This window comes from Microtus pennsylvanicus, chromosome 1 (assembly GCF_037038515.1).
Source record: "Microtus pennsylvanicus isolate mMicPen1 chromosome 1, mMicPen1.hap1, whole genome shotgun sequence".
In the NCBI taxonomy this organism is placed as follows: domain Eukaryota; kingdom Metazoa; phylum Chordata; class Mammalia; order Rodentia; family Cricetidae; genus Microtus; species Microtus pennsylvanicus.
Genome location: NC_134579.1, coordinates 142,394,500 through 142,682,857, shown reverse-complemented (window position 1 = coordinate 142,682,857; position 288,358 = coordinate 142,394,500). Strand labels below are relative to the sequence as shown.

At 41.4% G+C, this 288,358-nt stretch overlaps 3 protein-coding genes across 3 annotated transcripts; all 3 read right to left on the bottom strand.

The window, feature by feature from the left end:
• Nucleotides 1-32,225: 32,225 nt before the first annotated feature.
• LOC142854892 (pregnancy-specific glycoprotein 22-like) lies at nucleotides 32,226-39,970 on the bottom strand. Its single transcript, XM_075981340.1, has 5 exons — nucleotides 39,910-39,970; nucleotides 38,285-38,644; nucleotides 35,076-35,435; nucleotides 33,531-33,890; nucleotides 32,226-32,503 (listed from the first exon to the last, which is right to left on the bottom strand). Exons 1-5 carry the CDS (start codon nucleotides 39,968-39,970, stop codon nucleotides 32,226-32,228), a joined length of 1,419 nt encoding a protein of 472 aa, XP_075837455.1.
• Nucleotides 39,971-65,483: 25,513 nt separating this feature from the next.
• On the bottom strand, nucleotides 65,484-175,524 carry LOC142854830 (cell adhesion molecule CEACAM3-like). Its single transcript, XM_075981208.1, has 10 exons — nucleotides 175,518-175,524; nucleotides 174,157-174,516; nucleotides 172,931-173,119; nucleotides 143,200-143,559; nucleotides 142,712-143,074; nucleotides 130,428-130,787; nucleotides 129,172-129,387; nucleotides 71,098-71,457; nucleotides 68,239-68,598; nucleotides 65,484-65,755 (listed from the first exon to the last, which is right to left on the bottom strand). The coding sequence occupies exons 1-10, from the start codon at nucleotides 175,522-175,524 to the stop codon at nucleotides 65,484-65,486; spliced, it is 2,847 nt and encodes a 948-aa protein (XP_075837323.1).
• A 158-nt stretch (nucleotides 175,525-175,682) lies between these two features.
• LOC142854779 (pregnancy-specific glycoprotein 22-like) lies at nucleotides 175,683-241,914 on the bottom strand. Its single transcript, XM_075981073.1, has 8 exons — nucleotides 241,854-241,914; nucleotides 240,329-240,679; nucleotides 234,700-235,059; nucleotides 233,105-233,464; nucleotides 232,036-232,086; nucleotides 178,667-178,953; nucleotides 177,005-177,113; nucleotides 175,683-176,050 (listed from the first exon to the last, which is right to left on the bottom strand). The coding sequence occupies exons 1-8, from the start codon at nucleotides 241,912-241,914 to the stop codon at nucleotides 175,683-175,685; spliced, it is 1,947 nt and encodes a 648-aa protein (XP_075837188.1).
• Nucleotides 241,915-288,358: the final 46,444 nt, after the last annotated feature.

The window sequence follows — 288,358 nt, the reverse complement described above, 5'->3', positions numbered from 1 at the left end:
TTATTAAAGATTTCTGCCTCCTCCCTGCCACCGCCTCCCATTTCCCTCCCCCTCCCCCAATCAACTCCCCCTCCCTCATCAGCCCAAAGAGCAATCAGGGTTCCCCGACCTGTGGGAAGTCCAAAGACCACCCACCTCCATCCAGGTCTAGTGAGCATCCAAACTGCCTAGGCTCCCCCAAAGCCAATACATACAGTAGGATCAAAAACCCATTGCCATTGTTCTTGAGTTCTTAGTAGTCCTCATTGTCCACTATGTTCAGCAAGTCCGGTTTTATCCCATGCATTTTCAAACCCAGGCCAGCTGGCCTTGGTGAGTTCCCGATAGAACATCCCCATTGTCTCAGTGTGTGGGTGCACCCCTCGCGGTCCGTAAAAGGCTAATCAACCCAATTATAAAATGGGGCACTGAGCTGAACAGAGAATTCTCAACAAAAGAAGTTCAAATGGCCAAAAGACACTTAAGGTCATGCTCAACTTCCTTAGTGATCAGGGAAATGCAAATCAAGACAACTTTAAGATACCATCTTACACCTGTCAGAATGGCTAAAATAAAAAACACCAATGATAGCCTTTGCTGGAGAGGTTGTGGAGAAAGGGGTACACTTTCTCTATCATTATATTGTTCATTCTTTAGGCAGTTTTTAGTTTTCCTTTGTCAGTCACACATGCAATAGCTTTTTTTCCTCTTTTTAATTAATTTTATTGAGCTCTACATTTTTTTCAGCTCCTCTCCCTGCCACTTCCCTCCCCACTTCAACCCTTCCCCAAAGTCCCAATGCTCCCAATTTACTCCGAAGTCTTGTCTTTTTCTACTTCCCATGTAGATTAGATCTATGTAAGTTTCTCTTAGCTTTAATTTTCCCTAAAAACTATTCTTTTCAAATTTTTTCCCCTAAGACTCAACAGGAGGCTAATGTTTCTCAAATCTTTTATCTGGAATGACTAACTACAAGTCCCAATTCTGGGAACTTTTCTGACTCAATGAAAGTAGTTAAGAACATATGAGAAATCGACACTTGGAACATTAACCATGTCTCACAGTCTGGGAAGGAGAGTAGAGCATGCATACACAGGCTAGGGGAAATGCCTCAGGAATACACATAATGCCAACTTTAGAGGGTAAGCTCCCTGGGCACCAGTAATATAGAATCAGTAATAAGTATATTCTGATGGAAATAATGCATTGTTAAGATGGGACGGATAGATCCATCTTTACCATACATAGGCACTTATATTGGTGAGAAACATATGGTATAGTGGGATGAAAAAAGAGCGTTTGTTGAAGTCTGCCTTTTACAGAGAGATTGGGACCTGCAGCCCTCTTGTATAAGAGGGAACTGTATAAAATTATATCTTGCAAACATGAAATAATTGTCTGGATTTGAACATTGTTACCCTTAAAGCATTGTGCCCATGTCTATTAGTTTTAACTTTGTAACTGCAAGTAGCTACCAGATGACATAAGCGCTCTAAGAGAAGGTTGTGTCTGGCTCGATATTTTATTAAAACCTGCAAAATTGCTGAACTCTATGTCTAGAATAAGGTTATGGAGGGGCTGGGAATGTGTATTAGGGAAGCAAAAGTTGGAACAATTGAGGCTTTCATGCTCATCACAATGTATTCCTTAACTGTGTTGTATTTCCTTTTTATATTTTATTTTTTATTTTTAGAATAGTCTTATTTTACATACCATTCCCAGTTCCCTCTCCTTAACCTCCTCCTCATCCCCCCTACTTCTTCCAAACCCACTACACATCCATTCCTCAGAGTGGGTGAGACCTCCCATGAGGAGTCAACAAAGTCTGTCACATCACTTGAGGCAGGACCAAAGCCCTCTCTTCTGTATCTAGGTTGAGCAAGGCATCCCTCTTATAGGGTATAGCCTCCAAAAAGCCATTTCATGCACTCGGTGTAAATACTGGTTCCACTAATAGTGTCCCCACAGAGAGCCCAAGTAAGACAACTGTCACCCACATTCTGAGGACATAGTTGAGTCGTATACAGGTACCCCAGCTGTCAGTCTCAAGTCAATGAGCCCCAACTTGTTCAGGTCAACTGTTTCTGTGAGTTTCCCCATTATGCACTGGACCCATTTGCTCATATTATTTCTTCTTACTCTCTAAAACTGGATTCCAGTAGCTCAGTCCAGTGCTTAACTGTGGATCTCTATATCTGCTTCCATCAGTTTCTGGATGTAGGTTCTATGATGACAATTAAGGTAGTCATCAATCTGATTACAGGAGAAAGGCAGTTAAGGCACCCTCTCTATTACTGCTTAGATTCTTAGCTGTTTCCCTAGTGCCTGGTTTCTTACTAACCCGATTGTAGCTCCCTCTCTCCAGAAATACCCAACTCGACCTTCCTTATCCCCTATGTTCCCATCTCCACTACCCTACTCTGCTAGAAACTCCCCTTCCCTATGTTCCCAATTGACTCAGGAGATTTTATCTATTTCTAGTTCCCAGGGGATCCATGAATGTCTCTGTTGGGGTACGACTTGTTCCTGGCTTCTCTGGGCTTGTGGACTGAAGGATGCATATCCTTTGTTTTATGTCTAATATGCACTTATGAGTGAATACATACCATGGTTGTCTTTTTGTGTCTTAGTTACCTCACTCAGGATGTTTTTTTCTAGTTCTATCCATTTGTATGTACATTTAAAGGGCCATTGTTTTTAACCACTGCATAGTACTCCATTGTGTGAATGTACCACATTTTCTTAAATCATTCTTCAGTTGAGGGGCATCTAGACTGTTTCCAGATTCTGTCTATTTATGAATATTGCTGCTATGAACATAGTTGAGCAAATGCCCTTGTGTCATAAGTGTGCATCCTTTGGGTATATGGCCAAGACTGGTATTGATGGGTCTTGAAGTAGATCGATTCTCAATTTTCTGAGAAAACACCATACTGTATTTCAAAGTGACTGTACAAGTTTGCTCTACCACCAGCAATGGAGGAGTATTCCCTTTATTTCCCATCCTCTCCAGCAAAAGCTTTCATCAGTGTCTTTTTTTTATCTTAACCATTCTGATAGGTGCAAGATGGTATCTCAGAGTTGTTTTGATTTGCATTTCCCTGATGGCTAAGAATATTGACCAATTCTTGAGGGCCTTTCAGACATTTGAGATTTCTCTGTGGATAATTCTCTGTTTAGATCTGTACCCCATTTTTAAAAAAAATAAAAGAAAACAAACTATCTTTTTTTTTTTCATTTTGTATACCAATCCCAGTTCCCACTCCCTCCAGTCCTAAATTCCCTTCACCTACCTCCCCTATTACATCCCCCATCCACTCCTGAGAGATTCTAAGGCACATTGCTTTGGGGAAGATCAAAGGCCCTCCCTACTATATCTAGGCTGAGCAAGGTACCCATCCAAAGAGTATGAGTTTTGAAAAGCCAGTACAAGCAGGAAGGGGACAGGTAACACAAACTTCCTTAGCATTGTTTCCTAGGTTTGGGGGAATGACTTAGGTCATGTCCGGTCCAAGCCTATTTTGTCATGTAGAGTGAAAACATCTTTTCACCAGGCAACTTCCTAATTTACAATAGAAGGAGCAGAACGACATTAGTATATCCTGACCATTTGTTAGGATGGTGTCAGGTTGTTTTACTAGCAAAGCTAGGTGACCACCTCCTGTGTGGAAGGTGCCAATTTCTCCTTATAAGTTGTTCAGATTCTCTGACCACCAGATGTGTAGAATGTGGGCTTGCATAATTTGGCCCCCACATGCAAGATTTCTTGCTAGACGCACAATGGCTCCCTCAATCAAATATTTCTTTCCTTGCTCTCTTCTCTGTGTTTCCTCCATCTCTAATATCTCATTCCCTCAAGTCCTCCTCCCCGCTTCTCTCTTACTCTTTTTCTTCCACTCACCCCTTTCCCACCTCCACCATGCAACCCAATTTTGTCAGGGTGATCTTATTATTTCCCATTTTCAGGTATATCTAAATATGTTTTTCTTAGTTTCACCTTGTTACTCAGCTTCTCTAGGATAATGGACTATAGGCTTAATATCTTTGCTTTATACCTACTATCCACTTATGAGTGAGTACCATGTTCATCTTTCTGGGTCTGGGTTACCTCACTCAGGATAACTCTATCCATTCTAGTTATATCCATTCACATGCAAATTTCAAGAAGTCATTGTTTGTTTGTTTGTTTGTGTCTTTGTTTTTGTTTTTTACCACTGAGCAGTTCTCCATTGTGTAAATTTACCACATTTTCTTCATTGATTCTTCAGTTGAGGGACATCTAGGTTTTTCCAAGGTCATATGTTGAACAAACGTCCTTGCAGTATGATTGAGCATCCTTTGGGTATAGGCCCAAGAGTGGTATTGCTGCATCTGTATACTATCATATCATGTACAAATAGTGAAAGTTTAACTTCTTCCTTTCTGATTTGAAGCTACTTGATCTTCTTCTGTTGTCTTATTGGTCTAGCCAAATTCCAAGAACTACATTAATTAGATATGGAGAGAGTAGACAGCCTTTTCTAGCTCCTGATTTTAGTGGAATTGGTTTGAGTTTCTCTCCATTTATTTGATGTCTCCTGTTGGCTTGCTGTATATTGGTTTTATTATATTTAGATATGATCCTTGTATCCCTGATCTCTCCTCATTTATCCCTGATGTCTCTTATTTTATTATGAAAGGGTGTTGGATTTTTTGAATGCTTTTCATCATCTAGTGAAATGATCATTTTTTTTCAATTTATTTATATGGTGAATTACATTGATAGATTTTTATATGTTGAGCCATCCCTGCATCTCTGAGATGAAGCAACTTGATCATGGTGGATGATGTTTTTTATGTGTTCTTAGATTTGGTTTGCCAGTATTTTATTTAGTATTTTTGCATCTATGTTCATGAGTGAAATTGGTCTGCAATTCATTCTTGATTGAGTCTTTGAGTGTTTTCCCTATCAGGATAATTACAGCCTCATAAAAACAGTTTGGCAAGTTCCTTCTGTTTCTCTCAGGTGGAACTCTTTAAGGAGTGTAGGTATTAGTTATTTGAAGTTCTGGTAGAATTCTATACAGAAACAATCTAGTCTTGGGCTTTTTTTGGTTGGGAGACTTTTGATGACTGTGTCTATTTTCTTGCAGATTATAGATCTACTTAAATTGTTCACTTGGTTTTGATTTAATATTGCTATATGGTACCTATTGAGAAAATTGTCCATTTCTTTTACATTTTCAAATTTTGTGGAGTACAGGTTTTTGTAGTATGACCTAATAATTCTCTGGATTTCCTCAGTGTCTGTTGTTATGTTCCCATTTTCATTTCTGATATGTTAATTTGGATAGTCTCTCTCTGTCTTTTGATTAATTTGGATAAAGGTTTGTCTCTCTTGTTGATTTCTGAAAGAACTAGCTCTTTGTTTCATTGATTCTTTGTGTTGTTTTCTTTGTTTTTATTTTATTGATTTCATCCCTCAGTTTGATTTTTCCTGTTGTCTACTCCTCCAGGGTTAGTCTGTATATTTTTTGTTTGTTCTTGAGCTGTCAGATATGCTGCTAAGTCATTAGTGTGAGATTTCTTCATTTTCTTTATGAAGGCACTTAGAGCTATTAACTTTCCTCTTAGCACTGCTTTCATAATGTCTCATAAGTTTGGGTACATTGTGCCTTCATTTTCATTGAATTCAACGATGTCTTTAATTTCTTTCTTTATTTCCTCCTTGACCCAGGGATGGTTCATCTGAATACTGTTCAATTTCCATGAGTTTGTAGGCTTTCTACAATTAGTGTTGTTATTAAATTCTAACTTTAAACCATGGTGATCTGATAAGATAGGTGAGTTACTTCATTTTTTTGCATCTGTTGAGGTTTATTTTGTTACTGAATATGTGGTAAGTTTTAGAGAAGGTTCCATGCAGTACTGAGAAGAAGGTATATTCTTTTGTGTTTGGGTGAAATGTTTTATAGGTGTCTTTTAAGTCCATTTGATTCATGATATATGTTAGTTTTCTTATTTCTCTGTTAAATTTCTTTCTGGTTGACCAGTCCATCGGGGAAGAGTGGGGTGTTGAAGCCTTCTACTTTCAGTGTGTGGGATTTAATGTGTGATTTAAGCTTTAGTAATGTTTCTTTTACATATGTGGATGCCCTTGTATTTGGGGCATAGATATTCAAGATTGACACTTCATCTTGATAGATTGTTCCTGTGATGAGTATACAGTGTCCTTCTCCATCTCTTCTGTTTACTTTTAGTTTGAATATATTTTGTTAGAAATTAGGATAGCTACATCTGTTTGGTTCTTAGATCCATTTGATTGGAAAATCTTTTCCCAAATCTTTACTCTAAGTAGTGTTCTCTTTGAGTTTGAGGTGTTTTTCTTTTATAAAACAAAATGTCTTCTTATAGGTGGATTGTGTCCACCGATATTAAGAGATATTATGACCAGTGATTGTTAATTCCTGTTACTTTTCAGTGGTAGTGTTGTATTTCCCTTATTTGGGTTTTCCTGATCAGAGGTTATCTGTTACCTGTGTTTTTTGGGGTGCACTTAGAATCTTTGGGCTGGAGTTTTCTTTCCAGTTCTTTCTGTAGGACTAGATTCGTGGATAGGTATTGTGTAAATCTGGTTTTGTCATGGGATGTATTGTTTTCTCCATCGATGGTGAATGAAAGCTTTGCCAGGATAGCAGTCTGGGTTTGCATCTGTGGTCTCTTAGTGCCTGCTGCACATCTGTCTAGGATCTTTGGCTTATATGGTTTCCATTGAAAAAGTTGGCTGTAATTCTCCTAGTTCTGCCTTTATATGTTACTTGACCATTTTACTTTGCAGATCTTAATATTCTTTCTTTAATCTTTATCTTTTGCATTTTGATTATTATATGGCAAAAGGAACTTTTTTTTAGGTCGAATGTATTTGGTGTTCTGTTAGCTTCTTGTACCTTCATAGGGATGTCCTTCTTTAGGTTGGGAAAGTTTTCTATGATTTTGTTGAATATATTTTCTGTGCCTTTTAGCTGGAGTTTTTCTCCTTCTATTCCTATTATTCTTATGTTTGGTCTTTTCATGGTTTCCCAGATTTCCTGGATATTTTGTGTTAAGAATTTGCTGGATTTAACATTTTCTTTTACTGGTGAATCCATTTCCTCTATACTATTGTTAACACCTGAGATTCTCTCTTCCATCTCTTGTATTCTGTTGGTCCTGTTCATTTAACCAGTTTTTCCATATCCAGAATTCCCTAGGTTTGTGTTCTCTTTATTGCCTCTATTCAGTCTTCAAGTCTTGAACTCTTTAAACTGTTTGCTTCACCTCTTTGATTGTTGTTTTCTTGGTCTTCTTGGGTTTTGTTCAGAGATTTATTCGGTTCTTCCAACTTTTTGTTTGTTTGCTCTTCCATTTCTTTAAGGAATTTTTCATTTGTTCTTTAAAGTTCTCCATCATCCTCATAAAGTTACATTTAAAAATTATTTTCTACTGCTGTATGACTGCTGGGTTCTGGTGTTACCATGTTCCTTTTTAGGTTGTTGAATTAATTCATTCATTGGGCCTACCCATCTCTTAATTCAGTTGGTGCCACCAGTGTCTTTGCCTGTTGGTCCAATCCTTGCAGTGACTGTCTCTGTGTTTGGGAACTGATCTTGGTCTGTACTTTAACTGTCTGTGTCTCAGGGAGCCACTGAGGTCTCTCTTGGTCCTCTCTCTTGGCCTGCTCTCTTGGTTCACTCTCTTGGTGCACTCTGTTCAGTCAGAATTCCTCTCTTGGACAGGACCAAGGTTGCTGGGGATGGGGGGGTGATAGGATGGCTTGGGGGCATAGTGAGACTTATAGATTGCAGAGTTTGGGTTATTATAGCAGCCTACCTGCAGGAAACTCACCTCCTGGCCAGCTAGAAAAGCTGGGGCATGTGGGGGGCAGGGTTTTGCCCTGGAATTGAAGGCCTAGAGAGTGGGGAGTCTGATAAGGAGGGTAGTCACTCACCTCTTGGCCCTCTCTGTGTATTAGCAGGCTGTGTTTCAGAGTTCCAATGTGGTTGCATGGGGATAGGAGGTTTTGGGGACAGAGTGGCACTTGTAGTGTGCAGGGTCTGATGGATGGGATGGGGATGTTGGAGCACCCTACCTGCAAGAAACTTCTGTACCCCATTTTAAAATTTGATTATTTTTTTTCATTTGATGCCAAGCTTCTTGAGTTCTTTGTATATTTGGAGAGAAGCCTCTGTCAGATGTAGAGTTGTTGAAGATTTTTTTCCATTATACAGGTTGCTGTTTAGTCTTATTGACTCTCTCTTTTGCCTTACAGAAGCTTCTCAGTTTCAATAAGTTCCATATATTAATTGTCAATCTCAGTGTCTGTGCTACTGGTGTTATATTTAGGAGGTTGTCTCCCGTGCCAATGCATTCAAGGCTACTTTCCACTTTCTCATCTATGAGGTTCTGCATGGTTGAATTGAGGTGAGGTCTTTGATCCATTTGATATTGAGTTTTATTCATGTCAATATATATGGATCTATTAGCATTCTTCTACATGCCAGTATCCAGTAATGACAAGTAATTGTTAATTCCTGTGATTTTTCAGTGGTAGTGTTTGTCTGTTTCCCTTCTTTGTAGTTTGCTGGTGTGAGGTTATCTGTTGCCTGTGTTTTTTGCATTGCAGTTAGCTTCCTTCGGTTGGAGATTTCCTTATAGTACTTTCTGTAATGCCAGGTTTGTTAATAAGTATTGTTTAAATTTAGTTTTGTCATGAAATATCTTGTTTTATCAATAAATTGTGACTGAAAGTTTTGCTTTATATGGTAGTCTGGGCTTGTATCCATGGTCTCTTCGTGTCTCAGCACATCTGTACAGGACCTTCTGGCTTTCATGGTTTCCATTAAAAAGTCAGGTGTAATTCTGATATGTCTGCCTTATATCTTACTTGCATTGGTAGTTCCTGTTTGTTTACCCAGATTTTTCATTTCCCAATTTCCTTTCGTTTGTGTTTTCTATTTCAGTTTTCAAGTCTTGAACTGTTCCCTTCACCTGTTTCTTTGCTTTTTCTTGGTTTTCTTGAATTTCTTTAAAAGTTTTATTGATGTCTTCCATTTTTTTGCTTGTCTTCTCCTCCATTTCTTTAAGGGAACTTTTAATTTCCTCTTTAAGGGTCTCTATCATTTTCCTTCTTTCTTACTTTCTTTTAGTGTATTTGGTTATTTTTACTGCATCTATGTCTGTGAACTAAAAGTATGCTTTGGATACCCTGGAAATTGAGTTACAGTGGTTTACAAGATGTCATGGGTGTTCTGAAAACAGAACTTGGTTCATCTATAAGAGCAATCAGAGTTCTTAACCACCGAGCCATGTCTCCAGAATTCTCAGGTGCATGTTTTCAGAGACAGATTTGACGGGTAGAAAGTAGTGAGCAAGGAGTTGCTGGAACTATGACTGGAATTGACAGATATGTTTGACAAATCTGGATTAGAAATTTAGGATGCTAACTTTCAACATAAGACCATTTTTACAAATATCCAGGATCTAAGGCCAATTCCCAAAGGATTGCTTCTCAAAAGATTACAGTGAGGTATAATGAGAGAAAAATGGTAAAGTTGTTTGAAATCAGTGACTCCTTGTGCAGAGAGAGTCCATACAGATGCAGGATATTTTGCAAGGTACAAAGCAAAGCTCTATTCTTAGCCTTCCTGGAGTAGTGATAGCAGTATGCCAGAAAATATAGGATTTCCTGTATAGAAAGTGGTTTTGGAGGTCCTCAAATATGGCAGAAATTCTCCAGAGGTGGATTCTCTTTAGCTCTAGAGTAAAACTTAACTCCCCATTTGTTTTCATTTCATAGAACAGACTTTTCTTCAAAGTGAGAATAACCATGTTTAACATCTGTGAAAAACAGCTGCTCCTGCTCCACATACACCTGAGCAGGCCTCCAGGGTGAAGACACTAGATACGTGGTTGTAAACAGACAGCTTGTCTCTCACCCATTGCCTGTGTCTCTTTCTCAGTAACAGCAACACATTGTTAATAAATGTTGCCTTGGTGACCAAGTAGCCTCAAATATGAACATGGTCCTGCCACTGGGATAGGACAGAATCTAGATCAGCACCATCTGTTACTAATTGCCTACAGGAGAGAATTTGTTAGACTTAATCCCTAAGGACATGGAGTCATGTGGAAGACCTGTGGCTTCTTTTCCTCAATTCAATATCCCTGAACCTCTTGTAAAGTCACATAAGTCCATTAGAACAGATGACTAAGGGCCTGGTCTCTGGAACTGCTGGGATCTCTATACTGAGACTCAGAAGAAGATGCCCAATTGACTAGTGGATGTCTAGGTACTATGTGGAGTTCATTGATGGTGGAGATAGGTTACCTTGGGAAGGCTCTGCACAAAGGTGCTAGGAACTGAACTCAGGTCCTCTGGAAAACCAATGTGTTCTGTCAAATACTGGCCCATATCTCCATCTCTCCATTCTCATTCTCCTCCATTTTCCCTTTTTGTTTGCAGACAACCCCGAATTCATCTTCTAGATGCCTATCCGCCTCCTGATTCACTGCAACTAGGACTTTGTGAGAACAGAATGCTACTCCTCTTTTGGAATGCTCCACTGTTTGGAAAAGGCTCAGACACCTGTCAATAAATGAATGAATGCTGATAATACAAGGGCACTGACTTGAAGAAACCTCATGTTGATAGATAACAAAATAGGCTAATGTCACAGTCTGGCTTTTAATTTGCCATTACTTTTAGGTATGTATATGAAAGAGAATATGTGTATTTATTCATGCATATATCAATGTATGGGTGAGAAAATGCAACTCCACATATATGCATGTTAGACAGCAAGAGAGTGTTACTTCTCCACTTTTACCAAGTTGTAAATCAGCATGTCAGCCTTGGCAGAAAGTGTTTTTACCTCTTGAACCATTTTGGTGGCCTACCCTGCTCTGATTTTCACTCAAATGATGACACTAGTATAGTTTCAAACAACAATCTTTAGAAAATAATGACCAATGATAATAAACTTTGAGTAGAAAACAATCTGGTTGCTCTCCCTTACTGTTTCCAGTTCACCAGGGCTTCCTGCTACTGAAACTATGTCCCTCTCTCCCTTTGGGTTATAGGAACAAATTCTCAGTTCCCTCTTAAGTTCCTATCTTAGAAGACTCTAACCATACTGTGTTCCCATCCAATGTCAAGCCATGGTCTCTGCAACTTTGTGTTACGACACATGTTTGTAGTATAGCCCAGGTTCCTACAGCCTTAATCAGGCCACATCTCCTACAGTTCACTCTAGGACAGAGTGTGCAGGAGCTGTCTGTGCTGTGACCTGACAACTCTCAGTTTACAACACCTGGCTCTCCCCCAAAACTTGTCACATACAATAGACTGAAGTGAACACAAAGTGGGAAACTTCCCTCTGCCCATATAAGGTTATAAAAAATTAGACCTTCTGTTTGTCCTAGGAATCTGGAGAAAACTGTTCAATGATGTATCCCAGAAATGGAGAGTGCTCTCAGAAGAGGCTTCTTAATCTACTTCCGTGACCAGTCTCATGGCAACAACTTTTGTTCTCTCACTCTCCCTTGCTCTATCCTATTTTCACTCATTTTAAAGCCTTTAAAGGTACCTTTTAGAGTTTTCTAAATACTTATTGCAATTGAAGCATTTTCTTTCATCATTATTACCCTCTACCTCTCCCCATGTCTTTCAGTCACTTTCTAATTCATGCCTCTTCTACAATTATCATTATTATTATTACAATTGCCTTTACTGATTTATTTTTACTGTTAATAGCAATTTATTATTAGCAGGTGGAGATTTAAAACTGTAAATATTGGAAAATATATCATTTCTAGTTTAGATCTATATTACAGAATAATTTGAGAATTAAATTTGTAGAAATAAACTAATGAAAAATGGACTGACTTACATCCATGGGAGCAAGCAAGGCCCAAGAAATCTCCACAGGAGCAGGCAAAGCCTAACCAATCTCCATGGAAACAGGCAGATCCAACTTCTGGGAGTACCAAGTGACCTCTGAGAGTGCTGAGTGACTTCTAGGAGCACCAAGCAACCTCCAGCAAGACTAGAACTGTGGCCCCAATTCTATCATAAGGAGCAATCATCTGAGCCTTGGATCCACTGGAACCTAGAGTGGTGATCACCAAAGACACTGCCCAACTACAACAATTGGAGGAAAAGACGGGTAGACAACAAGGTAAGAACACAGTAAACAACACTAAGAACAAGATAAAAAAAACAAAACTTAATGGATCTATAAAAACAAGACTTGAACACCCCAACACAGAAGAAGAAGTAGCAGTAGCAGTAGCAGTAGCAGTAGAAGAAGAAGAAGAAGAAGAAGAAGAAGAAGAAGAAGAAGAAGAAGAAGAAGAAGAAGAAGAAGAGGAGGAGGAGGAGGAGGAGGAGGAGGAGGAGGAGGAGGAGGAGGAGGAGGAGGAGGAGGAGGAGGAGGAAGAAGAAGAAGAGGAAGAAGAGGAAGAAGACCTAAAAAAAAAACTATAGGATGTTTGAGGAAAATTAAATTACCTCTTTAATTTTCCTTAAAGAGGAAATGAAAAATTCCCTCAAAGAAGTCGAGTAAAAGACAAACAAAAACTGGAAGAAATAAAAAAAAATCTCTTAAAGAAAACCAATAAGAAAAGTAGGCCTGAGGCAGGGAACTTCACCTTGGGCCAGGCAGGATTGAGGCAACAAATTACACAGGAATGGGACTAAACCATCTACCTAGAATGGAGTGGGCCTGAAGAAGCAAGCTTCACAGGAGCAGAAGCTGGGAGCCAATCCAGTCCTGGGAGCCAATCCAGTACCAGGACACTGGTGGACCAAGACTGAGATAGCGACCTGATCCAGAGACAGCAAACTCCACTGGAACAGGTACAGGGGAGAAACCACTGAGTAAGTGAGCCAGAGCCAGAGACCACTAAGGGTCTGGACGTTAAGTTGTGACCTTCCAGGGAGTAGACCTAAGCCAGGACCCCTGTGGGTCTGGGCATGAATCTGGGACCTCCAAGAGAGCAGACAGAAACCAGAGATCTCTGCAGGGCCAGTCATGAGTCTAGGATCTCAGAGAAAGTAGGCCTGAGCCAGGACCTCTGTGGGTACAGGCGTTGCTATGGGACATCAAAGGGAATAAGCAGGAACCTGGAATATCTGTGGGTGTGAGTATGAGTCTGAGGCCTCTGAGGGAGTAAGTCTGAGCCAGGTCCTCTGTGGTTCTGGGCACACCTGAGTCTGGGAACTTCGAGGCAATAGACCAGAGCCAGAAACTTTTGCAGGACCAACTCCAAGCCAGGGGATCAAGACCAGGATTTACAGAAACGGGTCAAGGTGGATAACCTAGGCCAAAGTAGGCCTGAGACAACAAATTCCAAGGGAGCAGAGCAAGGCACAGGAGCACTGAGCTATCTCTAGGAACACAGAGTAACCAATGGGGTAACTATAACTGTGGCACTGATTGTATCACAAGGAACAACCACCTAAGCTTTGGACTTACTGGACCTAGAAGATTATTCAACAGAATCTCAAACAGCCCCAACCACACCTATTAGAGGAAAAGATGAGTAGAAAAGGTAAGAACACACACAACACCACAAAGAGCAATACAACACCAGTAAAACCTAAAGACCCTACAATGGCAAGACCTGAACAACCAATATAGATAAAGCAGAAGAAAATGCCCTAAAAATAACTTCAAGAGAATGTACCCTGACTCCTCTTAGGACTGGAGAGAGAAGGGTAGGGGTGTGGGGGAGGGGGAGAGAAATGGGAGGATAGGAGGAGGTGGAAATTTTAAATAAATAAATAAATAAATAAATAGAAAGGAAATGAGAAATTCCCTCTAAAAACAGAGGAAAGGCAAACAAAAAATTGGAAGACATCAGCAAATCCTTTCAAGAAAATGAAATCAAACATATGAAAGAAACTATTGAAGACTTGAAACTGAAAAAATAGACAATAAAGAAAACAAGCTGAGTAATTTATAGAAACAGAAATCATAAGAAAATGATCAGGAACCACAAACACAAGCATGAACAGCAGAATACAAGAGATGGAAGAGAGACTCTCAAGCGCTGAAAATACAATAGAGGAAATAGACTCATCAGTTAAAGAAAACATTAAATCTAATAAAAACTTAATCCAAAATATCCAGAAAATATGGGACACCATGAAAAGGCCAAATCCAATAATGATAGGTATAGAAGAAGGAGAAGAAGTTCAACTCAAAAGCACAGAAAATATATTTAACAAAATCATAGAAGAAAACTTTCCCAACCTAAAGAAAGATATGCCTATGAAGACACAAGAAGCTTACAGAACACCAAATAGACTAGATACCAAAAAATGTCATTTGTTTAATCAAAACATTAAACATACAGAGTAAAAAAAGAATATTAAGAGCTTCAAAGAAAAAAAGCAAGTAGTATATAAAGACAAACCTATCATAATTACACCTGACTTCTCATTGGAGACAATGAAAGCCAGAAGGTTGTGGTCAAGCTTTAAGCAGACATTAAGAGACCACGAATGCCAGCCCTGACTACTATGCCCAGCAAAACTTTCAATTATCATAGAAGGACAAAACAAGATATTCCATGACAAAACTAATTTTCACCAATACCTAACCACAAACACTGGTTATTAATTTCCCTTAATGTAAATGGTCTCAACTTGAAAGACCCCAGCTTAGCTGCTGTAACGCCATTTTGCAAGGCTTTAAAACAAACAAGTAAAGTTCAGGGTAAGGTCAGTACTCCTAGGCTGCCAAACAGGATATCTGCAGTCAGATATCTGGCCTAAGAGGGGACCGAAGAGTTCTGGGGAAGACCGCACATGCCCTAGATAGAGCTTAGTCAGCTGTTATCAGATGTTTGTGTCCACAGCAAAGATCCAGGGGGTTTGTCCTCAAGTAAACCCCTTGCCGCATTTGAAAGGACCAATGGGATCCCTGTAACCATGCATCTGCTTCTGCCTCCCATTTCCATATAAAAGACCCCCTGCCTAGCCTGAGGGCTTGCAAGTCTTCTGAATAGACTCTGCTGCCCTCAGGTACCTGTGTACTCACAATAAAGAAACCTCTTGCCATTTGCAGCCAGTGGTCTCGGACTGTTCCTTGAGTCTAGGGGTCTCCTCCTGAGGGAAGGTCCTCCCCGAGGGTCTTTCAAACTAACCTATATAAAGGCACAGGCTAACAGATTGGATATGAACAGAGAATTCATCCTTCTTCTGCATATATGAAACACATCTCAACCTCAAAGACAGGCATTGTCTTAGAGTAAAGGGTTGAGCAAAAGTATTCCAATCAAATGGACCTAAGAAAGAAGTGGTGTAGCCGGGCGATGGTGGTGCATGCCTTTAATCCCAGCACTCGGGAGGCAGAGGCAGGTGGATCTCTGTGAGTTCGAGACCAGCCTGGTCTACAGAGCTAGTTCCAGGAAAGGCTCTAAAGCCACAGAGAAACCCTGTTGCCCAAAAAACAAAAAAAAAAAAAAAAAAAAAAAAAACAAAAAACAAAAAAAAGAAAGAAAAGAAAAGAAACAAGTGGTGTAACTATCCTCATATCTAACAAAATAGACTTCAAGCTAAAATCAACAAAAGAGATAAAGAAGGTCATTTCATATTAGTCACAGGAAAAATCCATTAAGAGGAAATTTCAATACTGAACATCTATGCTCCAAGTACAAGGGCACCCTCATATGTAGAAAAATCACTTCTAAAGCTTAAATCATACATTAAACCCCACATACTAATAGTGGGAGACCTCAACACTCCCGTCTCACCACTAGACAGGTCAGTCAGATAAAAAATGAACAGAGAAATAAGAGAACTAACAGATGTTATGACTCAACTGGACTTAAGAGACATATATAGAATATTCCATCCAAGCAGAAAAGAATATACCTTCTTCTCAGCATCTCATAGAACCCTCTCAAAAATTGACCACATACTTGGTAACAAAACAAACCTCAAAAAATACAAAAAGATTGGAATAACCCAATTTATCTTATCAGATCACCATGGTATAAAATTATGAGTCAACAGCAATACTAATTCCAAAAACCCACAAACACATGGAAATTAAACAATGCTCACCTGAGTCATCAATGGGTCAAGGAAGAAATAACGGGAGAAATTAAAGATTTCCTAAAATTCAGTGAAAATGACCACACAACATACCCAAATTTATGGGAAACAAGGAAAGTTAATAGTACTAAATACCTACATAAAGAAGCTGGAAAAATCTCACACTAGTGAATTAACAGAACACTTGAAAACTTTAAAACAAAAAGAAGCAAACTCACCTAAGAGAACTAGATGGCAGGAAATAATCAGATTGAGAGCTGAAATCAACAAAATACAAACAAAGAAAACAATACAAAGAATCAATGAGACAAAAGAGTTGGTTCTTCAGGAAAATTAATGAAATAGACAAACCTTTATCCAAGCTAACCAAAAGGTAGAGAGAGAATATCCAAATTAACAAAATCAGAAATAAAAAGGGAGACATAAGAACAGATATGGAGGAAATACAGAAAATCATCTGGTCATATTTTGAAAACCTGTATTCCACAAAAATGGAAAACTTAAAAATAGGACAACTTTCTGGATAAATATTGCTTACCAAAATTAAATCAAGACCAAATAAAAAAGTTAAATAGACCTATAACTGCTAAAGAAATAAAAGTCACCAAAAGTCTCCCAACCAAAAAAAATGCCCAAGACCAGATGTTTTCAGCTCAGAATTCTATATATAAGACTTTCAAAGAAGAACTAATATCAATACTCCTCTAAATATTCCACACAATAGAAACAGAAGGAACATTGCCAAACTCTTCTATGAGGCTACAATTACCCTGATACCTAAAGCACAGAAAGACATTACTAAGAAAAAGAATTACAGACCAATCTCACTCATGAACATTGATACAAAAATATTAAATAAAATCCTGGCAAGTCGAATCCAAGAACACATCAGAACCATCATCCACCAATGATCAAGTCTGTGTCATCCCAGAGATGCAGGGATGGTTCAACATACAAAAATCTATCAATATAATCCACCTTATAAACAAGCTGAAAAATAAAATCCACATGATCATCTCATTAGATGCCAAAAAAGCTTTTGACAAAATACATCTCTTCACAATAAAGGTCTTGGAGAGAGCATGGTTACAAGAAACATACCTAAACATAATAAAGGCAATATACAGCAATCCAACAGCCAACTTCATACTAAATGGAAACTCCAAGTGTTTCCACTGAAATCAGGAACAAGACAAGGTTATCAACTCTCTCCATATCTATTCAATATAGTTCTTGAGGTCCTAGCTAGAGCAATAAGACACCAAAAAGAGACCAAGGGATAGAAATTGGAAAAGAAGTCAAATTCCCACTGTTTGCTGATGATATGATAGTTTACATAAACAATCCCAAAAATTCTACCAAGGAACTTCTATGACTCATAAACATCTTCAGTAATGTAGCAGGATACAAGATTAACTCAAAAATTCAGTATCCCTTCTGTATACAAATGATGAAACAGCTGGGAAAGAATTCAGAGAAACAACAACCATCACAATAGACACAAATAGCATAAAATATCTTGGAGTAACTCTAACCAAACAAGTGGAAGACTTGTATGACAAGAACTTTATCCTTGAAGAAAGAAATTGAGGAAGACACCAGGAAGTGGAAAGATCTCCCTTGCTATTGGGTAGGCAGAATTAACATAGTAAAAATGGTAATATTACCAAAAGCAATCTAAAGATTCAATGCAATGCCCATAAAAATCCCAGCAAAATTTTTCACAAACCTATAAAGAAGAGTACTCAACTTCATATGGAGAAACCAAAACTCAGAATAGCCTAAACAATCCTATACAATAAAAGAACTTCTGGAGGCATCACAATTCCTGACTTCAAACTCTACTATAGAGCTACAGTACTAAAAACAGTCTGTTATTGACTTAAGAACAGAAAGGAACACTAATGGAACAAAATAGAAGACCCAGATATTAATTCACACACCTTCAAACACCTGATTTTTGATAAAGAAGCAAAAAATATCAAATGGAAAAAAGAAAGCATATTCAACAAATGGTGCTGGCATAAATGGATATCAACAAGTAGAAGAATGAAAATAGACCCATATTTATCACCATGCACAAAACTCAAGTCCAAATAGATCAAGACCTTAATATCAATCTGAACACACTGAACCTGACAGAATAGAAAGTGGGAAGTACTCTACAACATATGGACACAGGAGATTGCTTCGTATGTATAACCCCAGCAGTACAGACATTAAGGAAAACATTGAGTAAATGGGACCTCCTGAAACTGAGAAGTTTCTATAAAGCAAAAGACATGGTCAACAAGACAAAACAAACAGTATACAGAATGGGAAAAGATCTTCACTAAACCCACACCAGATAGAGGTCTGGTCTCAAAAATATACAAAGAACTCACAAAATTGGTCATCAAAAGATCAAATCATCCATTAAAAATGGAGTACAGACCTAAACAGAGAACTCTCAACAGAGAAATCTAAAATGGCTGAAAGACACTTAAGGAAATGTTCAACATCCTTAGTCATCAGAAAAATGCAAATCAAAACAACTCTGAGATTCCATCTTACACCTGTAAGAATGGCCAAATCAAAAACAGTGATGACAACTTATGCTGGAAAGGTTGTGGGGAAAAGGGAACACTTCTGCATTTCAGGTGGGAATGTAAGCTGGTACAGCCCCTTTGGATATCAGTGTGGCGATTTCTCAGAAAATTAGAAAATACCCTTCCTCAAGACCCAGGAATACCACTTTTGGGTATATATCCAAAGGATGCTCAATCGTGCCACAAGGACATGTGCTCAACTATGTTTATAGCAGCTTTGTCATAGCCAGAACCTAGAAACAACCTAAATGCCCCTCAACTGAAGAATGGATAAGGAAAATGTGGTACATTTACACAATGGAGTATTACACAACAGAAAAAAGTAACGACATCTTGAATTTGGGGGGAAAATGGATGGAGCTAGAAAACATTATTTTGAGTGAGGTAACCCAGACACAGAAAGACAATTATCACATGTACTCATTCATAGGTGGTTTTTAAACATAAAGCAAAGAAAACCAGCCTACAAATCACAATCCCAGAAAACTTAGACAACAATGAGAACACTAAGAGAGACTTACATAGATCTAATTTACATGGGAAGTAGAAAAAGACAAGATCTCCTGAGTAAACTGGGAGCATGGGGTTCTTGAGGGACGGTTGAAGGGGGAAAAGGGGGAGGCAGGGAGTAGAGCAGAGAAAAATATAGAGCTCAATAAAAAGAAAAATCAATAAACAGTAATCAAACAGGAAAGAAATGATTTCAGACTTGAAAATCAAAATAGATAAAATAAAGAAAACACAAACTGAAGGAATTCTGAAAATGGAAAATACAGGTAAATGGTCAGGAACCACAAAAGAATGCAAGAGTTTGGAGAGTCTCGGGTATTGAAGATATAATAGAGGAAATAGACTCATCAGTTAAAGAAAATGGTAAATCTAACAAAGGCTTAACACAAAATATCCAGGAAAACTGGAACACCATGAAAAGACCAAACCTAAGAATAATAGGAATAGAAGAATGAAAAGTCCAACTTAAAGGCACAGAAAATATATTCAACAAAATAGTAAATGAAAACTTTCCTAATCTAAAGAAGAATATTCCCATGAAGGTCCAAGAAGCTTACAGAACACCAAATAGACTGTCAGGAGCCATTTCAGGCTTCTCCTTTCTCATGTCTCACAGGGCCTTGAGGTGGAAATCTTGAGACAGAAAAACTTACAAATTGGACTTCCCACAGGGCAGGGAACCCTGATTGCTCTTTGGGCTGACGAGGGAGGGGGACTTAATTGGGGGAGAGGGAGGGAAATGGGAGGCGGTGGCCGGGAAGAGACAGAAATCTTTAATAAATAAATAAATTTAAAAAATTAAAAAAAATAAAAAAGGTAACTACGACATTATATACTGACCTTGGAGATTCAAGCTTCAAATGATACCTCAGAGTGTCTTCTTTGTTTGCTGCTTATCACTAACAGCAGTTGCTCTAGCCATTGACCTTGCAACTGCCCAGCTTAGCTGCCTAGCTACCAAGCCCCTCCTTTTCTTTCCCCCTTTCCCCCTCCCTCAGTTCCCCCTGCCTGAGGTCCTCACTGAGGAGTATATAAGACATAAAACTTGCTTCAATAAACGGGATGCCTTGACAAGAAATACTGCTTGGCATCCGTTCCCCCCCCCCCATGTCTTTCAGATAGTGCCTCTTCAAGACCCTGGAGTAACTTAGGACCTGCTGGGCGCATCAGACAGGATCTAAAAAATGTCTCCTCATCATATAATAATCAAAACACTAAATATACAGAATAATGAAAAATATTAAGGAAAAAGACCAGGTAACCTATAAAGACAAACCTATTATAATTACACCTGACTTCTAAATGAAAGCCAGAAGCTTCTTGTCAAGCATTATGCAGACATTAATAGACACTGGATGTCAGCCCAGACTGCTATACCCAATAAAAATTTAAACATCATAGACAGATAAAACAAGATATTCCATGACAGAACCAGATTTAAATAATACCTAGTCACAAATCCAGTCCTACATAAAGTACTAGGTGAAAACCCCAACAACACAGACAATAGTTGATCGCAAAGAAGCAATCCTAAAGAAGGGGAAAGTACACAAAATAACATCACCAACAGTAGAAACTAAAATAACAAAAACTAGCAATCAGTATTCATTAATATCCATTAATATAAATGGACTCAACTCACCTGTAAAAAGATACAGGCTAATGGATTAGATATGAAAACAGAATCCATTCTTCTTCTTCATACAAGAAACACACCTCAACCTCAAAGACAAACATCACCTCAGAGTAAAGGGTTGGTAAGAATTTTTCCAATGAAATGGACCTAGGAAACAAGCTGCTGTAGCTATCCTACTGTCTAACAAAATAGACTTTAAAATCAATCAGAAGGGATGGAGACAGACCCTTCATACTCATCACAGGAAATTTATCAAGATGGAGTCTCAGTATGGAACATCTATGCCCCAAATACAAGGGCACCCTCATGTAAAAAAGAAACATTACTAAAGCTTAAATTACACATTAAATACCACATACTAATAGTGGGAGACTTCAACACACCACTTTCACCACTAGAGGTCTGACAGGCAGAAACTTAACATTCAAATAAGGGAACTAACAGATGTTATGATTCAAATGAACGTATCAGGCATCTATAGAACATTCCATTTAAACAAAAAAGAAGAATATACCTTCTTCTCAGCACCTCATGGAGCTTTTTGAAAATGGACCACATACTCAGTAACAAAACAAACCTCAACTGATACAGAAAAATAGAATAACCCTATATATCTTATTAGATTACCTTGGCTTAAAGTTAGAATTCAACAATAACACTAACTTAAGAAAGCCCACAATGACATGGAAATTGAACAGTACTCACCTGAATCACCACTGGGTCAATGAAGAAATAAAGAAAGAAAGAAAGAAAATTCTTCCTAAAATTCAACAACACCACACATACACACACACAGAGACACACACACAACATACCCATACTTATGGGACACAATGAAAGCAGTGTTAAGAGAAAAGTTAATAGTACTAAAGGGCCTACATAAAGAAGCTGGAAAAATTCCACACTGGCAGGTTAAAAGAAAATCTAAAAGCTCTAGAACAAAAGAAAGCAAACTCACCCAGGAGGACTAGATGACAGGAAATAATCAAATTAAGAACTGAAATCAACAAAGGAGAACCAAAAGAAACAATACAAAGAATCAATGAACAAAGAGTTGGTTCTTTGAGAAAGTCAACAAGATAGAAAAACCTTTATCCAAACTAACCAAAGGAAGAGAGAGAATATCCAAATTAACAAAATCAGAAATGAAAAGAGGAACATAACAACAGACACAGAGGAAATCCAGAGAATCATCAATCACCAAACTGGAAAACTTAAAAAGAAAGGGACAATTTTCTGGACAAATATCACTTACCAAAATTAAATCAAGAACAGGTAAGCAAATTAAAAAGATCAATAACAACTAAGGAAATCGAAATATTCATCAAAAGTCTCCCAAACAAAAAATGTCCAAGACGAGATGGTTTCAGCACAGAATTCTACAATTTTTTTTAAAAAGAACTAATATCAATACTCATCAAATTCTTCCACACACTAGAAACAGAAGGAACATTGCCAAACACTCTTTATGAGGCTACAATTACCCTGACTCCCAAACCCCACAAAGACACTACTAAGAAAGAGAATTACAGATCAATCTCACTCATGAACTTTGATGCAAAAATACTTAGTAAAATACTACAAGCCAAATCCAAGAACACTTTAGAAAACCATCCACTATTATCAAGTAGGATTCATCCCAGAGACACAGCAATGATTCAACAGGAAGGAGTGAAAGACAAGGTCTCTGGAGTAAATAGAAATAACAAATATAATTTGAATTTATATCAATATACAAAACCTATACCAATGTAAATTATCCATAAATACTAGCTCATAAGTATTCACTCTATTACCCACTTTTATTATCTTTTTTTTAAATTTATGAACCTACCTAGTTTCCACCCCAACCCTCTATCTTACACAAGCAATAATCAACAACTCCTAAATCGTGTTTCCAACCCTGAGGACAAACTTTTTTGGGTGAAGGGACATCATCTTCTAGAATAGCTTCCCACTGTCATGTGCTCTTTATTGGATCCTGAAAAAGTAAAGAGATGGTTAAGTTTCAAGATTACTGTCTAGTATAGTTGCAAACAATTTCTGAGCAGTCGGTAGGGTTTTTTTCCCCCCAAAGTTCTTACTTGGAGTTCTGGCCAGAACATCATGAGAAGGTGCACCATTTCAGTAGCTAGTGCCCAAAAACTCATCTTATAGTAGCACTATCAGCATCACAATGTCATCTCAACTAGGTGGTGGTGGGGGGGGGGGGGCAAAAGGCTGGAACCGAAAAACTGCACCAGGGCAAAGGCTGGAACCAAAAAACTGCACCATGCCATGGCTGGAATTTTAAAAGTCTGGTTGCTCCTCTGTCTCTGTCTCCTTTCATCGCCTGATGAAGGTTAATATTCATGAGGATGCCTATGTGTTTGTCTTTGGGTTCACCTTCTTACTTAGCTTCTCTAGGAACATGCATTATAAGCCCAATGTCCTTTATTTATGGCTAGAAACCAAATATGAGTGAGTACATCCCATGTTCCTCTTTTTGGGTCTGGCTTACCTCACTCAGGATAGTGTTTTCTATTTCCATCCATTTGTATGCAAAATTCAAGAAGTCCTTGTTTTTTACTGCTGAGTAATACTCTAATATGTATATATTCCATTCTTTCTTCATCTGGCGGGGAGGAGGCAGAAATCCTTAATAAATAAATAAATTAAAAAAATTAAAAAAATAAAAAAAAATAAAGAAAAAAAATAAAAGTCTGGTTGCTATCCAGAGCCAAAATCGTGAAAACCCGCAAAAGCAGCGCAAACACCCAAAACCACATGGAAGAGCGTCCTCTGTCCGCAGGTGGGGTGCTATGGCCTAACTGGATTCTGGTGACCCAGAAACCAGGGAGGCTGGGGGTGCCGCTCTGAGTGGCGATTAACCATCGAAAGAAGAGAAAAAGGAAAGAGAGGAAATGGAAAAAAAGATAAACTGAGGACCCGGTCCCCAGTCGAATGCATTCCACGGGAAGTGTGCAGTGCTAATGTGCGGGCGGACCGCCCCTGGGACCGATCCAAACTTGACTCTGGCAAAGGAAAGCAACCATAGCAGAATGGGAACACTCACCAATTGAAGCCATCCAGGAAGCCGGTGGTGGGAATGGAAAAAGAACCCGGTTCAGGATATCAGAGTCACAAAAGTCCTTGTATTAGTTTCCTTTGAAAGAAATCAAGAAATGGTGAGGAATATAAATCTTACAATTGTTTGCTTTATAGAAACCTGGTTTTCTTTCCATTGGTTGAAGGTGTTACACTGCAAGGAGACTTTATACAGTGTATCCTTATGGGAGGGCTCAAAGTTTTAGATTAATTTTTCGACAACATTTTATTTGGTAGTGTTAAGGGCATATTCTCTCTGAAATATTAAGAACTTAACAGTTCATTCTCTGTGTTTGAGGGAGATATTATTATGGAAATACAGTGGAGTATTCCAATCCATATATTTTTAGAGACTTAAATACAGATTTTGTCTCTATCATGCCGCCTCAGAACACAGCCATGGGGGATTTAAATCTATGAAAATGAGCAATGCTGTTCTATTGGGATGTTTGATAGATAAATACTTGATGGACTATTTCAATAAAGTAATTAACACCTACAATTTACTTGTGAATTCTATGCAAAAGTCTAGTGCTTAAAATTGAGTCAACTATCCCCAGTGGTTTATCTTTAGTGACCTTTGTATTTACCTAAGAATAATGTAGAATATTGTATAAATGTCGGAAATGTCTGAGATTACTGTTTGACATCAATGTGCCCTTTAGATATGATATATGATATGGTATATAGAAATATAATAGCTTTATAAATTTTTTCAGAACTAGTAAGACAAATTTTTAATTCTCCTTTTGGCTTTACTGTCACACAGTATTATTCTCTCTTTGAATAGTACATATTTTTTTAATTAAATTTATCCATTTATTTAAAATCCAATTGCAGTTTCACTCCTTTCTCTCCTCCAATTCTGTCCACCCACTGCCCCATCCACACCTCTTCTGTTTCTGTTCAGAAAAAGGCCAGATTCCCATGGGCATGGCATATCAAGTTGAGGTAGTACTGAACTCCTCTTCTTGTGCTAAGATAACCCACTATGAGGGATCGAATCCCAAAAGCCAGTTAAAACATTAGGGACAAGCCCTGTTCCCACTGCCAGTACTCACACAAGTAGATCATTCACACAATTGTCACAAAAATGTAGAGGGCCTAGGTTGGTCCTATGCAGGCTTCTTGGCTGTCAATGCAGAATCTGTGAACTCCTGTGAGCACAGGTTAGTTGGTTCTGCGGGTTCTCTTGTGATGACCTTGACCCCACTGGCTCTTACAATCCTTCTTCCCTCTCTTCACTGGGATTCCATGAGCTCATCCAAGTCCGTGGCTGTGGGTCTCTGTATCTGTTTCCATCAGTTACTGGATGAAGGCTCTCTCATGAAAACTAGGGTAGTCACCGCTCTAATCACAGGAGATGCCCAATTAAGGCTACCTATTCAGTATTACTAGGAGTCTTAGCTAGAGCTATCCTTATAGATTCATGGTAGTTTCCTTATCACTGGGTTTCTCCCTGACCCCAAAATGTCCCTCATATCAAGACATCTCTTTCAGTATTTTCACCCACCATCCATCCCCTCATCCTCCATCAATCCTACATGTTACCATCCCAATGTAACCCCAATCTTCCCAGGAGATCACTTCTATTGCCCCTTCCCAGGGAAATCAATGGATACCCCATTGGGCCCTCCTTATTATCTAACCTCTCTGGGACTGTGGACTTTAGCATTGTTCTTCTTTAGTTTACTATTTATATTGAGTTATGAGTGAGTACACACCATTATTTTATTATTTGGGTAAAGAAATGTTACTGATTTTTTTTAGTTAATCTTCTATCTGGAGACATTAATGAAGGTGCTTATCAGTTGTAGGAGTTCCCAGGTAGAGTTTTTGGGGTCACTTACATATACTATCATATCATCTATTAGAAGTAAGTTTGACTTCTTCCTTTCTGACTTGTATCCCCTTGATCTCCTTTTTGCTTATTGCTGTAGCTAGAAATTTGAGTATAATATTGATTAGATATAGAGAGAGTGGACAGCCTTTTACTAAAATCACATTGTTTCTCTCCATTAAATTTGATGTTTGCTGTCAGCTTGCTGTAAACTGCTTTATTATGTTTAGATATGTTCCTTGTATCCCCGATCTCTCCAAGAAATTTATTATGAAGGGGTGTTATATTTTGTTGAATGCTTTTTCAGCATCTAATTCTGGGGGACTTTACAGCCTTGTTCCCTCTGAGACATAAGGCACCTCCTTGCCAGATCCACCAGTTTCTTGTGACTCTGTGAAAATGTATGCTTCATATTATTGTTACCACCTATGGGATTGTAAACTTGTTTGTATGCCTATATAAACTGAAAGCTTTGTGGAGATCACCCCTTTTTAACCCTTATGACTTATGCCTTATCCCTTGCCTTTATGCTTCTGTTTTTCTCCCTTCTTTCATCTTCCCCCAAAGAATAAAGAAATATGCAGGAAAAACATGACTGAGTCAGTCAGTTTGTTGTGCTCCTCAGATCCCATTCCCAAGCCAGTTTTTGCTGTTGTAGAAGTCCTGTTCTGAACCCTGAGAGAGTGCTGAGGCTGGTACTCAATAACTCCTGTTAATTAATTGGTGCAGGAGGAGCCTGTGCTTCAGGGGTTCCTTCTTCTTCCAATTGGTGCTGTTGGTGGCTGTGGCTCTGTTGATCACTTCTCCAGGAGCAGGTAGAGCAGATCTCAGGTGATTGTTCTTTCAGGTACAGTTGGGTCTGAGGCTCAGGTGGTCGCTCCTCAAGATGCAAATGGAGTCCCAGCTCTGCTGTTCTCTCCTCTTAGAATAGGCAGGCATGACTGTAGCTAAGTGGTTGCTGGTGCAGTGGGGTATCTTATACAGGGGATGGCCTGGATGCTGGCTGGAACACAGGTGCCCTTTCCCAGACGGACTCTTAACATAGTTTCTGGATGTCACTGCTGTCGATGCTTCCAGGCTGCCATGACTGCCGTTGCACACCCTCTTTAATGCTTCCTGGCTGGGGCAAGGACTGCTGCCATGCTTCAGCTTGGGGCTGAAGCTATGCTTATTCTCTCTCTGATGTTTCTGGGCCAGGGCTGGGGCAATGCTCGCTCTCTCTCTGACATTTCCAAGCTAGGGTCTCTATGTTTATTTTTGCTTGGTGGGCTGTCTATTGGCAGGGGTGGGGTATTTAAGTCTTCCACTATCAGTGTGTGAGGGTCAATGTGTGGTTTAAACTTCAGTAATGCTTCTTTTATGAACTTGGATGCCCTTGTGTTTAATACATAGATGTTAAAAATTACAGTATATACTGTTCTTCTTCACCTCTTCTGAGTAGTTATTGTTTAAAGTCTAATTTAATCAGATATTAACATGGATATTCCAGCTTGCTTCTTCAGTCCTTTTGCTTGGACTTTTTCCATCCTCTTACTGCAAGGTTATTTCTATCCTTTAAATTACAAGTTGTTTCTTGGATGTGGTAGAAGGCTGGATCCTGCTTTCATATCCATTTTGTTAGTCTGTGTCTTTCTACTGGGGATTGAGACACTGACACTGAGAGATACTAAGGAGCAGTGCTTGCTGATTCCTGTTATTTTGTTGTTGTTATTTTTTGTGTATTTGTCTTTGTATTTCTTGCTTTTTTCCAGTTCCTTGTCTGAATTATTTATTCTCTGTGGGTTTATTTTTGTATGTGGTAAACCTCTTTATGCTGGACTTTTTCTTCTAGAATCTTCTGTAGGGCTGGATTTGAAGAGAGATATTGTTAAATTTGGTTTCATCATGGAATATTTTATTTTCTCTATTGTGATGGAGAGTTTTGGCATCTGTTGTCTCAGAGTCTGTAGAACATCTGTCCAGACACTTTAGGCTTCTAGATTCTCCATTGAGAAATCAGATGTTACTCTTATAGGTCTACCTTTATAAGTCACTTGGTCTTTTTCCCTTGAAATTTTTATTATTTTTTCTTCTGCATATTTAGTGTTTTGACGAGTGTGAGACATTGGGACTTTATTTTCCGGTCCAGGGTATATGGTGTTCTGTATAAATCTTGTACATCAACAGATACCGCCTTCTTTATGATAGGAAAATTTCTTCTAATATTTTGTTGAAAATATTTTCTGTGTCTGTTACCTGAGTTTCTTCTCTGTATTCCTATTATTCTCCAATTTGATCTTTTTACAGTATCCTAAATTTCATGTATGTTTTGTGAAGGAGCTTTTTTCTTTTTCTATTCTTCTTTCAAACATTACATACCAATTACAGTTTTTTCTTCTTCCACTTATCCGGTTCCTTTCTCCTATCTCATCTCTTCCCCAGATTCATTCCTTCTCTATTTTCCTTAAAGAAGACCAGACATCCCACCAAACATGGCCTAACAATTTACAATAAGATTAGGCACAACCCTGATATCTAGGCTGGAAAAGGTAACACAGTAGAAGGGCAAGAATCTCCAGCACAGGCAAAAGAATCAGAGATACCCCACTCTCACTGTTGGGATTCCTGCAAGAACACCAAGATACACATCCATAAAATTTATGTAGAGACCTAGCTCAGGCCCATACTGGATCTGTATTTTTGGCTTTAGTCTTTGTAAACTCCTATAAGGCCATTTTAGTTGATTCTGTGGGCTGTGTCCACATGGTGTCCTTGAGGCTGTGTTCCCATGGTGTTCTCAATGCCTCTGATTCCTAAAAAATCCTTCCTCTTCTGCTTCTGTGGGGTTCCCCTACCTCCACCTAGTGTTTGGCTGTGGGCTCTGCATCTGCTTACATCAGTTGCTAGATGAAGCCTCTCTGATGATCATTGGTCTGTGAGTATAGCAGACTATCATTTGGAGTCATTACATTGATTTTTTTTTCTTGTCAGTTGTATTTGATTTTATCCAGAGTCTTTGGGTTGCCCTGCCTCCAATTTTTGGCCATCCAAGAAGTGTTAGACTTGGGCTCCCTCTTGTGGCATCGGTCTCAAATTGGACCAGTCATTGACTGGCCACTCCCACAAGTTCTGTACCACTGTTTTGCACCAACACATTTTGCAGGCAGGGCAGAAGGTTCTGTGGTTGGATGGATGTCCCAGTCTCACTTCTGGGAGACTTGCCTGATTATAGAAGATGACCAAATTGTGCTCTGTAGCCACCATTACCAGGAGACTTCACTAGGATCACTCTCATATCACAGGAGTTTCCACTGCACTGGGTTTCTACATCACTCCCAAATGCCACCCCCAGTTCCACTCATATCTCCCAATACTCTCTCACTCTGCCCCACCCATCTCTGCCTGATCCCACCTGTTCCCATCCCTATCAATCCTCAGTCTACCTACAATATATATTCTAATTCCCGGGGGATACATTCTGCCTTGAGCCCATCTTTTGACTTAACCTCTCTCTCTAGGTCTGTGGTTTATAGCTCAGTTATCCTTTATTTAACAGCTAATGTCCACTTATAAGTGAGTGCATACCATGTTTGGCTATCTGGGTCTAGGTTACTTCACTCATGATGAGCTTTTCTAGGTCTTTATACTTGTCTGAAAATTTCACAGTGTCATTGTTTTTAACAGCAGAGCAATACTCCATTGTGCAAAGCTACCATATTTACTTTGTCCATTCTTCAGTTGACGGACATTTAGCTTTTTTCCAGTTTCTGTATATTATGAATAAATCTGCAATGAACAGAGTTGAACAAGTGTTTCTATGGTAGAATGGGACATCATTTGGGTATATTCTCAAGAGTGATATAGCTGGGTTTTGAAATAGATGTATTCAAAGTTTCTGAGGAACCGTCATATTGATACCCAAAGTTGTTCTACATGTTTGTAATGGAGGAGTGTCTCCCTTGCTCAATAACCTTGGCAGCATGAGCATGGCAGGAGATTTTTAGATTTATTTAGGAATGATCTTTTACTGAGGTACCCATTTTTCCTATGTTGTCTTCCATGAGTGAGAATCTCTCTTCCTTCTCTTGTGTTCTGTTGGTGAAGCATGCCTCTATGGTTCCTGTTACTAAAATTTTCATTTCCAGATTTCCTTCAGTTTTGTTTTCTTTATTGATTCTATTTATACTCCCAGGTTAAATGGCTTTATTAATTTTCTTCAACTGTTTGTGGTTTTTATTTCTTTAAAGAGTTTATTAATTTCTTCTTCAAAGACCTCTGATTTTTATTTTATTTAAAAGAAGAAAACCATTATTTTTCATTTTCTATACCAATCTCAGTTCCCACTCTTTCCCCTTATCCAATTCCCTCTATTTTCCTCCACCTCCTCCCCCCATATTCACTCCTCAGAGAGGTTAAGTCACATTGCTTTGAGGAAGGACCAAGGCTCTCCCTGCTATATATATATATATAGGATTTGGAACGCCAGTACAATCAGTAGGGATAAATCCTGATGTCACTGCCAATGGTGCCACAGTCTGCTCCAGCCATACAATAGTCACCCACAGGCAGAGGGCCTAATTTGGTTCTCTGCTGGTTCCTTCCCTGTCTGGCAGAGTTGGTGAGCTCCCACTAGCTCAGGAAAACTGTTTCAGTGGGTATCACCATCATGGTCTTGAACTCTTTGCTCATATTCTCACTCCTCCTACTCTTTGATTAAACTTTGGGAGCTCATCCCAGTGCTCTGCTGTGGATCTCTGCCTCTGCTTCCATCGGTTGCTGGAAGAAGATTCTATAATAACATTTCTGATATTCATCAATCTGACTACAGGGCAAAGCCAGTACAGGCACCCTCTCTTATTTAGGGGCTTAGCTGGAGTCCATCCTTGTGGATTTCTGGGAATTTCTCTAGTGACAGGTTTCTTGATAGCACCATAATGGCTCCCTAAATCAAGACGTCTCTTTCCTTGCTCTCTATCTCTGTCCTTCCCCCATTAAGACACTTCCTCTCTCTCAAGTTCTCCCCTCACTCATCCCTTCTCATCTCCTCCTCTCCCTCCACACTCCCTTCTCCCCACAACCCCATTCTCCCATTTTTCTCAGGATATCTTGTCTATTTCCACTTCTCAGGAAGATCTAATGTTTCTCCCAGGGTTCTCCTTATTACTTAGGTTCTCTGGGGTCATATACTGTAGGCTCATTATCTTTTGCTTTACAACTATTATCCACTTATGAGTGAATGCAACCATGCTTATCTTTCTGGGTCTGGGTTACCTCATTCAGGATTTTTTCTACTTCCATTCATTCACATGCAAATTTCAAGATATCATTGTTTTGTTTTGTTGTTTTACCACTGAGTATTAATCCATTGTATAAATGTGCCACATTTTCTTTATCCTTTCTTTGGTTGAGGGGCATCTAGGTTGTTTCCAGGTTTTGACTATGACAGTTTCCCAAGTTGACTGTGGGAAAATTTAGGGCAGTCAGTCTCAAATGAGCTTGAACATCCCTTTATCTTCGAAGGTTCCAAGTGTGATCTGTTTAATAGACTCCTTTTCTGATTGTATGTCCTACCAAATGGGTGATAATAGCACAGAGGTAGCTTCTAATGTATCTCAGAGAATGGAGTAAAGGTATGGCTGCAGGAACCAAGGTCTCTGGCTACAAGACTAGATTCTCTCGTTGGAGTTCTCATGAGGTAGGGAAAGTCACACAATAAACAACAAAAAACCAAGGCAGTCTTTTCACTGTCCACTGTTCTTGTAGAACAAATAGATCCAGTTATAAAGTATATCCAGTATATATTCCATATATCGGAACTATATAGCTAAATAAAAAATCATCTACCTGATCACTCACAGATATATGTGCCCATAAGACTGAGATGTAATCATGAGATTATATATACACATCACTTAAGACTATACACTACAATGCAAGTATTGGGGAGACACCAAGCTACTTCAGCAAAAGTGAGCAACAGCTTTCAGAGTCGACTATCCTGCAGAAATTGTCTGGTCAGGATTAACCTTCATCATATGTTCATTCCTCTAGTGGGTTCACATCTGAAAAACTAGTTGTCACCTGCTATAACACTCATAGCCCCTGACAGCAGGCAGCATTGGACTTAGGTAAATCAGTGAATTAGTTAAACATTGAATGTATTTGACCATATGAGAGGATTTTCTTTCCTCTATGCAAACACTCCATTTTTGTAGCAGACTCAAAGCATCCAAAAGTTTGGCAGCTCCTGGAATTAGTTTCCATGAATTCTGATGACTGTCTATATTTAATCCACAACCTAAACTATTAACTCCTTTCCTTTATTTTACCATAGTGTATTTCCTTTGGAGACAGACTCAAATTAAATCTTGGCCTGCCCTTGTACCATATGTATCCCAGGATTATAGATATGAGTCTCCATACTGGGTATACCTGAGTGATAACTGATCAATTTCACTTTTCTCTGGTTAGTAAGTCATTGATTAAAAAAAAAAAACTCTGCTGTAGGAGGAGAGGAAAGGTTACTCATTCATCCTGAAACAAGATTGGAAGACTGGTCTTTAAACTGACTCGGTTAGAGACCTCACACCTATATTCTCCAAAATTCTCCACTTGTACAGGATCTATTCTGAGTCCACACTTTGTTGGGGACAGAGTCATCCTCTCTGTGAGCTGAAGACTCTGGTTATTGAAGATCCAGCGGATGGAGATATCAGTGTCAGGTGAAACACAGGTGAAGATCACAGATCTCTGTGATGAGACTTTGCCATTAGCGATTTGCACGAAGGGCTGTTCAACAAACTCTGTGAAGAAAGAGAGGAGGATACCAAATGACAGGAGTCCAGAGAGTTAAATGAGCCCTTCTTTGGTTCATACTTAATAAAGCCTCCAGGGGGCAGAGTTTGAAGCTGTGACTATAGACAAATCTTGTGCTTTGGATTTGCCGCCCAGGGACTCCGTGACCCTGATTCATACACTGTTTCTTGTGACTCAGTTTCTCTGTAATATGACACACAGTGCATGATTATTGCTGGGTACACGAGAAAAGCTTAGTTATGAGCAATGGTCTGTCCTTGGGATGGGAGTGGCTCACATTAGCAGCATCTGTTCCTATTTACTTGCAGAAGAAAATGCCCTAGACTGGACCCATGAAGAGAAGGAAGAACCTGGAGTAGCTGCCTCCACTGTTTCTTCCCTTGGTGCCTTGACTTTCTTCCTGTGAAGTCTCATAAACCCATCAGAACAGTAGGCTAATGGCTTAGACACCTGTCCACTGAGTCTCAGGAGAAGGAGATATAGAGATGGCTTATATAACTGCAGCTGTCATAGCAGTACACAGATGGTTCTACACTCCTAGGGATTTGGAGAATCAGTAAACCCTTGTTCCCTGTCAGCTCTAACAGGAAATCAGAACAGATAGTGACAAAGATCTCCCCAGTATAACCTAGAGTGCAGCCAGGGGAAGTGTTGGAGTCAGGGCTCCTGTTGCTCTGTGAGAACCCCATGGCTCCCTCATACATTGTCTACTTGACTTGCACAGTCTGTCTTAAAGCTATGTGTATGGCGACAGCCTCAAGAATCTGCACTGAGGCTGCCATCCTTGTGCTGAGTTACCCAGCATACATTCTGCTCTGTGCAGAGAAAGACAGGTGAGAGATTCTGACCTATTGCTGTTTGTCCACCCGCTGTGTTCCCTACAGTAAGTACCCACACCCTATGGTGGGAACACATTGCAGTAGGGAAGAGAGCAGGCACAGCCCAGTTCTGACAGTTTAGTGTATGCAGTAAGATAAGCCCCACACAGCAGCTGAAGGCCACAGAGTCACTTACTGTTCACATGGAATTGCACATAAGCTTTTTCAGTTTTGAAGTCACTTTTCAAAATTTCTAGTGTGTACATTCCTGCATCTTTCTCGGCGATGTCCTGGAGCAGCAGGGATCCGTTGGGGTACACAGTCTCTCTTCTGCTGTACTGATCCCCCCAGGTGGTGGTATTCAGTACTCTGCTGCATTTGACAATTTCAAAATATGGGACTCTATATATTGCCCTGTACCAGGTAAAGGCCTGTAGATCTTCTGGAAGATTATGAACTTGGAGAAGAACACTTTCCCCTTCATTAGCATACAGAGGCACTGGTTGGATCATGAGCTGGGAAGAGGTGAGACGGTTGCAGCATGGAGAAAGGGAGCCTGGAAGGGGAAAGAAAAAAGCTGTCACGTGGGGATCACATGGTGAAAGGATGATGACCTCCATCTTGAGCAGATGGGTTTCCCGCTCTCTCTACCTAGAACTGCAGCTGTGTCTATGCTATTTAATGAAGGTCAGCAACATGACCTCCTCCATTCCATGTATGTTCCCAACAGTGTCATTTCCTCAATATGAAACTCTCCCTCTCCCCTCGCGTGTCGTCATGGCTGTTCCCTAACTGCTCCAGTCAGACACTGCTCACTCATGCACAGTGAGGTTTGAGATGATGTCTCCCTTGAACTCAGCATGACTGGGATTTTCACTTTATAGTTTTTTTTCAGTTTCCATTGTGGTTCCACTCAACCCCCAACATCACACTATACATGCCCTTCTTTCTCTGCCTGCCAGCCCCCAGGACTGGGTCTGGGTGGGATCTGGGAGCCGTCCGATCTTCAGGGAAAACTCGGGTCTTTAAAAAGGTGTGGGTACCAGACTGGCTGGTTTTATGTCAACTTGACACAAAGGAGAGTCGCTTGAAAGACAAGGCCTCGGTTGAAAATGCCACCACCAGATCTACCTGTGGGCAAGACTATAGTACATTTTCTAAGTTGGGACTTGATATAAAAGGGTTGAGACCACTGTAGGCAGTTCCATCCCTGGGCAAGCCGTCCTAGGTGATATAAGAGTGCAGTTTGAGCAAGCCACAAGGAGCAAGCCAGTAGGCAGCACTCCTCCATGTTATCTCTACCAGTTCCTGGATTTCATTTATAACACTCTCAATATGGAGCTAATATATGCCCCATTTTGGCATGGATGACCTAAAAATCATTGTTTCCTATCAGTTTTGACAAGAAATAAGAGTAGAATACTGGAAAAATATTCCCTTTGGTCACTTTATCCCAGCCTTGGAAAGAAGGCAGGTTTAGACTTTCCCCATTTAGAGACCCAAGAGACTGAGATGATGCTAACATTTTAGGATGGTTACATCAAGGTATTCCTTGGTACAGGAGGAGTGAGGAGTTGGAAGCTAATCTATGGTTGTTTGTTTCTACCATGTTTGTCCTGTACTAAGTGCACAAACCTCCACCTGCAGACACAGTGAAGAAAGAAAGGAGGCTAGGCCAATCACGACAGTCCTGTGTATCTAAACCCCACCTAGCACTGAAGAATCATAGTGAATCACTTACTGTTCACGTGGAGTTGTACATGTGCTTCTTCATTTTTCAGATCTGTACTCATAATTCGTAGGGTGTACAATCCAGCATCGTTCTGAGTGACATTGTGAAGCAGCAGGGATCCATCACTGTTCAATGTCTCTCTGCCACTGTGTGCAGGCCCCGTCACACTTGAATTCATGTCTGTCGTGATTCGGGCAATCTCATGGTCCCTGAACACAGACATTCCTTTGAACCAGGCAAAGCCTTGAAGATTCTCTGGGAGATTGTGAATCAGTAGACGAACACTTCCCCCTTCAGCAGGAATAGGTGGCACAGATTCAATAGTGGGCTGGGCAGAGGTCGCATGACGCCCACAGTTCCAAAGGAAATCTAAAAGGGAAGAGGGAGAGCCAACTAAAGTGGAACCTTTGTGCTTGACTAAGATGAGGCCCTGTGTCATGAACATCTGTGTCCATTGCTCAGCCTATGTTTGTGGGGGAGTGTTTCCTGTCATGCTTGCTGCAGGTCTGCTCACGACCTTCATGTTCTCAGTGTCCACACCTGTCATTTCCACTATATGGCTCTCTCTTTTCATTTGTCAACAATGTCTTGACTTACTGTCTGCCATCAGATGCATCTCACATTTACAGTGGATGATGTTGGGTTGGTGCCTGCCCAAACTCTTCCCCTACATATGTTGTGTCTTTACTCTCTGACTTTGTTGTTGTGTTTCACTTGGGGTTGCAGCCAACACTTGAATTTACCTGCTAGTTTTTTTTATTTCAAGTCCATCATCAGCTGGAGCATCATAAGAACCATGAGTTATCTTATACTTTAAAAAGAAAATGCTGCCTAGAAAAAACTCAAATATGTGTGGAGACTGAACGAATGAATTGATATCCCAGAACCCTGTATGCTCATGGATTTATTTAAGGAACTCAAACGTTTGTGAATACAGTATTGGATCATTCCATTTGCTTTGATTCTTTCCACTTATTTACATATTATACTTGTGTTTGAGTAGTGTAAGGCCTATACTAGTGTGGGTGGGTGGGCCAGGACACAGTATTTAAGTGGAAGTAAGAGGACTTCTGTTCATTGCTCTCAGCTTCTCCGACTATAAAGCAAATGCCCATATCCATTGGACCATGTTAGTGATACACATCGGCTTGATTGTTTTATTTGCCCATCAAACTGAGAACAGCAGTCTTCAGAATATTGTGTTCATGTTTACTAACTGTTTGGAAGAATATTTTCTCCTCCACCCTTACTGTTTAATATTCATCGAGAGCATCTTAATACTGAACCTCTCTCCAAACTGTATCTTCTCCCCTACAAACACTGAGACTCCTCACATGTCTTTGTGCCACCCAGGAGACTCTAGACAGCATGTCAGTCCTCTCCTCTCACACACTTTCTCCTCATCTGTTGGCAGAAGCCCCTGAGATGTGGTGCAATCTATGCAGAGGAGTACAAAGGGGCCTCCATTGTTTGCTTTGGCTGATCTGTCATCAGTATAGTGTCCAGGATAACTCTCAAGCAATGCTGTCCTTTCCCCATTTAAGCTGAGTCTCTTCCCTGGAAGGACCATCTCCCAGAGTCCCATTGCCTGTGGGTGGGTCTGTGATCAAAACACTGCCCTGCCTCTCCACTTCCATTGCTACACCATGTTCCTTTCCCATTCCATCTTTCTGCTTCTGACCCCTAGAACACAGAGTGAAAGTCAAGGGTAATAATCATCCTTAGGACATGAGGTAATAGCAGCTGACCTTGGAACTGTACTCTGCTATGTTCTGGCTGGTTTTTCAGCACCAAAATGGAAAAGTCTGTACAATTATGTGAAAAAGAAACCAAAACTGGGCACTCAGTCTGTCCTGTGTTTTTTTGTGCTCTAGTAACAAGGAATTTGTTCCCAGCTGGAAGGTGGCAAAACTGTCTTTGAAGTTCCAAAGGGACCAGGTGAGTGATGTTTGGAAAAAAAAAAAAAACCTTTTCTCAATGGAGTCACCATCAGACTGGGTTGTAATTGGGGTCAAAGGCCCAGGATGTGTCAGGAGTCTCACATCTCAGAAGTGACCTGATTCCTGGAAAAAGGTTATGAGCTCCTTCATCTGTGCAAGATTTTCAAGACCATGCTCCCACTTCCTCTGTTTGCTGAGCTGTGCAATGGGTATGCCAGTGTGCTCCATGGCCTTTCTGTGCTGCCTTGTATCTCTATTTAGTTGACTCCCCTTGGATATTGTGTATTTCCCAAAGGAAACACATAAAGTGAGAAACAGAACGTGTTCTCACGGCAGTGTAGCAAGCACATTAAGCAGCTGGTAGGTCTGAGAATTCTGTGACTCTGATTTCTGGGTCTTTAAAAACAGGAGAGGAGCCAGACTACAAGATAAGTTCCTGGTTCTGGAAAATACTTTTCTGCCAATTCATTGTGTGTCCTGATAACATCCCTGGTGATCTCCAGGGGAACTACAGCTCATGTCTGGGAAGCTGTCATATCAGCACATTCTGTAGCCTTTTGCTGGAGGAGAGAATTCCCTGAGCTGGGCACAGAGGACGAACACTTGTCAGAACAAATTATTTCCTGGGTTCCTCTCTTCGGGGACCATGACCTTCACGTAAAATCTTATAAGCCCAACAGGATAGTTGGTAAACAGCCTGGAGACCTGATGAGCTAAACTCCTCTCTCTGAAGGAGGTGGCCAAGGTACATAGCCCAGCCATGGCTCTCAGAACAGTGCCCTCTTTGGCTCTACACATCACAGACTCTGACTACTAGGGAGCACTGTCCCTGTCATCAGAAAGTCAAAATCCAACACTTATAAAAATCTTCTTATGGATTCCTAGAGTTGAGTCTGAGACAAAGGTATGCAGGCAGAGCATGCTGGGCTCCCATCTCTGTGAGGACCACATGCTTTCCTCAACCAAGGACAATATTAATTCCCTTGGGGTCTTTTGCAAGGAAACATTCCTGGTTAGAATGCCTAGAGTCTAGACAGAGGCTGACATCCTTGTCTGACTTACCCACCATGCATCCACCTCTGTGCAAAGTGAAGTCAAATGAAGGATTCTAATCTATTGCCATTATTCTATACCGTACATGCCTGTGCCCTGAACTAAATGCTCAGACTCCAACACAGGGGCACAATGCATCTGGACAGTAGGCACAGACCTCTCTCCTGTGTGTGCCCAGTGAAATGACCCTCACCCAGCTCATAGAGTTCACAACGAATCACTTACCGTGAACATGGACGTATGTGGATGTTGTTGATATGACGTTTAAATACTTATCATAGCTTCGTAGGGTATAGAATCCTGTGTCTTTCTGGGTAACCTTTTTAATCAGCAGGGATCCGTTGTAATATATTGTCTCTCTACCGCTGTGCAAAGGCCCAGATGCGCTTAAATTGATGTGCCGTCCATATATTGCAATCACAGCTTTCATATTTGTTAGCCCTTTGAACCAGACTAAGGTTACAGTCTTCTCCGGTAGATTGTCGACAAGAAAAAGAATGTTATCTCGTTCGGCCATCAGGGGTGGCACTGATTCAATGGTCACAGAGGCAGTGGTGGACAGGTGCCAGAGGGTTAAAAGGGAGGCTAGAGAGGAATTGAGAAAAACCACCAGTATTAAACTCATCTTCTGGTGTGATTAGGGATGTGCCCACCCTCCTCTGCAGATATGAGCAACATGACTTCCATTGACAAAGTCTGAGAGTGTTATTAACTCTCTTAGGAATTCCATGCTCACATGTCTGCCCCCTCAGCTGCTCACATCCCTCCTCATACAGAGTATTTGGTGTGAGGAATAAAGCCTCTCTGAACTCTTCCTCTGGAGACTCCTCACTTTCTGATTTTTTTTTCTATCTTCCCATTGTCATTCTAGTCAATCCATGGCTTTACCTTCTGGATATACTGACATCAGGTCCTCAAGAACTAGAGATTTTTGTTTGTTTGTTTTTTGTTTTTGTATTTGGTTTTGGTAATGGTTTTAGTTATGATTTTTTGAGACAGGTACTCTCTGACCTATAACTTGCTCTATAGACAACATTGGCCTTGAACTCAGAGTTCACCTGCCTCTGTTTCCCAAGTGCTGGAATTATAAGGTCTGAGCCACCAGTGCCCCCATTGAACCATGGATTTGTAAGGGCAGGATTAGTCTGACCTTCTTGACTGGTTCAGCTCCTAGAAAAGACTCAAGCACAAGTGGAGAAAGGAAAGAAGGAAGGAAGAAGGAATGTGTCTCCATGGATTTCTCTTCATAGTTCTGAGGTTTGGAACTTAAAACAATAATTGCATTCAAGTGTGAAATAGATGATTATGGATTTACTTGTGTAAATATGTGTGAGTATTTGTGTAGGCTGGTGTTCTCCTTGGGAACATATGAAGATGTATGCAATGAATCTGTGTGTAGGCACATAGGTCAGGGTGTGCATGTGTTGGCACATGCCACAATACCTATGCGGAGGGCAGAGTAGAGCCTGCAGGAGTCTGTTCTCTCCATCCACTGTGTGGGAGATTAGGATCAGGTTGTCATATCTTCACACACTGAGACATCTTGCTAGTCATCCCTGTTTGATTTTGTTTGGAGGGTTATGTTGTCGTGATTGGGAACAGCTGTCCTCAGAACATTGCCGTCCATGTAATTTTCTGTGTAGATGGAGTATTTGAGACTTTTCTCTTACCACCATCATCTCCATTCTCTGAGAGCTTAGGCTTCTGAGCCTATGTTCCTCCCTGTGACTTCTGCCCCATAACTGCAAACAGAAACCTTGAGTCTCATCTTGGGCTCCTGTCCTCTTTAGGAGACTCCGGCCAGCTTCTGAGACCCCCTCCCCACAAAGTCAGAGAGTGGATACTCTTACCTGTGATCAAAAACCCCTGCCAGGGGGTACACCCTTTGCTGAGAAGCACAGAGGACTCCATCAATCTTCCCACTTGGTGGCCTGCCTCTGAGGAGAAGAGCCTCAGCTCCAGCACAGAACTCAGGCTCTGCTGTTCCTCCTTCTAGGCTGAGATTCTTCTCAGACAAGAGCACTTCCTAGAAATCAATGGGTTATGAGAGTGGGGATTGAGTTCAAGGCACTTCTTAATCCCTTCCACTCTCAGTGTTGTCTTGCAACCCTCTCAGCTTGTTTTTATATTTCTCCACCAAGCAACATTTGTTTAGCAACAGTGATGATAAACATCCCTATGCCCTCAGGAACAATGACTCATCCCAGGGCTGACACCTGATGTGTCCTTGCCTTGGGTCTGTCAGCACCAAAGAGGGAGCCTCCATCCTGCCTTTGTTTCCATGTGATACAGAGACCAAGCTGAGCACCCAGCCTACCCTGTGTTCTCAATGCTCTGGGAATATGGTATTTACTTAATTTCTGCAAGAAGGTGACAGAGATATCTCTGGGGGCTGGAAAGAGGCAGGTTGTGTGATGACTAGGGATGAAGATCAATCCTTTATCACTAATGACACCAGTCAAATTAATGATCCAAGAAAGAGACCCAGGAGCAAACTCGGGTTGGAAAAGAGGTGACCCGTGTGTCCTTGAAAGGACTGTGGGCTCCCTCTTCCTATGGAAGGTTTCAAGACAACATTCTAGAATTTTGGGTAGGGTGAGCCTATGTTGCCCCTGATCTTCCTGGACCACCTTTGCCCTTTGCCTGGTGATTCCCTAGTAGTAATCTTGTCTTCCCCTTTGAGAGATGCCAGGAGGAGGGAGGCCTTCAAAAGGTCCCCATGCCAAAAAGTGTTCTCAGGCAAAGGAAGGAGCCAGGAGGTCAGAGCAGGGTCTTCTGAAGATGTTCAAGGTGAGCAAAGACAGAGATGGAAATCAGTCTGCACAGGGAAACAATTATCAGAGCATTGAGCAATGTCCTGCTATCGCCCCCTGGAGGTCACTGGGAAAACTGCAATCTGATGTCTAGGGCCATAGCAAGCATGGTCAAGAAGCCAAGTGTGAAATTCCCTGATACATTCAGCACAGGTGGGATGCAGGACCTGTCATCCTAATCAGTGTGCTTTTCAGGATTTGTAATTCCTTCTAATGTAGTGTGAATGTAGACAGGGCTCTGGATTTGTCCTGGAAAGCCCTGGACTAAAATTGGAAATGGTGTAAATCCAGAGAACCGGCATTCTCAGGAGGAGGCTTCTGCTCAGGAAATTTAGGAGGAAAGTCCTAGCACATTTTTCTTGAGAGTGAAAGGACAAGACACAGCTAGGCATGGTGATGAACGCCTTTAATCCCAGTACTCAGGAGGCAGAGGCATGTGGATCCAGGCCCATCTCATCTATGGAACAAGTTCCAGGGCAGCTGGGGTTACACAAAGAAGTCATTTCTGATGAAAGAAATAGGAAAGAACACTAATGGGACTGTAAGGCACCTTCTGGGCAGTCACTGCTATCTAAATCCCACCTTCTCTTTGCCCAGAGGATGCTGATGGGTTTTGCTCATGAGTACAAATCACATTGATTCAAATAGGTGTGTCTTCCCTATACACTGTTCTAACATTTCTTTCTTTTGTTGTGATACAAAAAAATCCCCCCCAAAGAGTAGTTTAGGAGAGAGAGTAGAGTCCATTTTCCTACTGAGAAATATTATAGCACTGAAGAAAGTCAAGGCAGAAAGCATGCTATTTGCTGGCTCCCCCTCTGGCTCATGCTGACCTAGCTTTCTTATACAACCAATGAGCATCTGCCTAGGAATGATGCTGCCCACAGTGGTATGGGTCCTCCTCTACCATTTAAGACAATCACTTACAAAAATGTACAGCCTTACCTGAGTTGGTTGAGACTTTTTTCTTTGTTGTTGTTTGTTTGTTTGTTTTTGCATCCTGACCACAGTTTCCCCTGACTTCTCTCCTTCCAGTCCCTCTGCCCACTTCCCCCCTCTGCACTGATCTACTTGTATGCTTTATGCCAATACAATATAATTTTTATTACTGTAGCTCTACAGTAGAACTTGAAATCAGGGCTGGTGGGATACTACCAGAAGTTGTTTGTACAGGATTGTTTTAGCTATCTTGGGTTAGTTTTTTCCATAAGAAGTTGAGTATTGTTCTTTGAAGTTCTGTCAAAAATTGTGTTAGAATTTTGGTGGAAATTGCATTAAATCTGGAGATTACTTTTGATAAGATGGCCAATTTTACTTTGTTAATCCTACTGATACATGAGCATGTAAGATATCTTTTGATATCTTCTCTAATTTCTGTTTTCAAAGACTTAAAGTTTTTGTCCTAAAGGTCTTTCATTTGCTTGGTGACTTAGTTAGGATTTTTATTGCTGTGAAGAGAAACCATGACCATGATCACTCTTATAGAGAAAAATATTTAATTGTGGTGATTCAGTTTTAGAAGTTCAGCAGATTATCATCATGGTGAAGAACATGGTGGTGTACAGACTGATATGGGACTTGAGAAGTAGGTGGGGGTCCTACATCTTCCAGGCAACAGCAAATGGTCTGTCAGAAAAACAAAGCTCAAGTGAAAGAGACCTCAAAGCCCACAAACAGTGACACACTTTCTTCAACAAAGCCACACCTACTTCAACAAGGCACACCTCTTAATAATGCCACTCCCTTCGAGGGGCGTTTTCTTTAAAACTGTCACACTTGGTTAGAGTTGCACTAAGATAGATTTTATTATTTGTGGATATTTTAAAGAGTATTTTATCACTGATTTTTTTTCTCAGCGCTTTTACCATTTGTATGTAGGAGGGCTTCTGATTTTTTTTTAGACCATTGTGTAATCACTCACTTCACTGAAGGTATTTATCAGCTCTTGGGTTCTCTGGTAGAATTTTTGGGTTCAGCTATGTATACAATCATATCATAGGTGAATAGTGATTCTTTGAGCCTTATTTTCCAGTTTATAGCTGCTTGGTCTCCCTCAGTTGTCTTATTGCTCGAGCTAAAACTTCAAGTACTCTCTTGATTGATTATCAGATATGGAAAGAGTTATACAACCTTGTCATGTGCCTGATTTTAGTGGAAATGCTTTAGCTTTTTCTGCTGAAAACAGAACTTGGGTCCTTTATAAAAGCAATCAGATTCCTTAACCACTGAGCCATCTCTCCAGCTTTCCCAGGTGAATGTTTTCAGATGCAGATCTGACTGGTAGAGGGTGGTGAGCAAGAGCTTGCTGGAACTACAGCTGGAAGGGACAGGTGTGTTTGGCAGCCCTGGATTAGAAATTTAGGTCTCTAACTTTCTCCATATAAGACCATTGTTACCCAGGACCTAAGACCAATCCCCAAATGGATTGCTGCTCTAAAAAGTGCAATGGAATATGATGAGAGAGAGATGCTAAACTTGTTTGAAATCAGTGACTCTCTAAACAGAGAGATCCCTATATTAGATGCAGGATCTTTTGCAAGGTACAATGCAAAGCCCTGTCCTTTGAATTTCTGGAGTTGTGGTGCAGCATGCTAGAAAACAGGATTTCCTGTCCAGTAGGTGTGTTTGGGGGGTCCTAGAATTGGCATAATTCTCCAGAGGTGGGTAGTTTAGTTCTAGAGTCAAAGCTTACTCTTTGTTTGTTATCGCTTCATAGAAACAGACATCTCCTCAAGCTGCCAATGGCCCGAATTAACATCTGTCCAAAACAGCTGTTCCTGCTCCACATACACCTGAGAAGGCCTCCAGGGAGAAAACACTGGATATGTGATTGTACATAGACATACACAGTCATGGCCTATGAGACAGCTGTACACAGTGTTTTTTGTGTCTCTTTTCCAATGATAGCACACATTGTTAATGAATGTTGCCATGGTGATAAGGTAGCCTCAAATATGAACACAGCCCTAACATGAGGACAGGACAGCTATCCAGATCAGCACCTTCTGTTAATACTCATCTACAGGAGACAATTTGCTAGGCTTAATCCCCGAGGAGATGGACGCATCGGACAGACCATATGGCCTCTCTCTTGCTCCTAGGACTTCCTGAATTTCCTGTAAAACCTCATAAGCCCATCAGAAGAGATGTGAAAGGTCCTGGACATTGGAACAGCTGGACTCTCCATGCTAAGACTCAGAAGAAGATGCCTAGCTGAGTATTAGATGCCTAGGGACTGGGCCCATGGAGCTGGAGTTAGGTAACCTTGTGACATTTCTTCACATAGGTGTTGGAAACTAAACTCAGGAGACCAGGTCCTGCACCTCACCAGGGAAGCACAAAAGAGACAACTCCGTTTTCACAGGTATGTGTGAGGCAGCCCTGAAGTTGTGAGCATGAGAGAACTCTACCTATCTGTATTGAGTGGCATAGGCTGAGGAAAGATGCCATCCTTTCTTCCCCACCCCAACCCATCAATGCATGTGGCAGAAGGTAGAGATGGCCTTGTGGCCATAAAAATAGGAGAGATATCTCTTTCATGCTTAGCTAAAACGCTAGAGAGAGCAGGGTCTGCATCTTACTTGAGCAACACAATGGAGCCAAAACTTTTAATGCACTTATGGGTAACCAAGGCCTGAAGTATTATGCAAGGGAGAGCTGTCTCAATCACCCATTTGTCCTATGATAGCATGGTTGTGGGCGAGTTGTACTGTCCTCCCTCACCAACCCCTTCACCTCTCAATGACTGAGGCATGTGTGAGAACTGGCCTTGACGTCACAAATTGGGAGAGATTCAGGTACCTTTGGGAGGATAGAAAAATGAATGTTCCTGGGATTTCATGTCCAGGTTCTAATGGAATTCTCAAGTGTGGAGCTAATGAAATGAATTCTAATTCCAGCTTACATTAACTTATGCACACTGGGGGAGTGTGTGGGGATGGGTGTAGGTATGAGTGTGGGTGTTTGTGCAGATCTAATGCCATCCTATGTGTATGGATGAGTGCAGGTCACAGCCCAGATGGAAGTCAAGGGACAACTTGAAGGGGCCTCTATCTTCTTTCCACCTTAGGAAATTCCACCCAGTCTCTGAACTCCCCTCTTCCCACACATTATCAGATAGAACTCCTCTCGCCTCTGAGCAGGAGCCAATATCAGCAGCTGTACACTTTAGAAGAAAGTACCCTGAGAGCTTTAATGGAGACTGCTGCCTGCCCTTCCCTCCCTCTGTGGAGAACACCTTCTGTTCCATCACTCCCACCAGGCTCTGCATCCGTCAACACTCTGAGCTCAGCCTACAGACAGGCATGACTATTTCCCAGGTTAATGCTGACTGCTATCAGGATGGTGTCCAAGGCCATGCTCTGTCCTTTAAACTCTTAGTCCTCCCTGGGGTCCCAGTAAAAATTTCTCTCTATCTCCACTACCGCCTCCCCCCCCCGTGTGTGTGTGTGTGTGTGTGTGTGTGTGTGTGTGTGTGTGTGTGTGTTTGTGTGTGTGTTGTTTTTTTCAAGGAACTAGCTCTTGTAGACCAGGCTGGCCTCAAACTCACAGAGATCCACCTGCTTCTACCTCCCAAGTGCTGGGATTAAAGGCGTGAGCCACCACTTCCCAGCTTATATTTTTCAATCCCCCAGAACACTCAATGAGCAACAAGGTTCATAATCATCTCTGTGTCCTAGGACAACAACAGATTGCCCCAAGGTTTCCCCTTGCTGTGTTCTCCCAACAAGTCCTTTATGACACAGAATCCTAGCTGAGCACCTAGTCTGCCCTGGATTCTCAAAGATCTGAGAATGTGGAATGTAGAACCTGGAGGAAGGCATGAGATGTGTGTGAAAGTGGAAAGGCAATCAACTGAGTGATGGCTGGGAAAAAGGACAGGCCCATTCTCCATGGAATCACCGTTCCGAGAGAGCATTGTCATGGAGGATTTGTGTGAGGAGATACATGTGGGTCTGAAACAAGAGGAAACCATAGTCCTGGAGAGAGGATGGTGGCTACATCAGCCTAGAAAGACATTCAAAGGGACCCTCCATCTTCCCGTGACAGCTGAGCCATGCCGTGGATTTTCACATGTCGTTCCTGGGATGTAGGTAACCTCTATCTAGGTGAATATCCCATGGGAGTTTCCTGGAGGGAGGCAGTGGTAACCAGGGTCCTCTAAGACATCATTATATTTAGAAATACAGGAAGCAGTCATTAGGTCTGAGAATGCTGTCAGTGTTTGGCAGATATATAGGGAGAGGGCTGGTAACTAGGATACAATTAAGCCCATGGCTCCTTTTCTACTTTTGTAGGTGATATGCGTCTTTCTGTAGCCACTTATGATTACAGTGATTACTACAGGAACTCAACTCACATCTGTGAGCTGTCCACACCAGTACCTCTGTTACTATTTGTCTGCTGGAGAGAATTCCAGAGCTGGACTCCAGAAGACAATCACTTGCAAGGGGGACTTGTATACTTTGTTCCTCTCATGGGGACCCTGACTTCCTGTGAGGTCTCATAATTCCATCATGTAGAAGGAGCGGCGGGCTGCGGCCTGGCTCCCGCATGGCTAGCTTTAAACCCGAAATAACAACACACAAAATGTATTCTTTTAAACACTCCTTGTCCCATTAGTTCTAGCCTCTTATGGGCTAACTCTCACATCTTGATTAACCCATTTCTATTAATGAGTATAGCACCACGAGGTGGTGGCTTACCGGGAAGGATCTTAACCTGCATCCATCTTGGAGAGGAAACCTATAGCATCTGCCTTGCTGCCTTCTACCCAGCATCCTGTTCTGTTTACTCCACCTACCTAATTTTCTATACTATCAAAGGGCCAAGACTGTTTCTTTATTAACCAATGAAAGTAACACGTAGACAGATGACCCTCCTCCATCACCATCAGGACAGTCACTTAATGATTTGGGTACCTGCCCAGCTATACTCCCTATGCATTGTCTCTGGAGAAAATAATCAAGGAGACCTAGCCTAACAATAGCTCTCATGGCCAGCACTGGCTGGCTGTGCATATGAACAAAGCCTTGTCCTCTGTCAGCTCTCACAGGTGGTCAAAACCACACAGTGACAAAAATACTCCCATGTGTCATCTGCAGTCCAGAGCAAGGACAGAGATTTTCAGGCAGGGCTTCCTGATGCTCTCTGTGAGGATCCATGGCTTCATCAGTCAGGTACAGTCTGACTCCACAGAGCCTTTCTGGGGATATGTGCTCAGTGAGAACTCCAAGTGTGTCAGCTGCAGCTAACATCCTGGGGCTGAGTTTACCCAGCAAGGGTCCTCCACTTTGTAGGAAAGACAGGTGAGGAGTTTTGATCTGTTGCAGTTTGTCTAGCCTGTGTGTGACCAAAAGGAAGGGCCCACACTGCAGTATGGGAGCACAAAGCACTGGAAGGGATATAGGCACAGCCCAGTCCTGACAATCTAGTGGATCAATAAGGATAAGACACTCAGCAGCTGGTTGCCTTGGAGAATCACTTACGGTTTACATGGAGTTGGATGGGTATACTTTCAATTTTTCAAATCTCTGTTTGAAAATACTTTCACGGTGGTGCCGTAGAGCAGAAGCGATCCATTGGTGTACTATCTCCTGCTGTGTGCAGGCCCGCAAGAGATGTGATTCATGGCTCTGCTATTTTCTTTGAGTTTCTACCAGGAAAACATTCACAAATCTTCTGGCTGATTATAAAGAAGGAGAACACTTTCCCCTTTAGCATCATTCTATGACACTGGCTCTATTATGATTTGGCCAGAGCTGAGAGGATTGCAGAAAGTAAAACAGGAGGTCAAAAGAGAAAAGAGAAAAGCTATCACAAAGATCATTGTCCTTGGTAGAAGATGGCAACCTTCATCCTAAGCAGGTGGATTTTTCACTCAGTCTAATGATGCAGGTGTATTTCTATCCCACCAGGTAGAAGTCAACAATATTACCTATATTCACTCAGGGCCCCGATTATGCCATTTCCCCTACATGGAGCTCTCTGGGGTGTCTCTATGGCTATCCATCACCACTCTCAGTCAAGCATTTTGCACAAAGATGCACACTGAGGTTGAGATTATGATTCCTCTGAACTTTTTATCCACAGACCCCGCAACTTCATTTGTTGTAGTGATGAGATGAACAGGCCTGCTTTTCGTCCTGCCCAGCTCCCACACAGCTAGCTTTACACCCGAAATAACAACACACAAATTGTATTCATTTAAACATTGCCTGGCCCATTAGCTCTATCCTCTTCCTGGCTAACTCTCACATCTTGATTAATCCATTTCTATTAATGTGTATCACCATTTGACTGGCTTACTGGCATGAGTCTAACCACCATCTGTCATGGGTAGGAGAGTGACTCTGCTTTCTTCCTCCCACAATTCTGTTCTGTCTTCTCCACCCACCTAAAGACTGGCCTATCAAAAGGCCAAGGCAGTTTCCTTATTTGACCAATGAAAGTAACAAATGGACAGCAGACCCTCCCACATCTTTTCATGGCTTGCTTTCTGTTGCCATTGTCAACCCATTATAGGCTAAACTCAAGGAATCCTGGTGAAGAGTGGGTAGAAGGAGTCTGTGATTTAGAGGCATCAATGACATCACAAGAAGATTCACAGAATCAACTGTGCTCATAGGAGCTCACAGAGACTTCATGAGATCAATGTAGGCCCTCTACCTACATGTGCCAGTTTTGTAGCTTGATCTACTCACAGGACTCCTAGTAGGTGGAGCAGAACCTACTCCTATTGCTTTGGCTGGCTATTGACAATCTATTTCTCATACTGGATTACCTTTCCCAGCCTGAATATAAGGCACAATGCTTAATACTATTGCAAATTTATATGCCTTTTTTGAAATCCATGGGAGACCTGTTTTTTGAACAGAAAAGAGAAGGACTGGATTAGGGGCAGCAGGGAGGAGGAGAAGCGTATGGGAGGAGAGGGGGAAGCTAAGGTCAGTAAGTAAAACAAATAAATTTAATGACTAAAAAGCTACCAAATTGTTTTAAACTATTAAAGAAAATAAAGTTAAATGGTCAGGCACCTCATAAATATTCAGATTCTTTAATATGTTCTGAACTATACTTGTAGTCATGCAAAGCACATTTCAGAATTATTTAGCTTCCTGTATATGTTTTCAAAGTTAAGCTTAAATCAAGCAACTAAAAACAAGCACAGTATATTTAGCTTAGACCGTTCACAAATAATCGGCCTGCGCTTGTTGAAGAACTTCTGAAAATGGCATTTACAAATGTTTAATGGAGCTCCTTTGTGTCTTGGCTCCAAGATCACAAAAACAGAAGAAAGAACAGTAGTCCCAAATTAACACACAGTGCCTGTGTGGCCCAATGACAAGGCCATTAGGAAGTTCATCACTTGGAGCATTACAGAGGCTGCTGCTGTCAGATACATATCCAAAGCAAGTGTTTTCCACACTTAGGTGCTTCTCAAATGCTATGTTAAGCTCTATTATTGCATGAGTTGTGCTGGTCATGGCAAGTACTCAGGAATCAATCCCCTGAAGCCCAGAAAACCTGAATACCCCCACCACTATTTAGACTGGCTGAGGCTATACCACAACCTCCACCAAAGCCTATGTGAAGAGGTGTCTTTATAAGAACAGAAGAAAAAAATGCTTTGAAAAATTAAAATGGAAGATGTACTTTAGATACATGCATATTTAAAGTAGTGGTGGGTGCCTCTACAATGAACAGGAATCTCCCAGAATCTAATGTCAGACACTGCAAGGGTTATTTCTATAAAGAGCACAATACCAATATAAGATGAGAGGCAGATGTTAAAATTGATTTATTCAGTAACTTCTTCAGCAGAAAATCCCTGTGAAAGATAAAATATCTACTTGAAGGGACAAATTTAAGCCCAGTCCTTTACCTTCCAGGTGTAGAGATAGAAACATACAAGAAAACACATCATTTCCTGTCTATTACATGGGCTGGGGAAGCTTGAAGTTCTGCAGAAATTCTCCAGAGGCAGGTGGCCTAATTCTAGAGTCAGATCTAACTATTCATTGGTTTTCATTTCCGGACAAGACATCCCTTCAAGCTGACAAAGATAAACATCTCTGAAAAATGGCTCCTCCCCTTCCATAGGAATCAGAGAAGGCCTCTAGGATGGAGACATTGGGTATGCAACTGTACACAAATTGCTTATGTTTCACATCTTTCATCAATGACTGTGTGAGCCTGTTGTCGGAAGCTGTTCATTTATTCCCAGCCACTCAGACCTGAAATAATCACACAGACACCATATTATTTAAAAAAAAAACTGCTTGACCAACAGCTTAAGCATATTGCTATCTAGATCTTATATCTTAAATTAACCCATTTCCATTATTTTATATCTTACCATGAGGCTCCTGGTCTACTGGCAAAGTTCTGTTGCATATGGCTTCTTGCTCACTCCACCTACTCTCTCTTCCTGGTTCCATTTGGCAGTTTGCATCTTTCTCCTCTGGAGGCTACATGGCTTCACATTGATTCCACCTTCTTTCTCCCAGCATTCAGTTTAGTTTTCTCACCTAGCTCTATTCTGCCAAGCCACTGACTTAAACAACTTTATCTATTAACCAATATAAGCAACACATATACAGAAGGACTTCCCACACCATGAGCCTAATTTGACCACTTTGTTTTCTGTGTCTTGATAGTTCAGTGATATCAGATATGGTAAATGAATATTGTCCGAGCAATACAATAGTCTAAATACAAACAAGGAACTGACATTGAGACAAGTCAGCTATCCACATCAACCATGTCTGTTACTATTTACCTATAGGAGAGAGTTCACTAGATTTAACCTTGAGAACATTCAGTCATTGAGAGGACCTATGTCCTCTGTCCCTTCCATTGGGGACTATGGCATTACTGTAAAGTCTCATAAGACTATCATAACAGTTAGCTTAGGGCTTCAGCACCTATGCAGCTATGCTCTCCATGCCGAAACTCAGAAGGACATGCCCAGATGACCTAGCCTAAATATGGCTCTCATGGCAACCTGGCCTGTTCCATGATCTAGGATATTCTAGCAGCTAATAAATCATTTCTCTCTGCTAGCTCTAACAAGTCAGATTCCAAGCCTGCATACACACCCCAGCTCACCTGATGTCAGGAATCTGGATAATGATGTTGAGTCAAGACACCCTGGTGGTCAGTCCCCAGTCTAATAAGATTCCACAGTTCCTTCATCTAGACCCTCCTTAGGTCCCATGGTTTTTCCTCAGGGCTACATTTACAGTGAGATCCACACGATTTGGACTTGTTCTGATTCTTTTGTTGAGTTACCCCACCACATACACTGCTCTCAGCAGGGTGAATTCAGATAAAAGATTGACACTGTAGTTAGTCTACACTGGGTATGTTTGCACTATCTGTTTAAAACCTAATATGGGATAAAAATAAAAAATATTATATGTTCATTAGGATCTCATTGGAAACAGCAAAATCCACTGGTGAAAATTGTCTTTCTGCCACTGTGTGCAGGCCCCAGTAAGCTTGGATTTCTGGCTGTTACTTATGTGCATGTCCATAAATGTCAAGCACAATTGCCACTTTTCATCAGTAAAACTTTCTTTATACTGATAAAAATAAAATCTTTTACTTTTTTGCTTTTACTATCATCCCTGGCAGACTAAGAACAAATAAAATTTCAGACAATGTGGCACATGCCTTTAATACTAGCATTCAAAAATAAGAGGCAGGTGAATCTCTGATTTTGAGGCCAGCCTGGTCTACAGAGTGAGGTCCAGGACAGTCTAGGAAACATAGAGAATCCTTGTCTTGAAAAAACTAAAAAGAATCAAAACCCAGCGCCATTGTCCTTGTCTTCTCTGTCAGCCTCCACTGTCAGCCACATTCAGAGAGTCTGGTTTAATCACATGCTCCATCAGTTCCAGTCCAACTGGCCTTGGTGATCTCCCATTAGATCAGTCCCACCATCTCAGTGGACAGGCTTTGTGGGAGCCTAGTCTGTTCAGATGCTCACCTTCCTGGACCTTGGGGGATCAAGGAGAACTTTGGACTTCCCATAGGGTAGGGAACCCTGACTGCTCCTTGGACTGGAGAGGAGGGAGGGGTGGAGGGAGGGGAGAGAAGTGGGAGGAGGGGAGGAGGTGGAAATTTTCAATAAAAAAAGTTTTAAAAAACTAAAAAGAAAAAGAACTAATAGAGTATTCTCACCTTCAGTTTCATTGTGCAACAGTGATTCTACAGTGGGCTAAGCAGTTTGGGGAGGTTATTCACTGGTTGAAAGAAAGGTTAGGAGTTGGTGTAGCATGAATTCTAGTTGATCTTAATTAATTAAAACTCAGAGTCATGTATAGTGGAAAATGCTGAAAGATCAGAAGAACAAAGGAACAAAACCACAGGTACCTTACCTACTCAACTTCCCATCCATAAAGGGACTGAGCTCCTCTCTCCTCCCATCTTTTTACTTCCTCTCTCCACCCAACCATATCACTTCCTGCCTGTCTTTACAGACCTCCAAACTTCAATGGTAGCTAGTGGCTAGCTCTGGCCTCTAATATTCAGTCAAGTTTTATTTGTACAAACAAAATATCACCACATTTTCCCTTTTTAAAAGGTTATAATTAATATAAGAAAAACCATACACAATAGCTACAGTAACTATATATAATATATACAGGCAATAAATACACCAGTGATATACAATCCATTAACAGCTAAAAATTCAGAGGAAAATATTCCATATCTATTCTATCTTGGTGAGTTCAAAGTCTTATACCTCATTTACTTTCTATCATAACTTGTATTACCATTCAAATTATCTTTAGATATTTCTCAACCTTATATACTTCACAACTATTTAGTAAAGTTCTTTTCTGCATCTGGTAAACAAGAAAAACTATAACTATCTGGTCTTCAACTCACTCAAAATCCCAAGAATGAAATAATATTAACTTAGTAAGCAGGAATCACTATAAAGCAACTTCCAAAAAAATGTGAGAAATGACAAAAAGAACTGGCTGCCTGGACAGTTACTCAAGTTTCCTCTACAACGTTGGCACATGAGTCTTTAGCCTACAGGTCTAGCATATCAGACAGAATTTTCTGTGAAGCAGAATATCCTGAAGGACTTCCCTACCTTGTCTTGGCACAGTTTTACAGGCTTTTTGTATCCCACTTGTCCAATTAGGACAGCATACTGTCAGCTGTCAAGGCAAGGGCATTTTTCTTGCCAAGTGGCTTACTTTTGACAAAGAAAATTAAACTTAATATGAAGTTACTTCAATGCCCATAGTCTTTTCTGAAGTTAAATGATGCTTCCAGGAGCAGACATGTCTCGTCATCAAAAACAACCTAAGTTATTAAAACATCTTAAATGTTAGTCTGTAGATCTTTGAAGTGTTTCAAATGACATGTTTATCTAACATGTATCTTTGTTTGACCTTGAAAACATGTAATGGCGTAAATGAATGCAAACAGATTGTAAAATATATACACAGCTTTAATGGGGAAATTAGACTTACAGTACCACGGCTCCCGCGGAGAACAGGAAGCAGAAGAGGGCGGATGCACGCAAGCCCAGCAGATTTATAGGTAAACATTCGCCTGAGGCGGACACGCCCTCTAAGGCTGGGCTTAACCCTACATCTTCCCCTTTTGTCTAAATAAGACAGAACTAAACAAAATACAACTATAACAAATAATAAATATAACAAACAATATTGAGAACAAAAGTTTTGCTAGACACTTTATCTCAAGGAGTCTAAATGTAGAGAGTAACTACAATTATATAATCTTTAACTCTGTCAAAGATCTGAGAAGGGAATAAATATTACTTAACAAATGAGAGATATCCAAAATGTGCAACAATTGACAGAGACAACTGACTACCTGGGCAATCACCCAAAGTCTCGTTTGCAAGGTTGAGTCAACCAACTTTGGCTAAGGCCTAACATAACTGACATACCATTATTAAAGGCAAGGAAGTTTCTTAGAACTATCCTACCCTATCTTGACAGGATAAGACAATCCTGTTTCATCCACTTAGGGATATTCTGTATCTTTTTCAGAAGTTGAGGTATGGGCTTTTCTTAACCCAAAGGTCAGTTCTGCCAAGAAGACCAGCTCCCAGTGGAGTGTCTTTGGTGCTCAACATTCTCTCAGGAGTAGAGTGGCGTTGCCAGGAGTAATTGTGTCTCATTGGCACAGAATTCTAGGTTAGATTAAAGGCCATTTTCTACAGCTCTTCGAAGAGGCTGAAGATTATACTATCTATACTAAATATAATCTCTATGTATCTAAAAGACCTGATTAACCTAAAAATAAATATGACAAACATATAATTCTCAATACCTATTTAACTTGAAGACTAAAAGAATAAACAACTGTGCAATATATGAAGACAATGATCTTCAACTGTAAACAATGTCATTACATATCAAATGTAAACAATGTTATTATATAAATAGTATCAGAGGTAGAAATGTACATTGTAATATGGTAGATGTATCAATACAATATAGACAAAGTTATAAGCATACTCTTATACAAAAATAGAGGTAGGAACACTCACATTCAATATTCAATATATCAATATACAGAAAACAGTACCAATACAATTTTCTAAAAACAGTAATTCACTAATACTAATCATCCCATCAAACCAGTTAATCCCCCCTTTTTTTAATATACCCCTAATTTTATAAAATATCTCCCCATCCCCTCAACCCTAAACCAACCCCTAAAAGATGTCCCTAACCCTGAGGGCAAACTCTGTTGGGAGAGGGGAAATCGTCCTATAAGATTGCTTCTAGCTGATATGGGGGCAACATTCTCCTTAGGGGCTCCTGTGAAAGCAAATGATGATAAAATTCCCAAATTAACCTTTGACCTAGGAAAATTGTAACTAGTCTCTGAGCGTTTTGAGAAGGTCCGGCCAGAGTGTTGTCAAAAATGTGCACCATTTGAAATTGTCTCCTGAAGTTGGTACCAAAAAACAGGTCTAATATTAGCGCTTAAAAAAATATTCATGACATCATAAAAACCAGATTGAGTTGATGTTGTGGGGCCCCATCTTCATCCTGGAAACTTCAAAGATAAGTGTAGGAAAATTTGTTGCTTGTTATGGGAAGTTTAAACATTAACAACAAAGACATATACTGACATATAAAGAAAGACACAGATATGAGGAAAGGCAAAGAAAGTTTATCAAGTATATAATTATTCTTATTCTGTCCCATTTCATGGCTCCTGACCTGAGACAGAAACTCTGAAATATCTCTTATCAACAGGCTTGGGATTGAACAGGGACTGAGCCATAGTCCAACTCCAAAACCAGCTCTACATATTTAAAAATTTAATACTTACAGAATATGTCCATCCATCAGTAATTAAATATTCAGGGTCCCTTAAATTATTTGAAGATGAGTATTTTCCTGTGGAGATAAGAAAAGAACCCTGCCCCCAACCTAATTGTATTTCTTACCATCAATATGTTCGTCAGCCTTATGAATGAATTGTTATGGCTTAACCCTACAAAAATATACCTAATATGACTCCAAGTTCAACTGTAATAGGTGATTAGCTACTAATCTGCATTTCCTTATTATTCTAAACAGTTGGTAATAGTAACTTTCAAAGACTATAGAAATTTTCATCACATTGTTTAATGAGTTGGATAGGTACAAAACCTGGAACAGGAGTAGAAGTGTATATATAATATGTTCTAACAATATTAATCTCAAATTTGTATCAATATACAAATTTTGTATATAATATTTAAATGCCCAATCCAGTGTAAACATTTAAAACTTGCACTTACTTTTTAAAAGTAGATTCAATAATCTTCCTTTTATCTTATCCTATCTATATTTTCCCTATTTTCTTTTCAAAACAAGAACCTTGAATCTAATATCCTTTGTTTAGTTTTTCTCCTGACCATTAGTAATAACAACTTGTAGCCAATGTCAAGGTAGACAATGACAAATATCCATAACCCAATGATAGACCAGAAGCTACACACCCCCACCTTTTAGGAATGTGGGTGTTGTGTTCTTAAAATTCCTGCTGTCTGGGGATGATGGCATCTTTAGAGAATCCTGAAAAGAAAAAAAAATTGGGGTTAATTGTCAAGTCATAGGAGAGGTAGTTGTATCATTTGTTGTCCAATCTCTATATAATGGGATTGTCTCAAGTTCTTGTGAGAGTAGTCTGTGAGGATAGATCATCTAGCTAGCCACCTTGAAACTGTTCTGAGAAGTTTGTGATCCACAGTCAATTGATAAGCGGTATATTTCAGCTTAGTGGTTTTATCATAGTCTTGGTTAATCATCATTGTGGGGCCCCATCCTCCTCTGGGAAACTTAAAAGGTTGTTATTAGGCATGGACATGGTTCACTGCAGAAAACTGATTAGAGACTTGATGGAGGAAGGTCATTGGTTAATTAATAAAGAAACTGCTTGGCCTGATTGGTTAGAACATAGGTGGGTGGAGAAAACAGAACAGAATGCTGGGAGGAAGAGGAAGTGAGCTCAGACGCCATGCCGCTCCTCTTCAGGGCAGATGCGATGAAGCTCCGGCCCAAGATGGACGTAGGCTAGAATCCTTCTCGGTAAGCTACTGCCTCATGGTGCTACACACATTAATAGAAATGGGTGAAACTGTTTAAAAGAATACAATTTGTGTGTTGTTGTTTAGGGGCATAAGCTAGTCGAGCAGGAGCCAGGCGGAAGGAAAAGCAGGCCTGCCCACAGCTCTTTCTACAGAGACTCAAGCCCAAAAATCAAAAGCTAAATGAAACCTTTTCCTAGAATTAGGTAATATTCTATATGACCATTAATATCATGACAAAAATTAAATGTATATATATATATATATCCTATAAATTTTGACAAAATAATATTTATGCCTTAAGAAAAGCTTTTGAAAAGTCAATATAAAACCAACAGATAATAAGATTAGTTGCAATATAATATTCTTTAAATATTTATTTTTCTTCTATCTCATATCAGGTGGCTCTTCTGATATGAGACAGAGATTTTAGATTTTACTTTAATAAGTATGCTTGGGTTAAAAAAAGGGGAGAGCCACATTCAAACTCCAAGGCAAGATTTAATTTTTAATTGGACTTGGACTACAAATAGACCATTTACATTATATGTCTGTTGAGCATAGCAGAAGCAAACATTTAAGAATATTTATGAAAGTGATGGGGGAGAGTCTTTTGTTTTGTGTTAATTTCATTGGTTAAATAAAGAGACTGCCTTGGCCCTTTAATAGGACAGAAAGTTAGGTAGGCAGAGTAGACTGAACAGAATGCTGGGAGAAAGAAGCCAAGTCAGGCAGTCACCATGATTCTCCCACCCAACACAGACTCAGGTTAAGATCTCCCCTGGTAAGTCACCTCGTGGTGCTACACACATTATTAAAAATGGGTTAAAGCAAAATGTGAGAGTTATCCAGTAAGAGGCTAGAGTTAATGGGCCAAGCATTATTCAAAAAAATACAGTTTCCGTGTAGTTATTTTGGGTAAAGCTAACCGGGTGGCGGGAAGTGGCCTGCTGCCACTCATACTATGTGAAAGTTTATCTTGTTGGAAACATGACATAGCAGTGGGCCAATTTACTCTTTTCCTTGGGACTTTTTTTCTGGATGATTTGTCCTATTTCTTCAGATGTCTCATTTGTTCAATGGTGTTCAGATTCCTTATCTGGATGTCTTTATTCTCCTGAAAAGACAAAAAGCAAATCCCTTGACCAATTATAATTTTGGAGAGGTTTTCTTTTTTTGTTGTTTTTTTTTGTTTGCTTGTTTTAGTGTTTGCAAGTCACATATTTATTTTTACTTATCTTGAAATGTAATCTTTTTTTATTGAGAAAAGGAGAAAAAAACCAAGTTTACACCTCCTCCCAGCCTCCCATTTCCCTCCCCCTCCTCCCACCCTTCTCTCCCTCCCCCCACTCCTTTCCCCCTCCCTCTCCAGTCCAAAGAGCAGTCAGGGTTTTCTGCCCTGTGGTAAGTCCTAGGTCCTCCCCCCTCCGTCCATATCTAGGAAGGTGAACATCCAAACTGTATGGGCAGCTGAGGATAGGGAACCTGAAATGACCGTATCCTAGAGCAATACTGACGAATATCTTGCATATCATCATAGAACCTTCATCTGATGATGGATGGAGATAGAGACAGAGACCCACACTGGAGCACTGGAGAGGTTTTCTTTTTGCAAGTTATATCTGATTGAATTAGATGCATATGTCAATTTTATAGGTTACTTTAGATTAAAAGGCCATGCTGCTTGATGAACTATCATTTTTCTAATTAAGAGGTCTCTCTTGTTCAGATCGAATCTTTATCAATTTTGATGGTATCCACAGTTTTTCTTCTACTGTGGAAACAAAAGCAAAACCCCTTCCCCAATGTAACACATGTCCTGGTTTCCAATCTGAGGTCAACACATCTTTAAAGCATACCAGCTGATTTAATTCAGCAGATTTTTCTAGTGTCAAATGTATCTCCACAACTTTTGCTCCTTTTTCATTAGCATTTAGAAAATTCAGAGTTAATAAAACATTAAAAAATCTATTTCTGGGAAACATTATTATCCACTTCTGTTTATTTCACATATCCTTTAGAGTTTGATTTGATCTCTCTATAACTTTCTGCCCTGTATAATTCTGTGGTATACCTGAAATATGCTTTATATTATAATAGGCAAAAACTTTCACTTTCTTAGAGACATATGCTGGAGCACTGTCTGTCTTTATTAGAGCAGGTATACCTATGATATCCATAACTTCTAGCAAAAGTGTGATTACAGAATCAGTCTTTTCTGAACTCAAAGCAGCTGCCCATTGAAAACATGAATAAGTATTAGTGGTGTGCTGTATATATTTTAGTTTTTCCAAATTCTACAAAATGAAAAACATCCATCTACCAGATCTCATTCCTTTGAGTACCCTTAGGTTACTTCCTGCAGGTAGTGGAATTTGGTTGTATAAAGAAAAAATAGATAGGACATTTCTTCATAATTTCTTTGGCTTGTTGCCACATGATAAAAAAGTCTTTTTTCAGTCTTTGCTATTTACTTACATGGTGTTTCTTTTTATGAAATGCTGAGGTCTCCAGCACATTTTCCATAAATAACTGCATTACCTGTGCTAGAGGATCTGGAAGACCCATACGGGAGTGGATGAGTGTTATGTATATTGGATGATTCCTACTCCTGATTACATCTTATAACTGAATAAATAATAAAATAAACTCTATGTCATCTGGTATAAACGCAGCAGTTTCAATATGCAAAACAACTCTTTCTGCATGTTTAAAATCAGTAACTATGTTGAGAGGTTCCTTAAAATCCATTAATACCATGAGAATAGCATATAATTCTGACTTTTAGACAGAATCCTAAGGATTTAGATCCACTTTATTTAAATTTTCTGATTTGTAACATGCTTTTCCTGATTTATTTGTATCAGTATGGGATTTAAGGGCTCAAGGTATTAGTGTTCCATGTACAAAGTGAGAAGGACCTAGTTAGTTCTCCTTATAAGTATAATTCTCTTGCTTTGGGAATGTTTGTTGTTAATCCCCAACCCCCCCAAAATTACTGCAAGCTCTTTACCAGGATTCACTTTCTGCCAATAATTTTTCAATTTTATCATTATTAAAAGGTACTACAATTTCTGCTGGGTTTATTCTTGCTAATTGATAAACTCTTAATTTTCATTTTATAATTAACTCATAGATTTTTTAACAAAAGTTTAAATTTTTTACTCAGTTTATGTGAGAAAAGATTAATTCTGTGATAATATCTTCCTTCTGCATTAAAATTACTATAAGGGAATGTTAGGAGCATAACATGGCCAGAATGCAGTTAAGGTTTATACCAACATGATTCATGTGTGCCTTTTCTTCTAGGACTATTTCCTTGCCACCATCAAAATTTTATTTAATCAATTCATCAGGTTTTATCCTAATAGTGTGCCATAGATTATTAATGTCTCCTAGTAATCTTTAGTAAGTCTTTAAAAGTCTGAAATCAATCTCTCTAATTTTCACCTTTTTGGATCTCATCTTTTATAAATTCTAGTTGGTCTTAATTAATCAAAACCCAGAGTCAGGAATAGGAGAAAATGCTGAGAGATCAGAAAGATGAAGGAGCAAAACCACAGCCACCTAAAATACTCAACTTTCTAGCTGAAAAGGGACCGAGTTTCTCTCTTCTCATTCCTCTCTCCACTCAACCATATTATTTACTGTCCTCTGTACAGTCCTCCAGTTCTCTATAGTTATCTAGTGGCTAGCCCTACCCTCTGATTTTCAGACAAACAAGATATCAACACAAGTTGGAGAGAAGGATTCTTAGTTAGAACACTGGATACTCTTTCAGAAGCCATGGGATCAATTCCCAGCACCTAGAGGGTGGCTAACCATAACATTTAACTCCAATTCTAGGGAACTCAATGCCTTTACTGGACTCTGCATACATTGAATGTAGGCAGTACACAGACACACATGCAAGCAACTTTCATGAACATAGACAAATCTTGTGAAGTTTCTTTAAAAAATAAAAACCAAGGCTAGAGAGAAAGGAAAGGAATATTGGTCCCTTTATATTTCATGGAACACTGGGTCTATATCTTAAGCATGTGTGTTCATCACTTAGTTTCAGTGGCAGTTTCTGGATGGTTCTACAAATTTGGTGGAGTGAAGCAATGTGAGATGACATCCTTTCAATTACTGTTCATTAACAAGTCATTCACCCTGTATGGAATAGTATTGAAAAGGGTTTCTGAATGGTTCAACCCACTGTTTTCAGGTGTACTCATAATTAAGAACATTTTGTGGGTGGGGGATGCCTTCTCTATTTGTTACAATCCCTGGACTACTTTTTTCTCCTTTTATTTCTATAAGATTTATGTTATTTTATATATGCATATGTGCAATAGGAGCATGGGGCCCCTTTGTTCTGCTCCACCTGTCTAGCTTACATCCGAGAAAACCACACAGAAATTGTATTAATTAAATTAATGCCTGGCCCATTAGCTCTAGCCTCTTACTGGCTAACTCTCACATCTTGATTAACCCATTTCTATTAAATCTATGTATCACCATGTGACTGTGGCTTACCAGCAAGATTCTAACCTATGTCTGTCTCAGGCCAGAGATTCATGGTGTCTGCCTGTCTGTGCTCTTCTTCCTAGCATCCAGTTCTGTCTTCCCTGCCTACCTAAGTTTCTGCCCTATCAAAAAAACCAAGGCAGTTTCTTTATTCAACCAATGAAAGCAACATATAGATAGAAGAACCTCCCCGTCTCCCATTTCCCTCCCCCTCCCCCACTCCTCCCCCCTCCCCCACTCCTCTCCCCCTCCTTCATTCCTTTCCCCCTCCCTCTCCAGTCCAAAGAGCAGTCAGGATTCCCTGCCCTGTGGGAATTCCAAGGTCCTCCCCCCTCCATCCAGGTCTATGAAGGTAAGCATCCAAACAGGCTAGGCTCCCACAAAGCCAGTTCATGCAGTAGGATCAAAACCCAGTGCCATTGTCTTAGGCTTCTCATCAGCCCTCATTGTCCGCCATGTTCAGAGAGTTCAGTTTTATCCCATACTTTTTCAGTCCCAGTCCAGCTGGCCTTGGTGAGCTCCCAATAGTTCAGCCACACTGTCTCAATGGGTGGGTGCACCCCTCACGGTCCTGACTTCCTTACTCATGTTTTCCCTCCTTCTGCTCCTCATTTGGACCATGGGATCTCAGTCGGGTCCTCCAATGTGAGTCTCTGCCTCTATCTCCTTCCATCGATATGCAAGATCTTCATCAGTATGGCTATAGAATAGGGTCATTTCAGGTTCCCTCTCCTCAGCTGCCCAAGGAACTAACTGGGTACATCTCTCTAGACACCTGTGAGCCCCTCTAGAGTCAAGTCTCTTGCCAACCCTAAGATGGCTCCCTTAATTAGGATATATGCTTCCCTGCTCCCATATCCACCCTTCCTTTATCTCAATCATCCCATTCCCCCAAGCTCCCCCATCCTTCCCTTCTCACTTTTCTCTCCCCATTTCCCCTAACCCCCATCCCCACCGACCCCCAAGTTCCAAATTTTTGCATAGCAATCTTGTCTACTTCCAATATCCAGGAGGATGACTATATGTTTTATATGTGTATTGTGTTTACATTACAATCTTTCCAGCCCACCCTCTTCAACTCTACCTCCTCTTAGGATTTTTAAAATTGTTATTATTATCACATAAATATTTATGTATAAATTTATGAATATATAAATACACTCTGGTGTATCCAATTAGTGTTGTCCATGTTGAATTAGATGTTTTATCAGGGTCTCACCCCCGGAAATCACTGACACTCACTCTCTCAGAACTCATTAATTACCTGGAGCTTTTTATGTATGAGTGAAGTCTCTTGTGATTTCCCCATGTATTCTTGCATGACAATTGGTGTTGTCATTTTGCAGGTATATTTATGCAGCCATATTGTTGGATTTTCTTGGGTGTAACTTCCCAGTAAAATATAGAAGACACAATCTCACAATGCACAGGATGTCTTCTGCCCCTTACAGTACTTCCAATCCTCTTCTGAGATGTTCCCTGATCCTCAAATAAGAGGGTTGTGTTATACATAGATCAGGTGGGACTGGCTATCCCTCACCCTGTTCCTTAGTAAAGGCTTTATTGCTGTGAAGAAATACTGAAGCTATGACAACTCTTATTAAAGACAACATTTAATCAGGGCTTGTTTACATTTTAAGGGGTTTAGTCCATTATCATCACAGCTAAATCCATGGTGACATGCAAGCAGGCTTGGTGCTGGAGAATGAACTAGTGTGGGATTTCTTTTAAGCATCCTTCTTCATGTGGCCCCACATGGACTCAGACTCCACACTTAACAGGTGGACAGCCTAAGGGCCTTAATTGTCCACAGCCCAGAAAGTATTCCAACCTTGCTTTTACCTAAGTAGTTTTTTGTAGGGCCCCACCACAGCGCTGCTAACTGAATACATTGACTTGGAAATTTCCCAAGCACATGCATGCCTCCCACCCCCACTTCTGTATTCCTTGCCCCATGGTATCTCTTGTGCAGCTTCCGGTTTGTGCTCCTTGTCCAAGAGTTCTGGGTTTCTTGTTCCGTGTATGGAATAATTTAATTGCTTTTAGTTTGGGAAGCCAAGCATATTTCTCAGTATTTAACCAGTACCAAGGCGGGAAACTAAAGCAGCTCAGGGCCATTCTTGTCGCCACCAGTTGCATCACTGCTAGTCGAGACTCTGCAACCATGACACCTGCTGGACAACAAAGATTATTACACCCAAAACAATTTACCATATCTCATAACAAGTAATTGATAAATCAATATGGCAGACTACATTAACATTGAGACTTTTCCTAACGTTTTTGCTAATACTATGGGTTGTATTCAATAAAGCTTATATGGTTATGGTGATACATCCATTTATTGGGTATTGAGACTCAAGTTTTTTTCTTCATATCATATCTTAAGAAAGAATGTGACACTTTTAGAAATGATACAGTATTTACAGACCTATAATGAGCAGGCAGTTGACAGGATTAATACCCTCTTAGATGTCCAGAACAGTTAGGGAACACAAATAAATTCAAGTTGGACAATCATTTGGCTATAAAATAGACTTGCACATGACATGAACTTATTTTTGGAAAATCATAAAGATTCTACACAAGTTTCTGGAACTGGTGAACTCTGAGCTCTACTACTGTAAGCTAATATTGTGCACAAACAATCAAATGTTCTGTTTTGTCACATGCACAACAGAGCTAAGTAGCAAGGGAAACTCAAGTTGGACCCATATTCTTCCTGGGAAAAGAAATCGAAAAGATTTTATGGATGGACAGGTACATGTGTGTATGGGAACAGGAGGAAGCATGTGGGGGGAAGGTGGGACGAAAGGAGAGAGTACTTGGAGTAATAATTGGAATGGTGGGGGATTTGGGGAGCAATGTAGAAACCTACTACAGTGGAAATTCCCTGAAAACTACAAGAGTAACCCTAGTAAAGACTCTTAGAAGTGAGGGATAGATAGCCTAAAACAGTCATCTTCTACGCCTACAGAAGACTTCAAGCAGTTGAGCTTGACTCCAATTCAGCCACAAAATGTTCAATAGCCACAATCTGTCCTTTCTATAAGATTTACTTGGGTTATGGTGGAAGAGAACTTGTGATATTGGCCAAAAAATGACTGGTCCAAATTAAAGCCCATTTTATGAGAGGGAGTCCAGACCTGACACTGCCTGGATGGCCAGGAACCAGAGGCTCGACAGCCCAGAAACACAGATTAGAACCAAACATCACTGGAAAGACATTTCAATGAAACGATTACTAATGATATTCTGTTAGACTATTAGATCAAGTGCCCAGCCTAAGATGCCAGAGAGGCATCATTCAGCAACATATGAGAACAGATGCAGATACATACAGCAAACCATTTGGTGGCACCAGAGGAACCCCAGAGTAGAGGGGAAGGATAGGTTTTAGGAACCAGAGGGCTCAAGGACACCATGAAAAGATGGAACACAAAAACAATTATGCATGGCTAATGCATGGTCACAGAGAATACAGGGATAATCACAGACCTTTGAGCTTGTGCTTGGGCTCAGCATATAAGTTATTGTAGTGTAGATGGATATTCTTCTGGAACTCCTGACAGTGGAAGTGGGGGGGGGGAATTCTTATATTTTTACCTTCTCTTTGAACCCTTATCTTCCTACTGGGTTGCCTCTCGCAGCTATGATTTGAGAGATTGGGGCAAGTCTAATATAACATGCTGTACCATGTTCTAAAGATATCCCTGGAAATCTTGTTCATTTTTTGAAGGGAAACAGAAGAGGAATAGATCTGAGGTAAAGGAGAAATAGGTCTTAGGGAGGAGTAGAAGAAGGGAAACTGTAGTTGAGATGAATATATAAGAAAAGATTTTAAAATGAAAGAAATATGTATTAACAGGAAAAGTACTAATGAGATCGGTCCTAGTGTGAATGTCACTCACTATCATGATGAAAACAGTATGATGTGCCCTTATGTGAAGGAATTTAAATCTGTGCATCAAACAAACTGTGGATCAAAGCTATTTAAAAACCAGCTATGTCCATAGTGAGACATGGGCAGACCCTCCTCCTGTCACTCTTCCTCACTTCACATGGATGACTGGTGTGCAGTCAACATTGGACCTACATGGATTAGTTAAAAAGAATGTATTTGAACATATGAGAGTACGTTTTTTCTCAATGCAAATGATACACCATTTCCACAGCAGACTCAGAACTTCCAAAAGTTTGAGGGCTCCTGAAATCAGTTGCTATGAATTCTGAGGGATCACTATATATTTGAACCACAACCTAAGCTCTTACAACACTTGAAATTTTGTTTACCATATTTATGTCTCTATATTCCTTTTAAGACAACCTCACTTTAAATTCAGGTCTTCGCTTATATACATGTGTATCTCAAGATTATTGGGGTGTGTCTCCCAGCAGGCTGTACCTGAGTAATAACTAATCATTTTCACTACATAAATATTCTCTATTTTTATATCCCATTGATAAAGAAATGCCAGCATTCTACTGTGGGATGAGATGAAAGGTCACTCACTCGTCACGGCCAGGAGACCGGAAGACTGGTCTTCAAACCGAAGCGGTTGGAGATCTCACACTGATACTCTCCAGCATCCTCCCTCCTGACAGGATCTATTCTGAGTCCACACTTTGTTGGGGAAAGAGTCATCCTCTCTGTGAGCTGCAGATTCTTCTTCTTGTAGAGCCAACGGATGGAGACATCAGTGTTGGGTGAAACACAGGTGAAGATCACAGATGTACCTCCTGAGACTGTGGTGTCAGTGATTTGCACAAAGGGCTGTGTCACAGGCTCTGTGAAGAAACAGAGAATACCAAATGACAGTCATCCAGAGAGTTCAACCAGGCCCTCTTTAGTTCATACTATATAAATCTTCCAGGAGGGAGAATTTGAAGCTGGTACTATAGACATATCTCATGCTTTGTATCTGCGAGTTAGTAACTGTGTGACTCTGATTCGGGCACTGTTTTCCATGTCTCAGTTTCCATGTATTAGGACACATAGTGAATGATCATTGCCATATCTAAGTGTTAAGCTTAGTTATGAGCAATGGTTTGACCTTGAGTTGGGGCAGCTGCTCACATCAACAGCATCTGTTACTATCTGCCTCCTCTGTCTCTTCCCTTAGTGCCTTGACCTTCCTGTGAATTCTCATAAGCCCATCAGAGCAATAGGCTAATTGCGCAAACCCCTGTCCACTCAGTGTTAGAAGAAGGAGATGCAAAGGTGAACTATCTTACCCAGCTGTCATGGCTGTACACAGCTGATTCTATACTCCAGGAGACAGTCAGTCCCATGACTTGAACAGTCAGTAAAGCCTTGTTCCTGCCAGTTCTAACCAAAAATCTAAACAGTTAAAAAATCTCCCCAATGTGATCTTGATTCATGCCAGGGGCAATGTTTTGGAGTTAGAGATTCCTGGTGATCTCTATGAAGATCCCATGGCTTCATCAACCAGGGACTGTCTGACTCCCACACTCTTCTGGGTACATGTGCATGGTGCAAACTCCAAATGTCTGCACTGAGGATGACATCCTGGGGCTGAGTTTTCCCAGCACAGGTCCTTCTCTCTGCAGGTAAAGACAGGTGAGTAGTTCTGATCTACAGTTTGTCTACCCAATGTGTGTCTTGCAGTAGAAACGCAAACCCCAGTGTGGGGACACAATGCAGTGGGAGAAGAGCAGGCACAGCCAAATCCTGACAGGTTAGTGTATGAAACAGGATGAACCGCACCCAGGACCATAGTCACTTACTCTTTACATAAAATTTCACGTATGCTTTTTCAGTTTTGAAATCTTTGTTTAAAACTTCTAGTGTGTAGATTCCTGCATCTTTTTCAGTGACATCCTGGAGCAACAGAGATCCATTTTGGAACGCCATCCCTTTTGTTCTCTGTGCAACGTCCCAGGAGATGGAAGGCACGGCTCTGTTGAGTTTAAAAATTGGGCTCCCATCCTTTGATTTGTGCCAGGAAAAGGCTTGCGCATCTTCTGGAAGATTATGAACTTGGAGAAGTACGTCTTCACCTTCAGAAACATACCGAGGCTCTGCTTGGATCATGAGTTGGGAAGAAGTAAGAGTGTCACAGAACAGAGAATGGGAACCTGGGAGGGAAAGAGAAAAAAAAAACATCACATAGGGATCATTGTGCTTGGTGAAAAGATAGTGACCTCCAACCAGACTGAGCAAATGGATTCATCACTCAGCCTAGCATTGCAGGTGTGTGAGGGTCTATCCCATGTAATGAAGGCCAAAAACATGACCTTTCCTCACCTTTCAAAACCCCTCCTTTCCAACAGTGCCCCTGAAAGTGCCATCCCTCTGCATAGAATTGTCCTCTTGGGTGTCTACTTGGATTCTACTTCACTACCCTCAGGCAGATACTGCACACACTCATGCACAGTAAGGTTTGAGATGATGTCTCCCCTGAGCTCAACAGGTCTGGAACTTGCAATCTCTACAATTTTTTTCTTCAGTTTCCTTTGAGACAACACTCAGCTCCTGACTTCACCTAATAGATGTTCTTGCTGAACTGTCAAGTGACTCTTAGGTCTGGGGTTGTGTGGGGGCTGGGAATAGTCTGATCTTCAAGTCAGTCTCAGCTCTTTTAAAGGCTTAGGTACTAGGCTGGCTGGTTTTATGTCAGTTTGACACAAGTTACAATCATTTTGCAAGACAAGGCTTCAGTTGAAAATGCAATCACCTGGTTGGCATGTGGGCAAAATTATACCACATTTTAAAAATTGGGGATAAATGCAAAAGGATTCAGACCAATGCAGTCAGTTCAAGTATTGGGAACCGAATCCTGAATAATAAAAGAGAGCAGGCTGTGCCCTGAAGGGCTGGCACACAGGAAGCACTTCTCCGTGGTCTCTGTACCAGTTCCTGGATTCCGTTTATGACACTCAACATGGATGTTCTAAAACCATGTCCCCTATCAGCTTAAAGAGGATGTAAGAGTGTTGCAGTGAAAATGTTCCCCTGAGTCACATTTTTACTCAAGCCTTGAAAAGATGAAAGTATGCAGTTCTCCTTGATCTAGAACCCCAATAGACTAGGCTGACTCTGCCATGTTAGACTGAGTTAATTTCCATCAAGTTATACTTTGATGCAAATGAAAGATGGAAGCTGTTCTATGGCCATTTGTCTCTAGCAATGCGTCCTGTGCTAAGCACTCTGGGGACACAGAGCAGAGGAAAGAGAGGCTAAGCCAGTCACAGCAGTCCTGTGTGACTAAGCCCCACCCAGCACTGAACAATCACAGAGAATCACTTACTGTCCACCTGGAGTTGCACTTGTGCCTCTTCAATTCCCATATCTGTTCTCAGAATTCGGAGTGTGTACAATCCATGGTCTTTCTCAGTGACATCATAAAGCAGCAGGGATCCATCACTGTGCAATGTCTCTCTGCCACTGTATGCAGGCCCCCACACAGTTGGTTTCTTGGCTGGTACAGGTTGCGTAGCCAAAAGGTTCTTGGAGTCAACCTCTCCTTTATACCAGAGAAACTCTAAAATATTCTCCGGGGGATTGTGTACAAGTAGAAGAGCACTTCCCCCTTCAGCAACGCTGGATGGTAGTGATTCAACAGTGGTCTGGGCAGAGGGAGCAAGGCACCCACACTTCCAAAGGAAAGCTAGAAGGTAAAAGAGAAGTCCACCTAAGTTGGGTCTTTTCTATTTGCCTAACATGACGTCCTGTGTCCTGAGCAGCTGTGTCCATTGCTCAGCCTAGGTTTCTGGGTGAGTTTCTTCATGTCCTACTTGGTAGAGATCTGCCCATGCCCTTTAAATTCTCAGTGTCCCCACACTTGTCATTTCCACTATATGGGTCTCTGTCTTCAGTTGTCAGCATGGCTGTGTCTTACTGGATCAGATCCCTGCTCACATTGACCCCAATTACCCCAATGGTGTTGGGGTGATGCCTGCCCATGGATTTATTTAAGAAACTTAGATTTATGGATAGAGTATTAGATCATCCAATTTGTTTTGATTTTTTTGCTCTTGTTTCCATATTATAGTTGTATGTGGGTAGTGGAAGGGCTGGTCTAGTGTGTGTTGTGGGGACGTGCAGACACAGTACTTACATGGAGGTCAGAAGATGTCAGTTCATTGGTCTCCACATGCCAGACAATGAATCAAATGCCTATATCTTTGGACCATGTCACTGATCCACACCAGCTTGATTTTTTTTTTAATTTGGGCCATCAAGCTGTATTCTATCTCCAGAATACTGTGGTTATGCTTACAAATTTTGGAAAAAAACAATGTCTCCCCAACCCTTACTGATTAGTATTCAAGAAGAGAATCCAAGCTTTGAGCCTCTCCCGCACTCTGTATCTTCTCCCCTACAAACGCAGAGACTCCTCTCGTGTCTTTGTGCCATTCAGGAGACTACAGACAGCATGTCAGTTCTCTGCCCTCACACACTGTCTCCTTACCTGTGAGTAGAAGCCCCTGAGGTGTGGTGCACCCTTTGCTGAGGAGTATGGAAAGGGGCCTCTATTGTCTGCGTAGGCTGATCTCTCATTCCTCTGAGGTGTCTGCTCCAGCACAACTCACAAGCTCTGCTGCCCTTCCCGCATATGAGCTGAGCCCTAACCCCAGGAAGGAGCACCTCCCAGAGTATAATGAGGGTGGGTCTGTGTTTAAAACACTGCTCTGCCCCACCACTTTCAGCACTGCTTCCTGCTCATTTGTCGTCCCCTCCTTATGTTTATGTCATCTAGAATACAGAGTTAGAATAAAGGGTAATGGCCATCCCTGTGACATGACCCACAACTGTGTAACAAAGAAGCCCAGCTGGGTGCCCAGTCTGCCCTGTGTATTCAATGCTCTGGAAACATGGAATTTGCTCCCACCAGGAAGGTGACAAAACTGACTTTGAGGCTCCAAAGGGACCAGGTGAGTGATGTGTGTGGAAAAGAATAAATATACTCCCCCTAGAATCACAGTCAGACTGGGTTCTGACAGAGATAAAAGCCTCAGGATGTGACATGAGTCTCAGATCTTGAGTGTGTGAGAGGAAGTGACCTATTTCCCGGAAAAGGGCTTTGAGATTCTTTATCATGTGCAAGATGTTCAGGACCATGATCCTACTTCCTCTGTTTGCTGAGCTGTGTAACAGGTCTGCCCACATGCTCCATAACCTTTCTGAGATACCTTGGAATACTGTTTAGTTGATTCCTCTAGGATATCATGTATTTCCCAAAGGGAACACATAAATAGCGGGAAACAGAACATGATCTCCTGAAAGGGCAGCAGACACATTTATCAGCTGTTATGAGAATGCTGAGACCATGATTTTTAGATCTGCAAAAAAGCGGGGGGGGGGGTGGAACCAGGCTACAAGGATAGTTCCTGGTTCATGCAAATAAATACCTTTCTGGCAGTTCATGTGTGCCCGAAGGAGAGAATTCCTCAAATGGGACTCCGGGAACAAGCACTTGTCAGGAAAACCCGTGTCCTTAGTCCCTCTAATTGGGCACCAAGACTTTCATGTAAAACCCATGTGCCCAAGAGGACAGTAGTCAATGGCCTGGACACCTGTTGAACTGTGCTCCCCTGCTGACTCTCTAGAGAAGACGCCCAAGGGATGGAGCACAGTAGTACAACCAAGGCTCTCAGGACAGTGCACAGTCTAATCCCACACCATCACAAGACTCTGACTACTAGGGAGCACTCTTCCCTACCACCAGAAAGTCAAAATCCAACACCTATCAATTGCTTCTTTCTCATGGACACATGGAGTGGAGTCTGGGACAGAGGTCTTGAGGCAGGGCATTCTGGAGCTCACACCTCTGTGAGGATTCCATTTTTTTCTTCAGCCATGCACACTGTTAATTCCCTCGGAGTCTTTCTCAAGGAAACATTCCTGGTAAGAACTCCTAGAGTCTAGACAGAGATTGATTTCCTTGGATGAACTACCCATCACACACCTACCTGTGTGCAAGGTGAAGTCAAATGAAAGATTCTGATCTATTGCCATTAATCTACACCTTGTGTGTCCTGCACTAAATGGTGAGACCACAACATGGTGGCACAATACACAGGGAAGTTAGGCACAGACTATTCTCCTGTGTGTGTCTAGTGAAACAAACCTCACCCAGCTCACAGATTCACAATGAATCACTTACCATACACATTGAGGTACACGTTTGCTGTTGATATGATTTTTCCACTTCTATTATAGGTTCGTAGGGTATAGAATTCTGTGTCCTTCAGGTTGACCTTCTCAAACAGCATGGATCCGTTGTAATATATTGTCTGTCTACTGCTGTGTGCAGGACCTGGCCTGCTTAAACCTTTGTGCAGTGCATATGTTGCAATTTCTTCTGCCTCATCTCCTAGCCCTTTGAACCAGGCTAAGGATTCAATTTCCCCTGGCAGATTGTGGACAAGGAACAGGACATCATCTCCTTCAGACACTATGGGTGGCACTGATACAGTGGTCTCATGGGCAGTGGCGGAGAGGAGCCAGAAGGTTAAAAGGACGGCTAGAAGAGAATTGAGAAAAAAAAAACACCAATATTAAATGGGTGTGGTCACCACTCAGCATTGCTGTGTGCATAGGTTGTGCCCACCCTCCTTCGCCGGCATGAGCACCATGGCTTCCATTCACTCAGAGTGTCTGAATATGTCATTACTCCTTAGGATTTCTGTGCTCAGATGTCTGTCTGGTTCCCTGACTCGGTGTCCCTTATCCATCCTCTCATAGAGTATATATGTAAGGATCACTGCCTCTCTGAACTCCTCCTCTGGAGAGTCCTCACTTTCTGTTTTACTCTCTGTTCTTTTTGTGATTTTCTTCAACCTGAGGCTTCATCTTTAGGGTTTACTGACATCAAGTCCACTGGAACCAGGGCTTTTTGTTTGTTTGTCTTTAGGTTTTAATTTTGGTTTTGTTTTTTGAGACAGGGTTCTCCTTGAAGCATTGACTGTTCTAGAACTTGCTCTGTAGACCAGGCTGGCCTGATCACCTGCCTCTGCCTCCCTAGTGCTGAGATTAAAGGCCTGAGCCACCATCAAGCAGCAGAACCAGGAACTTTTAAGGGTAGGATCCTGGAAAAGATTCAGACACAGTAGGCAAAAGAAAAAAGGAAAGAAGGAAAGAAGAATGTGCCTTCTGCGATTTTTTTCATAGTTCCTAGTTTTGGAACTTAGGACAATGATTAAGTTTAAGTGTGAAAAAAATACTTTTAGATATTTTATGCTAATTTGTGCATGTATTTGTGAAGGCTGGTGTCTCCTTGTGTATGCCACAAATTTGTGTGGGCACATGTGCCAAGGTGTGCATGTGTGGGTACATGCCCCAGCACCTATGTGGAGGGCAGAGTAGAGCCTGCAGGAGTCTGTTCTCTCCATCTACTGCATGGGAGCTGAGGACCGATTTCAGGTTATCGCATCCTCCCACACTGAAACATCTCTCTAACCCTTCCCTGTTTGATTTCTATTTGGAGGGTCATGCTGTCAGAGTGGATAACAAGCTGTCTTCAGAACATTACAACCAATAAAGTTCACTGTGAATATGGAGTGCTTGAGGCTTTTCTCTTACCATCATCACCCCCTGTCCTCTGAGAGCTTCTGGATGCTGAGCCTCTGTCCCTTACTGTACCTTATGCACCAAAGCTGCAAACAGAAACCTTGAGTCTCCTCCCAAGATCCTGTCCTCCTCCAGTCTGCCCCTGAGTCTCCCTCCCCACACAGTCAGGAAGTGGGTACCCTTACCTGTGAGCAGAAGCCTCTGCCAGGGGGTACACCCCTTGCAGAGAAGCACAGAGGACTCCATCAATCTTCTCACTTGCTGTCCTCCGTCTGAGAAGAGCCTCAGCTCCAACACAGAACTCAGACTCTGCTGTTCTTCCTCCTTCTGGGCTGAGATTCTTCTCAGAAAGGAGCACTTCTCAGAATCCAATGGGCTGTGAGTGGTGGGGTTTGAGTCCAAGGCACTGCTCAAGCCCTTCCACTCTCAGTGGTGCCCTGTATCCTTCTCAACTTCCCTTTATGTTTCTCAACCAGCATAATTTCTGCAGCAAGGCTGATAAGCATCCCCATGGCCTCAGGAACAATGGCTCATCCTGGGACTGACATCTGCTCTGATTTTGCCTGGGGTCTGTCAGCACAAAGCGAGGAGCATTCACCATGTTTATGTCTTTGTGACACACAGACCCAGCTGAGCACTCAGTCTACCCCCTGTTTTGTTTTTGTTTTGTTTTGTTTTATTTTTTTGTTTTGTTTTTTGTTTTTTCTTAATCCCTGCAGAAAAGGGACAGAAATGTCCCTGAGAGCTAGAAAAAGACCAGCTGAGTGATGACTAAGGATGAAGATCAGTGCTTTAAAACTAATGCCACCAGTCAAATTAATTCTCCAGGAAAGAGGCCAAGGAGAAGTTGGTTGAGAGGTTCCATGTGCTCAGTCTTGGGAAAGAGGTGACCTGTGTGTCCTTGAAATCGAAAGTACTGTGGGCTTCTTCCTAAGGAGGCTTCCAAGGCAACATTCTAGCAATATGCTTTGGCTACTCACATGTCCTTTCTGACCTTCCGGTCACCTTTACCCTTTGTTACCGATGGGAATGATGTCTTCTTTTGAGAAATGACAGGAGGGAGGAGACCTTCATGGTTCCCATGCAGAAAGGTGTTCTCAGACAAAGGAAGGAGCCAGTAGGTTAGAGTACATTTTAGAGAAGGAGCTTAAGGTGAGTAGGGACAGAGAAGGAAAACAGTCTCCTAGGTCATAGCTCAGGGAAACAATTTTCATAGCATTGAGCAGATGCTGGTGATCACTGGAAGAACGGAAGTCTCATCTTCAATGCTAACGGGAAGCATGGTCAAGAAGCCAAATGAGAGATTCCCTGATATTCTCGGCACCGGTGGCATTCAAGGATCGTCTTCCTGATCACTGTGCTCTTCAGGACTCCTAATTCCTTCTACTGTAGGATGGATCTAAACAGGGTTCCAGATTTGTCCTGGAAAGCCCTGGACTAAAGCTGGAAGTAGTGTGAATCCAGAGGATGGGCATTCTCAGGAGGAGCCTTGTGCCCAGGAAATTTTGAAGGAAAGTCCTAGGACATTTCTCTTGAGAGTAAAAGGACAAAACACAACAGGCCATGGGGTTGAATGCTTTTAATCCAAGCACTCATGAGGCAAAGGCAAGTGGATCTCTTAGATGCAGACTAGCCTGGTCTATGGAGCAAGTTCCAGAATATCTGGAGCTACACAGAAGAATCCTGTCTGGAAAAAAAAAACAGGAGACACTAAAATAATAGACTGTACATGCACTTTCAGACCAGTCACTGCTGTCTCAATCCCACCTTCTCTTTGTCCAGAGAGTACTCAGGGGTATAAATCACATCGAGTCAAATAGATGTGCCTCCCCTATAATGTGCTCTATGCTTCTTTCTCTTGTTGTGATAAAAACACCCTGAAAAGGAGCGGTTTAGGAGAGAGACTAGAGTCCATTACCTTTCTGGTACTGTGCTATATTGTAGCACTGAAGGAATTCAAGGCAGAAAACATGCTGCTTGCTGCCTCATTCGCAGACTCACACTCTGACCCATACTTAGCTAGCTTTCTTATACAACCAAACACCATCTGCATGGAAATCATGCTGCCCACAGTGGACTGGCCCCTCCTAGGTCAATTAAGACAATCATTCAAAGAAATGTACACCCTGATTTGGTTGAGACTGTTTTCTTTTCTGTTGTTACTGTTTTATTTATTTTTGCATCGTGACTGCATTTTCCCCTCTCTCCACTGAGACACCTATCTGTTATTATACAATAAAATATAGTTTTTATTGCTATATTTCTATAACAGAGCTTGAAATTAGGGATGATGATACCACCAGAAATTCCATTATTGCACAGAATTGTTTTAGCTATCTTACATGTTTTGTTTTTCCATAAGAAGTTGAGTATTGTTCTGTAAAGAATGGTGTTAGAATTTTGTTGGGAATTACATTGAATCTGTAGATTGTTTTTGTAAGATAACTATTTCACTATGTTAATCCTAATGGGGAATATTTCCATCTTATGATATCTTCTCCAATTTCATTCTTCAAAGACTTGAAGTTCTTGTCATAAAGGTCTTTCACTTGCTTTGTGTCTTAGTCAAGGTCTCTACTGCTGTGAAGAGAAACCATGACAACATCTACTCTTATAAAGGAACATGTTTAATTGGTGTGGCTCACTTACAGTTTCAGAAGTTTGTTACATTGTCTTCTTGGAGTAGAGCATGTCAATATGCAGACATCTATGGTACTTGAGAAGTATCTGAGAGTCCTGCATCTTCTAGGCAACAGGAAATGACTTGTCTATCACAGCAGCAAATCTTGACCCAAAAATATTTCAAAGCCTGTCCCCACAGTGACACACTTCCTCCATAAAGGTCACGCCTACTCCACAAAGCCACACTTACTAATATTGCCACTCCCTTTAGGGGACATTTCCTTTTAAACCACTGTACTTGGTTAGACATACAATAAGGTTATTTCTATTATTTGTGGATACTGTGAAGGGTGATTTTTTTTCTCAGCCAGTTTATCATTTGTATATTGGAGGACTACTTATTTTTGAGTTACTTTTAACCAGTCACATCACTGTAGGGCTTTTTTTTATCATCTCTCAGGGTTCCCTAGTAGAATATCTGGGCTTGGTTATGTATATAATCTTATCATCTGCCAACAGTGACACTTTGAATTCTTCCTTTCCAATTTATATCCCATTGATCTCCTTCAATTGCCTTGTTGCTCTAGCTAAAACTTGCAAAAATTCTCTTGAAAAATTTGGTGAGAGTGGATAGCCTTGTTTTTTATTTTAGTGAAATTGCTTTAGGCTTTCCCCACTTAGTGTGATATTGGCTATTGGTTTGCTGTAGGGTGCCTTTATTATGTTTAGATACGTCCCTTGTATCTCTGTTCTCTAAAAGACATTTATCATGAAGGAGTGTTGGATTTTTTTTTCAAAGGTTTTTTTTTCAGCATCAAATAAGATGATCCAGCGGATTCTTTTTCTTTCAGTTTGTTTATATGGTGGCTTACACTGACAGATTTTCATAGGATGAGCCAACCCATCTTCTCTGGGATGAAACCACAACATCATGGTGGATCATCTTTCTGATGTGTACTTGGATTCTGTTTGTGAGTTCTTTTTTTTTAAGTTTTTTTTTTTATTGATAAAAGAAGAATAAAGAAAAAAAACAAATTTCCACCTCCCCCCAGCCTCCCCTTTCCCTCCCCCTCCTCCCACTCTTCACCCCCTCCTCCCACTCTTCTCCCCCTCCTCCCACCCCTCTCCCCTTCCCCCCACTCCTCTCCCCCTCTCTCTCCAGTCCAAAGAGCAGTCAGGGTTCCCTGCCCTGTGGTAAGTCCTAGGTCCTCCCCCCTCCGTCCATATCTAGGAAGGTGAACATCCAAACTGGCTAGGCTCCCACCAAGCCAGCAGATTGCGTAGAATCAAAACTGCGTGCCATTGTCCTTGGCGTCTCATCAGCCCTCATTGTTCGTCATGATCAGAGTTCAGTTTTATCCCATGCTTTTTTTCGTAATAGTCCAGCTGGCCTTGGTGAGCTCCCAATAGATCAGCTCCACTGTCTCAGTGGGTGGGTGCACCCCTCGTGGTCCCGACTTCTTTGCTCATGTTCTCCCTCCTTCTGCTCCTCATTGGGACCTTGGGAGCTCAGTCCAGTGCTCCAGTGTGGGTCTCTGTCTCTATCTCCATCCATCGCCAGATGAAAGTTCTTATCCAAGAGGGTAACGATATGTTTTTCCTTGTGTTCACCTTCTTACTTAGCTTCTTTAGGTTCGCCAATTGTAGATTCTGTGACCCCTATTTATGGCTAGAAACCAATGATGAGTGAGTACATCCCATGTTCTTCTTTTTGGGTCTGGGATACCTCACTCAGGATAGTGTTTTCTATTTCCATCCATTTGCATGCAAAATTCGAGAAGTCATTGTTTTTTACCGCAGCGTAGTACTCTAGTGTGTATATATTCCATACTTTCTTCATCCATTCTTCCATTGAAGGGCATCTAGGTTGTTTCCAGGTTCTGGCTATTACAAATAATACTGCTATGAACATAGTTGAACAAATGCTTTTGACATGTGATAGAGCATCTCTTGGGTAAATTCCCAAGAGTGGTATTGCTGGGTCCAGGGGTAGGTTGATCCCGAATTTCCTGAGAAACCGAAACACTGACTTCCTGTTTGTGAGTTCTTAATGAGAATTGTTGCACCTAACTTCCAGAAGGAAACTGATCTGTAATCCTCTTTCTTTGTTGAGGCTCTGAGTGATTTGGGTATTAAAGTGACTGTGGCCTCATAAAAAGAATTTGGAAATGTTTTTTTCTGTTTATATTTTGTGGAATAATTTGAGGAGTATTGGTATTAGCTCTTATTTGAAAGCCTGGTAGAATTCTGTGCTAAAATCATCTGACCCTGGGCTTCTTGTTTGGGAGACTTTTAATCACTGCTTCTATTTCCTTGGGAGCAATAGGTCTATTTAAATTGTTCATCTGATTATGATTACCTATTGGAACCATTTGACTGGTTGGTTATGAATGATTCAGAATAACTTTAGTATTTATTCATCTATGACAAGTAATCAAAAATAGAATAATATGTATCAGAACCCATATGGGTTTATCAGGCCCTCTAGCGCAAGGTAATGATGAAATTGTTCAACTATTAATGGGGAATGTGCTAGATGCCTCAGAATTTAATAAGAAACTCCATGTTAACATAAATGGTTTGAAAAAAGATTTTTCTATCACTTGGCAACAAGCCAAGGAAATTATAAGGAAATGACCTTCTTGTTTTTATAGGACCAATCTACACCACAGAGAGGAAGTCAAAGGGCATTCAAAGAAATAAAATTTGGTAAGTGGTTATGTTTTATTTTTCAGAGTTTGGAAAATTAAAATATGTGCACCACTATATATACATATATATATATATATATATATATATATATATATATATATATATATATATATATTCAGGATTTCTATGGGCAATTGCTTTAAGTTCTGTGATGGTTGATTCTGTAATTACACACTTTTTAGGATTCATGGCCATTATGGGAATACCTGTACACATGAAGACTGAAATGCTCCGGCCTATGTCTCTAGTTAAATAAAACAACTTTTTTTGCATATTATGACATAAAGCATCTTACAGGTATATGCCACAATCATACAGTACAAGCAGTTTTAGAAGGATCTAACCACACTTTAAAAGAAATGCGTACTAAACAGAAAAGAGTAACAAACACCCTCAGAGATAGATTAAACAGTGTTTTATTACCTTTAAATTTTAAATGCTAATGAGAAAGGAATGGCTGAGGAGGGACATTGAATAGTAGAAAAATTCTTATTGAGTTGAATCAGCCTGGATATTTTAAAGATGTGTTGGCTTCAGATTGGAAACCAGGATATGTTTTAAACTGCATAAAGGTTTTGCCTTTGTTTCTACAGGAAAAGAAAAATCTGCAGAGACCATCAAGATTGATAAAGATCAGATTTGAACCTGGGAGGCATCCTGAATAAGGAAACGCAAGACAGCTTGGTCATTCTGTCAAAAGCACATTATAATGATGAAACATACCTTTCATATGATCAGGCATGAAAAAAATCAAACTAGTAACTTGAAGTAAGTGATAATCTGCAAAAGGCACACTTGCCTTGCTGGCATGAAATGAAAAATGGGTTTCTTAAACTCTATGTTTTAACTGCATATTAGGGTATTAGACTGTATTCCTTGTGGCCCAAGCCATCTTGGACATCAGATTTTGAGTTTTCTTCTTAAGTAAAAAGGATATTTTTATTGTTTGGTGTTAAAAACACAGTTAATGGATTTAAATGTTTTAAGTAAATTCAAATGGTCACAACAGTTTGAATTTGTTTTCTAAATCTCTAAGAATTGGCAATGCACAGATTAATAGAAATGAGTTAACTAAGATATAAGAGCTAGGCAGGAATACATGTAATCTGTTTTCTAAACAGTGTTGTAATTAATATAGCTTCCTTGTGATTTTTCAGGTCTGGGTACCAGGAAATGGTACTCCCTCCATTTATACTGATTTGAACATTTTACGCAACTTTCAACCCAAAAATACTTAATCATAGGAATACCAAATACACACAAGCAGTACATTGTGGAAATCTTGGTAGAAATACCTTCATTATTGTAGTTTTATTGTGTTAGAATTAAATGCTTTTCTTTTAATTTAGATGAAAAGGGGAAATATTGCAGGATATTTAATAACACTGTGAAATCTGAGGTTGCAATCTTAACTGGACAAACCTGTTTCTAATTGTGGTGTCCCTCAGTCCCAGCACAGACTTTTCTTTGTTTCTTTGTATTGATATCAGCCCTCAATTTGATTATTTTTCTGCTGTTGTCTACTCCTTTTGGGTGTGTTGCTTCTTTTTGTTCTAGAGTTAGCAGGTCTACTGTAAAGTCACTAGTATGAGGCCTATATAATTCCTTTATGAAGGCTCTTAGTGCTGTTAACTTTTCTCTTAGCACTACTTTCATTGTGTCCCACAACTTTGGGTATGTTCTGCATTCATCTTCATTAAATTCTAGGAAGTCTTTAATTTCTTTCTTTGTTTCTTCCTTGGCTCACCAGTAATTCAGTAGAGAACTGTTCAGTTTCCATGACTTTGTAAGCTTTTTGATGTTTCTGTTGGTGAAAACCAGCTTTAATCCACAGTGGTCTGATATTATTCAGGGGGTTATTTCAAGTTTCTTTGGAGACCAAGGATACAGTCTTCTTTGAAGACGGTTCTATTATGTGCTGAGAGACGGTATATTCTTTTGTGTTTGGGTGAAATGTTTGGTAGATATCGCTTAGGTCCGTTTGCATTATAACATCTGCTAGTTTCCTTAATTCTCTCTTTATTCTCTGTCTGAACAACCTGTTCATAGGTAAAAGTGTGATGTTGAAGTCTCCCACTAAGTCCCAATAATGTTTCTTTTACAAAGGTGGATTCCCTTGTATTGGGGACATAAATGTGTGTTGATGAACTAGGAAAGCTTGTGTTAGGATTCAGGCATTATGCTGGCCTGCCTCCTGTCACCTAGCTAGCCAGCCCGGAGTCCCATGGCTGCTATGTCACTGCTTATTCTGCATACAGGTACAAAAGGTCCCTTTAAGGGATAGGCTCCACCCATTACTGATCTCTTTTCTCTGTTGTCTGAAGTAACAAACAGGCCTTTGCACTTCTGTCTCTCTTGCTATTCTCTCTTTCTATGTTTCACTCTATCTCTCTTTCTCCTTCCCCCTTTTCTCAATAAATATTCCACTTAAGTTTTGTCGGCATGGCTTATTTGTCTCTCATCCTCCACACAGCTTCTGACTCCCACCAGTCAAGGTCTTTCTCAGGCAGTTATACAAACTCCAAGGTTCAGTCTCATGGCATATAAATACAGTGGTGCCAGCCTCTACCAGGCTCTGCAAGTGGGCAGACTGGAATATGCGAGAATCCTGTCCTTTGACTGGCCACTTTCCAGATCACCCATCTGCTGGGATAGTAAGCACAACACCAGCTAAGGTTGGTAGATTCCTCCCTGCTCCCCAATTGGATTTTTCTGACAATCACCACTGGCATTACCTACAAGTGGGGCTTTATGGCCTAGCACCTTAGGGCCCCCTGATTTAACACAGGGGTTTGTGTCTTTGCTTTTTGGACCTGTGGATCCTTCAGGCCTTCTATGTTCATCTGTTCTCAGTTATATGGGTCTTTTGGTCTATACAGTCTTTCTTCTTCGTGCTTTCTCATTCGGGTTTCATGCCCTTCGGGCTTCATGGCCTCTTGGACCCCATTTTTTTGCCAATGACCAAATTAATGGCCTGAGCCAGTATCACTGATCCTTGCTTGAAAAGGATCATCGGATCTTCTTGCCTCGTTCATGGGAAAAAGCTGACAGAAACCATAAGCCCATCCGCTCCACTACTATGTCTTTCACCCTTCTGCCCCTGTACTCAAGTTGGCCACCTAAAGGCTTTTTACCTCCTGAAGTTTGACTGGACCTGTCTCACTTCTGCCAGCGGATGGGTAAAAGGAAGGAGTTACCATGCATGCAATCATTTTTTCTATCTCAGTGTTGGAGGGTTCCGTTCTGCCTGTTCTGCTTCTGTCCACCCTCACCCTCCTGCCACAGCTGCCCCAATGGGCAGAATCCTCTCTCTGGCTGGGAATGTTCTGTTTCACTAGGCATCTCGATCTCTTGTTCAAAATGCCTCCCTCTTCTTCATGTCCTGCCACTGCACCAACCTGCCCAATGGGTGGGTGGGCCCTTCTTTCCTGACCTGAGATGAACAGCATATATAGGGATGTTTCCTGATTGTTTACTATGAAAAAGTAATGTAAGTATGGTTTGGCCACTTGTTTGTGATTCTGTTGTGAATGCCTGGGTTATATGTATCCTGCATGTGTGGATATACCTTAAATCCTATAAAGTGCCTTGTAACACATGGGTAGATTCCATCTTGGCTAAGAGCAGGTCCTACGGCCCAACTGCCAAGGTTAAAACCTAATGAGCCCTCCCTCTGCTCTTTCTCCCAGCGCTGGCCACCCAGGTGTGCAGCTGCTGCTCTGACTCTGCACACACACACACCCCAGTATATCTAGGGCTTGCTGCAGCTCAGGGCTGCTGTGCTGTTCCTGTCTCCCCTCTGGGCAATAGTGTGACAGGGTGTGGGTACACTCTGTGCAGTGTCCACAGCATACCCTAGTCTCTGCTTTTAAAAGGGCCTGCCAGGCAGAGTTCATTCATTCTCTTTGACTCATCCCTCACCTTCGTTTTGTGGCATTGTCTCTAATTCCCTCTCACACTGACTGTTGCACAGTGGCATGCTTTTTGGTAGGGCCCACCAATGACACCCACTTCACACAGAGACCCCACCAGCCTGCTACACCTGTAGCGGATCTGCTCTCTCCCTCCTGCAACAAACCTGCTTTTCAGTTCACTGATGGTTTTGATTCTCTACTTTGTTTTTCTTTTCTCCAAAGACCTTCTTATGTCTGTCTACTCTCTCTCTTAATGCCCCAAGATGGAGAAGTTAGCTTTATCTAGCTCAACACACACTAATTCTCTTTCTTATTTTACTCAACTCCTGTTTAATGTATGTGCATATGTACATATACCAATTGTTAACAAGAAAAAAATTTAAACAGTCCTAATGACCTCTGTTTGTTGTATCTCCTCCTAGACTAAGAAAAAAGTCTCAAATATTTTAAATTGGTATGTACTTTTGAATGATGATGAAAATGTGTGATTAAATTCTTTGCACTATACTGTATATGTGATTAAACTGCTTTAAAATATGCTCCATATAATGATAAAAATTTAAGTTTGCAAAGATCTATTTCAGATCAACAAAGGCTAGCTTAGACATTTGCATCATCCAGCATTTAGCATCTCCTAAAAGCTGTTTGCAAGAGCAACCTTCACTACCGTCAGTTTTCAGTGTTAAGTTTCTACTGCAAATGGGAATTTTTCTTTACTTCTTTGTCCTTTGCAAACATAAATCTGACCTGCTAAGTTAAAACCAGTTGCAATCAAGCTGGAGAGCCAACAGACAGTCCTCAAATGCTTAGAGAGCTAGAGAATACGGCATTTAAAATATTTAACTAAGGCCTTTCCTGTTGGAGAGGCATGCCAGCTCCTGGCACCATCTGTTTCCTCCACAGCATATAGATGGAAACGGAAGAGCTTCTACCCGGAACTTGCTCTGTAAGTAATAACACTGGCCACTGAGAAAACTACCCTTCACCTCAACTACTACAAAGAACTTCTTCAGACCATGAATGACAGGACACAGGGGAATCAACTGTTTCAAGTTGCCTAAGACAACTGTAGGCTGATCTTCCTATAAACTCTTAATCTACAAGATTTTCAGAAGCCTGACAGGCCTAGACCTAACAGTGAAAGACTGATATTGCCCTCAGTGACCATGGAGGACCCTGGGAAGTAACTGTCCAGGTAGCAAAGCAAGTAAGTCTGTCATTTTTTCATTAAAATTTATTCCTCTAAGATCTCTGCTGTTTTACAACTAGTAGTTTTGCCAGCTTATAAGCAGCAACCAAGACTTCAACTACCTTCTTAGTTTTCTGTATAAAATTCAGGTCATAGGCCTCTCTCCTAGAGCAATACTAAGTCTAAACACCGTACTATACCACTATGCAATCATAACTACAAGCTCAAGATCTCGAATTCCCTTTGGCTGTTTCCTAACTATAGACTTAAAAGGTGCTTTTCGTTGCACTAAAAACACTCATCAAAGTTTTCTGGTTAAAAGACCGAGTGTTAATGTCTCTAACAAAACCATTTCTGACCATTCTTGTAACTTGCAGGAAGTCAACTTGGTTTCACCTCAAACAGGTCAGTCACTCCCCTCTCCTCAATGACCAGGACCTAAGAAAAAATTTTGCCCTAGACATAACCTTGTCTTCTGCTACGGCAACATCTTGCTGTGACCAAGAGGCACTAGATGATTTGACACAGCCTAGATATCAGTGAAGCCACAAGATACTCTACGACATGGCCAGAACCCCAGCTTTCTCAGGTCCCCTCAAAATGACCAGTGCTCCAGATCAGCAGGAAGCTTCCTTGGGAACCCGGAGCTCCCATCCCTGTCGTTCCTGCTATCACCTTTAATTTCCCCACCATTTTATGATAAGAAAAAGATAGGAGTATTAGGGTTCAGGCATTATTCTGGTCTGCCTCCTATCACCTACCCTGGCCTGCCCAGAGTCCCATGGCTCCTATGTCACTACTTACTCTGCACATAGGTGCACATAGGTGCAGAGGTAAGCCCCACCCATTCCACCTCTCTTCCCACTGTTGTCTAAAGTGACAAACAGGCCTTTGAACCTCTGTCTATCTCTTTTTTGTCTATCTCTATGTCTCTTTCTCTTTCTCCTTCCTCCTTTTCTTAACAAACTTTCCTCTTAAGCTCTGTCTATACAGCATATTTGTCTCTCGTCTCTGTGCGGCCTCTGGCTCCTACCTGCCAAGGTCTCTCTCGGGCTGTATTTCACCCACCAAGATCCAATCACATGCCCCAAAATTACAACTTGTGCTATGGGACAAGTCTTTGGGAACTGAATCTAGGGAGTAGAGCGGGAAGGTCACTCACCTGTTTTTCTGACTGAGCCTGTGCCTCAAGACTCTGTTTTCTACCCAGGTGGATTTGGGCTGTGTTAAGGTAGCAGCTAAGGCTAACTAGGACTGTTTCAAACTGTTAAGGCCACCTCCTCCATGGAGAGATTCCTCAGGAAGCTCCCCATTTGTAGACCCATATTTCATACAAGATTTTTATTGCCAGGCTCTCTGGCCACGCTTAATTTCCAAGGCGGCTGCAATCTTGCCAAACAAGCTAGCCAACTAACAAAGGCCAGGATGTATGGTTCCTTCTCTTTTGTTAATATGTAGATCGCCTGGGAAGAGGTGTTGATTCCAAGCTGGTGACTTCAGTTGTACAGCATCCCCCAGAAAGAGAATACTAATGAGTTTCCACGTTGGTTTACCTGGGGGATAAAAGGTGTTTGAATAATAAACGCAGGTAGATCTTCAGGAATGCATGAAGCCTGAGATGCCCTTCCGATATTGCTGTGTGAACTGTGTCTCATTATTCCTCACGCCTCCATACCCATTGAGTTAGGGAAAAGCAGTTTCGATGTTGGGGCCATGGACCCCGACACCCATTCTCCATCTCACTGTCCCTCTCTGTTTGCTGTGGTCATCACAAGTGTGGCTGTCCACACAGAGCCAGGGTAACTGCACAAGGTATCTACCCCGAATTTCACACTTCCCACCTCCTGGGTGCTAAGTTCAATAACACTCAGATGTATACCAAAGACATTGTGAAGATCTAACTGAACAGTACCATCAAAACATGAGTTTAATCCAGAATCAGGAGAGGCCTCCCAGGCACATCTATCATCTGCCTCTTTTGGATCCACTGAAATCAGAGCAGAAGACAATGACCACCTGAGACAAGACAGGATCTGGAAGCATCTGGGGTAAAGGAACATGATCATGGCTCAGAGTTTTGGGGACTACTTCTGGGTCATGGTGATTATGAAAGTCAATGAAATGTATGTGAAAGCATGAGTTAGTGACAGAAAGAAAAATCTACTTAATCTTAAGTAAAGTCCCTGCCTGAGTTCCTCTCTCTAGGGAGGAACCCACATTACACATTCCAAAACCAGCCCAGAGTCATCCAACAGAAATAAGAGATACAAACAGAGGAGGAAGGATCAAATCTAGACTCTCATAAAAGGATTAGGATTTGTTTTTGCCCATGACTCATGCTGGGAATTAATTAATCTATACATAAAACCAAGGGTTTACCCCAAAGCTCAATGCTGTCATTTCAGGATTCTACTTCCAAAAACCTGTAATTTTCTTCACTTTTTAACTATTGATGCCAATGATAAAGTTCAGGACAAGGGAGATATAATATCCTCAATTATTAGCAGTGATTTTGGTGATAAAGTGATCTTGGTAGAATATCTGGAGATTCCCATTGAGAAGACAAGAGTGGTGTACAGTTGGGTGAGAAGCAACATGGCAGAACAGGTTGAGGTCTCATCCTGGATACATGAGTAAATACATGAAAAGGATTTGATAAAGTCATCTGAACAACCTGGAGCAAAAAGGATAAAGCAGAATGTGATGTGAGAAGAGCGAATGGAAAATTCTTGTCTATAGAAGGCTATCATGTCTCTGGCATAACCTTAGTTGAGCAGGTTCCACAAACAACTTGGGTACAGACTGGTTGAAGAGTAATCATGTATCATGCATGATCCCTGGTGCATCTCCAACACAACATACAAAAAAGTTTCACTGAACCCTCATGTATGCACTGAGACTGAGTCAGAAATGTCCCCTGTGTCCATCACCATGAGCCTCTCTAGGCGGGAGAAGTCCCTCCAGCACATTCTAGCTCAGTGCTGGTTCTGGTTGCATGGGGATAGACCAGAATTCCCAGGCCAGCCTAGGTGTCTGTGTGGTGGGTCTGTGAACCAAAGGCAGGCCAAGTGTTCTGGTTTTAGACAGCTACATTTAGGAAGTTGTAGCATTGATGAAACAAAATACTTTTGGGCAAATGTTCAGATTGAATGTGGTGTCACTCATTTAGTTCCTGGATTTACAATTACATAGTCCTATGCCAGTGGTGACATTCATTAAAGTGAGAGCCCCATTGCCTTCTGACAGCTTCACCCTTTCACCTTTGGTGAGACTGACCATTTTTCCTCCACGGGTAGGTTGTGGTTGACTCTGATGCACAAACGTTATAACTGCAATCTTTAACCTCCATGGGGTTGGAGTTGTTGCTAGTGATGGTGTGCTGTGCCTGTGCAGACAGCAGAGAGAAGATGGCCTGCTGTGTGACCTCTGACACATGCAAAGGCCTCCTTCAACCACTGTTGCCCTGTCTAACATCCACCCCCAATCCCTGTTCTTAGAAAACCAGGCAGAAGATGAATCACAGGCCAATGCAGGAGGACTTGAGTGCTCAGAGATGATGGGTTTCCTATGCTGTGTGGGAGAAACAGTCTTTGCCATGTGTGAACTGAGCTGCAGAGCTTGATGTTACAGACCTAGGATCTGGAGTCAGATGACCATTGTCTCTCCAGGATGTTACTGACCCATATCTGCCTCGCACCAAAAATGCTGTGTCTCCCTGATTGTACTGATGTCCACTGCCAAGCCCGTTTCAGTGCCCTCCAAGGCAATAATGCTTAAGGAAGTCTTACAGATAGGACAGATTAAGAGTTTCCCTGAGAAGCACCCACATATAGTCCTTGGAACTGGTGTGTTCAGAAATCTCAAACATGAGACCAGGAGTATGCCCGTCGTTCAGCTAAATGAGCAGTTTGGATCATAACATGGTCCAAATATCACAGGTGTTGTCAGAATGGCTAAAATAAAAAAACACCAATGATAGCCTTTGCTGGAAAGATTGTGGAGAAAGGGGTACACTCATCCATTGCTGGCGGGAATGCAAACTTGTGCAACCACTTTGGAAAGCAGTGTGGCGTTTCTCAGGAAATTTGGAATCAACCTACCCCTGGACCCAGCAATACCACTCTTGGGAATATACCCAAGAGATGCCCTATCATACAACACAAGTATATGCTCAACTATGTTCATAGCAGCATTGTTTTTAATAGACAGAACCTGGAAACAACCTACATGCCCTTCAGTGGAAGAATGGATGAAGAAAGTATGGAATATATACATATTAGAGTACTACTCAGCAGTATAAAAAACAATGACTTCTTGAATTTTGCATGCAAATGGATGGAAATAGAAAACACTATCCTGAGTGAGGTAAGCCAGACCCAAAAAGAGGAACATGGGATGTACTCACTCATATTTGGTTTCTAGCCATAAATAAAGGACATTGAGCTTATAATTCATGATCCCAGAGAAGCTAAATAAGAAGGTAAACTCAAAGAAAAACATATAGACATCCTCCTGGATATTAACCTCCAGCAGGCGATGAAAGGAGACAGAGACAGAGTCCCACACTGGAGCACCAGACTACAACCCCAAGGTCCAAATCAGGAGCAGAAGGAGAGAGAGCACGAGCAAGGAACTCAGGGCCATGAGCAATGCACCCACACACTGAGACAATGAGGATGTTCTTTCGGGAACTCACCAAGGCCAGCTGGACTGGGTCTGAAAAAGCATGGGATAAAACCGGACTCACTAAACATAGCGGACAATGAGGACTGCTGAGAAGTCAAGAACAATGGCACTGGGTTTTGATCCTACTGCACGTACTGGCTTTGTGGGAGCCTAGGCTATTTGGATGTTCACCTTACTAGACCTGGAAGGAGGTGGGAGGTCCTTGGACTCCTCACAGGGCAGGGAACCCGTTCTGCTCTTTGGGCTGATGAGAGAGGGGGAGTTAATTGGGGGAGGGGGAGGGATATGGAGGCGGTGGCGGGGAAGAGACAGAAATCTTTAATAAATAAATAAATTTAAAAAAAATTCACAGGTGTTTGATGGTAATTGAGATTCACAGGTCTCCAAAAGGCAAGTGAGTTTTAGAATGATCTAGTAAAGGAAAGAATAAGGGGTACGGCTGAGTTTGTAGCCAAATAATTGTTTTGGCCTATAATGTTCTGTCTTTCACATGTAATGAACATAAAAAGATATTTCTTAAAGATAGGTTGCTGTTTTCTTCCTTCCCTTATTTCTTCCTTACTTACTTACTTTCTTGCTTCCTTTCTTTCACTTTGTTTCTTTCCATGTGTTTTCCTTCTATTATTTTCTGTAAGGCTGGATTTGTGGCTACGTATTGCTTAAATTTGTTTTTATCCTGGAAAATTTTGTTTTCTCCATTTATGGTGAACGAAAGCTTGGCTGGATATAGTAGTCTGGGCTTGCATCCATGGTCTCTTAGTTTTTGCAGTACATCTATCCAGGACCTTCTGGCTTTCATGGTTTCCATAGAGAAGTCAGGTGTAAGTCTGATAGGTTTACCTTTATAAGTAAGTTGGCCTTTTTCCTTTGCGGCTCTTAATATTCTTTCTTTATTCTGTATATTTTGTGTTTTGATTATTATATGACGAGGGGATGTTTTTTTTTGATCCAGCCTATTTGGGGTTCTGTATGCCTCTTGAACCTTCATAGGTACATCCTTCTTCAGGTTGGGAAAGTTTTCTTCTATAATTTTGTTAAGTATATTTTCTGGACCGTTGAGCTGCACTTCTTCTCCTTCTTCTACTCCAATTATTCTTAGGTTTGGTCTTTTTATTGTGTCCCATATTTCCTGAATGTTTTGTGATGAGAGTTTGTTGGACTTGCTGTTTTCTTTGATCAGTGCGTTTATTTTCTCTATGTTATCCTCAGACTCTGAGATTCTTTCTTCTATCTCTTGTATTCTGCTGGTTATGCTTGTTTCTGTAGTCTCTATTCGTTTACCTAGATTTTCCATGTCCAGCCGGCCCTCTGTTTGTGTTTTCTTCTTTGCCTCCATTTCATTTTTCAAATCATGAACTGTTTCCATTATCTGCTTGATTGTTTTTCCTTGCTTTCCTAGGGTATCATTCACTGATTTACTCAATTCCTCGAACTTTCTGTTATACTTCTCATCCATTTCTATAAGGGCGTTTTTTATATGCTGTTTAAGGGTGTCAATCACTGTCATGAAGTCAGTTTTTTCTCCTTCTTCATGATTAAGGTGTTCATGTCCTCCTGTTGAGAGGTCGCTGGCTTCTGGTGGTTTCGTGTTGTTCTTCAGATTGTTGGGTGAATTCTTGCATTGGCGTCTCCCCATCTCTTCCTCCCAATATTCTCCTATGGATCTTCTTTTACAGGATCAGGTCGTCTTGCCAACTGATGTACCTTCCCAGTGATGTCACTCCCCCGTGCTGTTTCTCCTGGAGTCCAGTTCCGATCTCCTTGCTGCTTGGTTAGCTTCCAAACAAAGGCCCACCCTGCTTGCTGCAGGCAGGTTATGGAGACAAAGGAGCTACCACCTTCCCCTTTGCACTCACCTTCGGGTTCAGTCCCAGCGCCCAGGCAGGCTGAACAGGGAGGCACTCTGCTCCAAGAAGGGAGGGATGGAGGGAGACAGGGGGTAGGGGGATCTGGATGTAAGCTGGATGGGATAGGAAGAGAGAGGAGGTACCGGGCAGTGTAGCCCTGTAGGTTGATCAGGAAGTGTAGGTGGGCTGTTCCCGGGTGCCGCAGCACTCACTCACCACAATGATGTCTCACTAGGTGCCCTGATCGAAACTCCATGCTGCTTGGTTCGCTCGCAGACAAAGGGCCCACCCTGCTTGCTGCAGGCGGGCTATGGGGACAAAGAAGCCCCCGAGCTCCCCTTTACCCTACGCTTGGGGTTAGGACCCAGCGCCCAAGCAGGCAGAGCAGGGAGGCTCTCTGCCACCAGGACAGGGAGGGGGAAGAGAAACAGAGGGTGGGGGGATCTGGATGTAAGCTGGATGGGATAGGAAGAGAGAGGAGGTACCAGGCAGTGTAGCCCTGTAGGTTGATCAGGAAGTGTAGGCAGGCTGTTCCCGGGTGCCGCAGCACTCACTCACCACAATGATGTCTCACTAGGTGCCCTGATCGAAACTCCATGCTGCTTGGTTCGCTCGCAGACAAAGGGCCCACCCTGCTTGCTGCAGGCGGGCTATGGGGACAAAGAAGCCCCCGAGCTCCCCTTTACCCTACGCTTGGGGTTAGGACCCAGCGCCCAAGCAGGCAGAGCAGGGAGGCTCTCTGCCACCAGGGAAGGGAGGGGGAAGAGAAACAGAGGGTGGGGGATCTGGATGTAAGCTGGATGGGATAGGAAGAGAGAGGAGGTACCAGGCAGTGTAGCCCTGTAGGTTGATCAGGAAGTGTAGGCGGGCTGTTCCCGGGTGCCGCAGCACTCACTCACCACAATGATGTCTCACTAGGTGCCCTGATGAAACTCCGTGCTGCTTGGTTCGCTCGCAGACAAAGGGCCCACCCTGCTTGCTGCAGGCGGGCTATGGGGACAAAGAAGCCCCCGAGCTCCCCTTTACCCTACGCTTGGGGTTAGGACCCAGCGCCCAAGCAGGCAGAGCAGGGAGGCTCTCTGCCACCAGGACAGGGAGGGGGAAGAGAAACAGAGGGTGGGGGGATCTGGATGTAAGCTGGATGGGATAGGAAGAGAGAGGAGGTACCGGGCAGTGTAGCCCTGTAGGTTGATCAGGAAGTGTAGGCGGGCTGTTCCCGGGTGCCGCAGCACTCGCTCACCACAATGATGTCTCACTAGGTGCCCTGATGAAACTCCGTGCTGCTTGGTTCGCTCGCAGACAAAGGGCCCACCCTGCTTGTTGCAGGCGGGCTATGGGGACAAAGAAGCCCCCGAGCTCCCCTGTACCCTACGCTTGGGGTTAGGACCCAGCGCCCAAGCAGGCAGAGCAGGGAGGCTCTCTGCCACCAGGGAAGGGAGGGGGAAGAGAAACAGAGGGTGGGGGGATCTGGATGTAAGCTGGATGGGATAGGAAGAGAGAGCTCTTTCCATGTGTTTTGTTATTTTACTTTAGGTATTTTGCTTCACGTATATCTGTGAACCACAAGTACTCAAGATGACCACAGAAGCCAGAAGGTATCATTGAATCCCCTGGAAATGGAAATATAGATTGCTTATGAGCTGCCATGGATGTCCTGGGTACAAAACTTCAATCCTTTAAAAGAATAATCATTGCTCTTAAAAACTACATGATCTCTCCAGCACTCCCTGATTGATGTTTTCAGAGAAAAAAATATTATTGGTAAAAGGTAGAGGTGTATTAGGCAGAACTAGGTTAGGGATCTTTTTTACTTTAACATTTTCCATACAAGACCATTGTTACTCATACCCAAGATCTAAGGCCAATCCCTGAAAGGATTACTTCTCTAAGGAGTACAGTGAGATAAGATGAGAGAACTAAAGTTGTTTGAAATAGTGACTTCTTGTGCAAAGGGAGCCCAGTGTTAGATGTAGGATCTATTGGAAGGGAGAAAGTAAAGCTTTGCCCTTTTTCTTCCTGGAGTAGTAGCAACAGCATTTCAGAAAGCACATGATTTCCTATCTAGCAGCTGGCTTGCAGAGTCCTGAAAATTTGCACAAAATCCCTCAAGGCAAATAGTTTAGTTCTAGAGTCAAATCTGACTGTCCATTTGTTTTTACTTCCGGGAAGATATCCCCTCAAGTCACCAATTTCAGAGATTAAGATCTCTGAAAAATAGCTCTTCTTCCTCCATGGATACCTGAGAAGGGCTCAAAGGTGAAGACACTGTATACATGGTTGTACATAGAATTGAAGTCTATAACACATGACCTCTGTGAGGCAGATGAACACTGGGGTTTCTGTGTCTCATTTTCCGAGTGATAGCACACAAATAAATGTTGCCATGAAGATAAAGTAGCCTCAGTATGAACAAAGTCCTGACAGTGGGAGAGGACAGCTCTCAGGATCAGCACCATTTGCTACTATTTCCTGCAGGAGAGAATTTTTGCTCGACTTAGTCCCTGTGGACATGCACTCATCAGGAGGACTTATGTCCTTTTTGTGCTCCTCTTGGAGACCTCGGCTGTCTTGTGAAACCTCATAAGCCCATCAGAACCATTGGCTAATGGCCTGGGTACCAGTACAGCTTTAGTGTCTATACTGAGACTCAGAAAGAGATGCCAACTTGACTATTGGGTGAAATTGTGTGAAATCCCCTAGAGTTGGAGTTAGATGAGGTAGTGATTCCTCTTCACATGGACCCTGGGAACTGAACTCAGATTGTCTGGAAGAGCAACAAGTGCTACTAAACTCTGTGTCATCTCACAAACCACCTTTCTCATTCTCTTCCTTGTTCCCATTATGGATCTAGCCAACTCCTGAATTCACCTTCTAATTGTGTGACTGCCTTCCTGTCCATTACTAGGGCTTTGGGAAGACATAATGTACCTGTTATTTTGATATGTTTCAATGCCAAGAAAAAGCTGAGACATCTGTGGATAAATGAATAAATGATTATACAAGGGCACTGATTTTTAAAGGAATCTCATGTATGTAGATAACAAAACAAGCTAATACCACTGCTTGAGTTTTGGTATACAATTACTTATGCATTCTATATACATGTATGAGAGAGAATGTGTGTGTGTGTGTGTGTGTGTGTGTGTGTGTGTGTGTGTGTGTGTGTGTCTACTTACGTATACATCAGTGTGTGGGTAGGAAAATGCTACTGCACATGCAAGGTAGATAAAAGACATGAGGGAACTGGTTGCCCCTTCCACCAAGTTGAACCTTGGAATTGAACTCAGTACATCATCCCTGGAAGCTACACACTGAACAATTTTAATGACCCACCCTGCTCTGATTTTCAGTTAGAGGGAAACTCTGTTGGGAATATCAGTCTTCAGAAAATAATTGCCAATGATGAAAAACTTTGACTACAAAACAATTTGTTTCCCACTCTCCTTACTGCTTCTAGTTCACCAAGGGCTTCCTCATACTGGACATTGGTTCCTCTCTGTCCTCTCCATTTAGGCTGGAAGAACAAGTCCTAGTCCCCTCTCAAGCTCCTGCTTTAGAAGATTTCAGCCATACTCTTGAGTTCCCATCCATGGTCAAGGCATGATCTCCACAATTTTGTGTTAGGACACAAATCTACAGCTTTAGGCCATGTTCCCATTGTTTTAATCAGACCACATCTCCAGCAGCTCACTCTAGGACAGAGAGTATAAGAATATCTGTGTTGTGACTCATATACTCTCCATATACAACACCTGACCCCTCCATGTCCCCTGTCTCTTACACTACACTGAAATAAACACATGATGTGAAACTTCCCTCTGCCCCTATAAAGCTATAGATCACACCTTTCCTGTGTGCTGGGGATTGAGAGAAGTTTTCTCAGTGATGTTGCCCAGAACTGGAGAGTGATCTCAGAAGAGGCTCCTCAAACTACCTCCATGATCACTCTCATGGCAGCTATTTCTTGTTCTCATACTCTTACTAACTCTCTCGTATTTTCACTCCTTTTTAAACTTTTACAGTACGTGCTTATTGTTCATACATAATTTTCATTCCTCAGTCTCACCCTTTACCTCCTCAGATTCCTTCTACTCTCCCTCTAATTTATGCCTCTTTTGTGATTATTATTATTATTATAAATCTGTTTATATAAATTGATAAATATATAAATATTGTCTGCTGCACCCATTTAGTGTTGCTCATGTGTTCATGTGTTTACAACTGACCATTTGGGTTTGAGTAATATATTAGAAGTTCATCTATGGAGATTACTCATTTTCCCTTTCAATTCATTAGTTACTGTATCTTTTATGGGTGGAGCCCTGAAAGATTACCTCATCCCTACTAGCATGCAAGCTTGTGTTGTTATTGCTTGGGTCTTGTTTATATATTACAAGAATACTTGAGTACAGCTTCCTTGTAATATATAGAAGACAGAATCTCACAATAGACATCCTGGTCCTCTACTCTTACCTTTTGAAATGATTAATGAGCTCCAAACAAGAGGATTGTGATACAAATAAATTATTGGGCCTAGACACCCTATGATGTCTGTTGCTCTGCAGCACATTTGAACAAACTTTGAAATTCTTTGCTAGTCTCCATAAAGGCTTCATAGATGACTATGGGTAATTCACTTAGCTGTGGGTATATGGAGTGTGCTTAATTTTACCCAGAAATTATACTTGTTTAGGAAAGTGAACCATAGAAAAATGCTGAAAAATAGTCAGGCCATGTATCATAAATGTTTTAAGGTTAAAATAGTCAAGAGAAAACATTGAATTAGGGCCAATGTTATGCTTGTTTCCGTAGAGGATGAAACATTGTGGATGCCCTCAAAACTGATAAAAATCTGATGGGGGCAAAAGGATGCTACAGCTGCTGAGATGCCTCTGGGAAACAAAAGGGCTTTGGAGCATACCGTGAATCCTCCCACCTGGGGACAGCTTAAGAATTTATGACTAAAGGGAAGTGAATGACTCAGAAACCTGGATGCTAAAGATCTGTTCCTTGCTATACTTATTTGTGAAAATTACACAGGTAACAGGCAAGCTATATATATATATTGGGCTTTTATTCCCAATCCTCAAATTAACATATGAGTAAGTTGGGGAGATATGGATATTCCTTTAGTGATTAATAAATCTTCTTGGCTACCTGGACCTTATGACAACCAATGTTCTGCTCAGCCAATGGAGGAGTGTAATATGATTGAAAATTATACTGTTGGACTACAAGTAATTCCTATCTGCACCAGAAATGGAATTCAATACCTAAATATAACCTCTCAAGTATGGCTATCCATATTCAATACTACCAAAGATTATCATAAAAAGTTTTATATGCTTCATGCATCTGGTTTTAAAAGATAAGAGATTAATGATACTCATTCCATAAATCTACAGTTCTGTGAGATATGCATTACCAACAAGGAATTTGATTGGGTACACTAGTAACAGTGTAAGAGCGAGAAGCCTTGACTGTTATTAATGTCTCCCAAGGAGATGTCATGCACTGGAGCCCCCCAACTTCCCTCACTCAGACTTCTTCTCACTCAGACTTAAGATGGAAATGGTATAATTTGAATAGAACTGTGGAAATCCTCTGTTAACGAACCTATTCAATGGCATGGAGTTGGAATGTCAAGTCCTCTCCTGCAATCTTACAATTCAGTTCAAACTAACTTGTGGAAATTGGCAAGTGCCTTCTACCCTCTTAAAGCATGGGGATGAAAATTAAGCATTAAAGATGACAAATATACTTTGCCTTTTAGACTATATCAAAGCCATCCTTTTATGGCATATCTTACTTGCTATTATTTTGCCTGTACAATGGTACCCTATTAATTACAACATCACTTATTACTTATGAACACTGTATGCTTCATATCTGTGTTAATTTGATGTGGGATTTCCCTCTGTATGCTGTAAATGCCATTGGTTAATAAAGAAACTGTCTTAGGCCTGTGATAGGGTAGAATAGAGCTAGGTGGGGAAAACTAAACTGAATGATGGAAGAAAGGAGGCAGAGTCAGGGAGAAGCCATGGAGCTATTGCTCCATGTTTGTCCTGATTCAGCAGTAGTAGATAAATAAATAAATAAATAAATAAATAAATAAATAAATAAATAAATAAGTGTGGGGTTCAAACAGAGGCGTCCTGGGCTGTGCTGCCAGTGCAAACTCTGGCTCTTTCAGGAGTCCGAGCACTTGAATGGCATTTGTGAGCCTGGGTGCTTGTGTGCCCACTCGGGGTCGGGAGCAAAGTAACTGAGACCATGCCCATGACTCAGTGCTCCCGGCCTGGAAAGATGGTATAATCAGGTCTACTAGGTGTGCAGAGGCAGGAGAGCATGGTGGATTCCTGCCACCATACACAGAGATATTTCCAGACCACACATTGTGCTGCAAGGCAGATTTAGCTATGGCTCAGATAAAAAGAGTTTATGTGTTGCTCATTCCTTCTCAGAGCTAAAGTGGTGAGTGCAACTCCAACTTAGCAGTCCCAGAGATGGCAGTAATTTTGAAAAGCAGAGAGAGGCATAAAAAGCGCCCAGGGCTGCAGCAACTAAGCTGCTTACCATTTTAAAAGCTCTCTAGGACAGAAAATGATTACAGATATGCAATAGGATAGATTCAGACATAAAAGACCTCTAAATAATATGTGGTATGCTTAAAAATGTACATCGGCTAGGGAGAGAGAAGATAAAGAGTATAGAGAGTTATAAAAGGAATTAATGGTTTAGAAATTATAACACAAAGTCTTCAAAGAGACAGAGTACAGAGAGTCATAGATTAAAGGAGTAAAGATAATAAAATAAATATTAAACTTGTAGAAAAAATAATAGAGAAATAAAAATAAGCCACATAAAGATGGAAAATAGACAGTCTGGATTATGTATATTATTGTGTTTTCTTTGAACTTTTGACTATGAAAGAGCTAAGTAACCAACATATATACTTTAAAGGTATCTTGACTTCAGAATTTGAGTCTAAGGATATCTTGCTTTGGAAAAGAGGTTCTTCTTTTGTTGCTACAGAGGATGAGATCCTGTGGAATCCTTTCAGACTAATGTGATTTAATGGACCAAGACCGCCAGAAAGGTCACCATGACATCCCCATAAAATATTTCGTCCAACAAAAACAGGGAACAATTTGGAAAGAACTATGCCTGTATTCCCAAATGTTGTTTATAAATGTTTGTTTACATTTAAAGGGGGATATGCTATAGAGATTTACATTGGTATGAAACTTGGTTTATTGATATAAATTTAAGGTCAATTTTATTATACTATATATATGTATATATACATATATATATTATGCTCTTTATTATGGTATTATGTTTGTGCACCTCATTTATAAATGTAATGTGTAATTAAGAAATATAGGTTAATAAATAATCATCTATAATAGTCAAGCTTGTAGTCATGTTAGTTAAATTTTCTAGATATATAGAGATATTTGAGTTAGATAGGTATTCTGCAAATCTTTCAAAGACTATAGAATATGAGGTTTGAACTGTTTTAAGTGAGACACATCTGCTCCCGGCAGCACCATTCTACTTCAAGAGGATGATAGGCATCGAAAAGGCTTCTTATGGAGTTTGCTAGCCATTTGGGCAAGAAACTGCTCTTGCCTGGACTGCTTAGTGTTATGCTGAGTGAACTGGACATGCAGGACTCACAAACAAATGACTGCTGAGGTTGCTTAAAGAAGATGAGACAATCCTCCAGGGTTCCTGCTTCCTGAACAAGTCTGCCAGAAATTCTGCAGGACACAGAAGAAATCAAATGACAAACTGCCAATACAGGTGGAACTGTGTTTGAAATATCCCGCTTCATGGAAAAGTCTGCTGGATACTATGGGCCTGTGGGCTGAAGTTTGGTTGCCCCACTGATACAAAATTACTGTGGGTGACTGTCCAAGAAGCGAGATGTCTCTGTCAATTCAAGAGTTCTGGAAGTTGTTTACAACATATTTTATTTCATGTTTCCTTACATGATCCTGATCCTGTATGAGAAGATCCGTTGGAGAGCATTTAAAGGAATGTTATATTTTTCTGGAGTATTTGATGAAGTATAGAAATAGATAGCTAGTTATATTTTTTCTTAGTTATGATAAAAGATAAAGTAGGTGTAAATATTATAACTGTACTTCTAGCTTGCTACCTGTTTTTTAAATATAATTTTACTATGTTAAAGTTTAAACCTTCATTTATGTTTAGAAAGACAAGGGGAGATGGTGTAAAAAGCTCTTCTGTATATGTGTTGCTTTTATTGGTTAATAAATAAAAAAAACTACTTGTAGGTCAATAAGGTTCCTGGCCAGCAAGGGGACCTGATCCTGTACCAGAAGATCCATCAGAGGAGTGAATGTGATCCTGACCTGTGGCAGAAGCCCGGGAAATGGAGTACAGACATTACCCAACCCCCCTTAACTTCCTGGTCATTCTGCAGGGTCTGCACTCCCCTGCTACTGCCTCTTTCTTCCTATTCAATACCAGCTTGCACCCAGGCACCCCTCCCTTCTTTCTTCCTTTCTTGGGGCCATAAGATCCCCCAGCTCAGCCTGTTTGGGCACTGGGACAGGGTGGTGAGTGCAACTGAGTGGGAGTACCTTTGTTTCAATAGCCTTCCATCAGCAAGGTAAGCCTTTTGTCTGCAAGGTCCCTGGCCAGCAAGGGAACCTGATCCTGTATGAGAAGATCCATCAGAGAGCATTTAAAGGAAGAGATGGTCAGGCCCCAATTCAAGAATTCCTCCAACAATCTGAAAAACAAAACGAAAACTCCAGAACCCAGTGCTCTTACAACAGGAGGACTTGAACAACGTAATCCAGAAGAAGTAGAAAAACTTGACTTTATGAAAGTGATAGAGGCCCTTAAACAGTATGTGAAAAACTCCCTTAAAGAAATGGATGAGAAGAATAAGAAAAAGTTTGAAGAAATCAGTAAATCCATAAATGATACCCTGGGAAACCAAGAAAGAAAACAATCAAACAGGTAATGGAAACAGTTCAAGAACTGAAAACTGAAATAGAGGCAAGGAAGAAAACACAAACAGAGGGCCGGCTGGACATTGAAAATCTAGATAAATGAATAGAGACTACAGAAACAAGCATAACCAATGGAATACAAGAGATAGAAGAAAGAATCTCAGATTCTGAAGACACCATTGAGAAAATAAACACACTGATCAAAGAAAACAGCAAATCCAACAAATTCTCATCACGAAACATCCAAGAAATCTGGGACACAATAAAAATACCAAACCTAAGAATAATAGGGGTAGAAGAAGTACAGCTCAAAGGCCCAGGAAATATATTCAACAAAATTATAGAAGAAAACTTTCCCACCTAAAGAAAGATATTCCTATGAAGGGTCAAGAAGCATGCAGAACACCAAATAGAATGGATAAAAAAATCCCCTTGCCATATAATAATCAAAACACAAAACATACAGAATAATAAAATAGAATATTAAGAGCTACAAAGGAAAAAGGTCAAGTAACTTATAAAGGTAAACCTATCAGAATTACACCTGACTTCTCTATGGAAACCATGAAAGCCAGAAGGTCCTGGATAGATGTACATCAGAAAATAAAAGAACATGGATGCAGGCCCAGACTACTATACCCAGCCTAGCTTTCGCTCACTATCAATGGAGAAAACAAAATTTTTTAGGATAAAAACAAATTTAAACAATACATAGACACAAATCCAGCCTTACAGAAAGTAACAGAAGGAAAATCACAACCCGAGGAATCCAACATTGCCAACATTGCCTACAATACCTCGGACATCTAGCGACCCTTCACCAGCACAAATCAAAGAAGGGAAACACACAAACTCTACTACCAAAAAATAAATAAATAGCCGGAGTTGACAACCACTGGTCATTAATATCACTTAATATCAATGAACTCAATTCACCTATAAAAAGGCACATGCTAAGAGATGGGATATGAAAACAGGATCCAACATTCTACTGTTTACAAGAAACACACCTCAACCACAAAGACAGACATCTACTCAGAGTAAAGGGTTGGGGAAAGAGTTTTAAGCAAAGGGATCTAAGAAACAAGCGGGTGTGGCCATACTAATTGCTAACAAAATTGACTTCAAGCTAAAATCAATCAGAAGAGATGGAGATGGACATTTTATACTCCTAACAGGAAGAATTTATCAAAATGAAGTCTCAGTCCTGAATATCTATGCCCCTAATATAAAAGCACCCACGTACGTAAAAGAAACATTACTAAAACTCAAGGCAGTCATCAAACCACACACACTAATAGTAGGAGACTTCAACACTCCTTTCTCACCAATGGACAGGTCAATCAGACAGAAACCTAACAGAGAAATAAGAGAATTAATGGAAGTAAAGAATCAAATGACTTTAACAGACATCTATAGAACATTCCACCCAAATAGGAAAGAATATACCATCTTCTCTGCACCTCATAGAACCTTCTCAAAAATTGACAACATGCTTGGTAACAAAGCAAACATCCACAGATACAAAAAATTATTAGTACCCACCTGTGTCTTATTGGATCATCATGGAATAAAGTTAGAATTAAACAATTATTCTACCCCCAGAAAGCCTACAAACTCTTGGAAGCTGAACAGTCAACTACTAAGCCACCCCTGGATCAGTGAGGAAATAAAGAAAGAAATTAAAGTCTTCCTTGAAATCAATGAAAATAAAGACACAACATACCCAAACCTATGGGACACTATGAAAGCGGTGCTAAGAGGAAAGTTCATAGCTCTAAGTGCTGACATTAAAAAAAAAAAAAAAAAAAACAGAGAAAGCTCACAGTAGAGACTTAACAGCACAGCTGAAAGCTCTAGAAAAAAAAGAAGCATACTTGCTCAGGAGGAGTAGAAGTCTGGAAATAATCAAACTGAGGTCTGAAATCAACAAAATAGAAACACAGAAAACAATCCAAAGAATCAATGAAACAAAGAGCTGGTTCGTTGAGAAAGTCAACAAGATTGACAAACCTTTATTCAAACTAATCAAAAGGCAGAGAGATAACAAGCAAATTAACAAGATCAGAAATGAAAAGGGGGGCATAGACACTGAGGATATTCAGAGAATCATTAGGTCTTACTACAAAAACTTATATGCCACAAAGTTGGATAATGTAAAAGAAATGGATTTGTTTTTAGATAAGTACCATTTATCAAAATTAAATCAAGACCAGGTGAACAATTTAAATAGACCTATAAGTCGTGAGGAAATAGAAGCTGTCATAAAAAATCTCCCAACCAAAAAAAAGCCTGGGACCTGATGGTTTTAATGCAGAATTTTATCAGAACTTCCAAGAAGAGCTGATAACTATGCTCCTTAATGTGTTTCACATAATAGAATCAGAAGAGTCATTGCCAAACTCCTTTTACCAACCTACAGTCACCCTGATTCCAAAACCACACAAAGACCCAACCGAGAAAAAGAATTACAGACCAATCTCACTCATGAGCATTGATGCAAAAATTCTCAATAAAATTCTGACTAACAGAATCCAACAACACATTAAAAAATTATTCATTACACCTAAGTAGGCTTTATCCCTGAGATGCAGGGCTGGATCAACATAAGAAAAATCTATCGATGTAATACATCACATAAATAAACTGAAAGAGAAAAATCCATATGATCATTTCATTAGATGTGGAAAAAGCATTTGACAAAATTCAACACCGTTTTATGATAAAGGTTTTGGAGAGGTTAGGGATACAAGGATCATACCTAAATATAATAAAAGCAATATATAGCAAGCCAACAGCTAATATCAAATTAAATGGAGAGAGACTCAAAGCCATTCCACTAAAATCAGGAAAAAGACAAGGCTGTCCACTCTCACCATATCTCTTCAACATAGTTCTTGAAGTTCTAGCAATAACAATAAGACAACATAAAGATCAAGTGGATTCAAATCAAAAAGGAAGAAGTCAAACTTTTATTATTGCAGATGATATGATAGTGTACATTTGTGACCCCCAAACCTCTACCAAAGAACTCCTACAGCTGATAAATAACTTCAGTGATGTGGCAGGTTACAAGATCAACTCCAAAAAAATCAGTAGCCCTCCTATACACAACGGATAGAGAAGCAGAGAGGGAATTCAGAGAAACTTCACCTTTTACGATAGCCAAAAATTACATAAAGTATCTTGTGGTACCTCTAACCAAAAAAGTGAAAGATATATTTGACAAGAATTTTAAGACTTTGAATAAAGAAAGTAGAGAGGACACCAGAAAATGGAAAGATCTCTCGGGCTCTTGGATGGGTAGGATCAACCAAGTAAAAATGGCAAAGGCAATCTATATATTCAACACAATCCCCATTAAAATCCCAACAAAATTCTTCACAGACCTTGAGAGAACAATAATCAACTTGATATGGAAAAACAAAAACCCAGGATAGCCAAAACAATCTTATACAATAAATGAATGTCTGGAGGCATTACCATCCCTGACTTCAAACTCTATTCCAGGGCTACACTATTGAAAACAGCTTGGGATTGGCATAAAAACAGAGATGTCGACCAATAGAATTGAATAGAAGACCCAGATATTAACCCATAAACTTGTGAATACCTGATTTTTGACAAAGGAGCTAAAAGTATACAATGGAAGAAAGAAAGCATCTTCAACAAATTGTGCTCACATAACTATATGTCAACCTGTAGAAGAATGTAAATAGATCCATATCTATCACCATGCACAAAACTCAAGTCCAAATGGATTAAAGACCTCAATATCAATCTGAACACACTGAACCTGATAGAAGAGAAAATGGGAAGTACTCTACAACATATGGGCACAGGAGACCACTTCCTACGTATAACCTCAGGAGCACAGACAATAAGGGCAACATTGAATAAATGGGACCTACTGAAACTGAGAAGCTTCTGTAAAGCAAAGGACACTGTCATTAAGACAAAAAGGCAACCTACTGACTGGGAGAAGATCTTCACCAACCCCGCAACAGACAAAGGTCTGATCTCCAAAATATATAAAGAACTCAAGAAACTAGACTTTAAAATACTAATTAACCCAATTAAAAATGGGGCACTGAACTGAACAGAGAATTCTCAACAGAAGAAGTTCAAATGGCCAAAAGACACTTAAGGTCATGCTCAACCTCCTTAGTGATCAGGGAAATGCAAATCAAGACAACTTTGAGATACCATCTTACACCTGTCAGAATGGCTAAAATCAAAAACACCAATGATAGCCTTTTCTGTAGGATATATGGAGTAAGGAGAAGACTCATCCATTGCTAGCAGGAATGCAAACTTGTGCAACCATTGTGTAAATCAGTGTGGTGGTTTCTAAGGAAATTGGGAATCAACCTCCCCCAGGATCAAGCAATACTACTCCTGCGAATATACCCAAGAGATGCCCTATCATACTACAAAAGCATTTGTTCAACTATGTTCATAGCAGCATTATTTGCAATAGCCAGAACCTGGGTACAACCTAGATGCCCCTCAATGGAAGAATGGATAATGAAAGTGTGGAATATATATGCATTAGAGTACTACTCAGTGGTAAAAAAACAATGACATCTTGAATTGTGAATGGAAATAGAAAACACTATCCTGAGTGAGGTAACCCAGACCCAAAAAAGATGAATATGGTATATACTCACTCATTAGTGGATTCTAGCCATAAATAAATGACATTGAGAAGCTAAATAGGAAGGTGAACCCAAAGATAAACATGGAATTATCCTCCTGGATATTGAAAGTAGACAAGATTGTCAGGCAAAAATTGAGAGCTTGGGGGTAGGAGTCATGTGTGGGTAAAGGGAGATTGGGAGAGAGAAGTGAGAAGGGGAGGATGGGGAGAGCTTGGGGGAATGGGACGGTTGGGAAGGAGGAAGAGTGGATATGGGAGCAGGGAAGTATATATCTTAATTAAGGGAGCCATTTTAGGGTTGGCAAGAGACTAGACTCTAGAGGGGTTCCCAGGAGTCCAAGGAGATGTCCCCAGCTTGTTCCTTGAGCAGCTGAGGAGAAAGCACCTGAACTGGCCTTATCCTATAGCCACACTGATGAATAGCTTACATATCACCATAGAACTTTCATCTGGCAATGGATGGAGATAGAGACAGAGACCCACATTGGAGCACTGGACTGAGCTCCCAAGGTCCAAATGAGGAGCAGAAGGAGAGAGAACATTAGCAAGGAAGTGAGGACTGCGAGGGGTGCACCCCCCACTGTGATGGTGGGGCTGATCTAATGGGAACTCACCAAGGCTAGCTGGACTGTGACTGATGGAGCATGTGATCAAATTGGACTCTCTGAACATGGCTGATAAGGAGGGCTGACTGAGAAGCCAAGGACAATGGCACTGATTGTTGATTCTACTCCATGCACTGGCTTTGTGGGAACCTAGTCTTTTTGGATGCTCACCTTCCTAGACCTGGATGGAGGGGGGAGGACCTTGGACTTCCCACAGGGCAGGGAACCCTGACTGCTCTTTGGACTGGAGAGAGAAGGGGATGGGGATGGGGAGGGAAATGGGAGGAGGGGAGGAGGCAAAAATTTCTAATAATAATATAAAAATAAAAAACTACTTGTACTGTGATAGAAAAGAGTAGAGCAAGGTAGGAAACCTAAACTGAATACTGGGAGAAAGAAGGCAGAGTTAGTGAGACTCCATGTTGCCTCTGTAAGAGATCAAGTGAGCTTCATCTAAGAGATGCAGGGATGGTTCAATATATGATAGCTATCAACGTAATCCACCATATAAATAAAGTGAAAGAATAAACCATATGATCATCTCATTAGATGCTGAAAAAGCATGCAACAAAATCAAACTGCTTCATGATAAAAGTCTTGGAAAGATTGGGGACACAAGGAACCTATCTCAACATAATGAAAATATTACACAGCAAGTCAAAAGCCAACATCAAATTAAATGAAGGAAAACTCAAAATGATTCCACTAAAATCAGGAACAAGACAAGGCTGTCTTCTCTCTCCATATCTATTCAACATAATTCGTTAAGTTCTAGATAAACCTATAAGACAACAAAAGGAGATCAAGGAGACAAAAATTTGAAGAAATCAAACTTTTGCTATTTGCAGATGATATGATGGTATACATAAATGACCCAAAACTCTACCAAAGAATGCTTAAGGCTGATAAATACCTTCAGTGATGTGGCAGGACAAAAGATCTGTAGTAGAAGGAGCGGGCTGCATCCCGCTGCCTGGCTAGCTTACCCCCAAAATAACCACACAGAAATTGTATTAATTAGATTACTGCCTGGCCTATTATATCTAGCCTCTTATTGGCCAACTCTCACATCCTGATCTAACACATTTTCAACAATCTATGTAACACCACAAGGTCGTGGCTTGCTGGGAAAGATTCTAACCTATGTCTGTCTCAGGCAGGAGATTCATAGCATCTGTCCCTCTGCCCTTTTTCCCAGAATTTTGTTCTGTCTCCTCCACCTACCTAATTTTCTGCTCTATCAAAAGGCCAAGGCAGTTTCCTTATTCAACCAAAGGAAAGCAACACAAAGACAGAAGGACCTCCTACAACAATGGTTTTCACAATAAAGAAACTGCCTTGGCCTAGTTGATAGGGAAGAACTTAAGTAGGCAGGGAAGACAGAACTGAATTCTGGGAAAAGGTAAGAATTGGAGAAACACCATGGACCTGCGTGACACAGACGCTGGGAATTTTACCCAGTAAGCCACTGCCATGTGGTGATACACAGATTAATAGAAATGGGTTAAATTAAGATGTACGAATTAGCCAATAAGAAACTAGAACCATTGGGCCATGCTGTGATTTAATTAATACAATTTCTGTGTGATTATTTTGGGGCTAAGCTATCCAGGCAGCTGGGACAAACAAGCGGGCCGTCCTCCTACAGATCAACTCAAAAAAATCAGTAGCCATCCTATATACAAATGAAAGAGAAACTGAGAAAGAAATCACAGAAACATCACCTTTTACAATATTCTCAGTTTATATAAAAAACTTGGGATGTGAAAGACATGTTTGATGAGAACTTTATTTAAGCAATTTAAGAAAGAAATTGAAAAAGGATATACCCAAGAGATGCCCAATCATACTTCAAAAGCATTTATTCAACAATGTTCTTAGCAGCATTATTAGTAATAGCCAGAACCTGGAAACAACCTAGATGCCCCTCAATGAAAAAATGGATTAAAAAAGTGTGGCACACTTACACATTAGAGTTCTACTCAGAGGCAAAATACAATGACATCTTGATTTTTGCATGCAAATGGATGGAAATAGAAAACACTATCCTGAGTGAGATCCAGACCCAAAAATATCAATATGGTATGTACTCACTTACTAGTGGATTCTAGCCATAAACAAAGAACATTGAACCTATAGTTCATGATCCTAGGGAAGCTAAGTAATAAGGTAAACCCAAAGGAAAACATATAGAGAGCCTCCTGGAAATTGGAAGCAGATAAGATTGCCATGCAAAAGTTGGGAGCATGGGAGTTGATGTTGGTAGGGGAAGAGTGGAATAGAGGAGGAAGAAGGGGAGGGTTGGGGAGAACTTGGGGAAGTGGGATGGTTGAGATGGAAGAAGGAAGGATATGGGAGCAGGGAAGAAGATATCTTAATTAAGGGAGACTTTGTGAGTTTGGCAAGAGGCTTGACTCTAGAGGGGTTCCCAGGTGTCCACGGGGATGTCCCCAGCTAGGTCCTTCAGCAGTAGAGGAGAGGGTGCCTGAACTGGTCTTGTCCTCTAGTCAGACTGATGACTATCTTGAATATTACCACAGAACCTTCATCCAGAAACAGATGGAGATAGAGACAGAGACCCACATCAGAGTACTTGACTGAGCTCCCAAGGTCCAGTTGAAGAGCATAAGGAGGGAGAACATGAGCAAGGAAGTCAGGACCACAAGGGATTGGTCCACCCACTGAGACCAATGGGAGCTCACCAAAGCCAGCTGGACTGGGACTGAATGAGCATGGGATCAAACTGAATGTGGACCATCTGAATGTGGCTGACAATTGGGGCAGACTGAAAAGCCAATGATAATGGCACTGGGATTTGTCTCTACTGCACGTACTGGCTTTTTGGGATCCTAGTCTATTTGGATGCACACCTTCCTAGGCCATGATGGAGGGGGGAGGACCTTGGACTTCCCACAGGGCAGGGTACCCTGCCCTCTCTTAGGACTGGAGGGGGAGAGGGAAGGGTGAGTGGGAGAGAGAGAAGAGTTAGTGGGGGAGCAGGAGGGAAGTGCAAGGAGGGGAGGAAGTGGAAATTTTGATGGTATTATTTATAAAATAATAAAAAAAATAGAAAAAAGAGTGGAAGAGGAACAGGGAGAGAATACCTTTCAGTTTACAGATGAAAACAGCATCTCATACCCTTACTTCAGAAGTCAAGGGCAAAGAATAGGACACCAAAATGATGACAGAGCTGATTGGGGAAGGTGACGCGGTAAAAGTTGTAAACCACAGAAGCCTGATGAAAGGAAGGTTCTGCAAAGGCTATTCCTGTGTAAACACAGACATAGATGAAGAGGAGAACAATGGAGTGAACGCTGAGAACATAGTCAGAGTGCCAACAAGAGTGGAAGATTAAGAGGAAAAAAGCCAGATGCAGAAATACCTCACAAAGGAAATGAGCATCAAAAACATGGCTCTATGACCTACCTACATATGTTGCCCTCCTGTCAAAACCTGAACATTCACAAGTCTAGTGTTAAAAATTGATATCAATGATTTTGCCCTTTGTCTGGCCTGCTTTTTCTGCTGGGCTAAGAATTGGTACATCTGGATTACATGGACACTAGATCTGTGAAAGCTTTGGAACTCGCCACTCAAAGCCCCTTCCTATTGAAATAAAACTGAAGAAAATTAATGGAAAAGACAGAGAAAACCAAGGTTTGAGAACATTTTAGGGCAAACTTCTGCCTTACAAAGTCACTTGAGCTGCATTATATGCAGAAGTGTCAGAAGATGCCAGGAAGATCAAACTAGCCAGTGATCAGAAGACAAGTTTGCTTATGTTGAACTTAAGACAGGAACAAATGTAGAAACAAACTTCTGAAGAGAAGCAGAGAGCAGCCCTACAGTCAGTCTCCCTATATAAAAAAATCAAAGTCAAGACTATAGATTTACAGGAAGAAAAATGCTTGGAGAGATGAGTCAAACACTGATTCTAAGCATTCCTACAGCTACATAGAAGAAACTCTCAGTGTTTGGGGAAACACATTCCATCAAAATGCCTTATGACCAAAATAAAAAATAGAAATGCTATATATTTATAGAATTTACTTCCATGGAAGATGACAAAGAAAGTTTAGATTCCAGTAGCAAACACTGAACTGAAGGCAGAAAAATCAGGAGGGAGTTGCCTAATGTTATGAGGGAAGCAGAGAGCCATGCAAAAGTCTGCCAAAGATCTGTGTGAGGCCACCATTGACAAGCTGTTAAAGGAATCCTTTGATGACTCTGTTGACCTAAGAATAGTCACTGAGCAGCAAACCAGATCCTCCAATGGATTTGGCTTTATTCATATCAATGAAAGAAGATGTCTAATTTGTCCAGGATGCCATGGGAGGTGGCAAAATTTATGGAAACAAAGGGATCATGGACGGGGCTAAGTCTATGGGATAATAGTGGCTTGAAGGTTATGTGTTCACAAAAGTGGATTTGTAAGATAAGGTTGTAGAACAGGAAGCAAGAACACTTTTCATGGAACATCCTTGGTAAACCCTGTCTAAGTAGGAAGCTTCCAAGGAGAAAAAGGGAGAAGACAACAAGATATAGGGAAAAAAGACTGAAACTGTATAGTTTCTTATGGGAATAGATCTTTCTTTTTCATCTGAAAGAAAGACTCTCTGTTGTTTTTGTCTATTAAGTTTTAGCTAGAGCAATAACAGAAGAGGTAGAAAGTTAAGAGGAGGGGAATCAGGCAGTCTAATAGGTTATGTCTCCTAGATATGATAGAGAATTTATGCCCTCGTTAGCTCAATATTACGGCTGCCTAAACAAGATCTGTGCAATGATAATAGAAACAGACCTTCTAACCTGTAAAGAGGAAAGTCTTTCGAAGTCACATTCCTAGAAGAACTACAGGTGATTTGTGGGTGCTAAAAGAGAATTAACCTCTTGAAAGGGAGTGCTCTCCAATTGGCTATTCAATACAAAATGATCAGTCCTGAAATCATATACACACAAGTTGTACCAAACAGATTTCAGAGATGAAAAAACAATAATAACCAGAGGCCATCAACTCTCAAGGACCTGGAAAGGGTTGGAAGGAAGGGATATGAGAGAACTTGAAAGGAGTACAAGGAAGGTGGAAGTGACTTAGAAATATTTTAGTTAAACATTTTTAATAAAAATACTTTAATCTGGCTGATTTCATGCTCAAGTCACTCAATATCTCCAATTTAAAAATTATTTAACATACTCAATTTTCCCAATATGTATTCTTGACTATAATATCAGAACTCTTTGGAGACTGTATGGCCTATAGTTTTACTTTTCTTCTGCTGATTTCATAAAATACTGGCAAAAAGAGAAGGAAAAAGGTCATTTGGCTTAAATGTTATAGTCTATCATCAAGGGAAGTCAAGAAAGCAACTATGGCACAGAGTGTTTGAGAGGGAAGTGAAGTATTCCTTCCTGTAGGGAAGCTCATTAAGCTCGGGAAGTAAAAAAAACCTCAGAACTTCAAGAAGTCCCTGAAAGTTATTCACTAGACTGCCACTCACTCTCCCAGTGTAGATAAGAGACATTCTCAGAGAAGCAGAGCTGCCTATAAGACTGTTAGATAAGTGGGATGCCTAGAAGAAACTCTTAACGGAGCAGAAAACCAAAACAGATACTCCAAAGAAACTGAGACCAACTAATCTGCCTAAAAGACTCAGGCCAAGTTAACTGTCTGGAAAAGACACATTTCAATCTGTTAAACTGTCTGTAAATTATTCAATATATAATTCCAGTTCCTCTGAAATGTCACTCATGCTGGGGTGAGTTTTTGATGATGCAATTGCCTTTGAGATATTTCTACTCTAGAATTTCTTACCTCTTCTTGGAATAGCCTCAAAAACTTCATTTGTTTCCCAAGTTGAATTTTTGTTTTATTCTTAACTTTGTCTATTTTCAAATTCCTATCTGTAGATATTTATTCAGATTTTATGAGTAATTGTGTCACACAAAATATACACATAACATGCCTCTTTATTATCAGAGGAATTTTATGAATAAAAATGATTTTTCATAATTTCTATATTCTTAAAGACACAGAAATATTAATTAATAAAGCTTGTTTCTATATTTTAAAAAAAGAGACGGAAGAGAGAATCTCAAGTGCTGAAGATACAATAAGGGAAATAGACTAATCAGTTATAGAAAACATTAAATCTAACAAAATCTTAACCCAAAATATCCAGGAAATATGGGACATAATGAAAAGGCCAATTCTAAGAATAATAGGTATAGAAGAAGGAGAAGTTCAACTCAAAAGCACAGAAAATATATTTAACACAATCGTAGAAGAAAACTTTACCAACCTTGTGGGCCCATATTTCGATATGGCACAAAAGCCATTAGCCCGGTCCGAGCTGACCACGTAGCTCTGCAGACAAGATGTCTCTGCCCTTAACAAAGGCCAGGATGCCTGCTCCTAGCTTCTTTTGTAAAGATGTGGATTACCTGAGAAGAGATGTTTGACTAAAGCTGATGACTTAAGAGTTCAGATATTTGGTGCTTCTTTCCTTTTGTAATTTGGAACGATGTCTTATAGAGATGCTAATTCAGGGCCTACCTGACTGCTAGATGCGGATGTGATTTGAGTGCAGGCACTTGGCTGCCTAAGGAATGGCGTAATGTGTTTTCCCCCTCCCCCACTCAATTTGGTGTGAGTATATAAAATGTTTGGAGAATAAACGGCAGGCTGGCCATTTTCCATGATGATGGTGTAAGCTGTGTCGGTTCTTTTCCTCGCGACTCCGTTCCAGCCGGTTTGAGGAATTAGGGAATTTATGTTGGACCCTCACGGGTCACGACACAACCTAAAGAAAGATATGCCTATGAAGACACAAGAAGCTTATAGAACACCAAATAGATTGTATCCAAAAAGATTTCCCTCACCACATAATAATCAAAACACTAGACATACAGAGTAAAGAAAGGCTATTAAGAGCTGCAAAGGAAAAAAGGCCAAGTAACACAAAGGCAGACCTATCAGAATTATACCTGATTTCTCATTGGAAACAATGAAAGCCAGAAGGTTGTGGTCAAGCATTATGCAGACATTAGGAGACCATGGATGCCAGCCCAGACTACTATACCCAGCAAAACTTTCAATGACAATAGAAGGAAAAAACAAGATATTCTATCAAAACTAGATTTCACCAATACCTAGCTACAAACCCAGCCCTACACAAAATACTAGAAGGAAAACTCCAACCCAAGAAAGTTGGCTACACCAAGAAAAACACAGACAATTGATGTTCTCATAGCAGCAAATCTCAAGGAAGGAAAAATGCACAAATTTAACATCACCAACAATAAAAACTAAATTAACAGGAGATAGAAATCACTGGTCATTTATATCTGATATAGGTTTGTCTTCTGTCCATGTGTTACTTTCATTGGTCAAATAAAGAGACTGCCTTGGCCTTTGATAGGACAGCAGCTTAGATAGGCAGAGTAGACAGAACACAATGCTGGGAGAAAGAAGCAGAGTCATGAAGTCGCCATGGAGCCAACCACCAGGTCAGACATGCTGAATCTTTCCCAGTAAGCCACCACCTCATGGTGCTACATAGATGATTAGAAATGGGTTAATCAAGATGTGAGAGTTAGCCAATAAGAGGATAGAACTAATGGGCCAGGCAGTGTTTAAATGAATACAGTTTCTGTGTAATTATTTCAGGTGTAAAGCTAACCAGGTGGCGGGACGCAGCCCGCCGCCCCTGTTACTACAGAGTGGTGCTCCAACGTAGTAATGAACTTCATGTAAAACCTAGGAGAGCTTAATTTTAAACACAGAAAAAAACAGAATTTAACATAGCTTTTTGCTGTTTGCTAGGGTGTGCTGTAGAGAGATTTCCTGATTCAACAAAAGCAACAGAAAAAAAAGCTGCACCATTTTAAAACGCGGCTTCCTGGACCCTGCTGCTGGTGCAAACTCCAGCTATGGAGCATTTCTGGGCCCAGATGTTTGTGTGCCCACTCAGGGTCAGGAATAAAGTAGCTGAGACCATGCCCATGGCTCGGCTCTTCCTGCCTGTGTAGGCAGTGGGATCAGGTCTACTAGAAAGTGGCAGTTTTGAAATACCTGTTTCTGGGCTGTGCCTCCATCACAATCTCTGTCTGGTTCCTGCAGGAGGAAGAGCTTTTGAATGGAGCATTTGGAGTAAAGTGCTACAATTTGCTTGATGGCAACTAGACTCTCTGTGTGCCTAAAAGGGGGTCATTGCATGCTGCAGCTCAGAGGCACAAGCAGCTCCTCCATGCTAGCGGTGCAACATTCAAGGCTCAGAGGCACGAGTGGCTCCACCATGTTGGACTGGGAGGGACAAGCCCACAGTACCTGTTTTTGACCTAGGAATGTCACAGCTTAGATTCTTAAGTGCTTAGCAATTTAAAGGCATAAATAAAAACTGTTCCTGGACAGTAAAAAAATAACAGATTTACAATAGGACAGATTCAGACATAAAATACCTCTAAATGGGTCACAATGTTGGATGAGTGTACATAGGCTTGGCAGAGAGAAGAAAAAGAATATAGAGAATAAAGTTAATGCCTTAAAAAGGGTAAAGTCTTTAAAGAGACAGAATGAAGTAAAGTGATAGAGTAAAATAAGCCATGTAAAAATGAAAAATTCACAGAAGGTCTGGATTATGTATTTTATTGTGTTTTCTTTAAAACTTTTGACTACAAAGGAGCTAAGTACAAAAAACCATTCATTAAATGGGCCGCTAAGCTGAACCTGCATATATGTTCTAAAGGTATCTTGACTTCAAAATTTGGATCTAAGAATGTCATGCTTTGGAAAAGAGTTTCTTCTTTTGTTTTCACAGAGGATGAGACCCTGTGGATTGCTTCTATCCCAATATGGTATGACAGATCACGCCCTCCTGAAAGGTTGCTGTGAGCACCCTCAAAAAATTACTTTGCTCAACTGCTGACTGAGATGTACCTACCACACAGGTTATACCATGAAAGACCTAAATAACAGTGCCCCCATACAGCAGGAAACAGTTTGGAGAGAAATAACTGTGCCCATATTTCCAAATATTGTTTATATTCTTTTACATTTAAAGGAGGATATGATATAGATATGAATAATTTACATGGGTATAAATTTTACTCTATTGATATAAATTTAAGGTCAATTTTGTTATATGTATTTCTGATCTTGATTAAGGTATTGTGATTGTGTAGGTCATTTAAAAAATGGAATGTATAATTAGAAAGTATAGGTTTCTAATGAATAATCATCTATAATAGTCATTTGTAGTCATGTTAGTTAGATTTTCTAGATGTGCATAGATATCTTTCAGATAGGCATTCTTCATATCTTTCAAAGACTACAGAATATAGCATTTTAAATGTTTTAATAAACTTAGGGCTTTTCATGACAATGAGACACATCTGCTCCTGGCGGCACCAAGCTACTTCAAGAGGAAGATGGGCATCGAAGAGGCTCCTTATGGAGTTGGTTAACCATTTGGGCAAGAAACTGCTTTTGCCTGGACTGTTGCATAAACTGGACACAAAGAACCCACAGAGAGAGGACTGCTGAACTTGCCTAAAGGTGAGATGATCCTTTGGGGTTCCTGACTCACGAAAGAGTCTGTGAGACATTCTGCAGGACACAAAAGAAAGTGACTGAACTGTCTTTGAAATTTTCCTGCTTCATGGAAATGTAATGGGCCTGTAGGCCGAAGATGAATGCCCCAACGGTACAGAAGAACTTTGGGTGACTGTACAGGCAGCGAGATGTCTCTGTCATTTCTAGAGTTTGGAAGTTGCTTATTTCTTGTTTACTTAAATAATATTTTACTTATTTACTTGTTTACTTAAATAATATTATATCCTTCTGGAGTCTTTGATGGAGTTGAAGAATGGTTAGTTACAGTTATAGTTTTCCTATGTTATTATAAAAGATAAAATAGATCTAAATATTGTAACTGTAATTCTTGCTTGATAACTGTTTTGTTATATGTAATTTTACTATGTTAAAGTGAAAGCCTTTCTTTTTTGTTTAAACAGAAAAAGGGGAAATGATGTAGGTGGGTCTTCTGTCTTTGTGTTACTTTCATTGGTCAAATAAAGAGACTGCCTTGATCTTTGACAGGACAGCAGCTTAGATAGGCAGAGTGACAGAACAGAATGCTGGGAGAAAGAAGCAGAGTCATGCAGATGCCATGGAGCCAACTGCCAGATCAGACATGCTGAATCTTTCCCGGTAAGCCACCATCTCATGTTGCTACACAGATGTTTAGAAATGGGTTAATCAAGATGTGACAGTTAGCCAATAAGAGGCTAGAACTAACGGGCCAGGCAGTGTTTAAATGAATACAATTTCCAAGTAATTATTCTGGGGCTAAGCTAGCCGGACGGGAGCCAGGCGGGACAAAAACCAGGCCTGCTTGCCTCATCACTACTAATATCCCTTAATATAAATGGATGCAACTTACCTATAAAAAGGCACAGACTAACAGATTGGATACAAAAACAGAATCCATCCTTCTCCATACAAGAAACACATCTCAACCTCAAAGACAGACATCATCTCTGAGTAAAGGGTTGGGGAAAATATTCCAATCAAATGGACCTAAGAAACAAGCAGATGTGGCTATTCTAATATCTAACAAAATAGACTTCAAGCTAAAATCAATCAAAAGAGACAAAGAAGGTCATTTCATATTAGTCACAGGAAAAATCCATCAAGAGGAAATTTCAATACTGAACATCTATGCCCCAAATACAAGGTCACCCTCGTGTGTAAAAGAAACACTTCTAAAGCTTAAATCATACATTAAACCCCACATGCTAATAGTAGGAGATTTTAACACTCCACTCTCACTACTGGACAGGTCAGTCAGACAAAAAATGAACAGAGAAATAAGAGAACTAACAGATGTTATGACTCAAATGGACTTAACAGGTATCTATAGAACATTCCATCCAAACAGAAAAGAATATATCTTCTTCTCGGCACCTCATGGAACCTCCTCAAAAATTGACCACCTACTTGGTAACAAATACAAAAAACTGGAATAAACCAATGTATCTTATCAAACCACCATGTTTTAAAATTCCAGAAAGCCCACAAACATATGGAAATTAAACAATTCTCACCTGAATCATCAATGGGTCAAGGAATAAATAAAGGGAGAAATAAAAGACTTCCTAAAATTCAATGAAAATGACCACACAACATATCCAAATTTATGGGACACAATAAAATCAGTGTTAAAACAAAAGTTCATAGCACTGAATGTCTACATAAAGAAAGTGGAGAAAACTCACATGCGTGACTTAAATGCACACCTGAAAGCTCCAGAACAAAATGAAGCAGACTCGTTCAAGAGGAGTACAAGAACGGAAATAATCAAATTGAGGGATGAAATCAATGAAATAGAAACAAAGAAAACAATACAAAAAATCAATGAGACAAAGAGCTGGTTATTTGGGAAAATCAACAAGATAGACAAACCTTTATCAAAACTAACCAAAAGGCAGAGAGAGAATATCCAAATTAACAGAATCAGAGATGGAAAGGGGGACATAACAACAAACATGAAGAAAATCCAGAGAATCATTAGGTAATATTTCAAAAACCTGTACTCCACAAAATTGGAAAACTTAAAGGAAATAGACAAATTTCTAGATAAATATCACTTACCAAAATTAAATCAAGACCATATAAGCAAATTAAATAGATACTCTAGCCACTCAAAGACACTCCTAAGAAAGAGATTTACAGACCAATGTCACTCATGAACATTGATGCTAAAATACTCAATAAAATACTGACAAACTGAATCCAAAAACACAACAGAAAAATAATTCTCCATAATCAAGTCAGCTTTGTTATAGAGATACAGGGATGATTCAACATACAAAAATCTGTCAATGTAATCCACCATATAAACAAATTGGAAAAAAACATTATCATTTCATTAGATGCTTTAAAAGGCTTTGACAAAATACAACACACCTTCATGATAAAGGTTTTGGAGAGAGCAGGGATACAAAGAACATACCTAAACAAATACAGACAATATAGAGCAAGCTAACAGCCAACATCAAACTAAATAGATAGAAATTCAATGCAATCCCACTGGTATCAGGAACAAGACAAGGTTGTCCACTCTCTCCATATCTATTCAATATAGTGCTTAAGGTTCTAGTTAGAGCTCTAATAAAACAAAATAAGGTCAAGGGGATACAAATCATTAAAGAAGTCAAACTCTATTTGTTGATGATATGATAGTTTATATGTGACCCCAAAATTCTACCAAGGAACTTCAAAAATCATAAACACTTTCAGAAATGTAGAAGGATACAAGACTAAGTCAAAAAAAATCAGTAGCCCTCCTTTTATACAGATGATGAATGGGCTGAGAAACAAATCAGAGAAACATCACCCTTCACAATAGCCACAAATAACATAAAATTTCTTGGAGTAACTCTAACTAAACAAGTAGAAGTGTTGTATGACAAGAACTTTAAATCTTTGAAGAAAAAAACTGAAGAAGACACCAGAAAATAGAAAGATCTACCATGCTCTTGGGTTGATACAATTAGCACTTGGGAGAGCAGAACCTGTGTTTGCCAGGGCAGCAAAATAGACCCAACACTGTTAGTGCAGATGTGGGTGAGCCAGAACCAAATCTGTGAGCTTAGGAGAGCCGTCCCCATTTCTCAGCTCTCTTGGGGCAGCATGAGCGATGGGAAGTTACCCTCACACTGGCCCATCAACACCTGAGGCTATTGGGAGATTTGGCTTTGTGATCATAAGAGCAGGAGAGCTGTCTCTGACCCACTCCAGCTGAGAAACTCAGGAGAACAGGCCCTGATCCTCACCATCCCCAGGCCCAGAACCAGGGTTATGATTTGGCCTGCCCCAATATCCACCCAATCTATCATCTGCTGAAACACAAGGGGCCTAATCTGAAGACCCAAAGCTGCAGGGTCTCAACAACACAGGTCAGCATCAGAATAACCAAGAAGAATCCAATGAGGGTCCAGAATAGATAGGGTAGTAGAAACCAAAGGCTTTGAGCCAGAGCAATGAATCTTTGAAATAAACACTTGCAAATAAAGATACATGGAGAAAGGCGTTTACTGCATGGCACACTGTGTCACACTGCAACTTCCATGATGAGATTTTTTTTTAAGGTTTCCCCTTTTTCTTTCCTATTTTCTCTTTTATCTTGTTTTATTTTGTGGTGGGTGTAGGGGAGGAGAGTGAATGTAAAGGGACAGGGAAATGAATTGGATCAAGATACATGATATGAAAGATGCATACAATAAATAAAAAATCAAAATACAAAAGCAGAAATGCTCCCACTCTGCTGCAGGATGAGACATGAGAGGTCACCCATTCATCACCACCATCCTGACTGGAGTCAGGACTATGAACTGACAGCATTGGAGAACACACAGTACACTCTAGCATCCTTCCTCCTGACAGGATCTATGCAGAGTCGGCACTTTTTCAGGGCCAGTGTCATCCTCTCTGTGAGCTGAAGACTTTAGTTATTGAAGATTCAGCTTATGGATATCCCAAAGTCATCTTCCAGGCAGGGAAGGACCACAGGACTCTGTACTGTATCTGTGGTGTCTGTGATTTTGGTAAAGGGCTGTGTCACAGGCTCTGCAAAGAAGAGGAGGCAAAAATTACAGTAGTCCTTTAGGTGTCTCAGTCTGCCCCTCTGTAGTCAACAGACACTGAAAATGTCCAGGTTGGAGACAATGGGCTGTGAAAATAGAGAGGTTGCTTGTGGGTCAGATCTGACAGCCAAGGCCTGTGTGACCCTGATTCAACCACTCTTTCTGGACTCTGTTTAGTCTCACGAATTCAAACAGTGCATGATCATTGTCATGTCCCTGAGTCAATCTTAGATATGAGCAATGCCCCGCCCTTGGAACGCAAAAGCTGCTTGAGTCAGCAACATCTGTTCCTATTTACCTGCAGGAAACAATTCCCTAGCTTGGACCCCTGAAGAAAAGCGGCTGCCTGGAGTAACTTTCTCCACTGTCCCTCACTGTGGGTACCTTGCACTCCCTGTGAAGTCTTTCAACTCCATCTGAAAAGTTGACTTGTGTCCTGGGAACTGTCCATGGAATAGGCCCCAGCATACTTTTTTAGTGCTTCTTCCACTCTGTGCAATTTCACTTCTGTTAGCAATGGTTTGCCCTTTGTAGCAGAAAAAGGTATCAAAGGTTCTCCAGGATATTAAGAACCACTCGGAAAGTGTTTCTCCTTCAACAGCATTGGGCAGCATTCAATAAGCTGGGCAGTAGTTGGGGGGTGTCTTCAAGCTAAAATGGAGGATAGAAGAGAAGAGAAACAAGTTCATCAGTATTGGAGGAAAGAAGGGCCCTGTTTATGGAGAAGTTTCAGTCTATCACTCAGCTGAGGTGGGTGGGAGTCTTTCCAGTTCAGAGGAAGAATGGAAATGACCTCCATGACCTCAGAGTACCTCACTATATCACTTCATCTGTAGAACTGTCTCCTCATGTGTTTGCATACTCGCTGTTCAAACAAGGCTGCTCACAATCAGAAAATGAGATGTGAAGGCCTTTACTGACCTCTTCCTCTACAGACCCCCAGGCTTCACAATCTAACCTCTTTGATTTCTGTGCTCTCTGTATACAGTTGAGTACTGACATCCCTTAGAGATGGTCTTCCTAGTCTATCTTCCAACCCAATATGGCTGGGGCCTTGTTGAGAAAAAGTTGTTTGATCTTTCTGGAAGTCTGGATACCTGAAAGGCTCACATACAAATGGGAGAATAGAAGAATGAATGTCCCAGGGCCTTTCAAGCATGTCCAGGCATTAATGAAAACTCCATGTGTGGAGCTAATGAAACCAGTTACAACTCCAGCTTACATTAACTTATGTATGTGGGGGCAATGTGCGAGGAAGTGGGTGTGTATGAGTGGTGGTGTTTTTGCAGGTGTGTGATATGCTGTGTGTATAGATGACTGCAGGTCATAGCACATAGATGGAAGTCAGAGGAAAATTGAGGGAGCCTTCCCTATCTTCCACCTTAGTAATTCCACCTAGTCTCTGAGCTCCCCTCCTCCCACATAGTATCCGAAAGGGTTCTCCTCATGTGTATGCAGGATCCAATACCAGGAACTTCACTCTTCACAGGGAAGTGCATAGTGAATTTCCATGGAGACTGCTGCCTGCTCTTTCCTCCCTCTATGAGAACACCTTTTGTTCCAGCACTCCCATCATGATCTGTAGCCATCAGTCCCCTAAGCTCAGACACTAGGTAGGCAGGACCACTTCCCAGGGTAATGCTGACTACTGCCAGGGTGGTGTCCAAAGCCATGCTCTGTCCAAAAACACTTAGTCCTCCCCGGGGTCTCAATAATAGTGTCTATATATTTTTCAGTCCTCCCGAAAAGCCATGAGCAACAAGGATTATAACCATCTCTGTGCCCTAGGACAGCAACATTTTGTTCCAAGGCTGCCCTCTGCTATGTTCTTCTGACATGTCCTTTATGACACAGAATTCTAGATGGTCACCTAGTCTGCTGTGGATTCTCAAAGCTCTGAGGACATGGAATGTAGAACCTGAAGGGAGGTGTCAGGTATGCCTGTGAAGGTCAGAATGGGATCAGCTGAGTGATGCTGGGAAAGGGGACAGACCTGTTCTCAGTGGAGTCACCACTCAGGGTGCATTGTCATTGAGGATTTGTGTGAGAAGATGCATATGGTTGTGAAACAGGGGGTGACCTGAGTCCTGGAGAGAGGACTGCAGTATATCAGCCTAGGGAGACAGCCAGAGGGACCCTTCAACTTCCTGGGGTGACTGAGCCATGCCTTGGATTTCTCCATGTCTTTCCTGGGATGCAGCTAAGCTCTGTGTAAGTGAATATCCCATGGGAGGTTCCTGGAAGGAGGGGATGGTAGCCAATATCCTCTAGTAGAGTAGTATGCTTAGAAACACATGAAGCAACAGGTATACCTGAAAAGACTGCCAGTGACCTCCAGGTTTGTAGGGACAGGTGGAAGCTAGGATACAATTAAGCTCATGGACTCCTTTTCTACTTTTCTAGGTGTTGCGGCTCCTTCGATAGCCACCTAATGATTGCTAGAGGAACTGCACCTCACGTCTGGAAGCTGTCCAGATCAGCACCTGTGTTGCCATTTGCCTACAGGAGAGAATTCTGGAGCTGGATCCCAAAGGGCAAACACTTGCAAAAAAGATTTGGGTCTTTTGTTCCTCCCCTTGGGGACCCTGACCTTCTTGTGAGGTCTCATAATTCCATACGGACAGTTAGTTTATAATCTGGGCACCTGACCACCTGACTCTCTAAGCAGTGTCACTGGGTAAGATAATCCAGGAGACATAAGCTAACCATAGCTCTCACAACCAGTACTGGCTGGCTCCACATATCAATAAAGCCTTGTTCTCTGTTAGCTCTCACAGGAAATCAAAACCATGCAGTTACAAAAAACTCCCATAAGTCATATGGAGTCCAGGACAAGATCAGAGATTTGTAGCTGGGGCTTCCTGGGACTCTCTAAGAAGATCTCATAGCTTCATCAGTCAGGGTCTGCCCGAATCCCACAGTCTTTCTGGGAACATGTACATGGCGAGAACTTCAAGTATCTCAGTTACAGCTGACATTCTGGGGCTGAGTTTACCCAGCACAGGTCCTCCACTCTGTAGGTAAAGGCAGGTGAGGAGTTCTGAACTGTTGCAGTTTGTCTACCCTGTGTGTGACCCACTGGAAGGGCCCACACTGCAGTATGGGAGCACAAAGCACTGGAATGGGTATCAGACACAGCCCAGTCCTGAGGGTCCATTGTATCCAGTAGGATAAGACACACTCAGAAGCTGGTTGGTTGTCTTTAAGAATCACTTACAGTTTACATGGAGTTATACAAGCATACTTTCAATTTTCCAAATCTCTGTTTGAAGGGCCTAATGGGTACAGTCCTGCTTCTTTCACTATTGTGCCCTAGACAAAGGGAATGAGTGGTGTACACTTTATCTCTTCTGCTTTGTGCAGGTCCCAAAAAAATGTAATTTGTGGTGCTGCTATTTTATTTGATTTTTAAACATCTGGGTGCACTGCACCAATACATACCAGGAACATGTTCACAGATCTGCATAATTATAAAGAATGAGAACACTTTCGCCTTTAGCATTATTCCATGACACTGCTCTACTTTGAGTTGTCCAGAGCTGAGAGGTTTGCAGCAAGTAGAAATGGAGGTTGAAAGGGAAAAGAGAAAAAGTGAACACAAAGATCATTGTGCTTGGTGGAAAGACAGCAGTCTTCATCTTAAGCAGGTGGATTCTTCACTCAGCCTAATGACGTAGGTGTGAGTGTTTCTAGAAGTCAACAACATAACCTACATTCACTCAGTACCCCTGATTATTTCGTTTCCTCTGTATGGAGATCTCTGGGAGTGTCTTCATAGCTGCCCCTCACTGCCCTCAGTCAGGCACTGTGCACACTGATGTTCAATGAGGCTGAGATTATGACTCCTCTGAACTTTTTAGACATAGACCCCACAACTTCATTCTTGGCTTGTTTTCTGTTTCCTCTGTTGCTCAATTCAAACCATTCTAGGCTGAACTCAAGGAATCCTGGTGAAGAGTGGGTAGAAGGATTCTGTGATTTAGAGGCATCAATGACATCACAAGAAGATTTACAGAATCTACTAACCTGTGCTCATAGGAGCTCACAGAGACTGAACTGAAAACCAGGGCCACCTGCATGCCACTGTCCTAGGTCCTCTAATATGTATGTGACAGTTGTGTAGCTTGGTCTACTCATGGGACTCCTTACAGTGGGAATAGGAGCTATCCCTAATGCTTTATCTTGCTTTTGTCAATCTATTGTTTATACTGAACTGCTTTTCCCAACCTGAACAGAAGGTGAGGTGCTTAATCCTATTGCAAATTTATATGCCTTTTTTTGAAATTCATGGGAGACCTATCCTCTGAACAGAAAAAGAGAAGGGCTGGATTTGGGGGCAGCAGAGGGGAGGACAAAGGGTTGAGAGGAGGGGAAAAGTAAGGTCAGAAGGTAAAATAAATAAATCTAATTAATAAAATCTACTAAATTTTTATAAATTGTTTAAGAAAATTAAGCCATGAATGTTAATGGTCAGCCACCTCATAAATAATCAAATTCTTTAATATTTTCTGAACTATACTTGTAGTTATCCTAAATATATTGCAGAATTCAACCTTGTTTAGCTTCCTGTATATGTTTTCAAGGTTAAGCCTAAAGAAAGCAACTAAAGACAAGCAAGAATCATTTAGCTCAGACAGTTCATAAATAATTGGCCTTTAACTTGTTGTGGAAGTTATGAACAGGGCATTTAAAAATGTTTAATGACTCTCTTTTGTGTCTTGACTCCAAGACCACAAAAACAGAAGAAGCAACAATAGTCCCAAATCAATACACAAACTGTGCCTGTGTGGGCCTAAAGACAAGACCATTTAAAAGTTCATCACTTGGAGCATTAGAAAAGATGCTGCTGTCAGATACATATCCAAAGCAAGTATTTTCCATGGTTATGTGCTTCCCAAACTGTGTCAAGCTGTATTACTGCGTGAGCTGTGTCTTTCATAGCAAGGTATTCTGGAATCAATCTCCTGAAATCCAGAAACACCGAACATCCCCGCCATTATTTTACCTTTTGATGCTGTACCACAACCTCCAAAGCCTATGTAAGGAGGTGGCTTTATAAGGACAGAAGAAAAAAATATCTTGTGAGAGACTCAGGCCCCAGAAAATCCCTGATCCGCAGCCCCCATACAGGCCTCAAACCTGACCCAGGGAAAGAAACACAACCTGAAACCAGGACCAGAGCCAGAGAAAGAGACACTTTGACCCCAAACCTAGAGGTGGACAGAAGCCCCCGAATCATGGAACTAGGACCAAAAGAACGCTCTAAACTCCCAGATTCAGAGCATATCAAAGATAGTCACTCTGATCCCAAAATTACAGTTAAAAAGGTAGAAAGAAACAGGAAACGAAACACAGCTTAACCCCAGAAATGGAGCCATTTCTGGCTCTGACTGGAAACCAGTCAATCCCTGAGCAGGGAAAACATACCAATCAGAACCTCAGGCAGTAGGCAGTTGGGAATTCCCGATGCCTAGAAAGCCCACTTAAATAATCAGAGAACAGCCAATCTCCAATCCTGGATCAGGGTCCCTACATCAACATCTGGGAAGACCTGCTTGTGGGCCTTCTGTCCTGGCAAAAGCCACTGCTCACCACCAGTCTCAGAGGATCCCCAAAAGTATTTGCCTTGGGGGATGCCATGAACACCCTCAAAGATCCCAAGTCCTCAGACCCCCAATGCTCTAAATGCCACGGGGGAGGAGGTGGTAATCCTAGTTTTTGTTAATCAAGCAGCAGTAGATATTAGAAGGAGGCTCCAAAAGATAAATGGCCTAACCAGCAAATCAATAAATGTGTTACTTGAGGTAGCAAACAAGGTATAAAATGGAGACTCCTGAAGACAGACTAGCTAGATTAAAGATGGAAGAAAATAGAAGACAGGAAACAGCTACAGCAGCAGAAAGGGAGAAGTCTAGAAGAGCAAGAGTGACTGAAGATGAAAGGCAAGCTCGCAGTGTGGTCCAAAGGCCGCTGGCTGCATCAGCTGCAAAACCATAGGAGAGGCCCGGGTAGGGTAGGGCCCCCAGAGAAAAACAAGAAGTTAGAAAAAGATCGGGGCACCTGTTGTCGGGAGGATGGACAATAGGCCAGGAAACAGAACCACAAGAAGAATAGCCAGAACGTGGAAACAACCTAGATGCCCTTCAATGGAAGAATGGATGAAGAAAGTGTGGAATATCTACACATTAGAGTACTATGCTGCGGTAAAAAACAATGACTTCTCGAATTTTGTATGCAAATGGATGGAAATAGAAAACACTATCCTGAGTGAGGTAACCCAGACCCAAAAAGATGAATATGGGATGTACTCACTCATAATTGGTTTCTAGCCATAAATAAGGGACACGGAGCCTACAATTGGTGATCCGAAAGAAGCTAAGTAAGAAGGTGAACCAAAGGAAAAACATATAGTTATCCTCTTGGCTATGGGAAGTAGACAAGTTGCCGGGGAGAAAATTGGGATCTTGGGGGTGGGGTGGGATGGGGGTAAGGGGCAATGGGGAGAGAAAAGGGAGAAGGGGAGGAAGGGGGGAACTTGGGGAAAAAGGAGGATTGGGATAAAAGAAGGTTGGATAGGGGAGCATGGAAGCACAATTCTTAGTTAAGGGAGCCACCTTAGGGTTGGCAAGAGATTTGAACCTAGAGTGGCTCCCAGGTGCCCAAGACGAGGTCCCCAGTTAATAACTTGGGCAGCTGGGGATAGGGAACCTGAAATGACCCTATCCTATAGCAATACTGACGAATATCTTGCATATCATCATAGAACCTTCATCTGGTGATGGATGGAGATAGAGACAGAGACCCACACTGGAGCACTGGACTGAGCTCCCAAGGTCCCAATGAGGAGCAGAAGGAGGGAGAACATGAGCAAAGAAGTCGGGACCACGAGGGGTGCACCCACCCACTGAGACAGTGGAGCTGATCTATTGGGAGCTCACCAAGGCCAGCTGGACTGTGACTGAAAAAGCATGGGATAAAACTGGACTCTCTGAACATGGCGAACAATGAGAGCTGAGGAGACGCCAAGGACAATGGCAAGGAGTTTTGATCCTACGTAATGTGCTGGCTTTGTGGGAGCCTAGCCAGTTTGGATGTTCACCTTCCTAGATATGGACGGAGGGGGGAGGACCTAGGACTTACCACAGGGCAGGGAACCCTGACTGCTCTTTGGACTGGAGAGGGAGGGGGAAAGGATTGGGGGGAGGGGGAGAAGGGTGGGAGAAGGGGAAGAAGGGTGGGAGGAGGGGGAGGGAAATGGGAGGCTGGGAGGAGGTGGAAACTTGTTTTCTTTTTTCTCATTTTCTCAATAAAAAAAAAAGATTTAAAAAAAATCATGGGAAATGAAAAAAAAAAAGAAGCCCTGTTGTGTTCTGGCAGCTGATGTGGGAAGAGAAAGTGTTGTCTAAGGATGTAAAAGTTAAGAGAGTTTTGAGAACGGATCATGTAGGGAAGTTTTGAGGGTTTGAGAAAGTGTTATGTTTTGAAGGTACAGTCGAGATTGAAAGGATCACCATATCGGCTACAGATGGCTGGCAGTTATTGCAAGGAAAGTTAAGTATCATAAAGGTTTGAGAACATGAGAGCTTAAGCAAGCACGGAGGAGAAGTTAAGTTCTGAGGGTCTGCATCTCCAGGATGCAGAAGCTTAAGTAAGTGATGAAGGTGTAAGAAAGTAATTTATGGTAATGAAACATGTTTTATGAAAGGATAAAGGTGTTAACAGTTCATCTCCAAAGGTATTATCTACAGAATTGACAGTGACTTTCCAAAAGACAAGTGTTCCTGAAGCTCTGCAAATCGGGTTGCTCCTTATAGTGTACTCTCCTGTGAGTCTATCTAGTGGTCTGTCACTGTACTTTTCTGCATAGCACTTGTGGCTCCCATCACCTGCTTTAACTGTTCAAACCCTAATGTAGCTTAAAACTTAAATTAAAATTAACAAAATATCATGTGTCCATCAGGATGCTGGTAGCAACAGCAAAAATCCATTGGGACATTTTGTGTCTCTGCCACTGTGTGCAGACCCCAGAATGACAATGGTTACAGCTGTACATGTCCACAAATGTCAACCACAGTTGGCTGTTTTCATTAGTTAAACTTTCTTTATACTGATAAATTTTTAAAAGTTTTTACTTTTCTGCTTTTAACATCATTCTCTGTCATTACCTGGAGTTTGTTATGTAGATGTGGAATCTCTTGTGTCCTACCCATCTATTTTTTGGATGACAATTGGTATTGTCATTTGGAGGTCTATTTATACAGCCATATTATTCAATTTCTTGGGTGTAGTATCCCGGTAAAATATAGAAGACACAATCTCACAGTAGACAAGAGGTTTTCTGGCCCTTCCAATATTTCCTATTCTGTTCTGAGATGTTCCCTGACCCTCAAACAAAGATGTTATGTTATATATAAATCAGGTAGGACTGGATACCCCCATATTGTCTGTCTTAGTCAAAGTTTTATTGCTGTAAAGAGACACCAAGGTCATTGTAGCTTTTATTAAAGAAAACAATTGGGGGTTACTTAGAGTTTCCAAAGCTTAGTCCATTATCATCATGGGCAAAAAATGTGGTGACATTCCTATACATACCACTATGGGCAAAAAATAGGGGACATTCCTATACATACCACCAAGCACTTACACATGTGAGTCTACGGGGGACATTCCTATACATACCAAGCACTCACACATGTGAGTCTATGGGGGACATTCCTATATATACCAAGCACTCACACATGTGAGTCTACAATGGGGGACATTCCTATACATACCAAGCACTCACACATGTGAGTCTACAATGGGGGACATTCCTATACATACTAAGCACTCACACATGTGAGTCTGTGGAGGACATTCCTATATATACCAAGCACTCACACATGTGAGTCTATGGGGGACATTCCTATATATACCAAGCAATTACACATGTGAGTCTACGGGGGACATTCCTATATATACTAAGCACTTACACATGTGAGTCTACAGGGGACATTCCTATATATACTAAGCACTCACACATGTGAGTCTATGGGGGACATTCCTATATATACCAAGCAATTACACATGTGAGTCTACGGGGGACATTCCTATATATACTAAGCACTTACACATGTGAGTCTACGGGGGACATTCCTATACATAACAATAACTCACACCTGTGAGTCTATGGGGACATTCCTATATATACCAAGCACTCACACATGTGAATCTACAATGGGGGACATTTCTATACATACCAAGCACTCACACATGTGAGTCTATGGGGGACATCCCTATACATACCAAGCACTCACACATGTGAGTCTACAATGGGGGACATTCCTATACAAACCACCAAGCACCTATTGTTTGCTGCATTTGGATTCATTTTGGATTTTTTTGGTGGCCCCTGTGCAAAAACTAAAACTTTAATGTAGGGCTAGAGCTATGCTTGTCTGTGGGAATAAGAATTTATATTTAGAATGAACCTAGAATTTCAACTGGTTTAGGAAAGTGGTCATTATGGTTTCTCCTCTGGGATCTATAGAATAAATCACTATCAATGTATAGTTGATTGCATTCCAAGACCAGTCATGATTTCCCCCCTTCTGAGGAGCCTCAAGTCCAATTGGACAGTTTTTTATTACCTCCAAGAGATAGCTGTCACTCTTGCACATTTAGGGACATCTGGCCATATTGGCCATTGATGACACTTGTGGGAATTACAACTAGGTAGCACAATTGGTTGTTTTTTTCTGTTGCTACTTTGCATCAAATCTTCAAATTCTATAAGGTCTAGTCCTCAGAGAAGAGGTTTCTGCATCAGATCAGCATGCACAGGGACTACACGGGTTGACACCAGGTCCTCTGTATGTGTATTATAGCTATTGGCTTAGTATTTTTAGAAGACTCCTGATTCTGAGAACAAGTGGGTCTCTGGCTCTTGTGTCTTCTCATGGCACTCTTTTGCTCCTGTTAGAGGGTTCAACATCAATAGGATAGTTTTCGTTTCATCTTACTATATTTTATTTTGTCATGTTTTGTTATTATCTCTTAGAGGCTTATTCTTCTCTAATGGGAGAAACAAGGGAGTGGGTCCTTATGGTAGGGGATGTGAGGAGGAACTGGGAAGTTTTGAGAGAGTGGAAACTATAAACAGTATATTTTGTATGAAAAAAATCTATCCTCAATAAAAAGAAAAGAGTTCATTCTTCAAAGTGATTAATGGCATTGACAACCTTTAATTAGATTAACATTATTTTTAAAAGAATAACTTTATTAACACCAGAAGTGAAATCTGAGAACTTGCTGTCCATTTTTCAGATTACTACAATTTCCATGACTACTCAACAGTTATTAGGGGTAATTGACTTACATGAAACACACAAATACCTAGAAGCCCAGAACCTACAGAGATGAAGTAACACAAAATATGAGTTAACTTCCATGAATAACACCTAAAACTAAATCAATAAAGACATTTGACAAAAGCGAAATTTTTTAAAAATATTTATTTATTATGTATACAACGTTCTGTCTGCATGTATGCTTGCAGGCCAGAAGAGGGCACCAGACCTCATTACAGATGGTTGTGAGCCACCATGTGGTTGCTGGGAATTGAACTCAGGACTTTTGGAAGAGCAAGCAATGCTCTTAACCGCTGAGCCATCTCTCCAGCCCCAAGTGAAAATTTTTTTAATGATGAAAACAGACAGATCAGGTGTAGAGGAGAGGCCAGTGTATTAGGGGCACAGGTGAAAAGCCACTGCCAGCTCAGTACTCAGTAGAGACACTGACAGGTTTCCCTCTAACAACAGGATCAACACAAGGAAGCTGCGGTGGCCACTTTTCTTCAGTATTCTCTTAGATGTCCTAGACAGAACAATCAGGCAACACAAATAAGTAAATGTTGGCCAGTTAATTGGTGGAAAATAGATCTGCAGGTGACAAGGACTTACTTTTGGAAAATCCTAAAGATTCTACAGATGTTTTTGGAACTGGTGAACAAACATGCACATCTGAGCTCTACTACTGTAAGCTAATATTGTGCACAATCAGATGTCCTGTTTGTCACATGCACAAGGAAGCTAAGGAGCAAGGGAGACTCAATTTGGACCCATGTGTCTCCCTGGGAAAAGAAACGGAAATGCATATTAACGGGAAAAAGACTAATGAGAAAGGTCCCACGGTGAATGATCTGCCCTTCTGTGGAAGGTTTCAAATCTGTGCATCACACTGTGGATCAAAACTCTTTAGAAACCAGCTATGTTGACAGTGAAACATGGGCAGACCCTCCTCCTGTCACTCTTCCTCGCTCCACATGGATGACTGCTGTGCTTGCACATTGGACTTAGGTGAATGAATTAAACAAGGAATGTATTTGAGCATATGAGAGACTGTTTTTCTCAATGCAAACAATGTACCATTTCTACAGAAGATTCAGAGCATCCAAAAGTTTGAGGGCTCCTATAATTAGTTCCCATGAATTCTGAGGGATTGCTAGATATTGGAAACACAACCTAAGTAAGCACTTACAGCATTTGAATATTTGTTTATCATATTGATGTTTTGTATTCCTTTTAAGAAAACCTCATTTTAACTCCTGGCCTTCCCTTGTACACATGTGTGAGTCTCCATGTCAGCTGTACCTGAGTAATAACTAATCATTTTAACCACACAACGTTTTAACATTTTGTACATCACTGAGAAGGAAATGTCAGCATTCTACTGTGGGATGAGAGGAGAGGTCACTCACTCATCACGGCCAGGAAACTGGGAGACTGGTCTTTGAACTGAAGTGGTTGGAGACCTCACACTGATATTTTCCACTATCCATTTCCTTGACAGGACTTATTCTGAATGCACACTTTGTTGGGGACAGAGTCATCCTCTCTGTGAAGTATAGAGTACTGTTATTGAAGATCCAACGGATGGAGACATCAGTGTCAGGTGAAATGCAGGTGAAGGTCACAGAATCACCTCCTGCGACTGTGGTGTCACTGATTTGCACAAAGGGCTGTGTCACAGGCTCTGAAAAAAAAGAGAATTACCAAATGACAGTAGTCCAGAGAGTTCAACCAGATCCCCTTAGCTCATACTTTCTAAAGTTTCCCAGGGACGGGGGATTTTTGGAGCTGTGGCTATGTACATATTTTGGCTTTGTATCTCCTCACAGGAAATATGTTGCTCTGATTCAAGCTCTGTTTTCTTGTCTCAGTTTCAATGTAATAGGAAACACGGTGCATGATCATTGCTGTGTTCATCTCGTATGCTTACTTATGAGCAATGGACTCACCTTGGGATGGGGGAGCTGCTGACATCATCGGTAACTGTTACTATTTACCTGCAGAAGACAATTCCCTTGCCTAGACTCCTGAAGTGAAGGAGAGTCTGAAGTAGCTGCCTCCTCTCTTTCTTTCCTTCATGCCTTGCCCTTCCTGTGAAGTCTCATAAGCCCATCAGAACAATAGGCTAATGGCCCAGACACCTGCCGACTGAGCATTAGAAGAAGGAGATGCACAGGTGACCTACCCAACTGAAGCTGTCATGGCAGTACACAGCTGGTTCTACACTTTATGGGTAGTCAATGCCATGACTTTAACAATCAACAAAGCCTTGTTCCTATCAGTTCTGACAGGAAATAGAAGAAAACAGTTGCAAAAAGCTCCCCAATGTCATCTTGATTTCAGCCAGGGACAAAACTTTGTAGCTATAGCTTCCTGGTAGTCTCTGTGAAGACCCGTGTCTTCATTACTCAGGGACTGCCTGACTCCCACAGAGTCTTTCCGGGGACATGTGCATGGCGAAGACTCCAAGAGTCTGCACTGAGGCTGACTTTCTGGAGCTGAGTTTACGCAGAACAGGTCCTCCTCACTGCATGTAAAGACAGGTCAGCAGTTATAATCTATTACGGTTTGTATACCTAAAGTGTGCCCTGCAGTGAGTACCCAAATCCCAGCAGGGGGACACAATAGTGGGGGAGAGAGATGGCACAGCCCAGTCCTGGCAGGTAGGTGTATGAAGTAGGATGAGCCACACCCAGCAGTCGGAAACCATAGAGAGTCACTTACTCTTTAAATAAAACTCCACATTTGCTCTTTCAATTTTGGAATCTTTGTTTAAGACTTCCAGTGTGTACATCCCTGCATCACTTTCAATGATATCCTGGAGCAGCAGGGATCCAGTTTTGTACACCTTCCCTCTTATTCTCTTTGCAGGCCCCCAGGAGATAGAAGGCTTGGTTCTGTTGTATACTATAAATTTACGGGGTGGGCTCCCATCATCTGATTTGAGCCAGGAAATTACTTGTGCTTCTTCTGGAAGATTATGAACTTGGAGAAGTACATCTTCACCTTCAGCTGCATACCGAGGCACCGGTTGGATCATGAGTTGGGAAGGAGTGAGAGCATTGCAGAACGCAGAAAGGGAATCTGGGAGGGAAGAGAGGGAAAAAAAAGACATCACATGGAGATCACTGTGCTTGGTGGAAAGATGGTGACCTCCATACTGAGCAGATGGATTCATCACTCAGCTTAGAACTGCACATGTTTGAGGGTCTATCCCCTGTAATGAAGGCAAGAAATATGACCTTAACTTTCCAAAACTCCTCCTTTCCATAAGTACCCTTGAAGGTATCATTTTGTCTGTATTGAACTGTCCCCAAGGGTGTCTATTTGACTGCTACCTCACTGCCCTCAGTCGGATACTGCAAACACTCATGTACACTAGGTGAGATATGATGCCCCGTTGAACTCAACAGGCCTGGAACTTTCACTTTCTATGGCTTTTTCCTTCAGTTTCCTTTGAGGCAACACTCATCCATTGACCTCACCTAATAGATGCACTTGTTATATTAGCAAGTGACCCTTAGGTCTGGGGTTGTGTGGGGGCTAGGAGTAGTCTGATCTTCAAGACAGGCTTAGCTTCTTAAAAGGCTTGTGTAGATATTTCCCTGGAGAAGTAAGCATCTGGTCCCAGCTTAAAAGACTCAACTCTGTAGGCCTTCCCTAGAGAGAAACACCCCATCCCCCCACTCCCACCCACCAAGCTCCAGAGACCCCAGGCAGCCTCCACACACTGGATACCATCCCCTAAAGCATCTGTAACCACTGCAACCTTCACCCAGACTGCCCCAGAGAGTTAAGTGTCTGGGTTCCTGCTTGGAAGGCTCAGATCTTTAGGCCCTTGCCCAGGCAGGAACATCCCATTCTGCCAACCATGCTGGGGCAGCCTCCACACATCTGCAACCATCCTCCACCACAGCTGTGACCACCAAAGGCTTCACTCAGACTGCACATGGAGAAGAACCCCGGAGTCTTATCAGCATCTACTAGACACATAGACCTGCCTGCACCCAGAGGAAGAGCAACCACCTAAGCCACGGGCCCTACCTTCACCAAATAGAGGAGAAGGGACTCCCCTGAAGCACATGCCCCATCTGTAGACATTAAAGGAAAAGATGGGCAGACAGCAGTGTAAGAACATTCAAAATCAAGACCAATAGGGTACAGAACCTATTGGTCCTACAACAGGGAGAACTGAACATCCTAACTGAGAAGAAGCAGGAGAAAATAACCTTCAATATAACTTAATAAAGATGCTAGGAACCCTTAAAGAGGAAATTAAAAATTAAAAACCCCTTTATGATAAAGGTCTTGGAGACATTAGGGATACAAGGTTCATACCTAAATATAAGAAAAGAAATATACAGCAAGGCGATAGCTAATATCAAATTAAATGGAGAGAAACTCAAAGCCATTCCACTAAAATCAGGAACAAAACAAGTCTGTCCACTCTCTCCTTACCTCTTCAATATAGTACTTGAAGTTCTAGCAATAGCAATAAGACAACATAAGGAGATCAAGGGGATTCAAATAGGAAAGGAAGAAGTCAAACTTTCGTTATTTGCACATGATATGATAGTGTATAAGCGACCCCAAAAACTCTACCAAAGAACTCTTACAGCTGATAAACACCTTTAACAATGTGGCAGGATACAAGATCAGCTCCAAAAAAAAGTAGCCCTTATATACACAAAGAAAAAAGAAGCATAGAGGGAAATCAGAGAAACATCACCTTTCATGATAGTCACAAATAGCATAAAGTATCTCTAGGGTAACTCTAACCAAGGACGTGAAATATCTGTTTGACAAGAACTTTAAGTCTTTGAAGAAAGAAGTTCAAGAGGATACCAGAAAATGGAAAGATCTCCCATGCTCTTGGATTGGGAGGATAAACACTGTAAAAATGGCAATTCTACCAAAAGCAATCTATAGATTCAATGCAATCCCCCTCAAAATCCCAACAAAATATTTTATGGAAAAAAAAACATGATAGCCAAAACAATCCTATACAATTAAGGAACCTCTAGAGTCACTACCATCCCTATTACAGAGCTACAGTAATGAAAACAGCTTGATATTGGCATAAAAACAGAAAAATCGACCAATGGAATCGAATCAAAGACCCGGATATTAGCCCACAAACCTATGAATACCTGATTTTCGACAAAGGAGCTAAAAGTATACAATGGAAGAAAGAAAGCATCTTCAACTGTAATGCTGGCATAACTGGATGTCAACATGTAGAAAAATGAAAATATATCCATATTTATCACCATGCAAAAACTCAAGTCCACATGGATTAAAGACCTCAATATTAATCTGACTACACTGAACCTGACAGAAGAGAAAGTGGGAAGTAGTCTGCAACACATGGGCACAGGAGACCAATTCTTATGTATAACCCCAGTAGAACAGACAATAAGAACAACAATGAATAAATGGAACCTCCTAAAACTTAGAAGCTTCTGTAAAGCAAAGGACACTGTCCTTAAGACAAAAATGCAACCTAATGAATGGGAGAAAATTTTCACCAACCCTGCATCAGACAAAGGTCTGATCTCCAAAATATATAAAGAACTCAAGAAACTAGACATTAAAATTCTGAATAACCCAATTAAAAAATGGGGTACTGAACTGAACAAGAATTCTCAACAGAAGAAGTGCAAATGACCAAAAGATACTTAAGGTCATGTTCAAGTTCCTTAGTAATCAGGGAAATGCAAATCAAAACAATTTAAAGATACCATATTACACCTGTCAGAATGGCTAAAATCAAAAACACCAATGATAACCTATGCTGGATGATGGAGGAAGGTCATTGGTTAAGTAAAAAAGAAACTGCTTGGCCTCATAGGTTAAAACATAGGTGGGAGGAGTAAACAGAACAGAATGCTGGGAGGAAGAGGAAGTGAGCTCAGACTCGACAGCTCTGCTCTCTGGAGCAGAGACGCCATGCTCCTCTCTCCCGGGCAGACACAGGTGATGAAGCTCCAACCCAGGATGGATGTAGGTTAGAATCTTCCCGGTAAGCGCACCTAGCGGTACTATGCAGATGATTAGAAATGGGCTAAATTAATATGTGAGAATTAGCCTAGATGAGGCTAGATAGAAATAGGCCAAGCAGTGTTTAAATGAATACAGTTTGTGTGTTGTTATTTCGGGCATAAGCTAGCCAGGCGGCCGGGGTGCTGGGGAAGCAGCTCCACCGCTCCCTATTACAACAGCTGGAGAGAATGTGGACTAAGGGGAACACTCATCCATTGTTGGTGGGAATGCAAACTTGTTCAACCACTTTGAAAATCAGTGTGGCAGTTTGTAAGGAAACTGGGAGTCAACTTACCTCAGGATTCAGCAATTCCACTCTTGGGAATATACCTAAGAGATGCCCAATGCTATATGTTCATAGCAGCACTATTTGTAATAGCCAGAACCTGGAAACAACCTAGGTGACCCTCAATGGAAGAATGAATAAAGAGGGTATGGCACATATACACTTTAGAGTTTTACTCAGAGGTAAAAAATAATAACATCTTGAATGGAAATAGAAAACACTTTACTGAGTGAGATAACTCAAACCCATAAAGATGAATATGGTGTGTACTCTCTCATTAGTGGATTCTAGCCATAAACAAAGGACATTGAGCCTATAGTTCATGATCCTAGAGAAACTAAATAATAAGGTGAACCTAAAGAAAACATATATTTATCCTCCTGGATATGAGAAGTAGACAAGATCGCCAGGCAAAAGTTGGGAGCACAGGGGTGGGGCTGGGTGTGGGGAAGGGGAGATAGGAAGAGAGAAGGGAAAAGTGGAGGATTGGGAGGAGCTTGGGAGAATGGGATGGTTGAGATGGAAAAAGGGCAGATATAGGAGCAGGGAAGAAGATATCTTAATTAATGGAGCCATTTTAGGGTTGGCAAGAGACTTGACTCTAGAGGGGTTCCCAGGTGTCCATGGGGATGTCCCCAACTAGGTCCTTGGGCAGCAGAGGAGAAGGTGTCTGAACTGGCCTTATCCTATAGCAACACTGATGAATATCTTACATATCACCATAAAACTTTCATCTGGTGATGGATGGAGATAGAGACAGAGACCCACATTGGAGCTCTGGACTGAGCTCCCAATGTCCAGATGAAAAGCATAAGGATGGAGAACTTGAGCAATGAAGTCAGGAATGCAAGGGGTGCATCCACCCACTGAGATGGTGTGATTGACCTAATGGGGGCTCACCCAGGCAAGCTGGAATGGGACTGAATGAGCATGTGATCAGACCTGACTCTCTGAATGTGGCTGACAATGAGGGCTGACTGAGAAGCCAATGATAATGGCACTGGGTTTTGATTCTACTGCAAGTACTGGCTTTTTGGGAGCCTAGTCTGTTTTGATGCACACCTTCCTAGACCTGGATGGAGTGGGGAGGGCCTTGGACTTCCCACAGGGCAGTACACCCTGACTTCTCATAGGACTGGAGAGAGGAGTCGGAGGGTAATGGGAGGAGAGGAGGAGGTGGAATATTTTAATAAATAAATTAGTTAATTAAAAAAAAAGAAATAGAGAAAAGGACAAACAAAAAATTGGAAGAAATCAATAAATCTCTTGAAGAAACCAAAGGAAAAAATAATCAAACAGGTGAAACAAATAGCTCAAACAGTTTGAGACTTGCAAGCTGAAATAGAGAAAATGAAGAAAACACAAAAAGAGATAAGGATGGAAATGGAAAATCTGGGTAAATGAACAGAAATTACAGATACAAGCATAATCAATAGATTACAAAAGATGGAAGAGAGAATATCAGGAGTTGAAGATAAAATAGAGGAATTAGATTCATCAGTCAAAGAAAATGTTAAAGCCAACAAATCCTTAACACAAAACATCTAGGAAATCTGGGACACTATGAAAAGACCAAACCTAAAAATAATAGGGATAGAAGAAGTCCAACTCAAAGGCACATAAAATATATTCAACAAAATCATAGAAGAAAACCTTACCAACCTAAAGAAGGATATGCCAATGAAGGTACAGGAAGCTTACAAAACACCAAATAGACTGGGCCAGAAAAGAAAGTCCCCTTGCCATTTAATAATCAAAACACTAATCACACAGAATAAAGAAAGAATATTAAGAGTTTCAAGGAAAAAACTAAGTAACATATAAAGGCAGACACATTAGATATACACCTGACTTCTTAATGGAAACTCTGAAAGCCAGAAGGTCTTGGTCAGGTATGCTATAGACAATAAGAGATCACAGATCCTAGCCCAGACTACTATACCCAGCAAAGCTTTCAGTCACCATACATGGAGAAAACAAGACATTCCATGACAAAACCAGATTTAAACATTACCTGTTCACAAATCCAGCATTACAGAAAGAACTAGAAGGAAAACTCCAACCCAAGGAAATTAGCTGCACCCACAGAACCACAGGTAATAATTAACCCCACACCTCATACCTCACACTAGCAAACCCCAAAGAAGAAAAACACAAAAACAACCATCGAAAAAATAAAAGGAATAAACAATTACTGGTCACTAATATATCTTAATATCAATAAACTCAATTCACCCACAAAGAGACACAGATTAACATAATGGATATGAAAACAGGATCCATCTTTCTGCTGCATACAAGAAACATACCTCAACCTCAAATAAAGCGTTATCTCAGAGTAAAGGGTTGGGTCAAGATATTCTAATCAAATATACCTAAGAAACAAGCAAGTGTAAGTTATTCTAATATCTAACAAAACAGACTATAATTTCATACTCATCACAGGATAAATATATTAAGACAAAGACTCAAATTTGATGTTGGCCATATGAAATACTATGCCCTAAATATAAGAGCATTCACATATGTAAAAAAAAAAACATTACTAAAGCTTAAATCATATATCAAACTTTACCCACTACTTATAGGAGACTTCAACACTGCACTTTCACCAATGGACAGTTCCACAAGACAGAAACATAGGAGAGAAATGAAAGAACTAACAGATGTCATGACTTAAATGTACTGAATAGACATCTATAAGACATTTCCTCCAAACACAAAAGAATATACCTTCTTCTCGGCACCTCATGGAACTGTCTCTGAAACTGGCCATATTCTTGGTCACAAAGAAAATCGCAATAGATACAAAAATTTGGAATAACCTCATTTATCTCATCAGATTATCCTGGCTTAAAGTTAGAATTCAACAACAACACTAATCACAGAAAGCCTACAAACTCATAAAAATTTAACAGTGCCCAACTGAATCAACCCTGGGTCAAGGGAAAATAAAGAAAGAAACTAAAGACTTCAATGAAAATGAATGCACAACCTATGGGACACTTTGAAGGCAGTGCTAAGAGGAAAGTTCATAACACTAAGTGCCTACATAAAGAGCCTAGAAAAATCTCACACAATTAAGTTAACAGCACATCTGAAATCTCTAGAACAAAAAGAAGCAAACTTACACAGGAGGAATAGAAGCTAGGAAATAATCAAATTGAGGGCTGAAATCAACAAAATAGAAACAAAGAAAACAATACAAAGAATCAATGAGACAAGGAGTTGGTTCTCTGAGAAAATCAACAAGATAGATACACCCTCATTCAAACTAACCAAAAGGCAGAGAAAGAATATGCAAATTAACTAAATCAGAAATGAAAATGGGGACATAACAACAGACACAGAGAAAATCCAAAGAATCATCAGGTTATGACCTTCAAAAATCTGTACTCCACAAAATTGGGAAATTGAAAGGGAACTGACAATTTTCTGGATAGGTACCACATACCAAAGCTAAATCAAGAACAGAAAAACAATTTAAATAGACCTATAACCCTAAGGAAATGTAAGTAGTCATCAAAAGTCTCACAACCAAAAATAGCACAGGGCCAGACAGTTTTAACACAGAATTCTACCAGAATTTCAAAGAGGAGCTAATACCAATATTCCTCAAATTGTTCCACAAAATAAAAGACAAGGGACATTGTCAAACTCTTTTTATGAGGTGACAGTTACCCTGGTAACCAAAGTACAAAAAGATGCAACTAAAAAAGAGAATTACAGGTCAATTTCTCTCATGAACCTTGATGCAAAAATATTCACTAAAATACTGGCAAAACAAATTCAAGAACATATCAAAAAAGTCATCCACCATGATCAAGTTGACTTCATCCCAGAGATGCAGAAATGTTTCAACCTATGAAAATCTGTCAATAAAATCCACCATATAAATAAACTGAAAGAAAAAATCCTAATTGCCTCATTAGATGCTGAAAAAGCATTCAACAAAGTCAAATATCCATTCCTGATAAAGGTCTTGGAGGGTCAGGGATATAAGGAATATATCTAAACGTAATAAAAACAATATACAGCAAGCTGACAACCAACATCAAACTAAATGGAAAGAAACTCAGGTGATTCCACTGAAATCAGGAAGACAAGGATGTACACTCTCTCCATACATATTCTATATAGTACTCAAAGTTCTAGCTAGAACAATAAGACAACAAAAGGAAACCAGATATAAATTGGTAAAAAATCTTTCGCTATTTGCAAATGATATGATAGTATACATAAGTGACCACAAAAATTTGATGAGGGAAATCCTACTGCTGATAAACAGTTTCGGAAATGTAGCAGCATAGAAGATAAACTAAAAAAAAATCAGTATCCCTCCTATATACAAATGATAAAGGTGCTGAGAAAAAAAATCAGAGAAACATCATCATTTACAATAGCCACAAATAACATATCTTGGGGTAACACTAACCAAAGAAGAGAAAAACCTGTATGACAAGAACATTAAGTCTTTGAAGAAAGAAACTGTGGAAGATAAAAGAAAATTGAAATATCTTACTGCTCTTAGACAGGTAGTATCAACATAATAAAAATGGCAATCCTACCAAAAGTAATCTACATATTCAATGTACTTCCCATCAAAATACTAACACAATTCTACACAGACCTCAAAAGAACCCAAATTCATATGGAAAAACAAAAAACGCAGATAGCCCAAAAAATCCTCTACAATAAAGGATCTTCCAGAGGCATCACCATCCCTGACATCAAGCTCTATTCTAGACCTACAGTAATGAAAACAGCTTAATATTGGCATTTAAAACAGACAGGTGGAACAATGGAATTGAATCAAATATCTGATATTGATCGCACACCTATAAATAACTGATTTTTGACAAAGAAGCAAAAACTATTTGACGAAAAAAAAGAAAACTTCTTCAACAAGTGAGGCTGGCATAACTGGATATCAACATAAAATAGATGCAAATAGATCCACATCCATCACTATGCACAAAACTTAAGTCCAAACAGATCAAAGACCTCAGCATAAATCCAGCCCCACTGATCATCACTGAAGAGAAAGTGGGAAGCAGCCCTGAATACGTGGGCACAGGAGACCACTACCTAAATATAACAACAATAACACAGACAGTGAGAGCAACAATTAATAAATGGGACCTCCTGAAATTGAGACACTTCTGTAAGGCTAAGGACACAGTCACTAAGACAAAATGATAGTCTACTGATTGGGAAAAGATCTTCACCAACCCCAAATCAAACAGAGAACTGATTTCCAAAATATATAAAGAACTCAAGAAACAAGACATCAAATTACCAAATAATTCAATCAAAAATGGCGTACAGATCTAAACAGAGAATTCTCAAAAGAAGAATTGCAAATGCCCAAAAGACACTTAAGAAAAAGTTCACCATCCTTAGCCATCAGGGAAACTCACATCAAAATGACTCTGAGATAACATTCACCAGTTAGAATGAATAAGATCAAATACACCAATGATAGCTTATGTTGGAGAGGATGTAGAGTAAGTGGAACACTCATCCGTTTCTGGTGGGAGTGCGAAGTTGTACAGCCACTTTGGAAATCAGTATGGTGTTTTCTCAGAAAATTGGGAATCAATTTACCTAAGGACCCAGCAATACCACTCTTGGGCATATACCCAACAGATGTACATTCATACCACAAGGATATTTGCTCAGCTATATTCAACACTGAAATATTTGTAATAGGAAAAACCTGGAAAAGACCTAGATGCCCTTCAACTGAAGAATTGATAAAGCAAATGTGGTACATTTACACAGTGAGTACTGCTCAGCACTAAAAACAATGATATCTTGAAATATGCATGCAAATGGATGAAACTAGAGAAAACCATTCTGAGTGAGGTAAGCCAGACCCAGAAAAAAATGCCGTATGTGCTCACTCATAAGTGGATATTAGACATAAAGCAAAGGATAACCAGCCTATAGTTAACAATCCCAGAGAAGCTAGATAACAAGAAGAACCCTAAGAGAGACATACATGGATTCCCCAGGGAAGGGGAAACAGACAAGATCTCCTGAGAAGGAGACCACCTCCTAAATATAATCCCAGCAGCACAGAAACTGAAATAAACTATTAATAAATGGAACCTCCTGAAACTGAAAAACTTCTGTAAAGCAAAGAACATGGTCAACAAGACAAAACAACAGCCTACAGAATGGGAAAAGATTTTCACTAACCCCAGATCAGACAGAGGTCTGATCTCCAAAATATACAAAGAACTCAAGAAATTGGTCATCAAAAGAACAAATAATCCAATAAAAAATGGAGTACAGACCTAAACAGAGAACTCTCAACATAGGAATCTAAATAGCTGAAAGACACTTAAGGAAATGTTCGACATCCTTAGTCATCAGAGAAAAGCAAAGCAAAACAATTCTGAGATTCCATCTTATACCTGTAACAATGACCAAGATCAAAAACACTGACGACAACTTATGCTGGAGAGGCTGTAGGGTAAAGGGAACACTCCTGCATTGCTGGTGGGAGTGCAAGCTGGTACAGCCCCTTTGGATGTCAGTGTAGCAATTTCTCAGATAATTAGGGAACAACCTTCCTCAAAACCCAGCAATACCACTTTTGGGTATATATCCAAAGGATGCTTAATCATGCCACAAGGACATGTGCTCAACTATGTTCATAGCAGCTTTGTTTGTCATAGCCAGAACCTGTAAACAACCTAAATGCCCCTCGACCGAAGAATGGATAAGGAAAATGTGGTATACTCGCACAATGGAGTACTACACAGCAGAAAAAATAACAACACCTTGAATTTTGCAGGAAAAAGAATGAAGCTAGAAAACGTTATTTTGAGTGAGGTAACCCAGACCCAGAAAGACAGTTATCATATGTGTTCTCACTCATAAGTGATTTTTAAACATAAAACAAAGAAACCAGCCCACAAATCACAATCCCAGAAAACCGAGACAATGAGGACCCTAAGAGAGACATACACAGATCTAATCTACATGGGAAGTAAAAAAAGACAAGCTCTCCTGAGTAAATTGGGAGCATGCAGACCTTGGGGGAGGGTTGAAGGATAGGGGAGAGGCAGGGAAGGGACCAGAGAAAAATGTAGAGCTCAATAAAAATCAGTAAAAAAAAAATTTTAAAAGATGTGAGAAAATCAGGAGGGGGAAGAAGGAAGTGTGGAAAGAGAAAGGGATGGAAGAAGGACAGGAAGGAGGGGAACATGAGGGAATGGGATGATCAAGAAGGGGGAAGGACAGTTAGGGAAAGGAAAGAGATATCTTGATTGACGGAGCCAATAAAAGGCTACTGATAACATAGCACTAGGGAAATTCCCAGGAATCCTCAAGGACGATGCCAGATAAGACTAAGCAACAGTGGAGAGGATTCCTAAACTGGCCTTACCCCATAATCAGATTGATGACTGTCTTAATTGTCATCATAGAACCTTCAACCAGCAACGGATAGAAGCCGATACAGAGATCTACAGCAAAGCACTGGGCTGAGCTATCTGAGAGAGGCAGGGCTGATAATATGAACAAAGGGGTCAAGATCATATGGTGATACCCACAGACACAACTGACCTGAAGTAGTGAGAGCTCACTGACTCTGGACTGATAACGGTGTAACTTGCATAGGACCAAATCAGGCCCACTGAATGTGAGGGTGAGTTGTGGGGCTTGTGCTGTCTGTGGGGCCAGAATTTATCCCTAGTGTTTGAACTGGCTTCTGGGAACACATTCTTTTGTACGGATATCTTGCTCAGCTTCAATATAGTGGGGAGGACCTTGTTCATACCTTGAAGTGAAGTGTCAGACATTGTTGACTCCCCATGGGAAACCTTACACTTTTTGAGAGTTGGATGGGGGGGGTGTGATGGGGGAAAAGTAAGGGTAGCAAGTAGAGGGGGGGGAGTGGGAACAGGGATAGCTATGTAAACTGAGAAAAGTTTATATTAAAAAATATTAATAAAACAAAATTTTAAAAAGGCTTAGGAATTAGGCTGGATGGGTTTTTATCAATTTGACACAACTTAGCAGTCATCTTACAAGACAAGGCCTCAGTTGAGTATGCTACCACCAGATTGCGCTGTGGGCAATCTATAGTACATTTTTAATTGCGGATTGAGGCAAAATGATTCAGACCATTGCAGGCAGTTCAAGCTCTGGGCTAGGACTCCTGGGTGATATAAGAGAGCAGATGGAGCAAGTATGAAGGACAAGCCAGTAGGAAGCACTCCTCCATCATCTCTACCAGGCCCTGGATTTTGTTACTGAATCTCTTAATTTGGAGATAATAAATACCCCATTAGACACAGATGTTCTAAAACTGTTGTTTCTTATCAGGTTCTAGAGGATATAAGAGTATTGTAATAGAAAATGGTCCCCTGGGGCACTTTAGTCTAGCCGTGGAAAGATGACAGGACCCAGGGCTCCCTGGTCTGGAGCCCCAGTAGACTGAGGGATGACTCGGATATATTAAGCTGAGTTGCTTTACCTCAAGGATTTCACGGACACAGACAGAGTAAGAAGATGGAAGCTGGTCTATGGTCATTTGTCTCTACACTAAGTGCTTAAACCTCCACCCAGGGACATAGTGCAAGAGGGAAGGGAGGCTAAGTTCGCCATGGCAGTCCTGTGTGACTAAGCCCCACCCAGCCCTGAAAACTCACAGAGAATCACTTACTGTCCACCTGGAGTTGCACTTTTGCTTCTTTACTTCCATCATCTGCTTTCACAATTTGCAGTATGTACAATCCACGGTCGTTCTGACTGACACTGTGAAGCAGCAGGGACCCATCACTGTTGACCGTTTCCCTGCCACTGTATGCAGGCCCCCAATAAACTGGTTTATCGAATGGAAAATGGAGGAAAGCCAGAAGGCTCTTCTTTAAGTCTTTCTCTACTTTAAACCAGAAAAAGCCTGTAACACGCTCTGGGATATTGCGAACAAGTAGAAGAACACTTCTCCCTTCAGCAACGCTGGGTGGCACTGATTCAATCCTGAGCTGTGAAGAGGTAGAAAGGCGCCCACACTTCCAAAGGTAAGCTAGAAGGGAAGAGAGAGATCCTCCTAAGTTGGGTATTTAGTATTTGTCTAAGATGGGGCTTTATGTCCTGAGAAGCTGTGTCCATTGTTCAAACTAGGTCACAGATTCACAGTGAATCACTTACCTTTCACATTGAGTCTCACGGATTTTGTTGATACAGTTTTTCCATGTCTATTATAGGTTTGTAGGGTATAGAATCCTGAGTCCTTCAGGATGACCTTCTCAAACAGCATAGATCCGTTGTGATATATTGTCTCTCTATTGCTGTACGCAAGACCTCGCCTACTTAAATCGTTGTGCAGTGTATATGTTGCAATTTTTTTGGTTGTGTTTCCTTGCCCTTTGAACCAGGCTAAGGATTGAATGTCCTTTGGCAGATTGCGGACAAGGAACAGGACGTCATCTCCTTCAGCCACTAGCGGTGGCACTGACACAGTGGTCTCACGGGCGGTGGTGGACAGGTGCCAGAAGGTTAAAAGGGAGGCTAGAAGGCAATTGAGAAAAAGCACCAATAATACATGGGTGTGGGCATCACTCAGCTTTGGTGTATGAGTTGGGGTGTGCTCACCCCCATTTGCAGACATAAGCAACATGACTTCAATTCACTCAGAGTGAGTTGTTTCCTCTTAGGATTTCTCTGCTCAGGTGTCTGTCTGGTTGTCTGACTCGGTGTCCCTTATCCATCCTCACCTAGAGTATATGTGTAAGGATCACTGCCTCTCTGAACGCCTTCTCTGGAGAGTCCTCATTTTCTGATTTTTTCTCTGTTCCCTTTGTGATTCTCTTCAAACTATGAATTCATCTTTAGGGTTTACTGATATCAAGTCCACTAGAACCAGGGCTTTTTGTTTGTTTGTTTATCTTTTGGTTTTGATTTGGGTTTCAGTTTTTTGAGACAGGGCTTCTCTGTGTATCCTTGGCTGCCCTAGAACTTGTTCTATAGACCAGGCTGATTTTAAACTCACAGAGATCACCTGCCTCTGCCTCCCTGCTGCTGGGTTTAACGGCCTAAGACACCATCACCCATCAGAACCAGGAATTTTTAAAAAAATAATTAGTCGGATCTTTTTTGGAAAGTTCAGGTCTTGGAAAAAACCCAGGCACAGTGGATAACAGAATAAAGAAAAGAAGAATGTGTCTCTATGGATTTCTCTTCAGAGTTCCTAGGTTTGGAGCTTAGGGTAATAATTATATTTAAGTGTGAAATAAATGATTTTAGATTAACTTATGTAAATATAGGTATGTATTTGTGAAGACTGGTGTCTCCTTGTGATCCCCTGGTAGCTCCTTCCTCAATGGTGAGACTGGAAACAACCAGCTAGGTCCTGTGGAAATGTGGGGAATTTAGTACATAGATAGAAAGAGGTCCAGCTGGTTGACTGAAGGATACCACATATAGAGGTAGAGACCTAGTCTATCTGCCCATCAACTCTGACCATAAAACCCCAATATAATGTGTCTTCTTATACACATATGAAGATGTATGCCACAAATCTGTGCTGGGCACATATGCCACATATGCATGTGTGTGTGCATGCCACAGCACCTATGTGGAGGGCAGAGTAGATCCTGCAGGAGTCTGTTCTCTCCATCTACTGTGTGGGAGCTGAGGATTGGTTTCATGTTGTCATATCTTCCCACACTGAGACATCTCACTAGCTGTCCCACTTCATCTCTATTTGGAGGGTCATGCTGTCATGATGGGGTACAGTGGTCTTCAGAACATTGCAGCCAATGAAATTCACTGTGAATATTGAGTTCTTAAGGCTTTTCTCTTACCATCATCACTTGCTCTCCTCTGAGAGCTTCTGGATGCTGAGCCTCTGTCCCTGACTGTACGTTATGTACCATAACTACAAATAGAAACCTTATGTCTCCTCTCAAGATCCTTCCCTCTTTAGGAGACTCCAGCCTGCCTCTGAGTCCCCCTCCCCACACAGTCAAAGACTGGGTACCCTTACCTGTGAGCAGAAGCCTCTGCCATGTGGTACACCCCTTGCAGAGAAGCGCAGAGGACTCCATCAATCTTCTCACTTGCTGTCCTCCGTCTGAGGAGAAGAGCCTCAGCTCCAACACAGAACTCAGACTCTGCTGTTCTTCCTCCTTCTGGGCTGAGATTCTTCTCAGAAAGAAGCACTTCCCAGAATCTAATGAACTGTGAGTGATGGGGTTTGAGTCCAAGGCACTGCTCAAACCCTTCCACTCTCAGTGATGCCCTACATTCCTCTCAACTTCCTTTTATGTTCCTTCACCAAGAAACAAATTGTGCAACAAGGCTGATAAGCATCCCCATGGCCTCAGGAACAATGGCTCATCCTGGGGCTGACATCTGCTCTGTTCTTGCCTTGGGTCTGTCAGCATAAAGCAGCGAGCATCTATCATGCCTATGTGTCCTTGTGACACAGAGACCGAGCTGAGCAATCAGTCTACATATTTTTTATTTAATCCCTGAAGGAAGGTGACAGAAATGTCTCTGAGGCTTGAAAAGAGACCAGCTGAGTGATGACTAGGGATGAAGATCAATCCTTTATCACTAATGTCACCAGTCAAATTAGTGATTCAGGAGAGAGACCCAGGGGCAGTTGTGTGAGGAGTTTCATGTGCTCAGAGTTGTTGAAGAGGTGGCCTGTTTGTCCTTGAAAGAACTGTGGGTTCGATCTTTCTATTTAGGGTTTCAAGGCAACATTCTAACTTTGTGTGTTGGGTATACAAATGTCCTCTCTGATCTTCCTGGGTCACCTTTGCCCTTTATTAAGCGATTCCTGGTGATAATCATATCTTTCCCTTTGAGAGATGCCAGGAGGGAGGAGACCTTAACAGTTCCCGTGCAGAAAGTTGTTCTCAGACAAAGGAGGGAGCCAGTATGTCAGAGCAGGATTTAGGGAGGGAGCTCTAGGTGAGTAGGGACAGAAATGGAAAGCAGTCTGCTAGGCCATGGCTCAGGAAAACAATTTTCAAAGCATTGAGCAAATGCTCCGCTATGACCCCTGGGGACCAACGATCAGTCTTATGCTCAGGGCTACACTAAGTATGGATAAGAAGTCAAATGAGTCCTTACCAAATACGTTCAACACAGGTGGGGTGCAGGACCTCTCATCATGATCACTGTGTTCTTTCAGACTCCTAATTCCTTCTACTGTAGGTCTAGACAGGGTTCCAGATTTGTCCTGGGAAGCTCTGGACTAAAGTTGGAAGTAGTGTGAATCCTGAGAAAGGGACTTCTCAGGAGAAGCCATGTGCCCAGGAAATTTCAGAGGAAAAGTCCTAGGACATTTCTCTTGAAGTTAAAAAGACAAAACATAACTGAGCATGGTACTGAATACCTTTAATCTAAGCATGAAAGAGGCAGAAGCAAATGTATCTCTTAGATACATGTCAGCCCAGTCTGTGGAACAGGTTCCAGGACAGCTGGATTAAACAGAGAAATCCTGGATGGTTAAAAAAAAAAGGAGACACTAATATAATAGACTATAAATGCACTTTCAAATCAAGGCTTCACTCGAAGCTCAATGTTGTCATTTCAGGGATCCACTTCCCAAGACTCGTAATGTTCTTCACTTGGGTCCATTAATGCTAATGGCTGAGTTCTATACAAGGGAGATATAGGATCTTAAAGAACTAAAAATGATTTTGGGAACAAAGAGCTCTTAACATTTTATCTGGGGCTCTTCATGAATAAGCCAAGAGTACTGTGCAGGTGAGTGAGAGGTAACATAGCAGAAGAGCTCGATCTTTGACACTGGATACAAACGATTATCTGAGAAGGACATGATCAAATCATCTGAACCATCAGGAGGAAACTGAATAAAGCCACACATGATGCCTGCAAAGAAATTGGGAATCTTGGTGATTAGATGGCTCTATTATCTATTCTTTTACCTTAGTTATTATCTGTTCTTTCACCTTAATTGAACAGGTCTCAACCAGAGCTGCGGTGCATATTAGTAGAAGAGTATTCATGTAATAAGACTTCATACATAAGCCTTTGATTCATCACTGGCACAAGACAAAAAATCCCACTGGACTCTGTGTGCACTGAGCCTAAGTCTGAGATGTCCCCTGTCTCCATGACTCAGAGTATGTCTAGGAAAGAAAAGTTCCTCCAGACTCTTCTAATTCAATGCTGGGCTTCTCTGCTTTTGCTTGGGCTAGAGCAGGATTCCTGTCCAGCCTAGATATCAGTGTAGTGGGTCTGTGTCAATACCAAAGAGTGGCTGAGTGTCCCAGCTCCATCTCTCTGTACATAGGCAGTGATAGTCATGAGGAAACGGAAATTACAAGGTGGGTCTTTGTCAATAGCAGAAAGTGGCTGAGTGTCACATTTCTATCTCTATGCACATAGGCAGGTATAGTTATGAGGAAAGAGTAACTGCAAGGCTACTGTCCTTAACCTCCATGGGATTAGAATTGCCGCATGTGATGACGGCCTTGGATAGCAATGCTTTGCAGACAGCAGAGAGATTATGTGGGCTCTGATACTTGCAAAGGCTTCTTTAAACCAGTGCTGGTCTTTCTACATCTACCCTCAATCTTTTTCTTTAGATAACCAGGCAGAAGATGAACCACACCCAGATGCAGGAGGACTTGAGTACTCAGTGATGTTGGGTCTCCAGTGATGTGTGGGAGAAACTGTCTTTGCCATGTGTGAGCTGAGCTGCAGAGCATGATGATACAGACCTAGGACCTGAAATCAGATGACCATTGTCTCTCATGGATCTCACTGGCACACTACCTGCCTTGTACCAAAGTTCTGTGTCCCTCCTGCTGTACTGATATCCACTTCTGAGCCTGGGCCAGTGCCTTCCAAGGCAACGATGTTTAAAGAAGTCCTACGAATTGAGCAAATAACAATTCCTATTTGGCTTCCCTGAGAAGCACCCACAAACAATCATCAGGACTTGTTTGTACAGAAACCTCACACATGAGGCCAGGAGTGGACCTGCCATTCTGCTAAATGAACAGACTATATCACAACAAGGGCCAATCTTCCCAGGTGTTTGATGGTGACTGAGATGATGCATGGATCCCCAAACTCAAAGAATGAGTCACAGAATAATCTTTGAGGGGAAGATTGTTGGTTAAAGGTGAGCTTGAAACAGGATGCTTGCCTTGGCCTCTGATGTTCTGTTTTGCACAGTTAAGGGTCACAGCAAGATATATCCTGAGCAGGTTATCATTTTCTTTCCTTCTTTCCTTCCTTTTTTTCTCCCTCCCTCCCTTCCTTCCTCCCTTTCCCCCTTATATTTTTATTTCCTTTCTTTTCATGTGTATGACTATTTTTACTGCATATATATTTATGAACCACAAGTATGCCCAGTTCCCTCAGAAACCAGAAGAGGGCATTGTATACCCAAGAAATGAAATTAAAGATTGGTTATGAGATATTATGGATGTACTGGAAACAGGACATGACTCCTCTACAAAAGCATTCAGAGTTCTTAACCACTTATCTATCTCTCAAAACTCTCAGATGAATATTTTCATAGGCAGAACTGACTGGTAGAAGATAGTGAGCAAGAACTTACTGGAACTATTAATGTGTTGGGAAGATCTAGACCAGAAATTTAGGACTCTGACTTTCTCCATATGAGACCATTGTTAGTAATATCGAGAATGTAATGCTAATCCCGGGAAGGATTGCTTCTCTAACGATTACAATGAGATGAAAGACAGATGCTAAAGTTATTTGAAATCAGTGAGTCCCTAAGCAAAGAGAGCCCTGTGTTAGATGCAGGATCTTTTATAAGATTTAAAACAAAGTCCTGTCCTTTGCCTTCCTGGAGTAGTGATAGCAACATGACAGAAAACACATGATTTCTGTCCAGTAGGTAGGATGTGGAGTCGTGGCATTTGGCAGAAATTCTCCAGAGGTGGGTAGTTTAGTCATAGACTGAAATATAAATTTCCATTCCTTTTCACTTCATAGAACAGCCATCTTAAGCTGTCAATGGCCAAGGTTAATGTTTGTGAAAAACAGCTGCTCCTGCTCCATATACACCTAAAAAAGCCTTGAGGGTGAGGACATGGGATACGTGATTGCAGTCACACAGCATGTCTGTTACCCATGGTCTCTGAAACAGGTAAACACACTGTGTATTCTATGCCTCTTTTCCACTGATAGCAAACAGTGTTAATGAGTGTTGCCATGGTGATCAGGTAACCTCATATATGAAAACACTGGTACAGGACAGCTATCCAGATAAGCACCATCTGTTACTACTTGCCTACCGGAGAGAATGTGCTAGACTTACTCTCTGAGGACATGGAGTCATCAGGAGGACTTATAGCTTTTGTCCCTCCCCTAGGGCACATGACTTTCCTGTAAGTCTCATAAACTCACCAAAACAGTTGGCTAAATGCCTAGATACTGAAACAGCTGGGGTGTCCATGCTGAGACTCAGAAGAAAATGTACAGTTGATTAGTGAATGCTTAGGGACTGTATACTGGAGAGACTTTAATCCCAGCCTTCCAAATATTGCAGAGTTATAGTATTGAAGAACATTTGAGCATACTTTGAACAACAAGTTTTCATTATTTACAAGAAAATAAGTTTCTAGTTGTGATGTGGCTCAGACCTAGTGCACATCTTAATCCAAGTACTTTCTTTTTGAAACTTGTAAACAGGATTGAATAAAGTCAACCACTGGTCAAAAAGCAGAGCAAGCAACCATGTTGACCATAACATGCTTAAGAAATAAATAGAGAATGAGAAGGACAGGGGAGGATGGATAGAGGGAAGCCCAGGAAGAAGAAGTGAGGGGCATGTGAGTATGAGGAGGCTTCATGGAGATGGCATAGCAGAAGGAGGCTCTTGGGATGTCAGCTGAGAAAGAAGGTCAGCTGGGAGCTTCTTCTGCCTCTCTGAGCTAACAGGTTTTCACCCCAACATCTGCCTCAGAGTATTTATTGGTAAAACTGAACAATAAAGACTTTGTAAAAAAAAATAAACAGTATTTAGCATTCCAATGCATTGAATGACCACATTCACAGAGAAACTGTGTAAGCTATGAACAAACTGAGAAGTTATGAGATTTGGTTAGAATCTCAGAGAGAGAGTTAAGTAAAAATGAAGGAAAAACTTCCCACATTAAGGATGGCAAATACCATAACACTGAACATTAGGACTATATTATGTTACTTTAGATGACTTGAAAAATAGAAGCAGGAAATCCATCTGGAGGGGTAATACTGTGCCAGCGTGGCTGGCCAAATGCCTCAGGAAGAGAACACAGGCACCCTCTCTAGAAGGAGCTGCGGGCAGGCCTGCTTTTCATTCCGCACAGTTAGCTTTACACCAGAAATAACAACACACAAATTGTATTCATTTAAACAATGCTTGGCCCATTATATCTAGCCTCTTCTTGGCTAACTCTCATATCTTAATTAACCCATTTCTAATGATCTGTGTAGCACCACATGTTAGTGGCTTACCGGGAAAGATTCAGCATCTCTGACCTGGTGTCTGGCTCTATGATGTCTGCTTGACTCAGCATTCTTTCTCCCAGAATTCTGTTCTGTCTACTCCACCCACCTATGATCTGACCTATCAGGTCAAGCAGTTTCTTTATTAACCAATGAAAGTATGATCCACCTCCATCAACCCTCCAATTCCCTAAACTTTCTGGCCCTTCAGTGGGACTTCTCCCCAGCTACTGGCTTTTTCTGCTTATCCCACACCAGCTTACCCCCAAGCACTTCTTTCCATCTGTGGGGTCCCAGGATACCCCAAGTAAGCCTGCTTTGGGGCTGAGGGTCTGGAGACACAGTGGTGAGTGCAAGCCTGCATGGGTTTCTTTGTTCCACCAAGCCAGGATCTACCAAGTCCACCCTTTTGTCTGCCAGGTCCTTTGCAAGCAAGTAGCTCTGATCCAGTACCCGTAGATCCATCCAGAAGGCTAAGTGTGTGCCAGCCTAGCCAGCCAAAGGCCCCAGGAAGGGAGCACAGGCACCCTCCAATACCCTAAACTTTCTGGCCATTCAGCGGGGCTTCTTCCTGGCTACTGGCTTTCTCTACCTATCCCACCCCAGCTTGCCCCCAAGCACCCCTTTCCATCTGCGGGGTCTCAGGATCCGCCAACTCAGTCTGCTTCAGGGCTGAGGGTCTGGAACACAATGGTGAGGGCAAGGCTGCAAGGGTCTCTTTGTTCCACTGAACCGGCATCTAGCAAGCCTGCCCTTTTGTCTGTGAGGTCTTTTGCCAGAAAGTGGCCCTGATCCAGTACCAGTAGATCCATCTGGAGGGATCCAGCACCACAGCCTACACCAGGGTGGAGAGGATCTGAGAGCCAACTCCAGGGCTGAGGGAACATAAGAGAGGTCAGACCAAGAATAACCCTCCAAGTACACAACCACAGGAAAGATCGGACCAAACCACAAGACTCTCCTCACAGCATTTTAAGGAAGAAGTGGGCAGGCACCAATGCAAGAATTCCTCCAACAATCTGAAAAGTAACAGGATAACACCAGAATCTAGCAAGCATACAACAGGAAGACTTGAACACCCTAATCCAGAAGTAGAAAAAATGGACTTTAAATGTAGCATTATGAAAGTGTTAGAGACAATTAAACAGGATGTGAAAAAAACTTTTAAAGAATGGATGAGAAGACTAACATAAAGTTAGAAGAAATGAATAAATCCCTCAAAGATACCCAAGAAAAGTGAATCAAACAGGTAATGGAAACAGTTCAAGACTTGAAACCTGAAATGGAGGCATGGAGAAAACACAAACCAAGAGATGCCAGGATATAGAAAACCTGGGTAAATGAACAAAAACCACAGAGACAAGTATAACCAAGAGAATACAAGAGATAGAAGAAAGAATCTCAGATCCTGAAGATACTATAGAGGAAATAAACACACTAATCAAAGTAAAGAGCAAATCCAAGAAATTCTTAACAAAAAATATCCGGGAAACCTGGGCCACCATGTAAAGACCAAACTTAAGAATAATAGACGTAGAAGAAGGAAAAGTAAAAGAAGAATTACAGCTCAAAGTCCCAAAAAATATATTCACCCACTGAGACTCTGTGCCTGTTTTAATGGGAGCTCACCAAATCCAGCTGGACTGGGACTGAACGAGCATGCGATCAAACTGGACTCTATGAATGTGGCTGGTAATAGGAGTGAACAACCAACCACTGGTCATTATTATCACTTAATGTGAATGGACTCAACTCACCTATAAAAAGGCACAGGCTAATAGATTGGATACGAAAACAGGATCCATTATTCTACTGTTTACAAGAAACACACCTCAACCACAAAGACAAACATCTACTCAGAGTAAAGGGTTGGTAAAAGGTTTTTCAGCAGATGTAACTAAAAAACAAGTGGGTGTGGCCATACTAATTTCTAACAAAATTGACTTCAAACAGAAATCAATCAGAAGTGACGGAGATAGACATTTTATACTCATAACAGGAACAATTCAGCAGGATGAAGTCTCAGTCCTGAATATCTATGCCCCTAATATAAGAGCACACACTTATGTAAAAGAAACATTACTAGAACTCAAGGCAGACATCAAACCACACACACTAATAGTAGGAGACTTCAACACACCTCTCTCACCAATGGACAGGTCAATCAGACAGAAACCTAACAGAGAAATAAGAGAATTAATGCAGGCAATAAATCAAGTTGACTTAACAGACATCTATAGAACATTCCACCCAAATAGGAAAGAATATACCTTCTTCTCTGCAGCTCACGGAACCTTCTCAAAAATTGACCACATACTCGGTAACAAAACAAACATCCACAGATACAAAAAAATATTAGTAACCACCTGTGTCTTATCGGATCACCACAGAATAAAGTTAGAATTTAACAATAATTCTACCCCCAGAAAGGCTAGAAATGTATGGAAGCCGAACAGTCAACTACTGAACCACCCCTGGGTCAGAGAGGAAATAAAGAAAGAAATTAAAGTCTTCCTTGAATTCAACGAAAATAAGACACAACATACCCAAACCTATGGGACAGTATGAAAGCACTGCTAAGAGGAAAGTTCATGGCTCTAAGTACCGACATTTTAAAAAAAAGAAAAAAAAAAGGAGAAAGCTCACATTAGAGACTTAACAGCACAGCTGAAAGCTCTAGAAAAAAAGAAGCAGACTTTCTCAGGATGAGTAGAAGTCTGGAAATAATCAAACTGAGGGATCAAATCAACAAAATAGAAACACAGAAAAAAATCCAAAGAATCAATGAAACAAAGAGCTGGTTTGTTGAGAAATTCAACAAAATTGACAAACCTTTATCCAAACTAATCAAAAGGCAGAGAGAGAACATGCAAATTAACAAGATCAGAAATGAAAAGGGGGGCATAACAACAGACACTGAGGAAATTCAGAGAATCTTTAGGTCTTACTACAAAAACTTATATGCCACAAAGTTGGATAATGTAAAAGAAATGGACTTGCTTTTAGATAAGTACCATTTATCAAAATTAAATCAAGACCAGGTGAACAATTTTAATAGACCTATAAGTCATGAGGAAATAGAAGCTGTCATAAAAAACCTCCCAACCAAAAAAAACCTTGGAACTGATGGTTTTAATGCAGAATTTTATCAGAACTTCCAAGAAGAGCTGATACCTATACTCCTTAATGTGTTTCACATAATAGAATCAGAAGAGTCATTGCCAAACTCTTTTTACAAAGCTACCCTGATTCCAAAACCACACAAAAACCCAACCGAGAAAGAGAATTACAGACCAATCTCACTCATGAACATCGATGCAAAAATTCTCAATAAAATACTGGCAAACAGAATCCAAGAACACATTTTAAAAAATAATCCATTACAATCAAGTAGGCTTCATCCCTGAGATGCAGGGCTGGTTCAATATTAGAAAATCTATCAATATAATCCATCATATAAATAAACTGAAAGAAAAAAACAATATGATCATTTCATTAGATGCGAAAAAGCATTTGGCAAAATTCAACACCCCTTTATGATAAAGGTTTTGGAGAGATTAGGGATACAAGGATCATACTTAAATATAATAAAAGCAATATATAGCAAGCCAACAGCTAATATCAAATTAAATGGAGAGAAACTCAAAGCCATTCCACTAAAATCAGGAAGAAGACAAGGCTGTCCACTCTCACCATATCTCTTCAACAAATTTATTGAAGTTCTAGCAATAGCAATAAGACAACATAAGGAGATCAAGGGAATTCAAATCAGAAAGGAGGAAGTTAAAATTTTGTTATTTGAGGATGATATGATAGTGTAGATTATAGTGACCCCCAAACCTCTACCAAAGAACTCCTACAGCTGATAAATAAATTCAGTGAAGTGGCACGTTACAAGATCAACTCAAAAAATCAGTAGCCTTCCCATACACAAAGTTTAGAGAAGCAGAGATGGAATTCAGAGAAACTTCACCTTTTATGGTAGCCACAAATAGCATAAAGTATCTTGCGGTAACTCTAACCAAGGAAGTGAAAGATCTATTTGACAAGAACTCTAAGGCAATGAAGAAAAAAATTTAAGAGGACACCAGAAAATGGAAGGATCTCCCTTGCTCTTGGATGGGGTAGGATCAACCTAGTAAAATTGGCAATTCTGCCAAAGGCAACCTATAAATTCAACACAATCCCCATTAAAATCTCAACAAAATTCTTCACAGACCTTGAGAGAGCAATAATCCACTTTATATAGAAAAACAAATACCCAGGATAGCCAAAACAATCTTATACAATAAAGGAGCTTCTGGAGTCATTACCATCTCTGACTTCAAACTCTATTACAGAGTTACAGTAATGAAAATAGCTTGGTATTGACATAAAAACAGAGAAGTCGACCAATGGAATTGAATCAAAGACCTGAATATTAACCCACAAACCAATGAATACCTGATTTTTGATAAAGGAGCTAAAAGTATACAATGGAAAAAAGAAAGCATCTTCAACAAATGGTGCTGGCATAACTGGATGTCAACATGTAGAAGAACGAAAATAGATTTATATCTATCACCATGCACAAAACTCATGTCCAAATAGATTAAAGACCTCAATATCAATCTGAACACACTGAACCTGAGAGAAGAGAAAGTGGGAAGTAGTCTACAACATAGGGGCACAGGAGACCACTTCCTACGTATTACCCCAGTAGCACAGACATTAAGTGCATCATTGAATAAATGGGACCTCCTAATACTGAGAAGCTTCTGTAAAGCAAAGGACACTGTCATTAAGACAAAAAGGCAACCTACTGACTGGGAGAAGATCTTCACCAACCCCGCAACAGACAAAGGTCTGATCTCCAAAATATATAAAGAACTCAAAAGGATGGAGAGATGGCTCAGTGGTTAAGAGCATTGCCTGCTCTTCCAAAGGTCTTGAGTTCAATTCCTGGCAACCACATGGTGGCTCACCACCATCTGTAATGAGGTTTGGTGTCCTCCTCTGGCCTGCAGACATACACACAGACAGAATATTGTATACATAATAAATAAATAAATATTTTTTAAAAAATTAATAAAAATAAAATAAAAACTCAAGAAACTAGACTTTAAAATGCTAAATTAGCCAATTAAAAAATGGGGCACTGAACTGAACAGAAAATTCTCAACAGAAGTAGTTCAAATGGCCAAAAGACATTTAACTTCATGCTCAACCCCCTTTAGCGATCAGGGAAATGCAAATCAAAACAACTTTGAGATACCATCTTACACCTGTCAGAATGGCTAAAATCAAAAACACCAATGATAGCCTTTGCTGAAGAGGATGTAGAGTAAGGGAAACACTCTTCCATTGCTGGTGGGAATGCAAACTTGTGCAACCACTGACACTTGTAGAGGCCTCTTTCAAGCACTGTTGCTCTATTTGACACTCACCCCCAATCCCTGTTCTTAGAAACCTAGGCAGAATATTAATCAAAGGCAGATGCATTAAGGCTTGAGTACTCAGGGAGATGGTGGGTCTGCTGTGCTGTATAGGAGAAACCATCTTTGCCATATGTGATTTGAGATGCATAGTTTGGTGGTAAAGACCTAGGATCTGGAGTCAGATGAACATTGTCTCCCTTGAACATCACTGACCCATGCCTGCCTTGCACCAAAGGACAAATACTTTGTCCTTCCTGTTATACTGATGAACACTGCTGAGCCTAGACCTGTGCCCTATAAAGCAATAATGCTTAAGGAAGTTCTGCAGAGAGGCTTGAACAACACTGCCTACTTAGCTTCTCTGAGAAGCACCCACAAACAGTCCTCAGAACTTCTGTGCTCAGAAGTCTCAAACATGAGACAAGGAACATGCCTGTCATTCGGCTAAATGAGCAGACCTAATCATAAAAAGGGCCAGTCTTCCCAGATGTTTGATGGTGACTGAGAAATGGCACAGGACCCCAAAAGATAATCAAGTTTCAGAATGACCTAATAAAGAGGAGAATAAATGGTAGAGTTGATTTTTATAGCAAAACAGTTGTTTTAGACTATAATGCTCTTCTTAACACAAGTAAAGAACATAAAGAGATAATTCCTGAAATGCAGGTTGCTATTTTCTTTCTTCCTTCCTTTGTTCCTTATTTATTTATTTATTTCCTTGTGTATGGTTATGTTACTGCATATATATCTGTGAATCACAAGTATGCATGATGCCCACAGAATCCAGAAGGTGCCATTGGATCCCCCAGAAAAGGAATTACAGATTGTTTATGAGCTGCCATGAGTGTCCTGGGTACAAACTTCAGTTTTTTAAAAGAGTAAGCATTGACATTAAGCACTGAACCATCTCGCCAGCACTCCCTGGTTGATGTTTACAGAGGCAAATATTTCTGTTAGAAGGTAGAGGTATGTCTGGCAGAACTAGGTTAGGGATTTTTACTTTAACATTTTCCATATGAGACCAGTGTTCCTCATACCCAAGATCTAAGGCGTAATCCTGAAAGGATGACTTCTCAGGAGTACAATGAGGTACGATGGGAGAACTATGCTAAAGTTGTTTGAAATAGTGACTTTCTGTGCAGAAAGAGCCCTCTGTTAGATCCAGGATTCATTAGAATGCAGGAATCAAAGCCTTGTCCTTTGCCTTTCCGGAGTAGTGACAACAGCATTCCAGAAAGCACACGATTTCCTGTCCAGCAGCTGGCTTATAGACTCCTAAATTTTTGCACAAATTTTCCCAAGTAATTTAGTTCTATAGTCAAATCTAACTGTCAATCTGTTTTCACTTCCTGGAACAGATACTGCCCCTCAAGTTGCTAATGACTGAGATTAAAATCTCTGAAAAATAGCTCATCTTCCTTCAGAGACACTTGAGAAGACCTCTAGAGTGAAGACACTGTATACATGGTTGTACACAGAAAGCTACTCCATAACCCATGGCCTGTGTTAGGTATATAAACACACTGGGGTTTCAGTGTCTCATTTTCCCAATGACAGCGCACATTGTGAATAGATGTCACCATGCAAATAAGGCTGAATATGAACACAGTCATGACAGTGAGACAGGACAGCTGTCCAGATAAGCATCATCTGTTACTACTTCCTGCAGGAGAGAATATGCTCGACTAAATCCCTGTGGACGTGCACTCATCAGGGGGACCTATGTCTTCTGTTCCTCCCATTGGAGAGCCTGGCTGTCCTGTGAAACCTCGTAAGCCCATCAAAACCATTGGCTAATGGCTTGGCACCAGTGTACTGAGTACACTGTAATTTAGTGTCTATGTTGTGACTCAAAAGGAAACGCCAAGTTGACTATTGGGTACCCAGGCATTGTGTGAAACCTCTTGGAGTTGGAGTTAGGTGAGGTTGTGATTTCTCTTCACATAGACCCTGGGTACTGAACTCAGATTGTCTGAAAAACCAACAAGTGCTACACTGGGTCAACTCGCAAACCACCTTTCTCGTTCTTTTCCTTGTTCCCTTTATGGATCTAATCAACTCCTGAATTCACCTTCTAGAAGTCCACTGCAACTGGGGCTTTGGAAAGACACAATGCATTGCTGTTTTGATATGTTCCAGTACCAAGAAAAAGCTAAGACATCTGTTGATAAGTAAATAAATGATTATACAAGGACACTGACTTTAAAGATATATCATGTTGGTAGATAACAAAAGAGGCTAATACCACAGCTTGACTTTTAGTTTTACATTTATTGGTGCATTCTATGTATGTGTATGAGAAAGAGAATATGTGTGTGTTTACTTATGTATACATCAGGGTATGGGTAATAAAATGCTACTGCACATGTAAGTAGAATAAAGTATATGATGCAATTGGTTCTCCCCTACCACCATGCTGAATCTTGAAACTCAGCTCATCATCCCTGGAAGCAAGTGCCTTAACCCACTGAAATATTTTGGTAACTCAACTTCCTCTAATTTTCATTTAGACGGAAACCCTGTCATAATTGGGAACATCAATCTTCAGAAAATAATTGACAATGATGATAAACTTTGACTATAAAACAATCTGGTTCCCACTTCCCTTACTGCTTCTAGTTTACCGTGGGCTTCCTCATACTGAACATTTGTTCCTCTCTGTCCTCTCCCTTTAGGCTGGAAGAACAAGTCCTAGTCCCATGTCAAGCTTCTATTTTAGAAGACTTCCACCATACTCTGAGTTCCCATCCACTGTTAAGGCATGGTCTCCACAATTTTGTGTTAGGATATGAATCCAATGCTTTAATCATACCACTTCTCCTGCAGCTTACTCTAGCACAGAGTGTAGGAGCTGTCTGTGCTGTGACTCCTATACTCTCAGTTAACAATAACTGACTCTTCCATGTTCCTTGTCTCTTTCTCTTGAAGTAAACACATGGTGAGAAACTTCCCTCTGCCCCTATAAAGTTAGAGATCACACCTTTCCTATATGCTACAGATTGGGAGAAGGCTGCTCAATGATATTGCCCAAAATGGAGAGTGCTCTCAGAAGAGGCTCCTTAGACAACCTCCGCTGATCACTCTATGGGAGCTATTTCTTGTCTCACACTCAAACTAGCTCTCTCTTATTTTCATTCCTTTTTAAATCTTTTACAATACATAAAGTTTTTCATTCCTCAGTCTCACTTTCTACCTCTTCAAATTCTTCTACTTTCTCTCTAATTCATGCCTCATCCATAATTATTATTATAATTATATATATGTAGATAAAATTTATGAATATATATACAACCTTCTGGGCCCATTTAATGTTGCTCATGTGCATATGTTTATGGTTTGTAGTTGAAGGCAACTTCTTTGTTCCCAGCTGCTCATCCCCAAAATAACCACAAAGAAACTGCATTAATTAAATCACTGCTTGGCCTAAGTTCTTATTGGCTAGCACTTACAACTTAATTTAACCCATTTCTATTAATCTGTGTATCATCATGTGGCTGTGGCTTACAAGCAAGGTTCTGCCTGGCATCTGCCTCTGGTTAAGGTACTGGCTTCTCTTGACTCTGCCTTCTTCCTCCCAGCATTCAGTTTAATTTTTCTCATCTAGCTCTATTCTGCCCTATAACAGCCAAGGCAGATTCTTTATTCATTAACCAATAAAAGCAACACATATACAGAAAGACTTCCCATAAAAATATGGTTGACCATTTGGATTAGGTAATCTATCATGGGCTCATCAATGGAGAATACTGATTCTCCCTCTCTTAGAATTTATTAATTACTTTAGCTCTCTAGTTAAGGGGGGATCCCTGGGATATTTTCTCATCCATGCTAACATGCAAGATGGTCTTGCCATTGTTTTAGGTCTTCTTTAAGCAGGCATGTAATTTGGAATTCTTGGGTATAGCTTTCTTGTCATATATAAAAGATAGAATCTCATCCTTGTCCTCTGCTTTTACATTCTTTCCTCCTAAACTTTTGAAATGATTCCTGATTCTAAACAAGGGGATTGTGATACAGATAAATCATTGGGCGTGGACACCCTGTGAAGTCTGTTGCTCTACAACACATTTCAACAAATTTTCAAATTTTTTCCAAGTCTCCGTCAGTACAAATAGAAGCTTCATTGATGACTAAGTGTGCTTCACTTAGCTGTGAATAGAAGGTTATATGCTGATTTTATCTAGAAATTATACTAGTTTAGGAAATGAACCATAGAAAAAAGGCTGAATTAAGTCAGCCCATCTATCACAAATGTTTTAACATCAAAATAGTCAAGGGAAAGCATTAAGGTAGAGCTAAGGTTATGCTTATGTTTCCACAAAGGATAAAAGATTGTGGATCCCATCAAAATTGATAAAAATCCTACATGAGCAAGAGGAATTTCCCAGATGCTGCAGCTGCTGAGATGGCTCTGGGAAACAGCTTTGCAGCACATAGCGAATTCTGCCTCCAGGGAACAGTTTAAGAATTTATGGCAGGCTGCAATCTTGGTGGAACTCTAAAACACAGCTTGCTCCAATACGGGGGGACTTAAGAGGTGAGTGAACAGCCATGCAGTGAGACCCCACACTTGCTAGGACCTCCACAGTGGGACAAAACCCCAGGTCCCTCCCCCAACTCCCTCTGCTTTTCTAGACAGCCAGCAGGGTGTTTCTGTGAATAGTCTCTCCGAAACCCAAACCCATCCAGCAGCCCCTCCAAAGTACTAGCCACAATCCACCCAAACATGCCTATCCCTCTGCAGCCTGGGTGGAACTCTGAAACACAGCTTGCTCCAATACAAAGGGGACTTAAGAGGTGAGTGAACAGCCATGGGGCAGGACACCCCACTCCCTAGGACCTCCACAGTGGGACAAAACCACGGGATCCTTCCCAAACTCCCTCAGATTTTCAAGACAGCCAGCAGAGTTTCCTGCAGGTAGGCTCCTCCAAAACCTAACCCCAGCCACTAGTCCCACCAAGCTACTAGCGACACCCCACTTACGAGCTGAGAGCATGCTACAATATTGAGGGGATCAAGAGCTTGCCACAACACTGACGAGGACCAAAAGAGAGCACCAAGAGAGTGAATCAAGAGAAAAGAACCAAAAAAAAAAAAACAGGCAAAGAAAGAAGAGAGACCTCAAAGGCTTTCTGAGACAGACATTGACAGTACAAAACAAAAGAAGAAAAACTTACAAACACTCAGAGAACTACTGCAAGGATTGAGCCCAAGATGCAAAGCCATTGCCAGCCTCATTTGAGGAAAGAGATGGGCAGACACCAATGCAAAAATTCCTCTAACAACCAAAAAGCAACATGGTAATACCAGAGCCCACGGTCACACAACAGGAAGACTTGATCATCCTAACCTAGAAGAAGCAGAAGAAAATGACTTTAAACATAACTTTATGAAAATAACTGAGAAATTTAAAGAGGAAATTAAAAACTCCATTAAAGAAATATAGGAAAAGATAAACAAAAAATTGTAAGAAATTAATAAATCCCTCAAAGAAACCCAAGAACAAGGAAGTCAGGACCGCTAGGGGTGCAACCACCCACTGTGACAGTGGGGCTTATCTACTGGGAGCTCACCAAGGCAAACTGAACTGGGACTGAATAAGCATGGGATAAACCGGACTCTCTGAACATGGCAGACAATGAAGGCTGATAAGAAGCCAAGGACAATGGCACTAGGTTTCGATCCTACTGCATGAACTGGCTTTGGGGGAACCTAGACTGTTTGGATGCTCACCTTCCTGAACATGGATGGAGGGGGAGGAACTTGGACTTCCCACAGGGCAGGGAATCTGGACTGCTCTTCAGACTTGAGAGGGAGGGGGAATGGAGTGAGGGGAAGGGGAGAGGAATAGGGGGAGGGAAATGGGAAGCAGGGAGGAGGCAGGAATTTTTTCAACAAAATATATAGAAAAATTAAATAAATACATATATAAATAAATAAATAAATAAAAAGAAACCCAAGGAAAAAATAATCAAACAAGTGAGGCAAACAGTTCAAGACTTGAAGACTGAAATAGAGGTAACAAAGAAAACACAAACCTAGGGAAATTTGGATATGGAAAGTCTGGGTAAATGGTATGAAAGCAGTGCTAAGAGGAAAGCTCATAGCAATAAGTGCCCATAAAGAAAATGGAGAAAGCTAACTTTAGTGACTTAACAGGACATCTGACAGCTCTAGAACAAAAAGAAGCATATGCAACCAGGAGGAGTAGAAGACAGGAAATAATCAAATTGAGGGTGGATATCAACAAAAAAGAAACAAAGAAAATGATACAAAGAATCAATGAAACAAAGAGCTGGTTCTTTGAGAAAATTAAAAAGATAAACAAACCCTTCTTCAAACATATCAAAAGCAGAAAGAGAATATACAAATTAAAAATTCATTTTCAGAAATGAAAAGGGCGGCATAACAACAGACACTGAACGAATTCAGAGAATCATTAGGTCGTGCTACAAAAACCTGTACTCCACAAACTTGGAAAATGTAAACGAAAGCAAAATTTTTTGGATATATACCATATGCTAAAATTAAATCAAGACTAGGTAAGCAATTTAAATAGACCTATAAACTGTGAGGAAATAGAATCTGTCATCAAAAAACTTCCAACCAAAAAGAGGCCCAGGGACAAATAGTTTTAGTACAAATTTCTACCAGAACATCTAAGAATACTACTACTCAAAGTGTTCCACATAATAGAAACAGAAGAGATATTGCCAAACTCATTTTTGCGAGGCTACAGTTAGCCTAATACCAAAACAACACAGAGACTCAACCAAAAAAGAGAATTACAGACCAATCTCATGCATGAACATGGATACAAAAATATTCAATAAAATACTGACAAACCAAATCCAAGAATGCCATCAAAAAAAATCATCCACCATGATCAAGTCAGCTTCATCCCAAAGATGCAGGGGTGGTTCCACATATGAAAATCTATCAGCGTAATCCATCGTATAAAAAAACTGAAAGAAAAAAGCCATATGATTATTTCATTAGCTGCTGAAAAAGCATTTGACAAAATCCAACACCCCGTCATAATAAAGGTCCTGGAGAGATCAGGGATACAATGAACATATGTAAATATAATAAAAGCAATATGCAGCAAGCCAACATCAAATCAAATGGAGAGAAACTCAAAGCAATGCCACCAAAATCAGAAATAAGACAAGCCTGTACACTCCATATCCCTTCAATATAGTTCTTGAAGCCTTTACAATAGCAATAAGACAACAAAAGATCAAGGGGATTTGCAGATGATAACATAGTATATTTAAGTGACCCCAACAACTCTACTAGAGAACCCCTACAGCTAATAAATACCTTCAGTGATGTGGCAGGATAAAAGATCAACTGAAAAAAATCAGTAACCCTCCTATACACAAAAAATAAAGAAGCTGAGAGGGAAATCACAGAAACACCACCTTTCACAACAGCCACAAAAGACATAAAATATCTTGGTATAACACTAACCAAAGAAGTAAAAGACCTATTTGACAAGAACTTTAAGTCTTTGAAGAAAGAAATTGAAGAAGATACCATAAAATGGAAAGATCTCCCATGCTCTTGGATAGGTAAGATCAAGATAGTAAAAATGGCAATCCTATCAAAAGTCATCTATAGATTCAATGCAATTCCCATAAAATCCCAACAAAATTCCTCACAGACCTTGAAAGAATTATCAACTTCATTTGGAAAAACAAAAAACCCAGGATAGCCAAAACAATCCTGTATGATTAAAAAAAAAAAACTTCCACAGGCATCACCATGCCTGACATCAAGCTCTATTACAGAGCTGCAATATTGAAAACAGGTTGAATTTGGCATAAAAACAAAGATGTTGACGAATGGAATAGAATGGAGGACCCGGATATTAATCCACACACCTATGAACACTTGATTTTGTCAAAGAAGCTAAAATTATACAATGGAAAAAAAGCATCTTCAGCAAATTGTGCTGGCATAACTGGATGTCAACATGTAGAAGAATGAAAATATATCCATATCTATTATCATGCACAAAACTCAAGTCCAAATGGATTAAAGACCTCAATATAAATCTGACCACACTGAACCTGATAGAAGAGAAAGTGGAAAGTAGCCTTCAATGCATGGGCACAGGATACCACTTCCTACGTAGAACCCCAGTAGCACAGACACTAAGAGCAACAATGAATAAATGGGACCTCCTGAAGCTGAGAAGCTTCTGTAAAGCAAAAGACACTGTCAATAACACAAAGAGGCAGGCTACTGAAAGGGAAAAGATCTTCACCAACCACACATCAGACAGAGGACTGATCTCCAAAATATATAAAGAACTTAAGAAATTAGACATTAAAATTCTAAATAACTCAATTAAAAATGGGGTACTGAACAAAACAGAGTATTCTCAACAGAAGAAATTCAAATGGCCAACAGATACTTAAGGACATGTTCAACATTTTTTGCTATCAGGGAAATGCAAATCAAAACAGCTCTGAAATACCATCTTATTCCTGTCAGAATGGATAAGATCAAAAACACTAATGATAGCTTATGCTGGAGAGGATGTGGAGGAAGGGGAACACTCATCCATTGCTGGTGGGAATGAAAACTGGTACAATCACTTTTGAAAATCATCATGGTAGTTTCTCAGAAAATTGGAAATCAGCCAACCTCAGGATCCAGCAATAAAACTCTTGGGAATATACCCAAAAGATTCTAAATCATACTACAAAAACATTTGCTCAACTATGTTCATAGCAGCATTATTTGTAATAGCCAGAACCAGAAAACAATCTAGATGCCCCTCAACCAAAGAATGGATAAAGAAAGTGTGGAACATATACACATTAGAATACTAATTAGCCATAAAAAATGGCTTGAATTTTGCATGCAAATGGATGGAATTAGAAAAAACTACCCTGAGTGAGAAAACCCAGACCCAAAAAGATGAATATCTTATGTATTCACTCATGAGTGGATTCTAGCCATAAACAAAGGACATTGAGCCTACAGTTCATAATCCTAGAGAAACTAAGTAATAAGGCGAACCCAAAGAAAAACATATAAACCCACCTGGAAATTGAAAACAGTCAAGATCACCTGACAAAATTGGGAGTATGGGGAGTATTCTGTTGATTATGCTTGCATCTGCATTTCCTGTTTATTTACCCAGATTATCCACTTCCAGAAATCTCTCAGTTTGTGACTTCTTTTTTTTTACTTTTTAAAAATAGCTACTAGTTTTATTTTTTTTTTGCTTTATAAATAATATTGTTCAAAATTTCCACCTCCTCTCCTCCTCCCATTTCCCTCCCACTCCCCGATTCCCCCTCCCCCCTTACTTTCCAGTCCTAAGAGAGGGCAGGGTACCCTGCCCTGTGGGAAGTCCAAGGCCATCCCCCCTCCATCCAGGCCTAGGAAGGCGTGCATTGAAACATACGAGGATCCCAAAAGCCAGTACATGCAGTAGAATCAAATCCCAGTGCCATTATCATTGGCTTCTCAGTCAGCCCCCATTATCATCCACATTCAGATTGTCCGGTTTGATCACATGCCCCATCTGTCCCAGTCCAGCTGGCCTTGATGAGCTCAGCTTAGATCAGTTACACTGTCTCAGTTTGTGGATGAACCCCTCATGGTCCTGACTTCCTTGCTCATCTTCTCCCTCTTTCTGATCTTCAACTGGACCTTGGGAGGTCAGTCCAGCTCCAGTGTAGGTCTCTGTCTCTATCTCCATCCACCTCTGGATGAAGGTTCTATGGTGATATTCAAGATATTCATCAATGTGGCTATGGGACAAGGCCAGTTCAGGTGTTCTCTCCTCTACTGCCCAAGGACCTAACTGGGGACATCCCCTTGGACACCTGGGAACCCCTCTAGAGCCAAGCCTCTTGCCAACTCTAAAATGGCTCCCTTAATTAAGATATCTTCTTCCCTGCTCCCATATCCGCCCTTCCTCCATCTCAACCACCCCACTCCCCCAAGCTCTCCCAAATCATCTTCCACCAATGATGCAGTGGTGTCTGTGTCTCCAGGGTTCACTCTTCCTTCAATCAGTGCAGGTGGATGGAGGCTGTCCTCACTTATTTTTATAACATTTCTTTTACTTTTCTGTATGTGTATGCTGCTTATGTACACAGTATTTGCAGGAGCTTTGATGTGGAGGGTCTTTCTGTCTATGTGTTGTTTTTATTAGTTAATGAATAAGGAATTGCTTTAAGCCTATGGCAGGGAAGAACAGAGCTAGGCGTGGAAAACAAAGTTGAATGCTGGGAGAAAGAAGGGTCGAGTCAGAGGGATGCCATGGAGCCACCACCATAGTCAGACATGCCAGAACTTTGCCAGTAAGCCAGTGCCACATGGCGATACACAGATTAATAGAGATGGGTTAAATTAATATAAGAGGTAGCCAGTAAGAAGCTAGAACTAGGGGGCCAAGCAGTGATTAATACAGTTTCTGTGTGATTATTTCAGGTCTAAGCTAGCCAGGCAGCCGGAAAGAACAAGTGGCTCTTCCCCCAACAAATTTCTCTAGGAAACTTTGTGAAATTCCCTAGAGCTGTATTTATAGGAGGTTGGCTGTTTAATAACCAGACTTAGGTGCTGAGAACTATGCTCAGAGCCTCTAGAAGAGCAACAAGTATAGTGAACCACTGACCTATATCCATACTCTTCCTGTCTGATTTTCTTGCTCTGTACATGGAAAAATCTTCTGTACAGATGTGGAGGTTAGAGGATATGAAGAAGTTGGGTCTACTCCCTCCTCCACTATGTAGGACATGGGGATTGACTCAGCATGTCAGCCTTAGCAGTAAGTACTTTTACACACAGAGTCAACTCTGGTTGAATTATCATTTGGAGAATCTCCCTATTATAGTTTGAAATATTAGTCTTCAAAATATAATGGCTAATGGTGATAAATTTTGAGGAAGAAACAATCTGGCATTTTCCCTCCTCTTAACATTTCCTGGTCACCAAGAGCTTTCTGCTGCTTAACTGTTGTCACCCGCTGTCCTCTCTAGCCACCACTCAGGTGCTTATCTTAGGGAACTACAGCTATTCTCTGAGTTCCCCTCCTCTTATCCACTGTCAATGCATGGTCCCCTCACCTTTGTGTTAGGACACAGGTCTCCAGCTTTACCACTGATTTACACAACCTTAATCAGGCCATATCTCCTGAAGCTTATTCTATGACAGAGTATAGGAGCTGTCTGTGCTGTGACCTGACTACTCATAATTTACAAAACCTGGCTCCTCTATGCCTCCCTGAACTACATCACGAGGTGAGAAATGCTCCATCACCACTAAAAGGTTAAAAAAATAGGAATTTCCTTCAATATGTGGATCAAGAGAAGATTACTCAATGATGTTGTTCAGAAATAGATGGTGTTCTTAGAAGAGGCTCCTCCAGCCTCCCTCCAGGATCACTGGCATGGTAACTATTTCTCATTCTCTCACTCTCTCTAGCTCTCTCTTATTTTTGCTCTTATTTTTAAATCTTTAAAAGTACATCTTTTAGAATTTTCTACAAGCATTTACATTATATTCTTACTCCCTGCCTTTCCCACTCTATGTTCTCTCAAGATTGCTATACCTTCTCAGCTTCATGGCTTTTTCTTAATTATTATTATTATTACATCTATTTTCATGTATAAATCAATAAATACATAAATACAATCCAATGGGTCAATTTTATGTTGCGCATGTGTTTATGGCTGACCATATGGGATTAGATTACATATTGGGTGCTCATACCTGAAGAATACTGACTCTCATAACTCATTAATTACCTGGAGGTCTTTATATAGAAGTGCAGTCTCTTCGAATTACTCACATATACCCTGCCATGTCAACTGGTGTCATCATATTTCATATCTATTTATACAACCATATGGATGAAATTTCTTGGGTGAAGCTCCCTATAATATACAGAAAACAGAATTTTGCTGTAGACATCTGGTTTTCTGCCTCTTACAGTATTTTCAACCCTCTTCTGAGATGTGCCCTGACCTTCAAACAAGGTGGTTGTATTATAGATAGATCAGGTAGGGCTGGACACTCCATGGTGTCTCTCTTAGTTAGGGTTTTATTACTATGAAGAGACACTGTGAGCATATCAACTCTTTAAAGGAAAGAATTTAATTGGGAACAGCTCACAGTTTAGCAGGTTTAGTCCATTACTACCATGGCAAAAAGCATGGTAACAAGCAGGCAGTGTTGGTGCTAGAGAAGGAGCTGAGAGCTCCACATCTTGATCTTCAGGCAGCAGAAAGAGACTGTGAGCCACATTGGGAATATCTTGACCACATGAGACCTCAAATCCTACCTCCACAGTGACAGACTTCCTTCAACAAGGTCACATTTACCTAAACAAGGCCACACCTCCCAGTTGTGCAACTCCCTATGGGTTAAGAATTCAAACAAGCGAGTCTATGGGGACATTCCTATACATACACCACAGCATTCATTGTTCATTTGCTGCACTTGGGTTAGTTTTGGATTTCTTTGGTAGCCTCTGTCTGTGCAAAAAAAAAAAGCATCTTGAATATGGGGCTAAAGCTACACTTGCCTGTGGGAATAAGGATAAGTATTAAAATGAACCTAGAAATTCAACTGGTTTAAGAAAGTGGCTATCATGGGTTGTCCTCTAGGATGCATAAAATCACTATTCATCTACAGTTGATTACATTCCAGTACCAGGCCATGATTTCCCTCCTTTTGAACAGGCTGAATCTAATTAGACAGTTTTTTGGCTACCTTCAAGGTGTAACTGCTGTTCTTGAACAATTAGAGTTATCTTGTCATGCTAGTCAATGCTGTGGATTGTAGGAAATACAACTTTGTTGGACAATTGACTGTTTTCCTCTGTTGCCAAGTTGCATAGAATCTTCAAGTACTATCATTTATAGTCCTCAGAGAAGAGGCTTATAAGTTAGATCTAGCAATATTCTGTTGTACTTATATATCATTTCCTTATCCAGTCATCATCCGAGAGGCTTCCTCTAGCAGCAGATGGGAAGAGAACATATGGAGACACCCACAACAGATATCATATGTGTAGGGTTAAAGGACCAATTCAAAAAAAACATACCCTGGCCCTGAAGCAAGAGTCTAAGAAACATACTCTACTCCTGATCAACTCAAAATGAAAACCAAATAATACCTGAGCAGGAAAACCAACCAGTCCCTGAGTACAAAAGTTAAGCATCTCTGGGAAAAAATTCCAGCCATTTTCTGAGCTTCTCCAAGCTCAGAAGTGGAAATCCAATCAACTCCCACCCTGAAAATCTTCATCCTGGGAAACCTCTGCCACTAGTAAACCTTATAAGACCTGTACTTGTTCAATTTGAAGCTGCCTTTTACCACCCTTCCGGGGCAGCCACTTTTCTGGATCTCTTTTTACCAATAAATCTCTTGAATGAGGTTTGGGTGATGACGTTTCATCCAAGCAGTGAGGAACAGAGAATTAAAAACTTTTGGTAGGAAGAAACAGAACTGCTACATCTCTGTGGGAAAACTCCCTTAGCAGAGCAGAGTGGGGTTGCAAAGGCTCTTCCAGAGAGATTCAGAGATACTACATTCCTGCATGGAAACCATGCCCCACTGGAACAGACGTTTAGATATCACCTGGATCCTTACCAGGATACCTTTGCCTTCTGAGCTCTATGTATTACTTAGATTCTGATGGCCAAGATACCTTCCCCTTCTGAGTTGTAGGGATCATCTGGCTTCCAAAGGCCAGGATACCTTCAACTTCAGAGCTATAACACTTACAGGTATTGCCTGACTTCCAGCAGCCAGGATAACTTGTATTTCATATCTGTAACACCTACAAGTATTGTTTGGCTTCAGATGGATAAGCTACCTTTCCTTCCAGAGCTGTAACACTTACAATATGGACAGTCTAAATGGGATGTTCCATCAAATCTATCCCCTCAAAGCTCCAGATATTACTCAGAAGAGAAAGCAGAAAGAGTATAAGAGTCAGAGGGAATGGAGGAAACCAAGAGTACAAGGATTCAACTAAGCAAGGCACATTTGAACTCACAGAGATTGCATCAGCATGCAGAGGGATTACATAAGTTGGCACCAGGTCCTCTGCATGTATATTATAAGTATTACCTATATTAGTATTTTTATGAGACTCCTGACTCTGAGAACCAGTGGGTGTCTGACTCTTGTGACTGCTCTTAGGACTCTTTTGCTCCTGTGTGGTTGTAATGTACAAAACCAATATAATAGTTTTGCTTCATCTTATTATATTTTATTTTATCATGTTTTGTTGTTGTTTCTTACAGGATTATTCTTCTCTAATGGGAGAAAGAAAGGGAGTGGCTCTTCATGGTAAGGGATGTGGGAAGGAAGTGGGGAAGAGTTGAGAGAGGGCAAACTGTAAACAGTATATGTTGTATGAAAAAGAATCTATTTTCAATAAAAGGAAAGAAGTTTATTCTTCAAAGTGCTTACTGGCATTGACAACATTTAGTTAAATTGACTTGGTTTTGAAAGAGCAACATTATTAACATTAGAAGTGAAATTTGAGACCTTGCTGTCAATTTTTCAGATTACTAAAGTTTCCATGACAACTCAATAGGGATAGGGAACTGTACAATGACTTGCATGAAACAGACAAATTCCTAGAGAAACAGAACCTACAGCGTTGGGAGCATGAAAAAGACAAAAGTGATTTCACTTATAACTCATAGGAGTGAATCAATGAAGAAGATTGACAAAAGCTAACAATTTTTAATGATGAAAACAGACTAACTAGTATAAGAGAGGCCATTGCTGTAGGGGCACTTGGGAAAACCACTGCCATCTCAGTACTCAGTGCAGACACTGACAGCTTTCCCTGTAAGACCAGGACTGACACAAGGAGGCTGCAGTGACAACTTTTCTTCAGTATTCTCTTAGATGTCCTAGACAGGACAATTAGGCAACAAAGATAAATAAAATGTAGCCAGTTAATTGGTTGTAAAATAAATCTGCAGATGACATGAACTTTTTTGGAAAATCCTAAAGATTCTACAAAAGTCTCTGGAACCTGTAACAGGCACACCCATCTGAGCTCTACTTCTATAAACTAATATTGTGCACAATTAGATGCAGTTTTGTTGCATGCATAGAGAAGATAGCTAACAAGGAAAACTCCACTGGGACCCATGAAGCTCCCTGGAAAGAAGAAACAGAATATATTTTGTGGATGGACTAGAAGCCTTCAGGGATGGAAACAGGAGGAAACAGGTAGCAGGAGGTGGGATGGAATGAGAGAGTACTTGGGAAAATGACAGGAATGGTGGGGGAATTATAGGAGCAGTGTGGGATTTTCACTGCTGTAGTGAAACCTGGAATGTACAAGAGTGATCCTACTAGAGACTCCTAGTAGTGAGGAATAGTCTGAACCAGTCATCTTCTGTAACCACAACAGATTGTTGTAACTGGGACACCAATCAAACCACAAAACATTTGAACTACAATCTCTCCTTCCTGTAAGATGTACTGGGGTAATGATGGAATAGAACTTATGGGAGTGACCAACCAATGGCTGGTCCATATAAACAACCATACAATAAGAGGGACCCCAAACCTGACACTGCCTGGATGGCCAGGAACCAGAGGATGGACAGCCCAGAAATTCAAGATAGAACCACACATGAGTGAAAAAACATTTCAATGAAATTATTTATTACTAATGATATTCTGATATCTCGTAAATAAGTGTCTGACCTAATCAGAGAGGCATCAGCTCACAATTATGGGAACAGGTGAAAACACACACAGCTAAATATTTGGCAGCAGCAGAAGTATCCCACAGAATAGGGGTAGGATGGATGATAGGAACCAGAGGGGCCAAAGACACCATAAAAACATAGAACACAGAATCAATAAAGCAGAGCTTACAGTAGACAAAAGAGACTGCAGAGATAATCATGGATCCCGTAGGAGTTTGAGCTAGAGCCTCTGCATACAAGTTATGATGGTGTGGGTAGGTACTGTTGTAGAACTTCTAGCAGTGGAAGAGGAGCACATTTCTGGCTGTTTTGCCTGCCCTTTGAATGATTTTCTTCCTACTGGGCTGTCTCTCCCAGCTCTGAAATGAGGGATTGTGGCAAGTCTAATAGAACTTGACATGCCATGTTCTGTAGATACCCCTGGGAGAACTGTTCATTTTTTAAGGGAAAAAAAGAGTGTGTCTGAGATACAGGGCAAGTGAGGGTTTAGGAAGGACTGGAGAGAGAAGAAACTCTAGTCAGGATGTACTATAGGAGAGAAAAATTTAAAAAAAGAAAGAAATACATATTAATAGAAAAAACTTAATAAGAAATGCCCCACTGTGAATGACACTCTCAAGGTGAAAACAGCGTGATCTGCCCTTATGTGAAAGATGTTACATCCGTGTATGAAATAAACTGTAGATCGAATCTACTTAGAAACTAGTTATGTTGACAGTGAAAATGGGCAGACCTTTCTCCTGTCACTCTTCCTCACTTCACATGGATAACTGATATGCAGGCAGTATTGGGAGTAGGTGAATTAGTTGAACAAGGAATGTATTTGAGCGTATGAGAGGATGGTTTTTCTCTATGCAAACAAGGCAAACTTTTCACAGCAGACTCGGAGCATCCAAAAATTTGAGGACTCCTGTAACTAGTTTCCAAGAATTCTAAGGTATTGCTATATAATTGAACCACAACCTATGCTCTTAATGTCTTTGAAATTTTGTTTACTGTATTGATATCTTTATTTTTGTTTTAAGAAAACGTCACTTCAAATTTTGGCTCCCCCTTGTACACACATGTATCCCAGGATTATAGGTGTGAGTCACCAAGCTGGCAGTACCTGAGTAATAGCTAATCATTTTCACCACATAACTTTTCACCATTTTATACTCCACTAATAAAGAAATGCCAGCATTCTACTGTGGGATGAGAGGAGAGGTGGCTCACTCATCCTAGCCTAACTGGGTAACTGGTCTGAAAACTGAAGTGATTGGAGACCTCACACTGGTATAGTCCAAAATGCTCTCTACCTACAGGATCTATTCTGAGTCCACACTTTGTTGGGGACAGAGTCATCTTCTCTGTGAAACGCAGATCATTATCATTGAAGATCCAACGGATAGAGACATCAGTATCAGGTGAAATGCAGGTCAAGATCACAGATGTACCTCCTGTGACAGTGGTGTCAGTGATTCGCAATTTGGGCTCTGTCACAGACTCTGTGAAGAAACAGAGGAGAATACCAAATGACAGTCATCCAGAGAGTAAACCAAGCCCTCTTAAGTTTATACTTTATAAAGATTCCAGGGGGGTGTGGAGAATTTGGAGCTGTGACTAAAGACATAGATTGAGCTTTGGATCTGCCACCAAGAGACTGGGTTACTCTGGTTTAGACACTGTTTCCTGTCTAAGTTTCTACACAATAGGACACACAGTGAATGATCATTGTCATGTCCATGAGTTAAGCTTAGTCATGAACAATGGTCTGAGTTTGGGATCAGGAAGCTGCTCAGACCAGCAGCATCTGCTACTATTTTGCTGCAGAAGAGAATTTCCTAGACTGGAATCCTGTGGTGATGGAGGGATCTGGAGTAGCTGCCTCCTCTGTTTCTTCCCTTGGAGCTTTGACCTCCCTGTGAAGTCTCATAAGCCCATCAGAGCAATAGGCTAATGGCCTGGACACCTGTCCACTGAGCCTCAGGAGAAGGAGATGCACAGGTGACCTTCCTAACTGCAGCTGCCATGGCTGCACACAGCTGATTCTATACTCTAGGAGACAGTCAGTCCCATGACTTGGACAGTCAATAAAGCTTTGTTTCTGTCAGCTCTGATGGGAAATCTAAACAAACGGTTACAAAAAGCTCCCCAATGTCATCTTGAGTTCAGATGGGCAAAGTTCTGGAGTTAGGACTTCCTCACAGGCTCTGTGAAGACCCCATGCCTTTATCAACCAGGGACTGCCTGATTTCCACAGAGTCTTTCTGGGGAGAGCTCCAAGTGTCTGCAAGGACACTGACATCCTGGGCTTGAGTTTACCCAGCACAGGTCCTCCTCTCTGCAAGTGAACCCAGGTTAGGAGTTCTGATCTATTACAGTTTGTTTACCCAGTGAGTGTCCTGCAGTGATGGCCTAAACCCCGAGGGTGGGGGTAAACAATGCAATGGGGATAGAGCAGGCACAGTCCAATCCTGCCACGTTAGTGTATGAAATAGGATGAGCCACACCCAGCAGTCAAAGGCCATAGAGAGTCACTTACTCTTTACATAAAACTCCACATTTGCTCTTTCAATTTTGAAATGGTTGTATAAAACTTCGAGTGTGTACATCCCTGCATCACTCTCAATGACATTCTGAAGCAGCAGGGATCCATTTTTATACAGCTCCTTTCTTTTTTCCTCTGCAGGATGCCAGGAGATAACATTCGATAATCTATTGTTTTCTACAAGTTTACGGGCTGGGCTCCCATTGTTTGATTTGAACCAGGAAAACAATAACGCTTCTCTTCGAAGATTATGAACTTGGAGAAGTACGTCTTCACCTTTAGCAACATAGCGAAGCACCGGTTGGATCATGAGTTGGGAAGAAGTGAGAGCATTACAGAACACAGAAAGGGAACCTGGGAGGGAAGAGAGAAAAAGACATCACATGGGAATCACTGTGTTTGGTAAAAAGATGGTGACCTCCAGACTGAGGAGATGGAGTCATCACTCATGCTAGACTTGCTTGTGTGTGTTTGTGTGTGTGTGTGTGTGTTTGTGTGTGTGTATGCCACATAATGAAGGGCAGAAACATTATCTTTCTTGACCTTTCAAAACTCCTCTTTACAAACAATGCCCCTGAAAGTGTCATTTCTTCTATATGGCTGCTTCCTCACTACACTCAGGCAAACACCACACACACTCATGTACACTGAGGTTTGAGGTGATGCCTCCCCTGCACTCAACAGGTCTGGAAGAAATGATCATTTTCTGGGTTTTTTCTTCAGTTTCCTTTGAGGCAATACTCATCCTTTGACTTCACCTAATAGATGCACTTGTAGTATTGTCAAGTGCCCCTTAGCTCTGGGGTTGTGCGGGGGTTGGGAGTAGTCTGGTCTTCAAGGCAGACTCAGCTCTTTAAAATATTTCGGTACTAGGCTGCATGGTTTTGTGTCAATTCGACACAAGTTACAGTCACTTTACAAGAAACGGCCTCAGTTAAAAATGCAAGCGCCAGATGTACCTGTGGGCCAAACTGTAGTACATTTTTTAAATTGGGGATAGATGCAAAAGGATTCAGACCATTGTGGACACTTCAAGCCCTGGGCTAGGAGTCTTGGGTGATATAAGAGAGCTGGCTGAGCAAGCATGAAGAGCAAACCAATAGGAAACACCCATCTGTGAACTCTGCACCAACTCCTGGATTTTGTTAATGACACTCTCAATTTGAAGGTAATAAATACTCCAGTTTGACCTAGATGTTCTAAAGCCATTGTTTCTTATGATCTTTCAGAGAATATAAGTGCATTACAATAGACTGAGTCACTTTAGTCTAGCCGTGGAAAGATAACAGGATTCAGTTCTCCCAGGTCTAGAGCCCCAATAGATTGGGTTGACTCTGACATGTTAGCTGAGTTACTTTCCATTAAGGTCTTCCTTGATGCACATGGAGACTAAAGATGGAAGCTGATATATGGGCCATTTGTCTCTATGAGTGACACAATGTAAGATGGAATGGAGGCTAAGTTCGCCATGGCAATCCTGTGTGTCAAAGCCCTACCCAGCCATGAAAACTCATAGAGAATCACTTACTGTCCACCTGGAGTTCCACTTTTGCTTCTTCATCTTTACCATCTGCTCTCACAATTCGCAGTATGTACAGTCCACGGTCTTTCTGACTGACACTGTGAAGCAGCAGGGACCCATCACTGTTTAGTGTCTCCCTGCCACTGTATGCAGGTCCAAACACAATTGGTTTTCTGAATGGTAGACTTCGGATACCCAAAAGGTTCTTGAAGGCAGTCATTCCTTTGAACCAGGCAAAGCCTACAGTATTCTCTGGAATATTGCGAACAAGTAGAAGAACACTTCCCCCTTCAGCAACGCTGGGTGGCATGGATTCAATGGTGGGCTGTGAAGAGGTAGAAAGGCGCCCACACTTCCAAAGGGAAGCTAGAAGGGAAGACAAAAATACATCTAAGTTGGATCTTTTATACTTGGCTAAGATGAGGCTCTGTGTCCTGAGAAGCTGTGTCCATAGTTCAGCCTAGGGTGGTGGGTGAGTGTCCCTGTCCTACTTGGTGGTGGTCTGCACATGACCTTCATGTTCTCATTATCCCCACACTTGTCATTTCCAATATATGGATCTCGCTCTTCCGTTGTCAGTTTGCCTGGGATCTTACTGGAGCAGATCCCTGCTCACATTTACAGTGGATGATGGTGGGGTGGTGTCTGCCCACCCTCTGCCCCTACCAACACTGTTTTCACTCTCGAAATCTGTTGTTGTTCTGTTCCTGTTGGAATGGCGGTTAACACCTGAATTCTCATAGCTTTTTCTACTTCTAGGTCACTCGAACTGAGACATTGTAAGAACCATAAGTTGTCGTGTATTTTTCTTTATTTTTCAGGACAGAAATTCTCTGGGTTACAGCCCTAGATGTCCTGGAACTAGCTCTTGTAGACCAGACTGGCCTCAAACTCACAGAGATCTACCTGCTTCTGTCTCCCAAGTGCTGAGATTAAAAGCATGTGCCACCAACACCTGGTAGTCTTGTATTATTTTAAAAATGAAGCCATCAGTGAACTTGAAGTATTCAAGGAGTGAATTCAAATTCTGAGCCTCTCTCGCACTCTGTATTCTTCTCCCCTACAAACACTGAGACTCCTCTCATGACACCAGAGAGTATGTCAGTCCTCTCCTCTCACACACCGTCACTCCTGGTCTCCTCACTTAGGAGCAGAAGGCCCTGAGATGTGGTGCACCCTTTACAGAGGAGCACAGAGGGGAACTGCATTGTCTGAGTGAGCTGATCTGTCCTGCCTCCGAGGTGTCTGCTCCAGCACAGCTCACAAACTCTGCTGTCCTTCTCATCTGAGCTGAGCCTCCTCCCAGGAAGGAGCACCTACCATAGTACAACGGGCTGATGGTGGGTCTGTGTTCAAACCACTTCTCTGCCCCTCCAATGTCAGTGTTGCCCCATGTTCTTTTCTGAATCTCTCCTTGTGTTTCTCTCCTCTAGAACACAGAGTAAGAGTCAAGGGTGACGACCATCCCTGTGACATGAGATAATAGCAGCTCAGCCTGGAACTGCACTCTGCTGTGTCCTCGTTTAGGTTTCTCAGCACTAAAAAGGGGAAATCTGCACAACTGTGCGACAAAGAACCCCAGCTGGGCACCCAGTCTGCCCTGTTTTCAATACTCTCAAAATATGGACTTTGCTCCCAGGAGAAAGGTGACAAAACCGAGTTTGAGACTCCAGTGGGACCAGGTGCGTTATGTGTGTGGAAAAGAACAAAACTGTTCTCCCTGGAGTCACCATCAGACTGGGTTCTGGGCCCAGGATGTGTAGGAGTCTCAGATCTTGAGTGTGTGGGAGGAGGTGACCTGATCCCTGGAAAACGGCTGTGAGACCCTTCATTCTGCAAGATTTTCAAGACCGTGCTCCCACGTACTCTGCTTCCCTGTGCTCTGTGACCTCTGAGAGGCCTTGAACCTCTATCTAATTGATTCGCCATGGATAACATGCATTTACCAAAGGAAACACATGAAGTGGGAGAGAGAACATGGTCTCCTGGCAGTGTGACAGACCCATTAAGCAGACAGTAGGTCTGAGTACGCTATGACCATGGTTTCCACATCTGTAAAAACACAGTTGGAACCAAGTTCCTAGGTAAGTTCCTAGTTCAGGCAAAATGCTTTTCTGCCAGTTCAATACGTATCCAGATGGCATCCCTGGAGATCATTTGGGGAACTACAGCATCTATCTGGGGAGGCCCAATCTATCCTGTAACCATTTGCCTACAGGAGAGAATTCCAGGAGCTGCACCCAGCCGACAAGCACTTGTCAAAAAACCTGTTTCCTCCGTCACTCTCCTTGGGGACCACAACCTTCATGTGAAATCTCATATACCCAACAGGACTGTTAGTTAATGGCCTAGACACCTGCCGACCTATGGCTCCCTGCTGCCTCTCTAAAGAAGATGGCCAAGGGATGTAGCTCAACCAAGGTTCTCATCTGATTCCACAAATCACATGACTTTGACTACCAGGGAGCACTCTTCCTTGCCATCAAGACATCCAAATCCAACACTTAGAAAATGCCTCTCATGGATACCTGGAGTTGAGTCTGGGAAAGAAGTCTTGAGGCCAGGTGTCCCAGTGCTCATATCTCTGGGGATTCCATGTTTTCCTCAACCCGGCTCAATGTTGATTCCCTCCGAGTCTTTCTCAAGGAAACATTCATGATAAGAACCTTTAGAGTCTAGACAGGAGCTGATATCCTTGGATGAACTACCCATCACACATCTACCTGTGTGCAAGGTGAAGTCAAACGAAGGATTCTGTTCTATTGCCTTTATTCTACACCTTGTGAGTCCCAAACTTAATGCTCAAACCCCAACATGAGAACACAATGCATAGGGAAGGTAAGCACAGACCCCTCTCCTGTATATGTTCTGTGGAATGAACCTCAACCAGTGCACAGAGTTCACAACAAATAACTTACCATGCACGTTGAGGTATGTGTATGTTGTTGATATGGCATTTCCATGTATATTATAGGTTCGTACGGTATAGAAGCCTGTGTCCTTCAGGTTGACCTTTTCAAGGAGCATGGATCCATTGTGAAATACTGTCTCTCTGCCGCTGTGTGCAGGACCTGGCCTACTTAAATTGTCCGGCAGTCCATATATTGCAGTCATATTTGAGGGCCCTCTGAACCAGGCAACGGTTTTAAATTTCTCTGGCAGATTGTGGACAAGGAATAGGACGTCATTTCCTTCGGCCACTCGGGATGGCACTGACACAGTGGTCACAAAGGCAGTGGTGGACAGGTGCCAGAAGGTTAAAAGGAAGGCTAGAAGGGAGTTGAGAAAAAAACACCTCCAGTGTTAAACGGTTGTAATCAACACTAAGCTTTGGTGTTTAAATAGGGGTGTGCCCACCCTCGTTTACAGATTTGCATAACATGAGATCCATTGACTCAGAATGTATGAGTGTGTCATTAACTCTCTGAGTAATTCTCTGCTCACGTATCTTTTTGGTTCCCCCACTAAGTGCCCCTTATCCCTCCTCACATAGAGTATATCTATGACGATCACTGCCTCTCTGAACTCCTTCTCTGGAAAGGCCTCACTTTCTGACTTTTTTCCTCTGGGTTTTTTTTGAGACAGTGTTTTTCTGTGTATTCTTGGCTGCCCTGGAAGTTACTCTGTAGACCAGGCTATCCTTGAACTCACAGAGATCACCTGCCTCTGTGTCCCAAGTGGTAGGATTAAAGACCTGAGCTTACATTTCCTGGCATAACCAGGAATTTGTAGAGACAGGATCAGTCAGATCTTTTTGGAGGGTCATTTCCTGGAGAAGACTCAGACACTAGTGGATAAAGGGAAAAAGAAAGGAAAGAAAGTGGAATGTGTCTCCATGGTATTCTCTTCCTAGTTCTTAGGTTTAAAATTTATGACAGTAATTTTTCAAGCGTGAAATAAATTATTTTAGATTTACTTATGTAAATATATGTGTGTATTTGTCAAGACTGGTGTCTCCTTGTGCACATATGAAGATGTATGCCACAAATTTGTGTGGGGCACATGTGCTAGGGTGTGCATGGGTGTGTGCATGTCACAGCACCTATGTGGAGGGCAGAGTAGATCCTGCAGGAGTCTGTTCTCTCCTTCTACTGTGTGGGAGCTGAGGATTGGTTTCATGTTGTCATATCTTCCCACACTGAGAGATCTCACTAGCTATTCCACTTGATCACTATTTGGATGGTCGTGCTATTACTGTTGGGAACAAGTGTCTTCAGAACATTGCAGCCAATGAAATTCACTGTGAATATGGAGTGCTTGAGGCTTTTCTCTTACCATCATCACCCCCTGTCCTCTGAGAGCTTCTGGATGCTGAGCCTCTGTCCCTTACTGTACCTTAGGCACCAAAGCTGCAAACAGAAACCTTGAGTCTCCTCCCAAGATCCTGTCCTCTTTTTTAGGAAACTCCAGTCTGCCCCTGAGTCCCCCTCCCCACACAGTCAGGGAGTGGGTCCCCTTACCTGTGAGCAGAAGCCTCTGCCATGGGGTACACGTCTTGCAGAGAAGCACAGAGGACTCCATCAATCTTCTCACTTGCTGTCCTCCGTCTGAGGAGAAGAACCTCAGCTCCAACACAGAACTCAGACTCTGCTGTTCTTCCTCCTTCTGGGCTGAGATTCTTCTCGGGAAGAAGCACTTCTCAGAATCCAATGGGCTGTGAGTGGTGGGGTTTGAGTCCAAGGCACTGCTCAAGCCCTTCCACTCTCAGTGGTATCCTGCATCCCTCACAACTTCCCTTTATGTTCCTTCACCAAGACACAAATTGTGCAACAATGCTGATAAGCATCCCCATGGCCTCAGGAACAATGGCTCATCCTGGGGCTGACATCTGCTCTGTTCTTGCCTTGGGTCTGTCAGCACAAAGCAGCGAGCATCTATCATGCCTATGTGTCCTTGTGACACAGAGACCGAGCTGAGCACTCAGTCTACACCTTTTTTATTTAATCCCTGAAGGAAGGTGACAGAAATGTCTCTGAGGCTTGAAAAGAGACCAGCTGAGTGATGACTAGGGATGAAGATCAATCCTTTATCACTAATGTCACCAGTCAAATTAGTGATTCAGGAGAGAGGCCCAGGAGCAGTTGTGTGAGGAGTTTCATGTGCTCAGAGTTGTTGAAGAGGTGGCCTGTTTGTCCTTGAAAGGACTGTGTGCTCCATCTTTCTATGGAGGGTTTCAAGGCAACATTCTAACATAATGTGTTGGGTGTACACATGTCCTCCTCTCCGATCTCTCTTGGTCACCTTTACCCTTCCTATGATTCCCTGGTAGTAATCATATCTTCTCCTAAGAGAGATGACAGAAGAGAGGGACCTTCACAGTCCCCATGCAGAAAGGTGTTCTCAGACAATGGAAGGAACCCATAGGTCCATGTGTGATCTAGGGAGGGAGTTAAAGTTTAGTAGGGTCAGAGATGGAAAGCAGTCTGCTTAGGAAAACAATTTTCAGATCATTGACCAAATGTCCTGCTATCGCCAACTGGAGATCACTGGGAGAACTGTATACAGCAGGCATGATGAAGAAGCCAAATGAGGCCTTCCCTGATACTTTCAGCACAGGTGGGATGCGGGGCCTGTCATCCTCATCACAGTGCCCTTCGGGTCTCCTAATTCTTTTCACTGTATAATGGGTCTAGACAAGGTTCCAGATTTGTCATGAGAAGCTCTGGACTAAAGTTGGAAGTAGTGTGAATCCAGAGGATGGGCACTCTCAGGAGAAGCCTTGTGCTCAGGAAATTGCAGAGGAAAAGTCCTAGGACATTTCTCTGGGGAATAAAGTACAAAACATAGCTGAGCAGGGTGGTGAATGCCTTTAATTCCAGCATTCAGGAGGCAGAGGCAGGTGGATCTCTTAGATCTAGGCCAGCCTGGTCTATGAAGCAGTGTTGGATTTTTTCAAAGGCTTTTTTGACATCGAATGAGATGGTCATGTGAGTGTTTGCCTTTCACGTTGTTTATATGATGGGTCACACTCAAAGATTTTCATATGTTGAACCATCCCAACTTCTCTGGGAAGAAGCCCACTTATCATGCTGGAGGATCTCTTTGATGTTTCCTTGGATTCTAAATTTTTTGTGAGTTTTATTGAAAATTTTTACATTTATATTCCTGAAGGAAATTTGTCTGTAATTCTCTTCCTTTGTTGAGGCTCTGTGTGGTTTGGATATCAGGGTGACTGTGACCTCATAAAAAGAATTTGGAAATGTTCTTTTGTTTCTATTGTGTGAAATAATTGGATGAGTATTGATTAAGTCTTCTCTGAAATCCTGATAGAATTCTGTGCTGAAATCATCTGGCCCTGGTCTTCTTTGGTTGGGAGACTTTTAATCACTGCTTTGGGGGTAATAGGTCTATTTAAATTTTCCATATGATCTTGATTTACCTTTGGAAAGTGGTATGTATTGACCATTTTTAAAATATATTCTAAATTCATGGAAAACAGGTTTTGGAAGTATGACCTAATGATTCTTTGGATTTCCTTGGTATCTGTTGTTAAGTCCCCCATTTCATTTCAAATTTTATTAATTTGGATATTCTCTCTCTGCCTTTTAGTTGGTTTGAATGAGGGTTTGTGGTTTCACTGATTCCTTGTATTGTTCTCTTGGTTTATATTTTATTGACTTAGTCCTCGGTTTGAATGTTTCCTGCTGCCGTCTACTCCTCCTGGGTGCATTTGCTTCCCTTTGCTGCAGAGCTCTCGGGTGTGCTGTCAGGTCGCTAGTATGAGATCTCTCTAATTTCCATATGAAGGCATTGGTGTTATGAACTGTCCCCTTAGCACCACTTTCGTTGTTTCCCAGAACTTTGGGTATTTACTGCGCTCATTTTTATTAAATTCTAGGAAGTCTTTAATTTCTTTATTTCTCCCTTGACTCAGTGGTACTTCCATAGAGAGTTGTTCAGTTTCCATTAGTTTATACGTTTTCTATTGTTTCCTATTTGTTGAAACCAGCTTTAATCCATGGTAATCTGATAAGATACAGGGATTATTTAAATTTTCTTGTATTTATTCAGACTTTGTGTTCAAGTATATGGCTAATTTTCAATAATGTTTCATGAGATGCTGAGAAAAAAAGCTTATTCTTTTTGCATTTGGGTGAGATGTTCTATTGATACCTGTTAAGTCCATTTTAGTCATAATATTTTTTAATTTCTTTATTTCTCTGTTTATTTACTGTCTGGACAATGTATCCATTGGTGAGAGTGGGGTGTTGTAGTCTCCTACTATTAATGCATGGAGTTCAATATGTGATTTGAGTTTTACCAACTACACTTTTATAAGTGTAGGTACTCTTGTATTTGCAGCATAGATATTCAGAATATTGAGATATCATCTTGGGGGGGGGTAGTTCTTTGATGAATATGAAATATCCTTTGCTATCTCTTATGATTACTTTTGGTTTGAAGTCTAATTGTTAAATATTATAGACTCTATACCAGATTGCTTCTTAGGCAGTTTGATTGCAAAAGAAAATCTTTTTTTAACTCTTTACTCTGATGCGGTATTAGGCTCTATTGAGGTTGGGAGCTCTACATCTGGCAGTTAGCTTTGTCTTTGATGCAGCAGGGTGTCTTTGCTCTTAATGCTGTGACCTGCACCTCTTCTTCTGATTGATATGGCCTGTGCCTAAGCAACAGAATTAAGCCAGAAATAAGGACAGGGATTGACAGAAGTGCAGTTGATGATCTGGGACAGTTTATTCAGTAGGATCGGAATCTAGGGAATATTGTGTTTCAGCTGGCAGGCAGGTCATTCACCTGTTCTTCTGAGTAGTGTGGCCTGTGCCTCAACACTTTGTTTTCCCCTGAGGTGATATTGGGAAGTATAAGAGTGACAGGTAATGTTAACTAGGACATTGGTTCAAACTGTTAAGTCCTCCCATGGGGAAATTCAAGAGGAAGTTCCCTATTCTCCAAGTGAGTGTCCCTCTTTGTTTGCCATGCTTATCACACATACTGGTGTCCAGTCAGAGCCGGGGTACAGTTCAAGGACATCTACCCTGGGTGTCACATTTCCCACTTCCCAGATAATGATTTAAGGGACACTGATATCCACCAAAAAAAAAAAAAACACTGTGAAGAGTTAACGAAACAGCACCATCAAAACATAAGTTTCATCCTGACTCAGGACAGGCCTCGCAGGCACATTCATCACATGACCTCTCTGGCTCCATTGGAAACAAAACAGAAGCCAGCCAAAAACCAGCTGAGACAAGACAGGATCTAGGAGCATTTGGGATAAAGGAACATGAGCAGGGCTCAAGGTTCTGGTTATTCCTTCCCGGTCATAGAGATCATCATAGGAATTAGGGGTCAGGAATTCATGAGTTAGTGACAGAATGAAAAATCTATCTGATCTTAAGTCTCTCTGCCTGAGAAGTTCCTTCCTCCTGGGAGAACTCCCCACTTCACATTCCAATGCCAGGCTAAAGTGAGCTAAGAAAAACCAGAAATGAAAGAAGAGGAGGAAAACTCATACATAGTTGGAATCTCTTAAGAGGTTGGAATTTCTTTGTGCCCATGAAACAAACTGAGAATTAATTTCCATATCTATCCATAAAACCAGGCTTTACCCAAAGCTCAATGCTGTCATTTCAGGGATCCACTTCCCAAGACCTGTAATATTCTTCACATTGCTCCTATAGCTGAGTTCTAGACAAGGGAAATAAATGATTGAAAAGTATTAGTAATGATTTTAGGGTTAAAAAACTCTTGTCAGGATATCTGGGGCTCTCCATTGATAAACCAAGAGTACTGTGCATGTGAGTGAGAGGCAACATTGCAGAAGAGTTGAAGTTTGTTCCCGAATATACATATTATCTGATAGGGATATGATCAGATCACCTGAACATATGGAGCATAATGAATAAAGACATGTGTGATGCCTGCAAAGAAATAGGGAACTCCTGGTTCATAGAAGGTTCTAGCATCTGTTCACTTACCTTAGTTGAGCAGATCCAAACCAGAGCTGGGGTACAGATTAGTAGAAGAGTACTCATATAGCATACACAAGTCTTTGATCCATCACTGGCACAAGACACATAACACCCCCACTGGACTCTCATGTGTGTGCTGAGCCTGAGTCTAAGATGTTCCCTGTCATCATCACCTTGAACCTGTCTAGGGAGAAGCCCCCCCACACACCCATTCTAGCTAAATACTGGACCAGACCTGCATATGCTGTGCTAGATCAGGATTACATGACCAATCTAGGTATCTATTTGGTGGGTCTGTGTCAATACCAAAGATTGGCTAAGAGTCTAAGCCCTAACTCTCTCTGTGTAAGCAATTCTAGTCGTGAGGGAAGAGAAATTACACAGAAATAACATTCAGGCTGAATGGGTCTCTTTGAGTGGCAGTCACTCATTTACAGATCACAAAATCATAGGGTCATGTGTCGTGTCAGAGGGAAAGACCAGCTTCCCTCTGACAGTGCCAACCTGTCACTTTCTGAGAGGCTTTGATGATTTATTCCCTCACAAGTAGGTTATATTCTGACTTTCATGTGCATACTTTAAGGATACCATCCTCAATCTCCATGGGGTTAGAATTGTTGTTTGTGATGGTTGCCTTGTGTAGTAGACCTGTGCAGATAACAGCAAGAAGATGGCCCTCTGTTGGACCTCTGACCCTTACAAAGGCCTCTTCCAACTGGTGTTGGTCTTTCTAACATCTGCCTACAGTCGCTGTCCTTAGAACCAGGCAGAAGACGACTCACAGTCAGACACTGAAGGACCTCAGTACTCAGGCGTGGTGGATCTTTTGTGTGGTGTGAGAGAATAAGTTTTTGCCATGTGTGATTTGAGCTGCAGAGCTTGATCATATAGGCATAGTATCTGGAGCCAGGTGAAGACCTCACTGACCCACTGCCTGCATTGCACCAAAGAGTGCTGTATACCTCTAGCTGTACTGATGTATGCTGCTGAACCTGGGCCAATGCCCTCCAAGGCAATGATGTTTAAAGAGGTCCTACAGATAGGATGGAATAAGACTTCCTTCTTAACTTCTTTGAGAAGCACCAACAAACAGTCCTCAGCACTTCTGTGCACAGAAATCTCACACAAGAGACTAGAGTGGGCCTGTCATCCAGCTAAATGAGCAGACTGGATTATAACATGGCCCAGTCTTCCAAGGTGTTTGATGTTGACTAAGATGAGACAGGACTCCCCGAATTCAAACTGTGAGTCACAGAATGATCTAGGAAAGGGAAGATTATGGGTTAAAGCTTGACACAGAACTATTGTCTTGGTTTACTCTGCCCTGTTTTTCGTAGTTAAGAGCAGCCATAGTGAGGTATTTCCTAAAATGCAGGTTGCTGTTTTCTTTTGTTCTTCATTTCTTTGCTTTCTTTCTTTCTTTCATTCATTCTTTTCATGTGTATAGTTATGTTTACTGCATGTGTACCTATGAACCATAGTATACTCAGTGCCCACAGAAGCCAGAAAAGGTTATTGGATAGCCTGGAAATGGAATTATAGCTAGGTTATGAGATGTCATGGGTATGCTGAAAACAGAACTTGGGTCCTCTAACAAGAGCAATAAGAGATCATAACCACTGAGCCATCTCTCCAGCTCTCCCAGGTGAATGCTTTCAGATGCAGATCAGACTGGTAGAGGGTAGTGAGCAAGAGCTTGCTGGAACTATGGCTGGAAGGGACAGGTGTGTTTGGTAGCCCTGGATTAGAAATTTAGGTCTCTAACTTTCTCCATATTAGACCCTTGTTACTCATACCCAGGACCTAAGGCCAATCCCCAAATGGATTGCTGCTCTAAAGAGTGCAATGGGATATGATGAGAGACAGATGCTAAACTTTTTTGAAATCAGTGACTCTCTAAACAAAGAGATCCCTATATTAGATGCAGGATCTTTTGCAAGGTTCAAAAAGAAGCCCTGAACTTTGCCTTTCTTGAGTAGTGATAGCAACTTGCCATCAAACACATGACTTCCTGTCCGGTAGGTGAGCTGTGGAGTCCTAGAATTTGACAGAAAATCTTCAGAGGTGGGTAGTTTAGTTCTAGAATAAAATCTAATTCTCTGCTTGTTTTCACTCCATAGAACAGACATCTCCTCAAGATGCGGATGCTCAAGATTAGGTCAGGAGCTGCTCCTGATTCACATATACCTGAGAAGTCATCCAAGGTGAAGAGCCTGGATACATGGTTGTACACAAGCAGCTTGTCTGTTACACATGGCCTGTGAGACAAATGTACTATAGGCAAAAGTTTGCTTATTTGTTTCCGGCTTCCCAGAACCAAAATAGCCACACGGAAACTGTATTAATTAAATCACTTCTTGGTCTATTTGCTCTAGTTTCTTATTGGCTAGCTCTTACATCTTAAATTAGCCCATTTCTATTAATCTGTGTATCTCCACGTGACTGTGGCTTATCACCAAGGTTCCAGTGATTCTGTCTCTAGTGGGCAGCTACAAGGTGTCTCATATACTCCATCTACTTTCTCCGAGCATTCAATTTAGTTTTCTCCGCCTAGCTCTACTCTGCTCTATCATGGGTCAATGCAGCTTCTTTATTCATTAACCAATAGAAACAACACATATACAGAAGGACTTCCTACATTAATGTACAGACTGTATTTTCTGTGTCTCTTTTACAGTACTGTACACATTGTTAATGGATGTTGTCATAGTGATAATGTAGCCTCAAATATGAACACAGCCCTGACATGAGGACAAGACAGCTGAGATCAACACCATCTGTTACTACTTGCCTACGGGAGAGAATTTGCTAGACTTAATCCCTGATGACAAGGAGTCATCAGGAGGTTCTATGGTCCCTGTCTGTCCCCTAGGGCTCCCTGGTTTTCCTGTAAAGTCTCATAAACCCATCAGAACAGTTGACTAAGGGCCTGGACACTGGAGCACCTGGGCTCTACATGCTGATACTCAGAAAAAGATGCCAAGTTGATTAAATGATGCTTAGGGACCATATGGAGTCCCCTGGCGCTGGAAATAGGTAACCTTGGGAAGCCTTTTCACATAGGTACTGGGAACTGAACTCATGTCTTCTGGAAAAGCAGCTTGTGCTATTAAAGTCTAGGTCATCTCTCTAGCCCTCCTTTCTCATTGTCTTCCTTTTATCCTTTGAAGTTCTAGTCATTCCCTGAGTTCACATTCTAGATTCACATCTGACTCCTGCTGCAGTTCAACTAGGACTTTGGATGGACAGAACTCGCCTGCTCTTTAGGGATGTTCCAGTGCACAGAAAAGGCTCAGACACCCATGGATGAATGAATGAATGAATGAATGAATGAATGAATGAATGAATAAATGATAATTGTACAAGGGCGCTGATTTGAAGAAATCTTATGTTGGTAGATAAGAAAATATGCTAATGCCATAGCTTAACTTTTAATTTAGAGTAATGCATTTTGGATATGTGCGTGAGAGAACGAGAATATGTGTGTTTATTCATGTATGCATCAGTGTATGGGTGAGAAAATACGACTTCACATATATGGAGCTTAGATGACATGAAGGAGTTGGTTCCCTACTTCCACCAAGTTGGATCTGGGATTTAAACCAGCATAACAGCTTTGGAAGCAAGTGCTTTTATCCACTGAGCCATTTCTGTGGCGCACCCTTCTCTGATTTTCCTTTAAAGGGTGACCCTACTATAGCTGAAATTGATGATGAATAATAATAAACTTTGAGTAGAAAACAATCTGATTCCCCCTCCCCTTATTGTTTCCAGTTCAACAAAGGCTTCCTGCTGCTAAAAATATGCTGAAACTGTGCCTTCTCCCTTTTGATCACAAGAAAAAACTCTTTTTATTTTTTTTATTATTATTTATTTATTTATTAAGGATTTCTGTCTCCTCATCACCACTTCCCATTTCCCCCCCCTCCCCCAGTCAACTCCCCCTCTCTCATCAGCCCAAAGAGCAGAACGGGTTCCCTGCCCTGTGGGGAGTCCAAGGACCTCCCACCTCCATCCAGGTCTAGTAAGGTGAACATCCAAACAGCCTAGGTTCCCACACAACTAGTACATGCATTAGGATCAAAACCCAGTGCCATTGTTCTTGACTTCTCATCAGTCCTCATTGTCCGCTATGTTCAGTGAGTCCGGTTTTATCATATGCTTTTTCAGACCCAGTCCAGCTGGCCTTGGTGAGTTCCCGATAGAACATCCCCATTGTCTCAGTGTTTGGGTGCCTCCTCGCTGTCCTGAGTTCTTTGCTCATGCTCTCTCTCCTTCTGCTCCTTGGGGTTTCAATCTGGTGCTCCAATGTGGGACTCTTGTCTCTGTCTCCTTTCATCACCAGATGAAGGTTAATATCCAGGACGGGGACTATATGTTTTTCTTTGGGTTCACCTTCTTATTTAGCTTCTCTAGGATCACAAATTATAGGCTCAGTGTCCTTTATTTATGGCTAGAAACCAAATATGAGTGAGTACATCCCATGTTCCTCTTTTTGGGTCTGGCTTACCTCACTCAGGATAGTGTTTTCTACTTCCATCCATTTGTATGCAAAATCAAAATCAAGAAGTCATTGTTTTTACTGCTGAGTAATACTCTAATATGTATATATTCCATATGTGTGTGTGTGTGTGCATATGTGTATGTGTGTATATATATATTTCTTTTTCTTTTTTTGAAGTTTAAATTTATTTATTTATTAAAGATTTCTGTCTCTTCCCCACCACCGCCTCCCATTTCCCTCCCCCTCCCCCAAGCAAGTCCCCCTCCCTCCTTAGTCCGAAGAGCCATCAGGGTTCCCTGCCCTGTGGAAAGTCCAAGGAACCCCGATCTCCATCCAGTTCTAGTAAGGTGAGCATCCAAACTGCCTAGGCTCCTACAAAGCCAGAACGTGCAGTAGGATCAGAAACCCATTGCCATTGTTCTTGAGTTCTCAGTAGTCCTCATTGTCCGCTATGTTCAACGAGTCCGGTTTTATCCCAGGCTTTTTCAGACCCAGGCCAGCTGGCCTTGGTGAGTTCCCAATAGAACATCCCCATTGTCTCAGTGTGTGGGTGCACCTCTTGCGGTCCCGAGTTCCTAGCTCATGCTCTCTTACCTTCTACTCCTGATTTGAACCTTGAGATTTCTGTCCGGTGCTCCAATGTGGGTCTCTGTCTCTGTCTCCTTTCATCGCCTGATGAAGGTTAATATTCAGGAGGATGCCTATGTGTTTGTCTTTGGGTTCTCCTTATTTAGCTTCTCTAGGATCACTAACTATAGGCTCAATGTCCTTTGTTTATGGCTAGAAACCAATTATGAGTGAGTACATCCCATGCTCCTCTTTTTGGGTCTGGCTTACCTCACTCAGGATAGTATTTTCTATTTCCATCCATTTGCATGCAAAATTCAAGAAGCCCTTGTTTTTTTACTGCTGAGTAGTACTCTAATATGTATATATTCCATACTTTCTTCATCCATTCTTCTATTGAAGGCATCTAGGTTGTTTCCAGGTTCTGGCTATTACAAACAATGCTGCTATGAACGTAGTTGAGCATATATTTTTGTTGTATGATAAGGCCTCTCTTGGGTATATTCCCAAGAGTGGTATAGCTGGGTCCAGGGGTAGGTGGATCCCGAATTTCCTGAGAAACCGCCACACTGCTTTCCAAAGTGGTTGCACAAGTTTGCATTCCCACCAGCAATGGATGAGTGTACCCCTTTCTCCACAACCTCTCCATCAAAGGCTATCCTTGGTGTTTTTTATTTTAGCCATTCTGACAGATGTAAGATGGTATATTAAAGTTGTCTTGATTTGCATTTCCCTGATCGCTAAGGAAGTTGAGCATGACCTTAAGTGTCTTTTGGCCATTTTAACTTCTTCTGCTGAGAATTCTCTGTTCAGCTCAGTTCCCCATTTTATAATTGGCTTGATTAGCCTTTTATGGTCTAGTTTCTTGAGTTGTTTATATATTTTGAAGATCAGACCTTTGTCAGTTGCGGGATTGGTGAAGATCTTCTCCCAGTTATATTTCTTTTTCTTAAAGAATTATTTATTTATTATGTATACAGAATTCTGTCTGGATGTTGCCTGCAGGCCAGAAGAGGGAACCATATCTCATTATACATGGTTGTGAGCAATCATGTGAACTCAGGACCTCTGGAAGAGCAGCCTCTCTACAGCCCCCTAATTTATATTAAGGTCTTTAATCCATTTGAACTTGAATTTTGTGTGTGTGGATAGATATGGATCTATTTTTATTCTTCTACATGTTGACATCCAGTTATAACAGCAGCATTTCTTTAATATGCTTTCTTTTTTCCATGGTTTGATTTTAGCTTCTTTGCTGAAAATCAGGTGTTCATAGGTGTGTGGATTAATATCCAGGTCTTTGATTTGATTCCATTGGTCAACCTCTCTATTTTTATGCCAATACCAAGCTGTTTTCATTACTGTAGCTTTATAATAAAGCTTGATGTCAGGGATGGTGATTCTTCCAGAAGTTTCTTTAATATACAAGATTGTTTTGGCTATCCTGGGTTTTTTGTTTTTCCATATGAAGTTGAATATTGTTCTTTCAAGTTCTGTGAAGAATTGTGTTGGGATTTTTATGGGGATTGCACTGAATCAATAGATTACTTTTGATAGGATTGTTATTTTTACTATGTTGATTCTACCTGTCCAAGAGCATGGGAGATCTTTCCATTTTCTCATATCTTCTTCAATGTCTTTCTTCAAAGACTTAAAGCTCTTGTCAAATAGGTTTTTCACATCTTTGGTTAGTGTTACAAGATAATTTAAGCTATTTGTGGGTATTGTAAAGGTGAGGTTCCTCTGATTTCTTTCTCAGCTTCTTTATTATTTGTACATAGGAGTGCTACTGGTTTTTGGTTTGTTGGGGTTTTTTTTGCATTGATCTTGTATCTTGCCACATCACTGAAGGTATTTGTCATCTGTACGAGTTCCCTAGGAGAGTTTTAGGGATCACTTATGTATACTATCATCTCATCTGCAAATAGCAAAAGTTTGACTTCTTCCTTTTCAATTTGTATCCCCTTGATCTCCTTTGTTGTCTTATTGTCTGTAGCTAGAACTTCAAAAATTATGTTGAAAAGATGCAAAGAGAGTGGACAACCTTGTCTTGTTCTTGATTTCAGTGGGATCACTTTGAGTTTCTCTCCATATAATTTGATGATGGCTGTCAACTTGCTGCATATTGCTTTTATTATGTTTAGATATGTTCCTTGTATCCCTGATCGTTCTAAGATCTTTTTCATGAAAGGGTATTGGAGTTTGTCAAATGCATAATTAAGGCAATATACAGCAAGCCAGCATCAAACTAAATGGAAACTCTCAGCGATTCACTGAAATCAGAAACAAAAAAAGGTTGCCAATCTCTCCATACCTTTTCAATATAGTTCTTGAGGTCCTAGCTAGAGCAATAAGACACCAAAGAGAGATCAAGGGAATACAAATTGTAAAAGAAGAAGTCAAATTCTCACTGTTTGCTGATGATATGATAGTTTACATAAGTGACCCCAAAAATTCTACCAAGGAACTTCTACAACTCATAAACACTTTCAGCAATGTAGCAGGATACAAGATTAACTCAAAAAATCAGTAGCCCTCCTGTACACAGATGATAAAAGGGCTGGGGAAGAAATCAGCTAATCAAAACCCTTCACAATGGCCACAAAGAGGATAAAATATCTTGGAGTAACTCTAACCAAACAAGTGGAAGATTTTATGACAAGAACTTTAAATCTTTGAAAAAAATTGAAGAAGACACCAGAAAGTGGAAATATATCCCATGCTCTTGGGTAGGCAGAATTAACATAGTAAAAATGGCAGTCTTAACAAAAATAATCTACAGATTCAATGCAATGCCCATCAAAATCCCAGCAAGATTCTTCAAAAACCTCCAAAGAATAGTACTCAACTTCATTTGGAAAACAAAAAACCCAGGATAGCCAAAACAATCCTGTGCAATAAAAGAACTTCTAGAGGCATCACAATCCCTGACTTCAAACTCTACTACAGAGCTACAGTACTGAAAACAGCCTGGTACTGACATAGGAACAGACAGGAGGACAAATGCAACCAAATAGAAGATCCGGATATCAATCCACACATCTTCGAACACCTGATATTTAACAAAGGAGCAAAAAAATATCTAATGGAAAAAAAGAAATCATATTTAACAAGTGATGCTGGCACAACTGGATATCAACATGAAGAAGAATAAAAATAAACCCATATCTATCACCATGCACAAAACTTAAGTCCAGATGGACCAAAGAACTCAACATAAATTGAGACACACTGAATCTTTTAGAAGAGAAAGTGGGAAATACACTTGAACTCATTGGCACAGGGAACTACTCCTAAATATAAGCCCAGCAGCAAGGACACTAAGAGAAACAATTAATGAACTGAATCTCCTGAAACTAAAAAGCTTCTGTAAAGCAAAGGACATGGTCAACAAGACAAAAATACAGCATATAGAATGGGAAAAGATCTTCACTAACCCCACATCAGACAGAGGTCTGATCTCTAAAATAGACAAAGAACTGAAGAAATTGGACACCAAAAGATCACATAATCCAATAAAAAAAATGGAGTAAAGACCTAAACAGAAAAGTCTCAACAGAGGAATCAAAAATGGCTGAAAGACACTTAAGAGAATGTTCAACAACCTCAGTCATCAGAGAAATGTAAATCAAAACAACTTTGAGATTCCATTTTGCACATGTAAGAATGGCCAAGATCAAAAACATCGATAACAGCTTATGCTGGACAGGTTGTGGGGAACAGGGGGAACACTTCGCATTGCTGGTGGGAATGCAAGCTGGTACAACCTCTTTGGATGTCAGTGTGGCAATTTCTCATAAAATTAGAAAACAACCTTCCTCAAGACCCATTAATAACACTTTTGGGTATATATCCAATGGATGCTAAGCCATCCGGGCAACAAAAAGCAGCCCTTCATTCCCCCTTTACAACAGAGTGGCGCCAAATATAGTAACTAAATCCACTTTAAAAACCTGAGAGAGCTTAAAATAATGAAAAGAGAGTTTAACACAGCTTTTTGCTGTTTGCTAGGACATGCCATAGAGAGATTTCCTTTTCAGCAATAGTAGCAGAAAAAAAAAAGTGCGCCATTTTAAAACGCAGCTTCCTGGGCTGTGTAGCCAGTGCGAACTCTGGCTTTAAAGCATTTCTATGGTTTTTATGAGACTGGATGTTTGTGTGCCCACTTGTGTTTGGGAAGAATGTACTCTGAGACTATGCCAATGCCTCAGTGCTCCCCGCCTGGGCAGACTGTGGGATCAGGCTTAGTCAGATGGGAGAGCATGGCGAATTTCTGCCGCCATACAGAGAAATGTTTCCAGGCTGCACAGTGCTCTATGTGGCAGATTTGGCCCTAACTTGGATGAAAAGAATTTCTGTGCTGCATGCTCAGTCTCAGAGTTAAACTGCTGAATTTGGCTCCTACCTGGCGGCCCCAGAGCTAGCAGAAATGGTACATTCACCATTTTGAAATTGGCGAGAAGTGGAGCCAACATCAGCACTGCCTGCCTCTCTGCAGCTCAGAGGCACAACTGATTCAGAGGCACAAGCGGCTCCGCCATGTTGGACTGGGCGGGGCAAACCTGCAGTACCTATTTTTGACCTAGGAATGTCACAGCTTAGATTCTTAAGCACTTAGCGACTTAAAAGCAAAATGTTCCAGGACAGTAAAAAATTACAGACAATGCAATAGGACAGATTCAGACATAAAAGACCTCTAAATGGGTCATAGTATTAGACATATGTAGGCTTGAGAGAGAGAAGAAAAAGAATATAGAGAATAAAGTTAATGCATTAAAAAAGGATAAAAGTCTTTAAAGAAACAGAGTACAGATAGTTAAAGATTAAAAGAAATAAAGAAAAATAAACCACAAAAAATGAAAAATTCACAGAGAGATCAGATTCTTTACATTGTATTTTCTTTGAATTTTTGACTGTGAAGGAGCTAAACACAAAGAGACATTTCATTGTGTTAAGCTAAGCTCATCCAACATGTATGTTCTAAAGGTATCACGACTTCCAAATTTGGGTCTAAGGATATGATGCTTTGGAGAGGGTCTTCTTTTTTTCACAGAGGATGAGACCCTGTGGATTGCTTCTATCTCCGTATGGTATGATAGACCATGCCCTACTGAAAGGTTGCTGTGAACACCCTCAAAAAATGATTTGCTCAACTGCTGACTGGGAGGAACTTAGCATACAGGTTATACCATGAAAGACCTAAATAACAGTGCTCCCATTCAGCATGAAGCAGTTTGGAAAGAAATAACTGTGCCCATATTCCCAAACATTGTTTAAAATGTTCTTTTACATTTAAAGGGGGATATGATATAGATATGAATAATTTACATTGGTATAAATTTGGCTTTGTTGACATAAATTTAAGGTCAATTTTGTTATATGTGTGTGTATTTTTGCTCTTGATTAAGGTATTGTGATTGTGTAGTTCATTTAAAAATGTAATGTAGCTTCTATGGCCTGCCTGCACCAAGCAGGGTAGGCGCTTTGTTTGCGAGCTGCTCCATCAGCACGGAGGCCTGAGCTCTCGGCGCCAGGAGAGACAGCATTGGGGTGAGTTTCTGGCCCCGCCTGGCGCCAGCCTGGGACAGGGAGCTCAGAGGTTCCTTGGCCCCCTATCCCTCTTGGGCTCTCTGCAGAGCCTCTATTCCCGGCATGCCACCTCTTTCTTCCTAGCCCACCCAGCTTCCATCCAGAACCCTCCCCTCTTCAGCCCCACCACCCTCTTTCGGCACATAGCATCACCCAGCTGAGCCTGTCTGGGCACGGGGTCCAAATCCTCGGGGCACCCAAGCGGATGGGAATTCCTTTGCTTCTGTGGCCTGCCTGCACCAAGCAGGGTAGGCACTTTGTTTGCGACCTGCCCCATCAGCACTGAGGCCTGATCTCTCGGTGCCAGGAGAGCCAGCGTTGGGGCGCCAGGAGACCCAGCATTGGGGAGAGCCAACACTGGGGACAGCCAGCATTGGGTAGGCAAGGAGACCTGATCCAGTAAAAGAAGATCCATAAGGGAGCAATGGAAGAAGAGATGGGCAGACGCCAAGGCAAGAATTCGCCCAACAAGCTGAAAAGCAACATGAAGGCACCAGAAACCAGCGACCTCACAATGGGAGGACATGAAAACCTTAATCAAGAAGAAGTAAAAAAGATTGACTTCATGAAAGTGATTGACGCCCTTAAACAGCATGTAAAAAATGCCCTTATATAAATGGATGAGAAATATAACAGAAAGTTTGAAGAATTGAATAAATCAGTGAATGATACCATAGAAAACCAAGGAAAAACAATCAAACAGATAATGGAAACAGTTCAAGACGTGAAAAGTGAAATGGAGGCAAAGAAGAAAACACAAACAGAGGGCCGGCTGGACATGGAAAATTTAAGTAAACAAACAGAGTCTACAGAAACAAGCATAACCAACAGAATACAAGAGTTAGAAGAAAGAATCTCAGATTCTGAAGATACCATAGAGAAAATAAACACACTGATGAAAGAAAACAGCAAGTCCAACAAACTCTCATCACAAAACATTCAGGAAATATGGGACACAATAAAAAGACCAAACCTAAGAATAATAGGAGTAGAAGAAGGAGAAGAAGTGCAGCTCAATGGTCTAGAAAATACATTTAATAAAATTATAGAAGAAAACTTTCCCAACCTAAAGAAAGATATACCTATGAAGGTTCAAGAAGCATAAAGAACACCGAATAGGCTGAATCAAAAAAAAAAAATCCCCTCGCCATATAATTATCAAAACACAAAGCACACAGATTAAGGAAAGAATATTAAGAGCCACAAAGGAAAAAGGCCAAATTACTTATAAAGGTAAACCTATCAGACTTACACCTGACTTCTCCATGGAAACAATGAAAGCCAGAAGGTTCTGGATAGATGTACTACAGAAACTGAGAGACCATGGATGCAAGCCCAGATTACTATACCCAGCCAAGCTTTCGGTCACTATAAATGGAGAAAATAAAAATTTCCAGGATAAAAACAAATTTAAACAATACACAGCCTCAAATCCAGCCTTACATAAAGTAATAGAAGGAAAATCACTAACCAAGGAGTCCAACACTGACCACAATAACTCAGACATCTAGAGACCCTTCACCAACACAAATCAAAGAAGGGAAACACACAAACTCTATGACTAAAAAAGTGACCAGAGTTAACAACCACTGGTCATTAATATCCCTTAATGTCAATGGACTCAACTCACCTATAAAAAGGCACAGGCTAAAAGATTGGATAAAAAAAAACAGGATCCAACATTCTGCTGTTTACAAGAAACACACATCAACCACAAAGACAGGCACGTACTCAGAGTAAAGGGCTGGGAAAAGGCTTATCAAGCAAATGGACCTAAGAAACAAGCAGGTGTGGCCATACTAATTTCTAACAAAGTTGACTTCAAACTTAAATCCCTCAGAAAAGATAGAGAGGGGCATTTTATACTCATAACAGGAACAGTTCATCAGGATGAAGTCTCAATCCTGAACATCTATGCCCCTAATATAAAAGCACCCACGTACATAAAAGAAACATTGCTAAAACTCAAGGCAGGGATCAAACCGCACACACTAATAGTAGGAGACTTCAACACTCCTCTCTCACCAATGGACAGGTCAATCAGACAGAAACCTAACAGAGAAATAAGAGAATTAATGGAGGTAATGAATCAAATGGACTTAACAGACATCCAAAGAACATTGCACCCAAATAGAAAGAATACCTTTTTCTCTGCAGCTCATGGAACTTTCTCAAAAATCGACCACATAGTCGGTAACAAAGCAAACATCCACAGATACAAAAAAATATTAGTAACCACCTGTGTCTTATCAGATCGCCATGGATTGAAGTTAGAATTCAACAACAATGCTACCCCCAGAAAGCCTACAAATTCATGGAAACTGAACAGTCAACTACTGAACCATACCTGGATTAAGGAAGAAATAAAGAAAGAAATTAAAGTCTTCCTGGAATTTAATGAAAATAAAGAAACAACATACTCTGATGGAGGAAGGTCATTGGCTAATAAAGGAACTGCCTTGGCCCATTTCATTGGTTAGAAGATAGGTGGGAGGAGTAAACAGAACAAAATGCTGAGAGGAAGAGGAAGTGGGATCAGACTCCAAAGCTCTCCTCTCAGGAGCAGACGTCTCTGCTGAGGCGCCATGCTCCCAGCTCCCAGGCAGACGCACACTATGAAGCTCCGACCCCCAGGATGGACAGAGGCTGGAATCTTCCCGGTAAGCGCACCTAGGGGCGCTACACAGATGATTAGAAATGGGCTAAATTAATATGTGAGAATTAGCCTAGATAGAAATGGGCCGAGCAATGATTAAATGAATACAGTTTGTGTGTTGTTATTTCGGGGCAAAAGCTAGCCGAGCAGGCAGCTGGGATGTTGGGGACGCAGCCCCGCTGCTCTTATTACTACAAATGGCACCCAGACGTGTGGCTAACTGAGTCCACAGAAAGCCTGAGAAAGCTTGGAAAAGAATAGAGTAAAGCATGTTTCTTGTGGCAATCTCTTGGGTCTACTCTGCTTGCTAGAGGTAAGCAAGGGCTCTCATCTAAGAGAGGCTTCCTGACTCAGCTTTAGCTGCAAAGCCTGCAGCTCATTAACAAGTCCTGCCACGAAACACTTAACCAGTGTTGGGTGTTGACGAAAAGCTGAACACATGCTTTTCGGTTTTCAGCCGTAGCAGGAAAAAAGCTGCACCGTTTAAAACTGCCAGCTTTCTGGGCCATCCTGCCAGGGCAAACTCTGACTGGTTGAGGCAGGAGGGCCAGCTACCGAGAGAGGACTTGAGTGTTGTCTGTTGTAGCTCGCTGGCTGGCAGGGACCTTGAAATGCTATAAACATGGCTACAGCCAGTACCTCAGCCATGAGGCTGGAAAGCTAGGGAATGTGCTACATCTAGCCGGCATAGCCACGCCTTTAGTCCTACTGAGATTGCTTGGTAAATTAAAGACTCATGTGGTCAGAAAAAGAGAGATATACAGTAAAGAGAGATTCAAATACAGAGAAAATTTCTGAATGGTTTAAAGTGTGTTAAAAATATGTGCAGACTAAAAGTTAAAATTCTTAAAGTAAACCTCTGTGACTTCAAGGTGTGGTAGCACACGCCTTTAATCCCAGTGCCTAGAAGGCAGAGACGAACAGATCTCTGTGAGTTCAAGGTGTAGTAGCAAACACCTTTAATCCCAATGCCTGGGAGGCAGAGACAGGCGGATCTCTGAGAGTTCAAAGATAGCCTGGTCTACAGGTAAAAGATATAATCTCAAAAAGCAAAAAGTTAACCTAGGAATGTCACAGCTTAGATTCTTAAGCGCTTAGTGATTTAAAGGCGCAAATCAAAAGTGCTCCTGGATAGTAAAAAATTGCAGATTCACAATAGGACAGAATCAGACCACTAAATGAGTCACACTGTTGGATGAATGTACGTAGGCTTGGGAGAGAGAAGAAAAAGAATATAGAAAATAAAGTTAATGTTAAAAAAAAGGTAAAGTCTTTAAAGAGACAGAATAAAGTAAAGTGATAGAATAAAAATAAGCCACGTAAAAATGGAAAATTGACAGAGAGTCTGGATTATGTACATTGTGTTTTCTTTAAAATTTTTGACTGTGAAGGAGCTAAGTACAGAGAGACATTTCATTACATGGGCTGCCAAGCTAAACCAAAAATGGACATAAGGGTATTACGATTTCTGAATTTGGATCTAAGGATATGATACTTTGGAAACGAGATTCTTCTTTTGTTTTCACAGAGGATCAGACCTTGTGGATTGCATTTATCCCGATATGGTATGATAGACCACGCCCTCCTAAAGGGTTGGTGTGAACACCTTCAGAAAATTGCTTCGCTCAACTGCCAACTGAGATGAAACTAGCACACAGGCTATACCATGAAAGACCTAATTAACGACGCCCCCATTCAGCAGGAAGCAGTTTGGAGAGAAAAAACTGCGCCCATGTTCCCAAATATGGTTTATAAAACGTTCTTTAACGTTTAAAGGGGGATATGATATAGATATGAATAATTTGCATTAATATAGATTTTGCTTTATTGATAGAGATTTAAGGTCAATTTTATTATATGTATAAGTGTTTCTGATTTTGATTAAGGTATTGTGATTGTGTAGTTCATTTAAATATGTACTGTATAATTAAGAAATATAGGTTGTTAATGGATAATCATCAATAATGGTAAAGCTTGTAGTCATGTTAGTTAGATTTTCTAGATATATAGAGATATATTTTAGATAGACATTCTTCATGCCTTTCAAAGATTACATAATAGGACATTTAATGTTTTAATAACTTAGGACTTTTCAGTGACAATGAGACACTCTGCTCCTGGCAGAACCAATCTACTTAAAGAGGAAGATGGGCATCGAAGAGGAACCTTATGGAGTTTGATAGCCATTTGGACAAGAAACTGCTCTTGCCTGGACTATTGCATAAACTGGACACAGAGAACCCACAGAGAGAGGACTACTGAACTTGCCTAAGGTGAGATGATCTTTCGGGGTTCCTGATTCATGAAAGAGTCTGCGAGACATTCTACAGGACACAACAGATAGTGACTGAACTGACTTTGAATTTTCCTGCTTTATGGAAATGTCTGCTGGATACCATGGGCCTGAAGGCTGAAGATGGATGCCCCAACGGTACAGAGGAACTTTGGGTGACTGTCCAGGCAGCGAGATGTCTCTGTCATTTCTAGAGCTTTAAAAGTTGCTTTTTTCTTGTTTGCTTAGGTAGTATTGAATCTTTCTGGAGTCTTTGATGGAGTTAAGAATAGTTAGTTATAGTTTTCCTTAGTTATGATAAAGATTATTGTAACTTTTACTTGATAACTGTTTTGTTATATGTAATTTTGTTATGTTAAAGTTAAAGCCTTTTTTTTGTTTAAACCGAAAAAGGGGAAATGAAGGAGGAAGGTCATTGGCTAATAAAGGAACTGCCTTGGTCCATTTCATTGGTTAGAAGGTAGGTGGGAGGAGTAAACAGAACAAAATGCTGAGAGGAAGAGGAAGTGGGATCAGACTCCACAGCTCTCCTCTCGGGAGCAGACGTCTCTGCTGAGGCGCCATGCTCCCAGCTCCCAGGCAGGCGCACACTATGAAGCTCCGACCCCCAGGATGGACAGAGGCTGGAATCTTCCCGGTAAGCGCACCTAGGGGCGCTACACAGATGATTAGAAATGGGCTAAATTAATATGTGAGAATTAGCCTAGATAGAAATGGGCCTAACAGTGATTAAATGAACACAGTTTGTGTGTTGTTGTTTCGGGGCAAAAGATAGCCGAGCAGGCGGCTGGGGTGTTGGGGACGCAGCCCCGCTGCCCTTATTACTACAATACTCAAACTTATGGGACACTATACAAGCAGTCCTAAGAGGAAAGTTCATAGCACTAAGTGCCCACTTCAAGAAAACAGAGAAAGCTCACATTGCAGACTTAACAGCCCACCTGAAAGCTCTAGAAAAACAAAGAAGCAGACTCACCAGGGAGGAATAGAAGACTGGAAATAATCAAACTGAGGGCTGAAATCGACAAAATAGAAACACAGAAAACAATACAAAGGATCAACGAAACAAAAAGCTGGTTCCTGAAGAAAATCAACAAGATTGACAAACCCCTATCCAAACTAATCAAACGGCAGAGAGCGAATTGGCAAATTAATACGATCAGAAATGAAAAGGGGGACATAACCACAGACACAAAGGAAATTCAGAGAATCATTAGAGCTTACTACAAAAGCCTATATGCCACAAAACTGGAAAATGTAAAGGAAATGGACACTTTTTTAGATAAATACCATATACCAAAGTTAAACCAGGCCCAGGTGAACAATCTGAATAGACCTGTTAGTCGCGAAGAATTAGAAGAGGTTATCAAAAACCTCCCTACCAAAAAAAGCCCAGGACCAGATTGTTTCAATGCGGAATTCTACCAGAACTTCCAAGAAGACCTAATACCTATACTCCTTAATGTATTTCACAATATAGAAACACAAGAGGCATTGCCAAATTCCTTTTATGAAGCTACAGTTACTATGATACCAAAACCGCACAAAGACTCAACCAAGAAAGAGAATTATACACCAATCTCACTCATGAACAATGATGCAAAAATCCTCAACAAAATACTGGCAAACAGAATCCAAGAACACATCAGAAAAATTATCCATTATGATCAAGTAGGCTTTATCCCAGGGATCCAGGGCTGGTTCAACATATGAAAATCTATCAATGTAATCCATGATGTAAATAAACTGAAAGAAAAAAACCATATGATCATTTCATTAGATGCTGAAAAAGCATTTGACAAAATTCAACATCCATTTATGATAAAAGTATAGGAGAGATTAGGGATACAAGGGTCATACCTAAATATAATACTAGCTATATACAGCAAGCCGACAGCTAACATCAAATTAAATGGAGAGAAACTCAAAGCCATCCCACTAAACTCAGGAACACGACAAGGATGTCCACTCTCGCCATACCTCTTCAATATAGTGCTTGAAGTTCTAGCAATAGCATTAAGACAACATAAGGGGATCAAGGGAATTTGAATTGGAAAGGAAGAAGTTAAACTTTGGTTATTTGCAGATGATATGATAGTGTACATAAGCGACCCCCAAAACTCCACCAAAGAACTTTTACAGCTGATAAACACCTTTAGTAATGTGGCAGGATACAAGATCAACTCCAAAAAAATCAGTCGCCCTCTTATACACAAAGGATATGGAAGCAGAGAGGGAAATCAGAGAAGCTTCACCTTTCACGGTAGCCACAAACAGCATAAAATATCTTGGGGTAACTCTAACCAAGGAAGTGAAAGATCTATTTGACAAGAACTTTAAGGCATTGAAGAAAGAAATTGAGGAGTATACCAGAAAATGGAAGGACCTCCCTTGCTCTTGGATTTGGAGGATCAACATAGTAAAAATGGCAATTTTAGCAAAGCCAATTATAGATTCAATGCAATCCCCATCAAGGTCCCATCAAAATTCTTCACAGATCTTGAGAGGACAATAATCAACTTTATATGGAAAAACAAAAAACCCAGGATAGCCAAAACAATCCTATACAATAAAGGATTGTCTGGAGGCATTACCATCCCTGATTTCAAACTCTATACAGAGCTACAGTGATGAAAACAGTGTGGTACTGGCATAAAAACAGAGAAGTCGACCAATGGAATCTAATAGAAGACCCGAATTTTAACCCACAAACCTATGAACACCTCATTTTTGATAAAGGAGCTAAAAGTATACAATGGAAGAAAGAAAGCATCTTCAACAAATGGTGCTGGCATAACTGGATGTCAACGTGTAGAAGAATGAAAATAGACCCATATCTATCACCATGCACAAAACTCAAGTCCAAATGGATTAAAGACCTCACTATCAGTCAGAACACACTGAACCTAATAGAAGAGACAGTGGGAAATACCATACAACAGATGGGCACAGGAGATCACTTCCTATGTGTAACCCCAACAGCACAGACATTAAGGGCAACATTGAATAAATGGGACCTACAAAAACTGAGAAGCTTCTGTAAAGCAAAGGACACTATCACCAAGACAAAAAGGCAACCTACTAACTGGGAGAAGATCTTCACCAACCCCGCAACAGACAAAGGTCTGATCTCCAAAATATTTAGAGAACTCAGGAAACTAGACTTTAAAATGCTAATTAACCCAATTAAAAAATGAGGCACTGAACTGAACAGAGAATTCTCAGCAGAGGAAGTTCAAATGGACAAAAGACGCTTAAGGTCATGATCAACCTCCTTAGCGATCAGGGAAATGCAAATCAAAACAACTTTGAGATATCGTCTTACACCTGTCAGAATGGCTAAAATAAAAAACTCCAATGATAGCCTTTGCTGGAGAGGCTGTGGAGGAAGGGGTACCCTCATCCATTGCTGGTGGGAATGCAATCTTGTGCACCCACTTTGGAAATCAGTGTTTTGGTTTCTCGGGAAATTCGGGATCAACCTGCCCCTGGACCCAGCAATACCACTCCTGGGAATATACCCAAGAGATGCCCTATCATATGACAAGAGCATTTGTTCAACCATGTTCATAGCAGTATTATTTGTAATAGCCAGAACCTGGAAACAACCTAGATGCCCCTCAATGGAAGAATGGATGAAGAAAGTGTGGAATATCATTAGAGTACTACGCTGCAGTAAAAAACAATGACTTCTCGAATTTTGCATGCAAATGGATGGAAATAGAAGACACTATCCTGAGTGAGGTAACCCAGACCCAAAAAGATGAATATGGGATGTATTCACTCATAATTGGTTTCTAGCAATAAATAAGGGTCACGGAGTCTACAATTGGTGATCCTAAAGAAGCTAAGTAAGAAGGTGAACCAAAGGGAAAACATATCGTTACCCTCTTGGCTATGGGAAGTAGACAAAATTGCCGGGGAGAAATTGGGGTCTCGGGGGTGGAGTGGCATGGGGGTAAGGGGAGGTGGGGAGAGAAAAGGGAGAAGGGGAGGATGGGGGCAACTTGAGGAAAAAGGAGGATTGGGATAAAGGAAGGTTGGATAGGGGAGCACGGAAGCACAATTCTTTTTAAGGGAGCCACCTTAGGGTTGGCAAGAGACTTGAACCTAGAGTGGCTCCCAGGAGCCCAAGGCGATGTCCCCAGTTAGTTCCTTGGGCAGCTGAGGATAGGGAACCTGAAAGGACCCTACCCTAGAGCAATACTGACGAATATCTTGCATATCATCATAGAACCTTCATCTGGTGATGGGTGGAGATAGAGACAGAGACCCACACTGGAGCACTGGACTGAGCTCCCAAGGTCCCAATGAGGAGCAGAAGGAGGGAGAACATGAGCAAAGAAGTCGGGACCACTAGGGGTGTACCCACCCACTGAGACAGTGGAGCTCACCAAGGCCAGCTGGACTGTGACTGAAAAAGCATGGGTTAAAACTGGACTCTCTGAACATGGCGAACAATGAGGGCTGATGAGAAGCCAAGGACAATGGCACGGGGTTTTGAACCTGCGCAATGTGCTGGCTTTGTGGGATCCTAGCCAATTTGAATGTTCACCTTCCTAGATATGGACAGAGGGGGGAGGACCTAGGACTTATTACAGGGCAGAGAACCCTGACTTCTCTTTGGACTGAAGAGGGAGGGGGAGAAGAGTGGGAAGAGGGGGAATAGGGTGGGAGGAGGGGGAGGGAAATGGGAGGCCTGGAGGAGGTGGAAACTTGTTTTTTCTTTCTTTTCTCAATGAAAAAGTAAATAAATAAATAAAAATAAAAACAAAAGGGAACAACAAAAAAAAAGAATTAAAAAAATAAATAAAAATGTAATGTAGGGCAGACGACACAGGTGGCGGCAGATGATGCAGGCCGGCGGCTGGGACCGGTGGGGACCAGCGCGGCGCAGAGGCAGGCGGCAGGGACCAGCGCGCAACATCGAGAGCAGATCCCCCCACTACAATTAAATCAAAGACGTAAACCTTTGATTGGCGAGGTCCTTGGCAAACAGGGAGCCTGCTCCTGTTCCTGAAGAACCTTCTGAGGAGTGAGAGGGATCTTGGCCCCCGGCAGGAGCCAGGAAACAGAGCGAGGGCATTTTGTAAGAGGAGCCCCTGGCCAGCAGAGAAACCTGATCCGGTTTTAAAAGACCGATTAGATAGCATCAATAGGAGGAGATGGGCAGGCACCCAATAATCTGAAAAACAACATGAAAACACCAGAACCCAATGATCTTACAACAGAAGGAATTGAACACCCTAACAGAGAAGAAATGGAAAAAACTGACTTTATGAAAGCAACAGAGTCCCTTAAACAACATGTAAAAAACGCCCTTATATAAATGGATGAGAAGTATAACAAAAAGTTTGAAGAAATGAGTAAATACGTACATGATACCCTGAGAAACCAAGAAAAAAATGATCAAACAGGTAATGGAAACAGTTCAAGAATTGAAAACTGAAATGGAAGCAAGGAAGAAAACGCACACTGAGGACCAGCTGGATATGGAAAATCTAGGTCAACAAGCAGAGCCTACAGAAACAAGCATAATCAATAGAATACAAGAGATAGAAGAAAGAATCTCAGATTCTGAGGACACCATAGAGAAAATAAATGCACTGATCAAAGAAAACAGCAAATCCAAGATATATTCTTTTCTGTTTGGATGGAATGTCCTATAGATATCTGTTAAGTCCATTTGAGTCATAACATCTGTTAGTTCTCTTATTTCTCTGTTCATTTTTTATCTGACTGACCTGTCCAGTAGTGAGAGTGGAGTGTTAAAATCTCCTACTATTAGCATGTGGGGTTTAATGTATGATTTAAGCTTTAGAAGTGTTTCTTTTATACATGAAGGTGACCTTGTATTTGGGGCATAGATGTTCAGTATTGAAATTTCCTCTTGATGGATTTTTCCTGTGACTAATATGAAATGACCTTCTTTGTCTCTTTTGATTGATTTTAGCTTGAAGTCTATTTTGCTAGATATTAGAATAGCCACATCTGCTTGTTTCTTAGGTCCATTTGATTGGAATATTTTCCCCAACCCTTTACTCAGAGATGATGTCTGTCTTTGAAGTTGAGATGTGTTTCTTGTATGCAGAAGGATGGATTATGTTCCAATCTGTTAGTCTGTGCCTTTTTATAGGTGAGTTGCATCCATTTATATTAAGGGATATTTGTAGTGATGAGGCAAGCAGGCCTGGTTTATGTCCCTCCTGGCTCCCGCCCGGCTACCTTAGCCCCAGAATAATTACATGGAAATTGTATTCATTTAAACACTGCCTGTCCCGTTAGTTATAGCCTCTTATTGGCTAACTCTCACATCTTGATTAACCCATTTCTAATCATCTGTGTAGCACCATGAGGTGGTGGCTTAGTGGGAAAGATTCAGTACGTCTGACCTGGTGGTTGGCTCAGTGGCATCTTCCTGACTCTGCTTCTTTCTCCCAGCATTCTGTTCTGTCTACTCTGCCTATCTAAATCCTACCCTATCAAAAAGCCAAGGCAGTTTCTTTATTAACCAATGAGAGTAACACATAAGACAGATGACCTTCCTCCATCACTCTACCCACCTAAGGGCTGGCCTATCAAAAGGCCAAAACAGCTTCTTTAACCAATAAAAGTAACACATAGACAGAAGACCTCCTACACCACCTTGTCTTTAAATGTACAGACCCATCTTTAGGGAAACATGGGCCGGTATTTAGCGTGAAAGTGAGAATTTCTCCAAGCGTTTTAGCAAAATATTGCAGGAACTAGAGCAGAAACAAATGAAGCAACTAAAGTAGTGTTTCTCAACCTGAGGGTTGCGACCCTCTTGGGGTCAAATAACCTTTCCTTCCTTCCTTCCTTCCCAGTATTAATTGCCTTTATTATTTATTATTTTTAAAAAAGAAAAAAACACTATCTTTTTTTGTATTATGCATAGCCAATCCAAATTCCCACTCCCTTCCCTCCTCCTATTCCCTCCATTTACTCCCCCACCCATATCCACTCCTCAGAGAGGGTGAGGGACATTCTTTGGAGAAGGTCCTAGGCCCTCCCTACTATATCTAGGCTGAGTAAGGTATCCATACAAAGAGACTGTGTTCCCAAAAATCCAGTACAAGCAGTAGAGATAAATCCTGGTGCCACTGCCAGTGGCCCCTCAGTCTGCCCCAGCCATATAACTGTCACCCACATTCAGAGGGACTAGTTTCATCTTATGCTTGTTTCTTCCCAGTCTGGCTGGTGTTGGTGTCCTCCCATTAGCTCAGGTAGACTCTTTCAGTGAGTGTACCCATCATGATCTTGAGCTATTTGCTCATATTCTCACTCCTCCCACTCTTCAATTGGACTTTGGGAGCTCATCCCAGTGCTCCAGAGTCTTTGTCTCTGTTTCCATCAGTTGTTGGATAAAGGTTCTATTGACATTTAAGATATTCATTGATCTGACTACAGGGCAAAGTTAGTTCTGGAACCCTCTTCTCTATTGCTTAGGGTCTTAGCTGGGGTTATCCTTATGGAATCCTGGGAAGTTCTGTGGTGCCAGGTATCTTGCCTGGCCCATAATGGCTCCCTCAATCAAAATATTTTTCTATGACTGTCTATATCCATTTTCTTTTCTTTCTTTGACACCTAAGCACCTCTTAAACATACTGTACCCTTTTAGAGGTATTTTGTGTGTATGTTGGATCTGGATTTCTGCAATGTGTGTCTGCAATGTTCTCTGACTCCATAAGCCTAGCCTTGAAGGGCCAGTCTGTCCAACCCACAGTTCTGTTTAGCACATGGCACTGGCAGCTGGCTCAAGCCCACAGATAGTGGCTGGGAGCATACTTCTGTAAGCAGTGAGCATTGGCCTGCATGAGATATTGTGGGATTAGGAAGCCACATCCAGTTCCTAACTTTTCTTAGCTTTCTCAGGCCCTATGCTTGGATATTTGGGTACAGAATGTAACAAGCTTTCTCAAATGTAATCGGACTGCAACTTTGAGTCCTGTATGGCACCAGATCTGGCCACAGACTAGCCTTGTCAAGTCCACTCCTGGATGACGACTCAGGACCAAAGTTCCCTTTGTTTTTTCTTCAGGACCTCTGAGGAAGTCTTGGGTCCATTTGGTTTCTCACAGTATGCGTGGGAGGTCATGTCTGTCTCCCATCATGGAGGTGAAGGGACTTATGGCAAGTGAGGGGACAGTGAAGGGGCAGCATAGGGAGAGATGTGAACAGGAGAAGGTTCTAGGTAGATGTGTGCAGGAAGGCAGGTAGACACTAAAGGGGCAGCCTAATTATGAAGGCCTCCCGTGGTCCATGTTCACTAGTGTGCTGGTTCTCAACTTGTGAGTTATGACCCCTTTGGGGGTTCAAACAATCCTTTAATGGAGATTGCATATGGGATATCCCACATGCTAGATATTTATGTTACAGTTCAAAACAGTAGCAAAATTACAGATGTGAAGTAGTAGCAAAAATAATTTTATGGTTGAGTGCAAAGTCACCACAACATAAGGAACTGTATTAAAGGGTTGCAGTGTTAAGAAGGCTGACAACCACTGTGCTAGGGTTTAGATTTGATTGTTTAGTTATTTTGAAGATGAAACCAATTGATCCCAGAAACCCATGAAGCCCAGTTTATTTTTTTCAGTGGCAGATTTTTGAGGTTTTACTTAATTTTCTCTGACAATATCTCACCCTAGAGCCTGTCATCCTCCTGCTTCAGCCATTCAAGTGCATTTGTCACCACATCCATGCACAGGACAGGCTCTTTAAAAAATTTTAAAATGTATTTTTCTGTGTATGGGTGTCTTGCCTGCATGATTATGCACCATCAGCATGCAATGCCCTTGGAGGCCAGAAGAGGGCATTGGATTCCATGGAGCTGAAATTTCAGATTGTTTTGAGCCATCCTGTGGATGCTGGGAACCAAATACCATTTCTCTTCAGGAGCTGCACTGCTATTTATTGCTGAGCTATCTTTCCAGTCTTTCCTCTCTCTCTCTCTCTCTCTCTCTCTCTCTCTCTCTCTCTCTCTCTCTTTCTTTTTTTTTTTTTTTTGGTTTTTTTCGAGACAGGGTTTCTCTGTGGTTTTGGAGCCTGTCCTGGAACTAGCTCTTGTAGACCAGGCTGGTCTCGAACTCACAGAGATCCGCCTGCCTCTGCCTCCCGAGTGCTGGGATTAAAGGCGTGCGCCACCACTGCCAGGCTCTCTCTCTCTCTCTTTCTCTCTTCAAGATAGGGTCTCTCTGTGTAACAGCCCTGGTTGTCTTGAAAAAGTTAAAACAAGTGTTCTCTGACATTTAAAACAAAAACTACTTTAAGCAAGAGCTTGGCCAAGGGCATGCCCATTCATACACTAATTTGTGCCAATAATTTGGTTTGTCTAGGTTCTTCTCTTCTCTGTCTCATCATCCTCGGTAATGGCCTACCAGGAAAGATGTTTATCAATCACCTAACATTCTTTAAGTGACCACTCACAGGTTACCTCCAGCGATCACCAACTGACAGTCTAAAGGGGAAAACTTAAAAAATTTATGTATGTATTTATTTATTTACTTATTTATTAAACCATCTTATTTTATGTTCATGTGTATAGGTGTTTTGCTTGCATATGTTCAAACATTAACTTATGAGGTCCAGTTGTAGAAGTACACTGGAAGTGTCACCATGTCTCAGCTCTAAGACAGATTTGTACAGAAAAGCCTTGGAAAAGGCCGGGCAGTGGTGGCGCATGCCTTTAATCCCAGCACTCGGGAGGCAGAGGCAGGTGGATCTCTGGGAGTTTGAGACCAGCCTGGTCTACAAGAGCTAGTTCTGGGACAAGCACCAAAGCTACAGAGAAACCCTGTCTCAAAAACCAAAAAAAAAGAAAGAAAGAAAAGCCTTGGAGGACACTGGCCCAGAGAGGTCAGTGCAGCTGGAGGTCAGCAGGACTCAGGAGAGACAATGGTCATCTGACCTAAGGTCCTAGGTCTGTATCACCAAGCTCTGCAGCTCAGCTCACACATGGCAAACACTGCTCCTTCCACGCAGCACAGAGCATTGGGAACACAGTGCAGACTGGGTGCTCAGCTGGGTCTCTGTGTCACGAGGGTGCATAGGCAGGATGGAGGCTCTGTCTTTGATGATGACATACCCAAGGCACGCCATAGCAGGTGTTGTCCCTGGAACGAGCTGTTTTTCTCTGAGGGCATGGGGATGCTTATCAGCCTTGTTGCTCAATGTGTTACTTGGAGGAGATGGATGCCAGAAGCACTGGGAGTGGAAGGGACAGAACAGTGTCTTGCACATAAATACCAAAGATCAGAACACCCCAGTTTGTGTGGATCTCACCATACGTGCAGCCCTAAGAAAATAGTGTGATTCAGAGAGGGTCTCATTGAGGGAACTATAGAATTTTACTAGAGGGGAAACTGATCACCAGGAAGTCCTGCCTTCAGATGAGCTGATGAAATGTGGGCAGGATTGGAATTTGACCTGTTTGAGCTAACAGAGTAGAATGATTTGCCAGCTCTCTGACTCTCCTAGCTCATGGATCCAGTCAAAGCACTGCCATGAGTGTCATAGTTAGGCTTGGTCATGTGGGCATGTCCTTCTGAGTCCCAGCATGGAGAGCACAGTTGTACAGGTGACGAGGCCCTTAGCCAACTGTTCTGATGGGCTTCTGAGACTTCACAGGAATGTCATGGTCTGCAAAGGGAGAATAGAAGACACAGGTGCTCCTGATGACTGCATTGTCAGGGATTAAGTCTAGTGAACTCTCTCCTGTAGGTGAGTAGGAACAGACATTGATGATATGGACAGCTGTCCTCTCCCAGTGTCAGGGCCCTGCTCATATGTAGGTCCTCTATTGCTATGGCAACACTCACATAACAAATGTGATATTGCTGGGCTATTGGGACAGAAAACACAGTGGACAAATTAGGCTCACACAGATCATGGCTGGCAGATGTGAAGAACAATCTTTCTGTCTTCAGCTACATATCCAGTGTATCCAACCTGGAGGCCTTCTCAGATCTCTGTAGAGGGAGAGGGACTGTTTTTCAGAGGCATTCTTCTTGCTGAGATGTAGCTTGAGGGGATGTTAGGTCCGGGAAATGAAAGAAATGGGCAGTTAGAGTTGACCTAAATAAAAGCCACCTGCCTCTGGAGGATTTCTGCAGAATTTCAGGTCCCCAAGCCCTTAAAGCAGACAGGAAATCATGTGTTTTCTTGTGTGTTGTAATTATTACTACTGTAAGGTAAAATACAGGTCTTTATCTGTCTTTTCCTGTAGATACTGTATGAGCAAAGGAACTTCCTGCTGAAGAAGTTAGAGATTTAAAACAATTTTGTCATCTGCTGTTCATCTTACTCTTGTGTTCTCTTTACAGAAATAACCCTTGCAGTGATTGGCTTCAGGTTTTGAGTATTAATAACAATGGTCTCATATGGATTAAGTGGGCACCCAAAATCAATGGCCAAGATCAGCCAAACCCAAGTGTCCTTTTCAGTTAGAATTCCAGCAAGCTTTTGCGCTCTACCTTCTACCAGTTAGTTCTGCCTCTGAAAACATCCACCTGGAATGACTGGAGTTATGTTATGTCTCAATGGTTAAAAGCAATGGCTGCTATCATAGAGTAGCTCCCAGCACACACATGGCAGCTCATAACTATCCATAACTCCAGTTCCAAGAGATCCAATATCCTCTTTTGGCATCTGTGAGCACCAGGCATATATGTGGTCACAAATGTACATGGAATTAAGAATACCATACACATAAAATATATTTTATTAAAATTTAAATTTCTATTTTAAATACTTATTGAGCTATATATTTTTTCTGCTCCCCCTCCTTCGTCTCCACTCCCCTTCTACCCTCTACCATGATCCCCATGCACCTAATTTAATCAGGAGATCTTTCTTTTTCTATTTCCCATAAAGATCAGATCCATGTATTGGTGACAGAGGCTGCTCATCGTCAATGTACGTCTCTCTTAGGGTCCTCTTTGTTGTCTAAATTCTCTGGGATTGTGATTTTAAGGCTGGTCTTTCTTTGCTTTATGTCTACAAGCCACTTATGAGTGAGCACATATTATATTTGTCTCACCGGGTCTGGGTTACCTCACTCAATATGATATTTTCTAGATCCATCTATTTGCCTGCAAATTTCAGGATGTCATTATCTTTATCTGCTGTGTAGTACTCCATTGTGTAAATGAACCACATCTTCTTTATCTATCAGGAATGAAAAAGGGGACATAACAACAGACACTGAGGAAATTCAAAGAATCATTAGGTCTTACTACAAAAACCTGTACTCCACAAAATTTAAAAATGTAAAAGAAATTTTTTAGATAGATAACATATACCAAAATTAAATCAAGACCAACTGAGCAATTTAAATAGACCTATAAGCTACGAGGAAATAAGAGCTGCCATCAAAAACCTTCCAACCAAAATCAGCCCAGGGCTGGATGGTTTTAGTGCAGAATTCTACCACAACCTTCAAGAAGAGCTAATACCTATACTACTCATAGTTTTCCACATAAAAGAAACAGAAAGGTCATTGCCAAACTCTTTTTATGATGCTACAGTTGTTCTGATACCAAAACTGCAAAAGACTCAACCAAGAAAGAAAATTACAGATCAATCTCACTCATGAACATGGATGCAAAAATTCTCAATAAAATACTGGCCAACCGATTCCAAGAACACATCAAAAAATCATCCATTAAGATGAAGTAGGCTTCATCCCAGAGATGCAGGGCTGGTTCCACATATGAAAATTTATCAATGTAATCCATTATATAAATAAACTGAAAGAAATAAACCATATGATCATTTCATTAGATGCTGAAAAAGCATTTGACAAAATCCAACACACTTTCATAATAAAGGTCTTGGAGAGATTAGGGATAGAAGGATCATATATAAATATAATAAAAGCAATAAACAGCAAGCCAACAGGTAACATCAAATTAAATGGAGAGAAACTCAAATCCATTCCACTAAAATCAGGAACAAGACAAGGCTGTCTACTCTCTCCATATCTCTTCAACATTCATGGAAGAGGGTCATCTGTCTATGTGTTACTCTCATTGGTTAATAAAGAAACTGCCTTGGCTTTTTGATAGGGCAGGATTTAGATAGGTGGAGTAGACAGAACAGAATGCTGGGAGAAAGAAAGCATAGTTGGTGAGACACCACGGAGCCAGCCACCAGGTCAGACATGCTGAATCTTTCCCAGTAAGCCACCACCTTGTGGTGCTACATAGATTATTAGAAATGGGTTAATCAAGATGTGAGAATTAGCAAAGAAGAAGCTATAACTAATGGGCCAAGCAGTGTTTAAAAGAATACAATTTGGTTATTGTTATTTCGGGGCATAAGCTAGCCAGGCTGCTGGGTGCTGGGTGGCAGGAACGCAGCCTACGGTTCCTTCTACACAACATAGTGCTTGAAGTTCTAGCAATAACAATAAGACAACATAAGGAGGTCAAGGGGATTCAAATTGGAAATGAAGAAGTCAAAATTTCATTATTTGCAGATGATATGATAGTGCTCATAAGTGACCCCAAAATCTCTACTAGAGAACTCCTACAGCTGATAAATACCTTCAGTGATACGGCAGAATACAAGATCAACTGAAAAAAATCAGTAGCCCACTTATACACAAAAGATAAAGAAACTGAGAGGGAAAACAGAGAAACATCACCTTCCACAATTGCCTCAAATAATATAAAATATTTTGGGGTAAGACTAACCAAGGAAGCGAAAGACCTAATTGACAAAAACTTTAAGCTTTTGAAGATAGAAATTGAAGAAGACACCAGAAAATGAAAATATCTCAAATGCTCTTGGATAGGCAGGATCAACATAGGAAAAAATGGCAATCCTACCAAAAGCAATCTATAGATTCAGTGCAATCCCCATCAAAATCCCCAAACAATTTTTCACTGTTTTTGAAAGAACAATAATCTACTTCATATGGAAAAACAAAAAAACCAGGATAGACTAAAAAATTCTATACAATAAAGGAACTTCCAGAGATATTTCCGTCCCTGACATTAAGCTCTATTACAGAGATACAGTAATCAAAACAGCTTGGTATTGACATAAAAAGAGACATTGACCAATGTAATTGAATTGAAGACCTGGATATCAATCCATACACCATGAACACCTGCCAACCCTCTGTTTGTATTTTCTTCCTTGCCTCCATTTCAGTTTTCAAGTCTTGAACTGTTTCCATTATTTGTTTGATTGTTTTTCCTTGATTTCCTAGGATATCATTCCCAGATTTACTTAATTCTTCAAACTTTCTGTTATTCTTCTCATCCATTTCTTTAAGGGAGTTTTTCACCTCCTGTTTAAGGGCCTCTATCACTTTCACGAAGTCAATTTTTTTTACTTCTTCTTGATTAAGGTGTTCATGTCCTCCTGTTGTAAGGGCGCTGGGTTCTGGTAGTTTCATGTTGTTTTTCAGATTGTAGGATGAATTCTTGCATTGGTGCCTGCCCATGTCTTCCTCTGAATGCTCCCCTATGGATCTTCTTTTACAGGATCAGGTCCCTTGCCCACTGATGTACCTTCTGGTGCCAAGATCAGGTCTCCTTGCTGGCCAGGTAGCCCAGTGATGGGTCTCCTGGCACCGAGATCAGATCTCCTTGCTGGTCAGGTAGCTCATAAACAAAGGGCCTTCCTTGCTTGCTGCAGGCAGGCTATTGAGACAAAGGAAGTACTGCTCATCTGGTTGCACTCACAACTCAGTCCCAGTGCCCAAACAGGCTGAGCTGGGTGATGTTATGTGCCCGAAGAGAAGAAGGAGGCAGAAAGAGGGAGGAGTTCAGCATGCAAGCTGGGTGGGATAGGAAGAGAGAGGCAGTATCTGGGGAGTATAGCCCCTGTAGGAAGACCAGGTAGTATAGGGGGATGAGGAAAATCTGTATTCTGTGTCCTGGGCTGCTGCCGTGAGTCAGAAACATTGACCTTGTAGGGTTAAGCCCAACCCATTGGGGGTGGGTTTGCCTCGAGCTAATGTTTACCTATAAATCTGCCGGGCATGCGCCCACCCTTCCCTTCTGCTTCTTGTTCTCCATGGGAACCGTGGTACTGTAAGTCTATTTTCCCCATTAAAGCTGTGTATATTTTTTACAATCTGACTGCATTCATTTACGCCGCAACATTTTGGCATCCAACGTCGGGCAATCTTGCTCCCGCCCCGGCACAGGGGGCGTAAGCTCGATCTTTACCAGCCTTTGAGAGCAAGATTAGCTACCGGAGCTCAGGAAGCACGAATGGACTCAAGCACGTAGCCCGCTAGCTAACACAGCACGCTCCCGGGTGCCGCTTTTTAGTTTGTGACTCAGGCCCCAGTGCCGAGTCTGAGATACACTCGGCCACACATGCCCATTCCGCCCCACCTGCTCGCCAGAGCAATTAACTCCTCCCTGACTGGCTTGGCTTTTGGAGCGGAATCCTGGAAGCTCCAGTACCTGTGATTTTGCAACAAAAGCCCCCACGGGGGCAGATTTGGTCTGATTCAAAGTGACCCCTTCCGTGACCACTCTAACTCCTCAGGCAGAACAATAACTTTCAGTTTTGAGTTGTTTCAGACTGACTCTCCATGTGGACTCAAGTGGACTCTTTCGCCACCACTGGCAGGAAGTGGTCATTGCAGGTAAAAAAAAATTTCTTTTATAAATAAAATGTTTGAAAACGTTACCATTCAAGACTTTAAAGCTTTTTTGAGTGTACCATGTAGGAGATTTTACAAAAGGTGTCTATCACCCCACATCTATGGATCTTTCTGGGATTCGTAGTTTTCCTTGTTACTATATGGTTTGATAATAGAAATATGATAAAGTCTTTATGAGACGAATCCAGGATTTTTAAGGCAGAGGTTGACCACTTAAGAACAATTGAGAGAGTCCTCCCGGCGCCCGGGCGGGCTCCACTGCCCTTGTTTCTGTGCCCTGCCTGCACCAAGGAGGGTAGGCGCTTTGTTTGCGAGCTGCCCAACCAGCACGGAGGCCTGATCTCTCGGCCCCAGGAGAACCAGCATTGGGGTGAGTTTCTGGCCCGCGGCGCCAGCCAGGGACAGGGATCTCGGGGGTCCCTTGGCCTCCTGTCTTTCTTGGGCTCTCTGCAGGACCTCTATTCCCTGGTTACTGCCTCTTTCTTCCTGGCCCACCCAGCTTCCGTCCAGAGCCCTCCCCACTTGCCCCCCCCCCGCCCTCTTTTGGCGCGAGGCATTGGGAGCTGGGTCCCAGTCCTCCCGGCGCCGGGCGGGCTCCACTGCCCTTGTTTCTATGGCCTGCCTGCACCAAGGAGGGTAGGCGCTTTGTTTGCGAGCTGCCCAACCAGCACGGAGGCCTGATCTCTCGGCCCCAGGAGAACCAGCGTTGGGCTTCTGTCCAGAGCCCTCCCCACTTGGGCCCCCCGCCCTCTTTTGGCGCAAGGCATTGGGAGCTGGGTCCCAGTCCTCCCGGCGCCCGGGCGGGCTCCACTGCCTTTGTTTCTGTGGCCTGACTGCACCAAGGAGGGTAGGCGCTTTGTTTGCGAGCTGCCCAACCAGCACAGAGGCCTGATCTCTCGGCCCCAGGAGAACCAGCATTGGGGTGAGTTTCTGGCCCGCGGCGCCAGCCAGGGACAGGGATCTCGGGGGTCCCTTGGCCTCCTGTCTTTCTTGGGCTCTCTGCAGGACCTCTATTCCCTGGTTACTGCCTCTTTCTTCCTGGCCCACCCAGCTTCCGTCCAGAGCCCTCCCCACTTGCCCCCCCCCCCCCGCCCTCTTTTGGCGCGAGGCATTGGGAGCTGGGTCCCAGTCCTCCCGGCGCCCGGGCGGGCTCCACTGCCCTTGTTTCTGTGCCCTGCCTGCACCAAGGAGGGTAGGCGCTTTGTTTGCGAGCTGCCCAACCAGCACGGAGGCCTGATCTCTCGGCCCCAGGAGAACCAGCGTTGGGCTTCTGTCCAGAGCCCTCCCCACTTGGGCCCCCCTCCCTCTTTTGGCGCAAGGCATTGGGAGCTGGGTCCCAGTCCTCCCGGCGCCCGGGCGGGCTCCACTGCCTTTGTTTCTGTGGCCTGACTGCACCAAGGAGGGTAGGCGCTTTGTTTGCGAGCTGCCCAACCAGCACGGAGGCCTGATCTCTCGGCCCCAGGAGAACCAGCATTGGGGTGAGTTTCTGGCCCGCGGCGCCAGCCAGGGACAGGGATCTCGGGGGTCCCTTGGCCTCCTGTCTTTCTTGGGCTCTCTGCAGGACCTCTATTCCCTGGTTACTGCCTCTTTCTTCCTGGCCCACCCAGCTTCCGTCCAGAGCCCTCCCCACTTGCCCCCCCCCCCGCCCTCTTTTGGCGCGTGGCATTGGGAGCTGGATCCCAGTCCTCGGGGCGGCCGGGCGGGCTGCACTTCCTTTGTTTCTATGGCCTGCCTGCACCAAGGAGAGTAGGCGCTTTGTTTGCGAGCTGCCCAACCAGCACGGAGGCCTGATCTCTCGGCCCCAGGAGATCCAGCGTTGGGCTTCTGTCCAGAGCCCTCCCCTCTTGGGCCCCCCCCCACCCTCTTTTGGCGCGAGGCATTGGGAGCTGGATTCCAGTCCTCCCGGCGCCCGGGCGGGCTCCACTGCCTTTGTTTCTGTGGCCTGACTGCACCAAGGAGGGTAGGCGCTTTGTTTGCGAGCTGCCCAACCAGCACGGAGGCCTGATCTCTCGGCCCCAGGAGAACCAGCGTTGAGGAGAACCAGCATTGGGGAGAACCAGCGTTGGGACGAGCCAGGGTTGGGCACGGAGACCTGATCCCTTGGTGCCAGGAGAGCCAACATTTGGGAGGCCGCGTTGGGTAGGCAAGGAGACCTGATCTGGTAAAAGAAGACCCATAAGGGAGTATTTGGAAGAAGAGATGGGCAGACGTCAAGGCAAGAATTCGCCCAACAAATTGAAAAGCAACATGAAGCCACCAGAATCCAGCGACCTCACAACGGAAGGACATGAACACCTTAATCAAGAAGGAGAAAAGTTTGACTTCATGAAAGTGATTGACGCTCTTAAACAGCATGTAAAAAACGCCCTTATAGAAATGGATGAGAAATATAACAGAAAGTTTGAAGAATTGAATAAATCAGTGAATGATACCCTAGAAAACCAAGGAAAAGCAATCAAACAGATAATGGAAACAGTTCAAGACTTGAAAACTGAAATAGACGCAAAGAAGAAAACACAAACAGAGGGCCGGCTGGACATGGAAAATCTAGGTAAACGAATAGAGACTACAGAAACAAGCATAACCAGCAGAATACAAGAGATAGAAGAAAGACTCTCAGATTCTGAAGATACCATAGAGAAAATAAACACTATGATCAAAGAAAACAGCAAGTCCAACAAACTCTCATCACAAAACATTCAGGAAATATGGGACACAATAAAAAGACCAAACCTAAGAATAATAGGAGTAGAAGAAGGAGAAGAAGTGCAGCTCAATGGTCCAGAAAATATATTTAATAAAATTATAGAAGAAAACTTTCCCAACCTAAAGAAAGATATACCTATGAAGGTGCAAGAAGCATACAGAACACCGAATAGGCTGGATCAAAAAAAAACATCCCCTCGCCATATAATTATTAAAACACAAAGCATTCAGAATAAGGAAAAATATTAAGAGCGGCAAAGGAAAAAGGCCAAATTACTTACAAAGGTAAACCTATCAGACTTACACCTGACTTTTCCATGGAAACCATGAAAGCCAGAAGGTCCTGGATAGATGTACTGCAGAAACTGAGAGACCATGGATGCAAGCCCAGATTACTATACCCAGCCAAGCTTTCATTCACTATAAATGGAGAAAATAAAATTTTCCAGAATAAAAACAAATTCAAACAATATGCAGCCACAAATCCAGCCTTACAGAAAGTAATAGAAGGAAAATCACTAACCAAGGAATCCAATAATGACCACAATAACTCAGACATCTAGAGACCCTTCATCAACACAAACCAAAGAAGGGATACACACAAACTCTACGACTAAAAAATAATGACCGGAGCTAACAACCACTGGTCATTAATATCACTTAATGTCAATGGTCTCAACTCACCTATAAAAAGGCACAGGCTAAGAGATTGGATAAGAAAACAGGATCCAACATTCTGCTGTTTACAAGAAACACACCTCAACCACAAAGACAGGCACCTACTCAGAGTAAAGGGTTGGGAAAAGGCCTATCAAGCAAATGGACCTAAGAAACAAGCAGGTGTGGCCATACTAATCTCTAACAAAGTTGACTTCAAACTTAAATCAATCAGAAGAGATGGAGAGGGGCATTTTATACTCATAACAGGAACAGTTCATCAGGATGAAGTCTCAATCCTGAACATCTATGCCCCTAATATAAAAGCACCCACGTACATAAAAGAAACATTGCTAAAATTCAAGGCAGCCATCAAACCGCACACACTAATAGTAGGAGATTTCAACACTCCTCTCTCACCAATGGACAGGTCAATCAGACAGAAACCTAACAGAGAAATAAGACAACTAATGGAGGTAATGAAACAAATGGACTTAACAGACATCTATAGAACATTCCACCCAAATAGAAAAGAATACACCTTCTTCTCTGCAGCTCAGGGAACCTTCTCGAAAATCGACCACATAGTCGGTAACAAAGCAAACATCCACAGTTACAAAAAAGTATTACTAACCACCTGTGTCTTATCAGATCACCATGGATTAAAGTTAGAATTCAACAACAAGGCTACCCCCGGAAAGCCCACAAAGTCATGGAAACTGAACAGCCAACTACTGAACCACACCTGGATTAAGGAAGAAATAAAGAAAGAAATTAAAGTCTTCCTGGAATTCAATGAAAATAAAGAAACAACATACTCAAACTTATGGGACACTATGAAAGCAGTCCTAAGAGGAAAGTTCATCGCATTAAGTGCCCACTTAAAGAAAACAGAGAAAGCTCACATTGGAGACTTAACAGCCCACCTGAAAGCTCTAGAAAAAAAAGAAGCAGACTCACCTAGGAGGAGTAGGAGACTGGAAATAATCAAACTGAGGGCTGAAATCAATAAAATAGAAACACAGAGAACAATCCAAAGAATCAATGAAACAAAAAGCTGGTTCCTGGAGAAAATCAACAAGATTGACAAACCCCTATCCAAACTAATCAAACGGCAGAGAGAGAATTTGCAAATTAATAAGATCAGAAATGAAAAGGGGGACATAACCACAGACACAGAGGAAATTCAGAGAATCATTAGATCCTACTACAAAAGCCTATACGCCACAAAACTGGAAAATGTAAAGGAAATGGATACTTTCTTAGATAAATATCATTTACCAAAGTTAAATCAGGACCAGGTGAACAATCTAAATAGACCTGTTAGTCGCGAAGAATTAGAAGAGGTTATCAAAAACCTCCCTACCAAAAAAAGCCCAGGGCCAGATGGTTTCAATGCGGAATTCTACCAGAACTTCCAAGAAGACCTAATACCTATACTCCTCAATGTATTTCACAATATAGAAACAGAAGGGTCATTACCAAATTCCTTTTATGAAGCTACAGTTACTCTGATACCAAAACCACACAAAGACTCAACCAGGAAAGAGAATTACAGGCCGATCTCACTCATGAATATCGACGCAAAAATCCTCAACAAAATACTGGCAAACCGAATCCAAGAACACATCCGAAAAATTATCCATTATGATCAAGTAGGCTTCATTCCTGAGATGCAGGGCTGGTTCAACATACGAAAATCTATCAATGTAATCCATCATATAAATAAACTGAAAGAAAAAAACCATATGATCATTTCATTGGATGCTGAAAAAGCATTCGACAAAATTCAACATCCATTTATGTTAAAAGTCTTGGAGAGATTAGGGATACAAGGGTCATACCTAAATATAATAAAAGCTATATACAGCAAGCCGACAGCTAACATCAAATTAAACGGAGAGAAACTCAAAGCCATCCCGCTTAACTCAGGAACACGACAAGGCTGTCCACTTTCGCCATACCTCTTCAATATAGTGCTGGAAGTTCTAGCAATAGCAATAAGACAGCATAATGGGATCAAGGGGATTCGAATTGGAAAGGAAGAAGTTAAACTTTCGTTATTCGCAGATGATATGATAGTGTACATAAGCGATCCCCAAAACTCCACCAAAGAACTTTTACAGCTGATAAACAGCTTTAGTAATGTGGCAGGATACAAGATCAACTCCAAAAAATCAGTCGCCCTCTTATACACAAAGGATATGGAAGCAGAGAGGGAAATCAGAGAAGCTTCTCCATTCACGATAGCCACAAACAGCATAAAATATCTTGGGGTAAATCTAACCAAGGAAGTGAAAGATCTATTTGACAAGAACTTTAAGGCATTGAAGAAAGAAATTGATGAGGATAGCAAAAAATGGATGGACATCCCTTGCTCTTGGATTGGGAGGATCAACATAGTAAAAATGGCAATTCTACCTAAGGCAATTTATAGATTCAATGCAATCCCCATCAAGATCCCATCAAAATTCTTCACAGATCTGGAGAGGACAATAATCAACTTTATATGGAAAAACAAAAAACCCAGGATAGCCAAAACAATCCTATACAATAAAGGATCTTCTGGAGGCATTACCATCCCTGACTTCAAACTCTATTACAGAGCTACAGTAATGAAAACAGGGTGGTACTGGCATAAAAACAGAGAAGTCGACCAATGGAATCGTATAGAAGACCCGGATTTTACCCCACAAACCTATGAACACCTCATTTTCGATAAAGGAGCTAAAAGTATACAATGGAAGAAAGAAAGCATCTTCAACAAATGGTGCTGGCACAACTGGATGTCAACCTGTAGAAGAATGAAAATAGACCCATATCTATCACCGTGCACAAAACTCAAGTCCAAATGGATTAAAGACCTCATTATCAGCCCGAAAACACTGAACCTGATAGAAGAGAAAGTGGGAAATACCCTACAACAGATGGGCACAGGTGATCGCTTCTTAGGTATAACCCCAGAAGCACAGGCATTAAGGGCAACATTGAATAAATGGGACCTACTAAAACTGAGAAGCTTCTGTAAAGCAAAGGACACTGTCACTAAGACACAAAGGCAACCTACTGACTGGGAGAAGATCTTCACCAACCCCACAACAGACAAAGGTCTGATCTCCAAAATATATAGAGAACTCAAGAAACTAGACTTTAAAATGCTAATTAACCCAATTAAAAAATGGGGCACTGAACTGAACAGAGAATTCTCAACAGAAGAACTTCAAATGGCCAAAAGATACTTAAGGTCGTGCTCAACTTCCTTGGCAATCAGGGAAATGCAAATCAAAACAACTTTGAGATACCATCTTACACCTGTCAGAATGGCTAAAGTCAAAAACACCAAGGATAGCCTTTGCTGGAGAGGCTGTGGAGGAAGGGGTACCCTCATCCATTGCTGGTGGGAATGCAATCTCGTGCAACCACTGTGGAAGTCAGTGTTTCGGTTTCTCAGGAAATTCGGGATCAACCTACCCCTGGACCCAGCAATACCACTCTTGGGAATTTACCCAAGAGATGCTCTATCACATGTCAAAAGCATTTGTTCAACTATGTTCATAGCAGTATTATTTGTAATAGCCAGAACCTGGAAACAACCTAGATGCCCTTCAATGGAAGAATGGATGAAGAAAGTATGGAATATATACACACTAGAGTACTACGCTGCGGTAAAAAACAATGACTTCTCGAATTTTGCATGCAAATGGATGGAAATAGAAAGCACTATCCTGAGTGAGGTATCCCAGACCCAAAAAGAAGAACATGGGATGTACTCACTCATAATTGGTTTCTAGCCATAAATAGGGGTCACAGAATCTACAATTGGCGAACCTAAAGAAGCTAAGTAAGAAGGTGAACACAAGGAAAAACATATCGTTATCCTCTTGGATAAGGGAAGTAGACAAAATTGCCGGGGAGAAAAGTGGGATCTTGGGGGTGGGGTGGGAAGGGGGTAAGGGGAGATGGGGAGAGAAAAGGTAGAAGGGAAGGAGGGGGGACTTGGGGAAATAGGAGGATCGGGATAAAGGAAGGTTGGATAGGGGAGCACGTAACCACAAGTCTTAGTTAAGGGACCCACTTTAGGGTGGGCAGGAGAATTGACCCTAGAGGGGCTCCCAGGTGCCCAAGCTGAGGTCCCCAGTTAGTTCCTTGGGCAGCTGAGGATAGGGAACCTGAAATGACCCCATCCTAGCGCAATACTGATGAATATCTTGCATATCATCTTAGAACTTTCATCTGGTGATGGATGGAGATAGAGACAGAGACCCACACTGGAGCACTGGACTGAGCTCCCAAGGTCCCAACGAGGAGCAGAAGGAGGGAGAACATGAGCAAAGAAGTCGGGACCACGAGGGGTGCACCCACCCACTGAGACAGTGGAGCTGATCTACTGGGAGCTCACCAAGGCCAGCTGGACTATTACCAAAAAAAGCATGGGATAAAACTGAACTCTCTGATCATGACGAACAATGAGGGCTGATGATACGCCAAGGACAATGGCACGCAGTTTTAATCCTACGCAATCTGCTGGCTTGGTGGGAGCCTAGCCAGTTTGGATGTTCACCTTCCTAGATATGGACGGAGGGGGGAGGACCTTGGACTTACCACAGAGCAGGGAACCCTGACTGCTCTTTGGACTGGAGAGGGAGGGGGAGAGGAGTGGGGGGAAGGGGAGAGGGGTGGGAGGAGGGGGAGAAGAGTGGGAGGAGGGGGAGGGAAAGGGGAGGCTGGGAGGAGGTGGAAATTTGTTTTTTTTTCTTTATTCTTTTATCAATAAAAAAAATAATCAAAAAAAAAAGAACAATTGAGAATGACAACTATCTTCTCAAGAATCAGTTTGAAGTTCTCCAGGAAGAGAACAGATCTTTGTTTAACATGACTCGATTAACTGAGCAAAATTTAGAAAAGGTACAGGCTGATGTTAAGGAGAAATTCATTACTATGGGAGATGGAACAGCTGATTTGGATCATAAGCTTCAGTCCCTTTCTGTAGGAACTGAAACATTAACTGAGAGAATCAAAACTGCTGAATGTGACAATCGAATTTTGTCTAAAGCTTATGACAGATTGGCGGAAATATTGTCAATACAAGAAGGCACGGTTTATGCCATGAAAATTATGTCCAAAGATGAGAAGTTATCTCTAATGGACAAACTTCATACTTTAGAATCCTCAATGAAGGCTTTGGAACATAATTCTGGACAGGAGATTCAGACATTGCAGAAGGCAATGGTGAATAGAATTGAAAAGATTAAGGAATTTCTAAATTCTGATGAAGAAGAGCAAAGGGTAAAAAGGCAAATTTTAACTACATCTGTGGGTAAATCCCTCCGGGACAATTTCCACAAAGCTCTACCTACAGCTCTACCTGCCTTTCCAGTAATAACAACAGAGAAGGTGATTGGTTCCAGAAACCTTAGGGTCATCAAGCAAGATACATGGGAGCCTGTCCATATGAATGATCTCAAAGAAATTAAACAGGATGTCATGATTTTTGGGATGCACGCCTCTTTTGTTAAAGAGATGTTAAAACCTTGGGCCAAAACAAGCAGAGCAACCCCCTCGGACTGGCTTCAGCTGAGCTCTGTGGTCCTTGAGAGTGGACAGCAATTGAAATGGAAATGCTTATTCAGGCAAGAGACTAGACTTTTAGAACAGCAGGAAAAGGCAAAGGGAATTGACATTTCCCTAGATAAAATTCTAGGTGAGGGGCTCTTTTCCAACCCTCAGGAACAAGCTAATTTTGATGAAAACACACTCTCTCTGAAATTCTGTTGTTTACAATTCCTTTTCATATGACCCATTTTGCCACAATTAAAACATTTGGTATTCTGGTGTCTCCTTTTACCATTGGAAATTGCTTCTTCTACCCATGCTTCAGTGCCATAGTCAAATGTATCAACAATCAGTGTATGCAAGACCCATTCTTCCAAGGGTGCTGATCTGAGCTTTAAAGGCCCTAAAATCCTTTTACATTCCACATTTGCATTTTCATAAGCCAAAGACTCAATCATTATACGTCTTGCTTCTGGGTCAGATATCCCTATTTGTACAGCCTTAGTTAGTCTTTGTAAAAAGTCACTAAAGGGTTCTCTGACCCTGTTTAACTCTGACAAATGATTCCATTCTCTGTCCTGGGTCTTGTACCCTGTCCCAAGCCCTTAAAGCTGCTGTAGTACACATAGAGAGTGTGTTTTCATCCAAATTAGCTTGTTCCTGAGGATTGGAAAAGAGCCCCTCACCTAGAATTTTATCTAGGGAAATGTCAATTCCCTTCGCCTTTTCCTGCTGTTCTAAAAGTCTAGACTCTTGCCTGAATAAGCATTTCCGTTTCAATTGCAGTCCACTCTCAAGGACCGCAGAGCTCAGCTGAAGCCAGTCTGAGGGGGTTGCTCTGCTTGTTGTGGCCCAAGGTTTTAACATCTCTTTAACAAAAGAGGCGTGCATCCCAAAAGTCATGACAGCCTGTTTAATTTCTTTGAGATCATTCATATGGACAGGCTCCCATGTATCTTGCTTGATGACCCTAAGGTTTCTGGAACCAATCACCTTCTCTGTTGTTATTACTGGAAAGGCAGGTAGAGCTGTAGGTAGAGCTTTGTGGAAATTGTCCCGGAGGGATTTACCCACAGATGTAGTTAAAATTTGCCTTTTTACCCTTTGCTCTTCTTCATCAGAATTTAGAAATTCCTCAATCTTTTCAATTCTATTCACCATTGCCTTCTGCAATGTCTGAATCTCCTGTCCAGAATTATGTTCCAAAGCCTTCATTGAGGATTCTAAAGTATGAAGTTTGTCCATTAGAGATAACTTCTCATCTTTGGACATAGTTTTTATGGCATAAACCGTGCCTTCTTGTATTGACAATATTTCCGCCAATCTGTCATAAGCTTTAGACAAAATTCGATTGTCACATTCAGCAGTTTTGATTCTCTCAGTTAATGTTTCAGTTCCTACAGAAAGGGACTGAAGCTTACGATCCAAATCATCTGTTCCGTCTCCCATAGTGATGAATTTCTCCTTAACATCAGCCTGTACCTTTTCTAAATTTTGCTCAGTTAATCGAGTCATGTTAAACAAAGATCTGTTCTCTTCCTGGAGAACTTCAAACTGATTCTTGAGAAGATAGTTGTCATTCTCAATTGTTCTTAAGTGGTCAACCTCTGCCTTAAAAATCCTGGATTCGTCTCATAAAGACTTTATCATATTTCTATTATCAAACCATATAGTAACAAGGAAAACTACGAATCCCAGAAAGATCCATAGATGTGGGGTGATAGACACCTTTTGTAAAATCTCCTACATGGTACACTCAAAAAAGCTGTTAAAGTCTTGAATGGTAATGTTTTCAGACATTTTATTTATAAAAGAAAATTTTTTTTTTTTACCTGCAATGACCGGTTCCTGCCAGTGGTGGGGAAAAAGTCCACATGGCCTAAGTCTGAAACAATTGACTCAAAACCAAAAGTTGGAGCACACACCAGGCTGATAAAAGCAATTGGGTGGAAGGCCAGGAAGCCCGGCCGAGCCAAGGCCGAACTAATCCACCCAGGCGGAGGGGACACAGAGCAGCGCTGTGTACTGATCACGCTGTTACAGAGCCGCTTATACCACTGTTGGGCAGGGCGGGGCACACAGACTTGTGGTGCGGGCTGATTCCAAACCGCTGGGGCTAAGTATCCTGTCCCGTTTGCCGACTTTCTAGCAGGTGCCAGGAAAAATCGAATCGCTGTAGATGTTTAGTGACTCAGAATCTCAGCTGCTTATGCCGCCGTAGTTAGGCAGAAGCAAACCAGCAAGGAGCAGTGCTGAGAGGGTACTTCTGCGCGAAGAGAGAGGCCTCTGGAGGGGGGTGCCGCTGGCTCCCAGCAGTAGCCCCCAGGAGGCTCTGATTCAGGGCGGGTATCCGCAAAGCCTCACTGGGCGCCAAGTGTAATGGCATAAATGAACGCAGACAGATTGTAAAAAATATATACAGCTTTAATGGGGAAATAGACTTACAGTATCACGGTACCCATGGAGAACTGAAAGCAGAAGGGAAGCCTGGGTGCACGCCCGGCAGATTTACAAGTAAACATTAGCCCAAGGCCAACACGCCCCCAATGGGCTGGGCTTAACCCTACATGGTGAGGGGCAAAGAAGTAAAAACTTTTGGTAGAGAGAAACAGAACTGCTACATCTCTGTGGGAAAACTCCCTTAGCAGAGCAGAGTGGGGTTGCAAAGGCTCTTCCAGAGAGATTCAGAGATACTACATTCCTGCATGGAAACCATGCCCCACTGGAACAGACGTTTAGATATCACCTGGATCCTTACCAGGATACCTTTGCCTTCTGAGCTCTATGTATTACTTAGATTCTGATGGCCAAGATACCTTCCCCTTCTGAGTTGTAGGGATTATCTGGCTTCCAAAGGCCAGGATACCTTCAACTTCAGAGCTGTAACACTTACAGGTATTGCCTGACTTCCAGCAGCCAGGATAACTTGCATTTCATATCTGTAACACCTACAAGTATTGTTTGGCTTCAGATGGATAAGCTACCTTTCCTTCCAGAGCTGTAACACTTACAATATGGACAGTCTAAATGGGATGTCTCCATCAAATCTATCCCCTCAAAGTTCCAGATATTACTCAGAAGAGAAAGCAGAAAGAGTATAAGAGTCAGAGGGAATGGAGGAAACCAAGAGTACAAGGATTCAACTAAGCAAGGCACATTTGAACTCACAGAGATTGCATCAGCATGCAGAGGGATTACATGAGTTGGCCCCAGGTCCTCTGCATGTATATTATAAGTATTACCTATATTAGTATTTTTATGAGACTCCTGACTCTGAGAACCAGTGGGTGTCTGACTCTTGTGACTGCTCTTAGGACTCTTTTGCTCCTGTGTGGTTGTAATGTACAAAACCAATATAATAGTTTTGCTTCATCTTATTATATTTTATTTTATCATGTTTTGTTATTGTTTCTTACAGGATTATTCTTCTCTAATGGGAGAAAGAAAGGGAGTGGCTCTTTATGGAAAGGGATGTGGGAAGGAAGTGGGAAGAGTTGAGAGAGGGCAAACTGTAAACAGTATATATTGTATGAAAAAGAATCTATTTTCAATAAAATGAAAAAAGTTTATTCTTCAAAGTGCTTACTGGCATTGACAGCATTTAGTTAGATTGACTTGGTTTTGAAAGAGCCACATTATTAACATTAGAAGTGAAATTTGAGATCTTGCTGTCAATTTTTCAGATTACTAAAGTTTCCATGACAACTCAATAGGGATAGGGAACTGTACAATGACTTGCATGAAACAGACAAATTCCTAGAGAAACAGAACCTACAGCGTTGGGAGCATGAAAAAGACAAAAGTGATTTCACTTATAACTCATAGGAGTGAATCAATGAAGAAGATTGACAAAAGCTAACAATTTTTAATGATGAAAACAGACTAACTAGTATAAGAGAGGCCATTGCTGTAAGGGCACTTGGGAAAACCACTGCCATCTCAGTACTCAGTGCAGACACTGACAGCTTTCCCTGTAAGACCAGGACTGACACAAGGAGGCTGCAGTGACAACTTTTCTTCAGTATTCTCTTAGATGTCCTAGACAGGGCGATTAGGCAACACAGATAAATAAAATGTAGCCAGTTAATTGGTTGTAAAATAAATCTGCAGATGACATGAACTTTTTTGGAAAATCCTAAAGATTCTACAGAAGTCTCTGGAACCTGTAACAGGCACACCCATCTGAGCTCTACTTCTATAAACTATTATTGTGCACAATTAGATGCAGTTTTGTTGCATGCATAGAGAAGATAGCTAACAAGGAAAACTCCACTGGGACCCATGAAGCTCCCTGGAAAGAAGAAACAGAATATATTTTGTGGATGGACTAGAAGCCTTCAGGGATGGAAACAGGAGGAAACAGGTAGCAGGAGGTGGGATGGAATGAGAGAGTACTTGGGAAAATGACAGGAATGGTGGGGGAATTATAGGAGCAGTGTGGGGTTTTCACTGCTGTAGTGAAACCTGGAATGTACAAGAGTGATCCTACTAGAGACTCCTAGTAGTGAGGAATAGTCTGAACCAGTCATCTTCTATAACCACAACAGATTCTTGTAACTGGGACACCAATCAAAACACAAAACATTTGAACTACAATCTCTCCTTCCTGTAAGATGTACTGGGGTAATGATGGAATAGAACTTATGGGAGTGACCAACCAATGGCTGGTCCAAATAAACAACCATACAATAAGAGGGACCCCAAACCTGACACTGCCTGGATAGCCAGGAACCAGAGGATGGACAGCCCAGAAATTCAAGATAGAACCACACATGAGTGAAAAAACATTTCAATGAAATTATTACTATTGATATTCTGATATCTCGTAAATAAGTGTCTAACCTTATCAGAGAGGCATCAGCTCACAATTATGGGAACAGGTGAAAACACACACAGCTAAATATTTGGCAGCAGGAGAAGTATCCCACAGAATAGGGGTAGGATGGATGATAGGAACCAGAGGGGCCAAGGACACCATAAAAACATAGAACACAGAATCAATAAAGCAGAGCTTACAGTAGACAAAAGAGACTGCAGTGATAATCATGGATCCCGTAGGAGTTTGAGCTAGAGCCTCTGCATACAAGTTATGGTGGTGTGGGTAGGTATTGTAGAACTCCTAGCAGTAGAAGCAGGGCACATTTCTGACTGTTTTGCCTGCCCTTTGAATGATTTTCTTCCTACTGGGCTGCCTCTCCCAGCTCTGAAATGAGGAATTGTGGCAAGTCTAATAGAACTTGACATGCCATGTTCTGTAGATACCCCTGGGAGAACTGTTCATTTTTTAAGGGAAAAAAAAGAGTGTGACTGGGATACAGGAGAAGTGGGGGTTTAAGAAGGACTGGAGGAAGAAGAAACACTGGTCAGGATGTAATATACGAGGGGAAAATTAAAAAAAAAAGAAAGAAATACATATTAACAGAAAAAATTTAATAAGAAATGTCCCAGCCAGGCGTTTGTGGCGCATGCCTTTAATCCCAGCACTCAGGAGGCAGAAGCAGGCAGATCTCTATGAGTTCGAGGCCAGCCTGGTCTACAAGAGCGAGTTCCAGGACAGGCACCAAAGCTACAGAGAAACCCTGTCTCGAAAAACAAAAAATAAAGAATGAAAACACACAAAATAATGTTTAAAAATGAAAAATGGAATATATACATATTAGAGTATTACTCAGTAGTAAAAAAAAGGACTTCTTATATTTTGCATACAAATGGATGAAAATAGAAAACACTATCCTGAGTGAGGTAAGCCAGACACAAAAGGAGGAACATGGGATGTACTCACTCATATTTGGTTTCTAGCCATAAATAAAGGACATTGAGCTTATAATTCGCGATCTTAGAGAAGCTAAATAAGAAGGTGAATCCAAAGACAAATATATAGGCATCCTTCTGAATATTAACCTTCATCAGGCGATGAAAGGAGACAGACAGAGACCCACATTGGAGCACCGGACAGAAATCTCAATGTCCAAATCAGGAGCAGAAGGAAAGGGAGCACGAGCAAGGAACTCAGGACCGCGAGGGGTGCACCCACACATTGGGACAATGGGGATGTTCTATGGGGAACTCACCAAGGCCAGCTGGCCTGGGTCTGAAAAAGCATGGGATAAATCCGGACTTGCTGAACATAGCGGACAATGAGGACTACTGAGAACTCAAGAACAATCGCAGTGAGTTTTTGATCCTACTGCACGTACTGGCTTTGTGGGAGCCTAGGCAGTTTGGATGCTCACCTTACTAGACCTGGATGGAGGTGGGCGGTCCTTGGACTTCCCACAGGGCAGGGAACCCTGATTGCTCTTTGAGCTGATGAGGGAGGGCGACTTGATCGGGGGGGAGGGAAATGGGAGGCGGTGGCAGGGAGGAGGCAGAAATCCTTAATAAATAAATAAATTAAAAAATGTGACACTGTGAATGACACTCTCAAGGTGAAAACAGCATGATCTGCCCTTATGTGAAAGATGTTACATCTGTGTATGAAATAAACTGTAGATCGAATCTACTTAGAAACTAGTTATGTCCACAGTGAAAATGGGCAGACCTTTCTCCTGTCACTCTTCCTCACTTCACATGGTTGACTGTTGTGCAGGCAGTATTGGGAGTAGGTGAATTAGTTGAACAGGGAATGTATTTGAGCGTATGAGAGGATGGTTTTTCTCTATGCAAACAAGGCACCATTTTCACAGCAGACTCGGAGCATCCAAAAATTTGAGGACTCCTGTAACTAGTTTCCAAGAATTCTAAGGTATTGCTATATAATTGAACCACAACCTACGCTCTTAATGTGTTTGAAATTTTGTTTACTGTATTGATATCTTTATTTTTGTTTTAAGGAAACGTCACTTCAAATTTTGGCTCCTTTTTGTACACACATGTATCCCAAGATTATAGGCGTGAATAAATATGCTGGCAGTATCTGAGTAATAGCTAATCATTTTCACCACATAACTTTTCACCATTTTATACTCCACTAATAAAGAAATGCCAGCATTCTACTGTGGGATGAGAGGAGAGGTCGCTCACTCATCTTAGCCTAACTGGGGGACTGGTCTGCAAACTGAAGAAATTGGAGACCTCACACTGGTATAGTCCAAAATCCTCTCTCCCTACAGGATCTATTCTGAGTCCACACTTTGTTGGGGACAGAGTCATCTTCTCTGTGAGCTGTAGATTCTCATTATTGAAGATCCAACGGATAGAGACATCAGTATCAGGTGAAATGCAGGTCAAGATCACAGATGTACCTCCTGTGACAGTGGTGTCAGTGATTTGCACGAAGGGCTGTGTCACAGACTCTGTGAAGAAACAGAGGAGAATACCAAATGACAGTCATCCAGAGAGTAAAACAAGCCGTCTTAAGTTTATGCTTTATAAAGTTTCCAGGGGGGAGAATTTGGACCTGTGACTAAAGACATAGATTGAGCTTTGGATCTGCCACCTGGAGACTGGGTTACTCCTGTTTAGACACTGTTTCCTGTCTCAGTTTCTACACAATAGGATACACCGTGAATGATAATTGTCATGTATGAGTTAAGCTTAGTCATGAACAATGGTCTGAGTTTGGGATCAGGAAGCTGCTCAGACCAGCAGCATCTGCTACTATTTAGCTGCAGAAGAGAATTTCCTAGACTGGAATCCTGTGATGATAGAGGGATCTGGAGTAGCTGCCTACTCTGTTTTTTCCCTTGGAGCTTTGACCTCCCTGTGAAGTCTCATAAGCCCATCAGAGCAATAGGCTAATGGCCTGGACACCTGTCCACTGAGCCTCAGGAGAAGGAGATGCACAGGTGACCTTCCTAACTGCAGCTGCCATGGCTGCACACAGCTGGTTCTATACTCTAGGAGACAGTCAGTCCCATGACTTGGACAGTCAATAAAGTTTTGTTTCTGTCAGCTCTGATGGGAAATCTAAACAGTTACAAAAATCTCCCCAATGTCATATTGAGTTCAGACGGGCAAAGTTCTGGAGTTAGGACTTCCTCACAGGCTCTGTGAAGACCCCATGCCTTTATCAACCAGGGACTGCCTGATTCCCACAGAGTCTTTCTGGGGAGAGCAACAAGTGACACTGACATCCTGGGCTTGAGTTTACCCAGCACAGGTCCTCCTCTCTGCAAGTGAACCCAGGTTAGGAGTTCTGATCTATTACAGTTTGTTTACCCAGTGAGTGTCCTGCAGTGATGGCCTAAACCCCGAGGGTGGGGGTAAACAATGCAATTGGGGATAGAGCAGGCACAGTCCAATCCTGCCACGTTAGTGTATGAAATAGGATGAGCCACACCCAGCAGTCAAAGGCCATAGAGAGTCACTTACTCTTTACATAAAACTCCACATTTGCTCGCTCAATTTTGGAATCTTTGTTTAAAACTTCCAGTGTGTACATTCCTGCATCACTCTCAATGACATCCAGAAGCTGTAGGGATCCAGTTTTGTACACCGTCCCTTTTATTCTCTGTGCAGGCTCCCAGGAGATAGAATGCTTGACTCTGTTGTATTCTACAAGTTTACGGGCTGGGCTCCCATTGTTTGATTTGTGCCAGGAAAACACTCGTGCTTCTTCTGGAAGATTATGAACTTGGAGAAGTACGTCTTCACCTTCAGCAACATAGCGAAGCACCGGTTGGATCATGAGTCGGGAAGAAATGAGAGCATTACAGAACACAGAAAGGGAACCTGGGAGGGAAGAGAGAAAAAGACATCACATGAAAATCACTGTGTTTGGTAAAAAGATGGTGACCTCCAGACTGAGGAGATGGAATCATCACTCATGCTAGACTTGCTTGTGTGTGAGTGTGTGTGTGTTTGTGTGTGTGTGTGTGTGTGTGTGTGTGTGTGTGTGTGTGTGTGTATGCCACATAATGAAGGGCAGAAATATTATCTTTCTTGACCTTTCAAAACTCCTCTTTACAAACAATGCCCCTGAAAGTGTCATTTCTTCTAAATGGCTGCTTCCTCACTACACTCAGGCAAACACCACACACACTCATGTACACTGAGGTTTGAGGTGATGCCTCCCCTGCACTCAACAGGTCTGGAAGTAACGATCATTTTCTGGTTTTTTTCTTCAGTTTCCTTTGAGGCAATACTCATCCTTTGACTTCACCTAATAGATGCACTTGTAGTATTGTCAAGTGCCCCTTAGCTCTGGGGTTGTGCGAGGGTTGGGAGTAGTCTGGTCTTCAGGGCAGACTCAGCTCTTTAAAATATTTCGGTACTAGGCTGTATGGTTTTGTGTCAATTTGACACAAGTTACAGTCATTTTGCAAGAAACGGCCTCAGTTAAAAATGCATCCACCAGATGTGCCTGTGGGCAAAACTGTAGTACATTTTTTAAATTGGGGATTGATGCAAAAGGATTCAGACCATTGTGGACACTTCAAGCCCTGGGCTAGGAGTCTTGGGTGATATAAGAGAGCTGGTTGAGCAAGCATGAAGAGCAAACTAATAGGAAAAACCCATCTGTGATCCCTGCACCAACTCCTGGATTTTGTTAATGACACTCTCAATTTGAAGGTAATAAATACTCCAGTTTGACCTGAATGTTCAAAAACCATTGTTTCTTAAGATCTTTGAGAGAATATAAGTGCATTACAATAGCCTGGGTCACTTTAGTCCAGCCATGGAAAGATAACAGGATTCAGTTCTCCCAGGTCTAGAGCCCGAATAGAATAGATTGACTCTGACATGTTAGCCGAGTTACATTCCATCAAGGTCTTCCTTGATGCACATGGAGACTAAAGATGGAAGCTGATCTATGGCCATTTGTCTCTATGAGTGAGTCCTACACTAAGTGCTCAAACCTCCACCCGGGGTTTACTGTGTAAGAGGGAAGGGGAGCTAGGCCAGCCATGGTAGTCCTGTGTGTCTAAGCACCACCCAAAACTGAACAATGACAGAGAATCACTTACTGTCCACCTGGAGTTGCACTTGTACATCCTCACGTGTACCATATGATTTCAGAATTCGCAGTTTGTACAATCCACGGTCTTTCTGACTGACACTGTGAAGCAGCAGGGACCCATCACTGTTTAGTGTCTCCCTGCCACTGTATGCAGGTCCAAAAACAATTGGTTTCCTAGATTGTGGACGTCGGATACCCAAAAGGTTCTTGAAGGCAGCCATTCCTTTGAACCAGGCAAAGCCTACAGTATTCTCTGGAATATTGTGAACAAGTAAAAGAACACTTCCCCCTTCAGCAACGCTGGGTGGCACAAATTCAATGGTAGGCTGTGAAGAGGTATCAAGGAGCCCACACTTCCAAAGGTAAGCTATAAAGGAAGACAAAGATACATCTAAGTTGGATCTTTTATATTTGGCTAAGATGAGGCTCTGTGTCCTGAGAAGCTGTGTCCATAGTTCAGCCTAGGGTGGTGGGTGAGTGTCCCTGTCCTACTTGGTGGTGGTCTGCACATGACCTTCATGCTCTCGTTATCCCCACACTTGTCATTTCCAATATATGGATCTCGCTCTGCCGTTGTCAGTTTGCCTGGGATCTTACTGGAGCAGATCCCTGCTCATGTTTACAGTGGATGGTGGTGGGGTGGTGTCTGCCCACCCTCTGCCCCTACCAACACTGTTTTCACTCTCGAGATCTGTTGTTGTTGTGTTCCTATTGGAATGGCAGTTAACACCTGAATTCTCATAGCTTTCTTTACTTCAAGTTCTCTCGAACTGGGACATTGTAAAAACCATAAGTTGTCCTGTATTTTTTTTTTATTTTTCAGGACAGGGTTTCTCTGTATTACAGCCCTAGATGTCCTGGAACTAGCTCTTGTAGACCAGACTGGCCTCAAACTCACAGAGATCTACCTGCTTCTGTCTCCAAAGTGCTGGGATTAAAAGCATGTGCCACCAACACCTGGTAGTCTTGTATTATTTTAAAAATGAAGCCATCAGTGAACTTGAAGTATTCAAGGAGTGAATTCAAATTCTGAGCCTCTCTCGCACTCTGTATTCTTCTCCCCTACAAACACTGAGACTCCTCTCATGACACCAGAGAGTATGTCAGTCCTCTCCTCTCACACACCGTCACTCCTGGTCTCCTCACTTAGGAGCAGAAGGCCCTGAGATGTGGTGCACCCTTTACAGAGGAGCACAGAGGGGAACTGCATTGTCTGAGTGAGCTGATCTTTCCTGCCTCCGAGGTGTCTGCTCCAGCACAGCTCACAAACTCTGCTGTCCTTCTCATCTGAGCTGAGCCTCCTCCCAGGAAGGAGCACCTCCCATAGTACAACGGGCTGATGGTGGGTCTGTGTTCAAACCACTTCTCTGCCCCTCCAATGTCAGTGTTGCCCCATGTTCTTTTCTGAATCTCTCCTTGTGTTTCTCTCCTCTAGAACACAGAGTAAGAGTCAAGGGTGACGACCATCCCTGTGACATGAGATAATAGCAGCTCAGCCTGGAACTGCACTCTGCTGTGTCCTCGTTTAGGTTTCTCAGCACTAAAAAGGGGAAATCTGCACAACTGTGCGACAAAGAACCCCAGCTGGGCACCCAGTCTGCCCTGTTTTCAATACTCTCAAAATATGGACTTTGCTCCCAGGAGGAAGGTGACAAAACCGAGTTTGAGACTCCAGTGGGACCAGGTGCGTTATGTGTGTGGAAAAGAACAAAACTGTTCTCCCTGGAGTCACCATCAGACTGGGTTCTGGGCCCAGGATATGTAGGAGTCTCAGATCTTGAGTGTGTGGGAGGAGGTGACCTGATCCCTGGAAAACGGCTGTGAGACCCTTCATTCTGCAAGATTTTCAAGACCGTGCTCCCACGTACTCTGCTTCCCTGTGTTCTGTGACCTCTGAGAGGCCTTGAACCTCTATCTAATTGATTCGCCATGGATAACATGCATTTACCAAAGGAAACACATGAAGTGGGAGAGAGAACATGGTCTCCTGGCAGTGTGACAGACCCATTAAGCAGTCAGTATGTCTGAGAACACTGTGACCATGATTTCCACATCTGTAAAAACACAGTTGGAAACAGGTTCCTAGGTAAGTTCCTAGTTCAGGCAAAATGCTTTTCTGCCAGTTCATTATGTATCCAGATGACATCCCTGAAGATCATTTGGGGAAATACAGCATCTATCTGGGAAGGCTCAATCTATCCTGTAACCATTTGCCTACAGGAGAGAATTCTAGGAGCTGCACCCAGCCGACAAGCACTTGTAAAAAAATCTGTTTCATCCGTCCTACTCCTTGGGGACCACAACCTTGATATGAAATCTCATATGCCCAAAAGGACTGTGAGTTAATGGCCTGAACACCTGCCAACCTATTCTTCCCAGCTGCCTCTCTGAAGAAGATGGCCAAGGGATGTAGCTCAACCAAGGTTCTCATCTGATTCCACATATCACATGACTTTGACTACCAGGGAGCACTCTTCCTTGGCATCAAGACATCCAAATCCAAAGCTTAGAAAATGCTTCTCATGGATGCAGGGCTAGTTCAAATACGAAAATCTATCAATGTAATCCATCATATAAATAAACTGAAAGAAAAAAACCATATGATCATTTCATTGGATGCTGAAAAAGCATTTCACAAAATTCAACATCCCTTTATGATAAAGGTCTTGGAGAGATTAGGGATACATGGGTCATACGTAAATAAAATAAAAGCTATTTACAGCAAGCCGACAGCTAACATTAAATTAAACGGAGAAAATCTCAAAGCCATCCCACTTAAATATGGAACACGACAAGGCTGTCCACTCTCTCCATACCTCTTCAATATAGTGCTTGAAGTTTTAGCAATAGCAATAAGACAACATAAGGGGATAAAGGGGATTTGAATTGGAAAGAAAGAAATTAAACTTTCGTTATTTGCAGATGATATGATAGTATACATAAGCGAGCCCAAAAACTCCACCAAAGAACTTTTACTGCTGATAAACACCTTTAGTAATGTGGCAGGATACAAGATCAACTCCAAAAAAATGAGTTTCCTTCCTATACACTAAGGATAAGGAAGCAGAGAGGGAAATCAGAGAAGCATCACCTTTCACGATAGCCACAAACAGCATAAAATATCTTGGGATAACTCTGACCAAGGAAGTGAAAGATCTATTTGACAAGAACTTCCAGTCTTTAAAGAAAGAAAATGAAGATGACAACAGAAAATTGAAGGATTCAATGCAATCCCCTTCAAAATTCTTCACAGACCTGGAGAAGAAATAATCAACTTTATATGGAAAAAAAAACAAGATAGCCAAAACAATCTTATACAATAAAAGATCGTCTGGAGGCATTATCATTCCTGTCTTCAACCTCTACTACAGAGATACAGTATTGAAAATAGCTTGGTACTGGCATAAAAACTGAGAATGGAAACATATAGAAGACCTGGATTTAACCCACAAACCCACGAACACCTCATTTTCAATAAAGAAGCTAAAAGTATACAATGGAAAAAAGAGAGCATCTTCAACAAATTGTGCTGGCAAAACTGGATGTCAATCTGTAGAAGAATGAAAATCTATCACCATGCACAAAACTCAAGTCCAAATGGATTAAAGACCTCAATATCAGTCCAAACACACTGAACATGATAGAAGAGAAAGTAGGAAGTACTCTACATCCCATGGGCACAGGAGACTACTTCCTACGTAAAACCCCAGCAGTACAGACACTAAGGGCATCATTGAATAAATGGGACCTCCTGAGACTGAGAAGCTTCTGTAAAGCAAAGGACACTGTCACTAAGACAAAAAGGCAACCCACTGACTGGGAGAAGATCTTCACCAAACCCACAACTGACAAAGGTCTGATCTCCAAAATATATAAACAACTCAAGAAACTAGACTTTAAAATGTTAATCAACCCAATTATAAAATTGGGGAACTGAGCTTAACAGAGAATTTTCAACAGAAGTTCAAATGGCCAAAAGACACTTAAGGTCATGCTTAACTTCCTTAGCGATCAGGGAAATGCAAATCAAGACAACTTTAAGATACCATCTTACACCTGTCAGAATGGATAAAATAAATAACTCCAATTATAGCCTTTGCTGGAGAGGTTGTGGAGGAAGGGGTACACTCATCCCTTGCTGGTGGGAATGCAAACTTGTGCAACCACTGTGGAAAGCAGTGTGGTGGTTTCTCAGGAAATTAGGGATCAACCTACCCCTGGACCCAGCAATACCACTCTTGGGAATATACCCAAGAGATGCCCTATCATACAACAAAAGTATATGCTCAACTATGTTCATAGCAGCATTGTTTGTAATAGCCAGAACCTGGAAACAACCTAGATGCCCTTCAATGGAAGAATGGATGAAGAAAGTATGAAATATATACATATTAGAATACTACTCAGCAGTAAAAAACAAGGGCTTCTTGAATTTTGCATGAAAATGGACGGAAATAGAAAACACTATCCTGAGTGAGGTAACCCAAACCCAAAAAGAGGAACATGGGATGTACTCACTCATAATTGGTTTCTAGCCATAAACAACGGACAATGAGACTATAATTCATGATCCTAGAGAATACAAATAGGAAAGTGAACCCAAAGGAAAACATATAGTCATCCTCCTGGATATTAACCATCATCAGGCAATGAAAGGAGACAGAGACAGAGTCCCACATTGGAGCACAGGACTTAAATCCCAAGGTCTAAATCAGGAGCAGAAGGAGAGAGAACAAAGAAAGGAATTCAGGACCGCGAGGGGTGCACCCACACACTGAGACAATTGGGATGTTCTATCAGGAACTCACAAAGGCCAGCTGGCTTGGGTCTGAAAAGCATGGGATAAAACTGGACTCGCTGAACATAGCAGACAATGAAGACTACTGATAAGTCAAGAACAATGGCACCGGGTTTTTATCCTACTTCACATACTGGCTTTGTGGGAGCCTAGGCTTTTTGGATGCTCACCTTACTAGACCTGGAAGGAGGTGGGAGTCCTTGGACTTCCCACAAGGCAGGGAACCCTAACTGCTCATCAGGCTGATGTGGGAGAGGGAGTTGATTGGGGGAGGACGATGGAAATGGGAGGCGGTGGCAGGGAGGAGGCAGAAATCATAAATAAATAAATAAATAAATAAATAAATAAATAAATAAATAAATAAATAAATAAAAGGAAGGTCCTCCCCATTTTCCTCCAAAAAAGAAAAAAGAAAAAAAAGAAAAAAGAAAATGCTTCTCATGGACAACTGAAGTTGAGTCTGGGAAAAAAGTCTTGAGGCAGGGTGTCCCAGTGCTCATATCTCTGGGCATTCCATGTTTTCCCTAACCAGGCTCAATGTTGATTTCCTCCGAGTCTTTCTCAAGGAAACATGCATGATAAGAACCTTTAGAGTCTAGACAGGAGCTGATATCCTTGGATGAACTACCCATCACACATCTACCTGTGTGCAAGGTGAAGTCAAACGAAGGATTCTGATCTATTGCCTTTATTCTACACCTTGTGAGTCCCAAACTAAATGCACAAACCCCAACATGAGAACACAATGCATAGGGAAGGTAAGCACAGACCCCTCTCCTGTAAGTGTTCAGTGGAATGAAGCTCACCCAGTGCACAGCGTTCACAATGAATAACTTACCGTACACGTTGAGGTATGCATATGTTGTTGATATGGCATTTCCATGTATATTATAGGTTCGTACGGTATAAAAGCCTGTGTCCTTCAGGTTGACCTTTTCAAGGAGCATGGATCCATTGTGAAATATTGTCTCTCTGCCGCTGTGTGCAAGACCAGGCCTATTTGAATTGTCAGGCAGTTCATATTTTGCAATCGTATCTGAGGACCCTCTGAACCAGGCAACGGTTTTAAATTTCTCTGGCAGATTGTGGACAAGGAATAGGACATCATCTCCTTCGCCAACTCGGGATGGCACTGACACAGTGGTCACAAAGGCAGTGGTGGACAGGTGCCAGAAGGTTAAAAGGAAGGCTAGAAAGGAGTTGAGAAAAAAAAAAAACCTCCAGTGTTAAACAGTTGTAATCAACACTACGCTTTGGTGTTTAAATAGGGGTGTGCCCACCCTCATTTGCAGACTTGAGTAACATGAGATCCATTGACTCAGAATGTATGAGTGTGTCATTAACTCTCTGAGGAATTCTCTGCTCACGTGTCTTTTTGGTTCCCCCACTAAGTGCCCCTTATCCCTCCTCACATAGAGTATATCTATGACGATCACTGCCTCTCTGAACTCCTTCTCTGGAAAGGCCTCACTTTCTGACTTTTTTTCTCTGGTTTTGTTTATTTAAGACAAGGTTTCTCTGTGTATTCTTGGCTGTCCTGGAAGTTACTCTGTAGACCAGGCTAGCCTTGCCTCTGTGTCACAAGTGCTAGGAATAAAGACCTGAGCTGACACTGCCTGGCATAACCAGGAATTTGTAAGACAGGATCAGTCAGATCTTTTTGAAGGGTCATTTCCTGGAGAAGACTCAGACACTAGTGGATAAAGGGAAAAAGAAAGGAAGGAAAGTGGAATGTGTCTCCATGGTATTCTCTTCATAGTTCTTAGGTTTGAAATTTATTACAGTAATTATTCAAGTGTGAAATAAATTATTTTAGATTTACTTATTTAAATATATGTATGTATTTGTCAAGACTGGTGTCTCCTTGTGCACATATGAAGATGTGTGCCACAAATTTGTGTGGGGCACATGTGCTAGGGTGTGCATGGGTGTGTGCATGTCACAGCACCTATGTGGAGGGCAGAGTAGATCCTGCAGGAGTCTGTTCTCTCCATCAACTATGTGGGAGCTGAGTATTGGTTTCATGTTGTCATATCTTCCCACACTGAGACATCTCACTAGCTATTCCACTTGATCACTATTTGGAGGGTCGTGCTATTACAGTTGGGAACAACTGTCTTCAGAACATTGCAGCCAATGAAATTCACTGTGAATATGGAGTGCTTGAGGCTTTTCTCTTACCATCATCACTTGCTCTCCTCTGAGAGCTTCTGGATGCTGAGCCTCTGTCCCTTACTGTGCGTTATGTACCATAACTACAAATAGAAACCTTATGTCTCCTCTCAAGATCCTTCCCTCTTTAGGAAAATCCAGCCTGCCTCTGAGTCCCCCTCCCCACACAGTCAGGGAGTGGGCACGCTTACCTGTGAGCAGAAGCCTCTGCCAGGGGGTACACCTCTTGCAGAAAAGCACAGAGGACTCCATCAATCTTCTCACTTGCTGTCCTCTGTCTGAGGAGAAGAGCCTCAGCTCCAATACAGAACTCAGGCTCTGCTGTTCTTCCTCCTTCTGGGCTGAGATTCTTCTCAGAAAGAAGCACTTCTCATAATCCAATGGGCTGTGAGTGGTGGGATTGGGGTCCAAGGCACTGCTCAAGCCCTTCCATTCTCAGTGATGCCCTGCATCCCTCTCAACTTCCCTTTATGTTCCTTCACCAAGACACAAATTGTGCAACAAGGCTGATAAGCATCCCCATGGCCTCAGGAACAATGGCTCATCCTGGGGCTGACATCTGCTCTGTTCTTGCCTTGGGTCTGTTTGCACAAAGCAGGGAGCATCTATCATGCCTATGTGTCCTTGTGACACAGAGACCGAGCTGAGCACCCAGTCTATCCTGTATTTACTTAGAACCTGCTGGAAGGTGACAGAAATGTCTCTGAGGACTGGAAAGAGAGCAGCTGAATGATGACTAGAAAGGAAGATCAATCCTTAATCACTGATGTCACCAGTCAAATTAATGATTAGGAGAGAGGCCCAGGAGCAGTTGTGTGAGGAGTTTCATGTCTCAGTGTTGGAGAAGAGGTGGGCTGTATGTCCTTAAAATGACTGTGGGCTCCATCGTTCTATGGAGGGTTTCAAGGCAACATTCTAGCATTATGTATTGGTTGTGTACATGTCCTCCTCTCCAAGATATCTTGGTCACCTTTACCCTTCCTATGTGATTCCCCGGTAGTAATCTTGTCTTGTCCTAAGAGAGATGACAGAAGAGAGTAACCTTCACAGTCCTCTTGCAGAAAGGTGTTCTCAGACAATGGAAGGAACCCATAGGTCAAAGTATGATCTAGGGAGGGAGTTAAAGTTTAGTAGGGTCAGAGATGGAAAGCAGTCTGCTTAGGAAAACAATTTTCAGATCATTGACCAAATGTCCTGCTATCGCCAACTGGAGATCACTGGGAGAACTGTAATGCAGGCATGATGAAGAAGCCAAATGAGGCCTTCCCTGATACTTTCAGCACAGGTGGGATGCGGGGCCTGTCATCCTCATCACAGTGCCCTTCAGGTCTCCTAATTCTTTTCACTGTAGGATGGGTCTAGACAAGGTTCCAGATTTGTCATGAGAAGCTCTGGACTAAAGTTGGAATCCAGAGGATGGGCACTCTCAGGAGAAGCCTTGTGCTCAGGAAATTGCAGAGGAAAAGTCCTAGGACATTTTTCTGGAGATAAAGTACAATACATAGCTGAGCAGGGTGGTGAATGCCTTTAATTCCAGCATTCAGGAGGCAGAGGCAGGTGGATCTCTTAGATCTAGGCCAGCATGGTCTATAAAGCAGTGTTGGATTTTTTCAAAGGCTTTTTTGGCATCGAATAGATGGTCATGTGAGTGTTTGCCTTTCACGTTGTTTATATGATGGGTCACACTCAAAGATTTTCATATGTTGAACCATCCAAGCTTCTCTGGGAAGAAGCCCTCTAGATCATGCTGGATGATCTCTTTGATGTTTCCTTGGATTCTAAATTTTTTGTGAGTTTTATTGAATATTTTTACATTTATATTCCTGAAGGAAATTTGTCTGTAATTCTCTTCCTTTGTTGAGGCTCTGTGTGGTTTGGATATCAGGGTGACTGTGACCTCATAAAAAGAATTTGGAAATGTTCTTTTGTTTCTATTGTGTGAAATAATTGGATAAGTATTGATTAAGTCTTCCCTGAAATCCTGATAGAATTTTGTGCTGAAATTATCTGGCCCTGGTCTTCTTTGGTTGGGAGACTTTTAATCACTGCTTTGGGGGTAATAGGTCTATTTAAATTTTCCATATGATCTTGATTTACCTTTGATAAGTGGTATATATTGTCCATTTTTTAAATATTTTCTAAATTCATGGAAAACAGGTTTTGGAAGTATGACCTAATGATTCTTTGGATTTCCTTGGTATCTGTTGTTAAGTACCCCATTTCATTTCAAACTTTATTAATTTGGATATTCTCTCTCTGCCTTTTAGTTGGTTTGAATGAGGGTTTGTGGTTTCACTGATTCCTTGTATTGTTCTCTTGGTTTATATTTTATTGACTTAGTCCTCGGTTTGAATGTTTCCTGCTGCTGTCTACTGCTCCTATGTATGTTTGCTTCCCTTTGCTGCAGAGCTCTCAGGTGTGCTGTTAGGTCGCTAGTATGAGATCTCTCTAATTTCCATATGAAGGCATTGGTGCTATGAACTGTCCCCTTAGCACCACTTTCGTTGTCTCCCAGAACTTTGGGTATTTTCTTTGCTCATTCAATTCTAGGAAGTCTTTAATTTCTTTATTTCTTCTTGACTCAGTGGTACTTCCATAGAGAGTTGTTCAGTTTCCATTAGTTTATAAGTTTTCTATTGTTTCCTTTTTTGAAACGCAGCTTTAATCCGTGATAATCTGATAAATTACAGGGGGTTAGTTTAATTTTCTTGTATTTATTCAGACTTGCTTTGTGATCAAGTATATGACCAATTTTGGATAATGTTTCATGAGATGCTGAGAAAAAAAGTTTATTCTTTTGTATTTGGGTAAATGTTCTATAGATACCTGTTAAGTCCATTTTAGTCATAATATTTGTTAATTCTTTATTTCTCTGTTTATTTACTATCTGGACAATGTATCCATTGGTGAGAGTTGAGTGTTGAAGTCTCCTACTATTGATGCATGGAGTTCAAAATGTGATTTGAGCTTTACCAACTCGACTTTTATAAAAGTAGGTGCTCCTGTATTTGCAGCATAGATATCCAGAATATTGAGATATCATCTTGGGGCGTTTGTTCTTTGATGAATATGAAATGTCCTTTGCTATCTATTTTGATTAATTTTGGTTTGAAGTCTAATTGTTAAATATTAAAGACTCTGAACCAGATTGCTCCTTAGGCAATTTGATTGCAAAAAAAAAAAATCTTTTTCCAACGCTTTACTTAGATGCAGTATTGAGGCTCTATTGAGGTTGGGAGCTCTAAATCTGGCAGTCAGCTTTGCCTTTGATGCAGCAGGATGACTTTGCTCTTAATCTGTGGTCTGCACCTCTTCTTCTGATTGATATGGCCTGTGCCTGAGCAACGGAAGTCAGCCAGAAATAAGGACAGGGATTGATAGCAGTGCAGTTGATGATCTGGGACAGCTTACTCAGTAGGATCGGAATCTAGGGAATATTGTGTTTCAGCTGGCAGGCAGGTCATTCACCTGTTCTTCTGAGTAGTGTGGCCTGTGCCTCAACACTTTGTTTTCCCCTGAGGTGATATTGGGAAGTATAAGAGTGACAGGTAATGTTAACTAGGACATTGGTTCAAACTGTTAAGTCCTCCCATGGGGAAATTCAAGAGGAAGTTCCCTATTCTCCAAGTGAGTGTCCCTCTTTGTTTGCCATGCTTATCACACATACTGGTGTCCAGTCAGAGCCGGGGTACAGTTCAAGGACATCTACCCTGGGTGTCACATTTCCCACTTCCCAAGTAATGATTTAAGGGACACTGATAAACACAACAAACACTGTGAAGAGTTAATGAAACAGCATCATCAAAACATAAGTTTCATCCTGACTCAGGACAGGCCTCACAGGCACATTCATCACATGACCCCTCTGGCTCCATTGGAAACAAATCAGAAGCCAATAGCCAACTGAGACAAGACAGGATCTAGGAGAACTTGGAGTAAAGGAACATGAGCAGGGCTCAAGGTTCTGGTTATTCCTTCCCGGTCATAGAGATCATCATAGGAATTGGGGGACAGGAATTCATGAGTTAGTGACAAAATGAAAAAATCTATCTGATCTGAAGTCTCTCTGCCTGAGAAGTTCCTTCCTCCTGGGAGAACTCCCCACTTCACATTCCAATGCCAGGCTAAAGTGAGCTAAGAAAAACCAGAAATGAAAGAAGAGGAGGAAAACTCATACATAGTTGGAATCTCTTAAGAGGTTGGGATTTCTTTGTGCCATATCTATCCATAACACCAGGCTTTACCCAAAGCTCATGACTTCCTGTCTAGTAGATGAGCTGTGGAGTCCTGGAATTTGGTAGAAAATCTTCAGAAGTGGGAAGTTTAGTTCTAGAATAAAATCTAACTCTCCACTTGTCTTCACTCCAAAGAACAGACATCATCTCAAGATGCCAATGGTCAAGATTAGGTCAGGAGCTGCTCCTGCTTCACATATACCTGAGAAGTCATCCACGGTGAAGAGCCTGGATACATGGTTGTACACAAGCAGCTTGTCTGTTACACATGGCCTGTGAGACAAATGTACTGTAGGTGAAAGCCTGCTTATTTGTTCCCGGATGCCCAGAACCAAAAGAACCACACAGAAACTGTATTAATTAAATCATTTCTTGGACTATTTGCTCTAGTTTCTTATGGGCTAGCTCTTACATCTTAAATTAGCCCATTTCTATTAATCTGTGTATCTCCACGTTACTGTGGCTTACCAGCAAGGTTCCAGTGATTCTGTCTCCTGTGGGCAGCTACATGGTGTCTCACTGACTCCACCTACTCTCTCCCAGCATTCAGTTTAGTTTTCCCCACCTAGCTCTACTCTGCTCTATCATGGGTCAATGCAGCTTCTTTATTCATTAACCAATAGAAACAACACATATACAGAAGGACTTCCTACATTAATGTACACACTGTACTTTCTGTGTCTCATTAACAGTAACTGTACACATTGTTAATGGATGTTGTCATAGTGATAAGGTAGCCTCAAATATGAACACAGCCCTGACATGAGGACAAGACAGCTGAAATCAACACCATCTGTTACTACTTGCCTACGGGAGAGAATTTGCTAGACTTAATCCCTGATGACAAAGAGTCATCAGGAGGTTCTATAGCCCCTGTCTGTCCCCTAGGGCTTCCTGGCTTTCCTGTAAAGTCTCATAAACCCATCAGAACAGTTGACTAAAGGCCTGGACACTGGAGCACGTGGGCTCTACATGCTGATACTCAGAAAAAGATGCCAAGTTGATTAATGGATGATAAGGGACCATATGAAGTCTCCTGGAGCTGGAAATAGGTAACCTTGGGAAGCCTTTTCACATAGGTACTGTGAACTGAACTCATGTCTTCTGGAAAAGCAGCTTGTGCTATTAGAGACTAGGTCATATCTCTAGTCCTCCTTTCTCATTGTCTTCCTTTTACCCTTTGAAGTTCTAGACAATCCCTGATTTCACATTCTAGATTCACATCTGACTTCTGTTGCAGTTCAACTAGGACGTTGGGAGGACAGAATCCTCCTGCTCTTTAGGGATGTTCCAGTGCACAGAAAAGGCTCAGACACCCATGAATGAATGAATGAATGAATGAATGAATGAATGATTTATAATGGTACAGGGCACTGATTTGAAGGAATCTTCTATTGGTAGATAAGAAAATATGCTAATGCCATAGCTTGACTTTTAATTTAGAGTAATGCATTTTGGATATGTGCATGAGAGAATGAGAATATGTGTGTTTATTCATGTATGCATCAGTGTATGGGTGAGAAAATGCAACTGCACATATATGGAGCTTAGATGACATGAAGGAGTTGGTTCCCTACTTCCACCAAGTTGGATCTGGGATTTAAACCAGTATAACAGCTTTGGAAGAACGTGCATTTATCCACTGAGCCATTTCTGTGGCACACCCTTCTCTGATTTTCCTTTAAAGGGTGACCCTACCATAGTTGAGAACATAAGTCTTCAAAAATTGATGGCCAATAATAATAAACTTTGAGTAGAAAACAATCTGGTTTCCCCCTCCCCTTATTGTTTCCAGTTCAACAAGGGCTTCCTGCTGCTGAAAATATGCTGAAACTATACCTTCTCCCTTTTGATCACATGAACAAACACGTTTTTATTGACTTTATTAAGCTATACATTTTTATCTGCTCCCCTCTGCTTCTACCCTCTCCCAAGGTCCCCATTCTCCAAATTGACTCAGGAGATCTTGTCTTTTTCTACTTCCCTTGTAGATTATATCTATTTATGCCTGTCTTAGGGTCCTCATTATTGTCTAGATTCTCTGAGATTGTGAACTAAAACCATTATGAATGGTTTTCTTTGCTTTATTATAAAAGCAACTTATGAGTGAGTACATATATTTGTCATTCTGAGTATGGGTTATCTTACTCAATATGATACTTTCTAGCTCCATCTATTTGCCTGCATATTATAAGAGGTCATTTTTCTGCTGTGTAGTACTCCACTGTGTAAATGTACCACATTTTTCTTATCCATTCTTTGTTCAGGGAGCATTTAGGTTGTTTCCAGGTTCTGGCTATGACAAACAAAGCTGCTATGAACATATCTGAGCACATGTCCTTGTGGTATGATTGAGCATCCTTTGAGTATATACCCCAAACTGATATTACTGGGTCGTGAGGAAGGTTATTTCCTAATTTTGTGAGAAATTGCCACACTGACGTAAAACTTGGGTGTATCAATTTACACTCCCACCAGCAATGCAGAAGTGTTCCCTTTACCACACATCCTCTCCAACATAAGTTGTCCATCTTGTTTTGTATTGTGGCCATTCTAACAGGTGTAAGATGGAATCTCAGAGTTATTTTTATTTGCATTTCTCTAATGGCTAAGGATGTTGAGCATTTCCTTAAGTGTCTTTCAGCCATTTTACATTTCTCTGATGAGAGTTCTCTGTGTAGGTCTGTACTCCATGTTTTATTGAATTATTTATTCTTTTGATGACCAATTTCTTGAGTTCTTTATATTTTAGAGATCAGGCCTCTGTCAGATGTGGGGTTAGTGAAGATCTTTTCCCATTCTGTAGGCTGCTATTCTTTTTTGTTGACCATGTCCATTGCTTTTGAAAGCTTCTCAGATTCAGGAGGCCACATTTGTTTATTGTTTCTCTTAGTGTCTGTGTTACTGTGGTTATATTTAGGAAGTGATCTCCTGTGCAAATGCATTCAAGTGTACTTCTACTTTCTCTTCTATGAGGTTCAGTGTGAGTGGCTTTATGTTGAAGTATTTAATCCATTTGGACTTAAGTTTTGTGTGTGGTGATAGATATGGAGCTATTTTTATTCTTCTTTGTGTTGATATGCAGTTATGCCAACACTATTTGTTGAATATGCTTCCTTTTTCCTATTTTCTATTTTTTCCTTCTTTGTCAAAAATCAGGTATTTGTAGGCTGAGCAAGGTATACATCCAAAGAGAATAGGATCCCAAGAGGTCAGTACATGTGGCAGAGACAAATCCCAGTGCCACTGCCAGTGACCCCTCAGTCTGCCTCAGCCATACAACTGTTAACCTCATTCAGAGGGACTACTCTGGTTCTATGCTTGTTCCTTCCCAGTCTCACTGGAGTTGGTGAGCTCCCATTAGCTCAGGTAAACTGCTTCAGTTGATGAACCCCTCATGGTCTTGAACTCCTTGTTCATATTCGCATTCCTTCTACACTTGCACCGGACCTTGAGAGTTCAGTCCAGTGCTCTGATGTGAGTCTCTGCCTCTGTTTTCATCTGTTGCTAAACAAAGGTTCTGTGGTGATATTTAAAATAATCATCATCTGAATACAGGGCAAGGCCAGATTGGGCACCCTCTCCACTATTGCCTACAATCTTAGCTGCAGCCATCTTTGTGGATTCTTGCCTACCCCATAATGACTCCCCCAATCAAGATAGCTCTCTCCTTGCTCTCACATCTGTCCCCCTTCCATCTCGACCATCCCAGTCAATCAAGTTCTCCCAACCCTCCCCTTCTCTACTACTCTTCCCCTTCTCTTTCTCCCTCTAACCACCCCTGATCCCATACTCCAAATCCTGTCAGGTAACCTGGTATGTCTCCTAACCCTTAGATGGGTCCATATATGTTTGTCTTTGGGTTCACCTTATTATTTAAGCTTCTCTAGGACCACGAGCTATAAGCTCAATGTCCTTGGTTTATAGCTAATATCCACTTATTAGTGAGTAAATACCATATTCATATTTTTGGTTCTGGGTTACCTCACTCAGGAGAGTGTTTTCTAATTTCATCCATTTGCATGGAAAATTCAAGATGCCATCGTTTTTTACCTCTGAGTACTACCCTAATGTGTAGATGTACCACACATTCTTTATCCATTCTTCCATTGAGGGGCATCTAGATTGTTTCCAGGTTCTGGCTATTACAAATAATGCTGCTTTAAACATAGTTGAACAAATGCTTTTGTAGTAGGATTGAGAATCTTTTGGGTATATGCCCAAGGGTGGTATTGCTGGATCCTGAGGTATGTTGATTCTCAATTTTCTGAGAAACCATTGTACTGATTTCCAAAGTGGTTGTACAAGTTTGCAATGGATAAGTGCTCCCCTTCATCCACATCCTCTCCAGCATAAGCTATTATCAGTGTTTTTGATCTTAACCATTCTCACAGGTATCTCAGAGTTTTTTTTTTTATTAGCATTTCCCTGACAGCAAAGGAAGTTGAACATTCCCTTAAGTATCTTTTGATCATTTGTGATTCTTCTCTGAGAATTCTCGATTAAGTACAGTACCTCATTTTTAATTGGATTATTTAGAATTGTACTGTCTAATTTCTTGAGTTCTTTATATATTTTGGAGATTAGTCTTTTGTCTGATGTGGGGTTGGTGAAGGACTTTTGCCTTTCAGTAGATCTCTTTTTGTCTTATTAACTGTGTCCTTTGCTTTCCAGAAGCTTTGCAGTTTCAGGAGGTCCCATTTATTTATTGTTGCTCTTAGTGTCTGTGCTACTGGGGTTATACATAGGAAGTGGTCTCCTGTGCCTATGCATTGAAGACTAATTCCCACTTTTTCTTCTATCAGGGTCAGTGTGGTTATATTGAGGTCTTTAATCCATTTGGGCTGAGTTTCATGCATGGTGATAATTGTGGATCTATTTTCATTGTTCTACATGTTGATATCCAGTTATGCTGGCAATATTTGTTGAAGAAGCTTTCTGATTTCCATTGTATAATTTTGACTTCTTTATGAAAAATCCGGTGTTCGTAGGTGTATGGATTAATACTTGGGTCTTTAGTTTCATACCATTGGTCAACATCTCTGTTTTTATGCCAATACCAAGCTATTTTGATTACTGTAGCTCTGTAATAAAGCTTGATATCAGAGATGGTAATACCTCTGGAAGTTCCTTTATTATACAGGATTATTTTCGCTCTCCTAGGTTTTTTGTTTTTCCATATAAAGTTGATTATTTTCCTTTCAAGGTCTGTGAAGAATTGTATTGGGATTTTGCTTGAGATTGCATTGAATCTATATATTGCCTTTAGTTGGATTGCCATTTTTACTATATTGATCCTTTCTATCCAAGAGCATGGGAGATCTTTCCATTTTCTGATATCTTCTTTAATTTCTTTCTTTAAAAACTTAAAGTTCTTGCCAAATAGTGTTACCCCAATATATTTTATGTTATTTGTGGCTATTGTAAAAGGTGATGTTTTTCTGATTTTCCTCTCAGCTTCTTTAACTTTTGCGTATAGGAGGGCTATTGATTTTTTTCAGTTGATCTTGTATCCTGCCACATCACTGAAGGTATTGGTCAGTGGTAGGAGATCTCTGGTAAAGATTTTGGGGTACTTCTGTATACTATCATATCATCCACAAATAACAAAAGTTTGACTTCTTCCTTTCCAATTTGTATCCACTTAATTTTCTTTTTTCTTCCCACAGTTCGCATTGCCATGTCTCTACTTCATGACTGGTCTTCATCACTCTGCCTAAATACTTCCTTCCTGTCTACTGGCCAATTAGCATTTTATTAAAAATAGTACAAATAACAGAATAAAAGACTATTGTCTCACAACACTTCCCTTTTTTTTAAACAAGAAATCCGAATATAATATCTTTTGTTTAGCTTTTCTTCTGACCATTATCCATAACAACTTGGAACCAACACTCTAAACAAAGGAAAATATCCATAGTCCATTATTTGGGGATGCGGCACAATTTTTCAGGCTATTTCTTGCTGATTGTTGGCACTGATAATCTTATGGGGTCCTAAAGAAAATTTAGAATTATGATCAAGTTGTAACTGAAATATCCTCTGAGGCTTGGTCGTCTCAGGCAACATTCCTGAATCTGTTCTGGATGTAGAACTCAGACATCTGGGCCATCTGTGCCAATCAGAGATTTCTCAGGGGGTCTTCCTTGATCAAACCTGATTTTTCTTAACCTGGAATGAATCCACAGCCTCTCTCTTGTGGAAACAAAGTAAAACCTCTTCTCCAGAGTAACATATACTTTGATTTCAATTTTGAAGTCAAGCATTTACAAAATATTTATGTTTGATTAATTCAGCAGCATTTATATTCAAATGTCTTTTAGCCACCATTGCTGCTTCCTCTGCTGTCAAGCAATTCAAAGACAACATAATAATATACGGTATCCAGATTCTCTGTTTATTTTCCATCTTTACATGGCTTCATTTTAATCTCTATTTCTTTTCTTTTTATTTTTAATTTTTAGCTTTTTGAGACAGGGCTTTTCTGTGTATCTTTGTCTGTCCTGGACCTCACTCTTTAGACCAGGCTGTCCTTGAACACACAAAGATCTGCTTGCCTCTTTCTCCCAAGTGTAGGGATTAAAGCTTTGTGCCACAACACCCAACTACTTTCTTTTTTGTTTGTTTTAAGGACTTTATCCTTTTGCCTTTTTTCTTCCAAGTCTACATATATTTTTAAACACTGTGTAAACCATTTAGAGATTTTCTCTTGTTCTGGTAACCCCACCTATACTTCCTGCCTGGATACTGGCCAATCAGCATTTACTAAACAAGTACAGGAGTCAAATCTATACAGGTTACAATACTATTGACCCACAGCACCATTCCACTTGGATCCTAGAGAGCACCAAGTGCACCAGCAGGTAATCAAGTCTACATGCCCCACCTCTGGGAAGTTACTGGGCCCAATCTGAGGCTGTCATTTCTACCTATTCTCCCACTGAGAATACACCAACTGTTCACAAGCCCTATGCTTGGATATACATGCCCCAATGTTAGATACCAAATGTAGTCAGCAAAGGAGCAAGACTGTGATGGGGAAACCTACAAAATTAGCTGGACTGAGTGAGTGGGAGTTTCCTGACTCCAGTCTGAGAGCAGGGGAACCTGCATGGGCTCAAACTAGGCTGTCTAAATGTGGGTGACAGTTATGTGGATGGGGTAGCCTGTGGAGCCATTGGCAGTGGGACCAGAATTTATCCTTAATGTCTGACCTGGCATTTTGGAGCCCATTCTTTTTGGATGGATACCATGCTCAACCAATATATAGGGGAGCAGGCCTTGGTCCTGCCTCTAAGTGATGTGCCAGACTCTGTTGATTCCCCATGGGACAATTTACCTTCTCTGAGGAGTGGATGGGGGTGGGGTAGGTGGAACATGAGGGGAGCAGGATGAGAGGAGGGAGAGGGAACTGGGAATGTGTAGAAGGAGCTTCAGGTTGATTTCCTGCCAGGCTCCCAGCCGCCTGGCTAGCTTATGCCCCAAATAACAACACACAAACTGTATTCATTTAAACACTGCCTGGGCCATAGTTTCAGCCTCTTATTGGCTAATTCTCATAACTTACTTAATCCATTTCTAATAATCTGTGTAGCACCACGAGGTGGTGGTTTACTGGGAAGGATCTTAACCTCTGTCTTTCTCGGGTTGGAGAATCACGGCAACTGATGCACTTCCCTTCTTCACAGCATTCTGTTCTGTTTACTTCGCCTACCTAATTTTCTGTCCTATCAAAGGGGCCAAAACAGTTTCTTATCTTAACCAATGAAAGTAACACATAGAAAGAAGACCCACCTACATTAGGAATGGTTGTAAAATAGAAAGGAATGTTTTAAAAATGAAGATAAAACAAAAAAAGAGAAGAAAACAGAGTCTGGCATGGAAACATTTAATCCTAGTACTTAAGAAGCATAGCTAGGAAGATTTCTATGTGTTTAAGGCCAGCCTGGTCTACATGGTGAGTTCAGAACAGATGGGGATAATATAGAGACCCTGTCTCCAAAACTAAAGAAAGAGACAGAAGGGGGAAAGAAACAAAACAATTGGGTTTTAAAATTGAACATAGATCTGTACAGAGAGTTCCCAAAAGAAACAATAAAAATGAATAAGAACTATGCAGAAGTATTCATCATCCTTAGCAATTAGGGAAATATACATTTAAACTACATTGAGACTTCACATTACACCAGTAATAATGGCTAACAGCCTGCAAAAAGCAGAGTCAACCCTGTTGATAAGAGCACAGGTGAAAATGTGAGCATCAGAGACCTAGCCCAACCCCTTACTTGCCACATGGCTGCATGGGCTGGGGAGATATTCTCATACCCCACTCTCACCCATTAATGCCTAAGATAGAGGGGAGAGTTCACCCTGGGTTAATAATCATAGAAGAACTATCTCTGCCCCCACAAACTGCAACAATCAGGAGAGCAGGCTCTGTACCTCTTCAGAGCAGCAGAAAAGAGTAAACCCGGTCAGAGCCAACTGACCTATAGAACAGCAACTAAATAGGAGAGTGCAGATTAATAAAGAAAGAAACAAAGTCAGAAGACAGAATCAGGAAAGCTCTCAGTGAATACTGCAGCAGTCCTGAATTTATTTCTCATAGCCCTTGTATACCCAAAGCAAAAGGGGGCAAAAGACTTCCTTACCATGGTTCAAGGAACAAACAAGCTTAATTACTTCCTTAATTTTCAAAATATCTAGTAATCGTGGCTTAGACAAAACATGCTGTTATTTAGCCTTGAGAAGAAAAACGTCTAGTAAACAAACCTTTGGCCAAACATCCTGTTATTTGTCCTTAAGGAGAAAAGACAACCTTGAATTCTCTGACATTAAGGCAAGATGCAATGGAGTCACTGTGGGCTCCCACAATATCCAGTTTTTTTAATTTTTTAATGTCTGTGCTTCTGCCACAGGAGACATGAATGTGCCTGTCTTAGATTGTCCTTTTCTACCTTCCAGAATTACCTGTACACACATTCTACCATGCGTGTTCTGTCTTAGATTGGCTGGAGGCAAAAAGATCTGCTCTGTCTTGATGACTATGCTCTGGAAAATTTCAAGGGAGAATGCAGAGACTGATTCCATGCAGCTCTGACAATTTACAATGAGAGTTCACAAGTAACTTGATATTCACATGCAAGCAAAAATGCCTATCACATGTTCCTATGGCTGCAATACCTCCTAATAAGGGAGTAAAGAATGACCAAGATGGAATGACCCTTTTAAATACATCCAAGGATGTCTTCAGCCATTTTAGCTACATCAAAATTCAAATTTGCCTTAGTAATTGCATTAAACCTAAGGACTCATTAGCATCATGCCAAATTCCTCTCAGATGAGCTCTAACATTTTTCAACCCAGTAACATTTTCATTATGAACAGAAGAGGTAGCAATATTAATGGGTTAATACCATAATTCTAGTATGATCATTAACAATGGACACACAATTGATTAAATTACAATTCTTACAACTTTAATCCAAATCAAGGACAAGAAAATGTTTTTTGTGGTAGGTAAGATATGAGTAACTCCATAATTCTCTTCTTTTTCCTCTCCTAAAATCCAATGCATTGCTGCTACCAGCTTCCAAAGATATGTTTTGCGGTAGCATTAACCCAAAAGAGTAAAATATTCCACAATATTTTGGCATACCAATTTGGGGCTCAAATATCCATTTAGAGCCACAGAAAGTTGACAAGAGGAAATGGCTCCTTTAAGAGTTTGTGTCTAGGGGCTGGAGAGATGGCTCAGCAGTTAAGAGCACTGCCTGCTCTTCCAAAGGTCCTGAGTTCAATTACCAGCAACCACATGGTGGCTCACAACCATCTGTAATGAGGTCTGGTGCCCTCTTCTGTCCTGCAGGCATACAAGCAGACAGAATACTGTAAAATAAATAAATAAATAAATAAATATTTAAAAAAAATAGTTTGTGTCTAAGGTTGTCCACTCTCTCCATATCTATTCAATATAGTTCTTCAGGTTCTAGCTAGAGCAATAAGACAACAAAAGGAATTCAAGGGAATACAAATCAGAAAGGAAGAAGTCTAACTCTCACTATTTGTTGATGGTATCATAGTTTACATAAGCAACCCCAAAAATTCTACCAAGGAACTTCTACAACTCATAAACACTTTCAGTAATGTAGTATGACTCAAGATTAACTAAAAAAAATCAGTAGCTCTCCTTTACACATGATAAATGGGCTGAGTAAGAAAACAGAGAAACATTACCCTTCACAATAGCCACAAATAGCACAAAATATCTCAGAGTAACTATAACCAAACAAGTGGAAGACTTGTATGACAAGAACTTTTGATCTCTGAAGAAATTGAATGTGACACTAGAAAGTGGAAAAATCTCCCATGCTCTTGGGTAGGTAGAATTAACATAGTCAAAATGACAATATTACCAAAAGCAATCTACAGATTTAAAGCAATGCCCATCAAAATCCCAGCAAAATTAGTCACAGACCTCTGCCTTTTGCCCTCCTTTTCATCTCTTTTAGGTAGTTTGGATTTGGAGCAGGAACACCGCCTGTTGTCATTCCTGCACCAAGAATGGGAGCCAGAGGAGCTGCTAGAACTGGAGTTTCAGTATGTGCCGGAGCTTCTGGAGTGGCTGGATGCAGAGGATGAGCTAGAGCCACTGCTTGAACCTTTGCTGGTACTGAAGCCTGAGCTGGAAATCCACTTAAAAAACCTGAGAGGGCTTAAAAATAAGGGAAAGAGAGTTTAACACAGTTTTTTTCTGTTTGCCAGGACATGCCATAGAGAGATTTCCTGTTTCAGCAATAACAGTAGGGAAAAAAAGCTGGGTCATTTTAAAATGCGGCCTCCTGGGCAGTGCCGCCAGTGGCTTTAAAGCATTACAATGGTTTTATGAGACTGGATGTTTGTGTGCCCACTCAGGGTTGGGAAGAAAGTACTCTGAGACTATGCCAATGGCTTGGTGCTTCCTGCCTGGGCAGACTGTGTTATCAGGCTTAGGAAGATGGGAGAGCATAGCGGATTTCTGCCGCCATACAGAGAGATATTTCCAGGCTGCTCAGTGCTCTGTGTGACAGATTTGTCTGTAACTTGGATGAAAAGAGTTTCTGTGCTGCACACTCAGTCTCAGAGTTAAACTGCTGAGTATGGCTCCTACCCGGCGGCCCTAGAGCTAGCATAAATGGTACATTCACCATTTTGAAATTGAAGAGAAGTGGAGCCAATATCCAGAGTAGCTGCAGCTCTGCAGCTCAGAGGCACAACTGATTCAGAGGCAAAAGCGGCTCCGCCATGTTGGACTGGGTGGGGCACACCTGCAGTACCTATTTTTGACCTAGGAATGTCACAGCTTAGATTCTTAAGCATTTAGTGATTTAAAAGCAAAAAGCAAAATGTTCCTGGACAGTAAAAAATTACAGACAATGCAATAGGACAGACTCAGACATAAAAGACTTCTAAATGGGACATAGTGTTAGACATATGTGGGCTTGGGAGAGAGAAGAAAAAGAATATAGAGAATAAAGTTAATGCATTTTTAAAAAGGGTAAAAGTCTTTAAAGAGACACAGCACAGAGAATTACAGATTAAAAGAAATAAAAAATAAGTCACATAAAAATGGAAAATTCACAGAGAGTTTGGATTCTGTATATTGTATTTTCTTTGAATTTTTTGACTGTGAAGGAGCCAAACATAAAGAAACATTTTATTGTGTGGACTGCTAAGCTCATCCAACATGTATGTTTTAAAGGTATCATGACTTCCAAATTTGGGTCTAAGGATATGTTGGAGAGGGTCTTCTTTTGTTTTCACAGAGGATGAGACCCTGTGGATTGCTTCTATCCCCATATGATATGATGTAGGTCACGCCCTCCTAAAAGGTTGCTGTGAACGCTCTCAAAAAATTACTTTGCTCAACTGTCGACTGAGAGGAACCTAGCACACAGATTATACCATGAAAGACCTAAATAACAGTGCCTCCATTCAGCATGAAGCAGTTTGGAGAGAAATAACTGTGCCCATGTTCTCAAATATTGTTTATAAATGTTCTTTTATATTTAATGGGGGATATGATATAGATATGAATAATTTACATTGGTATAAATTTTGCTTTGTTGACATAAACTTAAGGTCAATTTTGTTATATGTATTTTTGCTCTTGATTAAGGTATTGTGATTGTGTAGTTCATTTAAAAATGTAATGTATAATTAGGAAATATAGGTTGTTAATGGATAATCATCGATAGTAGTCAAGCTTGTAGGCATGTTAGTTGGATTTTCTGGGTATATAGAGATATATTTAAGTTAGATAGGTTTTCTTCATATCTTTCAAAGACTACAGAATATGGCATTTAAGATGTTTTAATAACTTAGGGCTTTTCATGACAATGGGATACATCTGCTCCTGGCAACACCAATCTACTTCAAAAGGAAGATGATCATTGAAGAGGTTCCTAATGGAGTTGGTTAGCAATTTAGGCAAGAAACTGTTCTTGCCTGGACTGTTGCATAAACTGGACATGAAGAACCCACAGAGAGATGACTGCTGAATTTGCCTAAAGGTAAGATGATCCTTTGGGGTTCCTGTTTCATGAGTCTGTGAGACATTCTGCAGGGCACAAAAGAAGTGACTGAACTGTCTTTGATATTTCCTGTTTCATGGAGACGTTTGCTCGATACTATGGGCCTGTAGCCTGAAGATGGATGCTCCAATGGTACAGAAGAACTTTGGGTGACTGTACAGGCAGTGAGATATTTCTGTCTTTTCTAGAGATTTGGGAATTGCTTACTTCCTGATTACTTAGGTAATATTATATCCTTCTGGAGTCTTTGATGGAGTTGAAGAATAGATAGATATAGTTTTCCTGAGTTATGATAAAAGATAAAATAGATATAAACATTGCAACTGTAATTCTTGCTTGATAACTGTTTTGTTATATGTAATTTTACTATGTTAAAGTGAAAGCCTTTCTTTTTTGTTTAAACAGAAAAAGGAGAAATGACATAGAAGAGTCTTCTTTCTATGTGTTGCTTTCATTGGCTAAAAAAAGAGACTGCCTTGGCCTTTTGATAGGACAGCAGCTAGATATGTGGAGTAGACCAATCGGAATGCTGGAAGAAAGAAGCAGAGTCAGGCAGATGCCATGGATCTCTGGCCTGAGACAGACGTAGGTTAGGATCTTTCCTAGTAAGCCACAGCCTCATGGTGCTACACAGATTTAATGGAAATGGGTTAATCAAGATGTGAGTTAGAGGCTAGAGCTAATGGGCCAGGCAGTGTTTAATGAATACAGTTTCCATGTAATTATTTTGGGTAAGGCTAGTCGGGCACCAGGAACACAGTCAGCCATTCCCATTTCAACAGATGCTCAATCGTGCCACAAGGACTTGTGCTCAACTATGTTCATAGCAGATTTGTTTGTCATAGAACCTGGAAACAACCTAAATGCCCCTCAATAGAAGAATAGATAAGGATAATGCGATACATTTACACAATGGAGTACTACACAGCAGAAAAAAATAATGACAGCTTGAATTTTGCAGGAAAATGGATGGAACTAGAAAACATTATTTTGATTGATGTAACCCAGACACAGAAAGACAATTATCACATATGCAAGAATATTGGGTATAGGTGAGCTTGAAACAGAACCATAGTCTTTGCCTGTTATGCCATCTCTTGCACAGTTAAGGACCATAGAGAAATATTTATTAAAATTCAGAGGGAATTTTTCTTCCGCCCTTCTTCCTTCCTTTTTTCCTTCTTTTTTCTTTATTTCTTTCATGAATTCTTTCTTTGCATGTGTATGGCTATTTTTACTGCATGTGTATTTGCACACCACAAGTTTTTCTGGTGACCTCAGAAGCCTGAGGGGGACTTAGATTTCTTGGAAATGGAGTTACAGACTGATTATGAGCTGTCATGCATATGCTGCATAAAGAATCTGGGTCCTCTACAAAAGGAAACATTCCTCTTAGCCACTGAGCCATCTCTCCAGCCCTCCCAGGTGAATGTTTTCAAAAGCAGATCTGATTGTAGAAGGTACTAAACAGGAGCTTTCCTGTAATCTGACTAGAAGGGGCAATTGTGTTTGGCAGAACAGGTTTGTGGACATGGGATGGTAACATTCTCCATATGAGACCATTGTTACTACTACCCAGGATCTCAGCCAATCCCCAAAAAGATTGTGCCTCTAAAGAGCACAATGAGTTATGATGAGGGACAGATCCTAAAGTTGTTTGAAATCAGTGACCCCCTGAGGAAAGAAATCCCTAGATTAGATGTCGGATCTTTTGCAAGGTAGAAAGTAAAGCCCTTTCCTTTGCTTTTCTAGAGTAGTGATAGCAGCATGCCAGAAAATACAGGCTGTGAAGTCCTGAAATATGGCAGAAATTTTCCAGAGGTGGGTAATTTAGTTCTAGAGTCAAATCTACCTCTCCATTTGTTTTCACTTCAAAGAACAGACATCAATTCAAGGTACTGATGGGCAAGTTTAGCATCTCTGAAAAACAGCTGCTCCTGCTCCACATACACCTGAACAGGCCTCCAGGGTGAAGACACTGGATGCATGGTTGTACCCAGACAACTTGTCTGTCAACCATAGCCTGTACACACTGTGTTTTCTGTGACTCTTTTTCAGTGGTAGCTCACATCGTCAAAGAATGTGGTCTTGGTGATATGGTAGTCTCAGATATGAATGCAGCCCGGACATGAGACAGGAACACACCTGTTGTTATTTGCTTACAGAAGAGAATTTGCTAGACTTAATCCTGAGGACATGGAGTCATCGGGAGGACCTACGACCTCTGTTCCTCCTGACTGCCCTGTGACAACTCTTAAGCCCATCTGAAGAGTTGGTTAACAGCCTGAGCACCAGAGCATCTGGGTTCTCCATTCGGAGTCTCAGAAGGAGATGCCTAGGTCACTAGTGGGTACTCAGGGACAATGTGGAATCACCTTAAACTGGAGTTTAGGTGATGCTCTTCACATAGGTGTTGAGAAATGAACTCAGGTACTCTGGACATTCAAAATGTGCTAATAAATATTAGGACATCTCCCCAACCCTCCTTTGTCATTTCCTTCCTTGTTCCTTTTGTGGTCGAGGCAACTCCTGCATTCACCTTCTAGATGCCTGCCTGCATTTGGTCCACTGCAACTGGAGAGCTGGGAAGACAAATTGTGTCCATTGTTTTTAGATGTTTCAGTAATTGGAAAAGGCTCAGATACCTGAAGATGGATGGATGGATGGATGATTATAGAAGGGCACTGTTTTAAAGGAATTTCATGTTAGTAATTGATAAAATAGGCTGATGCCACAGTTTGACTTTTAATTTAGAGTTTTTATGCATTTTAGATATGTGTATGAACCAGAGAGAGGACATGTGTTTGCTCAAACATACATCAATGTAAGGGTGAGAAAATGCTAATGCACATATATGGAAGTTAGATGATAAAAGGAAATTGGTTCTCTCCTTACACCAAATTGGATATATAGATTAAAATCAGCATGACAGCCTTGGCGGCAATTGCCTTTTATCTTCTGAGCCATGTTGGTGGCCTACCTGTTGGCCTACAGTTTTGAATTCATTCCATCTTGACTAAAGGTCAGATAGTTCAAACCTATTTATGCTCCTCAAGGACAAATAACAGGATGTTTGGCCAAAGTGTGGCTACTGGATGTCTTGCTATAAAAAGACCAGAAAACAGGATGTTTGACTTTGGGCATGGTTACTAGATGTTTTGAGGTGTAAGGAGGTAATTACACCAGTTTGTTCCTTATATCACGGGAGGAAAGACTTTTGCCCTCCCTTTTGATTGGGGTATATGAAGACTATGAATAATAAACTTGAGACTGATACAGTATTCACTGGAAGTCCTCCCCATTCTATCTTCTGTCTCCTGTCTATTTCTATTTTCAGTCCTCACTCCCCTTTTTAGAAACATGCAAACAAGTCAACAAAACAAGCCAAAATGGTGCTCATATATGGAGCCTAAAAATGAAATGAAGGACACCACACATTGAAAGTGAGTGTTTGGATAATAGTGAAGTGAAAATACGGTAAGTAGCCCAGGAGCAAAATTGTGAATATGCGGGAGGGTAAAAGTAGTCAGCTGTTCATATATTTGCTTAAAGACATTTTAAAAGCCGTAGGACCACATAACATCTCCCAGCTCAGCCTTTTTGGGCACTGGGACCGAATCCGAATCAGGAGGGCATCAGGGAGGGCAGTAGTTCATTGTCTCAATAGCCTGCCTGCAGCAAGCAAGGTAGGCCCTTTGTGTACGAGCACCCAAGCAGCATGGAGATCCGATCTACGCACCAGGAGAGACATCATTGGGGTGAGTGAGTTTCTGACCCCTGGCAGCAGCCTGGGACAGGAAACTCAGACGTTCTTCATCCCTCCTACGCTTCCTGGTCTTCCTGCACGGACTATACTGCCCAATACCTCCTCTCTCTTCCTATCCCACACAGCTTGCATCCAGAACCCTCCCCCTTATGCCTCCCTCCCCTCTTTGGCCAAAAACATCACCCAGCAAGCCTGTTCAGGCACTGGGACCGAATCCGAATTGGGAGGGCAACCGGGAGGGCGGTAGTTCCTTTGTCTCAACAGCCTGCCTGCAGCAAGCAAGGTAGGCCCTTTGTGTACAAGCTATCCAAGCAGCACGGAGATCCGGACGAGGCACCAGGAGAGCCATCACTGGGGAGTGACATCACTGGGAAGGTACATCAGTGGGCAAGGACACCTGATCCTGTAAAAGAAGATCCATATGGGACTATTCAGAGGAAGAGATGGGCAGGAGCCAATGCAAGAATTCACCCAACAATCTGAAAAACAACATGAAACCACCAGAACTGAGCGACCTCACAACAAGAGGACATGAACACCTTAATCAAGAAGAAGTAGAAAAAATTGACTTTATGAAAGTGATTGATGCCCTTAAACAGGATGTAAAAAACGCACTTATAAAAATGGATGAGGAGTATAACAGAAAGTTTGAAGAATTGAGTGAATCAGTGAATGATACCCTAGGAAACCAAGGAAAAACAATCAAGCAGATAATGGAAACAGTTCAAGACTTGAAAACTGAAATGGAGGCAAAGAAGAAAACACAAACAGAGGGCCGGCTGGACATGGAAAATCTAGGTAAACAAATAGAGACTACAGAAACAAGCATAACCAACTGAATACAAGACATAAGAGAAAGAGTCTCAGATTCTGAAGCTGCCATAGAGAATAGAAACACACTGATCAAAGAAAACAGCAAATCCAACAAACTCTCAGCACAAAACATTCAGGAAATATGGGACACAATAAAAAGACCAAACCTAAGAATAATAGGAGAAGAAGAAGGAGAAGAAGTGAAGTTCAAAGGTCCAGGAAATATATTTCATAAAATTATAGAAGAAAACTTTCCCAACCTAAAGAACACTATTCCTATGAAGGTTCAAAAAGCATACAGAACACTGAATAGAGTGGATCAAAAAAAACATCCCCTCGCCATATAATAATCAAAACACAAAGCATACAGAATAAAGAAAGAATATTAAGAGCTGCAAAGGAAAAAGGCCAAGTTACTTATAAAGGTAAACCTATCAGACTTACACCTGACTTCTCTATGGAAGCCATGAAAGCCTGGATAGAGGTTCTCCAGCAACTAAGAGACCATGGATGCAAGCCCAGACTACTATATTCAGCCAAGCTTTAGTTCACTATAAATGGAAAAAACAAAGTTTTCCAGGATAAAAACAAATTTAAACAATGTATAGCCACAAATCCAGCCTTACAGAAAGTAATAGAAGGAAAATCACTAACCAAAGAGTCCAACAATGACCACAATAACTCAGACATTGAGAGATCCTTCACCAACACAACCCGAAGAAGGGAAACACACAAACTCTACTACCAAAAAAATGACCAGAGTTAACAACCACTGGTAATTAATATCACTTAATGTCAATGGACTCAACTAACCTATAAAAAAGCACAGGCTAAGAGACTGGGTACAAAAAGAGGATTCAGGCTGAGGAATCCCATCTGGACGGGTGAGTGTGTGCTATCCAGGGGCGGACTGTCCTGGAAGAGAGCACAAACCCCACTCCCCCAGCTCCTTCTGCAGGGCTGTCTTTCTTTCGCACGACCCAACCCCCCAGCACCCCTCCCCAACCCTGCCCTGCTGTATGCTAGGACCAGTGCTCAAGAACAGTTTTAAGCTCCTACACTAAGGCTACCCACCCAGAGCAGTGAGTGCCTGCCTACCGGGCAGGCCTCAGGGTCCCCTGTAAGGGAGCGCGGGAACCTTCAGCTCCTGGGCCAGGCTTCCTGTGCTCTTCTGGATACCGGCCCCCCCTTGCTCCATTCATCCTTTTGTCCCTGGATCATTGGGCTACCAGGCGGCCCTGTTTAGTTGCTGAGGAATCCCATATGGACGGGTGAGAGTGTGCTATCCAGGGGCGGACTGTCCTGGAAGAGAGCACAAACCCCCCTCCCCCAGCTCCTTCTACAGGGCTGTCTTTCTTTCGCACGACCCAACCCCCCAGCACCCCTCATGAACCATGCCCTGCTGTATGCTACGTCCAGTGCTCAAGAACAGTTTTAAGCTCCTACACTAAGGCTACCCACCCAGAGCGGTGAGTGCCTGCCTACCGGGCAGGCATCAGGGTCCCCTGTAAGGGAGCCAGCGCACCTTCAGCTCATGCATGCGCCAGGCTCTCCTATGATCTTCTGGATACCCCCCCTTGCTCCATTCATCCTTTTGAACCCGGATCATTGGACTACCGAGCGGCCCTGTTTAGTTGCTGAGGAATCCCATCTGGACGGGAACGGTTCCTGCTTCTACACTGAAGAGATACACCCAGAGAGTCAATCACAGCAAAGACTGGACCAAGACACCAGGCCTCTCCTGGCTCAATTTGAAGGAAGAGATGGGAAGGTGCCAATGCAAGAATTCCTCCAATAACCTGAAAGGCAACATGACACCACCAGAATCCAGGGATCCCGAAATAAGAAGAATTGTACACCCTACTCCAGAAGAAATAGAAGAAATCGACTCAAAAGTGAATTATATGAAAATAATAGAGGACCTTAAACAGGAGGTGAAAAACTGCCATAAACAATTAGAGATTACAAACAAAAAGGTAGAGGAAGTGAATAAATCGCTCAAAGATACCCGAGAAAACCAAGAGAAACAAGAAAAAGCAATCAAACAGGTAAGGGAAGTGGTTCAAGACTTGAAGAATGAAATGGAAGCAATGAAGAGCGCACAAACCGAGGGAAGGATGGAGATGGAAAATCTGGGTAAATGAACAGGAACTACAGAGACAAGTACTACCAACAGATTACAAGAGATAGAAGAAACAATGTCAGACACTGAAGATACCATAGAGAAAATAAACACACTGATCAAAGAAAACAGCAAAACCAACAAATTCTCATCACAAAACATTCAGGAAATCTGGGACAAAATAAAAAGACCAAACCTAAGAATAATTGGAGTAGAAGAGGTTAAACTTTCATTATTTGCAGATGATATGATAGTCTACATAAGTCACCCCAAAAACTCCACCAATGAACTCCTAAAGCTGATAAAGAACTTTAGTAATGTGGCAGGATACAAGATCAACTTCAAAAAATCAGCCGCCCTCCTATACACAAAGGATATGGAAGCAGAGAGGGAAATCAGAGAAGCATCACCTTTCACGATAGCCACAAATAGCATAAAATATCTTGGGGTAACTCTAACCAAGGAAGTGAAAGATCTATTTGACAAGAACTTTAAGGAATTGAAGAAAGAAATTGAATGGGATACCAGAAAGTGGAAAGATCTCCCTTGCTCTTGGATTGGGAGGATCAACATAGTAAAAATGGCAATTCTACCAAAGGCAATTTATAGATTCAATGCAATCCCCATCAAGGTCCCATCAAATTTCTTCACAGATCTTGAGAGGACAATAATCAACTTTATATGGAAAAACAAAAAACCCAGGATAGCCAAAACAGTCTTATATAATAAAGGAACTTCTGGAGGCTTTACCATCCCTGACTTCAAACTCTATTACAGAGCTACAGTATTGAAAACAGCTTGGTATTAGTATAAAAACAGAGAAGTCGACCAATGGAATCGTATAGAAGACCCAGATTTTAACCCACAGACCTATGAACACCTCATTTTTGATAAAGGAGCTAAAAGTATACAATGGAAAAAAGAATGCATCTTCAGCAAATGGTGCTGGCACAACTGGATGTCAACCTGTAGAAGAATGAAAATTGACCCATATCTATCTCCATGCACAAAACTCAAGTCCAAATGGATCAAAGACCTCAATATCAGTCCAAGCACACTGAACCTGATAGAAGAGAAATTGAGAGGTACCCTACAACAGATGGGCACAGGCGATCGCTTCCTAAGTATAACCCCAGCAGCACAGACATTAAGGGCAACATTGAATAAATGGGACCTACTGAAACTGAGAAGCTTCTGTAAAGCAACGGACACTGTCACTAAGACAAAAAGCAACCCACTTACTGGGAAAAGATCTTCACCAACCCCGCAACAGACAAAGGTCTGATCTCCAAAATATATAAAGAACTCAAGAAACTAGACTTTAAAATGCTAATTAACCCAATTAAAAAATGGGGCACTGATCTGAATAGAGAATTCTCAACAGAAGAAGTTCAAATGGAAAAAAAGACACTTAAGGTCATGCTCAACCTCCTTAGCGATCAGGGAAATGCAAATTAAAACAACTTTGAGATACCATCTTACACCTGTCAGAATGGCTAAAGTCAAAAACACCAATGATAGCCTATGCTGGAGAGGTTATGGAGTAAGGGGTACACTCATCCATTTCTGGTGGGAATGCAAACTTCTGCAACCACTTTGGAAATCAGTGTTTCGGTTTCTCAGGAAATTCGGGATCAACCTGCCCCTGGACCCAGCAATACCACTCTTGGGAATATACCCGGGAGATGCCCGATCATATGACAAGGGCAATTGTTCAACCATGTTCATAGCAGCATTATTTGTAATAGCCAGAACCTAGAAACAACCTAGATGTCCTTCAATGGAAAAATGGATGAAGAAAGTGTGGAATATATACACATTAGAGTACTACTCAATGGTAAAAAAAAAATGACTTCTCAAATTTTGCATGCAAATGGATGGAAATAGAAAACACTATCCTGAGTGAGGTAACCCAGACCCAAAAAGATGAACATGGGATGTACTCACTCATAATTGGTTTCTAGCCTTAAATAAAGGTCAGTGAGTCTATAATTGGATATCCTAAAGAAGCTAAATAAGAAGGTGAACCCAAGGAAAAACATATAGTTATCCTCCTGGATATTGGAAGTAGACAAGACTGCTGAGCAAAAATTAGGATCTTGGGGGTGGGGTGGGATAGGGGTAAGGGGAGATGGGTAGAGAAATGTGAGAGCGGGAGGATTGGGGAACTTGGGGAACTGGGATGGTTGGGATAAAGGAAGGGTGGATATGGGAGCAGGGAAGCATATATCTTATTTAAGGGATCCAGCTTAGAGTGGGCAAGAGACATGAACCTAGAGGGGCTCCCAGGTGCCCAGGAGGATGCCCCCAGTTAGTGCCTTGGGCAGCTGAGGATAAGGAACCTGAAATGGCCCTATCCTATAACCACACTGATGAATATCTTGCATATCACCATAGAACCTTCATCGGGCGCTGGATGGAGATAGAGACAGAGACCCATATTGGAGCCTTGGAATAAGCTCCCAAGGTCCCAATGAGGAGCAGATGGAGGGAGAACATGAACAAGGAAGTCAGGACTGTGAGGGGTGCAACTACCCACTGAGACAGAGGGACTGATCTATTTGGAGCTCACCAAGCCCACTGGACTGGAACCGAAAAATCATGGGATAAAACCGGACTCTCTGAACAATGAGGATTGATAAGAAGCCAAAGACAATGGCACTGGGTGATGTGGGAATGATTTCTCATTAATAAAGAAACTGCCTAGGCCCCTTGATAGGCCAACCCTTAGGTAGGTGGAGTAAACAGAAGAGAATGCTGGGAGAAAGAAGCTGAATCAGAGAGTCGCCATGATTCTCACACTCCAGGCAGACGCAGGTTAAGATCATTCCTGGTAAGCCAGTTCGTGGGCTACACAGATTATAAGAAATGGGCTAATCCAGGTGCGAGATTTAGTCGAGAAAAGGCTAGATATAATGGGCCAAGCGGTGTTTAAAAGAATACAGTTTCCGTGTAATTATTTTGGGGCATAAGCTAGAGGTAGCCATGTGGGCGGCAGGGTGCCAAGGACACAGCCCCGCTGCTCCTATTACAACAGATTGGTGCCCAGCATGGTAATGAACTCCACGTAAAACCTGAAAGAGCTTAATTTTAATCAGAGAAAAAAACAGAGTTTAACACAGCTTTTGGCTGTTAGTTGGTGGCGTGCTGTAGAGAGATTTCCTGATTCGGCATCAGCAACAGAAAAAACGTTGTGTCATTTTAAAGCGCAGCTTCCTGGGGCTGTGCTGCCAGCGTGAACTCTGGCTTTAAAGCATTTCAATGGATTTTATGGGACTGGATGTTTGTGTTCCTGCTTGGGATTGGAAGGAGAGTGCTCTGAGACCATACCGATGGCTCAGCACTCCCCACCTGCACCTGGGCAGACTGCAGAATCAGGCTTAGGCAGGCAGCTCTACGTGTCAGATTTGGCTGTAACTTGGATGAAAAGAATTTCTGTGCTGCATGCTCAGTCTCAGAATTAAAGTGCTGAATGCCGCTCCTACCTGGCGGCCCCAGAGCTAGCACAAAATGGTATGTCCTCCATTTTGAAATTTTCCTGACTCAGCAGCAGGAAAAAACTGGCTGCTTTAAAATGCTGGCTTTCTGGGCTGTGCCGCCATTGCGATCTCTGTCTGGCTCCTGCGGGAGACAGAGTTTTTGAATGGAGCGTTTGGAGTAAAGTGCTATGATTTGTTTGATGGCAACTAGACTGCTGTGTGCCTAAAAGGGGGACATTGTGTGCCGCAACTCAGAGGCACAAGCAGCTCCACCATGCTAGTGGTGCAATGTGCAAGGATCAGAGGCACGAGCAGCTCCGCCATGTTGGACTGGGCAGGGCCAGCAGGCAGTACCTGTTTTTGACCTAGGAATGTCACAGCTTAGATTCTTAAGCGCCTAGTGATTTAAAGGCACAAATCAAAAGTGTTCCTGGATAGTAAAAAAATGTTACAGATTCACAATAAAACAGATTCAGACATAAAAGACCACACTGTTGGATGAATATACGTAGGCTTGAGAGAGAGAAGAAAAATAATATAGAGAATAAAGTTAATGGTTTAAAAAAAAGGGTAAAGTCTTTAAAGAGACAGAGTACAGATAGTTATAGATTAAGAGAAATAAAGAAAAATAAGCCACGTAAAAATGGAAAATTCACAGAGAGTCTGGATTATGTACATTGTGTTTTCTTTAAAATTTTTGACTGTGAAGGAGCTAAGTACAGAGAGACATTTCATTACATGGGCTGCCAAGCTAAACCAGAATGAATATAAGGGTATTACGATTTCAAAATTTGGGTCTAAGGATACGATGCTTTGGAGAGGGTCTTCTTTTGTTTTCACAGAGGACCAGACCCTGTGGATTGCATCTATCCCAATATGGTATGATAGACCACGACCTCCCGAAAAGTTCCTGTGAACACCCTCAAAAAATTACTTCACTCAACTGCCAACTGAGATAAACCTGGCACACAGGTTACACCCTAAATGATCTGATTAACAGCACCCCCATTCAGCAGGAAGCAGTTTGGAGAGAAAAAAACTGCGCCCATGTTCCCAAAATATTGTTTATAAATGTTCTTTTACATTTAAAGGGGGAAATGATATAGGTATGAATAATTTGCATTGTTGTGGATTTTAAGGTCAATTTTGTTATATGTATATGTATTTCTTTTTTTTTTTTTTTTTTTTTTTTTTCCTCTTAAATATTTATTTATTTATTATGTATACAATGTTCTGTCTGTGTGTATGCCGGAAGGCCAGAAGAGGGCACCAGACCTCATCACAGATGGTTGTGAGCCACCATGTGGTTGCTGGGAACTGAACTCAGGACCTCTGGAAGAGCAGGCAATGCTCTTAACCTCTGAGCCATCTCTCCAGCCCCCATGTATATGTATTTCTGATCTTGATTAAGGTATTGTGATTGTGTAGTTCATTTTTAAAATGTAATGTATAATTAGGAAATATAGGTTGTTGATGGATAATCATCAATAGTAGTAAAGCTTGTAGTCATGTTAGTTAGATTTTCTAGATATATAGAGATACATTTCAGTTAGATGGGCATTCTTCATATCTTTCAAAGACTGCAGAATATGGCATTTAATGTTTTAATAACTTAGGACTTTTCATGACAATGAGACACTCTGCTCCTGGCACCACCAATCTACTTCAAGAAGAAGAAGGGCATGGAAGAGGATCCTTATGGAGTTTGATAGCCATTTGTGCAAGAAACTGTTCTTGCCTGGACTGTTGTATAAACTGGACAAAGAGAACCCGCAGAGAGAAGACTGCTGAACTTGCCTAAAGGTGAGATGGTCTTTTGGGGTTCATGACTCATGAAAGAGTCTGCGAGACATTCTGCAGGACACAGCAGATAGTGACTGAACTATCTTTGAAATTGCCTGCTTCATGGAAATGTCTGCTGGATACTATGGGCCTGAAGGCTGAAGATGGATGCCCCAACGGTACAAAAGAACTTTGGGTGACTGTCCAGGTAGTGAGATGTCTCTGTCATTTCTAGAGTTTTCTTATTTCTTGTTTACTTAGGTAGTATTATATCCTTCTGGAGTCTTTGATGGAGTTGAAGAATGAATAGATAGTTATAGTTTTCCTTAGTTATAAAAAAAGATAAAATAGATATAAATATTGTAACTGTGATTCTTGCTTAATAACTGTTTTGTTATACGTAATTTTACTATGTTAAAGTTAAAGCCTTTCTTTCTTGTTTAAACAGAAAAAAGGGGAAATGATGTGGGAGTGATTTCTTATTAATAAAGAAACTGCCTAGGCTCCTTGATAGGCCAACCCTTAGGTGGGTGGAGTAAAGAGAAGAGAATGCTGGGAGAAAGAAGCTGAATCAGAGAGTCACCATGATTCTCACACTCCAGGCAGACGCAGGTTAAGATCATTCCTGGTAAGCCAGTTCGTGGGCTACACAGATTATAAGAAATGGGCTAATCCAAGTGCGAGAGTTAGTCGAGAAAAGGCTAGATATAATGGGCCAAGCGGTGTTTAAAAGAATACAGTTTCCATGTAATTATTTTGGGACATAAGCTAGAGGTAGCCATGTGGGCGGCCGAGTGCCGGGGACGCAGCCCTGCCGCTCCTATTACAACAACTGGGGTTTGATCCTAGTACATGTTCTGGCTTTGTGGGAGCCTAGCCAGTTTGGATGCTCACCTCCCTATACCTAGATGGAGGGGGGAGGACCTTGGACTTTCCACCTGACTGCTCTTCAGTCTGGAGAGGGAGGGGGAAAGCAGTGGGGGAGGGGGAATGGAGTGGGAGGAAGGGGAGGGAAATGGGAAGATGGGAGGAGGCAGAAATTTTTTCCCCATGAAAAAATAATTTAAAAAAATAATAATAAAAAAAGCCGTAGGACCTCAAATAGAACAGAAACAAGCAAAGAAATTCTTAGGGTCTGTACAGCAAGGATGCGTTTGATTTATCTGGGACAGTTTAGATTTGCACCCAGAGAGAGAAAGTTTTCTCAAAGAGAAACCTCCCACTGCCTCCTTCACACTGATGGTGCAGCTGCCATTTCTGGGCCATGCCAGGACTCTGAAAAAACATGCTATCAAACCGGACTCTCTGATTGTGGCTGAAAATGGGGACTAACTGAGAAGCCATTGATAAAAGCACTGGGACTTGTTTCTACTGCATGTACTGGCTTTTTGGGAACCTAGTCTATTTGGATGCAAAGCTTCCTAGGCCTGGATGTAGGGGGGAGGACCTTGAACTTCCCACAGGGCAGGGTTCTCTGCCCGCTCTTGAAGAGTGAGGGAGGAAGGGAGGAAAAAAAGAAAAGAAAAATAATAATAATAAAGAATTTAAGCCTAAGAAATTGGAAATTAGGAAAGATAACTTACAAACATTGAGTGGTTTTCAGAAATTATTGGGGTAATATTCAATGACTGCAGCCCTATTTGAAGTTGTCTAGGGGACAGCTTGAACGCCTCAGTGAGATTCCCAAAGAAAACAGTGATCCTACTTCCCCTAGGCATCTTGAAGACACTGCTAGACAAGTGCTGCTCAGGTGGAGCTTACCATTCAACATCGGTAAATATTATTCCAAAATAATGGTTCTTGAGCAACTGATTTTGCTCAGTTTTTTAACCAAAATAATAATCATTTTCTAGCTGATCGATTGGCAATTTACCAAAACATATTCCTTTATATTTCCTAAAGTGTTGATGAAAGATCCCATAAAAGTTAGTATGCTGATTTTTACTGATGGTTCCTCCAGTGGAACAGTTGTTTATGGTATTAATAGTGAAGGTTAGGTAGTACAAACAGTTCCACCTTCAGCTTTTTTTTATTTTATTACTTTTAAATTCCCACTCCTGCCCCTCCTGCCTCCCTATACCCTTCCACCCTCCACTCTCCAATCCTAAGAGAGGACAAGACTCGCTGACCTGTGGCAAGTCCAAGGCCCACCCTACTACATCTAGGTTGAGCAAGGATAATAGGCAAGAGAATAGGATCTCAAAAAAGCCAGGAGAGATAAATCCCAGTGCCATTGTCAATGGCCCCTCAGTGTGCAACAAGAGTAAACCACATTCAGAGGGACTAGTTTGATCCCATGCTCGTTCACTCCCAGTCCAGTTGGAGTTGGTGAGCTACCATTAACTCAAACTGTTTCAGTAGGTGAACCCCTCATGGTCTTGACCTCCTTGCTCATATTCTCACTTATTCTACTCTTCACCTGCACTCAGGACCTCAGTCCAGGTCTTCAGTTCAATTACATTGGTCAATGTCTCTGTTTTTATGTCAATACCAAGCTGTTTTGGTTACTGTAGCTCTGTAATAGAGCTTAATGTCAGGAATGGTAATGCCTCTAGGAGTTCCTTTATTGTATAGAATTTTTATTATATCCTGGGTTTTTGTTTTTCCATATTAAGTCAATTATTGTTCTTTCAAGGTCAGTGAAGAACTGTTAGGGGATTTTGATGGGGATAGCATTGAATCAATAGATTGCTTTTGGTAGGAATACTATTTTTACTATTTTGATCCTGCCTATCCAAGAACACTTGAGATCTTTCCATTTTCTGGTGTCTTCTTCAATTTCTATCTTCAAAAGCTTAAAGTTCTTGTCAATTAGGTCTTTTTCTTCCTTGGTTAGTCTTACCCCAAAATATTTTATGTTATTTGAGGCACTTGTGAAAGGTGATGTTTCTCTGGTTTCCCTCTCAGCTTCTTTATCTTTTATCTATTGGTGGGCTAATCATTTTTTTCAGTTGATCTTGTATCCTGCCATATCACTGAAGGTATTTATCAGTGGTAGGAGTTCTCTAGTAGAGATTTTGGGGTCACTTGTGTAGACAATCATATCATCTGCAAATAATGAAATTTTGACTTCTTCATTTCCAGTTTGAATCCCCTTGATCTCCTTATGTTGTCTTATTGTTATTGCTAGAAATTCAAGCACTGTGTTGTGTAGAAGGAACAGTGGGCTGCGTTCCTGCCACCCAGCTCCCAGCTGCCTGGCTAGCTTATGCCCCGAAATAACAACACACAAATTGTATTCTTTTAAGCGCTGCTTGGCCCATTAGTTCTAGCTTCTTCTTGGCTAATTCTAACATCTTGATTAACCCATTTCTAATAATCTATGTAGCACCACAAGGTGGTGGCTTACTGGGAAAGATTCAGCATGTCTGACCTGGTGGCTGGCTCCGTGGTGTCTCACCAACTATGCTTTCTTTCTCCCACCATTCTGTTCTGTCTACTCCACCTATCTAAATCCTGCCCTATCAAAAGCCAAGGCAGTTTCTTTATTAACCAATGAGAGTAACACATAGACAGATGACCCTCCTCCATCAATGTTGAAGAGATATGGAGAGAGTGGAAAGCCCTGTCTTGTTCCTGATTTTAGTGGAATGGCTTTGAGTTTCTCTCCATTTAATTTGATGTTAGCTGTTGGCTTGCTATATATTGCTTTTATTATATTTATATGTGTTCCTTGTATCCCGGATCTCTCCAGAACCTTTATTATGAAAGTGTGTTGGATTTTGTCAAATGCTTTTTCAGCATCTAATGAAATGATCATATGGGTTTTTTTCAGTTTATTTATATAATGGATTACACTGATAGATTTTCATATGTGGAACCAGCCCTGCATCTCAGGGATGACGCCTACTTCATCTTAATGGATGATTTTTTTGATGTGTTCTTGGAATCGGTTTGCCAGTATTTTATTGAGAATTTTTGCATCCATGTTCATGAGTGAGATTGATCTGTAATTCTCTTTCTTGGTTGAGTCTTTTGCGGTTTTGGTATCAGGGCAATTGTAGCATTGTAAAAAGAGTTTGGCAATGACCCTTCTGTTTCTTTTATATGGAAAAATTTGAAGAGTATAGGTATTAGCTCTTCTTGAAGGTTGTGGTAGAAGTCTGCACTAAAATCATCCAGCCCTGGGCTTTTTTTCATTGGAAGGTTTTTGATGACAGCTCTTACTTCCTTGTACCTTATAGTTCTATTTAAATTGCTCAGTTGGTCTTGATTTAATTCTGGTATATGTTATCTATCTAAAAAAATTTCTTTTACATTTTCGAATTTTGTGGAGTGCAGGTTTTTATAGTAAGACCTAATGATTCTTTAAATTTCCTCAGTGTCTGATGTTATGCCCCCTTTTTCATTTCTGAATAGATAAAGAAGATGTGGTTCATTTACACAATGGAGTACTACACAGCAGAAAAAGAAAATGACATCCTGAAATTTGCAGGCAAATAGATACATCTAGAAAATATCATATTGAGTGAAGTAATCCAGACCCAGAGAGACAAATATAATATGTGCTCACTCATAAGTGGCTTCTAGACATAAGGCAAAGAAAGATCAGCCTTCAAATCACAATCCCAGAGAACTTAGACAACAAAGAGGACCCTATGAGAGATGTACATTGATGATGAGCAGCCTCTGTCAACAATACGTGGATCTGATTTTCACGGGAAAGAGAAAAAGAAGGATCTCCTGATTAAATTAGGTGCATGGGGATTATGGTAGAGGGAAGAGGGGAGTGGAGAGGGAGGAGGGGGAGCAGAAAAAATATATAGCTCAATAAGAATTTAAAATAGAAATTTAAATTTTAATAAAATATATTTTATGTGTATGGTATTCTTGGTTCCATGTATATTTGTGACCACATATATGCCTGGTGCTCACAGATGCCATAAGAGGATATTGGATCCCTTGGAACTGGAGTTATGGATAGTTATGAGCTGCCATGTGTGTGCTGAGAGCTCCTCCATGATAGTACCCATTGCTCTTAATCATTGAGACATAACATAACTCCAGTCATTCCAGGTGGATGTTTTCAGAGGCAGATCTAACTAGTAGAAGGTAGAAAGCAAAATTTGCTGGAACTCAAGCTGAAAGAGACACTTGGGTTTGGCAGATCTTGGCCTGCAATTTTGGGTGCCACTTAATCCATATGAGACCATTCTTACTAATACTTAAAAAATAAAGCCTATCACTGCAAGGGTTATTTCTGTAAAGAGAACACAAGAGTAAGATGAACAGCAGATGACAAAATTGTTTTAAATCTCTAACTTCTTCAGCAGCAAGTTCCTTTGCTCATACAGTATCTACAGGAAAGGGCCGATACAGACCTGTATTTTACATTACAGTAGTAATAATTACAACACACAAGAAAACACATGACTTTCTGTCTGCTATGAGGGCTTTGCGACCTGAAATTCTGCAGAAATCCTCCAGAGACAGGTGGCTTTTATTTAGGTCAACTCTAACTGCCCATTTCTTTCACTTCCTGGACCTAACATCCCTTCAAGCTGCATCTGACCAAGAAGAATGACTCTGAAGAACAGTCCCTCTCCCTCTACAGAGATCTGAGAAGGCCTCCAGGGTGGATACACTGGATATGTAGCTGAAGACAGAAAGATTGTTCTTCACATCTGCCAGCCATGATCTGTATGAGCCTAATTTGTCCACTGTGTTTTCTGTCCCAATAGCCCAGAGAAATCACATTTGTTAAATGAGTGTTGCCATAGCAATAGAGGACCTACATATGAGCAGGGCCCTGACACTGGGAGAGGACAGCTGTCCATATCATCAATGTCTGTTCCTACTCACCTACAGGAGAGAGTTCACTAGACTTAATCCCTGACAATGCAGTCATCAGGAGCACCTGTGTCTTCTATTCTCCCTTTGCAGACCATGACATTCCTGTGAAGTCTCAGAAGCCCATCAGCACAGCTGGCTAAGGGCCTCGTCACCTGTACAACTGTGCTCTCCATGCTGAGCCTCAGAAGGACATGCCCACATGACCAAGCCTAACTATGACTCTCATGGCAGTACTTTGACTGGATCCATGAGCTAGGAGAGTCAGAGAGCTGATAAATCATTCTACTCTGTTAGCTCGAACAGGTCAAATTCCAATCCTGCCCACACTTTACCAGCTCATCTGAAGGCAGGACTTCCTGGTGATCAGTCTCCCCTCTAGTAAAATTCTACGGTTACCTCAACGAGACCCTCTCTGAATCACAAGATTTTCTTAGGGCTAAACGTATGGTGAGATCCACACAATCTGGGGTTGTTCTGATCTTTCGTATTTATGTGCAAGACACCGTTTTGTCCCTTCCACTCCCAGTGCTTCTGGCATCCATCTCAACTTCCCTTTATGTTTCTCCTCCAAGTAACACATTGAGCAACAAGGCTGATAAGCATCCCCATGCCCTCAGAGAACAACAGCTCATCCCAGGGACGACACCTGTTATGGTGTGCCTTGCGTATGTCATCATCAAAGATGGAGCCTTCATCCTGCCTATGCATCCTCGTGACACAGAGAACCAGCTGAGCACCCAGTCTGCCCTGTGTTCCCAATGCTGTGGGAAGGTGGCATTTATTTAATCCCAGCAGAAAGGTGACAGAGATGACTGTGAAGGCTGGAAAGAGATCAGAAGGATGACCAATAGGAATGAAGATCAGTCCTGGATCACTAGTGTCACCAGTCAAAGTTCTGATCCAGAAGAGAAGGCCAGAAGCAGAAGTTGTGTGAGGAGTTTCATGTTCTCGGTGTTGGAGTTGAGGCGACCTGTGTGTCCTTGAAAGCACTATAGGCTCCCTCTTTCCATGGAGGGTTTCAAGGCAACATCTTGTGTTGGCCAAGCTGTGTGTTGGGTGAGCCCATGTCCTCCCTGACCTTCCTAGGTTACCTTTGCCCTTTGGCTAGGTAATTCCCTTGTGGTAATCTTATTTTTGCATATGAGAGATACCAAGAAGGAGGTGACTCTCTCTTTCCCCAGGCAGAGAGGTTATCTCGGAAAAAAGAAATAGAGTAGGGTCTAGGGAGGGAGTTCCGCATTAGTAGGGACAGGGATGGAAACCAGTCTGCGAGGCAAGGCCATCTTTCAGAGAAACAAGTTTCTGACTGTTGAGTGAGTGTCCTGATATTGCCCCCTGGAGATTGTTGGAAGAACTGCAATCTCATGTCTAGGGTTACAGCAGGCATGGCCAACAAGTGTGAACTGCAATGAACTCCAACCCCTCAGCAGAGGTGGGGTGCAGGAGCCATAGTCCTGTTCACTGTGTTCTTCAGGACTCCTGATTCCATTGAGTGTTTGGTGGGTCTATGTAGGGTTCCAGATTTGTCCTGGGAAGCCTTGGAATAAAGTTGGAAGAAGATGGGGGTCCTCGGTAGGAGCCTTACACCCCCAAAATTTTCAAAGGAAAGTACTAGGAAATTTTTCTTCAGGTTCAAAGGAGAGGACACTAATGTAGGGCTGCACCTACACTTGCTGCCCAATCTCTGGTGTCTAAGTCATTCATTCTCTTTGCCCACAGAGTGCTGAAAGGCTCTGCTCTTGAGTACAGAGAACATTGATTCAGATGAAGGTGTTGTCTGCTCTTCCCTGTACACTGTTCTAAACTTCTTTCTCTAGCTGTGAATATATATATCCTGAGCAAAAGATGTTCAGGAGAGCAATGGCTGCATTTCCCTTCTAAGTTTGGGTCCCAGTGAAGGCAGAAAATATGCTGCTTGAAGACTAATTCCCTAGCTCATCCTCTCAATGTCTGCCTTATACTTAGCTGGCTTTCTTATACAACCTAGAACCATCTGCTTAGGGATGGTGTTGCCCACATCAGCCTGAGCCTTCCTGCATCAATTAAGACAATCTGTCACAGAACACATTCAGAGCCCAAAACCATAAAAACAGTGACTCAGTTAAGACTCTTATTTCCCCCAGGTGACTTCAGATATGTCAAGGTGACAGTTAACGCTGACTAGGACACTTTCAAACTGCTAAATCCTCCTCCTCCACAGGGGGATGTCAAAGGAATTGCCCCATTCTCCAAGTGAGTGCCCCTCTTTGTTTGCTGTGCTCATCACATGTCCTGGTGTCCACTAAGAGCCAGGGCACAGCTCAAGGATGTCTACCCTGAGTCTCACTTGTCCCACTTCCCAGATGATGAGCCCACGGACACTGTGATGTCCACCGCAGACACTGTGAGGAGTTAATGAAGCAGCTAAGTGTCATCCTGACTCAGGACAGGCCTCCCAACCACAGTCATCACCTGCCTCTTCTGGAATCAGAGCAAAAGCCAATAACCATGTGAGCCAAGACAGGGGCTGTGAGCATTTCAGGTGAAGGAACATGAGCGTGGTTCAGAGCACTGGGTGTTCCTTCTGGGTCCTTGAGATCATGATATCAAATGAAGGGGATAAGAGGGAAGGAGTTAGTGACAGAAAGAAAAATCTACTTGACCTTAAGAACAACCCCTGCTCTCGGGAAGTTGCTCCTACCTAGAAGAAAACCCTCCTTACATTCTAAAACCAATCCAGGGTCACCCAAAACAAATCACAGAGGCAAGAAGAGGAGGGAGGATCACAGCTGGAATTTCATGAGATGGTTGGGATTTGTTTGTGCCCATGGCACCAGCTTGAATTTAACCTCTGTATAATTCATAAAGGCACAAAAAAATTCTAAAAAGGTACAGTACGTTTAAAAGGTGCTTAGGTGTCAAAGAAAGAAAAGAAATGGATATAGACAGTAATAGAAAAAATATTTTGATCGAGGGAGCCATTATGGGGCAGGCAAGAAACCTGGCACCACAGAAATTCCCAGGATTCCATAAGGATAACCCCAGCTAAGACCCTAAGCAATAGAGAAGAGGGTTCCAGAACTAACTTTGCCCTATAGTCAGATCAATGAGTATCTTAAATGTCAATAGAACCTTTATCCAACAACTGATGAAAACAGAGACAAAGACTCTGGAGCACTGGGATGAGCTCCCAAAGTCCAGTTGAAGAGTGAGAGGAGTGAGAATATGAGCAAAAAGTCAAGATCATGATGGGTACACTCACTAAAACAATCTACCTGAGCTAATGGGAGCTCACCAACACCAGCCAGACTGGGAGAAACAAGCATTAGATAAAACTAGTCCCTCTGAATGTTGGTGACAGTTATATGGCTGGGGCAGACTGAGGGGCCACTGGCAGTGGCACCAGGATTTATCTCTACTGCTTGTATTGGATTTTTTGGGAACACAGTCTCTTCTGTGTTCCCAAAGGTTTCTGAACCTTGCTCAGCCTAGATGTAGTAGGGAGGGCCTAGGACCTTTTCCAAAGAATGTCCCTCACCCTCTCTGAGGAGTGGATATGGGTGGGGGAGTAAATGGAGGGAATAGGAGGAGGGGAGGGAGTGGGAATTTGGATTGGGTATGCATAATACAAAAAAGATAGTTTGTTTTCTTTTTAAAAAATAATAATTAATAAAGGCAATTAATACTGGGAAGGAAGGAAGGAAGGAAGGAAGGAAGGAAGGAAGGAAGGGTTATTTGACCCCAATATGGTCGGAATCCTCAGGTTGAGAAACACTACTTTAGTTGCTTCATTTGTTTCTTTTCTAGTTCCTGCAATATTTACCTAAAACGCTTGGAGAAGTTCTCACTTTCATGCTAAACACCTGCCCATAGTTCCCTAAAGTCTGTACATTTAAAGACAAGGTGGTGTAGGAGGGTCTTCTGTCTATGTTTTACTTTTATTGGCTGAATAAATAAGCTGTCTTGGCCTTTTGATAGGCCAGCCCTTAGGTGGGTAGAGTGATGGAGGAAGGTCATCTGTCTTATGTGTTACTCTCATTGGTTAATAAAGAAACTGCCTTGGCTTTTTGATAGGGCAGGATTTAGATAGGTGGAGAGACAGAACAAAATGCTGGGAGAAAGAAAGCATAGTTGGTCAGGTGCCATGGAGCCAGCCGCCAGGTCAGACATGCTGAATCTTCCTGGTAAGCCACCACCTTGTGGTGCTACACAGATTATTAGAAATGGGTTAATAAAGATGTGAGAATTAGCCGATAAGAGGCTAGAGCTAATGGGCCAAGCAGTATTTAAAAGAATACAATTTGTGTGTTGTTATTTTCGGGCAAAAGCTAACTGTGCAGGAGCTGGGCAGGACAGAAAGCAGGCCTGCCGCTCCTTTTACAAATGGTGCCCAGAGGTGGATAACTGAATCCACAGAAAGTCTGGGAAAGCTTGGGAAAGAGTAGAGTAAAGCATGTTTTCTTGGTAGCAGCAATTTTTCGAATCTGTTCTGCTTGCTAGAGGCAAGAAAGTGCTCTCATCTAAGAGAGACTTCTTGACTCAGCTTTAGCTGCAAAACCTTGCAGCTACCATGAACACCTAAATAGTGTTGATAAGAAGCTGAATGCATGGTTTTTGGTTTTCAGCTGTAGCAGGAAAAAAGCTGTGCCATTTTAAATGCCGGCTTTCTGGGTCATCCTGCCAGGACAAACTCTGACACTTTCAGGCAGGCAGTCTGACTGAGTGTGGTCTGTGAGCAGAATGCTGCAGCTTGCTTGCTGGCAAGGACCTTGAAACGCCATAGAGTTGCAGCAATAAAAATGGCTACAACCAGATCCTCAGCCACAAGGCTGGAATAGCAGAAAGCTAAGGAATGGGCTGGATCCAGCCGGCAAAGCCACGGCTTTAATCCTACCCATGTTGCTTAGTAATTTAAAGGCTCATGTGGTCAGAAAAAGACAGAGAGATACAGTAAAAAGAGATTCAAAAAAAAAAGAAAACCACTAAATGATTTACAGTGTATTAAGAATTGTTGGACTCTAGCATCCAAACACCAAGGAGGAGTCACCCCCAGAGACCACCCCTCACACCATAGCTGATGAGAAAGCATGAGGATTTTATTAATTCTGTCATGACAGGGTCTCTCAGCATTCGGGAAGCAAAGAGACCTCAAATAGCTGGCATAGGCTACTTTTAAAGGAGAAGGCCACAAAAACAAGAGGGGTTGTGATTGCCTTATTCAAATGGGCTATTACCAATAATTGGCTGGAGAAATGTTGCCAGATCATATGAGGTAAGAGGTCATTTTGACCCTGTTTACCAGGGGACCGAATCAAAGCATATGTATATGGGTAATTGTTCAGGAACTGAGTATGTGTGAGTGTAGCTGGTAGGTCCTTGGTTCCCAGGGGAGGAGGGGAAGCACTATGGCATGGAGGCTGAGAGGATTCAGAATTGTCAGAAATGGCTTCAGAATTGTCTTAAAGTCTTACAGAATATATGCAGACTAAAAGTTACAGTTCTTAAAGTAAATGATGGAGGAAGGTCATTGGTTAAAAAAATAAAGAAACTGCTTGGCTGGCCCTCATAGGTTAAAACATAGGTGGGTGGAGTAAACAGAACAGAATGCTGGGAGGAAGAGGAAGTGAGCTCAGACTTGACAGCTCTCCTCGCAGGAGCAGACACCTCAGAAGAGACGCCATGCCCCGCTCCCGGGCAGACACACGCGATGAAGCTCCGACCCAGGATGGATGTAGGCTAGAATCTTCCTGGTAAGACCAGTGCTCACAGATTATTAGAGATGGGTTGATCCGGATATCAGAATTAGCCAGTAAGGGCTAAAGCTAAAGGGCCAAGAAGTGTTTAAATGAATACAATTTGTGTGTTGTTATTTCGGGGCATAAGCTAGCCATGTGGGCAGCCGGGGTGCTGGGGATGCAGCCCCGCCGCTCCTATTTCTACAATTAAAAAACAAAAAAAGAAAGCAAGAGAGTAGTTGGGTGTGGTAGTACATACCTTTAATCCCAACACTTGGGAGGCAGAGGTAGATTGACCTCTATGACTTCAAGGTGTGGTAGCACTTACCTTTAATACCAATGCCTGGGAGGCATAGACAGATGGATCTCTGAGAGTTCAAGGACAGCCTGGTCTACAGAGTTATTCCAGGACAAAGATATACAGAGAACCTGTCTCAAAAAGTAAAAATAAATGAAATGGAGATTAAAATAAAGCTGTACAAAGATGGAAAATACACAGAGAATCTTGACACTGTATGCTATTATGCTCTCTTTAAGTTGTTTGAATGCTGAGGAAGGAGCAACAGCTGTTAAAAGATATTTGTTTATAAATGCTGCTGAACTAAGCCAAGATAGATATTTTGAAAATACCTTGACTTCAAAATTTGGATCTAAGGTTATGATGCTTTAGAAAGGTTCTTCTTTTGTTTTCACAGAGGATGAGACCCTATGGAATGCTTCTATCCCAATTTGGTATGTTAGAAGGGTATGATTTCGGGTGGGACGAAAACCAGGCCTGCTTGCCTCATCACTACAAACATCCCTTAATATAAATGGATGCAACTCACCTATAAAAAGGCACAGACTAACAGATTGGATACAAAAACACAATCCATCCTTCTGAATACAAGAAACACATCTCAACCTCAAAGACCGACGTCATCTCTAAATAAAGGGTTGGGGAAAATATTCCAATCAAATGGACCTAAGAAACAAGCAGATGTGGCTATTCTAATATCTAACAAAATAGACTTCAAGCTAAAATCAATCAAAAGAGACAAAGAGGGTCATTTCATATTAGTCACAGGAAAAATTCATCAAGAGGAAATTTCAATACTGAACATCTATGCCCCAAATACAAGGTCACCCTCGTGTGTAAAAGAAACACTTCTAAAGCTTAAATCATACATTAAACCCCACATGCTAATAGTAGGAGATTTTAACACTCCACTCTCACTACTGGACAGGTCAGTCAGACAAAAACTGAACAGAGAAATAAGAGAACTAACAGATGTTATGACTCAAATGGGCTTAACAGATATCTATAGGACATTCCATCCAAACAGAAAAGAATATATCTTCTTCTCAGCACCTCAGGGAACCTCCTCAAAAATTGACCACCTACTTGGTAACAAATACAAAAAATTGGAATAATCCAATGTATCTTCTCAAGTCACCATGTTTTAAAATTCCAGAAAGCCCACAAACACATGGAAATTAAACAATTCTCACCTGAATCATCAATGGGTCAAGGAAGAAATAAAGGGAGAAATAAAAGACTTCCTAAAATTCAATGAAAATGACCACACAACATATCCAAATTTATGGGACACAATAAAAGCAGTGTTAAAACAAAAGTTCATAGCACTGAATGTCTACATAAAGAAAGTGGAGAAAACTCACATGCGTGACTTAAATGCACACCTGAAAGCTCCAAACAAAATGAAGCAGACTCATTCAAGAGGAGTACAAGACAGGAAATAATCAAATTGAGGGATGAAATCAATGAAATAGAAACAAAGAAAACAATACAAAAAATCAATGAGACAAAGAGCTGGTTATTTGGGAAAATCAACAAGATAGACAAACATTTATCAAAACTAACCAAAAGGCAGAGAGAATATCCAAATTAACAAAATCAGAAATGGAAAGGGGGACATAACAATAAACATGAAGAAAATCCAGAGAATCATTAGGTAATATTTCAAAAACCTGTACTCCACAAAATTGGAAAACTTAAAGGAAATAGACAATTTTCTAGATAAATATCACTTACCAAATTTAAATCAAGACCATATAAGCAAATGAAATAGATACTCTAGCCACTCAAAGACACTCCTAAGAAAGAGAATTACAGACCAATCTCACTCATGAACATTGATGCAAAAATACTCAATAAAATACTGGCAAACCAAATCAAAAAACACAACAGAAAAATTATTCACCATGATCAAGTCAGCTTTGTTATAGAGATACAGAGATGATTCAACATACAAAAATCTGTCAATGTAATCCACCATGTAAACCAATCGGAAAAAAACAAATTATCATTTCATTAGATGCTTAAAAAGCCTTTGACAAAATGCAACACACCTTCATGATAAAGGTTTTGGAGAGAGCAGGGATACAAAGAACATACCTAAACAAATACAGACAATATAGAGCAAGCTAACAGCCAACATCAAACTAATAGATAGAAATTCAAAGCAATCCCACTGGTATCAGGAACAAGACAAGGTTGTCCACTCCCTCCATACCTATTCAATATAGTACTTAAGGTTCTAGTTAGAGCAATAATAAAACAAAATAAGGTCAAGGGGATACAAATCAGAAAAGAAGTCAAACTCTATTTGTTGATGACATGATAGTTTATATAAGTGACCCCAAAATTCTACCAAGGAACTTCAAAAATCATAAACACTTTCAGAAATATAGAGGATACAAATCTAAGTCAAAAAAATCAGTAGCCCTCCTTTTATACAGATGATAAATGGGCTGAGAAACAAATCAGAGAAACATCACCCTTCACAATAGCCACAAATAACATAAAATTTCTTGGAGTAACTCTAACTAAACAAGTGGAAGTGCTGTATGACAAGAACTTTAAATCTTTGAAGAAAAAAACTGAAGAAGACATCAGAAAATAGAAAGATCTACCATGCTCTTGGGTTGGTAGAATTGCACTTGGGGGAGCAGAACCTGCATTTTCCAGGGCAGCAAAATAGAGCCAACACTGTTAATGCAGGTGTGGATGAGCCAGAACCCATTCTTAGGTGAGTGAGCTTAGGAGAGCCGTCCCCATTTCTCATCTGTCTTGGGGCAGCATGAGCGATGGGAAGTTACCCTCAGACTGGCCCATCAACACCTGAGGCTAATGGGAGGTTTGGCTTTGTGATCATAAGAGCAGGAGAGCTGTCCCTGACCCACTCCAGCTGAGAAACTCAGGAGAACAGGTCCTGCTCCTAACCAGCAAAGCACAATAAAGCCAACCATATTGGCACAGATATTACCAGTCTCAAAGTTGTGAGGATGGAAGAGCTGTCCCCATTACTTATCTGAATTCTGTAGCATAGACATGGGACAGATGCCATCCTCCCTTCCCCTCCCAGCCCATCAGCATCTCTGGCAGAAGAGACAGTTATACCTGTCTGTAGTCATAAGAATGGGAGAATTATCTCTATACCCCAGTCACAAAAATAAGGGAAAATAGGCCCTGAAACTTGTCTGGGAAACACATTGGAAAAATACTGTTGTTGCAGGTACAGGTGATCCAGACCTAAGGTAGTGAGCAAGGGTGACTGGCCCCATCACTCACTTGTCCTGTGATTGCATGGGTGTGGAAGAGTTTTCCTCCTCCCCCTGCCCTCACCACATATTAATGACTAAGGCACTTGTGAGAACTGTCCCTGAGGTCACAAGCCTGTGGAAGTTGTCTCTGTTTTCCACCAGTTGCCAAACTGAGAGAGCAGGCCCTGCACCTCACATAGGTAACACAATATAGTCTCAAACCTGTTGGCAGAGGCAAGGTGAGCCAGCCCCAAAGTCGAAAATGTGGGAGACCTGTTTCACCACTTTTCTGTCATATGACAATGTGGGAGGATGAGAGATGCCCCCCATACTCATCTTCAAACCTTACCACCTGCAACATATGAGAGAACTGACCCCCCCTTACTAACTGCAGCACTCAGGAAGTGGGCCCCATCCCTCAGCAAGACAGCACAGCAGAATTGACCAGTGGGTGGAGCAGATGGTGACCTAGCCCCACAGTTATTAGAAAAGGAGAGATGTACCTATTACTTACCAGACATATAGTAGCATGAGTAGAGGACAGATGCCTTCCCCCTACCTCATGCTCATCAATTTCTGATACAGACAGAGGTGTTGGTCCTAGGGTCATAAGAGAAGGAGGGGTGGCCCTATCCCTCACCAGCTGCAGCGTTCGGAAAAGTGGCCCATGTGCACTACCTAGAAAACCTCATAGAGATAGTCCTAATGGGAGGGGTGTGAGAGAGTAGACACTGAGGGCGATAAAGCAGTAAAACTGGCCCTGCCCTTTGATCATTGTTACAAAAGGCAAATTAAGGACACAGGATCCGCCAGCTCCAGGGGACCCTGACCTCTCTCTCCCTAACCCATCCCAGTTTGCACCCAGGAACCTCCTCCCTTCTTTCTCCCTTCTGTGTGGCCACGAGATCAGCCAGCTCAGCCTGTGTGAGCACTGGGACAGGGTTCTGAGGGCAATGGGGCCAGCGGGAATAGCTTTGCTTCAATAGCCTGCCTGCAGCAAGGTAGGCACTTTGTTAGCAAGGTTCCTGGCCAGCAAGAGAACCTTATCCTGTCCCATAAGATCCATCGGATAGCATTTGAAGAAAGAGATGGGCAGGTGCCAAGGCAAGAATTCCTCCACCAATCTGAAAAATAACATGAAAACACCAGAACCCAGTGATCAACAGAAGGTCTTGAACACCCTAATCCAGAAGAAAGGGGAAAAAAATGACATTATGAAATCAATAGAATCCCTTAGACAGCATGTGAAAAACACCCTTTTAAAATTGGATGAGAAGTTTAACAAAAGTTTGAAGAAATGAATAAATACGTAAATGATACCCCGGGAAACCAAAAAAAAAAAAACAATCAAATACGTAATGGAAACAGTTCAAGAATTGAAAATTGAAAGGGAGACAAAAAAGAAAACACAAACAGAGGGCCTACTGGATGTGGAAAATCTAGGGCAATGAACAGAGACTACAAAAACAAGCATAATTAATAGAATACAAGAGATAGAAGAAAGAATGTCAGACTCTGAAGACACCATTGAGAAAATAAACGCACTGATCAAAGAAAACAGCAAATCCAACAAATTCTCATCTCAAAACATTCAGGAAATATGGGACACAATAAAAAGACCATACCTAAGAATAATAGGGATAGAAGAAGGAGAAGAATGACAGCTCAAAGGCCCAGAAAATTTATTTAACAAAATTATAAAAGAAAACTTTCCCAACATAAAGAAAGATATTCCTATGAATATTCAAGAAGCATACAGAACACCAAATAGATTGGATCAAAAAAAATCCCCTCGCCATCAAAAGACAAAATATACAGAATAAAGAAAGAATATTAAGAGCTGCAAAGGAAAAAGGTCAAGAAACCTATAAAGGTAAACCTATCAGACTTACACCGGACTTCTTGATGGAAACAATGAGAGCCAGAAGGTCCTGGATAGAGGTACTGCAGAAACTAAGAAACCACGGATGCAAGCCCAGACGACTATACCCAGCCAAGCTATCATTCACTATCAATGGAGAAAACAAAATATTCTAGGATAAGAACAAATTTAAACAATACATAGCCACAAACCCAGCCTTACAGAAAGTAATAGAAGGAAAAACACAACCCAAGGAATCCAACATTGCCAACACTGCCTGTAGTAGGAAGCTGTGGGCTGCATTCCTGCCACCCAGATCCTGGCTGCCTGGCTAGCTTATGCCCCAAAATAACAACACACAGACTGGGACTGAGTTGTGAGTGCAACCGGATGAGCAGTAGTTCCTTTGTCTCAATAGCCTGCCTGCAGCAAGCGAGGTAGGCCCTTTGTTTGCAAGCTACCTGACAAGCAAGGAGATCTGATCTTGGCACCAGGAGAGAGCCATTACTGGGGTGAGTGAGTTTCTGACCCATGGCAGCAGCCCGGGACATGGAACACAGACATTTCTCATCCCCCTATACTTCCTGGACTTCCTGCAGAGGCTATACTCCCCGGCTACTGCTTCTCTCTTCCTGTCCCACCCAGGTTGCATCCAGAAACCCCAACTTCTGCCTCCCTCCAAGCTTCGGGCAATAACATAACCCAACTCAGCCTGTTTGGACGCTATGACTGAGTCGTGAGGGCAAGCAGGCAGGCTGGAGTTCCTTTGTCTCAATAGCGTGCCTACAGCAAACAAGGTAGGCCTTTTGTTTGTGAGCTACGACGCCAGCTAGGAGACCTGATCTCAGCACCAGAAGATACATCAGTGGGCAAGGAGACCTGATCCTGTAAAAGAAGATCCATAGGGGAGCATTAGGAGGAAGAGATGGGCAGGACCTATGCAAGAATTCACCCAACAATATGAAAAACAACATGAGACCATGAGAATCCAGCAACCTTACAACAGGAGGACA

Bases quoted from the DNA above. Each gene is read 5' to 3' on its own strand.
- LOC142854892 (XM_075981340.1), bottom strand. From the start codon at position 39,970: ATGGAGTCCTCTGTGCTTCTCAGCAAAGGGTGTACCCCCTGGCAGGGG. The intron at 38,645-39,909 runs GTAAGAGTATCC...ATTCCTCTCTAG, and splicing joins GCAGGGGTTTTTGATCACAG to CCTCCCTTTTAACCCTCTGG. The intron at 35,436-38,284 runs GTAAGTGATTCG...CTTCCCTTTTAG, and splicing joins CACATACGTCCATGTTCACG to ATTTCCTTTGGAACTGTGGG.
- LOC142854830 (XM_075981208.1), bottom strand. The intron at 129,388-130,427 runs GTAAGTGACTCT...CTTTTTTTTCAG, and splicing joins TGTGGAGTTTTATTTAAAGA to AGCCTGTGACACAGCCCTTT. The intron at 68,599-71,097 runs GTAAGTGATTCA...TTTACCTTCTAG, and splicing joins CGTGTACCTCAATGTGTATG to CTTTCCTTTGGAAGTGTGGG.
- LOC142854779 (XM_075981073.1), bottom strand. From the start codon at position 241,914: ATGGAGTCCTCTGTGCTTTTCTGCAAGAGGTGTACCCCCTGGCAGAGG. The intron at 232,087-233,104 runs GTAAGTGACTCT...GTTTCTTCACAG, and splicing joins TGTGGAGTTTTATGTAAAGA to AGTCTGTGACACAGCCCTTC. The intron at 176,051-177,004 runs GTAGGTGCTCCT...CTTCCCTTCTAG, and splicing joins CATCAGCCCGTTGTACTATG to CTTCCCTTTGGAAGTGTGGG.